The sequence below is a fragment of the Narcine bancroftii genome, chromosome 7 (assembly GCF_036971445.1).
Source record: "Narcine bancroftii isolate sNarBan1 chromosome 7, sNarBan1.hap1, whole genome shotgun sequence".
Classification (NCBI taxonomy): domain Eukaryota; kingdom Metazoa; phylum Chordata; class Chondrichthyes; order Torpediniformes; family Narcinidae; genus Narcine; species Narcine bancroftii.
Genome location: NC_091475.1, coordinates 201,428,654 through 201,717,011, shown reverse-complemented (window position 1 = coordinate 201,717,011; position 288,358 = coordinate 201,428,654). Strand labels below are relative to the sequence as shown.

The 288,358-nt window shown below is 43.3% G+C and overlaps 5 protein-coding genes, 1 long non-coding RNA gene and 1 other non-coding gene across 10 annotated transcripts; 4 read left to right on the top strand and 3 right to left on the bottom strand.

Moving 5' to 3' along the window:
* Positions 1-16,778: 16,778 nt before the first annotated feature.
* Positions 16,779-16,887, bottom strand: LOC138740207 (U6 spliceosomal RNA). The gene has a single exon (XR_011342746.1). It is a non-coding gene; the product is annotated as a U6 spliceosomal RNA (small nuclear RNA).
* Positions 16,888-18,245: 1,358 nt separating this feature from the next.
* Positions 18,246-46,593, bottom strand: LOC138739618 (acetylserotonin O-methyltransferase-like). The gene is made up of 8 exons (XM_069892015.1): positions 46,483-46,593; positions 36,846-37,020; positions 34,869-34,998; positions 32,646-32,714; positions 26,497-26,615; positions 25,791-25,931; positions 20,540-20,662; positions 18,246-18,715 (listed from the first exon to the last, which is right to left on the bottom strand). Exons 1-8 carry the CDS (start codon positions 46,555-46,557, stop codon positions 18,504-18,506), a joined length of 1,044 nt encoding a protein of 347 aa, XP_069748116.1. The 5' UTR covers positions 46,558-46,593; the 3' UTR covers positions 18,246-18,503.
* Positions 46,594-50,766: 4,173 nt separating this feature from the next.
* akap17a (A kinase (PRKA) anchor protein 17A) lies at positions 50,767-74,467 on the bottom strand. Its single transcript, XM_069892014.1, has 5 exons — positions 74,404-74,467; positions 62,783-63,566; positions 60,039-60,187; positions 55,865-56,096; positions 50,767-54,172 (listed from the first exon to the last, which is right to left on the bottom strand). Exons 2-5 carry the CDS (start codon positions 63,542-63,544, stop codon positions 53,102-53,104), a joined length of 2,214 nt encoding a protein of 737 aa, XP_069748115.1. The 5' UTR covers positions 63,545-63,566; positions 74,404-74,467; the 3' UTR covers positions 50,767-53,101.
* On the top strand, positions 69,420-74,529 carry LOC138740081 (basic proline-rich protein-like). The gene is made up of 2 exons (XM_069892503.1): positions 69,420-69,525; positions 72,137-74,529. Exons 1-2 carry the CDS (start codon positions 69,420-69,422, stop codon positions 74,527-74,529), a joined length of 2,499 nt encoding a protein of 832 aa, XP_069748604.1.
* A 60,620-nt stretch (positions 74,530-135,149) lies between these two features.
* On the top strand, positions 135,150-142,794 carry LOC138740080 (uncharacterized). The gene is made up of 2 exons (XM_069892502.1): positions 135,150-135,347; positions 142,312-142,794. The coding sequence occupies exons 1-2, from the start codon at positions 135,150-135,152 to the stop codon at positions 142,792-142,794; spliced, it is 681 nt and encodes a 226-aa protein (XP_069748603.1).
* Positions 142,795-150,534: 7,740 nt separating this feature from the next.
* On the top strand, positions 150,535-206,590 carry LOC138739615 (P2Y purinoceptor 8-like). Of its 3 annotated transcripts, none has more exons than XR_011342341.1 (2): positions 150,535-152,131; positions 168,342-168,448. XR_011342341.1 is itself a non-coding variant. In XM_069892012.1 (2 exons), exon 2 carries the CDS (start codon positions 203,889-203,891, stop codon positions 204,873-204,875), a length of 987 nt encoding a protein of 328 aa, XP_069748113.1. In that variant the 5' UTR covers positions 150,535-152,131; positions 203,839-203,888; the 3' UTR covers positions 204,876-206,590. The 3 variants fall into 3 exon arrangements, 2 of the variants coding, with proteins under 2 accessions (XP_069748113.1, XP_069748112.1); XM_069892012.1 differs by lacking the exon at positions 168,342-168,448 and adding an exon at positions 203,839-206,590; XM_069892011.1 differs by lacking the exons at positions 150,535-152,131; positions 168,342-168,448 and adding exons at positions 161,784-161,832; positions 203,839-206,590.
* On the top strand, positions 182,910-288,153 carry LOC138739616 (uncharacterized). 2 transcript variants are annotated; one of them, XR_011342342.1, is made up of 3 exons: positions 182,910-182,973; positions 267,498-267,577; positions 287,764-288,153. It is a non-coding gene; the product is annotated as an uncharacterized lncRNA (long non-coding RNA). The 2 variants fall into 2 exon arrangements; XR_011342343.1 differs by lacking the exon at positions 182,910-182,973 and adding an exon at positions 260,817-260,876.
* Positions 288,154-288,358: the final 205 nt, after the last annotated feature.

Sequence of the window (288,358 nt, the reverse complement as noted above, 5' to 3'; positions counted from 1 at the left end):
AGTCAGTGCATCTTTCCTCAAGTAAGGAGACCAGAACTGCATGCAGTACTCTAAATGCAGCCTCACCAGTACCTTGTACAGTTGCAGCAAAATCTCCCTGCTCTTAAAATCAATCCCTTTTGCAATGAAGGCCAACATTCAATTTTCCTCCTTGATACCCTGCTGCATCTCCAAACCAACCTTTTGCGATCATGCACAAGAACTCACAAGTCCTGCTTGCCATTTAAATAATCATCTGATTTTCTACGTTTCATTCCAAAGTGGACAACCTCACAGTTACCAACATTGTACTCCTCACTTGCCCACTCACTTAACCTATCTATATCTCTCTGAAGACTCCCCATAGCATCTGCACAATTTGCTTTTCCACTTAATTTGATGTCATCAGCACACTCTGTCCCCTCTTCCAGATCTTTTATGTATATAGTGAACAGTTGTGGGCCTAGCACTGATCCCTGTGGCTCCCCACTCACCACTGATTGCCAACCATTAAAACACCCCGTATTATCCCAACTCTCTGCTTCTATCGGTTAACCAATCCTCTATCCATGCTAATGCATCATTATGTACTACGGGTTCCACGCAATGAAACACAGCTGAAGTCGGGTACTACCTCACCAGACAGATGGGGCTGTTTTAATATTTAAATTAAAATAAAACTAAACAGAGTATCTCATTCAAGGAGTAGCGACTTCATGTAAGCTTCTTGTACCTCTGCATTCGGCACTGTTGATAATTGCAATCATTCAGATTGTTGGGAAGAACAGCAACATAATTAACAACATGCAGCTGAACAGTGGCGAGAGCACACTGTGTCAGCTTCTTCTTTCAAATGGACCGCAGGGAAAGAGAACCATTGCATTGGGATCAAACACCACACTGTACTTGCTCACACGACTAACACTGTCATTATATCTGGTACAGGAACATGTCAGAACAAGAATTGAGCAACCAAAGTGCATGTGCACATTAGGAACTCGCATGGTTTTGTGACATCGAGCAAAAATCGCAAGTAGTCGGCGTGACCAACAGTTATAGAGAAAATAGAGGCCTGTGACGAGTGGTGGGCCTCAAAGATCATTGTTGCTTGTCCTCTATATCAATGACCTGGACGATAATGTTTGCAGATGTTGCAATTTTTGGAGGTATTCTCAATCTTTCTTTTTTGGCTGGGAATCTGCTCAAAGGTTTTGGTCACCTAACTACAAGAAAGATATCAATAAGATTGAAAGAATGCAGAGAGCCTTTACTAGAATGTTTCCAAGATATGAACAACGGAGTTACAGATTACAACTTTATTCCCTGGAGCATCAAAGAATGAGGTGAGATTTGATAGCGGTATACAAAATGATGTGGGGTGGAGATAGAGTAAATGCAAATAAGCTTTTTCCACCGAGGTTGGGTGAGATACAAACCAGAGGTTGTGGGCTAATGCTGGCTCAATTTCTAACATTTAAGAAACATTTGGAAAGGTACATAGATGGGAGGGCTATGGAGGGCTGTGGACTGGGTGCAGGTCATTGGGACAAGGCAGAATAATAGATTGGCACAGACTAGAAAGGACTGTTCTGTGCTGTATTGTTCTATGGTTCTACAGATTGGAGTTCACTTACAGTCAGATATGCCAGTCTGAATTACATTGAGGGGGATATATCTAGACCTCCATATAAACTGTACCTCCCACTGCCTTGGGAATGCAGCAAATATATTAAAGCAGCCATTCTGCACTGGTCACATTTCTTCTCCCTCTCCTCTTGTGTCGAGCAGGAGATGAATGAGCTTGTAAACACGAATCTCCATATTCGAGGACAGTTATCAGATCCTTAAATGGACCCCACATTAGGAAAAGTTTATGCCCTTGCACTGTTTAACCTGCATGTCATCCTCATTACATGACATCCTTCACTTTTGTTTTGTGCATTACCTGCTGTGTTAAAGTATTGGCTTGATTTGCCTGGATAGCATGCTGTGTCAAAAGTTTACTGTATCTGGTACAATTCTGTTCAAACCACCTATAACCAGGAACTCTAAATGCGGTAAATGCTTCAAATAATTTAAAAAAACTCTGCGAAGAGAGAGGAAGAGAGTTAATGTTTCAGTTCACTTACGCTCTTACTTAGCAGACCCTTGAGATTCTAAAAGTGATGTTTGAATAGAAGCGTATTCTCTTTCCAAGATCCAGGCGGATCAGACGGCCGTGGAATTGTACTCTTCTGGAAGGAGTGAATAGTTTTCTGACATTTATCGTTCAGACCAGCAAGCAGGTATAAGTGGAAGCCTATTCATTGAAAGGCCTTCTGCCCTTCCTGGAATAGATAAGTTCAGCTGAGTTTCATTCTTGTTTATGCTCCTTTATTCCATTCCATTTAAACAGCTGCGCGATCTAATCCTTATTCAAATAAATCTGCCTGTTTTAACCATTCCAAATTATTCTGTCCATCAGGGATGCTTAGCAACTCAGAAAATCCTTTGAACAGCTACCAGGGTATACTGGGGGAAGGGCAAACCTGAGGGCCGATCACTGTTGGTGCTTCACTCTGCATTGTGGGAGGGTTGCCGTCCTAATGGGCTCCTACATAGCCCATCCTGTGCGTATGAGTAACACTGGGAGACGAGAACAATGTGGTTGAATAATGATCACATCATTAGATCCACGTCTGGGATTGGCCAAATTTCCTACTTCTATGTAAAGATACTTGGTAGGTTCAGTGTGATTTTTTTTTTCTTGGTAGGAATATGCAGGTCAGCACAACATCGAGGGCTGAAGGGCCTGTATTGTGTTTGCAATTTTCTATGAATATTGAACAAGGACCCAATTTGGTGGAATTACACCCTTCCAAAAATGACCTATAATGGAGACATTTTGGACGCTGAATGGCCTGGTCAGAGTAGTTGCGGCAAGGTTATTTCCCATGGTAGGGGAGTCTAGGACAAGAGGACACAACTTCAGGGTAAAAGGGCTTGAATTTAAAACAGAGATACAGAGAAATTTCTTTAGCTAGAGGGTCATGAGACTGTGGATCCTGGCTGTGGAAGCGAGGTCATTGGGCGCATTTAAAGGCAGAGGTCGTTATGTCTTTGATGAATCAGAGATTCAAGGGTTATGGGAAGAAGCCCGGGAAGTGGACTGAGTGGGAAGATGGATCAGCTCATGACTCGAAGGGCTGACTGGCCTACTTCTGCTCCTATACCCTTATCTTGTGATCTTGCGATTATTGCTGGCATGGATGGTTAAGACTAGCCAGGATGAATATCCACTTGGAGCCAGGTTACAGAGAAAGGCTTTAATGTTATTAGTTAGCTGAGGGTTCAAATCTCGCATCAGTGACTGAAGTACAAAACTTAGGCAGTGCTGCACTGCTGGGTATGCCATCTATTGGCTGAGACATTCAATGGTATCTTTTCAAGAAGGCCAATATCTATCCCTCAAGCAACATCAATAAGACAGAGAAGCTGGATATTATCACATTGGTGTTTGTGGGAGTTTGCTCAACCTACTCAATGGATTCTTCATAAACTTGTTACAGTATCCCCCAGTAGATGACATGCCTCACTCCCAGTGCCAACTGCAGTTCATTGGCAAGTGTACTGTAAACAAGAATCCAAGGACTGGAATAATTGCAGTTGTCTATCACTTGAACTCAGTGAACTGCTCAGATGACATTTCCATTGGGCAGGTCATTTCTGCAGAGACTTACACCGACAATAGCTGCCAAACATCATCAGAAGGCTCTTTTCAGCATTTATTTCAGTAACACTGCCCACTGTGACAGCCCAAGAAATCCCTCCAAGGGGAAAGCAACATAAGTCTCTCAGATACATCCGTTATATTTTGCTTCTCTCTTTGGTCAATGAAAATACAAAGGGATTGAAGAGGGAGAAAAATCCCTGGGATGTGACAATTAACCTTAGCATTACTTCCTTTGGATCATGGCTGCAGGAAGAAACATATAAAAAGAATATTGTGCTTCTTCTCTCGCCTAAATAAATAAATAAATTTAACTTAATTCAGTGATCTTGTGTGTGTGTGTGTGTGTGTGTGTGTGTGTGTGTGTGTGTGTGTGTGCAGTTTTGCATGTCTGTGTGTGTGCACACTTTTGCATGTGTATGTGTCCTTTTGTGTGTGTGTGTGAGTGTGTGTAAGTGTGTATGTGTGTGTGAGTGTGTGTGTATGTGTGTGAGTGTGTGTGTGAGAATGTGTGTGTATGTGTGAGTGTGTGTGTGTGTGAGTGTGTGTGTGTGTATGTGTGTGAGAGTGTGTGTATGTGTGTGAGTGTGTGTGTGTGAGAGTGTGTGTGTATGTGTGAGTGTGAGTGTGTGTGTGTGTGTGAGTGTGTGTGTGTGTGTGAGTGTGTGTGTGTATGTGTGTGAGAGTGTGTGTGTATGTGTGTGAGTGTGTGTGTGTGAGAGTGTGTGTGTATGTGTGAGTGTGTGTGTGTGTGTGAGTGTGTGTGTGTGAGTGTGTGTGTGTATGTGTGTGTGAGTGTGTGAGTGTGTGTATGTGAGAGTGTGTGTGTGTATGTGTGTGTGAGTGTGTGTGTATGTGTGAGTGTGTGTGTGTGTATGTGTGTGAGAGTGTGTGTGTGTGAGTGTGTATGTGTGTGTGAGTGTGTGAGAGTGTGTATGTGTGTGAGAGTGTGTGTGTGTGAGTGTGTATGTGTGTGTGTGAGTGTGTGAGAGTGTGTATGTGTGTGAGAGTGTGTGTGTGTGTGAGTGTGTGTATGTGAGAGTGTGTGTGTATTGTGTGTGTGTGTGTGTGTGTGTGTGTGTGTGTGTGTGTTTGCAAATAATCTTGATATGATTCCATGCACAGCTGATCTCTTATGGCAATTGTTCTAATACAGCAAAGATGCATTGCATATCTTATTTTATTTAGCTACTAATCTTATCTCATTGAATTTTAATGGTGCTCCCTGAGACAGAGTGTTTATCAAGAGCCTCTCCTCCCATCGGATGTGTTACAGTCAGGCTTAGACAGGAGACAGGCAACACATATCAGAATAAGCATGCAGAGTTGAAATGTTTCTTCCAGAAGTTATTTTTTTAATCAATTCTGTAGATTTCCTGCCTTGTCAACCCCAGTCTCTCTAGCATTTTTTTTTAAATGAATTCCTTATCATTGCCTGAGAATTTAGTTGGAACATTTACAAAAAGGAGAGGGGTTCACAGTGTTTTCCTCTGATTGGATGGCATCCACACTGCAAATCCCTCTGAGAACAAGGGTCATAAAATCTCAGCATAATATAATGATTGCTTAGAACAGATTTGAGAATTCTTTTCACTCATATTGTTTTGATTGCATCAAGACTGAAAAGAAAAGATTTTTGGATCAACAGATTTGGAGTAAAGGAATAGAGAAATGTATCTCAGGCAGGAAAGTAGATGAACTGGGGCATCAACCAGAGTGCAGAGGCCTTGGCCTGTTCCTATTTCAAGGTTCCTTTTATGGTCAAGTAATAATACATAAAATTGTATATATGATATACTTCAACTTAAGGCAAAGAGTGGCCATGAGCATGCCCGGGGCCCCTAACAATAAGAGAAAGTGAAGGAAAAGACACCAGTGCCTCCAACACTCCTGCAGCCTCACAGACACCAGTTCAAACCATTGCCAGCCCAGGCCCCAATCCGATCCTCAGACAGGATCAGGAAGCCTCCAGCCCCCGAATCCCTTTGGCAGCCCTTCTTGCCTTCAGAAACCTCTTGAATTGGACAGGAATAGCAAACACCAGGGGTCATCTCTACAAAGCGAAGGGGGGAAAGTTTAGGGGAGACATCAGGGGTCAGCTTTTTTTACACCAAGAGTTGTGGGTGCATGGAATGCATTGCCATGGATGGTGGTGGAGGTTTAAACAATGGGGGCATTTAAGAGACATGGATGGAAGAAAAATAGAGGGTTACAAGGTAGTAAGAGTTTAATCCATCTTTTTTGCTAGGAATATATAGGTTGGCACAACATCGAGGTCCGAAAGGTTTGAACTGTGCTACGAATCCCGGTTCCAATACCTCATTCCCATAAATGAATCTCCAACAAACTTCAGTCTGTGTGGGTCCTTCGACCACAAGGCACCGTATTTCCTCTGTGAGAGGAAATGAGTGAGAGTTATTGTCATATACATAAGTGCACTGTTCATAACTATTTCCTGCAGGTCTGTGTACATTTGTTTTTGGTGTTTTACATAAAAATCAATGTCATTACCCTTCAGTGTCTCTGTGTTTGTGTTCAGATTTTTGGAAACTCCCGATGTCTGATATTGCTCCAATAGACCGTGATCATTTTAAGGAAAGAAACAATGGGTTCCTTACTATCAATAAGGTTAAATTGTGTTTACACTGTAAAGTTTTTTCAATAAATTGAGTTTTGTTTCATCTTGTATTCGTAAGTGTGAATTCTTAGACAACACGCGGATGAAGGAAAAGGTTCTTTACTTTAAAGTTAATGTAAAGAGCCCATGGGACATCCCATGAGGCTGCAAGCCTCCATTACAGATCTCTCCTACAGCAGTCCCTGCTTCTGTGTGCAGCCAAGTATAATCGAACAGGAGCTATATCCTTAAGACCTTGCTAGTAGCAAATGCATCTGTGATCACGATCATTACAAGTTTGTCGAAGATAGGTAAAATAAGTCCACATTTGCATCAGTGAGTTTTCTCCATGCTCGCTACGAGAAATAAAGGAAATAATCTTGTCCCAGAGTGCAACAAAATGATGAAGACAATTTCCTTTGGATAGCCACCTCACCTCAGTGTGCAGCAGTGTCCAGAAATGTTTGTCATTTTCTTCACAAGGCTGTCTGAGTAGATGATGTTGAAGGGGATGCGATTTTATAAAGTTTACAGTCTTTAAGACAATTTTTAAAAATTAAAAAAAAATTTTTCACACTATGAACCATACTGACTAAAATACATACAGACATTTTTCTCTTGAATATATACAGTGTCATTTTTCTCCCCTTTTTCTCCCCTCCCTTCCCTCCCTTCCTCACCCCCCCTCCCCATTTATTCAAAGTTCAATCTATATGATACGTTAAACCCGTTAAACAATGTCATCACTTAATAAAAATAAACAAGAAATTTGTGTCTTCTACTTTTACACACTGGGTCAGTTCATTTCGTTGTCTTCTCCTTCTGTCATTTTAGGTGGTGGAGGTCCATGGTAGGATTTCTCTATTGTGTTTCTTGTACAGTTCCCATATTTGTTCGAGTTTTGTGATGTTATTTCTTAAATTATATGTTATTTTTTCTATGTACCATTGCTGTATTCTCAGGCTATCTTCTCATTTCCATGTTGACATAATACATTTTTTTGCTACAGCTAAGGCTATCATAATAAATCTTTTTTGTGCTTCATCCTGTTTGAGGCCTTTAAGACAATTGAAAGCAAAACATTTAAATGTTCTCCTAGGTTTTTAGCCACTAAGTGCTCCCTATAAATGATGCAATGAACAAAGAAAGACTGAAGGTATTAGATTTTTCGGGTGTGTGATGAACCCTCGGTATCACCCAACCACTGAAGCAGTACTAGGCAGATCTAACTGTGTTCTTGTGTGGAATACTGGCCTCATTTGTGTAATTCTTCACTTCTTCAAAAAATAGTCAGTCTCTTAGTATTTGTTTGAATCCTTCTGGCAAACAACATCAACCCATTGCCATTCCAGCATTTGACATAAGTAGCGAGAAGAGCATCGTTCTCCTGAGTTTGTCCAATTATAAAGAGGATTTCTTGGATGGGATTTCTTACAAATCTTGACTTGCATTTTATGGTGAATAATGAACAAACCATATCTTTACGAACAGCTTGCGGAAGGAGAAAGAGATCAATTATCCGTTGCGAAAACTCAAGTCGCAATGAGGGCGCTTGTGGACCTGAGAAATATGGAGCGAAACCTTTCGGCCTTTATGCTTATTTCCAGGAATTAAAAGTGATAGAACAAAAGGGGAAAACTACATGGAAGAAACTTCACAGCCAAGGCTGATTGCGTCAGTCAGGAAACTAAGAGGAGGATGACCAAGATCTTGAAGTTGGGGATGAGTTTACAGGGACTATGTCTTTGTAGTGTCCTTGATATCCAGGTGTTCCAGGGCCTTGTGGAGATCCAGGTAGCTGGTATCCACCCAGGACCTGTTTGGACATTGGGCAATCAGGTAAACCTCCTTGATTCTGAAGCAATGAAATGGAATATTTTGTTCCACCAACTAGCCAGCTTGGTTATCATAGCGGTTAGCCCAATGCTATTTTAGTGCCAGCAACCTGGGTTTGAATCCAGCGGTGCCCGTAAGGAGTTTTTACGATCTTCCCACGACTTAGCGGGTTTCCTCTAGGTGTTCCAGTTTCCTCAATCCCTTCAAAAACCTATGGAGATTGTAGGTTAATCGGTGTATTTGATGGGCATGGTCTCGTGGGCCGGAAGGGCCTGTTAAAATATAATGCAGCCCATCGCAATCCCAGGGCGACACTAATTCTGGCCTCAGGCACATCCCCAAATCCAGCCGCTCCTGCTAAGAAGGCCATGCCTTCAATGGCTGAAGCCCCGATCCTGGAATAGACACCCCAAGATGCCTCCTCTCAACTTCCCCTGGCCCTTTAAACCTACTCGCTGAAATGTTCCTTCGTGATTAAACCTGGAGTCAGGGCCCAGTCCCGAACTTTCTTTGATATTGTGCCACGGTTGGAGGTTATTGTCGCTGGGAACTATGGAGACAATCTTGAAGAATTAGAACAGCTGTCCAGAACTCTAGAGCTTTCAGTTGTTATTTAAGGTGTGTGTGCCCTCTTCTGGGGGGTGGCTTAATTTCACATTTATTGTATTATATCAGAGTGCATACTGTACAACCCTGAAATCCTTTTGCCTGCAGGTGAGACAGAATTACCACTTAATGATACTGCAAAAATAAAACCACGCACATGCAAACAAATAAAGATTTTAAAAAATTTTTAAAATTGGACATACGGGCCATTTCGGCCCACAAGTCCGTGTTGCCCAATTTACAGGCAATTAATCGACACCCCTGGTTTGTTTTGTATGGTTGGAGGAAACTGGAGCCCCCCCGAGGAAAACCCAAGCAGACACGGGGAGAATGTACAAACTCCTTACAGGATTCGAACCCCCGTCCCGATCGCTGGCACTGCAAGGATGTTGTGCTAACCGCTACGCCAACCGTGCCGTCCCAATGCGCAGTTGGCGGTTTTTTTGTCATTACCCGTAAGTGGTCATTCTGACCCACCTGCAGGCAATGTAAACAAACTGTGCAATACAGAGAGAGTAAAAATCAGTAAAGTGCAAAGAGCCCTTAACTGAGTCCCCGATTGAGTTTGACATTGAGGAATTTGATGGTGGAGGGGCAGCAGCTGTTCCTGAGCCCAGTGATGTGAATTTGGTGGCACCTCTTTCCTGATGGCAGCGGCGAGAACAGAGCGTCTGCTGGGTGACCATATAAAGGAACAGCAGCAGGAATTACATGGTTATCCAGTTCTGTCTACGGATTGTGGTACCTGAGCTCGGAGCTTATCTTTGTTCTTCTTTTTCCGCAACTGTAATGTGTACTCTTCATCAAGGGAAGTAATTCATATGGGTGCCTCATGGGTTACATCTTTGCTCTCTTCCTGCGTGTTGGTGGTGGAGAACCGTATCTACGCCTAAAACCATTTATCCGTTGTGCTGGGTGTTATTTGGATATTAATTTTCCAAGTGGGCCAATCTATGTTATAACCATATAACCATATAACCACTTACTGCACAGAACAGGCCAGTTCGGCCCATGCCATAGCAAATCCCCACCCTCCTAGTCTCACTGACCAGCACCCGGTCCATACCCCTCTAGTCCCCTCCTATCCATGTAACGATCCAGTCTTTCCTTAAATGTAACCAATGATCCCGCCTCGACCACGTCTGCCAGAAGCTCATTCCACATCCCCACCACCATCTGCGTAAAGAAATTTCTCCTCATGTTCCCCTTATAATTTTCCCCCTTCAATTTTAAACCATGTCCTCTAGTTTGAATCTTCCCCTTTCTTAATTGAAAAAGCCTATCCACATTTATTCTGTCTGTCCCTTTGAAAATCTTAAACACCTCGATCAAGTCCCCTCTCAATCTTCTACGCTCCAGAGAAAAAAGCCCCAGTCTGCACAACCTTTCCCTGTAACTCAGACCCTGAAATCCTGTCAACATTCTCGTGAACCTTCTCTGCACTCTCTCTATTTTGTTTATATCTTTCCTATAATTTGGTGACCAAAACTGTACACAGTACTCCTAATTTGGCCTCACCAATGCCTTGTACAATTTCATCACAACCTCCCTACTCTTGAATTCAATACTCCGATTTATGAAGGCCAACATTCCAAATGCCTTCTTCACCACACCATCTACCTGAGTATCAGCCTTGAGGGTACTATTTACCACAACTCCTAAATCTCTTTGTTGGTCTGCACATCTCAATAGCCTACCATTTAATGCATATGACCTATTTAGATTTGCCTTTCCAAAATGTAACACCTCACACTTATCTGTATTAAATTCCATCAGCCATTTCTCAGCCCACACCTCCAGCCTTCCTAAATCACCTTTTAATCTACGGTAATCTTCCTCACTGTCCACAACACCACCAATCTTTGTATCATCCGCAAACTTACTTATCCAATTCTCCACCCCTACTTCCAGATCGTTAATATATATAACAAACAATAGTGGACCCAGGACCGATCCCTGAGGAACTCCACTCGTCACCGGCCTCCAATTGGACAAACAATTTTCTACCACTACTCTCTGACACCTCCCATCCAACCACTGCTGAATCCATTTCACTACCTCCTTATTTATACCTAATGCCTCCACCTTTTTTCCTAACCTCCTGTGGGGAACTTTGTCAAAAGCTTTACTAAAGTCCAAATAGACAACATCCACAGCTTTCCCTTCATCAACCTTTTTTGTAACCCCCTCAGAGAACTCAATCAGGTTTGTCAAGCATGATCTACCCCTGACAAAACCATGCTGATTACTCCCTATCAATCCCTGTACCTCCAAAAATTTGTAAATAGCATCCCTCAGAACACTTTCCATCAACTTGCCCACCACAGACGTCAGACTTACAGGCCTATAATTCCCAGGTTTGCATTTGGACCCTTTCTTAAACAGAGGAACCACATGCGCCACCCTCCAATCCTTTGGCACCACCCCCGTGGCCAGTGACATCCTATATATCTCTGTTAATGGCCCCACTAACTGTCCACTAGCCTCCCTGAGTGTCCTAGGGAATATTTTGTCCGGTCCGGGAGATTTATCCACCTTTATCTTTTTTAACACAGCCATCACTACCTCCTCGGTTATCCTTATATGCTTCATGACCTCCCCACTATTTTTCTTTACTTCAACTGGTTCAACATTTTTTCCCTAGTGAATACCGAGGCAAAGAAATCATTCAAAATTTCCCCCATTTCCTCAGACTTCTCACTCAGCCTACCCTCGCTATGTGGCGTGTATTCTTGCTGATTGCTAATACTCTCCAACAGCAGCGTTCCCTGCCGATGTTCTTGATGGTTGCAGTTCAAATGAAAAATTAAAGAGTTCGTCACAATGTCAGGAGTCAAAATTTGAGATCTTTTTGTCATATAATGCAGTACAATGATGGAATGAACTATTTCCAGCAGTTATAGTTATGTTAAACACAATAAGAATAAAGTTTATTGAGCCTCAAAGCATTTTGGCTCGAAATGTTGTCTATTCTTCTTCTCCCACTTACGTTGTTCAACTTGCTGAGTCCCTCCAACGGATTGTATTTGATATCCTCGTGAATCTCCTCTGCACTTACGCCAGCCCAATTCAATACTTTGCACGATCAGAATTACACACAGTTCTCTGTGCACTCCAGCGAAGGCTTTGCAACGTTGCAACGTAATATGGCAATCTCATAATCCTTGTGGCTCCTGGTTCAAGGTTTCAGGTTCCTTTTATTGTCACATAACAATATATTAAAATGTAATATATGCGTTACACTTCAACTTTTATCTGCCGTAAGGTAGCGGCACCATGAGCATTTCCTGGAGAACGCGAGACAAAAAGGGAGCCCCTTTAGAGACGATGAGTGTCCATGGATTCACCTCCAGTGCTCTCTCAGTTTCTGTGACCTCACAGACTCCTGTTCAAACCATAGGCAACCCTGGGCTCCAGATCCAAACCTCCGCTCCGATCAGGAGTCCTTCTTGTCCTCATTACCTTCTCAAATCCCATTTCTGATAGGTGGTTCCCATGAGACCACAACCTGTTTGGGTCCGTCAACCTCAAGCCCCCAACAGCCCCACACCTTGTGTAAGTCTGTCATTCACTAAGCCCCTCGCTGGTCTGCTGCCGTGGAAGGCATAGGATGCCATAGGTGCTCTGTGGTTAGTAAGGGATTACCTTTGATGGATTGACAATGAGATAGACAACAGACTCGCCAAGGCAAATAGTGCCTTTGGAAGACTACACAAAAGAGTCTGGAAAAACAACCAACTGAAAAACCTCACAAAGATAAGCGTATACAGAGCCGTTGTCATACCCACACTCCTGTTCGGCTCCGAATCATGGGTCCTCTACCGGCATCACCTACGGCTCCTAGAACACTTCCACCAGCGTTGTCTCCGCTCCATCCTCAACATCCATTGGAGCCCTTTCATCCCTAACGTCGAAGTACTTGAGATGGCAGAGGTCGACAGCATCGAGTCCACGCTGCTGAAGATCCAGCTGCGCTGGATGGGTCACGTCTCCAGAATGGAGGACCATCGCCTTCCCAAGATCGTGTTATATGGCGAGCTCTCCACTGGCCACCGTGACAGAGGTGCACCAAAGAAAAGGTACAAGGACTGCCTAAAGAAACCTCTTGGTGCCTGCCACATTGACCACCGCCAGTGGGCTGATATCGCCTCAAACCGTGCATCTTGGCGCCTCACAGTTTGGCGGGCAGCAACCTCCTTTGAAGAAGACCGCAGAGCCCACCTCACTGACAAAAGACAAAGGAGGAAAAACCCAACCCCAACCATCCAATTTTCCCCCGCAACCGCTGCAACCGTGTCTGCCTGTCCCGCATCGGACTTGTCAGCCACAAACGAGCCTGCAGCTGACGTGGACTTTTACCCCCTCCATAAATCTTCGTCCGCGAAGCCAAGCCAAAGAAGAAAACCTTCGATGGTATGTGAAGGGAAAAAATAGAGCCATTGCTCTAGAGGAAGTTACAGACATAGGCACAATTGCATTGCTCAAAATATATTTGGACAGATATGGTATGTGCAGCGGAAGCTATTAATGACCAAGAATGCCAACTTGGTCAGCAGGGACAAGTTGAGCCAAAGCCGCTTTTCAGTGCTATCTCACTCTATAGCTCTGTGAATCCATGACTTCATTAACCCACCATAAATCACTCCGAATCAGCCTTGATCCTCTGGATCAATTCAAATCGTGCAGGACACCGTGCGATGAGAGAAATGGTGGAAGGCATCATCCATGTCTTTACCTTTGATGCAATCACGAATTCGACCACACAATATCAGAAGGAAATGATTTAAGCACAGAAAATGCTCAGAGGTTCAGGAAGCAACTGTTCAAGTTTATTGTCATGTGCTCTGAGGTAAGATGAGAAATTTCATGCTACGTGCAGTTCATCTAGTCAACCCATTCATAGTACAGCATACAAAAAATGCACGAAGTGCTGAGTTACAGAGTGAGATCAGTTAGATCAGAATGAGGACAACATATTCTCTTCAACCAGATGGCATTAATATCGACTTCTCCAAATTTCCAATATACCCCTCCACCAGCCTCTCTCTTTCCCTTTCCTTCTCCCTTCCTCCTTCCACCCATCACTTTCCCTTCCCTTCGACCAGAGGGCTCCCCTCTGTCCTCCCCTATCACTTAAGGTGTGAAATTTATCTTCTACTCCCCTATCTATAGCCAGCTAATTTAATAGTGATAAGTTAAAGTGTAATCCTGTTTTCATGTTTAAAGAGAATTAAAATCAACTTATGTTTAAGTAACCATTTGTCTTGGTGAATATCTATTGCTGCTGGGTTTTGGGGTCCTCTGGGCTTATAACAAGGGCATGTCGTGATGAAGTGCTCAGGCCCGAAACGACAGTTTTATACCTTTTCCTCCTATGGACACCACGTGACCTGCTGAGTTTCTCCAGCAATTTTGTGCATTGCACAACAATCACAGCATCTGCAGACTTGCCTGTTTAACTGTTATTCGGTCAGCACTGTGGGCCAAAAGGTCAGTGCTGTGCTGTCGATTTGTAGGAAGACGGGTGGTGGTAGTTGTGTGATGGTCTGAGCTGCATTGACGACAGAGGACAATAGAGTTAACATTTGTAGATGGGAAGTAAAGAGGGGCATGGTGGGGTGTGATGAGGGATGGTTCATGATGGAGAGACAGTCGAGGATGGAGCTCTTGATTAGGTAGTCAGGGTTGATCTAAATATGGTTGGTGGCAGGGGTAAGAGTGGTGCTTGCACCAAAGAATTAGTTAGAAAACGGGGCTCCAAGAAGTCTGGATCCTCAGAAAACTTACGCTGGTCCCATTTAAGTTAAGTGAATGAGTAACTACATCAACTTTGTACTGAAGTCTCTGGAGTTGGATTCCATTTCCAATCTCCAGACTCAAAATTCAAGCAGTTCAACCAAACCACTGCTGTTGAATAAGTCATTGTAATTCATTGTGTGAAGGATTTGACTCGTCTCTAAAGCAAGTCATTAAAGTCTTAGCCAAGGGCTGATTATAAGATCGCCCAGACTTGGGAACTCGTGTAATTGCTTCATCTGTCAGTAAGGATAGAGATAAGGTAATGCAAGAGATAGAGGATGGGGTTTAAAATAAAATTGTTTTACATAGGAAGTAGGAACAGGAGTCGGCCAAAAATGGCCCATTGAGCCTGCTCCGCCATTCAATACGATCATGGCTGATCTAATTTATGACCTAACTCCACCTATCTGCCTTCTCCCCATATCCCCTAACTCCTCTATCATGTAAATATTTATCTAACCGAATTTTAAATATGTTTAATGAGGCAGCCTCAACCACTTCCCTGGTTAGAGAATTCCAAACATTCACTACTCTCTGGGAAAAAACTATTTTTCCTCATCTCTGTCCTAAATCTACTCCCCCAAATCTTGAGACTGTGTCCTCTCGTTTTAGTTTCCCCGGCCAGCTCAAAAAAACCTTCCTACATCTATCCTATCCATACCCTTCATAATCCTATATGTTTCTATAAGATCTCCTCTCATTCTTCTGAACTCGAGCGAATACAATCCTAGACGATTTAATATTTCATCATAAGTCAACCCCTTCATCCCAGGGATCAACCTAGTAAGTTTTTTCCAGAATGTATTTCCTCTCAAGGCTGGCATTTAATATACATCCCAAAATGTTTTGGACAAGGTTGTGATCACCCCCTATCTTGAACATAGAGCACCCCACCACAGTCCAGGCCCTTCGACCCTCAATATTGTGCAAACCCATATATTCCTTTAAAAAAGTACTCAACCCTTCCTACCCTGTAACCCTCTATTTTTATTCCATTCATGTGCCTGTCTAAGAGTTTCTTAAATGCCCCTAATGTTTTAGCTTCCACCTCTGGCAAGGCATGCCAGGCATCCACTCTCCATGTAAAAAAAGTTATCATCTAAACTTAACATCCCCTAAACATCCCCTTGTACATAAGTCCTCTGGTGTTTGCTATTCCTGCCCTGGGAAAAAGGCACTGGCTGTCCACCTTATCCATGCCTCTCATAATCCTGAAGACCTCTATCAAGCCTCCTCTCATCCTTCTATGCTCCGGAGAGAAAAGTCCCACTTTCCCTCATAAGATTTATTTTCCAATCATTCTGGTAAATCTCCTCTGCACCCTCTCCGTAGCTTCCACATCCTTCCTATAATGAGGTGACCAGAACTGAACACAATTCTCTAAAATGTGGCCTCACCAAAAATTTGCAAAGTTGGAACATGACCTCTTGACTCTTGCACTCAAATCCCCTGATTAATGAAACCCAACATCCCATAGGCCTTCTTAACTATCTTATCAACCTTGCAGTGACCTTAAGGGATGTATGGATATGGACCCCAAGGTCCCTCTGTTCATCCACACTCTTAAATAACCGACCATTAACCCTGTACTCAGCCTTAAGGTTTGTCCTTCCAAATTGCATCACCTTACACTTATCCAAATTGAACTCCATCTGCGAGTTTTCTGCCCAACAATGCATCCTGTCCATATACTTTTGTAATCTTCAGCAATCTTCAGCCCCATCCACAACTCCTCTAATCTTTGTATCATCCACAAACTTACTGACCCAAACTTCTGCCTCTTCCTCCAGGTTATTTATAAAAATCACAATCATCAGGGGTCCCAGAACAGATCCACCAGACAGAATAATTCCCTTCCACTACTACCCTCTGTTTTCAACCTGCAAGCTAATTCTTTTTATCCACACAGCCAGGTTCCATGGATCCCTTGCCTCATGATTTTATGAACGAGCCTGTGATGGGGACCTTGTCAAACGCCTGTGACCACATCTACCACCAATTTCTTTTGCTACCTCCTCAAAAAGGTTCGCGAGGCATGACCTTCCTGGTCACCGAGACAGAGGTGCACCAAAGAAGAGGTCCAAGGACTGCCTAAAGAAATCTCTTGGTGCCTGACTATCTTTAATTTTCGTCGTTCTTCACATATGCAGAGAACGTCTTGAGATTCTCTTTAATCCTACATGCCAAGGCCTTCTCATGCACCCTTTGAGCTCTCCTAAGACTGTATTTTTTAAAAATATGGAACGCTTCATGAATTTGCATGTCATCCTTGCGCAGGCACCATGCTAATCTTCTCCATATCATTCGAATTTTAGTATACATGTGCTGCTGGAGTGAAAACTCGTAAGACCTTTGTTAAGCTCCTTTCTGGCTACCATATACTTCTCATGAGCCCTTCCTGTTTCCTCTATCCTTCTTTCTCTTGACTGGTTGCCTCACCTGTTACATCAATCACACTTCCCTTTTCCCACCTATTCTAAACCCAGCACAAGTGGTCCTTAAAATTCCTCCATATTAGTTCTGTACTTTCATCTTTGAACATCTGTTTCCAATTTACTCTCATTAGTTCCTGCCTCATCCTATCATAATTATCCCTTCCCCAATTAAACGCTTTCCCATTTTTGTTTGCTTTTATCTGTATCCATAGCTATGTTAAAGCTCAAGAAGTTGTGATCACCTCACTGACAAAAGACAAAGGAGGAAAAACCCAACACCCAACCAACCAATTTTCCCCTGCAACCGCTGCAACCGGGTCTGCCTGTCCTGCATCGGACTTGTCAGCCACGAACGAGCCTGCAGCTGACGTGAACATTTACCCCCTCCATAAATCTTCGTCCGCGAAGCCAAGCCAAAGAGAAGAAGAGTAAACAGTAGGGGATATGCCAAAAATCTAGAAACTGAATCATGAACCACCCCTGATGGAAATTTTCTGTACCCAATGCAATTTCCCTTGCCTGTGCTAATTAATTATATATACATGCAATAATATATTTGACTAAGGAAGAGTAGAATATCATTAATTTGAGAAAATAGGACCTATAAAAGTAAGGAATGTTTCATCTGGACAAAAGGTATTGCTGTTGGCTTTCTTTGAAACGCTTATAACCCCACGCGGCAGTACAAGGTTAAAATCCTAAGATCGACGTGGCATTACTTTAGAACCAAAGCACTGTCAGCCTAACATTCAGAGCCATCCAAGGAATCCACGGTGGCAACAGGTGCCCCTTCTCCTGACCACCGTCTACGTGCTTTGAAGTAGAACAATGCTTGATAATCGTCTTGGAAAAAACGAAATTTGAAAAAAGTTTGCCACCCACCTTCATTCATTGCAGTAAGACTGACAAGTGAGGAAGAAGGGGTTAAAATAAAACTCGAACTGAAGTTAGCTGCAGTCCTTTGAAACCTGGCTTCTAGTGTGGATCAATCACAAGTTGTTGGACTTTAGAAGTAACAATTAAGAAATGGTGTTATACTCCTGCAGTGTCTATTGATTCCTAACTTATACAGAAGGAGTAAAAATGAATCACACAGAATTATAAGCCATGGGAAATATATACTCTGTGAAAACTACAAGAAATGTTGTTAATAGGCTACCATGCTCCCAACAGAAGTGAAAATCCAATGGGCTTTATTAACTATATCAGATCAACTCAAAGCATGCATGGAACTTAATTCCCCCCCCCCACCCCCCCATGCCATTAAATTTTGAATCCTGTTGTGTGAAGAGCTGTGCTAGTGACTAGTTGCCTGGAATGTAAGCCCCTCCTAGAAGACACTGCATAGGAACATCCCACCAAATAATATTAAATCTGCCTGTACCTGCTCCAAATCCCTCCAATCCCTGCATTTGTCCATCAAAAAGCCTCTTTAACCCTATTATGGATTGCTTGTCTACCACTGCCCTGGCACCCTTTACATCAAATATATCTAGGAGGCATGATAAGTTGATCTGACAGTTCACTTTCTGGCCAGGATGGCATTGTAAATTTTCCCAGTCCTTCGGACCTGCAAATCCTTGAAACCAACGGTCTCCAGAAGTTTAGCATACTCAGAGGCTGTATGTTCCTTCCCCTCTGTCTGTACCAGCATGTTGAGGGAGTACAGCTGAGCAGTGATGGGGCCTTTTCTGTCCTCGTTCAACAAAGCTTCGATCAGCAGAACTCCACCACCTGATTGGAAGCAGGAAAGCGATGAGCATTCTTCTCATTTATTTACTCATGTGATGAGAGCAAGGCCAACATTTATTGTTCAGCTCTGATTACTCAATCCCAGGGGCCAGCTGCACCATTTCACAAGGCATATTATGTCAAATAAAATAATTTCCCATCCTCATTGTGAGTGGACAGTTTAGCATCAACAAAATCATGTTACACAGAAGTAGGCCATTCTGCCCATCATTCTAATTTTAGCTCCCAGCAAAGCAATCCCATTAGTCCCTCTTCTTTTTTATGCACCTTTACAACTTATTCTCTCTCGATTGCCCATCAATTCAACACAGTTACTGCAGCCATTAGGGCAACACTGTTGAAGCGGCAGCGACCGGGGTTCAAATGCAGCACTGTCTGTAAGGAGTTTGTACATTCTTCCCATGACTCCGTTGGTTTCCTCCGGGTGCTCGGGCTTCCGCCCACCCTTCAAAACATACCGGTTCATAGGTTAATTGGGTGCAATTGGGTGGCATGGGCTTGTAGGCCATAAAGGGCTTTTAACGTACCGTATGTCTACATTTAAATTTGATTTGCACAAAAAGGTTGATTGGCAGTGGCAAATTAGCATACCAGCACATCCTCAGGACATGGGAGAGAACCAAAACACTTGGGAAGTAACCAACAGTGAATGGGCAATTCCCACACAGACAGCACCCGGGTTCCTGGAGGTGTGTGGAAGCAGCAATACCAACTGCAACCTTGTGCAACACTTACTGTTCCCATGAATGTTGCTTTTTTAAATCCCAATATTTAATTATCTAAATTTAACCTCTCCAGCTGGCTTGACGTCCATGGATCTTCAGACCGAGCCTCAATTATTTAATCACAACACTATCTTCAACCCCACCTTAGGGATATGGTTTAATTTTAATCAGGCAACTAATTATCTTATGCTCCAACTTCCCTGCCATGATTCTCCGGTCAGAACATTAGGAGTTGGAGCAGGAACCTGCCACGTCCTGCTCCTAATTTTAACAGTTCTAACAAAGTTCATTGCAGGAGTTTATGGATAGCAAACCTCAACGTCAATGCCAAAGATTCGAAAGGTTCATTTTCTTCAGGGACTCATGGAGTCATAGAGTTATAGGGCAAGGAAATGGTCCTTTAGCCTAACGTGTCCATGATCTGTTGATCCCTGGGCTAGTCTTCCTTGCCTGTATTTGCTCCATATCCCTCTAAATCAGTGGTTTTGAAACTTTTTCTTCCCACTCACCTACCACCTTAAGCAATCCCTTACTAATCACAGAGCACCGATGGCATAGGGAATACTTAAAGTGGTATGTGAGTGGAAAGATAAAGGTTGACAACCTCTGCTCTAAACCTTTCCTGTCCATTTGAATGTCATCTAAATGTTGTTATTATACACATTTCCACCACTTGGTCTGGTAGCTCCTTCTGTATGCCCACAATGCTATTACATTGCCAGCGACCTGAGATTGAATCTGACACCGTCTGTAAGGAGTTTGTACATTCTCTCTGTGTTTGCATGGGTTTCCCCCTAAGCACTCCATTTCCCTCCCACCCTTTAAAAACATATGAAGGTTGTAGGTTAATTGGGTATAATTGGGCAACACAGCTCGTGGCCTGTGTTGTATGCCCAAATTTAAAATGCCCACCCCCCCCCCCCTTTGAATGAAAAGGTTTTCCCCTCAGGTCCCATTTAAATCTTTCCCCTTTCACCTTAAATCTACGCCTCTCATTTCAGACCAATATTCCAGGGAAAATACTGTGGCCATTCATAGGTTTAAAATGACACAGGTAGCCCTTAGCTTTGGTGATACCTACCCGGTTTACAAACCTTGTTGACCTTGGTGAGCAGTTCCACACACTTATCCTGAGGCCAGTCATGAAGTATTCTAGCCAGAATGTAAAGGTCAGCTTCAGGTATGGGGTCTTTGAAGAAGTCTCCTGCATTTGGAGAGAGTGTGGCACAGTAAGTTGCTGATGTAGGAACCATTAAAAAACCCAATCTAAAACTTTCATGGTAGATTTTTATCCCCTTTCCTGAAAATGCTCACATTTTATCCAAGACAGCGCATTGCCCATGAGATCAGAAATGTTCCCTGGAGAGGATTTTCCCCTAGAATCTTTTCTCTCTTTATTTTTCCAAATTTTCCTTTGCATCTCACAGAAGATTCCATGGGGTGGGGGAGAAGGAAGGGATGGAATGGGCAGATTGGAAATGATACGAAGAAATGTCTATTTGCAATTCTCCAGCCATTGTTAGCAAGAAGTGGTTTTAATTAATTAGATAGTCTCTTTATGCACACGATTTCCATGCTCTGTAAATTCCCTCTCAGCGATCCCTGGAGGAAATGGCTTCAATTAAAACTCTGCTTTCATCAGAAAACTGATTTTCTGCTCAAGTTTTGTCAGGTCACCAAGGAAATTTGCAGCATCTATTGGAACCACAGAACGCTACTTCACAGAAACAGGCTCCTTGGCCCATGCAGTCTGTGCTGAACTATTATTCTACACAGCCCATTGACATGCCCTTCCCATCCATGCACCGACGAGTAGGTTTCTTCGTGCACCTGTCCAGCAGACAAACCTGCAGCATGGTCCACAGAACAGTTAGCGTAACGCTTTTACGGTTGGCAGCAACTTGTGTTCAAACCTGGCACTGCCTGTAAGGAGTTCAAACATTCTCCTGGTATCTGAGTGGGTTTCCTCCAGGTGCTATGGTTCTCTGGTTTCCTCCCACCTTTCAAACATGTTGGCTTCTTGGTATATAGGTACATGATCCTTTATCCGGAACCCTTGGGGGACCATTGTGTTCCGAATTTCGGATTTTTCTGGATTTCAGAACAAAAGCCACCTGCCCCAGATTTAAGCCCACCCGGATTGTGCTGCCATATCCACCCCCTTCCAGTTGCGCTGGCGTCTCCCTCTCTCTCCCCCCCCTCGCCTGCCCGAGTCGCACTGCCATCTCTCCCCCTCCTCGCCTGCCCGAGTCGCACTGCTGTCTCTCTAACCCCCCCCCCAACCTAGTCGTGCTGCTGTCGCTCTCTCTCTCTCTGTCTCTCTTCCTCCGCTGTACCTGCACCAGGAAAAAAAATGCTGGTTTTTGGAGCTTTCTGGATTTTAGATGTCCGGATAAAGGATTGTGTACCTGTATTAGGAGAGCACAGGCTCAAGGGCCAGAAGAAAAATTGAAATTTTTCTTAAATGTCAAAATTGAACCCACATTCACCATTTCAGCTGGCAGCTCATTCCACACACTTTATCACTGTCCATATGAAGAAGTTCCCCTAAATTTTAAAATTTTATTTTCTGCAACATAGAACATAATCCAGCCATTTAAATCCATGCCTCCCAATTACCCCCAACTTAACATACAACCCCATAATAAGTTTCGGAAGGTGGGGGGGAAAATGAAGCACCCAGGGAAAATCGACAGACACGGGGAGAATGTACAAACTCCTTACACACAGTGCAGCATTCGAACCAGGGTCACTGGCTCTGTAATAGCATCGCTCACCACTACGCTATCATTACACCTTTCATTCTTGACATATGGCATCTAAGTTGGAAAAAGCCTACTTGCATTTACACTTAATGCACAAAAAAGTTCTGGGCAAACTCAGTAGGTCCCATAGCATCCAGAGGAGGCAAAAGTAAATAACTAACGTTTAAGGACTGAGCCCTTTGTCAACATATGAGGGCAGAATCTATAAATAAAACACTGACCTTTTAATGATGAATAATGAGTTTATTGTCGTATATATTGTACCTAAGTGAAGGAGTCAGGCCTAAAACATTGGTTCCATATCTTTGCCACCGATGGACGCTGTAGGACCTGCTGAGTTTCTCCTGAATTTTTTGTGTAGTATCAAAATTCACAGTGTCTCCAGACTTCATTTGCATTTACTCTATCTATACCCCTCAGAATTTTTGTATACCTCCATCAAATTTCCCCTCATTCTCCAATGTTCCAGGGAGAAAAGTCCTATCCTTTCAACCTTTCCTCTGTAACTCAGCTCCTCAAGTTCTGGTCAAATCTTTGCAAATTTTCTCTGAACTCTTTCAATATTTTTGTTAATAAAAACACCAAAATGCTGGAGGAACTCAGCAAGTCTATTCACCATCTATTAGATTAAAAAAGGTGCTTTTGTACTGAGATCCCAGTAAATTGGCATGTCAACGAATGGTATTTAAAGTTGGAACCAAGAAAAGCCAGTTCAGTGTACTGGAGCTGATGAGAAATGCATTGGCTCTGATACTACCTACCTTGGTGGGTAAGTACTGGGATGAAAATGACCCCTCCCATTCAGTGTTGGTTGTGTTCAAACAGGGGCAGTGTGAAAGCACCTGGAATAATTGTCAATGTTTCAGGCCTGAGCCCTTCTTCAAGGAAAAAGAATCAGAAAAGGATATATCAGAATTCAAACAATGGGGGAGGAATCCAGACCAACAAAAGGTGTTTATTGGATGTGATAAGGTGGAATTTATCATGTCTATGCAAAAGAAGACAAGGAATGGAGAGACGTCAGGGGAAGCAGGGGTGGGTTTACGAAAGCCAGAGAAGTCGATATTAATGCCATCCGGTTGGAGGGTGCCCAGTCAGAAGATGAGGTGTTGTTCCTCCAATTTATGGGTGGTTTCAGTCTGGCAGTACATGGACAGACATGTCAGCAAGGGAATGGGATGGAGAAATTAAATGCTTGGCCATTGGGAGATCCACGCTATTGTTTCACTTAATATCATTTTAATCCTTGCTGTAGCTCAGAGACCAATATTGCCCAACGTGTAACCATTTCTAATGCTGACATCCATTTATGTCCCAGCAAGGTTTTACTGAGTAGCAGTAAGGAGTGGGAGAAAGAGGCAGAAGGTTACATTCTCCTCAGACCGTCATGTAAACAATCCTCCCCTCCATCAACTCCATCTAAATTCCCTGCTGCCTTGAGAAAACATCTGCCAGATTAAAAGACCCACCCCAGTTTTCTCCAACCGAATCCTGTTTTATATTGGCAGAATAAAATAGGATCCTCCAGAATCAAAGAGCATGTCTTTCCAGCTGTTATGGACCTTCCATTTATAAACCTTTCTAACACTGTTTGCTCTGTTTTGCTCATCTGTTTTGTTTAATTGCAACACCATCCCCTTCATTTTTTGCTTTTATTCCATCACTACCTGCTTATTATATACAGATTTGGTGGATAACACAGGCAACAAAATTGTTAACTGTATGTCAGTACGTGTAACGATGTATAATTCAATGCAGCTTAACTGTAATCATCCATGGTTACCAGCATCAGTTCTAATTACCTACAGAGAGTTGGCTCCATTGGAATCAGGAAGCCAATGGCACTGAATGGACGGATGAGATTTGGAAGAGGGGCGTCTGTTACATAACTAGCAATCAGGACCAGGGTTGGAATCCCACACTGTCTGTAAGAAGTTTGAATGTATGTTCTCCCTGTGTCGGTGTGGGTTTTTCCCCTGAGTGCCCTAAATCCCCCCCCACCATTCAAAACGTATTAGGTCATTTGTGTGTAATCAGGTGCTATGGGCTCATGGGCCAAAAGAGCCTCTTACCTGTACGTCTAATTTTTAAAAAAATTTCCACTAATATTCTCATACTTTCCTAGTTTTGGTGACCAGAGGCAAAATTCTCCCCAATATCAAACACCAAAATTTATCAAATCATGCAAAATTTTTTTAAAAATCAGTTACCCCACATTTCCCTCCCCCACCACTTCTGATCTCTGGACTTCCTGAGGTGGTCACGTTGCGAATCCATGTTATTTCCCCCTTCCTCCACCCCCCCACCACCATGGGTTCATCAATGTACATATTTCCATCATAATTTGATCCAGGATGTTTTGTGGGAACCACAGCAATTGGTAAATCCAATTGCAATTGGAAGGTATTTTCCACCTTAATCTCTTCCTCTAACAACTTTGAAATGTTCAAAGTATTTTGCGTTAAGGAGAAAAGATGTGATAAACATGGGAGCAACTGGCGGTCCTCAACAGCGCAAATTAACACATTGAACATAGATCTAGGTTGTAATTCATTTATCCCTTATCACCAAAATAAGTTCTTAGACTTCCGTATAAAAGCAGTCTCATACAAGATACTGTATATGATGTGTGCCTGAAGGAATAGGTGACTTAAGATGCTTAGTTTCCACAGTTCTCTTCGACGAGTAGTTTTCTCACCTTATGTGTGTCAGTATTGGAGACGAAGTGACAGCTTATTGGCTAGGGTGACACAAATCATTGCCTTGTGCGGCATTGGTTAAGCCACAGATGAATGTGTACTGTTCTGTTTCCACACTATTGGAAGGTGAGGTGATACTTGAAATGAGTGCAGAGGAGAACCTTGCTGGGGATGGAGTGAGGAAAAGGCTGGGCTGGTTTCACTTGAAAAGGAGGAGGCACTGAGGGGCACTGATACAAACATTCTACATCATGAGGGGCATTGACAGGGTGGATAGTCGGAAACTTTTCCCAGTAGCAGAAGTGCCGAAAGCTAAAGCTCATAGCATTAGGGTAAACTGCAAGAGGCTTTGAGGATGAAATCCAACACGGTCAGCGCAATGCTGTTACAGAGCCAGCGATCCCGGGATTGAACTTGGAGCTGGGCATAAGGAGTATGCATGTTCTCCCTGTTACTGCATGTGTTTCATCTGGGTGCTCTGGTTTCTACCCACCATTCTAAACATGCAAGTCGATTGGCTGTGGTATGGGTTTGTGGGCCGAAAGAGGCTGTTGCCATTCTGTGTGTCTAAATCTAATTTTAAGCTGGGTATTGTTGAAATCTGAACTCACTGACTGGCTGATGGAGACAGTGATTCTTATAAGCACTTAAAATCTGCCCAGACGAGCACTTGAATCACTAAAGCATAAAACGCTACGGACCAAATGCTCGTAAATAGGACTTGTCTGGGTACAAGGGTCTGAAGGGCCTGTTTCCATGCTGTATATCTCTTCTGTGTCGGTGGGTATCAATGTCAAAGAGGTTGGAAGAGATCTGTGTGTATTATGAAGTCTTCTTGTCATCCAATCATTCTTGTAGCTCTAATTACCTTCATGAAATAGAATCTGCTTTTCATCTTGGGACACAAAATGTTTCCTTGCCATTTCCAGAACCTTTGGAAGATCATATATAGTTACCCTCGATTGTGGATACGCAGCAATACATTCTTTTGCTATCGCACCAGTGCAGCCTTTAAAAAAGAGAAGCGTACTTTTAGAAAATTCAAATTGATTCACAAATTGGTTTTAATTTGAGTTAAACAGGAAAGCTCTGCAGGCACTAGGTTTACAGCGCAATACATAAAAGTCCTGGAGAAACACAGGTGGCCACATAACTTTCATCAAAAAGCAGGCAATGAAACCGACTAAAAAGGTGGAGGGAGGAGAGTTAGAAGTTATTGTCACGAACTTGTCACCAAGTTTTGCCACAGCATTACATTGCAAATATTGCTACAAATTATATTTCAACAGTAAATAAATTACACGAGAAAAGTAGGAGAAAGTGAGATAGAGGAGAGGAGGGAAGGGTGGGAGGAGGAGTTCAGATTAAAAAGTCATTGGTGGATAGAGGTAGGAGGGTAGAAGTGGGAAAAAAGCCGAAGAGCAAGGGGGGGGGAAGGGGTAGGCCTCTAAATGGAGAGGGAAGGGGAGGGGAGCTGGAGCAAAGGAGACAGAGGGAGGCTGAGAGAGAGAGAGAGAGAGAGAGACTTGGGGGAGAAGTTTAATAGAAACTAGTTGCGCATTGTAGTAACTTGCCTCCAAGATCAAAGATATCCGTGAAAGATGAAAGATCAAAAGCTGTTACCACATCCTTTCCGCACATATTCCAGGTTGAGTTCATCAGCTGCATAAAGTTCAGCATTTCCTGCTCAGACCTGTTGTATAATGGTAATCATTCACTAGTGAGTACGAATGCTATACAAAAGCTATTATATTAGTAGCAGTTTTAATTAAACCATTTCGGCTGAATGGCTAACAGCTGAGCTAAAATAACAGACGAAAAAAAAAACTGTCCAGGAATGAAGCTAACATTTTCGCAGTGTGACAGAATATGGATATGTTTTTGGGAGATAAATTGGGGCGGGGTTTGTAAGTGTAGGTCACATACAAACACTTTAAAATAGATCTTAATTAAAATACTGGAGCTCTGCTCATGTTAGACATATCGAGGCCTCGGAGCCTTTGCAAAAGCGTTGGAGAGTGCCCAAGAGACTTTATGAGTGGATTGTTGTTTACAAAAAGGCAACAGATGAAAGAGGTTGTGGGAGCTGCAGACAGTCTGGAGCTGTTCTAAGAGGGTCATGTGGTTTTGCAAGCAGAGAGAGTCAACAGGGTGTGTGTGTGTGTGTGTGTGTGTGTGTGTGTGTATGTGTGTGTGTGAGAGAGAGAGAGAGAGATCAATTCTACAATTTTACAGTCAGCAGCAGCAACTGGAACAGGACAAGTCGGCAAACTTGTGGAAAACCCCATTTGGAAGACGGGTTGTGAGTGCTTAGTTCAGCCTAGTCAAAGCCCTTGTGGTTCTTGCAAGAGGAGAGGACTGGCTATCCAATGTTTCACTTGGAATAAGGGAAACAAAAAGGAACTCTGTGGTGACCTGAAAGAAAGAGATTATCATCTGGAGAACCCTGAATGGGCAAGTTTCTTTGGCAAGACACTGAAGTGGCCGATGGAAGTACATCAGTTGTGGATGGCCTGGAACATCAAATCTCTCTCTGAAAAGTGGCAAGAACCTTCCTAAATGATAACCATTTACCTTTTGAGCACCAAAGCCTGGTGAACTTTATAAATATTAAATTCTGTGCACAGTACAAGAATTGTCTGCAACCAAAGAACTTGGAGGAATGAGAAATGAAATTGGACTGTGAATCAAAGAATTTTTCTGAACTTACACATACATTACCTACACATGCGCTTAGAATTAGAAGGGAGTAAAGATAGATTAAGTAAGTCAATAGAGATATCTTAAAGTTTGATTCTATTTTCATGTTTAAAGATAACTAAAAGCAACTCTTGTTCAAGTAACCATTTGTCTTGGTGAAGATCTGGGTTTTGAGGTCCTCTGGGCTCGTAACAGCAGTCAAAACACAGATTTACTGGAGGAGCTCAGCCAGTCTATTTCAAGCTCTCTGAGAACCATAAAATTGGTGCAGAGGGAGGCTGTTTGCCTGACTAGTTTCAGTATCTCATTTTCCCCATAGCCTTGAAAATTATTCCTTCTCATGTGCCTACTCAGTTGCCTCCTGAAAGCACTGATGTTATGATCATTTCTGAAGGCAATGTTCCAAATCCTAACCACTGCTCTCTGAGTTTTTCCTGATCTTTCAATTATCCTCTGAATGGAACAGCTTTCTAAAGCGGTCATGGGACAATCCAGCAATTTTCCTCCATTTCTACTTGGAAAATATTCCTGGATCCTCTGTTCTAAGATTATAGCTACAATGCCTCCTTTGTGGAGACATTCTTTTATATATATTTTTTCTCTCTCATAGATCTTTATATCTACCATAAAATTAGGGACCTACATTGAATGCAATGCTCTAGTAGTAACCCAACTAGAGTTTTATTTAGAATCACGTCAACATAGGAAGAGACCATTTGGCCCGACTGACCTGAGCTGTCCCATTTGCCTGAAAGTGGCATTTGACCCTTTTCAATCCATGAACCAGTCCAAATGTCTTCTAAACGATTGTAGCCACCTCTACCACATCCTCTGATAACATGTCCCATATTCTCACTGTCCTATGTGTGAATATCTTCCTTCTCACCTGAAGTCAGTGCCCTCTAGTTTACAGCTTCCTACCTTGGCAACAAAGACTTTGAAAAATCACCCTATCTATGCCCCCCAATGACCCTGCAAGGCCAGCCCTAAGCTTTCTCCACTCCAGGAAAGCAGTCCAAGCCTATCCTGTGTCACCTTATATTTCAAGCCCACCAATCATTCCACTTTAAGTTCATATTTATTGATTTCCCCCAATCTCTCAACGTGACCTATCGGCTTTAAACATTTAGGTCTCCTACTTTAACAGTCTTTAGAACTGCTAATTACTCCATATCACTCTGATCATGGAGAGAAAAAGTCGCACAGCATGGAAAGGGGCACTTCAGCCCAACCCGCTGATGAAAAGGTCCCACCCACATAAAGCCCATCTGCCTGCATTGGGCCTGTATGCATTAGGTGCGGACTTGCGAAGTCACAGTGCTCCCCCTGCTGGATCCAACAGTTGTTGGCCCCATGCAGGCTTTAAACGGCCTGTTAAAGGAGCCAACAATAGTTTATTTTAAAATCCCACAACTTTGGGTTCTGGCCCAAGATAGCGGCACCTATGTTTTTGCTGTGGTTATGAGAGGCTGCAGACTGCAGGGAAGTGGAGGACTGGTGCAGGGCATCAACAGGGAGATGACCTATGGGGTGGTGACCACTGTGGCAGACCAGTGAGGTGCTCTGAGGCTGAAGAACACACAGGCGGCGGGCTCATGGTGACTCAAGGTGAGGAATCCATGGAGGCTGCAGGCCTCTGTGGTCAAAGGACTCACGCCAGGCTGTGGGCTGCTGGAGACTGGCTGAAGGGCACCAGATATCTCAGGGAACTGAGATGCAAGAGAGTGCCAAGGGTGCTGGAGGCTTCCTGATGGTATCAAAGGGTGCATCTGGAAATCGGGCTACTGATGGTTTGGACTGAAGACTGTGTGTCTGCGGAGGCTGTGGGAGCACTGAAGGCAAAGCCATGGACATTCGTTGACCCTGGGACAACTTTATTTTGCTTCTCTTTCTCTGTCTGAAAGGGGCACTGGGCAATTTCTGCTGATAGCAAATAGCACCTGCCTCAATGAACTCCTCTGGCAGCCCATTTGACATACTCACCACCCTTTGTGTGAAAATTGTTAAGCCTCAGTTTCCTATTCAAACTCTCCCCCTTCACCTTAAACCTGCTGCAGGATGGTGGCACAACATCGTGGACTGAAGGGCTGGTACTGTGCTGTAAAGTTCTATAGACCTGTACTTCGAGACTACTCTACTGCCCAGACCCCTACCATTCTGTATGTCAGTCCTGGCTATGTTAGTTTTCCAAATGCAAGATCTCACATTTCATATAACCATATAACCGTTTACAGCACAGAATCAGGCCAAGTCAGCCCTTCGAGTCCACACCGGTTCATTTGAACAACTCCCTAGCTCAACCCTCCCGCTCTCTGCCCATAACCCTCCACTCCCTCACCTCCATGTACACATCCAACCTTCTCTTAAATGACAGCAGGGTCCCTGCCGCAACTATCTCTTTTGAAAGATCATTCCATTCTGCCACCACTTGCTGAGTGAAAAAGCATCCTCTAATATTTCTCCTAAAGTTTTGCCCCCTTTCCCTTAACTCATGCCCTCTTGTTCCAACTTCCCCTGCCCTCAGGGGAAAGAGTCTGTTTATGTCTAGTCTATCTATTCCTTTCATAATTTCCTCTATCAAATCCCCTCTCAGACGTATTAAGTTCCATAGATCACTCTTCTGCCTACCTGGTCGACCAACCAAGGCCCAGCTGCAACTCTTGGCAACTATTTTCACCATCTACAGTACCTGACGCTTTAGTGTCATCTGAAAACTTGCGAACAGTACCGAGTTAATTTTCATCTGTACCCTTGAAATAGATGACAAACTAGCAGTGGGACCAGCACTGAACCCTATGGCGCACCACGAGTCAGTGGCCTCAAGTATGAAAAAAAACCTTTCAACTTCTCTGCATGCCGACGTGATTCACTTTTTAAACAATTGTTTGATTTCCTTCCAAATGTATCCCCTTTCACCTTAAATCTATGACTTCTAGTGCTGGACCCCTTTGCTGTGCAAGAAGGGTTCTGAATATCTATGCCCTTCCTAAGTTTGTACATCTTGATGAGGTCACCCCTCAGCCTCCCAAATTCCACTGAGAATAAATTATTCTCTCTCACACATCAATGAGATTTTTATTAGTTTCCATGAAGGGGTAATTTGCACTGGTTTGGGAACCCAGAATGTGGGATCTATGTACATGTTTGCTGAAAACCAGCACGTGGAGAAATGTCTTTTTCCAGTGGCAATCAGAGTCTTGAACCTCCCCTTGTTACACTAATCAGGGACTGCTCCAAAATCACAAAAACTACATTATTGTAATGCCACTTTTATTCTTGCCTTTGGTAAATGTGAATATTTATTATAAATCTGTCTTTTTTATTATTTCTTTTTACTACTGTAGGCTTTGTTTTATCATTCAGTACCTGTTGGGCTATTGCAAAGGAAGAATCAAAGTACATGGTACAGTGTATATAACAATAAGCTTGTTGTGAGAGGTCGCTGTGGCTACAGCTAGGCTATAGCTCTTGGTTATATCCCTAAGGCTGTAGTTTGAATCCGCAGGAGAAGAAAGACGCACACACCAGTAGAGTGTATTCGACACGGAGTTTATTTAGTGGCAGCTCTGCCTTTTATAGTCAGCTCGGCCGCGTCACCACCAGGGCATGGCTTGAGCGGGCCGGTCGCCAATTGGTTACCTCGGATGCCCGGGCCTGATTGGGCCCCCTGCAATCCACCGGCGGTGATTGGCCAGTTTCACCGCTCTGCCAGCGGCCTTAGGGAAAACCAGCCCACGTGATGTTTTGCTGGTCACTGCGTTCGACGGCCATTTCCTGTGTTGGCCTGAGGCATGGGCCACGACATCGTCATCACTATTGAGGCTCAGGTATCAGGCAGGTATCAGTCTGGCTTGCCAGCCAGGAGGTCATGCACATGGCATCCGGAGCAGTACCTTCTTGTTGGAGTGCCCAGTTTTTCACTGAATTTGCTACGTCATGGCGCGACTGAGAGTCCGGCAGTATAACTGGACGGGTTGGCTGGGCTCATTAGCCTTGGCTGGAGGCCACCCTAATAGAAGGAAAACTCTGATTTCAAACACAGACCGAAGGGTCACATTAGCCTTGTCAAGCCATTCATCTAGAAGGACACCCTGACGTAACACTTACAACCGGAAGACCTGGATGTCACCATCCCAGTTTGCTAGGCCATGGCAGATAAACCCCAAGTGTAAAGGGTAGGGCCAGTACCATGCACACTGCACTCCACCTAAAAATAATCCATGGTGCAGACTCAAAGGACATCTACGATCCTCCCTAAATCTTTGTTCGCGAGGCCAAGCCATGAAGATCAGCCAGGACACTTGGAAATAATTACTCCTTTCCCTCTTTATATCATTTGACAAGTAGTAAAAGTTTGATATGATGTACACAGTCTAGTGCTGCACTGAAACATCAACCTGGATTTTTGAGCTTAAATCTCATTCTGGGAACCTTCCATCTTCAATGGAGGGCAACCCACTGAACAAACCCTGACACACCACTCTGTCAAGATTTTCCATCCATTATTTAGGGGAGAAAAAGGAGGCTTCGGACCACCTTGTGAAACGACTGCAAAAAAGATAATCTGCTGGAGCAACTCAGCGGGTCGAGCAAGGTCAGGGAAAGAGAAAGGGCGGTCGAAGTTATGGGCCGCGACCGTCCATCAAGTATTGATGGTTGGTTAACCATTCTTTTTCTCCCTCTGATGCTAGTCAACCTGCTGAGTTCCTCCAGGAGGCTGTTCATGTTTGCTCTACATTCCAGCAACTTCAGTCTCTTGTGTAATGATTTTTGTCATCTTACATAAATTCCAGCTATCAGTTTCCAAACCACAAGTTGTTTTGGAGGATGATTATTGCACGTCTACCATTAACTGATCTTCCATGGAAAATTCTGGTTGTCTTCTGATGACATGATTGAACACTGTTGGGAAAACATCGAACAACCGAGTCAATCTAATATTGAATTGAATGAAAGTTTCATCCATTTTCTTGATATTGAGTTGACAGGGATGAATGAATATCACAGCAATGTAAACACATACCTGTAGAGAGCTTCAAAGAGTTGATGAGAAGAAACACCAAATGCACGCTCATATTGGTTTTTCCCTTCCCTGAGGAAGAATATTGAAAGATAAATTCTCACTGAAATTATGGATCAATACTTGTAATAAGCATTTCATGAACTAAGAACGATTAGTTTTTTTTTGGGTGAAATCCAAGATTTTCTTTTTCCATCTTGGTGGATACACATTTATCAAATTATCAAGCACAAGAGGCTCTCTGCCTCATTGTAATCATGTTGGCTTTTTGAAAGAGCTCACTGATCAATGTCACCTCATTGATCCCATAGCCCTGCAGAATTTTCTGTATTGACTGCAGTGTGACTTTCAAAAGCTCCCGTCGAATCTATATTCACCGCTATTTCAGCAAAGCATCCCACAACGCTGTTGGAAAACTTTAAGTTACGCATTCATTTAGCAGAAGACAAAACATGGAACAAATAAAATTTAAAATTAATGTTAAATATCGAAGGATGGATGTGAGACACAGGTTGTTTCCCTTGGTGGGTGAATCCAGGACAAGAGGGCACTGTCTTGGAAATTGAAGGTACTCATTTAAAACAGAGATGAGGAGAAATTTCTTTAGCCTCACTGCCCGGCCTTCTCTTCTTAACCTTTGATGCCCTGGTCAGTCAATATTTTGGGTCGGGAACCTTTGTTGAAAGCAGACACGTTGTGAGGTTTTCATCAGTGGAAGAGCCTTGAACAAGGGAACAAAGTTACATAAGGAGAGGGGTGGGGGTCATTTAAAACTGAAGTACATAGGCTTTTCTTCTCTCTGAGGCTTATTATATCTCAGGAGTGTGTCCAGATCACTAAATATACTTAAGGGGGAAGATAAATAAATATTTGAAAGATTGAGGAATTGAGAATAACAGGGAATTGACACAAAGGACTAACATATCATCCAGGGTCATATTGAAAGGTGTGGCTGACAAGGGCCTGGGAGTCTATTCCTGCTCCTATTTTCTGTGTTCTTCTCTTGAACACATGCTCTGTGTTCTTTTCTTTCGACTTTCAGTCATTCAAAGCCAGAGTTCTGGAAGTTCCACCTCAAATTTTCTATTTCTTGATGACATAGAAGGTGACCCTTTTTGGTCCATTGAATTTATGTCCTCTCTCAGACTAGCCTCAACAATCCTGTCCCCTCACTCATTTGCCTGAAAGGTATTCTCTCTCACATCCCCTCCTCCTTTCCCCACTCTCTTACCTCCAACTGTTTGGATAATTACATCAGCCAATTAACCTATTGACCAGCCCATCTCTGCAATGTGTGCAAGAAACACCCATGTGGACATAGAGAGATCATGCCGATTCCAAACAAGAGTCCGGGTGGGGGTGGGGGGTGCACGGTTGGTGTAGCCGGTAACGAGGTCCTATTACTGGGCCAGTGACCCAAGTTTGAATCCAACACTACCTGTGAGGAGTTTGTACATTCCCCCTGGTGCTCTGGTTTCTTCCCACCCTCCAAAAAATGCATGGGGCTGTAGGTTAATTGGGTGGCACAAGTCTCAATTGCCAGAATCAGCTTCTACCTTGTTGTAAATAAAATTAAATTTAAGAATAAAATTAGAACCGAGGTGGCTTGAAATCAGAGGTGCGAGCTCTACCTCTGAGCGAGCTACAATGAGTTGGTAGAAGACGTATGAATAACTCTCTGACAATGTAAGGCCACATAAATTTTAAACTTAGACGTACAGCACGGTAACAGGCCATTTCGGCCCACCGGTCTGTGCAGTCCAATTTACACCCAATTAACCTACAACCCCAGTATAGGGTTATGGGCAGAGAATGGGTGGGGGTATCTAGCAGAGTTGTTTGAGTGAACCGGTATGGACTTGAAGGGCCGATATGGCCTGCTTCCATCCCATAAACTGTTATATGTTAAACTTCAAATGGTGGGAGGAAACCAGAGTCCCCAGGGAAAACCCATGCAGACACAGAGAGAAGGTGCAAACTCCTTACAGACAGATGGGGGTGGAGGGGGGGGTTGCACCCCAGTCCTGATTATTGGCACTGTAAAGGCGTTGCACCGACCACTACGCTAACTCTGTGGCCCCTTATCTTGGTTTATCAGGCATAAATATGGTAACAAGCCTGACTATAATTGATAGGCCCTGCGTATTCAACAAACTTTTGAAATTTATCTTGCTTTAATGCACCTTGAAGTCGACTATAACAAAGAATTAAACAAAGCTTTCTTACCTGATGGCATCAGTCAAGTAGGAAAAACAATTGTAGATGGTTTGTGAATAGTATGCAATTGAATAGTGCAGAGTTCTGGGACTTGCCTTGGTCAAGTAGATTCTGGACAAATCTGTATTGCTGTACAAGGCTGCACATTGAAAAAAAAACTTATGTTTATGTGCAATTAATCCTCTCTGTGGTGCAATGCAAAGGAAAAACTTAATGCCTTTTCTTTCCGGCAGATGTTGTTTTCCAAAGTAAGTTTCATCACATTTAAAGTTGGTTGCATCAAGGACTTGGCCAGCATGAACAGGGTGGGCCAAATGACCTGCTTCCATGCTGTGCTGCTTGACCATTCTCTGAGCAACATTTGAAGGACCAACTGTTCAGAATATGCAAAAATATTTGCCAGATTTCACAATGAATTGGTGCATTCAATGAGATTTCCAAATGCGATTGTTAAGTAAAAATGGTTTGTATTAAAATCATATTGTTAAAAACTCATTTACGACACAGAGGCCCATATTGAGGAGTAAAACTGTATTAAAAAGATGATGCATACTGGGGGAAATAAAAGCACAGACAAATTTGTTTCAACTATCCCCATCCACCCAATGAACAGACTTCTTTGGCATCCCCGGAGCAACACTGGCCTCATTTAATCATATTCCCTTGGTCACTCCCTCAACTTCTCTACATCTTAAAACTTCCTCTCTTTCGCAAGAGCTGTTTCTTTTTCCGCAGCTGCTACTTGACCTGTTGATTTTCACTCACCTTGCACCAGAATTTGTTAAACTAAAAAGTTTGTGATTGCAGTTCAAAGCACAAAAGCGCTGGAGAAACTCAATATCCTTTATGGAGCAAAGACATATAACCAACATTTCAGGCCTGAGCCCTTCATCAATGTATAAGATAAGAGCAGGCATCTGAATGAAATGGTGGGGGATGGGGCAGGGGGAGGTGCACAGACAAGTGGTCATAGATGGATATGGGAGGGAGGCAGGAGGAAAAAAAAAGCTGGAAAATGATAGGGGTGAGGGGGGGGGGCTAGCTCTCTGAATGGAGAGGGAAGGGGTGGAAACTGGAGGAGAGAGAGAGAGAGAGGAGGGGGGAAGGAGGGGCCTAACAGAAGCTGGAGAGGTAAATGTTCATGCCATCTGGTTGGAAAGGGCTCAGATGGAATATTCGATGTTGTTCCTCCAATTTGCAGGTGGCTTCAGTTTGGCAGTGCATGAGGCCATGGACAGACATGTTAGTGGGAGAGTGGGGCACAAGGATTTGAATGTGAAAGTGACATGGATATTTGGACTGAGGACCTTCTATTGAACTGACCTAACAGACTAAAACAGTCACGTTCAGACTTCCTGTGTGAGATAGGAAGTTGGTGCTGATCCAAGTATAGGTGGGACTCCATTGCTGGCTCTAGCACTCTTCCTAGTCAGGAAACTATTGCTGAGATCAGCTGTGATAAGAGTTGTAGAACATTTGGATACCACTCGCCTGGACAAACACAGAAGAAGAAGCCTGAGGGGTAAATAATGGGGTAAGTGTCCCACTTATTCAAAGGTTGTAGAATGTTATTATGTGTGTTCACGAGAACATTTACCACTTAAAGGGGTATATGAGTGGGAAGGGAAGGTTGAGAACCACTGCTCTAGACCCAATTGTTACTGAAATATTTTGGCTGAGAAAACTTGCCATTGGCCCATTTTCTTTGTAACGCATAACGAGTCAATTAGGTACGGTTAAAATAATGGTTTTCAAACTTTTTCTTTCCACCTTAAGCAATCCCTTACTAATCACAGAGCACTGATGGCATATGGATTACTTAAAGTGGTACGGGAGTGGAAAGAAAAAGTTTGAAAACCATTGCTCTAAACAGCCAGAGCTTTGATCATCTAAACAAAACATCATGGGGTCCTGCAAGCCCTAATTTCCCACTGCACTCATGCGCAATATACTTTGTTAGTTGAGAAACACCCATAATTTGAATACCTTCACCCTGACGTTCATTGACTTCCAGCAACTGCAGTCCGACACATGCAGAGAGTAGTCTTTCCATACCATCCGCGCTGGTGCAAAGGCGATCTGCGATGGCATCGGAAGACAGTGGAACAGTGTCCTCCTGGAGGAGATCAAACACTCCCAGTTCGCAGGCAGAAAACATTGTCTGCAACCAGAATCATGTTATGATTTATTTCCTGTTATTTCATATTCTTCATTTTAGAAGCATCTAGATGAGCCCTTGAATCACCAAGGCCTATTATTCCACAGACCATGCGTCATAAAATTAGAATAGATATGATGTGATGGACGACATGGATTTAATGGGCCTGTTTCTGTGTTGCTCCACGAATCTATATCAATGGACATGCTAGTCATTTGCTCTGTGGTATTGTGGATTCCAGTTCTTTCGGTGGAGCACACACTATGATGACACCCAAACTTTCATCCTGGTCAGACTAATTTGTTCACCAGAATTGTGAGCTATCTGTTCAATGCCTTATAGATATGCTTTCTCTGTAAGCAATGAGCAGAGACTGGCTCACTTGTGTTTCACAACTTTCCTTTGTTCAGTCTACACATGGGTCGAGTTACATTTGGCCCTTTTGGCCCAACCAAAAGTTTACACAATACATTCTTACCCAATACAATTGCTTCTTATATCTTCTTTCTTTCTTCTTTGGCTTGGCTTCGCGGACGAAGATTTATGGAGGGGGTAAATGTCCACGTCAGCTGCAGGCTCGTTTGTGGCTGACAAGTCCGATGCGGGACAGGCAGACACGGTTGCAGCGGTTGCAGGGGAAAATTGGTTGGTTGGGGTTGGGTGTTGGGTTTTTTCTCCTTTGCCTTTTGTCAGTGAGGTGGGCTCTGCGGTCTTCTTCAAAGGAGGTTGCTGCCCGCCAAACTGACAACAGACTCGCCAAGGCAAATAGCGCTTTTGGAAGACTACACAGAGTCTGGAAAAACAACCAACTGAAAAACCTCACAAAGATAAGCGTATACAGAGCCGTTGTCATACCCACACTCCTGTTCGGCTTCTTATATACACATTAGGTTACAACATAAGATTGGCAGCCTCTTATCAGACATTGCTCAAGCTGTTTGGTTCAAAATAAATTTCTATAGTTAGTCTTTGAGCTATTGGTCCTTTAGAATTGCCTCACCCACCTTACTAAAATGCTGCAAAATCTGGCTATACTCTCACTGGCTTTTAACCCCTTTCTTCCTCAGTATCCTGTATTTGTTTCTTTGAAGATGCAATATTTAGACTCAAATTAATCCTCATAAAATTGGTCTAAAGCAGTCATTCTCAATGAGGCTCCATGCAACTCCCTTCCCCCTGCCCACCAAGTTAAATTTAAATTTAGACATACAGCAAGGTAACAGGCTCTCAAGCCCATGACGTCCAATTACACCCAAATGACCTACAAACGGCGTACGTTTTGAAGGGTGGGAGCAAACTAGAGCATTCGGAGGAAACCCATGCAGACATGGGGATAATGTTCAAATTCCTTATAGGCAGCGCCGGATTTGAACCCAAGACACTGGCGCTGTAATAGCGTTGCACTAACCGCTACACTAACTTTTGTTTCACCTCTTGTAACGTTAATATGTTTTATGCTCTTTATGTCGTTGGTAGGAGAAGAAATCTAAACTTGATGGTTTCACAGGGAAGGGGCCCATAAACTTCGAGCAGAGGCCAAAAGAGGTTGAGAGTGGTTGGTCTAAATGGTTTCTAGTAACTGGAACAGAAGAGGACATGAGCAGATGATTCACGATCATATAAAATAGTGGGGCAGGCTAAGAGTATGCTTCTATTTTCTTGTGTTCTCCAGTATCCTGATCAGTAGCTAACTGTGATCCTTAATCACGATCCAACAACATCCTATTCTGGACGGCTACCAGTTACCAATGGTGTTCCAAAGGGGTTGGTATTGTGGCCACTTCTTTTTTAAGTTGCATGTTAATGACCGGGTTTGTGGAATCAATGGCTTTGTGGCTAAGTTGACAAATGATACTAAGATAGGTGGAGGAGTAGGTAATGATGATGTAATGGAGAAGCTGCAGAGAGTCTACAGTAGATTAAGAGAATGGGCAGATGAAATACAATGTTGAAACGTGTACTGTCATGCACTTTGGTGGAAGTGTGACAGAGTATATAGAGGTGCTTGGGAGATAAATTGTGTTAGAGCAGGTCACACACAAACACTTTAAAACAGAATTTTTGCAGGAGCTTTTGCAAGAGTACTCAAAGGCTCACGATGGACCGCCATTTGCAAAAGGCAACAAATGTAACACAGGCAGTAGCAGCTCCGTCTGGAAAAGAACATTTACAGTCTGGAAAGTCATGTGATCTTTGCAGCAGAGAGCAGGAAAAGAAGCAGGCTTTGCTCCCAGAGAGGAGGGAGTGAGAGAGAGGACAGACATAGATATCGGTTCCAGAGGGACAAGCTGGCAAGCTTTGGAAGACGGCCTGGTCAAAGGAGAAGACTGGCTCTCTGGTGTTTCCCTTGGAATAGGAGAAACAGAAAGAAACTCTGTGATGACCTGAAACAAGAAAAACTCTCTCTCTGAAGACCAACAAGGACCCTACTGAGTGGTAACCATTGACCTGTTAAGCACCAAAGCCTGGTGAACTTTATTAATGTTAACTTCTGTGCACAGTACAAGAATTGCCTGCAACCAGTGAGATTGGACTGTGAACCAAAGAATTTTGCTGAACTAACACACACACACACACACACAAACACACACGTGCGCTTAGAATTAGAAGGGGGTTAAATAGGTTAAGTGAGTCAATAGAGATCAGTCAAAGTTTGATTCTGTTTTCATGTTCAAAGATAATTAAAAAGCAACTTTTGTTTAAGCTACCCTTTGCCGTGGTGCATATCTACTGCTGCTCCGGACTCGTAACAGAAGGAATAAAAGGGCAGATTATTATTTGTATGGAGAGAAAATTCAAAATTCAGAGATGCAAAGGGTCTTTGGGAGTCCTCATTCCGGAGACCCTAAAGGTTAACCTCCAGGTCAAGTCAGTAGTGAAAAAAGGCAAGTTCAATGTCGGCATTCATATAGAAAGCAATAGGACATAAGAGCAGGGATGTGATGTCGAGGCTTTATAAGGCACTGCTGAGGTCTCACTTAGATTCTTTTATTGTCACGCAATAAAACAGGAGTATTATTACACAAAATTGCATTTAGTCTGTTGTAAGGCAAAGATTTGCCATCAGAAGAAATTGCCCAGTGTCAGAGAAAGAGAAATAAAAAAGAGACCATTCAGAGTCCCCCCATCTTCGTATCCCTGATTCCTTTCCCTCAGCTCCATCTCTCTTCTCTTTTCCCTCAGTCTCCTTTCATTAATTCTCACCTTTTATCATATCCAATTAACACCTTTTATCTGTTGGTCTGGACTCCCGCCACCCTTCCCATCCTTCCCCCATTCCCTCCCCAGCCATTAACTCAGATGCCTGACTTTGTTTACATACCTTGAGAAAGAGCTCAGTTGGTAATACATCTTTATCTCCTATGGGTACTGCGAGCCTGGCTGAGTCCCTCCAGCATTTCTGTGTTTTGAGTGCAATCACAGCAACCTTTCATGTTTTACTTCATCCCAATGTGTCCATCTCGTAGATTTTTTATGTTTTTCACATCTCCCAGCTCTGAACCCTTAATATGCTTTGCTTTGGCAATTCCAGTGCACATCTAAAAAAAACATCTTAAATGTTGTGACTGTCTCTGTCCCATCAAGGAATGCATTCCAGATTTCAACCAACCTCTGGATGAGAACACATTAGCCCCTTTTCCGCCGGCATCCCAGTTAATTGGCCGTGCGGTGTCCCGGGATAGGAGGCCCTTTGTGCCGTTTCCACTGGGCTCCCCCTTAACTGGGATTTCCACTCAATTCAACTCATCTCTGGGGATCAGAGTGTTCTGCCTTCATCTGGAAACAGGTGACTTTCTGCTGCCCCTCTTCCACTTATCAGCACGCCGGCGTCAGCAAACACCCAGGATATGTATAGGGGGTCGAGGCGATTAATCCCCAGTGTGAAATGAAGCCATTTGATGCCGGGTGCTCGGACAGTGCTCCTTTTCCACTGGACCCTCTCCCAGTAAATTCCTGGTGCAGGGTGCCAGAGGAAAAGAGGCTCTTCTTTCAGAAAATATTTCCAGTTCCCATTTATGATAGTTCCGCACATTCAGCAGGATGACCTCCCACTGTTGTCCATGCCACTTTGGAAGATGAGGACACTAATCCTGTAGATGAACTCACTTCTCTTTGTTATTAGCTGAGGTAAGAATGGCTGACGCCCTCCAAGAATCTGCTGTTTAGTTGTTTTGAAATCCTGCTCAGTATCTGGCTCACCGAACTTGGATTCCAGTGCTCAATGTGTTTAAACATACTGGTTGATGTTTTGGACATTTCCTTTAATGTCTATTTCCAATGGGCTGTTTCCCATGCTCTCTTTAAACTCAATAAGGCCATGAATTCCCACATTCCCTTTAACCTCAACGGGCTCTATTTCCCACATTCCCTTTAAAGCCAATGGACACTTTCCCACAATTCCCTTTTAAATCAACGGGAATTGTTTCCCACTCTACTTTTAAGCTCAGCTGGCTGTCAGTTCCCTTGCTCTCATTCAACACTCTGAGACCCTATTTCCAATCCTCCCTTTAAACGGAAAAATCACTGTGTCATAGCTGAAAAAAAATTGTACTGGAAAATCTGAGAGTTTGGCATCAGAAGTCCCAAGACTGACAGATTATTGGTGCTTCATTCGAAATGACAAACTGTCCTGATTCACTTGACTGTGTAAACGGACAGTATTAATCCCAGTTAGAATGAGGATAGTTTCCCATCACTCATACCTGGAGATTACATCATGATGAGAATCGTCTTTTTGTTCGGGTTTCTGAATACTGGCATTGCTGGCAGAGTCAATGCTTAATAATTTATTGCTCCTCGATACATTCTGTGACTCTAATTAAGTTCATAAGGCAGTTGAAGAACCAGTGAGGGGCTCTGAGGTTGAAGAACACACAGGAGCCGGACTGTTGGTGACTCAAGGCGAGGAACCCACGTAGGACGTGGGCACCTGCAGTCAAGGAACTCGCACCCAGGTTGCGGAATGCTGGAGACAGGCTCACGACTGGCTGGAGGGGTTCTAGGTATTGGAACTAGGATACAAGAGGGTGCTGGAGGCTTCCTGATCACGTCAGAGGTGTACATCTGGAGCTCAGATTGCTGATGGTTTGCATTGCTGAGGGAAACAAATCCCAGGACACTCAGTGACTCTGGAGGGAGTCTCTTTTGTTTCTCTTTCTCTGGCACTGGGCAATGTTTGCTAATAGTGAATCTTTATCTGCCTGGAAATTTTGTGTAATATCACATTTTCTATTTTATTAATTGCATGACAATAACCTTGAATCTTGAAATGCGTTCGGGCTACTTTCCTTTATTTGCCACAAAGAAAGAGAAAAATGCTAAAATTGCATCCAACACTTATGTGGACACAACTGTACACAGTTCTGGTTACCACGTCAGAAGAGAAATGTGATTGTACTGGAGGTTTAAAAGGACTTTGGGAGAGGTGGTGAATTGTAGCTATGAGGAATTATCAGATGGATTGGCATTGTTTTCTTCAGAAGAATCTGAAAGATTTGAGAAGCAAAAAATATCAAGGGGTCTCGATGAACAGAATAGAAGGCAATTATCTCTCTTGACATCAGGGTCAAACACCAGGAAGAGGAGATACAAAGATGTTGCAATTGGAAGGAAAACACTGAGGAAAATGGCTAAATGCCTTTGTGTATTTTTAAATATGGAATGGATGGATTTTTGTACAAATATATCCATACTGTGATGGATTATATATTTTATATACATATGTTTTTGAAGGAGATAGATTGCGGGGGTAGTGTAGGTCACAAACAAACACTTCACAAAACAGATCTAATCTAAAATGCTAGAGCTTTGTTCGAGCCAGACAGTCCAGGCTCCGGGTGTCTTTGCAAAAACTTTGAAGAATACCTATAGAGACTTCACAAGTAGGTGTAAATTGGATATGCTGTGCGGTAATGGATTATTGTTTGGAAAGCAACAGATGAACGGACTCAGAAGTTTGGGTCTGGTGCCACCATCTGTTGGATGCAGTTTGCTGTTTTAAGACGGTCGTGTGGCTTTCCAAGCAGAGAGAGAGAGAGGGAGAGAGAGAGAACTGGTTTCTGCAGTTCTGCAGTCATGGCAAACAGGCAGCTTGCTGAAACCCCATTTTGAAGATGGGTTGTGAGTTCTGAGTTCAGCCTGTTGAAAACCCTTGTGGTCCATACAAGAGGAAATGGCTGGCTAGAGTGTTTCACCTGAAATAAGGGAAACAAAAGAAACTCTGTGGTGATCTGCAGAAGAAGAGGATATCGTTTGGAAAACCTTGATGGGGAAAGTTTATTCGGCAAGACACGGAAGTGGCTGATCGGAAGGAATCAGTTTGTCTGTGTCCAACGAGCAACAAATCTCTCTCTGAAACTGAAAATAATCTTCTTGAGGGGTATCTATTTAAGCAACAGAGCTTGGTGAAAATTCATAAATTCTGTGCACAGTGTAAGAACAGCCTGATATCAGTGAATTTGGAGGAGTGAGAAGTGAGATTAGACTGTGAATCAAAGAACTTTTGTGAACTTATACACATTACATACACGTACACTTAGAATTAGAAGGGGGTTGTAAATATTAATAGGTTAAAGTTTGATTTTTTTAATGTTTGAAGATAATTAAAAGTAACTTTTGTTTAAGTAACCATTTGTCATGGTGTATTTCTATTGCTTCTGGGCTTTGGGATCCTCTGGGCCTGTAACAATACAAAATGGGGGTTTGGAAGGATTATGGGCTTGATGCGAAGGGTCAGCCATTAAATGGTATGGCACCCTTGAAGGACAAATGTATCTCTGTTTCCCATGGTGGAGGAGTCTAGGACAAGAGGGTGCAACTTCAGAAATGAAGAGTATCTACCTAAAACAGAGATGCAGAGAAATTACTTTATCGAGAGGGTGGTGAATCTGTGGAATCTGTTGCCATGTGGTGTGTGTGTGAGGGAGGGGTCAAGTCATTGGGTGCATTTAAGGCAGAGATTGATAGGATATTCATTAGCCGGGGATTATGGTGAGAAGGTTGGAGTGGGGTTGAGTGAGAGGATGGATCAACTCATGATTAAATGGCGGGGCAGACTAGATGGTCTGAATAGCTTACTTCTGCTCCTATGCCAAAATGCTTTTATTAATGTAAACATTAATTAAGTTATGGCTAAAAGAATACTGTGACAGAGGGTGAAGAGGTGTTTGGGAGATCAATTGGGAAAGGTTTGTTAGAGCAGGTCACACACAGACACTTTAAAACACAGAATTTTTGCAGTTTTGCAGAGAGCTCACGGACTTTTGCTATTTTGCAAGAGGCAACAAATGTAGCAACAGGCAGCAGTAGCTTTGTCTGAAAAACAGTTTGCTGTCTGGAAGAGCTTGCGATCTTTGCAGGCAGAAGGAGAACAGCTTGGCTGTCAGAATGGGAGGGAGTGAGAGAGGAGAGATACCGCCATCGGTTCCACAGGGACAAGCTGGTAAGCTTTGGAAGACTCCCTGGTCAAAGGAGAGGACTGACTGGCTGGTGTTTCCCTTGGAATAGGTGAAACAGAAAGGAACTCTTGCAAATCTAAATAGGACATATACATTGAATGGTAGACAATTGAGGAGTGCAGAGCAACAAAGGGATTTAGGAGTTGTGGTAAATAGTACCCTCAAGGCTGATACTGAGGTAGATGGTGTGGTGAAGAAGGCATTTGGAATGTTGGCCTTCATAAATCGGAGTATTGAATTCAAGAGTAGGGAGGTTATGTGAAATTGTACAAGGCATTGGTGAGGCCAAATTTGGAGTACTGTGTACAGTTTTGGTCACCAAATTATAGGAAAGATATAAACAAAATAGAGAGAGTGCAGAGAAGGTTCACGAGAATGTTGACAGGATTTCAAGGTTTGAGTTACAGGGAAAGGTTGTGCAGACTGGGGCTTTTTTCTCTGGAGCGTAGAAGATTGAGAGGGGACTTGATCGAGGTGTTTAAGATTTTCAAAGGGACAGACAGAGTAAATGTGGATAGGCTTTTTCAATTAAGAGTGGGGGGAGATTCAAACTACAGGGCATGGTTTAAGATTGAAGGGGGAAAATTATAAGGGGAACATGAGGGGAAATTTCTTTACGCAAAGGGTGGTGGGGATGTGGAATGAGCTTCCGACGGATGTGGTCGAGGCGGGATCATTGGTTACATTTAAGGAAAGACTGGATAGTAACATGGATAGGAGAGGACTGGAGGGGTATGGACCGGGTGCTGGTCAGTGGGACTAGGAGGGTGAGGATTTGCTACGGCATGGACTAGTAGGGCCGAACTGGCCTGTTAAGTAGTTATATGGTTTATATGGTTACCTGAAAGAGAGAGGTTATTGTAGGAGTTTAGAAACAGTTACTTTTTGATTATTGTAGGAGTTTAGAAACAGTTACTATTTTAATGGAACTTAGAAACAATTATAGAAGGTAGAAAACACAAGGAGATAGCTAAAATGTTCTTTGTGTAAAATGGCGCATTAAAAAGTAGAGACAAGATAACAGGGGAATTTAAGCAGATATAGAAATATGCACATACACACAAAGGGCTTGTTTAAAAGGGGGTGGGGAAAGGAGGTGTGAGTACGGGATAGGAGAAAGTCGGAGTCAGTCAAGAGTCAGGTGAATAGGGAAAAGTGCCAAACCAATCCAAGAAGGATAAATGTAAGAAAAATGTAAGGGGAGGTGAATTGAAAAATGTATAAAAACGAAGAAGCTTCCCGCCCTCGGTGTACTTTCCCGAGATAGAGGGAGAGTACCCAACCTTGCAATGTTGTAAATGTAAATAAATGTTTTTTGTTCTCAACTTTTGTCTCGAGCATATTTTGTGAACGTGAAGGCACTTCTCACAGTTATCATCTGGAGAACCCTGAAAGGGGGTAAGTTTCGTCAGCAAGACACTGGCTGTCCTGGAATGAGAAAACTCTCTCTGAAAACCAACACGATCCCTCCTGAGTGGTAACCATCTATCTGTTAAGCATTAAAGCCTGGTGAACTTTATTAATGCTAATTTCTGTGCACAGTACAATAATTGCCTGCAACCAGTGAGATTGGACTGTGAACCAAAGAACTTTTAAAAACTTATATACATATTACACATACGTGCGCTTTGAATTAGATGGGGGGGGGGGCGAGGAGGGCATTAAGTAAGTTAATAGAGATAAAGTTTGATTCTGTTTTCATGTTCAAAGATAATTCAAAGCAACTTTCATTTAAGGAACCCTTTGCTGTGGAGCATATCTATTGCTGCTGGGTTTTGGGGCCCTCTGGACTTGTAACAATATAAAACTATTGTATTGCTCTCAACGATTTAACAATCACACAGAACAAAAATAAAGAGTTAATAAGCAAATTTACTGGAGGAACACAGGTCAAGGAGCATCTGTGGAAGAAAAAGAATGGTCAACATTTATGATATGGGGTTAAATCTGACTGAAAAGTTATCAATGACAGGAATTCACTGACTCGCCTTTGTGAAATCCTTCTTACCTTTGACACAAGAAATCCATCCATATAATTCAGCAACTTCTGTGGGTACTCGAGTTCCTGTTTGGAGTATTCCATAATGAAAACTTAGCGTCCAGCAAGTCAGTGCTTCATAGTTCTGTCAGAAAAATCAGTAATGTAAAATGACAGAGCCAGGACAAAATGCTCATTGGCACCACTTATCTCCAGGTTGCTGAGATACAAATTCCTAATACATTCTAATGACTTTAGGAGATTGGAGCCATGTGATCTATTTTGATTGTAATGCTGCCTGAGACTTAAAACCTACCACCGGGCCTTGCGTCGCCCTAGTGGCCTGACCTGGTCTGAGGATTCTTTGGGTGGCAGACCCTCATTTACTGAAATAAATAGGGAGGCGATGCATTATATACATTGCAGTGATGTGATTTATTTTTTTTACACTGCTCCTGTTTGTGGAGCAAAAATAGTAAAATTCCATTAATTTGGAGGTGCAGGACAAGCAGATTTTCTACTCTTAAGATGTCATTTTAATGCAATTCTCTGACATACTTTTTAAAAAAGCTATTACGACTACATTTTCCAGTGAGTTTATCGGAAGCGCTAAACCAGACAGCTGGTGAAGATTATAGTTTAAATTGTCAGCAATCATGGAAGGATTTGAAATCAATGAATTATCGAGGATCGACGTCAGCCAGCACGCGCTCTGTCCTCTCTGCTGCCGCCAGGAAAGCGGTATTGGTGCCACAAGACTCACATCACCAGGTTTGGGAACAGCTGCTACCCCTCCACCATCAGAATCCTCAACCACAAACTCAATCAGGGACTCGTTTAAGGACTTTCGCACTTTATTATTCTCCGAATTGCACAAGTCAGTTTGTTTACAATTCATTATTTACATGCGTACGTCAAGTATAGTTAATTTGCACTGCTCACTGCCAATAAGTGGTAATTTTGCCTCACCCACAGGAAAAAAAAAGTATCTTAGGGTTGTATGTGTAATCATGTATGTACTCTAGACAATAAATCCGAACATAAAGTGAAGAGGCAAAAAAAGTGATCTGAGAATGAATTTTGGATGCTCTCAGTCTTCAGCGCAAACCTAATGCAATCATTAGGAGGTTGAGTTGGGGAAGTGAGATATACTTTATTCAGAAGGTGGTGAGATTGTGGAGCTCACTGTATAATGGAGTGATGGCGTTAACAGAAAAATCTGCTGACGCTGTAAATGTAGTAAAAAGCATTGAAATGCTGGAGGAACTCAGCTGGTCTCACAGTGTCCATAGAAGTTAAAGATATATAATTGCCGTTCTGGGCCAGAGCCCTTCTTTAAGGTGTAAGCAAAAAGGAGGCAGGTGTCTGAATTAAAGAATAGGAAGGGGACCGACAGACAAAAGCTTACCATTGGATAAGAGGAAAGGTGAGAATTGATTTTGGCTCTGTAAAAGGAGGGAGAGGGAAAAGGGAAGAGAGAGAATCGGAATTAGAGGAAAGGAGACAGGGTGATGAAGATCATGATGGGTGGTTTAAACAGAAACCAGAGAAGTCAATGTTAATGCCATCCGGTAGGATGGTGCCCAGACGTTGTGTTGTTTCTCCAATATGCGGGTGATCTGTCTGGAAGTGCACGAGACCATGGACAGTCATGTCTGCAAGAGAATGGGAAGGGGAATTGAAGTGGGTGGCCACTGGGAGATCCACGCTATTGTGGCAAAGGTGGCGGAGACAGAAGCCTTCACAGTTAAAAAGTGACGAGACACATACTTGAAGAGTTGTGACCTGCAAGGGTAGAACCAGGAGGATTACCATGGGGTGGTCATTTTGGAATATCAATAACAAGATGGGCTTATTGGCCACCTCCTGTGCTGTGAAATTTCTATGTTTGATTCTTCGGGTGGGTAGCCAGGAGTGCCATATTTAGGGTTTTCAATGTTATTAATTGAGGGGCTCAGTTATGATGGAAGGGGAACTTCAGAAGCAACTGACAGGAGATACAGATTAAATGAAGCAACTTCAGAAGTGGAATTAGGTATATAAGTGATGGTTTAGACATATGGTTCAATGCCCTTAAAATTAATTTTTAAATAGTTATCATTTGTCAATTGATAGAAGCAAACCTGTCACCATTCACAAACCCCTGCAACAATCAAACCAGGCGAGAGATTCTTCCACAATTAGTTACCATTGGTACTTTTTCAAACAAAATATATGGTATTCAAGTAAATTTTGAAATTCCATGTGTAAAAGATCAAGTGTGTTCAGAACTAGCTCGTAATTAAGTCTACTATATGAGAGAACCTATACGGAACCTCTTCTGCTTTTGTTAATTTAGCTCCTGTTCAATCAGAGTATTTAAAAAAAAATGTTAGACATACAGCACGGTAACAGGCCATTTTGGCCCATGGGTCCGCGCTGCCCAATTAACCTATACCCCTGGTACGCTTCGAATGGTGGGAGGAAATCGGAGCCCCTGGGGAAAACCCACGCAGACACGGGGAGAATGTGCAAACTCCTTACAAGGCAGCGTGGAATTCGAACCCCGGTCCTAATCGCTGTAGACGTTACACTGACTGCTATGCCAACTGTGCTTCCCGATACATACAGTTCTCCATCACACACTGTCAACTTCACCTCCCCCATTGCAGTTTTGAAATGCTCAGCGATTCCAAATTTTGAATCTCCGGCTTCCTTTGATAGCTTATTCCAGGTCTCGATCCTCTGAGTGAAGAATTTTCAGCCAACAATGTTAAATTTAACTTTGTTCTCATCTGAACTTTAATTAAATTGAAAATGGCAGCCTATATTTTTTCCATTCATTTAGATACCATGTGTATCTTTGGCACAGAGACTGGCTAGAATCTGAGAGAGATCCATTGGGAAGAACTTCATTTCTCATACATTACAAACTAATTATGTTACGGAGCAGCTTTTATCAATGACAGGGAATTTTACTAATATTCAAACTGAAGACTCGGTGATTTAATTGTCTGTTGATGTTTGCAAGTACAGGCATGTATGCTATTTAGACCTTTTCAATTATTATGGTAAGTTGACACCACAGCTTAATTTTTAAATGTCTTCTCCTATCCTTTACGTAATTCTTAAGGCTTTGTGCCACTGTGGCCAATAACATCCTCCTGCCCACTTAAACTGTTCTGATGAAGGATTTTCAACCTGAAACTTATCCTTGAGGGTTTCCAACATTTTCTGGTTTCTCTCCAAATTAAATTCGGGTTGTTTTTGTGCAATCAGGTGATGATAAACTTGAATGATGAGAGAAACATTTTAAAATTCAACATACTCATTATGCAGAGATACAGCTAGGCTTCTTTTTCAATTGTAAGATGAATTAATCCAATTCAGGGGTTCTCAACCTTTCTCTTTCCACTCACATCCCATTTTAAGAATTCTCTGTGCGCCATCAGTGCTCTGTGATTAGTAAGGGATTGCTTAAGGTGTTATGTGACTAGGAAGAAAAAGTTTGAAATCCACTGTTTTAATCGTACCTCATTGACTCGTTATGTGCATGGTTTCGTAACTCCAAAGGAAATGGGCCAGTGACAATTTTTCTCAAGCAAAATACTTCAGTAACAATTGGGTCTAGAGCAGTCATTCTCAACCTTCCCTTCCCACCTTAAGAAATCCCTTACTAATCACAGAGCACTGATGGCCTAGGGATTACTTAAAGTGGGATGTGAGAGGAAAGAAAAAGGTTGAGAACCACTGATCCAATTAGATATTTAAACTGGACAGAAACTATAGACCTATCATATCATATCATTTTAGATCTGATGTATTTAGCATCTTAACTTGTTGGCAAAAATACCAGAAGGAAATGTTAGCAAATTTATTGATAATCACAATCGTTCAATTACTTTGTTTGAGAAACATGGCTTTCTCTAAAGGCCTATTTTCAAGTATCCACTGGAATGTTTCTGCCCTGTTCTTTGCCCAATGATTAGAAACCTGTAACAAAGTCTGAAAGAGAAATCTGGACAGAAACACAAGCCATACACAAACATTTAATATATTATTGACAGATTATATAGCTTCAAGTTTAGTTGTATATAAATTTCAACAAATTCGTGCTTTGAACATTTAAAATCAAGCTATTAAGACTTTTTATCTTGTTCCTTAATTTAAATTAAAAAGATAAATGAAAAAGGCATTTCATTTATTGGCGAGGATGCAAACCATTGACAATTGTGTGGATAAAACAAAATATGCACATAGATAGGGCAATTTCTTAAAAATGGTGGAAACTAAAGCATACGTTCAAGGGCCAGAAAATAACAGGGAAAAGACAAATGGAAACAAAATTGTTTATTACACAACTTTGAATGTAGAGTTTTACACAAAACAGGAAATGCACAACAACGAAAACAAGAGGATACACATCAGCATTTGACAAGGTCACCAATCAAGCTTGAAACATATTTTTAAAATCCGCAACGCTCATATGCTCTGTACTACCCTTTTACGAAATTACTGAGAGAACGTTCAGTTTTAAAGTGTAATCTTAGATCCAGTTGTAGACAAAGGTTTAACTGATATTCTTGTCCAATAATTACACACTAATTTCATCAGTTTTTACCTATTGAGTTATTTATAGATTATGTTTCAAAGATTCTAATATTGATCTTTTTGGGTACAAGGTCACTGCTCATTTAATAGAGTAAAACTGAGAATAAAGAGTTTTGCTCCAATGTGTCCTGCAGTTCTTAATCTTCGATTTTAGTCACTTTCTACATACTTCGGAAACAAAAAAAAAGCAATCAAGGCCGACACATTGGTATAATTAAGGATATCTTTCAATTATGGGAATGTAATTGGTGACAGGAGGGGAGGGGGTTGGGAAAACAAGATGCACCTTTCCACTCATGTTCTTCCCACTGTTCTCCATAATCTGGCCTTGGATCAGAGCATAGGGGGCTGCAGGATCAGGACCACTTCCAGTTTGGTTCAGTAACTCGTTCTTCCTGCAGTTTGGAAAGCTCAGAGGCCAGTGATTGAGGTTTTTGACTGAAGATCTATCTTCTTGACATCACACCACCTACCAGCAGTTACCCACTAGCTTTCATCTACATTTTCTATACAAATGAAAATGTTATGTAGCAAGATGAAACCCCCTCAGCAACTGAGGCACCAAGAGTTGTTCATTACCACACAATCAATTGTAACTGGAGCAACATCATGGAAGGCCTTGTACACGACATTCGGGATATCTCCTCTAAGCTAAATTATTAGATAACACATTTGGAGTGAATGGCCATTTTGAAAAGGATTGCTTGATGGGTTGGTCCCCTCACCTTAAACTTGCAAAATTTCAATGAAGTTACAATCTCTGTCAGGATGTCATTGAAAAGATCGGAAATAACAATGGGAGCCACATTTGAAATTCAGAAATACTTTCTATTCAACTTCAAATGGTGGACTACAAAAACAACAAACCTGGCCTGATGAAGGGTCTAGGAGAACTAGCCAACCCTTCAGCTTTGGAAATATTTTTAATTCTGTACCAGATAAAGATTCACTAATCTTCTAATAGATAGGAGAGGCTTAGCTGGCCATTGTGTACTCAGTGATCTTAACGTAGCATCAGTCAGAGGCTCCTACATTACCGTTTGGATGACAGAGCAGAGAGGCTCTGCATTCTTCAAGCTTTTCTGCATAGAACACTCACAATGGAGATGATTTGACACTTTATATGAATCAGTTACAAAACTACGAGTTAATTAGGGGTAAACAATTAAGTCTTGCATTTCATAAACACCCGCTTTCCCTTCTCTCTGATTTTGTAATAGGCCATGAAAATGTGATTTTCCCCAAGAAGGGATCCTTGAGCAAGTGATATCTATAACTTTGTCTTGCAGTTTCTTTTAAATTCTACTCCGGGAGGTTATCCCTATCAATAAGGGTTACATCTGTACTGTCCCGAATTGTGGCCAAGTTTACAATTAGCAGTAACATCTGCTAAAATCAATCAGGAAAGGAATCAAGTGGTAAACATTCCAAAACCTACGAAAGAAACTGCCAAGGACTTAAAAAACAAGTTTGCCACTAATTTTTCTCGTGATTTATTTAAATTGAGATGCTTGTTGTGTAAAATAAACGATAAGGAATTGAGTTTTGAAGTATGAAATAAATAGAATATGCCGTGGGGTGCAGTATACAGAGTCGATAAAACAATGACTAAAATTTAACAAGGGATAAAGCGATAACCAGCAGTTTTGCACAACACATCCATTGCAAACACTCTCTAAATGCTGCCTTGCAATAATTAGCAAGTAAAACGTGAAAACTTATCAAATGTACATTGAAATATTGGAACTTCACCAGTGGAACTGCAAGTACCAAACAATTGAAATGTTAAACAATCTTGTGATTGTGGCCAGCTTTCTCGAAGTACAGTACTGTGTTAGAATATAACTTCCAGAATCTTCGATTGTACACTTTTCTGCAACCGCCTCTCCCACCAGAACAAAGGAAGTTCTTTAAAACAAACTTGCTAATCCGAGTGACACTTGCCTTCCTGGTTTAAGTCTGAATTGTGACACTGGGCTATTTAACTGCAGTATCTTTGCTGTCCAAACTGATCAGCATTTAGGTGAACTGTTGTTGAGTCCGTTGTCCACTGGCTTAACTATCTCCAGTGGTGGCTGTGTCCTTTGCTGCTATCCCTGTGGTGGGCGCGCTCTCTGCCAGAGTCTCTGCGGTGCCGGCTGCGCTCCTTGCTTGTGCTTTTCCGCTGACGAACCCGCTCCCTGCTCGAGCCAGGCCTCCGGCACCCCCGCTCCTCGCTCGGGTACCTCTGCCGGCTTGAGGCCCGCCGGCCGCGACCGTGCTCCCTACTCTGCGGCCGCTTCCGCTCCCGGCTCGCGTCACGCCGGCTGCGCCTTCGCTCATAGCTGGAGTCACGCCAGCTGCGGCTCTGCTCCCTGCCCCTCCGGCCACTGTCCTTCCTTGAACGGGCCTGGTGCCGGCTCCATTCCCTCTGGTGGCAGCTGCTATCGCTGCTAGAGTCCCTCCAGTTTCTGCTACGCTCACTGCTGCTGCTCTTGTGGAAATTAGATCCTTTGTTTAAATCCTTTTGCATTTGGTGACCTTCGACGTTGATGGGGTTGATTTGTGGCGCTCCCTCTTTGTGGCTTGGGCCATTCTGATATCTACCCTTCTTCCCACAGCATTCCTGCGAAGACCCCTCTTGACTATTAGCTACCACTGCCATAGATTGCTCATTCTGGGCAGCCTTGCCACCACTCTGACGATCAGAAGTATTTGTATTTCTCTGTGATTGGACTTGGTCCAAATTATTCACACATCCTTCAGTCGCAATCTGGTGCCCATTTATGTCCTTGGTGAGCTGCAAATTTTTGCCATGACTGGCAGCACCCTGACTTGCAGTCCGACTAGGACCAGCTTGGGCAGACATAGTGGTTCCCGACGCTGGGGACAGGCTCATAATGGACTTCACTTGGTTGGCGTGGCTGGACTTTGACTCTTCTCTGCTCTGCTGACTTTCGCTTTCCTTCCGCTTGAGGTTTTCCAGCAGTTTCTCTCTCAGCTCCTTCTCCTTCTGCTGGAGCTCAACGACACGTTCTTTTTCTTCCTCGACCCGCCTGAGCTCAGCCTCTTGCTGCCTCCGCTTCTCTTCCAGCTGCTGAAGCCGGGCCGCCTCCGCTTTGCGTGCCTCCAGCTCTTGCTGTTTGCCCACCTGTGGACAGGGAGTTACAGAGTTAAACAAGGATGTCTGCAGATGCCGGGGTGGAGTGCAATACACAAATGTGCTGGGGAAACTCAGCAGGCCATGCAGCGTCCAGAGGAAGTAAAGGGTAACCAACATTTTGGGCCTGGGCCCTTCATCAGGTATCATATGGTGAATTCTCAATTCACGACCCAAAAAATTATGACACTGAATAAAATTCACTCCCGTGAAAATAAAATCAAAATCAAAAAGCATTTTCGTAATTTGAGTTTCTTGAGGTATGCTCAGACCTTTATCTATCAGATAATTGAGATACAGATCATTTTCTCGGAATGTAAACCCCCCATAACGTTTGGGGAGGGAGAGGTCCTGCATGGATTTCTAGCACTTAGCTTTTTTAAAGTCAGATTTCCAGCAGTTGCAGCTTTTTTTTTTACAAAGCATTCCACAGAATTAAAAGCAATCTTTCAAACAGAACTGAAAGCAAAAACAAACTGAAGTTTAAAAGTAATGATTATTTCCATTTAGGATCTCGCACATGTTCAGCGAATGGAGTTGCTCAGTGCTGCACCTTTTTTGTTGTGGCGAGAACCAGAATTACAATTCAAACCTCTTCTGAGGGTCACTTTGAAAGAGGATACTTTATTTTAACCACACAGAATTATATAGTGCAAAGTGAAGGGAGGAAAGTTTACAGCACATTGGGGTTAGGATTAGGGAATAAGTTTTTTTTTCCACACAGAGAGTTGTGGGTGCTGCCAGGGATGGTGGAGGAGGCTGAAACAGAGGCCTTCAAGAGACTCTTAAACAGGAACATGGATGAAAGAAAAATTGAGGTTTATGAGGGTAGGAAGAGTTTACTTTTTTTTGGAAAGATCATGTAGATCAGCATAAAATTAAGGGTCGAAGGGCCTGTACTGTGCTGTAGTTTTCCATGATCTATATTTTTAATCAAGGTTAAAGGGGAAAAAGGCATCCTTCCCCTAAGATTATGAACTTAATTGCATTTGTCCCCTGCAGTTTAGCACTATGAATGCTTCCAATTTGGCTGTGAAATGTTGCCTCTTGATCAGTAGGATTCCAAAATCAAATAATGCTCCAATACAGCACCTCTCAATGCTTTTCAGTATTGCATATCAATGTAGTCAACCATTTTTGTGAGTGTCAAAAACTTAATGCCTTGACAACACAATGTTAAGAAATATATAAAGCTTTCAGATTAAATCTGCACGACAGCAGATCACCTATTCTGCTGGAAGTAATAAATACTCCAATTTATAAAGCTTTCTTCAGTAAGAAAGTAGGCCAAATCCTATCCTATTTTTGTTGGATAAGGGTATTAAGGGATACGTAATTAAGTTGGATTGTATGGAATTAAGATACAGACCAGCCAGGTCCTTAAAAAACCTTGCACCTATAATACACTGATCCATTGCCTATAAAATCCTTTGGAATTGGTCAGTGATGAGGAGAGAGGGGTAAAACAGAGGGGCGGGGGTTTATCTACTCTAGTACTTATATCCCAAATATGGATGGAAATTTTTTCAGGGGTTGCAGGACAATCTGAATGCCCTTATATCTTATCAAAAGCTACTAGGATTTAGCAGCAGTTGTTCATGACGTTAAATCCAAACAATACGCAGTATTGCCAATCGTATCGTTACACCATCTGCTGATGGAGCACAACTTTCATGCACTCACCTTGGCTCTGCTGAGCAGCTCTGCAATAAGTCGGATGGACTGTAGGTTCCTCTGTGCCAAAAGGAGTTTTCTTTCCTCCAGGGCAATTTTCTCCTGCAGTTTTTTCTGCTCCTCGCGCTGCAGCTTGCGCACATTTCGCCGCTCCTCCCGCTCCTTCTGCTTCTGCTCTCTCTTTCTCACCTTTTCTTCTCTCTTCTTTTCTCTCTCCTGCTCTTCAAACTCCCTCTGTTTCCTAGTGGAAGCAGAGCCAAAGAGAAGGAAGTAAAGCAGTCAGCGATCCATTCTGCGCGATATGTAACATTTCCAAAGGAATAGGACAGCATGGTTAGCGAAGCTGCAACCACACCAACGATCGGGAATGGGGTTCGAATCCCGCGCTGTCTGGAAGGAGTTTATACGCTCTCCCTGTGTCTGCGTGGGTTTTCCCTGGAGGCTCCGGTTTCCTCCCAATGTTTAAAACATACCGGGGGTTGTAGGTCAATTGGGTGGCATGAGCTTGTGGGCCAAAAGGGCCCGTTCCTGTGCTGTATGTCTAAATTTTAAAAAATAATTTAGAATGACATCAAGCTGACCAGTGGACTGACTTAAGTTAGAGACTAAGGAGAAAGATGAACTCTGACCAAAAATTAGTGATAGAAGTCTCTTAGTCAAATGCAAATTCAAATGATTTCCTTATATTCAGATTTATAGCTATCATTAAACTCACTAAATGTACTGAACAGACAATGTGATGCACTGTGTTTTAATAACAATGTAGCATTTCTATTAACCAGATAAGATCAATGAAAATAAGGCTAAATAAAACAGCTCAATAAGAATGAAACAAATTATAAGCCTATTTTATGTAGGGGGATCAGGCCTGTACAAAGCAGCAAATATAGCACATTAGAATAGCTGTAATTTCTAGCCCACATTGTATTCTGACTGGTCTGTGAGTAAATGAATAATTCTATCATAATGAGACAGTCAGTATGAGAACCAGTGAGTAAAATCATTAAACGGAGGCCCTGCTGACTGTCTATGTAAAGATCCAACAGCATTACTTTGAATGGGACGAAAACTATTAATGGTGTCTTGGCCAATATTTATCCCCTCTATCAACATGCAACATGCCACATGATTTGGACTTTTGTCTATTCCTGGGAGGTGGTTGTGAACAAGTTAGCCGCTCTTTTCCTATTTTACAACAGCGAAGATCCTTCAGTAATGTGATGTGCTTTGCGACATCTTGAGGTACTTCATCAATTCAAGTTTAAGTTTCAATGACATTGCTTCCCTTCGCCTTCTCTGTAGTAGACATTGTGGGGCTGAAATAAGCTATCAAAGCAATTGCACATGACAAAGATGTCGTAGTTCAGACACTTAAAAATTGTTTCTAAAGCAAGAGCTGAAGACTTTGCTTCCTCACTTTGTACGTTCAATGAACCTTAATGCCCATGATAAAACAAAGCTTTTGAAATCAATTTTTACGGAACCACAACAAATTATTTCCCTGATGCAACCATCCAAAATGACTCTACCTTACAGCAATTCAGGTTAAATAACAGACGTGATGGCGAACTTATGGTATCAATTATTTTCAGCCCTACTTAAGGACAGATGGTTGGACACAGTAAAGTTCAGCAGCTGACAGATTAGTTCAGTCATTTGTCAAAAGCAATCTCAGCAGGTATGTTACCCTGTGCCAAATTCATTCTGGGTTTTTTTCTCCATTATTAGTGATGTAGCAACAATAGCAAATTAAATAATGTATCACCTCTTTTGTTGGTGTCCTTCAAAATAAAACAATCTCTGGTAGGAGAGGTGCATTCTTATCCCTCTTGAGGGATAAGGATGTCCTGGAGAGAGTGGAAAGCACCAAGTTCCTTAGAGTTGGGACAGATTATGTTATATTTTATATTGTATGTAGATACGTTTTAAAGGAGATAAGATCTCATTTAAAATGCCAGAGCTCTGCTCAAGCCAGACTGTCCAGGCTCCCAGTGACCAAAGAGGGTGATGGTGCAGCAGGGGAGGAGGGTGAGGAATCCAAGTCGCAAGAGGGAGGGAGCCCCGAGAGCAATGGAAGTCCCATCACTGATGATGAGGACAGTTCACCCGAAGTCCTCTCTCCAGCAAAAGCAGCAGAGCAGACTGACCAGTGTAAGGTAAAACATCATGAGATGGGAATGTGTAAGGAGTTACCCTGTACAGGGCTGTAACAAGAAGGGGAGGTGTCCTTGTACTCCTGTTAGGTAAAACATCATGAGATGGGAATGTACAGGGCTGTAACAAGATGTGAATGCATCCTTGTACTTACAAGATAAGAGAGACATTGATGGATTGAGAGGCAGGAAGCTAGCAGGGAAAGGATAGCAACAGTTTTAGTCATTGGACAAGTAATGATATGATGATGTTCTAAGCACATATCCAAGGGTATAAAAAATCACCATTTTGCTGATAACGGCAGAATGCATTCTCCGACTAACATGGTTAGTCGCAAGTGTTACAATCCGGTAATAAAGAACAAAGAACCCTGATTTCGACTCAGCCTGGTGTTTGTCTCACTCATTCATGAACAAAGCAGACCTAACACCAGGAAGAGCCCAAAGCCCCAGAAGCCAAGGAGTGTCCGGCAACCGTGGAGTTGGGAGCCGGTCCACTGTGGATTCTCCGCTGAAGAGGTATTTCAGGCAATTCTTATACTGTGCAGAGGATTTAACATTTATGAATCTTCACCAGGCTTTGGTGGATGAAAGGTAAATGGTTACCGCTCAGGAAGGTTCTTGTCATTTTTCAGAGAGAGATTTGTTGCTCGTTGGACACAAAGCGATTCTTTCTGATCAGCCACTTCAGTGTCTTGCCGAAGAAACTTGCCCCATCAGGGTTTTCCAGATGATAACCTCTTTCTTTCAGGTCACCACAAGAGTTCCTTTTCTGTTTCCCTTATCTCAGCCAAAACATTATACAGCCAGCCATCTCCTCTTGTATGGATCACAAGGGTTCCCAACAGGCTGAATTTAGAACTCACAACCCGTCTTCAAAAATGGGGTTTCAACAAGCTTCCAAAAGCCACTACCCAAAAGTCTCTCTCAGAGAAAACTTGTTTGGTCTCCTCTCTCTCTCTCTCTCTCTCTCGCAAATCCACGTGGCCTTCTTCGAAAAGCAAACTGTATTCAGACAGACTGTGGCACCAGATCCAATATTCTGCGTCCGTTCATCTGTTGCTTTCCAAAACAATAATCCATTACTCTACAGAACGTCCAATTAACACCTACTTGTGAAGTCCTTTAGCAAAGCATTGTCTTTACAAAGGCCCTGGGAGCCTGGACTACCTGGGTTGAGCAGAGCTCTGGCATTTTACATGAGATCTGCGTTGTAAAGTGTTTGTGACCTAACTAAAAGAAAAACCCACAATTTATCTCCTCTAAAACATATCTATAAAATAAGATAAAATATAACATAATCTGTCACAGAGTCCATTTAACTAGTGACCTAACGTGGACATACAACATCTCCTCACTTGTCAGGAAGGCGCAACAGCAATTGCACTTCCTGAGAAGATTAAAGCGAGCAAGGCCACCAGCCACCATCACGTAAACCTTATACAAGAGCTCTATCAAGAGCATCCTGCATTACAATGTGATATGGTTGCTGCAGAGAAATGGATCGGAGGTCAATCTACAGGACCACAAATATGGCAGAGAGGATCACTGGAGTCTCCCACTTCCCCATCGATGTGATCCTCTGGGATCATTATCCAAAGAGGGCATGTAAAATCATTGAGAGCCTCTTCTGCATCTTTCAGCCGCTCCCATCAGGAAAGAGATCCAGGAGGATCAGAGCCAGCACCACCAGGCTGAGGAACAGCTTCTTCCCACGGGCAGTGAGAATGTTGAAGGACCAAAGGAACTGCTCACACTGACCCTCCAAGACTCTCATATTCACAAAATAATATTTATTTATTTGCATATATGAATACTTATCCTGCATATTTATTGTTTGTTTATATGGTTGTATGTCTGGCTGTGTATCTGGATGTTTTGCACCAAGGACCAGAGAAAACTACTTCATCAGGTTGTACTTGTGCAATCAGATGACAATCAGACTTGTTTTCAGATTCAATCATGCTTGCATGTCTATTGTAAAATACTGCTGCCTGAAAGTTTGTTTCAGCTCAATCAAACCAGTGTACCTTTCCTCATCTTTTCTTCGCACTTCTTCCTCTTTCTCTCGACGTTTCTGTTCTTCCCGCTGCAGCTCCAGTTCCTGCAGCTTCTGTCTCTCCATCTGTCTTCTCCTGATCGAGGAGTCGCTCAGATGCTTTGTTGTATCAAATGTCACCTAGATTAGAAGAAGACTTCTGAAAACAATTTCAGCCCTATTGTCAATACATGGCTTCTGGACAGTAATTCCCACTTTCTCTGCTTTCCCTCCATGACCTCAGTCAAACATAATTCTGTATTGAGCTATGAATAGTCATACAATTATGCAGTAGAGAAACCGGCCCTTCAGCCCAACTTGTCTATTCCGACCAAGTTGTCAATCTTGGCTTGTCCAAAACTTCCTATCCATATACCAGTCCAAAAGTATTTTGAATGTCTATTGTACCCACCTTTATTGTTTCTTCTGGCAGTTCTTTCCAATATGTACACTATCCTGTGTGGAAAGAATGCCCCTCAAGACCCTTCTAAATTTTTCCCCTCTCAGCTTAAAGCTTATGTTTTCTAGTTTCAGATTCTCCTTCCCCTGGGAAGGATTTTATACACCTCTATAAGATCACCTCCTAAACTTCAGGTTAGAAAATAAAATCTGTTCCTATCCAGGAAACATTCTGGTGAACTGTCTCTGTACTGTACTCCCTGATAGCCTGAATATACCCGAGACTGTCTGATCTCGGAAGCTAAACTGGCTCAGGATTGGTCAGTACTTGGTGGGGAGACCACTTTAGAACACCAGGTGCTGTAGGTTTCTGTGAGGGGCGCTGGACAGATTGGCGACTCTCTCTCTGCCTTCTGATAGACAAAAGTTAAAGAATTTCATGTATATTACATTCTATATTTAGTATTACGTGGTAATAATGGAGCCTTTACCTTTACTCTCTCCAAATCCTCCACATTGTTCCTATATGACAACTAGACGGCAAACAATCAGCCAGATGTGGTCTGAACAAAATTTTATACAATTGCAATACAACTTTCTGACTTTAATACTCAACACCCCAATTTCTATTTATTTATTTATTTTTTTTTAAATTTTTTTATTTTTCACACCATAAATCACATTAGCCATCGCCTTCTTTCAGGACCAATCTACTTGCATTGCTATTGATTTGCACCCTGAGATCCCACTGTACATCATTGCTCCATTCTCTTGCATTTGTCCTCCCAATGTGTAACACCTCACACTTGGTTGGATAAAACTCCATCTGCCATTTCTCTGTTCGTATTCCCACCTTAACTGTATCAAAGTTGGACTTAACTATCCACAACTCCACCAACTTTGTGCCATCTGCAAACTTGCTCATCAGCCCATGTACATTTTTATGTAAGACATTTATATATATCACAAACAGTCGTGCCAGCACTGATCCCTGTGGAGCACCGCTGGTTATAGACTTCTGCCAGAAAAACACCTCTCCATCTCTACATTCTATCATCTATGGACAAAGTAACTTTGAATCCAATCTAACAAGTCAACATAGATCCCACAGGTCTTAATCTTCAGGATCAGCCTTAGCATGAGGGATTGTCCACTGCTTTATTAACATTCATGTAGTCACTATTCAAAGTCAGCTTTCCCAATTCCTCAAAACACTCAATCAAATTCACAGGCCACACACAAAGCCATGCTGATTATCCATAATAAGCCCACACTCTTCCAAATCCAAGCATGTTTTATTCTTGAGACTCCATTCCAAATACTTCCTTACCACTAAAGCAAGGCTCACTGCTCTCTAATTTGCTGTACTATCTGAATTGCCCTTCCTAAATAGAATTAGATAGTTCCTCAGTCTCGAGACCTTTCGTAAGTGGAGAGGGTATAGTCATGGAGCCTGCAATCTCCCCTGTTTCCCATGTCGATAACCAGGGATAGACCCATCAGGGTGGCCGAACCATCGCTTGCATTTAATGTGCAGCTCACAGAAATATGTTGGCTGAGACAGGAATCATACCAGCCGATGCTCATAATGTTAGTTTTGGTGGGCATGACTTGTGAATGAAAATATTTGGTACACATACTGTATATTCGCACGTAATAGTGAATAACATGCAAAGGCCGCCCGCCCATCTGAGCACTCAACGGCCGCCCTCCGGAGCTTCTGATGCCCCGACCGCAGACTCTCACCTAGGTACTTTCTGACCGCCTATTGAAGCTCCCAATGCCCCGAATGCAGACTTAGCACCTAGTCCCAGTAACCCGCCCGCCCATCTGAACTCCAGTGGCCCCAGTAGCCCTCCTATCCGAGCTCCTGATGCCCCGACCGCAGATTCCTGCCTAAGCACCAGCCACCCACTCATCTGAGCACCCAATGCCCCAAATGACATAGGTACCTACCACGGTCAAAAGTAGTATGTATGTAATAGTCGACCCTTTAAATTTTACCCTAAAAATTGGTCCACAAGTTTCTACCATTACACGAGTTTATGCAGTATGTATACTCTCACGTTAGCAGGTTTGGCCACCCCTGGGCTATAGAGATGTTTCCATGTTAATGTTATTCAATCCAACACCACCCCCATCTTGATATCAATATACCCTAGTATAATCAGGAATACAATTCTGACCTCACTACTATCCATACCTTCCATCTTGGTGAATACCAAATTAATATTTTTTTCCAAAAATCCCATTGTTATTAAATTCCACTCATTAAATTACATGGCCTCACTCCATTTTCACCCAACGTGTGATGCAGAAAATACATGAAGCACTCACCTTTATGCTGCAGGCCACTGCCTTCGCATCATCACCTTTGTACAGTAGTTTCATGCCCCTCAGGGCATCCATGGCCTTCACAAATCCTATATATTCCTGGAATTGAATGTAGGCTTCAAAGTTCAAATGCCCACCGAAACTGAAGGTGTGAAAGTTCTTCCCTGTCATTTCCTCCCTGTAAGGGTCCAACATTGGGATGTCCACATTCCTAATCTTGCCAAAGGTTTCAAACACCTTGCGTAAGATAAAGTCACTTGGCTTTTCTGAGCTGGAGTTTTTCAGTGCAAACCATTTGCATGGCAATCCTTCTAAATGAATAGTGTCTGGCCTCTCTCCTGGTAAAGTCTCGTTGACATCTTTGGCGTCCCGGAAGAAAGAGTCCCAGTCGTGACGGGTCGGGAAGTCTATTTTAACCTCAGCTGCTCGTACTTTTAAAGTATCTGTGAAGCCACTGAGTTTAATTGTCTTGGCATCCAGCTTCGAAAGAAAAGTTTTCACCATGTTCTTGTTTTCCACTTCCCCCTCAAAGCGAACAAAATCCATTGTGCTCTTGGATACACGAAGCGTGGCAAACTGCTCGGGATGAACCATGCACTTGAGCCTCTCCATCACCTCCCAGTTTGATATGGATTTTCCAGGCTGCTTCAGTTGAGGGAGAGACACACTGATGGTCATCTTGGCAATCGGCTTCAGGAACAATCCTTGTGGGGCAAACAGCTCGACAGCCTCTGAGGTATCGTGTACGATTGTAGCAGCCATCATGAACACTAATCCAGGAGTCTAACTGGAAAAATAAAGAATGCGAATCAATTGAAGTTCAACAGCATTTGTGCAGTTAATAAATTCTTCAACACTTCATTATTAAGACAGCTCCTATCATTAAGATATTTGTTTTACAAAAGTGGGGATTAACAGGGACAATGAATAACAGGGACAGGCACATTAAAATATAAACTATATTTAGATGCTAGGTGTTTCATTATGAATAGCTGATCCATAGAATGGGTATCTGGTCCGTATAGTGAATGTTGGCGGCCTGAATATATTGAAAACAAAAGAGCATGACTAATTTCTGGCTAAGGTTTGGCCCAATCATTCAGGTGGGCGAAGTACCAGGTAATGCAAGCATGTTTCAGATTTCCATTTTGTGATCAGCCCTTTTCTGTAGTTTCCTCGATCGAGGCGATTACCTTGGTAACAGAGTGTGACAGAGAGTTTCCAATCACAATGGTTCGAGCTTCACAATAACATTGCCCAAGCCTATGGGGACCAGAACTTTCCCCACTTGTAATTTTCTTATGCAAATAAGTTTTTTCAGTTATCCAATCATCTTAAGAATCATTGAAATGCAATTACAAGAAGGATGGTCCAATGACTCACTCCTGTTGCTTCTTTTGCAGAGATCCAGAGGACTTTTCTCCTTCATAGCTTTGTATTCCTCACCCCCGCCCCACTGATCCTACTTCCCCCAGTTTTTCAAGCATGCAATCAAGATTGCAACAAATCACTGTTAACATTTTGCTTTCTGCAAGTTCTAGCAGTTACTCAACCTGCTTTGCAAGGTTCCTGTTTTATTTTTAGTAAAATAAGAATCGCTCGACAAACAAGATGTTTATTCATTTGCTCAGTGTTCTGAAATATCCAAATCAGGTTGCTACATCTGACCTGCACCCCAACTGCAGCCCTAAACTTGCCATTCTTCATTCCAATAATCTGGGACCTTTGTGGTGCCAGACTAGCAAATTTTCTGGACTATTGCCAACAACGTTATGCTCAATGCTTGCAAAACCAAGGAGATGATTGTGGACTTCAGGAGAAAGTCAGGAGAACACGATCCAATCTTCATCGAGGGCTCAGTAGTGGAGAGGGTCAAGAACTTCAAATTCCTGGGTGTCAACATCTCCAAGGATCTGTCCCGGAGCCTCCATTTCGATGCCATCATGAAGAAGGCTTGCCAGTGGCTATACTTTGTGAGGTGTACAGTGGAGAGCATTCTAGTTGGTTGCAACACTGTCTGGTGCGGAGGTGCCAAAGCTCAGCTCAAGAAAACACTCCAGAGGGTTGTTAATTAAGGGCACCAGACTTCACTCCATTGAGGACACCTACAAGAGGTGGGTCCTAAGAAAGCACCCTCTATCCTCAAGGACCCCCACCACCCAGGCCATGCCCTCTTCACTCTGCTATCATTGAGGAAAATGGTACCGGAACCAAAAGATGAGCACTCAGCGGCCATTAGATTCTTGAATGATCAATGAGCCAAAGACACTGGCGTACTTTGACTTTTCATGCACTATTTTGATTTATTGTTGTAAGGAGGTTAATATGAATGTTTGCCCTGTGACGCTGCCACAAAACAACAAATTTTGTGACTTGTTCATGACAATAAATTCTGATGCTGAACTGTGCGCACCCCTTTTTGGATTTGCATTTCCCTTTTTCTATAACATTATCTAGCAGCAGGATAATCTTCTAAAGATGTTGATGACTTTAAAGGCAGCAGGAAATGTACACACACACACCAATCTACCCAAGATCCTGACCCATAGTATTCTGGAGCCCAACTCAGTGGCCAGACAACCAGCTTACACTCTGATCACTTCGCTCACATTGTGGACTAATAAACAAATCAGAAATTGTACTCTCAGTATTTCTGAGCAATTAGATGTCAGATTAACAGTTTTATTGAAATGTCTCCAATTTCTCCATTTGCTCTCTCCAACCTAAACTCCTATTGCTAACTGGGGTAAAACACAAAATGTCTGCAGACACCATGGTTGAAGTAAAAACATAATGCTGGAGAAACTCAGGAAAAAAAAAATCAGTGTACTTTATTTGGCAAAGATAAAGATAAAGATACATAACCAATGTTTTGGATTTGAGTCCTTGATGTCCTGATGAAGAAATGTACCCTGATGAAGAAATGCACCCTTTTCAGGCTGAAAGGATATAACTAGTGGAGTAGACACAAGATTAGTTCTTGATCTTCAACTTGTTGTTTATATTAGTGGCCTGGTAGAGCGAACAAAATCAAGTTCAAGGTTATTGTCAGGTGTACTGAATGAAGTACATTGAGAGGAATTGAGGGTAATGGGAATGAACACAGAAGGATCAAGGCCAGCATAGATAAGCCATGATCACATTGAAGGCAAAGACATGTGCCGGACTATTCCCGCTCATATCTTCCTGTGCTCATTTGATCTAATTGTCACTTTACTACTGACAACAGAACTTTTCCAACCGGCTATCCAATCCGGCTGACAATAATTTCAAAACCACTGGTTTCACTATTCTATAATTTTCACTCAGTTCTTCTATTTTGTTCCAAGTCACGCTGCTACGACAAAAAGAGAAAAAAAAAGCATAATGGAAATATCATTTCAGGTGGCATCACCAGTGAGAGAAACTCAGTTTTGAACACTTACTAACACTTCCTTCCTGTTTTCTTGTTGGCAAAGCGTTAACTGTTCAGGACACCATTCAGATTGCCCCCCTCCCCCCCCCCCCCCAAGACTGCATACTGTCCAATCTACAAAATATACTGATGACACTTGCTAGAGTTCTCTGAAGTGGCTTCCAAAATTGCAGTCATGACCAAGGGCAAGAGCAACAGGTTCCCTTCCAAATCACATAGCATCCTGAATGAGAAATACATTTTAGCTCCTTTATTATCAACAGATTTAAATCCTATCCTATTCAGTAACACCATGGGAACAGCTTCACCAGAGGGAATGCTGTACTCATCACCACTTTCTCAAGGGCAATAAGTAATGCCATCAGCATCTGTATTTTGTGAATAAATTAGAATTGCACATCCTATTTTCTTTCTCTGCATTTCAACCCCATCACCCTCAATCTCCTCTCCATCTTACAAAGAAGTGCTGCTCCCCTTAACAAAACCTCACATCTTAGGGTGGCATGGTTAGCGCAACGTTGTTGCAGCGTCAGCGATTGGGACTGGGATTTGAATCCAGCGCTGTCTGTAAGGAGTTTGTACGTACATGCCTGCATTGCTTTTTCCCAGGAGCTTCAGTTTCCTCCCACCATTCAAAACGCACCAGGGTTTGTAGGTTAAGTGGGTAGCATGGGTCGAAATGGACTGTTACTGTGTTCTATGTCTAAATTTAAAAAGCTCTTCCATTGGTTTGATAGGTGAGGAAGAAACTTATGGCAATCAATGAATAATTGTTTTTATTTCCAAGATATGGGCACTGTTGCTATGTCTGAACCTGGGAATATTAAATTATCAAATGAGAAATTATACACATTGATGGGAAGGGAAAGACTCGAAAATCCTATTCCAGATACATAAGGTCCTAGATGCTCTGCAAAAATTGATGCAATATAAGTTAACATTCCAATTTAACTGAGAGATCTGCACATATTCCTGCAATTTGTTTCCAAGTGAAAATGCAGAAAGTGTCACAGAAATATTACTAGGTTAATATGGAAGCAATCTACAGACATTTGCAATTAATCAATTTAAATCCAAATTTATTACAAATAACTGGATTCTTACCAAATTTAAAAAAAGTTACTTTGCTAACACTGTCTTGAGAAAAATCTTTGGCGCTCTCACCCAGTCTGGCCTATATGTGACTTATAGGATACACAGCACGGTGGTTGACTCCCAAGCATCAACTCAAAGGAATTCGGAATTCCACCCTTGAAAGGATTCCCTACATTTCGCAAATGAATTAAAATTTAAAAAAAACAAAACCCTTTCCACTTCACATGAAGTGTAGCCACAAATAATGCCTGGACAGCTGATGGTTCAAACTATATAAACAAGATACCAACAATTGTGGATCGAAATGACTTAACTAATAGAATCTTTTAATTAAAACAAATTGACAGAAAGCAAAGTAACAGGCCTTTCTGACCCCCCAAACCAATGCTGTCCTAATACGCCAATTAACTTTCAATTCCATTAAGGTTTGAAAGGTGGGGAGGAAACCAGAGCATCTGGAGGAAATCCACGTAGAAATGCGAAGAATGCACTTGCACAAATCACTGGATTCGAACCTGGGTCGCTGGCGCTGTAATAGGTGCTGCGGTAACTGCTATGCTTACTGTGGTGTCCTATTTCTATAGCCAGAGATTTGCTCCTGTGCAACTAGGATAGAAAGTGAAGGACTGGCGAAGTTAACTCTGTAGGTCTGCAAGTGAACATCATCAAGATGTGTTCTCTGAAACTTTAAGAACCAGAATTACAGTTTAATGCCTAGTGTTTTCATTTGGATTCTCGATGGAGAGCAAAACCAAATGACTGGACCTACAATAGCAGATTGAATTCCAGTTTGTTCTGCTTAACTTTAAAAAAGATTTTATTTATAATTATTAAAAAGAAAAGAGAATCCAATAGAGCAGGCTAAATTAAGCTGAATAATTTTTTTTATTATGAAGTGAACCGGTACGGACTTGAAGGGCCGACATAGCCTGTTTCCGTGCTGTAAACTGTTATATGGTTATATGAACACCTCCCAACACTTAGAAAAACATCACTTTGAAATGTTCCAAATTCTATCATTCAGTGAGTTGTTTTTGGGAGTGCAGAGACTATTTTTACGCAGGGAAACAGACCCTTCAGTGCTAATGACTTTCTATAGAAATAATAAAACGATCAGATTTTGGCTGTAACAGCTGAGGGAGCATTCTCAACTCAAGAATCATAAGGAATAGGAGCAGGAGTTAGCCAATCGGCTCATCGAGCCTGCTCCGCCACACCATGAGATCACGGCTACCTACCTGCCTTTTCCCCATATTCTTTAAGTCCCCTACTACGTAAAACTCTATCCAACCTTATTTTAAATATATTCACTGAGGTCGCCTCCACTGCTTCAATGGGCAGCGAATTCCATAGATTCACCACCCTCTGGGAAAAGCAGTCCCTCCTCATCTCTGTCCTAAACCTCCCCTGAATCTTGAGGCTATGTCCTCTAGGTTTATTCTCCCCCACGAATGGAAACAACTTACCTACCTCTAAGCCTTTCAAAATTTGATGCATTTCTATAAGATCCCTTCTCGTTTTTCTAAATTCCAGCGAGTACAGTCCCAGACAACCCAAACATTCCTCATAGGCTAACTTTTTCATCTCTGGAATCAACCTGGTAAACCTCCCCTGCACCACTTCCACCAAAGCCAGTATACCTGTAATGGCATGGATTTACCACAGCTTACAAACAAATAAAGAATGCACTCACTCGTTTCTTTCAGCACACTGTGAAGTCGACTTTCTTTTATTATTCACAAGACACAACATTGCATTCTTCAACTCCCCAACAACTCAGCTAAATTCCTCTGACCCTCTCATTAGTTCATTGACAGGTGATCCTGAAACTTTCACTCTCCTCCGCCTGCATCTGAGATTCATCACCTGTACACTGACGCTTAACACACCCGTGCATGTGCGATATTACCCCCACATGTTGCATCGCTTATGTCATTAGTGCGGCCAGCAACGCACCCAATGAACTTTCCGCTCTGGATATTTTTATTTCCAATTTCCACTGAGATAAGGGGAGGAAGAAGTCTTAATGCGGAAGAAGTGGTCTTTGGTGGGGGGGGGGGGGGGGTGGAGAAGAGTCAAGGTCATGGAAGTGGGCCTGGAGGCAGTGAAACAAAGGTTCGACATCAAGGCATGTGGGAACTCATTAAGGTGTGGGTGGTGGTGAAGGAAGGCAAGGCCTCGACAGAGAACCGAGTACTCCGTCTCAGAAAGGGAAAGGTCAGAGGGGATGGCGAAGGTTAGGGTAAGTCAATGGAGAGTGGTGGGGGGGGGGGCAGGTGAAAGGATCTGAAGGTTGATGAAGAGTTCAAGCCCGAAACATTGGTTACGTATCTTTGCTACATAAAGTACACTGTTTGACCAGCAGAGTTTTTCCAGCATTGTGTTTTTAACAAAGATGATTGATTTTAGTTCATAATCTATTCAGTAACTGGACACCACTGCCATTTACAATAGATAATTCTTTTTAACATGTCCTCCTCTCACATTTGGTAGTCTTTTCAATAACTGCTTCAGCAACTCATCCACATGCATTTTAATTCACTTGTTCATGGGTCCGCTGCACCTTAACAAAGGCCAATCAAATTGGGGGGAGTCCAGTTTCACATGCAAGCTAGAATGAGTGAGTACAGCAGATTATCAAACCAGTTGAGTCTTTATAACCACCTGACAGTTTCCTGGACATCACCAATGACACTAACTTTTCTATTCCCTGACTACTTGTTTTCATCAGTTAGGCCACTATTTTCAGCACCATGATTTAAAGCATCTTTTTAGAGCCTTCAAAATAGGAAAGAAAACATCTATCAAAGTTCAGGGACAAAACTGCTCCAACGAAGATTTTACCCTTATATCTTGATGAAGGGCTCAAGCCCGAAACATCAGTCATGTACCTTTATCTTTGCTAAATTTCACTGTTTGACCTGCTAAGTTTCTCCAGCGTTGTGTGTGTGTGTGTGTGTGTGTGTGTGTGTGTGTGTGTGTGTGTGTGTGTGTGTGTGTGTGTGTGTGTGTGTGTGTGTGTGTGCGCGCGTGTGTGTGTTTACACTTTAATTACTGCATCTGCATACTTTCAGGTTTTACTCTATGAACTCAGACCTGTGTTCAAAATTAATAAGTAATACTTATAAACATGTCCAACATCATAGGGATTGATAATGAGATAAATATAAAGAATGATAAATTTCTGATTTTATTTCAGACTTTCTGAACCTACTTTATGCTCCGCTTAACATCTACAATACATTCTGTGAAATTGGGCATTATGCAATGTGGATGTTGTTGCGAACACCAATTATGTACTTAGCAAAGCTATACGGGATACTGTAGTGCACCTGTAAACTTTTTATTTGTAAGTGGGGATCAGTGTGGGGACCAACACAGGGTTGTGGGGAGAAAGCAGGGCAGGAGGATTAGTGTGGGACAGACACAGGGCTGTAGGAGAGAGTGGCGCAGTGTGGGGACGGTCACAGGGTTACGGGGAGACGGCAGGGCAGTGGGATCAGTATGGGGTCTGATACCGGGCTGCAGGGAGAGCACAGGACAGAGGGATTAGTTGGGACTGATGCAGGGCTATGGGGGAGAGAGCGGGCAGTTGGATCAGTTTGAGTATACAATTTCCTATAAGTAGCAATTGCTTTTTCTAAATTGTTGCGGTCTTGCTAGCGGTAACTGAATAATTATGGCACCACAGATGTCTTTGCTGTCAGATGTTGCCTGAACAGACGTTAATCAGCACATACCTGTACAAGTTTTCAGCTTTGTCAAGGGGCATCACTCTTCACAGTGATTCCCATCCTTTTTTCCCTTATTCACATACCACTTTAAGTAATCCCTTACTAGAATGCCATAGGTGCTCTGTGGTTATTAAGGGATTACTTAAGGTGGTAATATGAGCACAAAAAAAAAGGTTGAGAACCACTATTTTAGAATATTCACCCATTATCTGAAAGTTATTCTCTCTCATTCTTATCTAGTTTCCTTTTTTGAAGACACTGATTGTTCCTAACACATGTATGGGCTACACCATTCCAGCTCAAACGAACACTTTACCGCAATGGGCTCAAGCCCAATATGTTAGATGTATATGTATCATTGCTTTATAAAGTACACTTTGATTTTTACTTTTTTCCTTGAACTACAAAGTTTTATTGTCCGCTTACCACAGATTATCTCCAAAGTGGTTGATGGAACCATACAAGGGGTCAATAAATGCCTGGGGTCAAAAAGGGGGGGGGGGGGGGGTTCGATAACAGCTGGGGAAGTGGCAGGTCGATTGAACTTTGAGATCGGAAGCTCACATTCGTATAATACAACTTGCTTATACACATTTCTGATTTATATATAATTAGATTTTATTGTCTATTTGTTTTACTGAAACATAATGAGAATAATGGAGTTAATAATTTGTTATTAGGTGGAATTATAAGACAATGGACCTTTGACATATCGGTTTCCCAGGGGTGTACCGACAGAAAATTGCACTCACAGTAACAAGGACATCTTATGAGAGCTGGCCTTGACGGGAGGACGAAGTGGAGAAAAAAAGATGTACGTTGGTGGTGGTGGGGAGTGAGAGATATTCACAGGGGGAGGGGGCTACAGAACATTAATTATAAAGTAGAGGAGTAGAAAAACAGGGTTCGGTATGCAGGTTCCCACATTAATGCATATGAAACAGCACGTCGACTTTATTATTTATTCATTTTTTTTGTACATGCCTGGGGGTTGATGAGGGATCAATGAAGGGGGTCAATGGTTTAAAAGTTTGGGGCCTCTGTCTTACCCGTTTGTACCCAGTATCTACATATTTATATTGCATTGGCGTCCCCTTAACCCTCCACCAATAGGTTCAGGTTTTATTTGGCTTCACTTCACCTCCTCACCAGAAGGAACCAGCTGCGCATTTGGAAGCCGAGGGGAAGAACATTTAAAGCCCGGTCAGACCTCGGGCTTCCAGGCAGCCTCCCTCAAACGGGCCCAGCCCCCCTCAAACGGGCCCAGCCCCCCTCAAACGGGCCCAGCCCCCCTCAAACGGGCCCAGCCCCCCTCAAACGGGCCCAGTCCCCCTCAAACGGGCCAGCCCCCCACAAACGGGGCCAGCCCCCCTCAAACGGGCCCAGCCCCCCTCAACGGGCCCAGCCCCCCTCAAACAGCCCAGCCCCCCACAAACGGGCCCAGTCCCCCTCAAACGGGCCCAGTCCCCCACAAACGGCCCAGACACCACAAACGGGTCCAGCCCCCCTCAAACTGGCCCAGCCCCCCCTCAAACTGGCCCAGCCCCCCTCAAACTGGCCCAGCCCCCCTCAAACGGGCCCAGCCCCCCTCAAACGGGCCCAGCCCCCCTCAAACGGGCCCAGCCCCCCTCAAACGGGCCCAGCCCCCTCAAACGGGCCCAGCCCCCCACAAACGGGCCAGACCCCCACAAACGGGCCCAGACCCCCTCAAACGGGCCCAGCCCCCCTCAAACGGGCCCAGCCCCCCTCAAACGGGCCCAGCACCCTCAAACGGCCCAGCCTCCCTCAAACGGGCCCAGCCCCCCTCAAACGGGCCCAGCCCCCCTCAAACAGGCCCAGCCCCCCTCAAACGGGCCCAGCCCCCCTCAAACGGGCCCAGCCCCCATAAACGGGCCCAGCCCCCCTCAAACGGGCCCAGCCTCCCTCAAACGGGCCCAGCCCCCCTCAAACGGGCCCAGCCCCCCTCAAAACGGGCCCAGCCTCCTCAAACGGGCCCATCCCCCCTCAAACGGGCCAACCCCCGTCAAACGGGCCCAGACCCCCACAAACGGGCCCAGACCCCCTCAAACGGGCCCAGACCCCCTCAAACGGGCCCAGCCCACCTCAAACGGGCCCAGCCCCCTCAAACGGGCCCAGCCCCCCCTCAAACGGGCCCAGCCCCACTCAAACGGGCCCAGCCCCCCTCAAACGGGCCCAGCCCCCCCTCAAACGGGCTCAGCCCCCCCTCAAACGGGCCCAGCCCCCCACAAACGGGCCCAGCCCCCCTCAAACGGGCCCAGCCTCCCTCAAACGGGCCCAGCCCCCCTCAAACGGGCCAGCCCCCCTCAAACGGGCCCAGCCCCCCTCAAACGGGCCCAGCCTCCCTCAAACGGGCCCATTCCCCCTCAAACGGGCCCAGCCCCCCTCAAACGGGCCCAGCCCCCCTCAAACGGGCCCAGCCCCCCTCAAACGGGCCCATCCCCCCACAAACGGGCCCAGCCCCCCTCAAACGGGCCCAGCCTCCCTCAAACGGGCCCAGCCCCCCTCAAACGGGCCCAGCCCCCCTCAAACGGGCCCAGCCCCCCTCAAACGGGCCCAGCACCCTCAAACGGGCCCAGCCTCCCTCAAACGGGCCCAGCCCCCCTCAAACGGGCCCAGCCCCCCTCAAACGGGCCCAGCACCCTCAAACGGGCCCAGCCTCCCTCAAACGGGCCCAGCCCCACTCAAACGGGCCCAGCCCCCCTCAAACGGGCCCAGCCCCCACAAACGGGCCCAGCCCCCCTCAAACGGGCCCAGCCTCCCTCAAACGGGCCCAGCCCCCCTCAAACGGGCCCAGCCCCCCTCAAACGGGCCCAGCCCCCCTCAAACGGGCCCAGCCCCCCTCAAACGGGCCCAGCCTCCCTCAAACGGGCCCATCCCCCCTCAAACGGGCCCAACCCCCCTCAAACGGGCCCAACCCCCCTCAAACGGGCCCAACCTCCCTCAAACGGGCCCAACCCCCCTCAAACGGGCCCAACCCCCCTCAAACGGGCCCAACCCCCCTCAAACGGGCCCAACCCCCCTCAAACGGGCCCAGCCCCCCTCAAACGGGCCCAACCCCCCTCAAACGGGCCCAGCCCCCCTCAAACGGGCCCAGCCCCCCTCAAACGGGCCCAACCTCCCTCAAACGGGCCCAACCCCCCTCAAACGGGCCCAACCCCCCTCAAACGGGCCCAACCCCCCTCAAACGGGCCCAGCCCCCCTCAAACGGGCCCAGCCCCCCTCAAACGGGCCCAGCCCCCCCTCAAACGGGCCCAGCCTCCCTCAAACGGGCCCAGCCCTCTCCCTCCCCCCCCCCCCCCCCTTCACCTCTCCCCGACGGGGAGAACCAGAGGCCGCCAGGAGTCATTTCCCCCACTCACTGTGCGACTTGCCTCGGACACTTCCACAACCCAGACCTCCTGCCAGCAGCGCGACCCCGTCGCCCGCCGGGCGCGACTCACCTCAGGAAGGACCCCCTCCAACCCCAATTCAATCTGCTAAAATAAATATAGGCAGAATCATTTTGGTTTATTTCATTTATTTTTTACCGCGACGATAGCTAACAGGGAGAGTTCCCCCCCCCCCAAATGTAAGGGAAGGTTATAAAGGCAACTAAAGGGGCAGGGCTGAAGCGGGCCATACCCAGTTGGACGCGCCGCCGCCATCTTTGTGAGGGGCAACCGAACGGTATCGGAAACAGCCGAATAAAGCCGAGAGGGGGTGGGGGCAAGGTGGCTCTGGTCTTCACTTATGCGACATGTAATTACATCACTAGGCCACCAGGGGTCGTCCCGGTGACCTTGTCTATAAAGCAGTCCTGAGCTACAGTCTGGCCTTCCAGGTTTGTCTTGCAAAGAGACAAGACCTCTTAGTGTACATATTAGTTTATTAAAGCTGTCTTATACTCGCTTAGCTATGGTCAGTAGACACATCCTCTCTGGGCATGGGGGGGTCAAGGGTGAGAGCCGCAGATGAAGCAGGGGAGGGAGGGTGGGTCCAATGGGGTCAGAACCCCCGAAGTTCGTTGACTGCCGTCTCCTTTCGCATTTCCTGACACCTGACGTGGGACCAGAAGGCGGGGGAATGTGGCCGTCGAATGTAAAGTTGGCGGATGCCGGAGAATGCTGAGGAACTAAAGAGGGATGGCCCCGGTTGGAGGTCCGCGAAACCCCTATTTCACTCTGATGAACTGGTGGGACGGAAGCCAGAGACGATGATCTTTGCGTCCTCCCTGGCCACAGGGGAGGTACCGCAGGATTGGAGAATGGCAGTTGTAGTCTCCTTAGGTCATAGTGAGCCTTATGTCAGTGGTGGGCAAACTATTGGAGAGGATTCTTAGAACATTTTGTGGTGATACAACCACTGGACTGTCTGTGACCGCCTGCGCCTGTCTGCACTCCCTACTGCAGGGGGCAACCCACTATACCTGCAGGGAGGTAACCTGGGAGGCTGGTTCTACCTACTCCCCGCCAATCACCGGCCCCCTAGGAAGGCTCGCACCAGCCCTTGGACAGGAGCAGAGCATGCAAAGCCAGAAGGGAAACAGAACCTGGTGCAAGTTTTAAGGTAATTAACGCCTGGATAGAGCCTTTGTGGTTTGAGCTTGTTTGCTCGCACTGCAGCGCAGCATACATTTCGAGAAGCATAGTCTTCACAGTATGTGGGGGACAGATCCTGCCTCAAGAGTCTAATTGTGATTTTTGAGGAAGTGACAAAGAAATTGAAGAAAGAAGGGCAGTAGGTGTGGAATATATGGATTTTATTAAGGGACTTGACAAGCCCTGCCCCGTGGTAAACTCATTCAGGACGTCATGATGAATGGCATCTATGGAATCTTGGTGGTGTGGATCCAGAATTGGGTTTCCCGTAGAAAGCTGAGGGTAATAATAAATGGAACATGTACTTCCTGGATGACTACTGAAGTTCCGTGGGGATCTGCTCTGGGACCCCTGTTATTTGTGATTTTTATGAATGACCTAGATGAAAAAGTGCAAGGATTGCTCAGTAAGTTTTCAGAGGACAGGAACATGAATGGGAGAGGTATGGAGGGTTATGGACTGGATGCAGGTCAGTGGGGCTGGGAAGAAAAATGGTTCATCACTGACTAGAAGGACCAAAAGGGCCTGTTCCTGTGCTGTAATGTTCTATGGTTCTAAGAAGGTTGTCGTAGGTAACAGCAGAATATAGACAGGATGCAGAGTTGGGCAGAAAAGTGGAGTTCAATCTGAATGAGCATGAAGTGATGCATGTTGAACCTGGTGGTCCAGTACATAGTTAATGACAGGATTCCTAACAGTGTGGAAGAACAGAGGGTCATTGGGGTTCAAGTCCAAAAATTTTTCAATGCTGCCACACAGCCTGATGGAGCAGTTAAATATGCTGGACTTCATTAGTCATGTATTTGAGTTCAAGAGCTGAGAGGTAATGTTGCAGTTCTATAAGCCTTTGGTTATTTCACACTTAGAATAGTGGTCAGTTTCTTGTGGCATCATTACAGGAGGGGGTGCAGAGGAGATTTATTGGAATGCTGCCTGGATTGGAGAATGTGTCTTATGAGGCAAGGTTAGCATGGTTTGGACTTCTCTCTTTGAAGCGATGAAGGATGAGAGGTGACTCAATTGAGGCCCAGAAGATTATGAGAGGCGTAGATAGGGTGGAAAGCCAGCAACTTTTTTCCTGGGCCAAGAGTAGCAAATACCAGAGGGCATTTGAGCAAGTGGAAGAAAATTCAGGGGAGACATTAGGGTTACATTTTTTTCTATACACGGAGCAGTGGGTGCCTGGAACACACTGCCCGGGGTAATGGTGGAGGCTGGTAAAATAGGGACTTTTAAAAGACACTTAGACAAGCACATGAATGCCATAGAGGTTATGAGTGTGAGTTATGGAAGGTTTTGATTATTGAGTAGGTTTATAGAGGTTGGCACAACATCGTGGGCCATAGAGCCTGTAATATGATGAAATCCTGTATGATCTAACATTTTAGTGTTAGTGTTGCCATGTGGACCCAGGAGGAGTGGGGGAGAGGTGACCTGAATTTTGGTGCTCCTCTGTGGGGTACTACTGCCCAGCACAGTCCCGCACAGGTTTAAATCGCCTTTAGGACAGGGCTCCTGGTCGCTTTTATACATTGAAAATCTTTTTCCAGGATGACTGCATACAGGAACCTGAAGGTGCTAAACCTCTTCACTGCTGCCCCATCAATGAAGAGAGGTGCACAGTCTCTCCCCAACCTGCTTGGTTTTGTTTGGATTGAGAGCAATATCGTTTCTCTGGCGCCACCCAACCAAACTCTCAATCTTATTTCCAACTCATCAATTCCCATTATTCATCTGACAATGGTGGTGTCACCAGTGAATTTATAGATTGCACAGGAGCCAAGGTTGCCTACGCATTTACGAGTCTTGGACGGGCGCCATAATTGTGGCACCTCCTTGTGTTGCCATCACAGTTCAAACGGGATCACTGTTTGAAGAAGGCTTGCAAAATCATCGAGGACCCTTTCCATTTCCACCCTGCACGCAGCATCTTCCAGCTGCTCCCATTGGGAACGGGACACAGGAGTATCAGACCCAGCACCACCAGTCGGAGAAACAGCTTTTCCCCCGCGGGCAGTGAGAATGCTGAACGACCAAAGGAACTGCTCACAGTAGCCATCCGAGACTCTACGATTATTCAACAATATTTATTTATTTGTATATATGTACTGCACATAAATGGCTTGTAAATATTTGTGCTATGTCTATATAGGTGTTCGACTGTTTTTAACAACGAGGACCAAGGAACGACATTTCATCCTGATGTATTTTACAATTGTATGATAATAATAAACTTGAACTTGAAAGAAAAAAATTGTGTACAAGACAATAAGGGAATCTTAAATTGTGCCTTAAATGCATAGTTTTGTGATTAGCAATTATTTCCAGCAGACATGAGGAGCATTACTTCCTCAAAGGTCCATTAGGTGTCAATGTTGGCTCGGTTGATAATGAAATTCCGAGTGAGTTTTGAAGGATTGTGGGTTCGAGTCTCACACTTAATACCTGAGTACAAAGTATCAACTGGTGCTTCAATGGAGTGCTGAGAGAGTTCTGGGCACCTGGCCAAGCAGCTTCTCAAGGCAAACTTTAACTTGAAGCCCTGCCTGTTCTGTCACATGTGCGAAAATGGCGGAGCTGCTGTAGCGGCAGCGTTGAAGCTGGTGTGGACCCGGGAGAGCGGGGTGCGGTGCGGTGCTCCGAAGGGTTTAACCACCCAGTCATAATGGTGGCAGCTCCATAGAGGCATTAAACAGTCTGTTAAAGGAGCTGACTGTGTTAGTAAGTAAAATCCTGCAACCGCGGAGGTCTGTGCCCAAGATAGTGGCACCTGCGCATGCAGTGGCCGCAAGGGATTGCAGACACTGGGGGGAGCAGCCTATCAATGCAGGGCAGCAGAAATAGGGAGAAACCCCCCCCCCACCATTGAGAAGGTGAAGCAGAGGGGTTAACCCTACATGGAAGGTGACTGCGACAGCAAACCAGCTAGGAGCTCAGCGGCTAAAGGACCCACACAGGCTGCGGGTGACTATCAGTCAGGGTACCCTGCTGACTGGCTCGTGGGAACCAGGTAATGGAGCCGGGATTTGAGAGCGTACTGAGGGCAAGAAGGGGTCCCAGTGCTGAAGGCTTCCTGATTATATTGGAGGGTTGGATCAGGAGCTCCATTTGCTAATAGAGGGAACAGGACTCTGTGCAGGATCACTGGAGATGAATCCATGGACATTCAGTACTTAATGTAATAGAATAGAGAGTGCCTGGGTTATGAACGAGATCTGTTCTCCGTCTGTCTTTGTTGAATTTGTGGATAAGTCGGAACATGTTCTTATTTAACGTCAGTCAAAAGTTTGTCTTAGTACTGTAAAAAAAACATTTAAATAGTTAACTCTTACTCTCATTCCATTGATGTCTTGCATTCCAGAAGGGGCATTCATGAAGTAATATTATGCACATGCACGGATTGGGGGCACAATTTGTTCGTAAGTACAAGTTGTCCGTAAGTCGGACATTCGTAACCCTGGGACTCCCTGTACACTGAATCGGCTTCTGCCTGCCTCAAGGCAAAGAGTCGCTATTAGCGTCTGTGGTACACTGTCGGTCAGAAGCAAACACACGAAACCAAAAGACTGCACAACAGGCTTTATTCGAGGTAAACTTCCACAGAGCCAGCTGTGAGGAGAGCTGCTGTAAACTCTGAGAGTATCTTCAAAGGGCCGGCTCAGGCTTATATCCCGAAGGGTGATTGACACCCGACCGGGTGGGGCGTGGTCTATTCAGGTCGACTGATTGACAGCTGGCAGGGTGTTGTCTTGTCCCCATGCTCTTCTGCAGGTACAGAGGTTGCCCCTGCAGTAGGCCAGTGGTGTACCACCACACCGTCGCCCCTTTACGGCAGGCAGAAAACAATTCATGTAAAATTACATGTTCTGTACTAATACATGACAATAAGGGGATCTTAAATCTTGAAAAGATTCCATGGAAAGCAGCTCCCTGCTGTTTGTGGGTTCCTGGCGTGCACACACTGACTGCAACTTTTCCTGCCATTCCGCTGTGACTATATTTTGGTGGCAGTCAGATTCTTTATTGAATTAAATGGAAATAAAAAGTTCAAACACAAGCTATTGATTCAGTGTGGACCTCTAATTGTAATTAGCACGACCCCCCCCCCCTCCCCGCAACGGTGAAAAATATTTGCTGATTGGCTCCACCTCATTGTTTGCTCTTCTCCGACCACCCCCCCCAATCCTCTATTGTCCTCAGTCTACTATTCATCTCTTAAATATTCCCATGATTTTTAATTTTTTGATCCTCCGCCAGTGTCTGACTTCACCTGCTTAATGAGTGAACTTCAGATGTCGTCTTGATGTTGTCATTAGATTGAAATGAATCTAATTCATTTAGCATTTGCAGCTACTACATTCAATAATAAAATATTGATGACCATTAATAATTGCTGTGGACTTCAGCAGAACTTATTTGAGACACAGGGGACTGCAGAGGATGGGATCTGTGCAGGAAAAGCTTAGTAGGTCATCCAGAGAAAGTAGGAGGCAGTCAGCGTTTCCGGCCTGGGACCTCCACCAGGAATCTGGAAAAATGGGTAGACACATGAATAGAAATGGTAGAAGCAGGGGAGAGGAGGTGTAACAGCGACTGCACTTTCTGAGAAGACAAGCAGGCAAGGCAAACGACCACCATTATGCCAACCTTCTGTGGGAGCTCTATCGAGAGCATCCTGGCCGGCTGCATCACTGTGTGGTACGGTTGCTACCGAGAAATGGATTGGAGGTCAATCCACAGGACCATTGGAGTCTCCCTCACCCCTCCACCACCGACCCCCCACCCACCCCCATCGAAGATGTAGTGGCATCGTTGTCTGAAGAAGGCGTGCATAGCATCTTTCAGCTTTGCCTGTCTGGGCAGAGATCCAGGAGGATCAGAGCCAGCACCACCAGGCTGAGGAACAGCTTCTTCCCACGGGCAGTGAGAATGCAGAACGACCGAAGGAACTGCACACACTGACCCGCTGAGACTCTCATATTCATGAAGCAATATTTATTTATTTGTATAGCTGAAATACTTGCCATGCATGTGTACTGTTTTCCTGCATGCATGTTATGTCTGGTTGTGTGCCTGTGTGTTTTGCACTGAAGACCCAAAGAAGGCTGTTTCATCAGGTTGTACTTGATAATAAACTTGACTTGAGAGGTGGAAAGAAGGGGGTGGAGCACAGGCTAAGTAAAGGCAATATAGGTAGATATAGGTGGGAGGGTAGACATGGAAGAAACTGGGAAGTGATGAGAAAGAGGGCAGAAAGCTAAGAAGAGAAGCTCTCTGATAGGAGAGCTTTTATGTGGAGAATAAGTTCAGAAGGTTGAAATAACAAGTCCTGGACATATTTAATTAACAAACAGTGATCTTTATTTACACGTTTCACAGCAGGGAGCATGCTCACACACACACACACACACACACACACACACACACACACACACACACACACACACACACACACACACACACACACACACACACGCACACAGACAAAGCAACTACACACAAATACTTGCAACTCCCGACAGATCGCTGCCAATAGCAGTTCTCACAGCTAAACAGGAGGATGAAACAAACGGTACTTACCACTCGTCGCAAGCTAATAGGCACGTTTAACCTGGTAACTAAAAGGTACAAAAAATCTGGTTACAATCTACAATGGGTGATTGTCTCCCCTGGGTGCATGCCACAAATAGCCCCCACCCTGCAGATGCATATGCCTTTAACTAGTTCTCCAGCATCGTCCACGGTCCACAACCTGGATCGATCCCTCACAGTCAGTCTTTCCCGCATCACCCATGACCCGCAACCCAGAGTGGAGCTCAGGGACATGCCTAGGGAACAAAAGGAAAGAAGCTGCTCCACGTGGTGGGTTTTGTGCTGTGGCTGGCTGGAGATGCGCTGAAATAAGACAGAGTGTTCAAGAGAGGCATCTCCATGCCCCTACCTTTTCAATCCAATTCTTCCGTCTGGAGTTGATCCCCTAGCCTTTATCCACATATGAAGTTATCAGCTTTATCCTATCATGCACCTACACAAGCAGAGAGATATAGATGTGTCCAACACATTATGCTTTTACACTCAACCACAGGGACAGGAACTCAAACTCCAGGCTAAATACCACAATGAAGTAATGAAGGAGTTCAGTGCTGTTACAATTTCACTTTTCAGATGACGAGTTTCAGGCCCTGCCTGCCCTCTCATTTTGAAAAACCAGGTATTTACTGTCCATCTTTAATTGCCTTTAAGTCTGAGAACTTGTCTTCATGGGGAGTTAGGTGTCAATTATATTAATTTGGAACATAATTCCAAAGATTCGCCCAGCTCTAAGCGAAGAACTTTATTCAATGAGAAATGCCCTCTCACTCATCCTCCTTGTATTCACCCTATTGAGATCATCTCTAGTCCTTCTAGTCTAGAAAATACAGGCCTAGTCTACTCCATCATTCCTCACGTAAGAATACATGGAAACATCAAACATTGCAGCACAGTAGAGGCCCTTCAGCCCACAATGTTGTGCAAAACAATTTAAATCCACTTGGCTCAGTTAACGTAGTGTAGTACAAGGCTAGTGACCCGGGTTCAAATCCAGCTATGTTTGTGAGAGGTATGAACGATCTTCCTGTGTTTGCACGGATTCCCTCCAGATGCTCCAATTTCCTCCCGCGTTCGAAAAATGCATGAGGTTTGTAACCTAATTGGATGGCGTGGGCTAGAAGGGGCTGTTACCATGCTATATCTCTAAATGTAAAAAAATAAAAACTAATTTTTCCCTACCTCATACACAATCCTCTATTTTTCTTTCTATTCTGTCTGTCTTCACTACCAGCCTCCACTACCACCCCAGCAATGCATTCGAGGCATCTGTCACCCTCTGTGTACAAAAGCTTACCTCTGCCATCTCCCCTAAATTTTCATCCATTCGCCTGTCCACCTTGTCTATTCCCCTCATAATAAAAGACCCAGAATCCCTGGACACAATCTGGTGAATTTTCTTTGTATTCACTCTATGACAATAATGTTATGTTTTCAGGAAAGGAGATAAAATTGTCTGGGTGCACTCTCAAAAGATTCCTACGTAATTGGACTAACATATCTCATGTACACCAGAACACAATAAATTTCTTTCCGTGAAGGATGTTCAAAATGGGGGTGGTACTTCTCAGAAGCTATGAGTCTCATGAATGAACACAGACCTCCCAAGTTGCTCAGAGATGTAGTTTATTCCTCTAGCCACGAGAGGTCACTTTCACGGTTTCCCCAAAACACCATGAAAAGTTGCAAATTATTTATTATTAAACAGATACAGTTTTTGTACATCAAGGCATTTGAATGATAATTGTTCACAGTTATTGTTCAAATAAAAATATTTCTCAAAAAAAGCACAATGAACTAATTCTCGAATAATGTTGCTTATCAAATAAATATCCTCTGGTCTTTCACTTTACGTCACATTTAACCACTGGTTTCCTGTTCTGATTTCCATTAGGGGTTACAGTGTCAGCGACTTGGGTTCAAGTTCGGAGTTTGGAGTTTGGAGTATGGAGTTTCTCCCCTTGTCTGCATGGGGTTTTCCCCGGGTGCCCAGGTTTCCTCCCATATTACAAAAACGTACAGGTTAGTCGACCAGTTGTTCACATGGGAGTATTGGGGCTGCAAGGGCTTGTGTGCTGGAAGGGCCTGCTACTGTGCTACATTTCTAAATTAAATTAAATCAAAAACACCACTTTTTTGACTGTGTATCTAACTCAGATTTGAAATTTCACTCTCTTTCAGTTTTATTTTCCCGAGCATGACCTGGTTTGAACTAATAGCTGGTTAATTAAGAAAGTCGGCAGATGCTGGGGCTGATTGCAATGCATGCACGCGCTGGAGAATCTCAGCAGGACACACATCCATGGGAAGTAAAGGGTAGGCAACTTCCAGCTATGTCAAAGAGCCCAGGCCCAAATCGTTGGTTACCCTTTACTTCCTATGGATGTTGCTTGACCTACGGAGCTTCTCTGGCATGTTTGTGCATTGATCTAATTGCTATCCAACTTAAAGTCTGGGAATACAGATATAATTCCTTAAAAAGTGGTGTCACAGGTAGACAGGGATGTAAAGAGAGCTTTTGAGCACATTGGCCTTTCATGAATCAAAGTATTGAGTACAGAGGTAAAAAGAAAAAGTCTGCAGACTCCGTGGTTGAAGTGAAAACTCAACAGGTCAAACAGTGTCCTCTTCTTGGGCTTGGCTTTGCGGACGAAGATTTATGGAGGGGTAATGTCCACGTCAGCTGCAGGCTCGTTGATGGCTGACAAGTCTGATGCGGGACAGGCAGACACGGTTGCAGCGGTTGCAAGGAAAAATTGGTGGGTTGGGGTTGGGCGTTGGGTTTTTCCTCCTTTGTCTTTTGTCAGTGAGGTGGGCTCTGCGGTCTTCTTCAAAGGAGGTTGCTGCCCACCGAACTGTGAGGCGCCAAGATGCACGGTTGGAGGCGAGATCAGCCCATTGGCGGTGGTCAATGGGGCAGGCACCAAGAGATTTCTTTAGGCAGTCCTTGCACCTCTTCTTTGGTGCACCTCTGTCACGGTGGCCAGTGGAGATCTCGCCATAGAACATGATCTTGGGAAGGCGATGGTCCTCCATTCTGTAGACGTGACCCACCCAGCGCAGTTGGGTCTTCAGCAGCGTGGATTCGATGCTGTCGGCCTCTGCCAGCTCGAGTACTTCGATGTTGGTGACGAAGTCGCTCCAATGAATGTTGAGGATGGAGCGGAGACAACGCTGGTGGAAGCGTTCTAGGAGCCGTAGGTGATGCCGGTAGAGGACCCATGATTCGGAGCTGAACAGGAACGTGAGTATGACAACGCTCTGTACATGCTAATCTTTGTGAGGTTTTTCAGTTGGTTGTTTTTCCAGACTCTTTTGTGTAGTCTTCCAAAGGCACTATTTGCCTTTATAGAGCAAAGATAAAAATACATAACCGATGTTTTGGGCTTGAGTCCTTCATCAAGGTATGGGAAAACGCCAGCAGGCTACATAAAGGACACTGTTTGACCTATTAACTTTCTCCAGCATTGTGTTTTTACTATCGAGTACAGGGGTTGGGATGTTATGTTGAAGTTGTGCAAGACATTAGAGAAGCCAAATTAGGAATGCTGTGTGGATTTTTGGTCACTTAACTACAGGAAAGATATCAGTCAGAGAAAATTGACAAGGAAGTTGCTGGGACTTGAAATGCTGAGTTATAGGGAAAGGTTGAATAGGTAAGGACTATATTCCATGGAATGTTTGCAAATGAAAGGAGTTTTGTGAGAAGGGTACAGATGTTTTAATTGAAAGTAGGCTATTTCCACCAAAATTGAGTGAGTCAAGAAAGAGAGGATATGGGTTAAGAGTGAAAGGTGAAATACTTAAGGGGAACTTCACTCAGTAGGTGATGAGAGTGTGGAATGAGCTGTCAGTGGAAGTGATGGATGAGCATTCAATTTAAGAAAAAATTGGATAGGTACAGAGATGAAGGGTGTGGTGCGCTGAGGTAACAGCAAGCAAGGACAAAACTTGAAAGACTGTACAACAGGCTTTATTTAGATAAAAGTCTGAACACCAGTTCATGCTTCAGTGGCTCCCGTGTGACTGGCTCAGGAGGGCCCAGTTCAGGTCTATATTCAGGTCGGCTGATCGACAGCCGGCCAGGTGGAGACAGCCCCTTAGGTGGTCTTCCTGCAGGTACAGAGATCGCCCCCTGCAGTAGGCTGGTGGTCGTATCACCACAGAGGACCACGTGCATTCGATGGGATTAGGCAGAAATATAGTGGCATGGATAGATGGGCCGAAGAGCCTGTTTCTGAGCTCTGTGGTGTCTTCTGGTTCCAAAATACTATGAATATCTTACCCTGGAAGTTTCCAAAACGAAAGTGGATGTGTCTCACATAAACTTATTTTGGAACAGATTCCATGTCCTTAATTGATCACATGCTACAATTTCCATTTGCTCATGGACAGGAATGCTAGTCCAGCTCCATTAAGACGTGATTTAGTGATTTATACTTTAGCTTTGTTGAAATGTGAAGATTTTAAAGGATTTTCAAAGCCTCAGGGCTATTTCAATCAATAAAATTCTCCCTTCACTCTTCAACAGTGGCCTTGGCCATCAGGAGTCTATTTAAAGTGAGTTACATCTGCTATCACTCCACCTATGAACTGAACATCCCTCAGTTATGGCAGCATTCTGAACATTGTACAATTATTCTGCTGGTCCTGGCTCCCCGAGAATGTACATATGTTTACTGACTTCTCCTCCTTATCTAGTCCCAAGATGTAGTCTGTCCAAAGACCTTAAAATGTACCTTTGGCAAACAAATAACAGCAACAAGGCCTTCATTTGTTGGTAGGATTTCAGCTATGGTACTCCTGATCACACTGTAATGTTTCCACAGGCTTCATGCCATATATGTGCATGGGGCAGAACAATTAGCGTAGCATCAGGGGTGGAGGGGGGGGGTGGTGAGGGAGGAACGGTTAGCATAGCAGTTAGCGCAACACTATTACAGCGCTGGCCATCCAGGTTCGAATCCACCACTGTCCGTAAGGAGTTTGTACATGCTCCCCATTGCCTGCATCAGTTTCCTCCGGGTGCTCCGGTTTCCTCCCCTCCCCCTTTAAAACATACGGGGGTTATAGGTTGGGTGGCACAGGCTCATGGAACAGAAGGGCCTGTTACGGTACAGTATGTCTTAATTGTAATTAATTTTTTTTTAAATAGCTGCAAAGGTTAATTTGCTAAGAGCAGTTGTTTATTCTCCCAGTCACAGGATACTCTATTACCACTGATGTTTAAATAAAATATATAGCATTTCGGTGTTCTGTTTATTTTTTTCATCTTTGCTTCTTGCCTTTCAGAATTATTTAATTAATTAAGTTCCCCTGCATTTGAACTCATGTCTCTGAATCAATAGGCTGGTAACATAACCGATACCTTAACTTGATATACATGAGACCAATGGGATCTTTATGAAGTGGAATGAGGTTCTTCACTGTTGTCTAAAATGCTGCCAATCTCTCCTCCGATAGAAGCAGATGATCTTATATCGTCACATGACATCTAATTAAATGCAAAGCATGCTTCATTTTGTTCATGAGAAAGGGCCTATAGTTGGCCAATCACTGCACCATATTGTTGGTCAACATGCTCTTCAATTACGAACTCTTGACGTCTGCTTTTAAAGGTAAAATTTCACATCAATGTGGACTCCCGTGGTGTTGTCTAAGGATTAGGAAGTAGTTTCCCAGTTTACAAAGGTTGTTTGACTTGTCTCCCTAGAGACAACCTTCTGCTGTTACAAGAAGGAAGATGTTCTGCCTGAATATTGAGGCTGATCCATTCAATGCAAGCACCCTAGACTTGGAGTCGGGAAACTATAGAAACTGTTTCAGGTTAGGCTACTAACCAAATGATAAATAACATTTACCTTTGATGAAGGGCTCAAGGCTGAAATGTCGATTATGTATTTTTACCTTTGCTACATATACCATTTCATGACTAATAAAGCGTGCGTTTTACATTATCTTACTGTGCTTTGAACTCAAGTTCTTGCTGTACCCAAACCGAAAATCACATACAACATAATAACACTGAATATCAATATCAGCATAAACGCAGATAGAAGTTGTAGTCCTTTTGCTGAGAATCTAAATCCTCTTGGATGTTTGTCTCCAGCCTAATGGACTTGTGTTTACAATAATCCATTTATATTACTGAAGATTCAATGACATTACTGGATACAAATATCCAAGTAAAATATTATCAATGCACGTCCTGTGCATAGCTCAGGAACAGCACAACTTAGAAATACTGTATGAGATTTTGTATATACAGTAAGTTTGCTTTAGCATTAGAGGGCATGCACCACACTCTTAGTTATTCTCTAATTGCTCAAGATGTCCTCTTTAGCCCAAAGGGGCTTAATTTTAATTTTAATTTTACTCATTTTGATAAGTTTTTTGCAGTAGATAAGATCCATTTTTGAGGCAATAGATATTTGCGTGGAGCAGATCCAAGTCCTTTTGTTCTACCTGAATGGTTCTCAACTTTTTTCTTTCCACTCACATACCACTTTAAGTATTTCCTGTGCCACAGTGCTCTGTGATTAGTAAGGGATTGCTTCCGGTGGTATGTGAGTGGGAAGGAAAAGTTTGCAAACCGCAGTTTTAATCGTACCTCACTGAGTCATGTGCACGGTTTCAAAACGCCAAAGGAAATGGGCCAATAACAACTTTTCTCAACTCAAATATTTCAGTAACGATTGGGCCCAGAGCAGTGATTTTCTGCCTTCCCTTCCCACTCACATCCCACCTTAAGCAACCCCTTACTAATCACAGAGGACTGATGGCATTAGGGATTACTTGAAGTTATATGTGAATGGAAAGAAAAAGGTATGAAATACTGTATGAGATTTTGTATATACAGTAAGTTTTGTATATACAGTAACTAGCTACCTGGATTACAAATAGAACGATAAAATGCATACGCTATGAGTTTTTGCAGGAGACAGCTACAAATTAAAGCAGGCAGATGAATATATAAAAAAAAAACATGTTGAAATAATACCTGATGATACCATAGCCAGAGCAATTTTTTTTTGTCTTTAAACTTTAGCCAAAAGTAGATTAATAAAGAGGTTTTGTTCTTAATCCACTGCAAACATCTAAAATTAAAAAAAAAGAATAATTTTCTGGTCATTGGAAACAGCTACAGGAACAATGTGCAGGGCAATTCTTTGGGTCTTAAATTCAAATGTTCCATTTGATTTAATTTAGACATACGCCAGGCTGTTGTTCATTGATTTCAACACAAGCGAACCCCAGGGGTTGGTGGATAAACTATCACCGCTGGGACGCAACATCCTCTCCATAACTAGATTCTATACTTCAGTCCGGGTTGGGAGAAAAATCTCAAGTCCCATCACGCTGAGCACACCTCAGGGCTGTGTTCGCAGTCTGCTGCAGTTCGCATCACTGACTCACGGCTGCACTGCCAGATTCAGTGCTAACTGAATCACTGTGTTTGTAGATGATACACAATGATGAATCATGTCCAGCGAAGAGGATGGGCAACTCGTCAAATGGTGCAAGACCAACAACTTAAGTCTCAACCTGGACAAGACAAAAGAGACAATTATGGATTTAGGTGACACATCGTTGAGAGAGTGGGAGAGGACAAAGCTCCTTGGTGTGTCTTTCCTGAACCCAGAACACCTCCTCATTGGTCAGCAGTGCCGACACTTCCGAAGTAGATTGAAGAGGCCAAGGCTTACTGGCCCCTACCTTGATCACCTTTTTACAGGAGAAGAATTGAGAGTGTTCTGTCTGGCTCAGAATCAGGTATTATTGTGATGAACGTGTCGCCAAATTTGTTGTTGGTGCAAATATTGTTATAAAATTACATTTAAAATAAGAAATGCAATCACATGACCAGCTGAAGCAGTTAAGTAGGCCAAAGTCCAAAGCTGGTATTCCAAAAAGTGCAGAAATAGGATGAGGTTATAGGACAATGAGCAAAACCGCTGAAATAATATCAAAATTATCTTTGCAATATTTATTTCAGGGATCAAAACAAATATGTCAGGGAAGCCAAATATGTAACCTCAGAATTACATCTGTCACAGATAGGGTTGATATGGCCAGGAGATCCATTCTGCTCAAATGGAAAGACCCTAAACCACCCACTGATTTTCCCAAATATAACATGTTTAAATTTAGAAAAAATTAGAAGTGGTTCTGTTGACCCTTCGGTTAAATTTGAAGAAACAAGGAGGTTATTCAACATTTTTGGTGCGGAATAGAAGGGCCGAGATGGCCTGTTTATCAAAAATAATTGTTATATGATTATATGGTTATATCTTCGTATAATGTAAATTGATCTTTCCAGAATCCTTTTCAATTTTTTTTGTGTGACTGTAGAGGAGTGGAAATAACCAAAAAATTATTGATTACCCACTGAAACATGGTCACCCAGCTTTCGTTTACATTTTTTGCTTGGGTTCCTAGTTAGGGGGATATTTTTGTGATAAAATTTGATCACAGAGAACTGATGGCATTAGGGATTACTTGAAGTTATATGTGAATGGAAAGAAAAAGGTTGAGAACCACTAGCTACCTGGATTTGGCCTTTAAGAGATTGGGAGGCTCAGTTTTCATATGTTGCTTGATGTCTCTGTTTGTACATGTTAACTGTTGTTAATGCAATCCAGATCACTTTGTATCATTCTTATGTTGATTAATCTGAAAGTTAATAAAAAGATTGAAAAAGAAATTTCATTAAAAAATAAGAGAAAGTGAGAATGTCTGTACAGTAGTTTATTGTCCATTCAGAAGTCTGATGGCAGAGGGGAGGAAGCTGTCCTTGTGCCTTTTGGTGTTCTTCTTCAGGCTCCTGTACCTCCTACCCGAAGGTTGTAGTGTAAAAAAAGCATGGTTTGGGTGGTGGGAGGGGGGAGGGGTCCTTGAGTAGGGAGGCTGATTTCTTAAGACATTGCTTCTTGTAAATATCCTTAATGGAATGGAGACTGATGCCCATAATACTGCTGATCATGTTCTGTGGTGATAGGACCACTAGCCTACTGCAGGGAGCGATCTCTGTACCTACAGGAAGACCACCTAAGGGGCTGACTCCACCTGGCTGGTTGTCAATTAGCCGACCTGAATAGACCACTGTAGAGTGCCTTGAAAGAATCAAAGGCTTGTTGATCCAAACCAAGGCTTTTATTAACTAGAAGACTGGAGCATATCACAAGTAGGTCGACCAGTCTAGAATGACCTGGTCTGGCTAGAAGCAACCCTTTAAGACCTGCCAGTGGCTACACTCTCAGCCAATCACAGTCATCCTACACTACCATCTGTACATATACACATTGGTGATAGAATCTGTACTATCACAACCACCTAAGGGGCTGACTCAACCTGGCCCATGGTCCACAACAACTGAGCCAGTCACATGGGGAGTCACCAAGGCATGAAGTGGTGTTCAGACTTTTATTGGAATAAAGCCTGTTGTGCATTCTTTTGAGATTTGTGCTTGCTTGCTTCTACCTCAGTGCACCACAATTTATTCCAGTAAAATTTAAAGAGAGACCATGGAGAAATTTCTGACCATTGGGAGCCTGGAGATCAACTCCCCTCAACACCCAGATGCCCAGGCATGCTTTGAGATCTGGAAACACGCGATGGATGTGATCATCCTAACACAGGGCGAGGTGATCAACACCAACCAGAAATGGGCCTACGAGGTTTCCAGTCCATCAAGGAACACATGGACAACAAGCCTGCGATGTACAAGCCCCTGAAAAATGTGGTCCACCCCTGGTACCTGCTCAGCATCAGGTCCCTGCACCTAGGTGAGATGGCAAATGCCCAACTGAGACAAGGGTGACCGAAGGGAAAGTGGAGCGACTGATCCGGGATGACCGCGTGCGAGGGCTGCACTCAAGGAGGGCCCGACAGAAGCTGCTGGAGGAACACATGACCTCACTTACCAGGACAGTGGAGGTGATCCGCTCCCTAGAGGCTGCAGCTCATCATGCAGAAGTTTTCGATGCCTGACTCCCCCAACCTCCGGTCTGGAAGATGCAAATGACTACCGTCGCCGAAGGGCCCTACATGGAGGAGACGATTGTAGCCACCATCGCAGCTTGCCCCTATAAGTACTGCAGGTCCCGGTGTGGGTCAGACAGGTGATCCCACAAAGGCTGCCCAGCGAGGAACTCACATTACTCTCGATGTGGGAAGAAGGCCAGTTTGCCAAGTTGTGTCTTTCCAGGTCCGTCAGGAGTGTGGCGGCCCCCTGTGACCAGCTGGAGCCCTCCCAAATGCTGTCACATGCGAGGACTGGGCGATGCCATTACTCAGCCTGCCACTGCCACCCTCACCGCTGATGTCACTTCTAGCCCAGTCACCGACCCGCACCGCTGCAGTGTGCTCACCCCAGGCACCGCCATCTTCCTCTGGATGACTTCCCACCACAATGAAGATGTCACTTTGGCTCGCTCAGATGATGTCACCTCCAACTTCACTGCCAATTGGGTTGTCCGACCGCACCGAAACCACATGCGTCCACCGGGCTCCGACATCTTGCTGCAACTTGCACACCACATCGATAGGATGACATGGTCAACTTGGGGGCATACCAGATCGCCCACCCGATGTACCTCACAAACCAGAAGGAAGCCACTGGTCACTACTCACCTCATCCATCAGGGAGCAGCGACTTGGACCCCGAGATGATCCTCGCATCCACCACCTTAAAAAGGGACAATCCTCATGGAATCAGGCACATAATGATAGACATCACTGTCAATGGGAAGGTAACAAAATGCCTGTTCGAGAGTGGTAATACTGAAAGCTTCGTGCAGCCGAATGTGACCTGGTCACTAAAGCTCAAAATTTTTCCATAGCTTTCGCTGCCCAGGACCACTCCATAATGGACCTTGGGTGCTGCTCAGTGGAAATGACAGTATGTAGGGTGGAGGGGGGGAACATACCAAGGGTTCAGGCTCATGGTCATGCCCAGTTCTGTGCTCTAGTTGTCTTAGGGCTGGATATCCAGTGCCACCTCCAAAGACTCCCCCTCGCCTTCGGTGGGCCCCTCACCCCACTCAAGCTCCACAGCACACAGCCAAGTGACTGCCATCAATCTACCTGCACCCTTTCCACTTTATGGGTAACCCCTCCCGCCCTCTTCAACTACTTTACGCCAGACTGAAAGCCCATAGTTGCCAAGAGCAGGCACTATTGCATGGCCGACGGGGCCTTTGTTAAGGCAGAAGTGAGGTGGCTTCTGGTGGATCCAAAAGCTACTGGCAAGAGGCCCTCCATGCCATTAGGTTTCTCTTGTGCACAGTTCTTAATCAGAGCCCTCACAAGTGCCTTTTCTCATTCTTCAGGAAATCGGAGACTGTGGTCTCACTCCAGCTTGCTCACATCTCTGGGATCTGTGCTCCTCCACAAACAAGTGCGGGCCCACAAGTCCAACCCACTGGTCGAGCAGGTGCTCCTCCACCACACCAACCAGAACTATGCCTACTCAGGTACCCCAGTGGCCATGAGGTCACCATCTTGACTTGGGCCACCCCCCCCCCCCCCCCAGCATCATGACTACCTGGCCCAACCTCCCCACCATGGGTACCCTTGGCCCACCCAGGATCTGGGGGCCGACCTCCTCCCTCCTCCTCTCCAGAGAGTCCCACTCCCAGCGGACCACACCCACCCAGCCACCACCCCCACCATGGACAGACGTACAGTAGACATGATGCTGCCCACACAGATGCCTGCCACAGCTACGCTGGACCCAGCCAACCCTCAGACATCCACACCCTCTCTGATATTTGACCATGAGCCTACTTTGTGATGGACCCAGAGACTCTGATGGCCACCAGACCACCAGAATATGTAAGTACCAGCCGGCACAGTTTTACACACCACCCCCCCACCAAGACAATTTTAAGGGGGTGAATATGGTGATACGACCATCAGCCTACTGCAGGAGGCGATCTCTGTACCTGCAGGAAGACCACCTAAGGAGCTGACTCCACCTGGCCGGCTGTCAATCAGCCAACCTGAATATAGACCTGAACTGGCCCGTCCTGAGCCAGTCACATGGGGAGCCACCAAGGCTTGAACTGGTGTTCAGACTTTTACTGGAATAAGGCCTGTTGTACCAGTTGTACCTGTTGGTCTAGGAGGGTGGGGATTTGTTCTGGCATGGACTAGTAGGGCCAAACTGGCCTGTTCTGTGTTGTATATGGTTATATGGTTATATGGTTATATGGTACAGTCTTTTGCGTTTGTGCTTGCTTACTGCTACCTCAGCGCACCACAAGTTCACAATTCTCTGTAGTTTTTTCTTGTTCTGTTGATTGGCACCTCTATACTAGACAGTGATGTAATCAGTCAAAATGCTCTCCCTGGTACCCCTGTAGAAATTTGTAAGTGTCTTTGGTGACATAACAAACCTCCTAAAACTCCTAATGAAGTATAGCCACTGACCATCCTTCTTTGTGATTACACTAACAGAGAGGACCCAGGATAGATCCTCAGAGATGTTGAAACTCAGGAAAAGAAAGTTTTTAACCCTTTCCACTGCCGACTCCTCGATGAGGAGCTCCAGAGTTCCTCTCAAAGTCTACAGTTAGATTTTTGGTTTTGCTAACATTGAGTGCAAATTGTTGTTGTGACACCACTCAACGAGCTGATCAATTTTCCTCCTGTAAACCTCCTCATTGCCTTCTGTGATTCTGCCGACGACCGTGGTGTCATCGGCAAATTTGTATACGTCATTTATAGACAATAGGTGCTGGAGTAGCCCAATTGGCCCTTTGAGCCAGCACCACCGTTTATCGGATCATGGCTGATCTTTCCCTTTCAATAACCAATCCTAGCCTTATCCCCATAACCCTTAACTTCCCTGCCCACAAAAGCCTTATCCAACTCTCTCTTAAATCTATCCAATGAATCCACCCCCACTACCCTCTGTGGCAATGTATTCCACAGACCAACAACTCTCTGGGTAAAGAAAAACTCCTCATTTCTGTGTTAAATGGCCTTCCCTGTATTCTTAAACTATGCTCTCTAGTCCTAGTCTCCCCATCATTGGGAACATATGCTCTGATTTCACCCTGTCAAGCCCTTTAATAATCCTAAATACCTCAATCATGTCTCCCCTCATCCTTCTAAACTCCATCGTATATAATCTCAGTCTTTCTAACCTATCCACGTATGACAGTCCTGCCATCCCGGGAACTAACCTTGTAAACCTGTGCTGCACTTCCTCTATAGCAAGTATGTCCTTTCTTACTAAGTACCTCAATCATGTCTCCCCTCATCCTTCTAAACTCCATCGTATATAATCTCAGTCTTTCTAACCTATCCACGTATGACAGTCCTGCCATCCCGGGAACTAACCTTGTAAACCTGTGCTGCACTTCCTCTATAGCAAGTATGTCCTTTCTTACTAAGTACCTTAAACATGTCTCCCCTCATCCTTCTAAACTCCATCGTATATAATCTCAGTCTTTCTAACCTATCCACGTATGACAGTCCTGTCATCCCGGGAACTAACCTTGTAAACCTGTGCTGCACTTCCTCTATAGCAAGTATGTCCTTTCTTACTAAGTACCTCAATCATGTCTCCCCTCATCCTTCTAAACTCCATCGTATATAATCTCAGTCTTTCTAACCTATCCACGTATGACAGTCCTGCCATCCCGGGAACTAACCTTGTAAACCTGTGCTGCACTTCCTCTATAGCAAGTATGTCCTTTCTTAAATATGGGGACCAGAACTGGATCCAATACTCCAGGTGAGGTCTCACCATGGCCATGTACAACTGCAGGAGGGCTTCTCTACTCCTCTACTCCAATCCCCTCTTTATGAAAGCCAACATACCGTTTGCCTTCTTCACCGCTTGCTGAACCTGCATGCTAGCTTTCTATGACTGGTGAACAAGTACGCCCAGATCCCTTTGCATTACCCACTCCCTAGCTTAACACCATTTAAATAATATTCTGCTCTCTTGTTTCTGCCTCCAAAATAGACAACCTCGCATTGAATCACGTTGTACTTCATCTGCCAACTTTCCACCCACTCCCCTAACCTGTACAAGTCCACTTGCACTTTCCTGGCATCCTCCTTGATCTTTACACTCTCACCCAGTTTAGTGTCATCTGCAAATTTGCATATGTAGTTATTAATCCCCTCATCTAAATCATTTACATACATGATAAACAACTGAGGGTCCAACACCGACCCCTGCGGGACCCCACTCGTCACATTCTGCCATCCAGAAAATGACCCGTTTATCCCAACCCTTTGTTTCCTATTTCTCAACTAACTATCTATCCATGGCAGCACCCTAACCCCGATACCATGCTCCTTGACTTTGCAAACTAGCCTCCTGTGTGGGACTTTATCGAAGGCCTTCTGAAAGTCCAAGTACACCACATCCACTAGCTCTCCCGAGTCCACCCTCCTTGTTATGTCATCGAAAAATTCCAGGAGATTAGTCAAGCAAGATTTTCCTTTAAGGAACCCATGCTGACTAGCACCTATACTCTTATTCCTTCCTAAGTGTTCTGCTATTTCTCCCTTAATGATGGATTCCAATATCAGCTGACCGGTCTATAATTTCCCGTATTCTCTCTCCCTCCCTTCTTAAAAAATGGTACTCCATTAGCCACTCTCCAGTCTCAGGCACTCCCCCAAATCTAAAGAACTTTGGAAATTGTCAACTAGTGCTTCCACAATTTCTAGAGCAACCTCTCTAAGCGCCCTGGGATGCAGCCCATCAGGCCCGTGGACTTATCAGGTCTCAGTTCTAACAATTTGCTCACAACCACCTGCTTCTGGATCTGAATATCCATCAAATTCTGTTTCCTTCGGTAATTTCACCAAGTCCATAGATACTGCTTGACCCCTACCCCTTATCTGATCATAACCTATATCCTCCTTGGTGAAAACAGATGCAAAGTAATTGTTAAATTCCTCAGCCATCTCCATATCCCTAATGATAATTTCACCTTTCTCCATTTTCAAGGGCCCAATTTTGGCCCTAACCAATTTCTTCCTTTTAACATAACTGAAGAAGGTTTTGCTATCCCATTTTATATTACTTGCCGATTTACCCCCGTACTTCATTTTCCCCTCCCAAATGACTTTCTTAGTTTCTCTCTGTTGTTTTTTAAAGGCTTCCCAATCCTCTAACCTCCAATTCTGCTTTGCCATCTTAAACTTATTTCTTTTAGACCTGATTCTGCACTTGATCTCCTTGGTCAACCATAGCTTCCATTTGCTTTTCGAAGAGCCTTTCCTCCTCTTTGGAATGAATCTATTCTGAATCCTGTGAAAAATGTCTAGAAATACCTGCCATTTTTGCCCAGTTGTACTCCCAGCTAGAATGTCCTTCCATTTTATTTTGCCTAGCTCCTCCCTCATAGCTGTATAGTCACCCTTATTTAGCTGTAGCACTCATATTTCTGACTTCCTTCTCTTCTCCCTTTCCATTTGGAGATTAAAAGTAATCATATTTTGGTCACTATTACCTAATGGCTCCCCTACCTCAAGATCCCTTATTAACTCCACGTCATTGCACAGTATCAAGTCCAGAATCAACTTCCCCCTGTTAGGTTCTGTCACAAGCTGCTCCAAGAATGTATCTCGGAGACATTCAATAAACACATTCTCTAGCTTTCCCACACCTACTTGATTTTCCCAGTCCACTTGCAAGTTGAAGTCACCCATAACTACTGTATCACTACCACTCTGACATGCCATTTTTAAATTTTTATTTATACTGATTCCCACATCAGAGCCACTGTTCGGAGGTCTGTATATGACCCCCATTATGGTTCTTTTGCCTTTGCAATTTCTCAACTCTATCCAAACAGACTCTACTCCACCTGATTCAATGTCTTTCCTTTCCATCGCCTGAATTTCATTCTTCACCAACAGAGCCACTCCACCTCCTCTACCTAACTTTCTGTCTTTTCGATAGGACGTATATTCTGGAACATTAATTTTCCAATCCTGTCCCTCCTGCAGCCATGTCTCCATTACTCCAATAAAATCATAACCTCCAATGTATCCATTTTCACCTCAAGCTCATCCATTTTATTCCTTACACTCCGTGCATTCATATACAATACCTTGAAACTGTACCACCCTGCTCTCTCCAGTTTGCTGCTTGACACCCTCTCTGAAACTCTCTTATCCCTCTTTGCTCCCTCCGGCTTTGAGATTTCACAGTCTATTGGAACTACCCTTATGTTTTCCTTCCTATCCATTTCCCTATCAGTCTGGTTCCCCTCCCCGTGCCAGTTCAGTTTAAAACATATCCAACAGCATTATTAAATCTTGTTGCAAGTATATTTGCCCCCTTTGGATTTAGGTGCAACCCATCTTTCCTGTAGAGGTTATGTCTCCCCTAGAAGAGATCCCAATGATCCATGAATCCAAAACCTTGCACCTTGCACCAATCCTCCAGCCATACATTTAACTTCTTTTTTTTTCATTTTATCACCTTCCCACACGTTGCACAGGTAGTAACCCTGAGATTATGACTATGGAGGTCCTGCTTTTTAATCTCCATCCTAGCTCACGATACTTCCTCTAAATTGTCCCCAGCCACACAATCATAAGTGTATAGTTAGTAGAGCAATGGGATGTATTATTGCATAGTCTGGTATCAGACTGGAAATTAATATAGAGGATCATCAAAATGGCCAAGAGTCTGGGGTCTCTCTTAACTTCCTTGACAACATTTACCAGTAGCATTGCTTAAATAAGGCTCTAGGAATTAAAAAGACCATTTCTCTCCATCACACAGTATCTTTGACCCATACCATCAAGAAGGAGCATACAAGTCAGGACTGGCAGGCTGGAAAAATTAATGAATGGTATTGTGTAGTTGAGTAAATTATCTCAAAATATTTATATATATTTATTATAAATTATATCTATGTATATATGAAATTATTATGTACTATTATGTGAGTGCACCATGGTCCAGAAAAATGTTATTTCATCTGGTTGGATATAAACAGTTAAATGGTAATTAAATTGAACTTGAACTTGAGTTTTTGCCAAGTGCTCTGGTTTCTTTCCGCCCTCCAAAACATAAAGGGCTGTAGGTTCATTGGCTTTAACAGGAATGAGAGGGCAGTGAATAGGGCATAAGATTCACAAGTAGATACACTAAGCAGCAAGATTGTGAGGAAAGGATAGAAAGTTGATAGGGCAAAAGTGCAAGTGTCGCTTAAACATGTGGTACTTGTAAAAGGTGATGAGTATGCCACTGAAGGTTTTGCATTTAAATGCCTGCAGTGGACAAAATAAGGTCGATGATCTAGTAGCACAGCTGGAAGTTGGCAGGTATGACATTGTGGCCATCACTGAGCTGTAGCTGAAAGATGATCGCAGCTGGGAACTAAATCTCCGTGGGTGCGCAGTGTATCAGAAGGACAGGGTGGTGGGCAGAGGTGGTAAGGGTAGTCTTGCTGATTGAAAATTGAATTCTATGACAGAGTATTTTGAGATGGTTTTGGAGGAATTGCTAGAGCAGCTTGCACGCACACATTTTAAAACACAAAATATTTGCAGGACTTTTGCAAAGTGCTTTATGCAGAAAGAGCCACCAAGTTGCAGAATGCAGCTGGCCTGGGAGAGCATGGGATTTTTGCAGGCGGAGGGAGAACAGCTTTGCTCTCAGAGAGGGAGGGTGAAAACAGAGAGAGAGGAGACAGAAATCAGTTCTAGAAGGACAAAGCTGGTAAACCTTTGGAAGACTGTCTGGTCAAAGGAGAAGGCTGGCTGTCTGAAAGGTGACATGAAAAAAAGAGGATGATCTGGAGAACCCTGAAGGGGGCAAGTTTAATCAGCAAGACCGATTGGAAAGGATCAGTTTCTGATGTCTGGGAAAAGGAATTTCTCTCTGCAACCAGCAAGTACCCTCCTGAGTGGTAACCATTTGCCTGTTAAGCACTAAAGACTGGTGAACCTTGTTAATGCTAACTTCTGAGCACCGCACAAGAATTGTCTGCAATCAGTGAGATTGGACTGTGATCCAAAGAACTTTTCTAATCTTAAATATACATTACACACACCTGCACTTAGTATTAGAGGGTGGATTAGGTAGGTTTGATAGGTTAAGTAAGTAGGTTAAGTAATAAGTTAAAGTTTAATTCTGTTTTCTTGTTCAAATATAATGAAGAACTATTTTTGTTTAAATAACCCTGTTTTGTAGTGCATATCTATTGCTGCTGGTTTTAGAGTTCCTCTGGACTCTGTAACAATTCAGTCTTTGGAGAGAGGAGATATTAGATCAGAAGATGTGGAATCCTTGTGGGTAGAATTAAGAAACTGTTAGGGTAAAAGTCCCTGATGCGAGTTGTATACAGAGCTCCAACCAGTTGCCAGGTTGTGGCATGAATACTACAAAGGAAGATAGAGAAGACATGGAAAAAAAAAGGCATTATTAAATAGTCATGGGGGCGGGGAGAAATCTCAACATGCAGATTGATTGGGAAAAAAAAAACAGGTTGCTTCTGGATACCAAGAGAAAGAATTTATCTAATACTTTCAGGATGGCTTGTTAGAACAGCTTGTGCTTGGGAAATGGAAATTCTGGATTGGGTATTGTGTAGTGAACTAGAGTTGATAAGGTTGCTAAAGGTATGGGAACTCTTAGAAGGCTGTGATCATAAAATGGTGGAACACTCTATTGCAGTCATTGTACTGATTGGCCCCGCCTCGATACTATAACTCCTCCCCCTCCAGGATTCCTAATAAAGGCAGTATCACTCAATCCCCTCCCTCAGTACTTGGAATCGGGCCAATAGCATGTAAGATATGACTGTGGTTATAACGATTAAAAACTATGAACCTTGACTTCGGTCGGGTCGAATTGATGGCGCTACACATAATATGATAGAATTCACCCTGCAGTTTGAGTGGGAGAAACCAGTGGAATGAACGGGGCTACAGAGATGTGAGCGATGAACTGACGCAATCTCACTAGCATGGAGGTTAGCAGGATTGTAATAGCTGGAGTTTCTTCGAGAAATACGGAAGGTGCAGAATAGGAATATTTGAATGGAAAAATGGCATAACTGGCTGACAAGAGAAGTCAAGTCCAAAGTAAAAGCAAATAAAAGGGCATATAATGAAGTAAAAATTAGTGGGAAGATAAAGGACTGGAATGGTTTTTAAAATGTACAGAAGGCAGTGAAAAATGCAATAAGGAAGGATAAATAAACTTTGAAAGGAGGCTAGAAAATAATATCAAAAATGATTTTGAAAGCTGTTTTTCAAGTATCCAGTATATTTAGACTAAAAGGAGGCAAATCAATATTGGAAAAATAGAAATGACGCCAGAGAAATTGTAATGGGATACAAGGTGATAGCAGAGGACTGAATGAGTATTTGGCATCAGTTTTTACTGTGGAAGATATTAGCAGTATACCAGACTTTCGAGGCTGTCAAGGAAGAGAGATGAGTGAAGTCATGATCGACAAAGAGAAGGTGCTTGGGAAGCTGAAAGGTCTAAGGGTAGATAAGTCTCCCGGACCAGATGGAATGCATCCTCATGTTCTGAAGAAGTAGCTGTAGAGATTGTGGAGACATTGGTAATGATAACCATATAACCATTTAGAGCACAGAAACAGGCGAGTTTGGCCCTACTAGTCTGTGCTTCTCCCACTTTGTCCCACTGACCCACATTAGGCCCATAACCCTCCACACCTTTCCAAACCATATACTATTCCAACCTATCCTTGAATATTAACATCGATTTTGCTTCCACCACCCCTGCCCGAAGTTCATTCCACACCCCCACCACCCTCTGCGTGAAGAAATTCCCCTTCATGTTTCCCCTAAACTTTTCCACTTTTACTCTCAATCCATGCCTTCTTGCTTGAATCTCCCCCACTCTCAGTAGAAAAAAGCCTATCCACATTGACTCTATCTGTCCCCCTTATAATTTTGAATACCTCTATCAAATCATCCCTCAACCCTCTACACTCTAGAGAATAAAGTCCCAGCCTGCTCAACTGTTCCCTGTAACTCAAACCCTGAAACCCTGGCAACATGGTCATAAATCTCCTCTGCACTCTCTCTATACTGTTTATATCCTTCCTGTAATTCAGCGATCAAAACTGCACACAATATTCCAAATTTGGCCTCACCAATGCCTTATACAATTTCAACTTAACATCCCAACTCCTGTGTTCTATACTCTGATATATGAAAGCCAACATACTAAATGTCTTTCTCACCACCCTATCCAGATGTGGTTCAACTTTCAGAGAGTTATGTACCATGACTCCTAAATCCCTCTGTTCCACTGCACTCCTCAATTGTCTACCATTTAATGTGTATGACCTATTTTGATTAGTCCTACCAAATAGTAGCCACCTCACATTGATCAGTATGAAACTCCATCTGCCATCTTTCAGCCCACTTTTCTAACTGTCCTATTATCACCCTGTAAGCTTTGATCATTTAACTCTCCGTCGTGGTTCTGGAGGACTGGAAAAATTGCAAAGGCCACTCCGCTATTTAAAAAGTGAGGAAGGCTGTGTGTCACAATATCCTGATGAGGCGAGTGGAACAACATCAGTGGGGGAAAAAAAAAGTATTGTCAACTTTTCAGGCTAAGATCCTTCATCCAGATTCCAGCAACTGCCTCCATGATACTCAGAAATGTGGATGAACCATGCTATGCAACTGCTTTAAATTATCAGTTCAAAAATGACCACCACAATTAATTCAGGCTACAATAATAACTGGCAATGCTCTAATGGTGTCTTCATCCCTCAGAGACAAGTTATGCCATCTGGTGTGAAGCATAGAAGTGCAGACGCTGTGATGGTATTAAACGTGTCCCATCTGATCTACCTTTTCAATTCTGTTAATGTTTAATGTTTAAGAGACTGCAAATGATAACCAATTTTTTAATATAGATCCTTATATTTAAAAACTATCATTTTACGACTGCCAAAAACAGCAAATGATGAGTCAGGTCAAGATCTTTGCTCTGCAAGGGCTATTTTTATTTAAATCATTTTAAAAATAATTGAAATCAAAATGGCCAATGCAAATCAAAGATCTGAGCCAACTCATCATTTGCTGATTTGGGCAGGTCATAACATAATAGTTTTTTTTTAATGCAAGGATTAAAAACCAGGTCTTCACTGGCAGGCTCTGAAACACTAATCCTGGCAATGCTGTGACAACATATGACTTATTCCAAACCATTACAATGTTTGCCATAACAAATGTAAAAATATAGATACAGTACCTCTCTGACTAAGCCACTGCTACTTTTCCATTGCGTCTATTGCAATCGACAGATATTGTGTTCTGGACATTGTGGTTGATGAGGTAATGCCACTCCTCTAACTGATGTGGTGGGGTTTGTGCATGTTCTGTGATCTTCCATTCCTCATTATATGATTGACTGTCTACCTTACAGGGACTTACAATTTAAGAACTCTACTACCCTATGTCGTGCTATCAATGAGCACCCACAGATCCGAGCAAGTAGTCAAAGGCTTTATTGGAAAACCCAGGCATGCCTCTACATGCTGCTGGTTCACGTCCAAGGCAGATACGAGGGAGGAGACGAGGACTCTCAGCCTTTATTAGGGATCTTATAGGGAGGAGCTACAGGCACAGAAGGGGACATTCCAATACGGTCATGCCTGCAGTACTGCGTTCCACCACATTCACCCCTCCTTTTTTTTGGATGAAGTCCGACGGGGTGAAGCAGGGGATTGTCCATCGGCACTGGTCGTGTGGTCTATAACAGTTCATAGATTCAGCCGATCCTGTGGCTTTATCTGGCGCTGCCCTCGTTGCAGCACTGACTGTATGATACTCGGCAGGCTGGGTGTTGGAGGGCTGAACTGTGTCTGTGTGTACCGGTTCCACGGGGGGGGGGGGGGTTTGGTGGGGGATTTGATTGTAGGGGTGGGGTGTGCGGCGGTCTGAAGGGCCTTCATCACTTGTAAGGGTCATCCCTGGGACTGACTGGTCACTGACGGGGGCTACTGGGTGAACCTCCCATGCCAGGGCCATAGCTCGAGCCAGCTCCTGGATGGACATTGTATTGTCCAGTCTGTCCAGTCCAGTCTGTCCAGGTACCTTACCAGAGCATACTTGTGTTTCCATGTAGGAGGTGCACTTCCTCGACCAGTGGGTCTGCCTTGTGGATCCGAACATGCTTCTAGGTCATCAGCCAGTCCGGCAGCGTGGTTCCTGATGCTGACCTCCTATAGAAGGAGAACAATTTTTCATGTGGGGACCTGGTGGCATGTAATGTTTCTGGAAGGACTTCTTGCCACTGGTAGATGGGCATCCCTTTCGACTTGAGGGCCAAAAGTACTGCCTTCCAGATTGTGCCGTTCTCCCTTTCCACCCGCCCATTCCCATGGGGGTTGTAGCTGGTGGTTCTACTCGTGAATATGCCCTTGGAAAGGGGATATTGCCACAACTCCTCACTCATGATTAAGGACCCCCGATAACTGAGGTACCTGAACAAGGTAAAGATGGGGCGGACGACTTTAATGACCATGGATGTGGTCATGTCAGGGCATAGGATGACAAATGGGAAACATGGGAACTCTTCCATGATATTAAGTAAGTAGATGTTCCAATTCGTGGATGGGAGGGACCCCTTAAAGTCCATACTGAGACGTTCGAAGGGGCGAGAGGCCTTTATGAGTTGGGCTCTCTCCAGTCGGTAAAAATGTGGCTTGCATTCTGCGCAGACAAAACAATTGCAAGTCAGCTCCCTGACCTCCTCCTCTGAGTAGGGGAGGTTGCGGACCCTCACAAAATGGTAGAGCCTTGTGACCCCGGCGTGGCAGAGGCTATCATGGAGGGCTTGGAGGTAATGTACTTGTGCCCTGGCACAGTTTCCCCTGGACATGGCATTGGGTGGTTCATTAAGCTTTCCTGGGCAGTACAAGATCTCATAATTGTAGGTGGACCCCTCAATTCTCCACTGCATGATCTTATCATTTTTAATTTTCCCCCACTTAATTATTAAACATGAAATCGACGGCTCTCTGGTCCATCAGCAGTGTGAATGGTCTACCAGCCAAATAGTACCTCCAGTGGCATGCAACCTCCACTATAGCCTGTGCCTCTTTCTCAAAGGCAGAGTGCCTAACGGGGGCCCTAGAGGTTTCGGGAGAAAAATGCCACTGGCCTGTCTGCTTGGTTCAGCATGGTGGCTAAGGTGAAGTCTGAGGTGTCACTCTCCACTTGGAATGGAACGGATTCATCAATGGCGTGCATCGCCGCCTTGGCCCTTAATGCCTTCAAAAGTCTTACAGGCCTCCACCGATGGGAGAAAGGTGCTGGTTTTCACCAGGGGTTGGGCCTTGTCTGCATAATTAGGGTTTCGCTGGTAATAGTACTAGAAGAACTCTAGGCACCTTTTTAAAGCCTTGGTGTTAAGGGGGGAAAGGAAGTTACAAAAAGGGGAGCATGCACTCGGGTCAGGGGCAATGAAACCATGCTCTACCACATACCCCACGATTGCCAGCCGCTTGGTGCTGAACGCGTACTTTTTTCTGATTGTACGTGAGATTGAGGAATTTGGTGGTGGCTAGAACCTCTGGAGGTTCTCGTCGTGTTCCTCCTGGTTCCAGCCGCTGATGCTGACATTATCCAAATATGGTAGCTTTTAGTTTGTTGTCATCCACCATGTGATCCATCTCCCTTTGGAACACTGACACCCCATTTGTGAGGCCAAATGGGACCCACAGGAAGTGATAGAGGCAGCCATTTTCCTCAAATGCTGTGTAAGGCCGGTCTTACGGGCAAATCGGAATTTGGTGGTACATCGATTTCAGGTCTATGGTGGACGATCTCACTCACCATATCAGCTCTACAGGGAAGAGGCATCTAATAAGGTGAACCTGTTGATGGTCTGGCTGTAATTGATGACCATCCGGTACTTCTCCTCACTCTTCACCACCACCACTCGCGCCCTCCAGGGGCTGTTACTGGGTTCCATGATGTCCTCCCCAGCAGTCGCCCCACTTCCATTTTTATGAATTCCTTGTCCCCGGGGCTGCATTCCCTGCTCTTAGTGGCAAATGGTTTGCAGACTGGTGTGAGGTTTCTGAACAGAGGGGGCAGAGGGACCCAGAGGATGGCCAATCTGCAGGTCGGATGTCTGCCCGGCATTCCATCGTGTGATTGGGCACATTCTAGGAACTGATTATTACTGACCATGAGTGGGGGGGTGGGGTCCATCAAACTGCATCAGTGCACCCTTAAGCTGCACTTGAAATCCAACCCCGGTATGACAGGTGTGCGGAGTTGTGGCTTCACAAGCAGTTTGAAGTTTTTATGTTTTATGTTTTTATGTTTTGTGCCCCTCAAGGTTAGGCTCATGGTGCAACACCCACTGATTTCCACAGAGACAGATTTGGAGGCTAGCACTACCTTGCACTTTGCTGGGGACATGGTCAGGGAATAACATTGGGCTGTGCCTGGGTGTATTCCATGTTGAACAGGTAGCCCGTGGTGTGGCCGTTTACCTCAGTGTCTCTCATCGATCTCCTCAGCTAACATTGACATTTCCAGTTTCTGTTAACCTGCTCCCCTCTTCAACAAAACTCTGAGAACATTGGGAACCCAATTTACTCCCTTCCATTAGTTCTTCTGCTTCAGTTTGATCCAACTGGATTTTTGAGCACTGAAGCTTCAGCTCCTGTGGTTCCATAGATCTTGGCTAGTAAAACCATTTACTTGGCATCGACTGATTTATTTCTCCTGAGCTTTAGCATGCGTTGGAATGATCTCATGCTGCAAATATTTACCGTCTACCCCCTACACATTCAAGCTATCACTGGGTGCCTCAGGTCATTGTGGGATGTGAGATTGATGGCCGTGGGCCACAGATGAGGGGAAATAGTGAGAATATGATGGAGGACCACAAGACTCTTCCAGGACCACAGTGACTTCATGCGTCTACGCATGCTTCACAAGTCCTTTAACCAAATAACTAAAAGATTACTTTGTATCAAATGTAAAGCAATTGATTAGTACAAGAATAAAGGTAAATTTCTGAAAAACAAAACAAACCAAACAACTATTTCGCAAAAATTGTTCTCATGTTACTTAGTCAGAGCTGAAACCACTTCTGCCTCCCATGCCTTCCAAGGACTCTCTGTTGTTCCAAATTATTGATGACCTCACCTCTGGCAGCCGTGCCTTCAGTTCACTTAGCCGCATTTTCTAGAACTCTACTTCTAAACGTAAAAACATTCAGGGAATCCAGAGATACAGGCCTGCTACAACATAGTGGCAATAAAGTGGAAGAACACCCACGATCCTATTGAATGACTGAAGAGGTATGAAGGGATGAATGGTCTACTCCCACTTATGATCTTAAATTCTTAATCTCTCTGGCAACCTATCTTTCATTCCACATTTAAAATGAGATCTAGTTCTTTGACAAATATTTTGGTCAATTGGCAACATAATTCGTTGGGGAGTGAAACAAGAAAGTCTGCAGATGCTGTGATTGCAGTAATTACATGGAAGTATTGGAGGAACCCAGTAGGTCCCACAGCTTCCAGAGGAGACAAAGATACATATATAACCAACATTTTGGGCCTGAATAGGTAGATATGGATAGAGTGGCACAGGAGAAAAGCTGAGACTTGACCATATCCAGTAGAAAGGGGATGGATGGATAAGGAAAGAGAGAAAAGATGTAGTTGTGGCAGCACACATACTTGTGGCGAACCGGGCCCGCTTGTACTGCCGCACTGGTGGGGCACCCGCGAGAAGATGGCGCCATCGGGGGACCTCCGTGCTGCGTGGTTTGAACAAAGCGCGTGCCCTCGGGCGAGTATAATGACATCATCATCCACATGGGGGTGGAGCTCATGCTGCCCTTAAAGGGGCACGCATGGAGTTTGAAATAAACAGTTGTTGAAACTTCCAACGTGGTGGTTGCGATTTTCATTTTGTGTAGCTGCCCCTACATTGTGTAACAAGCCCAGAGGACCCAAAAACCCAGCAGCAATAGATATTCACCAAGACAAATGGTTACTTAAACAAAAGTTGCTTTTTATTATCTTTAAACGTGAAAAGAGAATCACATTTTAACTTAACTAACCTAACTTAATCCCCTTCTAATTCTAAGCGCATGTGTATGTAATGTGTGTGTAAGTTCAGAAAAGTTATTTGGTTCACAGTCCAATCTCACTTCTCATTCCTTCAAATTCACTGGTTGCAGGCAATTCTTGTACTGTGCATAGAATTTAACATTTATAAAGTTCACCAGGTTTTGGTGCTTGAAACATAAATGGTTACCACTCAGGAAGGTTCTTGTCAGTTTTCAGAGAGAGCTTTGATGTTCCAGGACATCCATAAATGATTCCTTTTTAATCACCCACTCCAGTGTCTTGCTGACGAAACTTGCCCCCTTCAGGTTTCTGCAGATGATAACTGCTTTCTTTCAGGCTTTCTTTCAGGTCACCAGAGTTCCTTTGTGTTTTCCTTATTCCAAGTGAAACATTAAACAGCCAGTTCTCTCCTCTTGCATGAAACACAAGGGCTTCGACCAGGTTGAACAAAGCACTTACAAACCTGTCTTCCAAATGGGGCATTCCACAAGCTTGCCTGCTTGTCCTGTTCCAGTCCCAGCTTCTGTTACTGGCTGTAACACTGTATAAGTGATCTCTGTGTGTGTCTCTCTCTTTCTGACGCTCTTCCCCCTCTTTCTCTCTCTTTGACAGAAAACCTGTTTGACTCTCTCTGCTTGCAAAACCACATGACCCTCTTCAAGACAATCTGTGGCTCCAACAAGATCTTTCATCTGTTGCCTTTTGTAAACAACAATCCATTATTGAAGTCTCTTGGGCACTGTTCAAAGCTCTTGCAAAAGCTGTGGAGCCATATGTCTACCATGGACAAAGCTCCAGTATTTCAAATCAGATCTATTTTAAAGTGTTTGTACGTAACCTACTCAAACAAACCTTTCTCAATTTAGCTCCCAAAAACATATCTATATACTCTGTTACAGTGGGGAGCTGGAGGAAAGGAGATATAGGATGATGGAGGTTGTGGGGGTGGTGGGGGGGTGGGGGTTGTGCTAACAAAAATCAGGGAAGTCAATGTTAATGCCATCTGGTTGGGCAGTACCCAGACAGAATGTGAGTTGCTTTAACCCTATTACCACAGGAAATGCTGCACATGCCCCCACACCTCCTCCCTCACCACCATTTGGAGTCCCAGACAGCCCTTCCAAGAGAAGCAATACATCATTTGTGAATCTGCAGGGGTCTCGAGATCTGGTGGTCCCATTGTGGTCTCCTCTATATCAGAGGATACGATTGCTTAATTAAGTAACTTTGCTCTGTTTGCCAAAATAGCAGGGATCTCCCAGTGGCCAACCCTTGCAATTCCTCGGCCCAATTCCATGTCAACATGTCTGTCCACCATGGTCCCATGCACTACCCAAATGAGACCACCTGCAAAATGGAGGAACAAAACCTCATACCACAATGGAAACCCTGGAGAATGGAGAATCATTATTGGAATTCACCCCCTTTGAAGTATTTTCTTGGATAAATGAAATCAGACTTTTGAATGAACCTCTTATTGATAAAAGGATGATGCCTTTGTACTTTTCAAAGTGTCCATTTTTCCATACCCTGCATGTTGTCTTTGTATCACTTAACGCTGCTATATTGTCTTTCACTAACACTACAACCAGCACTTTTGTTTTATTATGGAGCGACTTGCTGTACTTAAGTATGGACTGACTTGCCTCAATAGCACACAAAGACAACCTTTTTAACTCAATGTTTCTCAAACTTTTTCTTTCCACTAATGTACCACTTTAAATAATCCCTATGACATCGGTGCTCTGTGATTAGTAAGGGATTTCTTAAGGTGATATGTGAGTGGGAAGGGAGGGTTGAGAACCACTGCTCACAACATAATTGTTACTGAAATATTTTGCTTGACATGTTCATGAGAATAAATTCTGATTCTGAAAACAGCTGGGGAAGATGTGGGATTTACTTTTACATTTCAATTTATTAAGAACAGCTAGAAATTGCAGTAGAGAAATGTTCAACAGTATCTTAAAAAAGGGAATTGGATAAATATTTTTACAAGGGAGAGGATAGGTTTGGAGCTGTTTGGACGGAACTTTCTGAAGCCTGGCAGACCTGCAATGGATGGAACAGTTTCCTTATGTAGTTCCACGATTAGCAGGAAGTAAAGTGATATTCACCAATTATACTTGAGGGGGTTGCACATGTGTTAATCTGTAGGTGCTCAGGGAATCATCGACAGCTGTGTTTCTCCACCGCACTTTTCTTCTGTATACTCCAGACACTACTGTCAGTTTCAATGTGTAATGACAATAACCACTGGGGGATTCTGCGTCAGAAGATGGACCAGAGTATCCTTGAGATTTCACACATATTGATGCACTTTGTAAATTAATCAATATTTCACTGGAATCAAAACTCACTTCTGAGTTTTAAATTTAAATTTACACATACAGCGCGGAAACAGGCCTTTTTGACACACGAGTCCATGCTGCCCAATTACAGCCAATTAACCTCCAACCACAGTTAATTTTGAATGGTGGGAGGAAGCCAGAGACCCTGGGGAAAAAGTACAAAGTGTTTACAGTCAGTGACAGATTTGAACGACAGTCACTGGGCTGTAACAGCGCTGCGATAACCGTTGCCCTCCAACTGCCACAGAAACCCACCAGTTCTTTCATCGGATTTTTTTTTAGTTTTGCTTGGAGATCTAAGGCAAACTATTTCATATCCTTGGGTACATGTAATTGAAGATGCCTGAGGAACTCACAGAAACACAATGAGCATTTCTCTATTATTCGTCAACTGCCAGACACCAAGCAATGTTTCGTAATTTATTTGCTCTTTTGCATACCAACAATTTTATTGTCCCTGAACTGAGGAATCAGTTAAGTGTTAACCGCAAAGATGCGCATGGAGTCATATAAATGCGATGGCAGTTGTCTCCAAAAATCTCTGCATGAATTCTGGCTGTTGGCTCGTTTAATTGAAATGTGTCAAAAGAGCAGAAGGTTGTCAGTCTTAGGTGCATTTACAATTTTCCCTTATTGCAATGCATAATATTTATTCATAATGCCCATTTCTTTTAAATTACCTGGCCCCAAACTTTGTCTTATTAGTAAAAGGTAAAACCTTAATTCAATTAAAAATAAACTCTTTGTTGCCCTCAATTCCAACATCTTCAATCCGCTGTGTATCTCTAAAAAGAGCCATGATTTGCTCATTCCCCAATTTATATTTTATTAATGATTCAATATATGAAGTAGCTCGATCACCATGTTCCCAGTGCTGGCATCATATAACACACAGCAAAGTTATTCCAAGTTAGTATCTTTCTTTAAAATCAACTGAGCTTTTAATAATCCCTTGATTTTCCTCACCCATTGCAGCAGGAAGAGATTTAGTGGGACATTCCCATTATAAAAAGGACATAGCGGTAAGCACAACGCCTTTACAGCGCCAGTGACTGGACCGGGGTTTGACTCCCATGTTGCTTGTAATGAGTTTTGTATGTTCTCCCCATGTCTGCGTGGGGTTTCCCTGGGGGCTCTGGTTTTGAAATGTACCGGGAGTGTAGGTTAATTGGGTGTAAATTGGGTGGCATGAATCAATGTCACTCATGCCCACTTCAACAGGCCAATGGTTTTAAGGCTCATCCACGTTACTATTGACGACAGGAACAGGTCAGAAGTCAGTAGCAAGTAACTCACTTCCAATTCCCCAAAGCCTTTCCACCATCTCGGAATGTGATGCAATTATCTCCACTAAGGGTGGCATAGATAGTGTAGCAGTTATTGTAACTCAATGATAGCACTAGCAATTCAGTACTGACTGTAAGGAATTCTCTACGTTTGCATGGGTTTCCTACAGGCGCACCTCCTGCCCTCCAAGCGCGTATGGTCTTGTAGGTTAATTGGTGTATTTGGACAGCACGGGCTCTTCGGCTGGAAGGGGATGTCACCATGCTGTATCTCTAAAATTTTTTTAAAAAGTTGATTGCAGCTCCAATAATCAGCCTCGAGACATCTGCAACAAGCTAAGTGATGCTTTTGCCAGACACCGTTTCCCACACCCAAGACCATGGTGACTATCTCGAATCATTTTCCAAAATAACATTTCCTGTCACTGACGTTCGGCTCACTGAGTTGAGCTCTCTGGCTTGTGCTTGCAGAAGTAAAGGCACAAAGCTGGCCACCCTCCAGTCATCTGATACCCCCTCTATGGCTAAGGAAGGCACAAAAATCTCCACCAGGACCCCAATAATTTCTTCTTGGCTTCGCAAATATCCAGTCCCAGGGATTGATGCAGTTTCATGCATTTAAGACGTCCAGAACCTTCTCTTTTAAATCAGGTGGAGTGAACGTTTTAGTAAAACACAATGCTGGAAAAACTCTCGAGGTCAAGTCATGTACTTTTATTTAGCAAAGATAAAGATGCATAACTAACGTTTTGGGCTTGAGGGGTGGGGAGACGACCATGGACCCGGTGGGGTAATAGGTGAAGAAGGGAGGGAGGGCACAGCATCAAGCAGGGGGAAGAGGGATAGAGGGATGGCTAGGTGTGTAGAGGTAGAAGGGGGTGGAGAGCTGAGGGAAAGAAGATAGGGGGAAGGGAAGGGAAAGAGGAAGGAGAATATATTAGCAGAAACTGGACAAGTCGATATTAATGCCATCCAACTGGAGAGTGCCCAGACGGAAAATTGTTCCTCCAATTTACAAGTGGCCTTGGTGGACGAGTACATGAGGCCACGGACAGACATGTGAGTATGGGAGTGGGATGCAGAACTGAAATGGTTGACCGCTGGGAGGTCCCTGTCACTGATGCGGACAGAGCATTTCTCCCTTTGTGGCCTTCTCTACATTAGAGAGACTGGGCACAGACTGGGAGATCACTTCATTGAGCACCTTTGCTCTGTCCACACCGGAGACAGAGACCTCCCAGTTCTGTGTCCCACTCCCATATGCTAATGTGTGTTCAAGGCCTCATGTTCTATCCCATAAAGACCACCCATAAATTGGAAGAACCACACCTGATTTTCCATCTAGGTGCTCTCCAGCTAGATGGCATTAACATTGACTTCTCTGGTTTCTTTTAACCTACTATCCTTTCTCCCTCCATTCACCTAGCCACCCCTCTTCTGGACCCTCTCCAATGCCAACACATCCTTCCTTAGATATGGAGCCCAAAGCTACTCACAATATTCCAAGTGTAGTCCGACCAACACCTTCTAAAGCCACAACATCACATCCCTGCTTTTATATTTTATCCCTCTCAAAATAAATGTTAGTGTTCCATTTGCCTTCCTTAACACTGGCTCTAAATGAAAGTTGACCTTCAAGGTGTTTTGCACGAAGATTCTCAAGTCCTTCTGCACCTCCAATTTCTGAACAATTTATTCCTTCTGCCAAAGTCTATGTTCATACACTTCTCTACACTCTACCCCACCGGCCATTTCCTTGACCAATCTCCTAACTTGTCTAACACCTTCTGCAGACACACTGCTTTTCCAACTCCAGCCCTCCTGGAGTCTTTGTATCCTTTCCAAACCTAGCTACAAAGCTCTCTCAGAATCTGAATTAGAATTTATTTTCATGAACGAGTCATGAACTTTGATCTAAACCTTCATCCAAATGATTGGCGTATAACATGCCGAAACAATGGGCCAGAAGTCCCCTTTCGAGGTTGTAGCAGCGATAAGATTATATAAGCCAGTAGGCTAGCATCAGTTGACGGAAAATACTTAGTCATTGGCTATTATCAGTGCAACAGATCTTGTAAGGACCTTTTAAAAATGTGGCTTTATTTATTTAGAAAGGGGAAGTGGCCTTGATGACTCAAAATAGAGTAAAGGATGTGGCTACCAGAAACAACATTGAACATTGGATGTAGAACAGTACAGAAGAGGAACAGGCCCTCCAGCCCACAATGTCTGTGACGAATATCATACCCGAATGAAACTAAAACTCTGCTGCTTGGACATGATACATATCCCTCTATTCCCTATATATTTATATCTAAAATATGAAAGACTGCAGGTAGTGTGCTTGAAATAAAAACATAATGCTGGAGAAACTTAACAAGTCAAACAGTGCTTTTTATAGCAAAGATAAACCTATATGCAGTTAAGGGAAGGGCATTGAGGCTTGCAGAGGAGCAGAGGGGCCTGGGGGTTATGGTACAGAGTTCACTGAAGGTGGATTTGGTATGCTGGCCTTCATAAATCATAGTATGGAGTATAGGAGCTGGGAAGTGATGCTGCAGCTGTTTAAGGAATTGGTGAGGCCAGGTTTGAAATATTGTGTTCAGTTCTGGTCTCCAAATTATAGAAAGGATATAGATAAGGTGGAGAGGGTGCAAAGAAGGTTCATAAGGATGTTGCCTGGCTTACAGCATCTGGATTATAGGGAGAGATTAAGGAGACTGGGACTTTATTCATTGGAACATAGACAACTGAGAGAGGACTTGATAGAGGTATTTAAAATTATGAAAGGAATAGATAGACTAGACATAAACAGAGGGCAGGGGAGGTTGGAACAAGAGGACATGAGTTAAGGGGAAGGGGGCAAAACTTTAGGAGAAATATTAGAGGATGCTTTTTCACTCAGCGAGTAGTTGCAGAATGGAATGATCTTACAGAGGAGATAGTTGCGTCAGAGTCCCTTCTGTCATTTAAAAGAAGGTTGGATGTGTACATGGAGATGAGGGGGTTGGAGGGTTATGGGTGGAGAGCGGGAGGGTGGAGCTAGTGGAGTTGTTCTAGTGAACCGGTGCAGACTCGAAGGGACGACATGGCCTGTTTCCGCTCCGTAAAGAGTTATATGGTTGTATGGTATATCCTAGTATCACCATTTTGGGCTTGAGCCCTTCTCAAGTACTATCTAAGCCTCAAGCCACCCACTGAAGAGTTATCTAAACATCAAGCCACTGTCTTGAATACTATTCGAGGCATAAAGCTACCATCTGAACTACTATCTAAGTGACATCAACCATCTCTCTTTCACCACTCTTATTCCAATTTCAGCTCCTCCAAACACTTTGCTCTCCACTCTCTCTGCACAAATCCTGACCTCACTATCAAACCCACAGACAAGGGTAATGCTGTTGTGACCTCTATCTTGCCAAGGCCAGACAATAGCTCTTCAGACACTTCCTCCTATTTACCCCTTCAACAGGACCCTACCAAAGAACATCAAGCCACCTTCTCAGGTGCCATTTAATTTGCTCCTCAAAGAAAGAATGGTTCACATTTCCCTCACGGGTTTCATAACATCATGTTCAGTCCAAAGCACAGCATAATGTATTAAATATGAAGCATGAAAGGCAATTCGTACTCTCTGATGCACGATCAATTGCCAAAGACTGAAGGCTTTTGTTTAGTCGAGATGGACAACATCCCTGTGTTGTTCACTCACACTGAACCAGACTTGAACTGGGGGCAGGCTGATGGCATGACAGCCTTTATGAAGAAGAAAGGGGGAGGAGTCACAAACTGGCCAGTGAGATCAGGATCAACTAGGAAAGGTTATGACATTTACATATGGCATGCAAATATGTACAATAGTGGTTTCACCACACTCACCCCTTCTTTCTAAAATGAAGTCCTGGGGGGTGGGGGGGTGGTGTGATTAATCACCCCTCATAGGTTCAGTCTGTCTGGTGGTCTTCTTTGGCATTGCAACTGGTGAGTGCCCCTCTGGAGGTCCTTGGTAGTCTCTGCTGGTTTTGGCTGGTCCATCCCGGTTGGCCTGGCCGGAGTGCTTGGCTGGGTCGGGGGTAGGGAGGAGTGGGGGTGTGGGTGTCAACTGTCAGCATGGTGAGCATTGGGGAGGTGGGCCCTGAAGAGCTGGTGGGGAGGCATATCTCTCAGCTGGTTGGAGGGGGGTCCAGATGCTCCTGCGTGTGCCAGGTCTCAGAGAGACACCGTGTCCTCACGCCATCTGGGAATGCTAAGTACTGTGGGTTCGTGTGGAGCAGCTGGATCCTCTCATCCAGAGGGTCAGACATGTGTCCTCACGTGCCAACAGAGTACTACTGGCCCTGAGGACATCAGTCAGGCAGGTAAGGTGGTTCCTGTCACTGATCTCTTGAGGAATGTAAACATTTTCTCAGGAGGTGTCTCATCGGTGGCCATACATAGGAGCAACTGGATCGCATGGAGCGCTTCTGGGAGAACCTCTTGCCAGTGGGAATAGGGATGCCCCTGCCCAGTAGTACTGCCTTCCTACTCCACCTGACCATTCCATTTGGGGTTATAGCTGGTGGTCTGGCTAGAGGCGATGCCCTTGGACAGCAAATATTGATTCAGCTCGTTGCTCATGAAGGACGAACGTCTATGGACATAGCAGGGGGGTCTGAAAATGGTGAACCGATTGTTCAGAGCCTTTATGATAGTAGTTGCAGTCATGTCCAAGCAGTGGATGGCAAAATGGAAACATGAGTACTTACCGATGATGCTGATGAAGTACACGTTGTGGATCGTGGTGGGTAGGGGGGTCCTTTGAAGTTTGTGCAGACCCAGCAATTTCTGGCCAGCGTCCTGATGTCCTCGATGGAGTAGGGGAGGTTATGTGCTTTGATGAAGTGAAAAAAAACAGGTGATCCCAGGGTGGCAGAGGTCATTGTGGTGTGCCTGCAGATGGTCCATCTGCACACTGGCTCAAGTGCCCAGAGACAAGGCATCCAAGGGCTCGTTGAGCTTTCCAAATTATTTTAAAATTTGGAGATACAGCACAAAAACAGGCCCTTTTGGCCCACGAACCCACACCTTTCAAATACACCAATGTGACCAATTAACCTTTTAACCCCACCGGTCTTTGGCATGTGGGAGGAAACCGGAGCACCCGGAGGAAATCCACGCAGACGTGGGGAGAATGTACAACTCCTTTCAGACAGCATCGGATTCGAACCAAGGCCGCTGGTGCTGTAACACCCTGGTGCCAATCTCTATGCTAATTATACTTTATGACAGCAGGATAATCTGGTTTAATGAAGTTGACTGAGGTAAGTGTTGGCCAGGACATTGAAAAACTTGTCCCTCATCTTCACGATCGAATTGTGTTCTGCTTTGGTTGCAGAATTAGAATCAGGTTTATTGGTCATGAACATGTGTCACAAAATTTGTTGCTTTGCGGTAGCAGTGTTACATATTTCATGGGCAAAAATTGCCATATATTGCAATCCCATAAACCAAAGGTTTAAAAAAAGGGTAGTAATTAGAGCAAAAAAGAAAAGGTGAGGTAATGTCGATAGGTTCATTTTCCGATCAAGGACGGCTCGGTTGGCGCACCGGTTAGTGCAACGACTTTACAACGCCAGCGATTGGGACGTAGGTTTGAATCCTGAGCTATCTGTAAGGATTTAGTATGTTCTCCCCGTGCCTGCATGAGTTTTCCCCGGAGGCTCCAGTTTTCTCTCACCGTTTGAAACATATCGGGGGTGTAGGTTAATCGGGTGTAAACTGGGCGGCGTGGACTCGTGGACTGGAATGACCATGCTGCATGTCTAAATTTTTTAAAAATCGGAAGCTGTTTTTGTAGCATTGAGGGGATGTCTTCAGGCTCCTGTACCTCCTTCCTGATGGTAGCAATGAGTTCATGAGATATGAACTTCACCAGCAAAGCTGACACTTTAATTGATCCTTTTGCCAATGGCTTTGCAAGATCATTGCAAAGTGATTCCCCTTGTGGGGTCTTCAGCTGAACTATCCACCAAATCAAGAAAGCATAGGCAATATTCTTTGAAAGATATTAATGATGACTTATTACGCCAGCTCAGACGTTTATTACTATTCAGGATTTGTTCAATTACATAACTTTGAACTACTCAGATCTATTGGAATTAGTTCCTATCGTAAACAACAATCTTGTAAATACAGACTGTAATGAGCACTGCCTGTACCATAAACATGCTAGGAAATGCACTTGGGAAATCATAAACAGAGTGAAACTTAGGAATGGTGACTGTGGGAATCTGAAACAGCAAGGCCAAAGAGGTTTTTTTTCCATGATCTGCTTAATCTTGAGTTAGTATGTGCCGAAAACTAAATGGACTGACGTTTGTCCTTGTTAGAAACAGAAGTACCTTCACAGAAATTGCTCGAGACAAAAATTGAGAACAAAGAACATTTATTATACAACAATGCAAAGTTGGGTGCTTCCCCTTACCCTGGGAATACACACATACACTGGGGCACAGTTGATTTCAGTATAGAAGTACCCTCCCCCTTACATTCTTCTGCCTCCTGGATGAGTTTGGCATTAGGCAATCCTGTCTGCCTACGTGCTGTTTCTGTGAACTTGGAGGACCAGGGGGTATCCTGTCGGTGTCCCATCATGTCATTGTCCTTAATGTCCTTATTCACAAACCTGCCTTTGTTCTAATTCACACCTTCCCGACTCTCAGGGCTAAAACCTCTTCATATGCAGAACTTGCTAATACTGTCTAGGGCTAGAAGACCCTTATCTTATTCAGACTAACTTTACTTCCTACATTCTATTATCTATTATCTATCCTTATCTTATTCATACTGGTGAACTTGCTGATTCTGTCTAAAAGGCTAGAAGGCCCTTATCTTATTCAGACTAACTTTACTTCCTGCATTCTAATATCTATTCTTATCCTATTCATACTGGCTTTATTCATTACACATATATCTAGACTAGTTTCCTCGTCTTCATATTTTTATATCAGTTTTACTCATCTCTCACATCCTTGGATATTTGTACTACAGGTTCACCATCCTTTATCTGGACATCTAAAATCTGGAAAGCTCTAAAATCCAGTAAGTGGGGGGAGAGGTGGCTGGGTGGCCGGCGCTTGGGGGAGACGGCTGGACGGCTGAGGGACCAGCGGTTGGGGGAGACGCCCGGGCGACTGGAAGGGGGTGGGGGTGGATACGCCAGCACAATTCAGGACAGGAATAAAGGACACATTTTCTCACAAACAAAAAGAACAGAAGTAGGCCATTTGGCTTATTGAGTCTGCTCTGCAAATCCACCCTGAGCTAAATTGTTCTCACATCTATTTCCAAATTCTGGCCTTTTCCCCATATCCCTGATCCCCTGACTAATTAGATACCTGTCAATCTCCCTCTTAAACTCCCCCAGTGATCGAGCCTCCACAGCTCCCTGATAGAAGATCTTCAAGGATGTGCTGAACAAATCCACAAACTTTTGGCTAAAGAAATTTCTCCTCATCGCTGTTTTAAATGGGTACCTTCTCATTCTGAGACTGTGCCCTCTCGTCCTGGACTCACCCACCAAGGGAAACCTCTTATTCACATCTACTCCGTCCAATCCTTTCAACATTCAAAATGTTTCTATGAGATCCCCTCTCATTCTTCTATACAATCCAAGAGCCTCTAAACATTCTTCATAATTGGCCCGTGCATTCCTGGAATCATCCTGGTAAATCTTCTCTGTCTTCCCTCTAACATTATTACATCCTTTCTAAGATAAGGGGCCCAAAAATGCACACAGTACTCCAAATGAGGTCTCACCAGTGCCCCACAGAGCCTCATCAATACCTCTTTACTCTTCTATATTATTCCTCTTGAAATGAAGGCTAACATAGCATATGCTTTTGTTTACTGCTGATCCAACATGGGTATCCTGCATAAGGACCCCCAAGTCCCTCTGCACTTCCAAATTTTGAATTTTCAAAATAATCTGCCTGTTTATTTCTTCTTCCAAAATGTATAACTGTACATTTCTCAACATTGTATCTCATATGCTGTTTCTTTGCCCATTCTCCTAAACTCTCCAAGTCTCTACGCAACCTTTCGGTTTCTTCAACACTTCCTACTCCACCATCTATCTTGATGTCATCTGCAAACTTGGTCACAAAACCATTCAATCCATCATCTAAATCTCCAATATACATCGTAAAAAGAAGCAGCCCCAAAACCGACCCCTGTGGAACATCACTAGTAACCAGCAACCTACCAGAAACAGATCCCTTTATTCCCACTCTTTGCTTTTTCCCCATTGGCCAATGCTCCACCCAATCTAATATCTTTCCTGTAATTCCATGGGCCTCATCTTATAAAGCAACCTCTTATACGGCACCTTATCGAAGACCTTTTGAAAATCCAAATACACAACATCCACAGCCTCGCCCTTGTCTATCGTACATGAGATTTATTTAAAAAATCCATTAGGTTGGTCAAACAGGATCTTCCCTTCATGAATCCATGCTGGCTTGGACCTATCATGCCATGCACCTTGAGGTATTTCATAAATTCGTCCTTGAGGATCGATGCCAATAACTTTCCAACTACTAATGTCAGACTAATAGGCCTATAATTTCCTTTGTTCTGCCTCCCTCCTTTCTTAAACAGAAGAACTACATTTGCAGCTTTTCAATCCTCCAGAACCATGGCAGAGTCTATGAATTTCTGGAAACTAATTTCCAATGCCTCCACAATCTTCAAAGCCACCTCTTTCAGAACCCATGGGTGCACGTAATCCAGTCCTGGAGACTTATCTATCTTTAGTCCATTCAGCTTACTAAGCACTATCTCTCTAGTAATCCTGACTGTACTTCGCTGAGACCTCTGACTATCAGGTATATTAGTGTTGTCTTCCTCAGTGAAGACTAACACAAAATATCCATTCATTTCCTCTGCCATCTCTTTGTTACCCATTATAATTTCTCCAGTATCATTTTCAAGTGGTCCTATATCTACCCATGTTTCTCTTTTACTCTTTATATATTTAGAAAAACTCTTAGTATCCTTTTGTATGTTCTTTGCCAATTTACTTTTATAATTCATCTTTTCATTCCTAATGACTTTATTTGTCTCTTTCTGTAAGTTTTTAAAAGTTTCTCAGTCCTCTGTCTTTTCCACTAATTTTTGCTTCCTTGTCTGCCTTCCCTTTTGTTTTTGTTGTAGTCATAACCTCTCTTGTTAGCCACATTTGTGCCATTTTTCCACTCATAATTTTCCTTTTCCTTAGAATATATCTATCCTGCGCTTTCTTTATTTCTTGTAGAAATATCCCATGGAGCCTGTATTTAAAGATTCATGAACCCCATAATATAAATTGGCCATTCTTAATCAAGGCCTTGCTAGTGGCCATGCAAACATGATCGCTGTCATTACCGAAACCAACTAAATGACTGTTTCAGAGGGAAGAGAGCCCATAAATTCTGAGCAGAGTCCTAAGTGGGGGGGGGGGGGGGGGGTGGGGGGGGGGAGGGGAGCCGTAGCCAAAATAAAATGGTTGAGATAGGCAGATTTTTAAATTTATTCTTTTTTTTATATAAAAAAGAAAATGTGGTGATATGACCACCGGCCTTCTGCAGGAGGTGACCTCTGTACCTGCAGTAAGACCACTGAAGGGGACTGACTCCACCTGGCTGACTGTCGATCAACTGACCTGAATATAAACCAGAGCCGGCCCCTCCTGGGCCATTCACCCATGGAGCCACCAGGACAGAAACGAATGTACAGACTTTTAATGGATTAAAGCCCGTTGTACAGTCTTTGCTGAGTTCTTGTGTTTGCCTGCTGCACCACAGCCCACCACAGAAAAATAAGCTGTACCTGCGGTGCGCTGTTAGACCGAAGCAAACACACAAAACCGAAGAGACTGTACAACAGGCTTTAATCGGCAAAGACGTCCACAGATCAGGGCTGGCTATACTGCTGTAAGCTCTGAGTGAGTCTTCGGAGGGCCGGCTCAGGCTTATATCCCGGAGGGTGATTGACACCTGACCAGGTGGGGCTTGATCCATTCAGGACAACTGATTGACAGCCGGCCCAGGTGTTGTCCTGACCCCCCCATACTCTCCTGCAGATACAGAGGTTGCCCTCTGCAGTAGGCCAGTGGTGTAACACCACAGTACCGACAATTATATAAAATACTCATAAACTGAATACATAAAGCAGCTTCAGATTAAAAGAATCAACAGATTGTTGGAGGTTTCACAATTATGGAAAAGAATCAGAGAATCCAAAGCAAACATCACCCCCCGAGAGACAGCGGGAATTAAAACAGCAGGGAACAAGGAAACAACAAAGAAATTATCTCAAATTATTTTGGGGTTGTCATCATAGAATTGTGCATGACTGTGGTTACAAGGCAAATGAGGAGCCTTAATCCACGCTGCTGAAGATCCAGCTGCGCTGGGTAGGTCACATCTCCAGAATGGAGGACCATCGCCTTCCCAAGATCGTGTTATATGGCGAGCTCTCCACTGACCACCATGACAGAGGTGCACCAAAGAAGAGGTACAAGGACTGCCTAAAGAAATCTCTTGATGCCTGCCACATTGACCACTGCCAGTGGGCTGATATCGCCTCCAACCGTGTATCTTGGCGCCTCACAGTTCGGCGGGCAGCAACCTCCTTTGAAGAAGACCGCAGAGCCCACCTCACTGACAAAAGACAAAGGAGGAAAAACCCAACACCCAACCCCAACCCACCAATTTTCCCTTGCAACCGCGTCTGCCTGTCCCGCATCGGACTTGTCAGCCACAAACGAGCCTGCAGCTGACGTGGACATTACCCCTCCATTAATCTTCATCTGCGAAGCTAAGCCAAAGAAAGAAGAAGAAGAAGAAGAAGAAGAAGAAGAAGAAGAAGAAGAAGAAGAAGAAGAATTATTATTAAGCAATGGAAAAGTATTGAAGCGATCCATGTAAAATACAAAAGTCTTCAGACTGTGGTTGAAGTAAAAACACGATGCTGGAGAAACTCATCAGGTCACCCAGTGCACTTTACACAGCAAAGATAAAGATACATAACCAACATTTTGTGCTCAAGCCTTAAAGGTCACTGTTTAACCCGCTGCATTTCTCCAGTGTTGTATTTTTACTTAGAGGGATTAATGCAGGATGATACTAATGGTGACTCGTTGTCTACCTTACGGCAGGCAGGAGGAAATTTTGTGTGATATTATTTGTTCCGTACTATTAAATGACAATAAAATCATCTTGGAATCTGGAATCGTAAAAAAGATACTGAAACCTGATGTCCTAAATCCCGGTGATTCAAAAGAATGAGCAACCAATAACAATAACCGGTGCTGACCGGTGGCTAATCTGTCCTGTTATCTCCGTGAAACTTGCCCAGAGATATCTGTTGCTGCATGAGAATAAATGTTGAAAGTCTCAATGAGCTGCAGAGAAAGATTGATCTGGCAGGGCCTCAAAGACAATCAGTGGGGTGGGGGGGGGGGGGGGGGGGTGGGTGGAAACAGGGGATTCAGGAACTAATTAAAGAAATTAACAGCAGATGTTGAAATTGCGAGCAAACAATGGGAAGCTGGAGAGACTGAACAGGCCAGGCAGCATCTGTAGAAAGAAATGGACAGTCAAGATTTCCGGTCAGGACCCTCAACCGCCACATGTCCTTCCTAGATACAGCAAAATCCCCAGTATCCTTCACCTATGCGGATGCCGGATATGCCAATTTTCCAGTTGCCGGAGACATACAATGCCTAACTAATAGACGTCCATTAAGAATAAATAGTTTAAAAGACAAAAGACAGTGCAACATTTAAAGTTATTTGAAAATAAAATCAGCATTGCAGTCCTCAATGTAAAGTTCACTTTAATCAGGTAATTCCCATAACTTGTAAAATTTAAATTTGAACCCCAATCGTTGGTGCTGTAACAGTGTTGACCTTACCACTACACTAACCGTGCCACCATCATAATTAACCTTCTTCCCCCAAGTTTGCAGATAAAGCCTTACTAAAATACTTAATGCTAATAAAGATAAAGACATTTACTAAGAGACACTGTGGGAGAGTCATCCCAGCAGCAAGTGGCCTCGGCTGGCTCTTCATCCTGGGCACCGTCATTTTATTCAAACACAACTTTATTCAACCAGCCACTCTGGGCAGGGCGCTGCCAAGGCAATTTGCTGGCTGAACGCTTGCTCGCATCTTCACCAAGGGGTTGAAGGATGCTTCAGACAACATTTTTTTCTACAATTGTAAGTTTTTATTTATTTATTTATTTATTCGTATTCATCGCAAACTTTTATTTATTCCCTCAAATTTTTTTTGTCGGTTGCTTGAAATCTGGATACCAGAGATTTTACTACACTTGTCCACTTCTTACCTGTGTTCCTCCCATTGATTATTCCTCCCTCCTCTCCTCTCTTTCTTCCTCCACCCCCCCTTTTAATTTTAATTCGGCCACCTGCTTGTTTATCTCACAGAGATCTCAGGCCCGAAACATTGGTTACCTGTGTGGTGATATGTAATTACACCACTAGGTCACCAGGGATCATCCCAGTGAGCAGTCCAGAGCTACAGTCTAGCCTTCCAGGTTTGTCTTGCAGAGAGACAAGACCTCTTAGTGAACATATTAGTTTATTAAAGCTGTCATATACTCGCACTGTTAATGTGGTTATTGTCAGTACAATTTAATAAACTAATATGTACACTAAGAGGTCTTGTCTCTCTGCAAGACAAACCTGGAAGGCTAGACTGTAGCTCTGGACTGCTTTATAGACAAGGTCACCGGGATGACCCTTAGTGACCTAATGGTGTAATTATATATCACCACATTCTGTTCCTTCCCATTGACGCTGCGTGACCTGCTAAGTTTCCCCAGCACGTTTGTGTATTTCACCCATTTCTCTCTTTTCTTGCCTCACCTGATCTCATCGTTCTCATTATAAACCACATGGTAAATCATAAATTTGTCAAAAATAACTCAGAAGTCTCTGGAGTCAAAGCTACCTGAAAGCTACATCACATCTAGGGTAGTGAAGATAGTGATAATGAGAATGAGTTTATTGTCATACTCATTGTCCCATGTACAAATGCACTAACATTCTTAATTGCAGGAGTTGAACAGGAACTTGTAAAGAAATACTATAATGCAGTAAACCCCCACTATCTGGCACCTATGGGGATTGGTAGGTGGCAGATAAGTGAATTTTCCAGTTGCTTGAGATTTCATGTTGTGTGATCGATGAGCTAATGGCAAGACACACCAATTTAAAATGTCCATCCTTTTTACTTATTTATTTTTCACCATTTTTTCGCGGGTTGTTTAAGACTGCTGGTTGCTTGAATTCCAGATAATTTGGATTTTATTCTATCAAACTAATTGAATCTAATTAAAAAAAAGAAAATAACTACACAAGAAAAATTATGAAAATTCCAAAAAGGTATATGGCAATGGAGGGCCAGATGGCGGATGGTGGATGGCATTAATGAAAGCAAAACCCCCTCCCCTCGCATCGACAGATGTGACGTAAACAAGTATGAGAGCAAAATTCAAGAGGCCTTTAGACATGAACATTCGGGGAATAGAGCGACATGGAGACGGACAGGATTTGTCTGAATTGGCACTACTTTTCCACAATCGTGGGCAGAACGTCCTGATCCTGTACCAAACAATATCGCTGAGAGGAGATAAAGCCTGGGGCTGACCAATCAGAGTCATGGTTAGCATGGTGAATGTCGCGGTTAGCTCAACGCTACTACAGTGCCAATGCCTCGGGTTTGAATCTCGTGCTGTCTGTAAAGAGGTTGTGCGTTCTCCCCGTGTCTGTATGGGTTTCCTCTGGGTGCTCTGGTTTCCTCCCACCCTCCAAAATCATACAAGGATAGTAGGCTAATTTGGGTGTAATTGGGGACCATGGCAGAATCAGCTTCTACCCCATGCTGTAAGAAAAAAGAAAGGCCGGAGCTGTGTAGCCCACTCCTGCTCTGAATTTTCCAATGAGGAACAAAAAAATTGCAGAGTCTGGAAAACTGAAGCAATGACAACAATGAAACCCTCAGCAAGACAGGCAGCGTCTGTGGAAAGAGTTAACATTTCTTGGCTTCTTCAAAAGGAACTCCTCTTATGCTCCAATGTACTTTGGATGCACTGAACCACAACCTGCTGACTTCCAGCTTCATGACTCAAAGCTTATTTCTCTCGTATATACTCAACAACCTTTTCAACCATTTCCTGGAACCAGTTCAACTTCCAACCCTGTCAATACAGGTCCAGTCAGCGATACTTGCTGCACATGTGTCAGTGCCCCACCGGTCACATGCCCTCCTCTCAATCCCCCTTACCGCCACCCCTCCCATTGGATACCACCCCTTCCCACCAGAGAGGGCCTCTCAGTTAGTCTGCTTGTCAGATGGGAAACACGCCTGACAATTTTAAAGTGTGGCCTGCGTTAAAAAGCCACAGGATATGCCAGAAACCCACAACCCTGCATTTTCTGCTCCTCTGTCCCCATTCATTAAAAGCAAGCTGAGCAGTTCCAACTAGAGGGGAGTTACACTCAACCAAGATTAGAAATCAGACTGACTCGACAAGGCTGCAGAATGGATCAGTTTGGGACTGAATTTAAAATGCAATAATAAAAACACAATTCTGCACCTGCAGACATTTTGCTCAAACCTTAATGAAGGGGGATCAAACCCCAAACATTGGTGATGCTCCTTTATCTTTACTAAATATATATCACCTGCCTAAGGTTGTGCTGTATGGCAAGCTCTCCACTGGCCACCGTGACAGACGGGCTCTGAAAAAGTCATACAAGGTCTCTCTGAATAAACCACATTGACCATCGACAAGGTCTGCTCTAGCCTCCGATCGCGCGGCCTGGCGACACACCATTCACTAATCTGTCTTCTCCTTCGAGAGCGCTTGCAGGACTGGCCTTGAGGATAAAAGGAGAAAGAGGAAGAACCGTGACACAGCAGCAGCAAACCCTTGCAGCCGCTGCGGCTGGGCATGCCTGTCCTGTACTGGACTTGTCAGCCACCAGCAAGCTTGCAGCAAGCATGGACAGCCCCCTTCCTAAATCTTCATTTGTGAAGCCAAGCCATGATTATAAAGTACACTGTATGGCCTGCTGAGTTCCTCCAGATTTGTGTTTTCACTTCAATCACTGTGTCTGCACACCTTTGTGTTTTACTTAAAATGCTGCTGTACGAAGAACTGTGTCAGGGCAAGTGTTCAGTCGGGGGTCAGAAGAAACGTTACAAAGACTGCCTCAAAGACCTGGGTGTCGACATCAACATGTGGGAGTCCCTTGCCCTTGACTGCCCAGCTTGGCACAGCAAGATCACCACAGGAGCCCGTGCAGCTGAAGTCAGGCGTATCACCGAAGATGAATGAAAGCATGCTGTGCGCAAGGCCCGAGCAGCATGCACTGCCACGACAGCACCCATCTACTTGTGTCCCACATGTGGGTGAGCCTTCAGGGTCCAGAGTGGCCTCACCAGTCACCTCCGGACCCATAGCCACCAATTACCAATTTGACTTTGAAGCCATGGTCATCTTCGACTATGAAGGATGAACAACAACAACTTATTTATATCCAGTCAAGTCACCTTTATTTATTGTTCATCACATGCTCACACCGTAGGATGAGATAGCGTTTCTCCAGGACCATGGAGCATATTAACATAGATATAAGTTAGGAAAGCAGTTAACACATAAAAATATTAAAGTATTAAGACGTATACACTGCAAGTCCACGGTTCACTATCTACATCTGTACTGGGAGTTTAGGAGCCTGATGGCTTGGGGGAAAAAGCTGTTTCCCACTCTAGACATAAGGGCCTGAGCGCTTCAGTACCTCCTGCCAGATGGTAGAATGGAGAACAGTTTACATAGGGGATGTGTGGAGTTTTCACAATCTTCATTTCCTTTCACCTGCAGCTAGTGTAGTAGATATCCTTCATTTACTACATACTGTATTTATTTCTTGGAGAGATATGTGACATTTATTGCTCCTTCCTTGAGAAGGTGACATCCAAGGTTTTAATAATGAATCTGACACGGGGTGAATGATCTCATTGCCTGACCAAAAGAGGAATCACTTTGATAGGTCAAGGCAGCTCTGTTTCACAGGAGCCTCTCTAAGCTGCAGAGAGGATTCCTTGGATTGTCTGAGTTTTCTTCAGCTCTCATATGGGGCAGAGACCTCTTTGTAACTCATATAAATGTGAACATTTCTTTTCTTTCTCACAAAGGACAATGGAAACCAGCAAGCAGGAAATCAGGAGAATGCCAACCAGTTCTCAATGAGGGGACAGCAGTGGGAAGGGTGAAGATTAATTTTAATATTATTTAATTGCCATGTTATAAAACAGAAAATGTGATATTACACAAATTTTCCTTTAGTCTACCATAAGGCAGATAAAGATTCACTATCAGCAAAAAATTCCCAGCGCCCCTTACAGCCAGAGAAAGTGAAGAAAAAGAGTGTCTCCCCAGCACCCCCCCCCCCTTCCCATTGAATGTCCATGGCCTCGAACCGAGTGCTCCTGCAACCTACACAGCCACATAGCCTTCAGTCCAAACTATCTGTAACTCAAGGTCCGGATGCGATCGGAACCCTCCAACACCCTCTCGCATCTCAGTTCTGCTTCCTGGAACCCCAAACATCAGCCCACCCAGCAGCCTGCATCCCTACATGGGTATCTCTCATCAGCCCACCTTCTGTGTGTTCTTCAGCCTCAGACTCCGTCCTGTAGGTCCTCTCCTCAAACGGGAGCGTGGCCTCCCCATATATTTTGGTGCCCTGCCCTAGTCCTCTGCTTCCTTGCAGTCTGCAACCCCTCAAGGCCTGCTGCCAATCATAGGCACCAACATCTCAGGCCCAAATGTCGCCGTCGCAGGATCTTAAAAGAAACCACTGCCAGCTCCTTTAACACGCCATTAAAAGTCTGTTCAGAGCCGACGGCAGTTGAACTGGGCGGCTGGACCCTGTGGGGGAGCGCTGAGACTTCACCCCCTCTCTCCTGTGGGTCTACACCACCAGCAACACTGCCATTACTCTGGCAGCCACAGAACTTGAAGTTCATGGGTGTCCACGTTTCTGAAGATCTGTCCTTGGGCCTCCATGTCGATTCAATCATAAAGAAGGCTATTTCTAAATCTACTACCCTGAATCTTGAGGTTAAATCCCCTAGTTCTAGTCTCCCTCACCAATAGAAACAACTTACCTACCTCTATCCTATCTATGCCTTTCATAATTTTATGTTTCTATAAGATGCTCTCTCATTCTTATAAATTCCAGCGAGTACAGTCCCAGACGACTCAATTTCCTCTTCGTAGGCTAACCCCCTTCATCTATGAAATCAACCTGATGAACCTCCTCTGCACCTCCTCCAAAGTCAATAGATCCTTCCTCAAGTAAGGAGACCAGAAAGGAGTTGCTTGAATCTTTCCATGCCATATTATTTGATGACAGCATTTATTAAACATGGAATTAGGGGAGATTTGGTGGAGGTTTACAAGATTATGAGAGGGAAAGACAGTGTAGATGCAAGCAGGCTTTTTCCACTTAGCTTGGGGGAAATAAGTATGAGAGGACATGGCTTTAGGGTGAAGGTTTAGGTCAGTGGCTCTCAACCTTTTTCCTTCCACTCACATAACACTTTAAGCAATCCCTATGCCTTCGGTGCTCTGTGATTAGTAAGGGATTGCTTAAGGTGGGATGTGAGTGGGAAGGGAAGGTTAAGAATCACTGCTCGAGACCCAATTGTTACTGAAATATTTGGCTTGAGGAAAATTGTCATTGGTCCATTTCCTTTGGAGTTATAAAACCGTGCACATAACGAGTCAATGACGTACGATTAAAACAGTGGTTTTCAAACTTTTTTTAACCCACATACCACCTTAAGCAATCCTTTACTAATCACAGAGCACCGATGGCATAGGGATTACTTAAAGTGGTATGTGAGTGGAAAGAAAAAGGTTGAGAACCATTGGTTTAGGGGGTGAATGCTGTTAAAAATAAATTGGATAGATATATAGATTGGAGAGGTCTGGATGGTTATAGAAAGGGAGCAGATCATTGGGACTAGTGGAATAATAGAAGGGCAAAATGGCCTATTTTTCTGTGCTGTAGGTTCTGTGGTTCTATGGAATAGTTGAGGTGAGTATTGTGACTGTGCTTGAGGGGACACATGAGAGAGGGAGGTATGCTGTAAAACAAGAAAGGCAGCAGATGCTGGGGTTGAATGCAATACACATGCTGTAACGTGATCAATAGAGACTTGTGTGGAGCACAAATACCCTTTTATTAACTTACAAGTAATGGCCAGTATTTACAGGGGTCTTCAGGTGAATCTGGAGTAAGGCGGTAACGCAGGGTTTATATCGGGACCGACGGGGACAGAGCCAAGAGGAGGGATTTGCCGTCTACTTGACACACGGACAGTCAATTCCAGTTCACCGCACAAGCATGCTGGAGAAACTTTGCAGCATCCTTCGAAGGGAAAGGTAACCAACATTTTTGGCCTGGGCCCTTCCTTCATCAGGTATAGGCAAAAACAGGCAGATGGGTGAACAAAAAGGGGAGAGAGGGAAGAGGAGGGGAGGAAGGGTAAGGGGTGGAGCACAGGATCGTGGGTGAGTCATATGTGGATATAGATGGGTAGGTGGACGCTGAGAAGTGACAGTGGGTGGGAGTAGCTGTCTGATAGTAGGAAGGAAAGGGGATGGAAGCTGGAGGAAAGGAGGCAGAGGGATTGGGAAAGAGAGCGACCAAAATGATGAATTGATAAAGGGTGGAAGAAGGATCTCGTGGAGCATAAACAACAGTGTGAACACGCACTTTATGTGCTGTGGATGCAGTGTGAATGTGTTTCAACATGGATTTCTGGAGGCAGATGCGGGCTTGAAATTTTGAGAAATCGTGTCATGAGGAACAACAGGGAATTAATTGGTGGAGAAAGATACAATAATAATTATGAAGAATGCCAAATCCTTCCCTGCTGAGATTCTCTCTGATTCTCGGAGGCTGTTCTGATGGTGACTTCATTGGCCTGAAACGTTGGCTCTATTTCTGCCACTGCTGCCTCTCTCTCTCAGCTGCTGAACAGACCCACTATTTTTGTTTTCTTTTGTATCAAGCAGCAAGATTTGAATTTCGAAAATCACTGAGTGCGAGGAAACAAGCACATTGCTTAGTTATTAGGACCAAAGTCTTCTTCCTCTCGCAGCCATTTAATCTGCTGGGAAAGATAAAACGTAGGGCGTGGAAGGATAAAACTACCATAAACTGTTCTGAAGCAAAGATCTGCCTTCAGCCTAAAACGTTCTCTTTGCACAGGTATTGTCTGACTTTCTAAGTGTGTCCAGTATTCATCATTTCCTATGTTCAACTCTCATCTCACCACTATCCTGGGCCCCAAACAGGGCTTTCAAGTAAAGCAACACTTCACTTGTACATCCAGAGGACTTATTTACTGCATCTGCGCCCTGATCAGTTGCAGACTGGGAGATCAGTTCACTTAACACCTCCACTCTGTTCGCAACCACAGTGACCTCCCAGTGTCCAATCACTTCAATTCTAGGTCACACTCCCATGCTCACAAGTCTGTCTGTGGCCTTGTTTACTATCCCACCCTGACCACCCACAGAGTGGAGGAGCAACACCTTATTTTCTGTCTGGTCACCCTCTAACCACAAGGCATGAAGATTGACTTTACTGCTTTCCACTAAACCTGCTTGTCTTTTCTTTCCCCTCCCCATTTCTTGTCTTTCCAATTCCTCCATCCACCCAGCCGTCCCTCCTCCCCCTCATCATTGCTGTCCCCTCCCTTCTTTCTCCACCTATCATCTCCTGCCTTTACCACCCCCCCACCCCACCACCTACTCTTTTGTTTGGACGCCTGCCAGCATTTTCTCATACTTTGACGAAGGGCTCAGGCCCGAAATGTCGGTTCTGTATCTTTGCTTTGCTACATAAAGGATCCTGTTTGACCTGCTAAAGGACCCGGTTTGACCTGCTGAGCTTCTCCAGCATTTTGTGTTTTTACTTCAACCACGGGGTCTACAGAATTTTGTGAAAGGGTGGTGAAGAACGCTTTTTTGGTATGCTGGCCTTTATAAATCATAGCATGGAATATAGGAGCTGGGAGGTGATGCTGAGACCATTCAAGGCATTGGTGAGGCCAAGTTTGGAGTATTGTGTGCAGTTCTGGTCTCCAAATTATAGGAAGGATATCAATAAGGTAAAGAAGATTTACTAAAATGTTGCCTGGATTGCAGTATCTAGAATACGGAGAAAGATTGGGTAGATTGGGTCTTTATTCATTGGAGCATAGAAGGTTGAGGGGGGGATTTGATAGAAGTGTATAAAATTATGAGGGGGATAGATAGAGTAGATGTGAATAAGCTCTTTCCCTTGAGGGTAGGAGAGATTGGAATGAGGGGTCATAAGTTAAGGGTTAGGGGGCAAAGGTTTAGAAGTAACATGAGAAGGAGCTTCTTCACTCAGGGAGTGGTGGCTGAGTGGAATGACCTTCTAGAAGACGTGGTTGCAGCAGGGTCAATTTTGTAATTTAAGAGGAGGTTGGATGAGTGCATGGATGTGAGCGGATTGGAGGGTTATTGGCAAAGAGCAGATAGGTGGGACTAGTGGAGTTTCACTTAAATCGGTGCGGACTAGAAGGGTCGAGATGGCCTGTTTCTGTACTGTAATTGTTATATGGTTATATCTATATTTTCATGGTGTTGTGACACCTGGACTAACCACAAGGTCTATGAAGCTGCCTTGAACTATACGATGCAACGTGAATGAGACAGCCGAGTGAAGCATGCAATGGTCTAATGTAAAAATTTCTTGCTTCATAATGTCATGAGAACCATCGAACAGGCCCTTGAGCCCACCTATTCCATGCCAAAATTTTGCCTACTCCTACTGCTCTGCATCCAGTCCATAGTCCTTCATGTCCCTCCTATCCAAATTTCTCTTAAATGTTAAAATCAAATCTGCATCCCACACCTCCACTGGCAGATCGTTCCCTGCTCTCCCAACTTCTGAGGGATGACTTTCTCCCTTGTTTCCCTGAAACCTTTCAGCCTTAACTCGTGTCCTGGTCACACCCAACCTCGGTGTTAATTTTTGACCCATCCAAGCTTGCTTGCATTTACCCTGTAATAATCTCAACCCAAAATGTAGTCAATCTGCAACAGATCAGTGACACCTGTGGAGAGAGAAACCGTGTTTCAGGTCCAAGATCCTACATCGGAACTGGAAAGAAAACAGAGATAATGTGGTTTTTAGGATGAAGAGAAAGGAGGAGAGAGCAACAGAGGGCAAGGGCAGAATGCAAGAGGTAAATTATGTAAAGGGAGATAATTCTCTCGCCACAGAGGCCGCCTGAGTATTGAAGCATTTTCTGCTTTAATTTCTATCTTCAAGCATTCAGCACAGTAACAGGCCTTTCCTGCCCTCAAGCCTGTGCTGCCAAATTACACCCAATTATTCTGCAATGTTTTGAAAGGTGAGAGCACCCAGAGGAAACTCTCACACGGCACGGGGAGATCCTACAAACTCCTTATAGACAGCGCTGGATTTGAACCTGAGTTGCTGGCACTGGAACAAAAAAAATGGGCTTGTACACATTATGGAATATGATATTGATCTTAAAGTTTTCAGACAAGGCCTTTTGACATCCTCAGATTGGAGTATCCTTAAAAACTGTTCATTATCTAGTTGTAGCAGTAAACAAACACAAAACTCAAAAGCCTATACAACAAGATTTATTCCAGTAAAAGTCTGAACATCAGTTTATGCCTTGATGGCTCCTCATGTGACTGGCTCAGGAGGGGCCGGCTCAGGTCTTTATTCAGGTCAGCTGATTGACAACTGGCCAGGTGGAGTCAGCCCCTTAGGTGGTCTATTCAAGTTGGCTGCTTGACAGCCAGCCCAGTAGAGCAGTGGTCTTCCTGCTGGTACAGAGATCGCCCCCTACAGTAGGCTGCTCGTTGTAGCACCACATGCACCTGGATTACAGTCCTGACCTTGGGTGGTGTCTAGGTGTAGCTTGCGTGTTCTCCCTGTGACAGCGTAGATCTTCTCCGGTTGATCCGGTTTCCTCCCATATCCCAAAAAGGTGCGGGCCGATAGTCTAATTTGTCACTGCAGGTCACCTCGAGTGTGGATGAGCAGTCGGGTCGGGGGGTGGTTGATGGGAATGAATAAAATGGGATTATTGAAGGGTAGCGTAAAGAGGCAGTGGTTGGCAAGAATTTAGTGGATCAAAGGGCCAGTTTCTGTGCAGAATGTCTTTGCAATGACATCCACTCCCATTAAAATTGGTGTAGTGATGCATGTTTGGATTCTTGCCTTGTAATACTGTAAGAAAGAGTTGACTTACTGGGCCAAAAAATTATTTTCTAGTGTTCAGCTGTTCTGGGAAGTATTTTTGAATTATTTATCATCGTGTCCACCAAGATACAGTGGAAAAACTCTGCTTTTCATGCTGTCCAGCCAAGTCAACTCAAACCTAAATACAGTGGGTAGTGCAATGATAAAATGCAAGGTATTGTGTTACAGGAAGTCAAAACCTACACCATACAGTCTTGCTGGGACAAGCTGCAGGGTGTGGTTCTCAATCTTTTTCTTTCCACTCACATCCCTCTTTGCATTCCCTACACCATCAATACTCTGTAATTAGTAAGGGATTGTTTAAGATGGTATGGGGGTGGAAAGAAAAAGTTTGAAAACCACTGTTTTATCAAACCTAATTGTCTCATTATGTGCACAGTTTCATAACCCCAAAGGAAATGGGCCCAATGACAATATTCCAATAACAATTGGGTCTAGAGTAGTGATTCTCAACCTTCCCTTCCCACTCACATACCATCTTCAGGAATCCCTTACCAATCACAGAGCACTTACGGCATAGGGATTATTTAAAGTAGTATGTGAGTGGAAGGTTGAGAACCACTGGGTTATGAAAAACCTGCACTTTTCTGGATGAGCCATGTGATCAGGAAATTTATTTTAAAGTTTGTTTTTCTGTTTTAATGCAATTTTATTTTGTATTTGATGAAAACATTTCAGCACTTTCTAAAAAAGTTAATCAAAGCAAACTTCACAAGTTTACAAAATTTGTTTCCAAACCTTGACACCTCTGATAGATCAGCAAGGCACCACCCTCTTCCTGTCCTCTTGAAACTTATGGTTAAAGTAGAGTTGCTTGATACTTGATCTATGTGCTTGTCTAAGAGTCTCTTAAATGCCCCTAATGTTGCAGCCTTTACCACCACCCCTGGCAATGCATTCCAGGCACCACAACTCTTCGTGAAGAAATCTTCCCCCAGATTTCTTCCCTAAAGATTTCTCCCTTCACTTTGTACAAATATCCTCTGTTGTTTGGTACTCTCATCCCTGGGGGGGGGGAGGTGCTGGTTGTCTACCTTAACTATGCCTTCATCAATTTCCTGTACAGTTGAAACATGATGTCCCTGATGTTCCTGTACTCAGTGTCTGGACTAAACACTCCCTTCACCATCCTGTCTACCCATGTTGCTGCTTTTATGGAACTATGTAGCAGTGTCCCTAAGTCTCCCTGTTCAACACCACTCTCCAGGGACCCACCATTCAGCCTATAAATTCTGAACTGCTAAGTGAGCATCATTACAGACACCCATTCCTGTTTAATGGATCTGTGTTAATATTAATATTTAGGTTAATATTAGGCTATATTTCCTATAAATGTCTTCGGTAATATAGTGAGTTTGGAACAGGGTTACACACATCAATACTATTACAAGATCAAACCAGCAACCACAAAGAGGGCATATCACACAGGGGTAAAGGTGAACAATTAATTTATTAACAAAAATTCCACCTTCAAACTTTAATTCAAAATCCCCCCTTTTATAACAATGCCCACTGGTTAATATACAAATTTCTATAACAGTGTAAAACTAATAAATTCCCCAGTCTAAATATAACATATATAATCAAAGTGTAAGTTATATTTCCAACCAGTCAACAGAAAAAAAACTTAGACACAAAACAAACACCAAACACATAAAGACTCACAAAACTGGGTTGTGGCAAGATGGCATAGAAAGAAGACATGTGTTCCACCTCTCCCCAGCTGGATCATTAAATATCCGGTTTTTCAATAGTATAAAAGCAATTAAAAATAAGATTTACAGTTATTTAAATAACAAGGCTCTATGATGGCATCCAATGTGAAAAAGTTTAAACCTCAGTTTCAGAAAAAACTACCATATAAAAGTGTAGAAGAATTGAGGCCTACCTGCATAGCTGAATTCATGGAGTCGTTGCTGGGAGTCTCCAAGCCTCAGAGGACTCCAGCATGTTCGAGTTTGACTCCGGCGCTGATCCTGCATCTGCAAGATGGCACCGGCACATCGGTAAGTTCAACCATTGCTGACCCACATACACATGAAGCCATGCGCGTGGGCGGCATGGCCGATAAGGGGACCTGCAAGCCCGCTACCTCGCTGGGTGGCCCGGTGGCATGCAGGGTAGCATCAGAGGATGCCTCTGTGCACCTGACATCCTTGCCTGGCCTGCGTGTGGCATCGCGGGGCCGAGAGTTGTTGGAGAAAGTCGGTACTGTGGGGGAACCTGAATGCCGGCATCCCGATGAGGTTGGGGTGCCGGCATTGGGTGTCCAGACCTACAGCCATTGAAAGTTGAACAGGTTTCTCGGACTATTATTGCTGTTAAGAAGAATTCAATAATAACTTATAAGCCTCAGGAAATTAATGACCAGTTTTATTCATTTTATCAAAGATTATATACTTCTGAGGGGAAACAGGATAATGGTTCTATTGATTCTTACTTATCTAAATTAAAGTTTCCGGTATTAAATGGAAATGATGTTCAGGAATTGGAATCTCCATTTATGGATTTTGAAATTAAGGAAGCTATTCAGGAAATGCACACGGAAAGTCTCCAGGGGATGATGGATTCCCTGTGGGATTTTATAATGATTTTTCTAATGAATTTTGAGAAGCGTTGAATCAAGTTACTGAAGATCAGAAGTTACCAAAATCAAGTTCCACTGCTTTAATAACTGTCATTCCAAAAAAAAAGAGATCCATTAAAAGTGTCTTTGAATAGACCTATTTCTTTATTAAATGTGGATTATAAAATTATAGCGAAAGTATTAGCTAATAGACTTGCTAAATATTTACTTAAATTGGTACATATTGATCAAACAGGTTTTATTAAGAATAGAAATGCATCAGACAATATATTTCGATTAACTACTTTGGTCCATGCATATTGAATGCAACCTAACCATCCTATAGTGGTTGCATTAGATGCAGAAAAAGCTTATGATAGGGTTGAATGGGATTTTTTAAATTTAAAGTTTTAGAGAAATTTAAATTTGGCCCTTTTTTATTGGTTGGGTTAAGGCTTTATATACAAACTCGATTGCTAGGATGGTAACAAATGGGCAGATTTCTTTACTATTTAGATTGTCTCGTTCAACTCGACAGAGCTGCCCATTGTCACCAGCCCTATTTGTGTTGGTTATTGAACCGTTGGCTCAGGTTATTAGACAAAATGACAAAATTAGAGAATGAAGAATATAAAATTAATTTGTTTGCGGATGATGTGTCGGAACCCGAATGGTTATTGAAACAATTGTAAGAGTGTTTGTTGAAATTTGGAGAATTATCAGCATATAAGATTAATTGTGATAAAAGTGAAATTTTACAGTTGGAGTGGGAGATTATTCTGAATTTAAAACAATTACAAAATTAAAGTGGAGAAGTAAATTTAAATATTTAGGTGTGTTTATGTATATGAATTATCAATCATTATATCAATTAAATTATGTACCTATATTAAGATAGATTAAAGCAGATTTGATTGTGGAAAGATCTTCCATTAACTTTGATTGGTCGGGTTAATTGTATTAAAATTAATATATTTCCTCAAATTCAATGTTTATTTCAGTCACTACCTTGTTTACTTTCTAAGGGCTTTTTTCAAGATTTGAATAATGCAGTGCGGGAGTTTTTATGGAGAGATAGATTAGATTGAATGGTGTTGCATAGACTTACATGGAAGTATACAATGTGCGGACTACAACTACCACATTTTCAAAATTATTATGAACCAGCCCAGTTGAAGTTTATTAGTAGATTAATGGACTTAGATTAGCCTCCTAGCTGGACTAAAGTGGAGATGGCGTGTATTCCTAGGGTTGAAATACGTGAATTTATATTTTGTTGGAATTTGAATTTGTTACAGCAATATGATATGCCAATATTGAAGCATTTATTAAAGATTTGGTTTAAAAAATAGGGTGTTAGGGTCAAAAGATAAATTATCTATTTTAACTCCATTGTATAACAATAAACTTATTCCTTTTTCAATGTTTAACAATCATTTAAAGATTTGGGATTCTAAAGGTATAAAGACAATACAAGATTGTTTTGTAAAGGTGCAATTTCTTTCTTTTAACCAATTGAGAGAAAGGTTTGATATACCTGTAAATTCTTTGTTTGTGTATGATCAACTTAGGGCTTTGATAAAAGATAATTATGGTAGAGAGATGATTTTACCTATTTTTTCAAGATTTGAATCTTTGATTTCCTCTATACCGAAAAAGGGTTATATTTCAGTTATGTATAATTTGTTACAAGATAGTATGGATAAACCAGATTGGAAAAAACTAAACTTAAATGGATGAGTGATTTAGTATTTATTTTTCCCGAAGATGCTTGGGTGAATATGTGTCAAGACAATGTAATTAAATTGAATAATGTGCGATATGTAATGGTTAATTATAATTCTTTACATCAATTATATTGATCCCGGAAAAGTAAAAAAAATATGGATTTAGTAATTTGGATTCTTGTTTTAGATGTGGTTTATGTATTGGAACTTTTTTTACATCCTGTGTGGAATTGTGTTAAAGTTCAGTCATTTTGGCAAGGAATAAAAGTAGTTTTGGAGAAATTATATAATTTTACACTACTGTTAGATCCAACGATTTTCTTGTTGGGAAATTTATATTCATTAAGGGGAATAGGATTGGATAAAATTCAAATAGCTTTTGTACGTTTGGTGTTATCAGTAGCACGTAAATGCGTTACTAGTACTTGGAAAGATGATACTGAAATTAATATAGCATGTTGGCACAATGAATTGAAAGTATGTGTTGTTATAGAAAAAATTATTTACACTTTACATGATAATTATTCTTTTTTTGTTCGTAAGTGAACTCCGTATTTAAAATATATGCATTTAGATATACTTTGAAATGTTGTTAACATTTATAATTTTTTTTATATACATAATCAATTTTTTTTGCTCCTCTTAAGAAAGCTGGCTGTAGGGGTGGGAGGGAGGATGGGTATTAATGAAAAATTTTCTTTGACTATTTCTGTATTGTATGTTATGTTTCTGTTATCTTTTAAATAAAGTGAAAAAAGGACTCAAAACTTCGATTACAATAAAGATCATAAACAAAATTCAGTTTGTTTGGTAAACTGAAGCCAAAAGATCTTTTAGAGAGAGAGAGCACAAAATTCGAAGTGGTATTCTTGTGTTGCTCGCAGAGAGAGAAAGAAGAATGGAATGATTTGGATCCTTCTGGCTGCATTCGGAATCTTCATCCCTTTTAAAATGCCCAACATTACAAGTTGCCTCTCAGAAAATGACTCCTGCTTGGGCCTCCTTCCACTTCACAGCCACACCCAGTGGTGGTTTGTCTTCCAAGTCCAGACATTTCTAGATTATCTTTTGCACATGCCCAGTCTGTCTCCCACACTCTCTCTCACTCTCAGGAATCCACCTTCACCTTGGCTCTCAAAGGTAAACTGTCACCTTCCAACACAAATCCACACATCACATAGGCCAATGCACAACACGGAACGCTGTAAAAATACAAAACATGCAAAAGTGAAGTAATCTTTCGGAGTCATAACATCTGCAAGCCAGACTAATGAAGGTCACATGTTTTTCAAGAAACTAGAGCTGGCAACTGTTAAGGATTCTAGTAAATGGTCACATGGTTTCCAGGAATTTAGACTGATCTTGTTGATGATGTAATGTCACATAATTTTGAGAAATATATTGGCAAATTCAGGCATTTGGAGGCAATTCAGATATCAAGACCCCATGGAAAACACAGGAGTTTGACCCTTGTGAAAGACAGGGTTGAATTGCAGTAACCAGAATAGATGTTGTTATGTGTTACTCCTAATAAAAGAGGTACAAGGACTGCCTAAAGAAATCTCTTGGTACCTGCCCCATTGACCACCGCCAGTGGGCTGATCTCGCCTCAAACCGTGCATCTTGGCACCTCACAGCCACCGTTACCAGCAGCCCTGGCAGCGCCAACATTTTTTTTAACTTGACCTTGAGTTTTGGCAATTTCAAGTTTCCCTCATGCTATTGTGTCCAAGTCAAACGCAAATTGCAATAAACAAAACTGACAGCTTTTTTGTGTCAGTGCGTATTACTCAAAGGAATATTACATGCAGTATTACACACAGGTGGTTTCCCAGAGCACTTGCAAGAAAACTTTAGCTAGAAACACAGACACTGTGAAGCCTTCCTTCCCAATGAATGAGTTGTGCTGCCTGCAGTCCACACGTGTGTGGTTGGAAGTCCTGGAGCACATTGATATGTGACTGCATATGTCCAGTCTTCTTGTGAATTGCTTGGAATGATAATCACACAGTTTTCTGTATTCTCTTTATGTTTTGTTTTTCACAGAAACAGAATCCTAACAAAACACAATAACATGATTTATTCAGTCTGATTTCTTGACCTAAATGTAGTCTCAGGATTAAAGAGCACTTGGGGATCTCATTGAAACATTTCAAATGTTGAAAGACATTGACAGAGTAAATGTAGAAAACTAGTTTCCCATTGTGGCAGAATCTAGGACAAGAGGGCATAACTTCAGGATTGAAACGTGTCGGCTTAGAACAGAAATGCATTTCAGGCAGAAGGTGATAAATCTGTGAAATTTGTTGCCATAGGTGGTTGTGGAGGCCAGGTCATTGGGTGTATAATAAGACAGAGATTGATAGGTTCTTGATTAGCCGGGCATCAAAGGTTATGGGGAGAAGGCCAGGCAGTGGGGCTGAGTGGGGAAATGGATCAGCTCATGATTAAATGGCGGGGCAGACTCAAAGGGCTGAATGGCCTATTTCTGCTCCTATGTCTTATGGTCTTACGGAAACAAACCCATCATCCACCACCTCCATGTTGGTCATCAGGATCATTGAAGAGACAATTGTGATGTTTAAAACCCATTTAGACAGTTTGGTGTAGAGAAAAGAAGAAAAGAGATACAGGCCTAATGCAGGCACATGAGATTAGTTTGAATGGGCATCGTGGCCAGCATGGATGAATTGGGTCCATTTCTGTGTTGCACATCTTGACTTTACCTGTCTGTGGAATTTTCTACTTGGTCTGTTGTCCTCGTGGACTCGTAGGGCCGAACTGGCCTGTTCTGTGCTGTAAGTGGTTATATGTGCTCACCTAGTACTTTTTTTTAAAATGTTGCAATATCCTTTCCCTCCACTACACCATTGGGCAGTGTGTTCAAAATTCCAGTCTCTCTCTGAGTGAGGCCCCTATGAAGCCCTTCTCTATCATTCCTGATCCACCTCACCAATTAAAATAATGACACAAATTTTCTTTCTTCCCCACAAACTGTTGCAAAGCTGCAAGTTCCAATATGGCCCCCAGTGCTGTCCTCCATTGGGAATCAGCTTTGACCTGGCCCAGTGCACCAAAGGTGCAGTCCAGATGGGCTGACAGGCCTCCCTCTAGGTCGCAAGGAATTATAAGAATTGAGGCAAAAAACCTATATCAATGAAGTTGCTCCCAATGTTTTCAATGCATTAACATCTTTCCATTAATAAGGTGACCAGCTGTACTCAAGATATAGTCTAATACGACCAAAGCTAAACCTCCTGAGCATTTTTTGTCATTTCATCAATTACATTGGATTTTTATAAAGGTCTTTTACATTCCTGCAGATTCAGAAACACTTGTTTAAAATGATTTTTTTAAACAATTAAAACATTAAAAGATGGAAACATTGCTAACACTGGAGACACAAATGAGTCAGAAAGGGTATGGATGACAAACGTTCTTCTTTCATAGATGTTATGGAGCTGAGTGGGATCTTGCAACGATGCAATTGATTTGTGGTTGCCATTAATGTATCTCATTTAGGTTTATTAATTGATGTTATTTTCCTAGCAGTAGCAGTCCAACTTTCATCTCTGTGGAAATAGCCCAACCCTGTGAATGTGAATCCATTTACGTGCCCTGCTTTTCTTAGAACCATAGAATCACAGAACAGGACAGAAACATCCAGTTCATGCCAAACTGTTGTACTGTCGTCCCATTGACCTGCACCCAGATCATAGCCCTCCGTATACCTCCCATCCTTGTACCTATCCAAATTTTTCTTAAATGTCAATTCCTTGTCATGTGTCAACACCCGCTCACCTTAATTGATTTGAGCTTTGTTATTCCAATGAGGCATTTCAGCCTGTGAAGGGGAAGGTCAAGACCAGTGGTTCTCAACATTTACTTCTCACTCACACACCCCTTTAAGTAATCCCTATGCCATCGGTGCTCTGGTAATTAGTAAAGGATTGCTTAAGGTGGGATGTGAGTGGGAAGGGAAGGTTGAGAATCACTGCTCTAGACCCAATTGTTACTGAAAAATTTGGCTTGAGAAAAATTGTCATTGGCCCATTTCCTTTGGAGTCGTGAAACCCTGCACATGACGAGTCAATGAGGTACAGTTAAAACAGTGGCTTTCAGACTTTTTCTTTCCACCCACATACCACCTTAAACAATCCCTTACTGATCACAGAGCACCTATGGCATAGGGAATACTTAAAGTGGAAAGAAAAAGGTTGAAAACCACTGGTCGAGACCCTTGTTGGGGAGAATCACAGATCCACGTGTCCGACAGATTTCTGCAATGATGTGTGCTCGATTTTCTTTTACTTTCTTGGAAATTAAGAAACTGGATACACTTTTAAAAGGCACAGAAGCCCATTTGGCTCAACACATCTGTGCTTCCAACAAAGGCTCAATAGACGTTTAAAACGTATTTCTTCTCACTTGTCCATCCACGCACCTTTGATTTTTATGCCACTTATCTGCACTAAGAGATAGCTAGGAGTTACCAATTCACTTTCCAGAATGACTGTGAGCTGTGAGAGGAATCTGGAACCCTGAGGGAAATCCATGCAATAACAGGGAGAACTTGTAGGCTCCATACAGAAAGCACTGGCGGTCAGGCTGCAGATTGCTTTATAGTGTCCTGAGAGCATTTAAATGCAATTTTCTTTTAAAATTTATTTTTCACAGGGAAAGTCTCCTCTTCAACACAAACCAGTCCTTATCAAAAGGTCAGCAGTGGAGTGGGTAAGTTCCTGGGTGTCAGAACCTCTGAAGATCCATCCTGCCAAAATCATGAAGGAGAGTTGCCAGCTGTTCTATTTCATGAGGAGTTTGAGGAGACTCGGTACATCACCAAAGACTCTTGCAAATTTCTACAGGTATACTGTGGAGAGCATTCTGACTGGTTGCATCACTGCCTGGTACAGTGATGCCAATGCACAGGATGGGAACAGGCTACAGAGGGTTGTGAACTCGGCCAGTGCAATCATGGACATTAGTCTTCACTCCATTAAGGAGCCTCTATCAAGAAAGCAGCCTCTATCCTCAATCACCATGCCACTTTCTCACTGCTCCCATCAGGAGGGAGGTACAGGAGGCCAGAAGACACCCACTGAACAATACAAAAACAGATTCTTCCTCTCCGCCTTCGGATTTCTGAATGAACAATAAACCTATATTCACCTCCTCACCTTTTCTCTTTTTTTTGCACTAGTTTATTTTTAATTCTTGTACTTAAAAAATTGTAATTTATAGTAATTTTGCATCTTGGGCTACACACGACTGATGCCACAAGACAACATATTTCTTATCTCATGTTCATGGCAATAAACTTGATTGTTATTCCGATACTGATTCTAAGCAACTCAGAAACTGGAATTTACACTAGAACCTAATAGAAATTAAACCAGTAACATCTATAACAAAATAAACACCCACTCCCTTACTTGCTTTGAGCCTTGTTATTCGAATGAGGCATTAGGGCATTTCAGCCTGTGAAGGAGAAGGTCAAGACCCCTGTTGGGGAGAATCACAGATCCACGTGCCCGACAGATTTCTGCAATGATGTGTGCTCGATTTTCTTTTTGTTACTTGGATATTAAGGAATAGAATACACTTTAAAAAGGCACAGAAGCTCATTTGACTCGACACATCTGTGCTTCCAGCAAAGACTCGATACACCTCTGAAACTTATTTCTTCTCACTCGTCCTTCCCCAATACTTAGGGGGATGGGGAATTCTTCTTCCAATCGTTCATTTGCCAACATCAGGATCTTTTCATTTTGAAAGCCTGGCATAAATTGTACAGTGACGCTGAGATCATTGCGAGTCTTTTTTTTTCATCCGTCATCGACTCGTACTTGCTTGATTCTAATCCTCCCTGCCACGGAGACCCGACTTAATTGCCAATGTGGTTGGTGTCAATTTAACAATTCTTTACGGGATACTGCCTCGATTCAACATGCCAGATGGTTTACCCAAACCTGTAAACAGAGCAGTAATCAAGACCACAGCTTATGATGGTTGTTTATTTGATAGTTGTTTTTTCACTCAGAAATAATTATAATATAGTACTCAGAACATAAGGGACAGACCCTTCTGTGTTCATGCCAAACATGATCAGAATTAAAATCAGAATTTGATGTGAACCTGTCAAAAAAATTGCTTTTCAGCTGCAGGAAAGTGTAAATGTTTATAGAAACCACCTTACAAAATAAGTGAGGAAAAACAAATAGTGCAAGAATAAGTCAAAATATTCAGTGTCTGTGCTTCATTATTCATTCAGGAATCGTTGGATTGTACAGTAAACCTGACTTGATGGCAGAGGGGAAGTTCTCCCTGTGCTGTTGGGTGCTCATGTTCAGGCTCCTGTATCCTTTTCCTGATAGTAGCCGAGTGAAGAGGGGAGTGGGGTCCTTGAGGATGGAAGGCGCTTTCTTAAGACACCGCCCCTTGTAGATGTCCTCGATGGACTGAAGATTGGTGCCTGGGATGTCGCAGGCCAAGTTAACAACCCTCTGGAGTGTTTTATCCTGCCCTGAGCATTGGCATCTCTGTACCAAAGATGCAACCAGCCAGAATGTTCTCCATGGTATATCTAGAGATGTTTTCAAGAATCTTCAATGACGTATCAAATCTCCTCAAACACCTCACAAAGTCAAGTCATTGGCAAGCCTTTTAAAAAAATAATTATTTTATTTACAGCATGGTAGAAGCTAATTCCACCCATTCAAACCCATGCCACCCAATCACACTCAAATTAATCAACAACCTCCCCACCCCCCATACATTTTGGAAGGAGGGAAGAAACCGGGGCACCTGGAGAAACCTGCGCAGACTTTGGGAGAATGCGCAAACTCCTTACGGACAGTACTGGATTCAACAGCTTAAATGTAACCCCAGCTGCATGCAAGAACACATGAGGAATCTAACTGGGTGATAAAACAGGCATAAAATGCAGAGGAGGGTCACCAGGTTGATTCCAGAGATTAGCCTATAAGGATAGATTGAGTCATTCAGGTGTGTACTCGCTGGAATTTAGAAGAATTAGAGGGGATATTATAGAAACATAAAATTATGAAAGTTAGGTTAGAGGCAGGTAAGTTGTCTCCATTGGTGGAGGAGTCTAGAATTCAGGAATAGTGGATGAGGAGGAGCTTCTTTTCCCAGAAGGTGGTGAATCTATGGAATTCCCTGTCCATTGAAAGCAATCGAGCCTACCTCAGTAAATATGTTTAAGGGAAGGTTGGATAGATTTTTACATAGATGGGGAATTGAGAATTGTGGGAAAAAGGTAGGTAGGTGGAGATGAACCTATCATCACATCAGCCTTGAATGGCGAAGTAGGCTCGATGGGCCAGCTGCCCTACTTCTGCTCCTATTTCTTATGTTCTTATGTCACGAGGACTGTAGGTATTGAATTATATGGAGAGGTTGGATAGTTTGTGACTTTTCTTCCTGGAGCATGGAAGGTTGAGGGTTACCTCATAGAAATCAGGAGGGACATAGATAAGGTAACTAGTCACTCATTGTACTTAATACACAAACGTGCTGGAGAAATTCAGCAAGTCCCTCAGTGAACAGAGGAGGCAAAATATAATCAACGTTGGTTATATATCTTTGCCTTCAAAAGATGCTGTGGGATCTGCTGAGTTTCTCCAGCATTTTTTTGCATTAACTGCAATCACACCATCTGCAGACTTTCCCATTTCACATTAGTCACTCATTTTTCCGCGAGGAAGGTGAATTTCCTGCCGGCCAGATAGTGGTACCAGTGGCGGACCACTTCCACAATCGCCTGGGCCCCCTTTTCAATGGCGGAATGCCCTCGCTTGGAGCCATGGAGGGTCCTGGAGAAGAAAGTGATAGGGCACCCTTCTTGGTTGAGGGTAGCGGCAAGGGCTACCTCAGAGGCATCGCTCTCCACTTGGAAGGGAGAGTCCTCATCTACACCCTGCATCGTGGCATCTGCGATGTCTTGCCTGATGCGGATGAAGGCTGCCTGCGCCTCAGGTGGGAGGGGAAAAGTTGTAGCTTGGGCCAGTGGGCAGACCTTGTCCAAGAAGTGAGGGACCCACTGTGAATAATAAGAGAAAGACTGCGGAGGGCCTTTAGCGTGGGGGGGGGGGGGGGAGAGGTTGTTCCATTAATGGGTGCATCCTTTCTGGATCTGGGCCGACAACTCCATGGTCCACAATGTACCTCAGGATAGCGAGGCGGGTGGTGCTAAACACACATTTCTTGTTATAAGTAAGGTTCAGCACCACGGCCGTCTGGAAGAATTTCTCCAGGTTAGCATCGTGTTCCTGCTGGTCACGGCTGCAGATATTGATGCTATCAGCTTCAGCTTTTGCTGGTCTACCATGTGATCCATCTCCTGCTGAAAAATGGAGATCCCATTCATGACCCCAAAGGGAACGGCTGAACTGGTACAGGTGCCCATCCGCCTCAAAGGCGGTGTCGGGCTTGTCCTTTGGGTGGATGGGGATTTAGTGATACACCAACCTCAGGTAAATCGTGGAGAAAACCTGGTAGCAGGCTATGTCATTGACCATGCCGGTAATCCTCGGTAAGGGGTAGGCGTCCAGCTGGATATACCGATTAATAGTCTGTCTGTAATCCACAACCATCCTCGGCTTACTTCCCCCTTTGACCACCAGGACCTTGGCTCTCCAAGGGCTGTTACTGGGCTCTATGACACCTTCCGCCAGGTAACTTGATGAAGTCTCTGTCCGCATCGGGAACAATACTAGTTCCTAGCCAGGCAGTTTTGGCTTGATCATTGGTCTGACCCACACCAGGACCCATGGTACTTACAGGGGCACCGGGCACCTGCCACAGTGACATTTTCCTCCCCAGCTCGGTCTGGGGCTGCAGCTGCAGTGTGCGAGGGCCATGAAGGAGTCTGGGGGACCTGGAATCGAAGGCTTCTATGTGCAGGACTGCCACTTCCAAGGTTTGGACCACTTCCACTATCTTGGTTAGGGCGTAGATATTGTCTTCCTGCAGCTTCTGCCAGATGGCCCTCAAGCGTTGCCCTCGGACGAAGGTGTCCTGGATCAGCCTCTCAACCTCCTCTGCACCTACCCCGGGTTCAGCAAAACACGGTCGGGCCAACTCTCGCAGGTGTCTCAGGTAAGACTCAGGCGTCTCCCCAGGTTGCTGGACTCGGGTGTTGAGGAGGTACCTTGCACAGACCGCATTCATTGGGGGCTTGTATGTTCTCGAGAGTGTCCATTGTGCTCTTGTACGTGGAGCAGCCTTTGGTTGCCTGGAAGGCATGGGGACCCAGCTTTGACCAACCACTTCCGATCTGAGTCCAGGATGCCACCTTTGTGTGCTTCGATGATTGCCTCGACCACATGCTGCCAGATCTCAAAGCATGTCTGGGCTTCCAGGTGGCGTGGGTCAACTTCGAGGCTCCCTGCACTCAGGAGTTTTTCCATGGCAGCCGTGGGAAAATTTTGTGGATTAAATTGTGGTGCGCTGTTAGCCAGAATCAGACACACACAAGGTGAAGACTATACAACAGGCTTTAATCCACAAAGACTTCCACAGAGCCAGGCTGGCTGTAGCTGCAGTAACTCTGAGTGAGCTCTGGGAGGCCGGCGCAGCCTTATATCCCGGAGGGTGATTGATACCTGACCGGGTGGGGCTTGATCCATTCAGGCTTTCTGATTGACAGCCAGCCAGGTGTTGTCCTGTCCCCTTACACACCTGCAGGTACAGAGGTTTCCCCCTGAAGTAGGCCAGGGCCTTTGGCTACATTTGCCACTTTCTGCAATCTTCTGTGTTCCGGGGCATTTGAATGACCAAACTCAGCCAAGACACAACTAGTCAGTGCACTTTCCACAGTGCACCTGTTACGAGCCCAGAGGACCCCAAAACCCAGCAGCAATGGATCTTCACCAAAACAAATGGTTACTTAAACAAAAGTTGCTTTTAGTTATCTTTAAACATGAAAATAGAATCAAACTTTAACTTATTACTATTGACTTATTTATCCTAACTTTACTCCCTTCTAATTCTAAGTGCATGTGTAAGTAATGTTTGTGTAAGTTCAGAAAAGTTATTTGATTCACAGTCCAATCTCTCTTCTCATTCCTTCAAGTTCACTGGTTGCAGGCAATTCTTCTACTGTGCACAGAATTTAACATTTATAAAGTTCCCCCCAGGCCTTGGTGATTGAAAGGAAAATGGTTACCACTCAGGAAGGTTCTTGTTGGTTCTCAGAGAGAGATTTGTTGTTCCAGGACATCCACAACTAATATACTTCCATCAGTCACCTCAATGTCTTCCTTTTGAAACTTTACCCTTCAGGATTCTCTAGATGATAACCTCTTTCTTTCAGGTCACCACTGAGTTCCTTTTTGTTTCACCTACTCCAAGTGAAACATTAGACAGCCCATCCTCTCTTCTTCAATGAACCACAAGAGCTTTGACCAAGCCATCTTCCAAATGGGCTGTCCACATGCTTGCCAGCTTGACCTGTTCCAGACCCAGCTGCTTCTGCTCACTGTAACACTGTATAAGTGATCTCTCTCTCTCTCTCTCTGTCTCTCTTGCACTTGCTCTCTCTCTCACAGAGAGAGAAACCTGTTTTACTCTCTCTGCTTACGAAACCACATGATCCTCACATAACAGCAAGTTCCCCTCCAGACAGAATGTAGCTCTGACAAGCTCTTTCATCTGTTGCCTTTGGTAAACAATCCATTAGTGAAGTCACTTGAGCACTCTTCAAAGCTCTTGCAAAAGCTGTGAGGCCTCAAGATGTCTAGCATTAGCAGAGCTCCAGTATTTCACATAAGATCTGTTTTAAAGTGTTTGTATGTGGCCTACTCTCACAAACCACTCCCAATTTATCTCCCAAAAACATACCGATATACTCTGTCACACACCTACAGTAGAGGAACTCCAGGAAAATACCTTTCCCAAGTAGATGGTGAAGGTGTGGAACTCAGTGCCAGAAAGGCAGTAGAGGCAGAAACCCTCACCACAGGCGTCATCCATGGTTGTGCCCTTGTAAAGTCCAAATCTGCAGAGCTTTGGACCCTGTATTGGAAGGTATGATCAGGACGGCTTGCTCTTTTAAATCAACACAGTCATAACCTCTGTGTTCTAAATGTATTTTGATTCTATGATTTCAAAAGTGGCTCCATTTGGAGTCACATAATATATTTTGTTTGACATCTTATGACACAGGAGTCCATTTAATCCATTGAGTCTATGCAGCTCAGAACAGACCTATCAACCTTATTCCTCCTCCTATTTTCCAGTAATCTATTCTCTCTACCATCTCCCACACCAGGCTTAATTGGCAATGGCCAATTAGTGGGGGTGGGGGGGGGGGTGGTGGGAGACCCATCACCCAGTTCTTCTCAAAATCATTTTCGCTCCTGATGACCCATTTCCAAATTGAATTCCCCCATCAATACTGCTTCCACTAAGTCTACCTCTATGAACTGCATCTGGGAAAGATAAAGGATATCAAAGTATCAACTGAATAACCACAGATCACACAAAATGCAGCTGGTTAACTTATTTTTAAGTTCTTGCTGCTACCATCAGGGTAGAGGTCTAGGTGCCACAAGACACACAATACCAAGTTCAGGAACAACTGCTACCTGTCCACCATCAGACTCTTCATCAACAAACTCAATCAGGGAATCATTTAAGGACTCTTACTTTGGCACTTCATTGGGTTTTTTTTCTCTGTGCGTGTGTGGCACAGTTAGTTTGATTACATTTCTTTACTTGCTTGCAGGTCTACATTGAGCACTGCTAACAAGTGGTAACACTGCCTTGCCAGCAGAAAAAGGAATCTCAGGATTGCATGTGATGTCATTTCCGAATTTGTTCGAGCATATCGCATGACGTCCCAGTGCAACCTTGCCTGTTGATTGCTGCCATGGTATTTTTACTTATGTCATTTCGAAAATGAGAAGTGTTTTGTTCCCTCATTGGATTGGTTTACTCGAAACTGTCTGCTTTTATTCAATCTGCCTGTTTTCCTTATCACCAATGAACAAAAGTTTCCAAGGACTTATTTTGTTGCTTCCTACAAGTCTAAGGCACGCAGGAGATTACAGACACTGGAATGAGAAACCAAACACAATCTATTGGAGGAATGCAGTGGGTCGAGAAGTATCAGAAGGAGAAAATGAATGCTCATCATTTGGAGCTAAATATCACATTTACAAGATATAGGAGCAGGAGTCGGCCCACTGGACCATAAAGTCAGTTCCACCATTCTACTTATGAGCTGATCCATCCTCCCACTCAGCCATATTCCCAGGCTTTCTCCCATAACAATTGATGCCCTGACTAATCAAATATCTATCCATCTGCCTTAAATACACCCAATGACCTCGCTCCCACCAATGGCAACAAGTTCACAGACTCATGATCCTAAAATGAAACCCTTTTATCCTGAAGTTGTGCCCTCTTGTCCTCGAATCCCCAACCATGGGAAACATCCTTGCCACATCTACTCTGTCCAGGCTTTTAAGCATTCAAAATGCTTGTGAGTCTATGAGGTATCCCCCCTCATCTTTCTGTTTTAATGATTTAAATGGGGACACACCAAATTTAAGTTCTTGGGACTCACTATTTTGGAGGATCTTTCCTGGAATTGTGAATAAAACATGATCCACCCCACCCAGCACACACTTTGTTCTTGCTGCTACCATCAGGGTAGAGGTCTAGGTGCCACAAGACACACAATACCAAGTTCAGGAACAACTGCTACCCGTCCACCATCAGACTCTTCATCAACAAACTCAATCAGGGAATCATTTAAGGACTCTTACTTTGGCATTTCATTGTTTTTTTTTTCTCTGTGTGTGTGTGTGTGGCACAGTTAGTTTGATTACATTTCTTTATTTGCTTGCAGGTGTACATTGAGCACTGCTAACAAGTGGTAACACTGCCTTGCCAGCAGAAAAAGGAATCTCAGGATTGCATGTGATGTCATTTATGTACTCTGACAATAAATCGGAAATCGGAATTCCTATATAGTTCCTACCAGCAGAGCCAGAGATAATTTATGTGCTCTACAATTCCATGATTATATTGCTGCAAGATCATTGACCTGATGGATGAAATAGTCTCCTTCTTTGCTACCATGAAATACAGAACATGTGTCGCTCATGCAGCTGTAATCTTGTATGATGCAGAAATGATTACTGAGAAAGTTAACCTGCTCCTCCTACGTGCACGCACTTAATAATGTTGATGCCATCATGAAGAAGGCTTGCCAGCAGCTGTACTTCTTGAGGTACTTGAGGAGATTTTGGTGTGTCACTGAAGGCTCTCAAAAACATCTGCAGGTCTCCTGTGGAGAGCATTCTGGCTGGATCTGACACTGTTTTGTACAGAGATGTCTATGCTCAGGGCAAGAAAAAGCTCCAGAGGGTTGTTAACTCGGCCTGTGACGTCGCAGGCACCCGTCTTCGCTCCATCGAGGGCATCTACAAGAGGCAGTCTGTACGCTCAAGGTCCCCCCACTACCCAGGCCATGCCTTCTTCACTCTGCTACCATCAGGGAAGACAAGCACTCAGCGGCACAAGGACAGCTTCTTCCCAATTGCCATCAGATTCCTGAATGAACAATGAACCAAAGATTCTGCCTTATTTGAGGACTATTTTTAGTGCTGTTTACATGAACGTTTACTCTGTGACGCCGCCGCAAAACAGCAAATTTTGTGACATTCCGATTCTGATTCTGAATGTTGGTGATAATGGAAATCTGAAAAAACTGTGGAGAGAAAATCAGAGGTAACATTTCAAGTCTTGAACACCAAATACCTTTCGGAACTTCTTTTGTCAATAGGTTGCTTCACAATTTGATGGACTCTGACAACTTCTGGACCTTTTTCTTTAACGATTCTTTGGGGAAGAAGCTTAATTCTTTGACTTGGGTGCTCCAATGCAAACCTTGCCTCATTCATGATGGACTGGAGACACCCTCAGGACTGCAAGCAACTGCTGGGACGTGAAGCCACGAAGACAATCTGCTGGAGGGAGTGGGAGAAGACAAGAATGGTCTTCATGCTGAGTTCCTCCCGCAGATTGGTACCTTACTGAAAGGTTGGGTCTGCATCTTTGACCTCGGCCGAGTTTCTCCTGCATTACTGCTGACTTTCGAGTTTTGCACCTCTAGTAAATCACTGTCAACCTTTTCTGGCATCTCTCTTGTCTGATCGTGCCCCTTGACTGGTGGGAGCGGGAGTTGCTGTATAATACAGTTGAAGGGCTCCTCCCCGCCGTGCTCGACTCCGATTTGTTTCTGGAGCTCTGCCCAAGTACGGATGCAACTCCCAGAACAGCACCCGAGTGCTCACCGACCAGACGCTCCAGATGTGTGGACTGTTCGCAAACGCTGGTCCATGTGGTGGGTCAAAGGCTTCTCTCTCCCTCCCTCCCTGCTGGGTTTCCCATTCTTTCAGGAAACAAGCGACCCAACGAGCTCCGCTGTTTGAAAAGAAGGGGAATTGAGATTGACAAACCGGTGAGTCCTTTAGTTTAATCAAAACCATAGAGTATCCTGGTTTCACCCGAATAACGAACCCTCAAGTTGTTAGAAAGCAGATCTGATGCTCTTCAGACTGTCTGTACAGTGCATGTAATTTGTATCGTGTATATTATGTATAATATATATTGGTTATTCCTTAATTTCACACACACACACACACACACACACACACACACACACACACACACACACACACACACACACACACACTCACATAGACAAACACACACACACACACACAGACACACACACACAGACATACACACACACACACACACACAGGCACACACACACATAGACACACACAGACACACACACACACACACACACACAGACACACACTCACACACAGACACACACACACACACACACAGACACAGAGACACACTCATCACCCACTCACACAGACACACACACAGACACACACACACTCATCACCCACTCACAGACACACACACAGAGACACAGTCATACAGACACACACACACTCACAGACACAGAGACACACTCATCACCCACTCTCACACACACACACACACACACACACACACACACACACACATAGACAGACAGACACACTCATCACCCACTCACAGACACACACACACACTCACATAGACAGACAGACACACTCATCACCCACTCACACAGACACACTCACAGACACACACACAGACACACTCACACAGACTCACACACACACACACACACACAGACACAGTCACACAGACACACACACACATTCACAGACACAGAGACACACTCATCACCCACTCACACAGACACACACACAGACACAGTCACACAGACACACACACACTCACAGACACAGAGACACACTCATCACCCACTCACACAGACACACACACAGACATAGTCACACAGACACACACACACACACTCGCAGACACAGATACACACTCATCACCCACTCATTCATCACCCACTCACACACACTCACACAGACACACACACACACACTCACATAGACAGACAGACACACTTATCACCCACTCACAGACACACACACACAGGCACACTCACTCAGACACACACACACAGACACACTCACACAGACACACACACACACACACACACACACACACATATTGACATAGACAGATACACACATTCACAGACACAGAGACACACTCATCACCCACTCACAGACACACACACACACACACATAGACAGACACACACACTCACAGACACAGAGACACACTCATCACCCACTCACACACACTCACATAGACAGACACACTCACTCATCACCCTCTCACACAAACACAGACAGACAGACACACACACACTGTATATATGAGTTTGTGTGAGTGTGTGTATATGCGTGTGTGCGTGTATGAACTTGCATTATATGTTGCATATCTGGAGTTAGGAGTTTGTGCACCCCATGCTGTTGTTACTTGCATTTTCAGTCAGATATTTTCTGCATAGATCTTGTACAGATATGCATTTTTTTTTCAGAGCATGCATGTATGCTGAGCCAATGTGCGCACGTGTGTTATGTTCCTGGACATGTATACGATGTGCTACGTTCTATAACATTGCCTGTCCACGCATCCGTGCATGTTCTGGCACTTGTTAATATTTAACCCTATTCAAATGATTGTCTTATGGAAGTAGTTTTCAAACTGTTCGCTCCCCCCACCCCCAGTCCTCATTCTACCTTAAGTATTCCCTAAGCCATAAGCGCTCTGTGATTAGTAAGGGATTGCTTAAGGTGGTATGCAAGTGGATAGAAAAAGGTTTGAAAACCACTGTTTTAATCGTACCTAATTGACTCGTTATGTGCACGGTTTCAGAACTCCAAAGGAAATGGGTCAATGACAATTTTCCTCAAGCAAAATATTTCAGTGACAATTGGGTCTAGAGCAGTGATTCTCAACCTTCCCTTCCCACTCACATTCCACCTTAAGCAATCCCTTACTAATCAAAGAGCACTGATGGCATAGGGAATACTTAAGATGGAATGTGAGTTTAGAGGAGCAGTTTGAAAACCCTCTCTTTTGGGGAGACTGGTTTGATGCTTCTTTAACCCACAATACGCCTGCAGCCTGGTGCAAGTCCCTTTGACGGCAGTCTGCATGGATTCCTCCCTTTGAGTCACCGACAGCTCGCTGTCTATGAGGGTCCTTCAGCTGCAGAACCCCTCAGTGGTCCTCTGCTCAGGTCACCCTCCTGTGGGTTGTCTCCTCTGCTTCTCCTTCTCAGAAGAGTTGGGGGGAGGGGGTCTCCTCATTTTCTGGTGCCCTGCACCGGTCCTCCGCTTCCCTGGATTCTGCAACCCCTCACGGCTGCTTTCAATCAAAGGTGCCGCCATCTTGGCCCCAGATTGGCTCCTTTTACAGGCCGTTCAAAGCCTATGAGGCGCAAATGACATTCGGACTGGGCAGTTGGACCCTGCGGGAGCACTGTGTCTCCTCTCCCCGCTCTCCATGGGTCCGCACCAGTGGCAGTGCTGCATTTTTTACCTAATTATTAAAAAATCTATATAACTGTGCTTTAAATATCTTTTATAAGGCAGGCTCCAATGCTTCCTTGGGCAGAGAATTCCACAGATCTGAAGGAGAAGCAGTTCCTTCTCGCCTCTGTTTTAGATTTAGTCCCTCGAATGCTGCGGCTATGTCCCCGAGTTCTTGGCTCACTTGCCAGCAGAAACAACCTCCATTCTTCTTTTCATAATTTTCTATCTTTCCATAAGATTTCCCCTCTGCGGTGGAAACACTGCATAGCTGTTAGCCCTGTCTGTATGAATATACTGCATGGGCCCCTATACCTGTGACTCCTCTTCTCTGAATCCCCACAAAGGCTGTTATGCCCAAACCCCTCCCTCAGTACCTGCCTTGGGACTGGGGCAGCAACATGTGAGATGGGCTGATGTTTAATGGTGATTAAAGCCTATTCATCACAACTCTAATGTGGTTGATCGGTAGAGCAACACCCTCATCCTTCTAAACTCCAGTGAGTATATTTCCAGGCAACTTGATCTCTCCTCATAAGATAACCCTCTCATTTGTGGATTCAACCTTGTGAACAACTTCTGCGTTGTCTCCAAAGCCACTATATTGTTTCTCAAGTAAGGAGACCAGAGCTGCACAGGTGTGGCTTTACCCGTATCCTGAACAGTTTCAGCAGAACTTCCCTGCTCTTAAAAATCAATCCTCCGAGCAATGAAAGACAAGAGCAAGGCACAAATGTGCTGAAGAAACCCACAGGTTTCTCCAGCACATTTCTGCATTGCCCTTCATCTTCAGACTTCCTTGATAAACTCTTGTTTAAATGAAGGACGTTTGCTTTCTTGATAACTTGCTGCACTTATATTTTTTAATTAATTGCATCTTAACAGTTTAGTTTTGAGAAAATAAAATAAATGTCATACAGTCATGCAACTCAGACATGTCAGTAAGGAGGATGAGAGTCATCTGTGTGATGCGACTGATCACAGAACAAATGATTAGAATGGGCATGAATTACTCTTTTCATTGCAGATAGGACCCTTTTGCTTTGGTCATGGTTGTCTAGGGAGCTGCAACGCCTGCCCAGATAGTTTGGGCTTGTAGGACACAGGGTTGGGTCAGCCACGCCAGTGTGTTTAGGTGGCTTTTCACTGCCCATGTGCCTCTCCAACCCATCACTGTTCTATGAGATGACTCTCTTGTCGACTGTCTAGTCTTTCATGTTTGTTGGATTTTGTGCTTTGGGTTCTCTTTCATTAATTGCAGCAATGTTATGTGGTGCTTAAAATGTGTCATATAAATAAATAGTCAATTCATTTCTTCTTCCCACTCCCACAGGCACCCCTCCCCCCCCTGCCACCCCCACCCCCAACCCTACTCTCGAAGCCAACTGACAGGCAGGGGCCGCAGCTATTGGTTGCCTTTCCGAGCTCATTACCATGATCCTGCCGAGAGTAGTGGTGCTACTGTTAGCCCTGCCAAAATATCCAATGATCCAGATCCTGGGATGACCATGGGGCAGCTCGGCCTTCATTGAGGAAGCTGGATGAACAGGTGGTTTTAACAGGTGTCTGAAGGAATTCCAGTGGAATAGCAAAGGTTTATTTTGTATTGTCCACCATACAGCCATATCCAATAGACAGAGAAATATAGCCAGAAACAGGCCCTTCAAGCCCCTTAACATCTACCAGCATCACTCACTTCTGCAAATGCACGCTCATCCCATTCTATTCCCTCCAAATCCTATCATCTCCTTCAGCAACATGTGAGATGGGCTGATGTTTAATGGTGATTAAAGCCTATTCATCACAACTCTAATGTGGTTGATCGGTAGAGCAACACCCTCATCCTTCTAAACTCCAGTGAGTGTATTTCCAGGCGACTTGATCTCTCCTCATAAGATAACCCTCTCATTTGTGGATTCAACCTTGTGAACAACTTCTGCGCCGTCTCCAAAGCCACTATATTGTTTCTCAAGTAAGGAGACCACCCGCATACAATTTATAGTAGGCAGGAGTAAAACACAAAAGTCTGTGGGCACTATGATTGAAGTAAGAACACGGTGCTGGAGAAACTCAGCAGGTCAAACAGTGTTACTTTATATAGCAAAGATAAAAGTGCGTAATCAACGTTTTGGGCTTGAGCCCGTCATCCAAGTATGAGCAAATACCAATGTTTTAGTCTTGAGCTGATCATCAAGGCTTGCTCATACCTGGATGAAGGGCTCAAACCTTTAATGTTGGTTATGTATCTTTGCTACATAAAGTGAAATGTCTGACCAGAATCAGAATCAGGATTTATTGCCATGAACAAGTCATAACATTTGTTGTTTTCCAGTTAGCGTCATAGAGCAAACATTCATATTATAAACACCTTACAACATTACTATATAAAATAATAGTAACTATAATCGTGGATGAAAAGTAGGGCAGTGACTTTGGTTCATTCACGAATCTGATGGGAGCGGCGAAAAAACTGTCCTTGTGCCATTGAGTGTTCGCCTTTAGGCTCCTGTACCTTTTCCAAGATGGTGGCTGAGTGAAGAAGGCCAGGCCTGGATGGTGGGGGTCTTTGAGGATAGAGGCTGCTTTTTTTGAAGACACTGCCTCATGTAGATGCCCTCAGTGGAGTGAAGTCTGGTCCCTGTGATGTTGCAGGCCGAGTTAACAACCCTCTGGAGTTTTTTCTTGTCCTGAGAGTCGGCACCTCCATACTAGGCAGTGATGCAACCAGCCAGAATGCTCTCCACAGTGCACCTGTAGAAGTTTTGGAGAGTCTTTGGTGACATACTGAATCTCCTCAGACACCTCACAAAATATAGCTACTGGTGAGCCTTCTTCGTGATTGCATCAATTTGGAGGCTCCAAGACAGATCCTCGGAAATGTTGACACCCAAGAATTTACAGTTCTTGACCCTCTCCACTACTGTGACCCCTGACTTCCTCCTGGTCCACAATCATCTCCTTGGTTTTGTTGACGTTGAGCGCAACATTGTTATTGTTACACCATTCAACGAGCTGATCTATCTCCCTCCTGTTCACTTCCTCATTGCCATTTGTGATTCTGCTGGCAACTGTGGTTTTGTAGCGTGTGCGCTACGTGAAGTCTGAAGTAAGAACGACAAACACAGTCGAGTGGAGGTTGAAGTCTGATTTATTGCACTGCCTGCTCTGTTTATATTCACTTCCTGACACTGTCGGCAGGAGTGACATGCCGGCTTCCGACTGGGCGGTGTTCCCGCCATTGCCTGCTGGTTCCTACCACGTGGGATGTTATGCGAGATGACAGCTGCTGGTCCCTGTGGGGCCTCCGTGTTCGCTGGCCATTTTGTGACCCGGGAGGTGACTCGGTCCATAGGCCCTCGGTACACAACCCCTCCTCCCCACTCCCACCCCGCACCCCCAGAACCGACAATTGGAATCTCCGCTGCCACTTTGGACAGCCTACCTTTGCGACACAGGCTGACTCTCAACTAGCTGGCTAATGTCTACGTGGGCCAGTTTCAGGCGGTTGAGGGTGAAGGTTTCCTCTTTGCTAGCAATGTGCAATACACACATCGACCCATTATGCCTGACGACTCTGTATGGTCCCTTGTATGGCCATTGGAGGGGTGCCAGTGTGCTCCCCTTCACACAAAAACATATTCGAAGGAGTGTGTCTTTTGGGACAACAATTTGGACTGGCCATGTGGTGGGGCTGTGTGGGAGGGGGAGTGCTAGGATACCCCATCTTTCCCTCAGCTGTTTCAGAGCCACCGTGGATATTTCTGGATCCTTAGTGACAGCCAAGAACTCCCTTAGAATACCAAGGGTGCATCATAGACCATTTCTGCTGCAGAGGCATTAATGTCCTCTTTCAACGTGATGCGTATCCCCAGAAGGATCCAAGGCAGTTCATCTGCCCTGTTGGGCCCCTTGTGTCTGTGGAACCGCTCCACCAACCCATTGCCCTGTGGGTGATATACCGTGGTATGGTGGAGTTGGGTTCCCAGCAAATCGGCCAGCACCTCCCAGAGCCCCAAGGTAAACTGTGCTCCCCTATCAGAGGTGAGATGTTCTGAGACTCCGAACCTCGACACCCAGGTGTTGATTAGTACCCTGGCGCAGGTCTCTGTGGTTGTGTCGGTCATTGGGACTGCCTCCAGCCACTTCATGGAGCTGTCAACCTTAGTAAGAGGTATCTCACCCAATGCGAAACCGGTAGTGGCCCCACTATGTTGACGTGGATGTGGCTGAACCTAAGCCACGCTGGCTCAAAAGTCTGGGAAGGTGTTTAGTGTGAGTTTGCACCATGGACGCCTGGCAGAGCATGCAGGTCTTGGCCCCCTGACTGACCTGCTTGTGGAGCCTGTGTCAGATGAACCTGCTGGTTACCATCTTCACCATGGTTCTGATGGCCAGATGCTCCAAGTTGTGCACCACATCGAAGACCTTCCAACTCCATGCTGATGGCATGATGGGGCAGGGTTTGCCAGTGGAGACATCACAGAGGAGCGTCAGGTTGCCAGGGGCAATGATAACATCCTCCAGCCACAGCCCAGAAAACTGTACACTGGAATTTCAGGGCCGTTGTTTGTGCCCTGGCTAGGGCTGAATAGTCTATGCCCTGGGATAGGGCATGGATGGAGTCATGGCAGGTTGGGAGAGTGCATTGGCCACCACATTACTCTTGCCAGTGATCTGTTGGATGTCCGTGGTGAATATGGACACATAGGAAAGTGCGTCTGCTGCCCAGGCGACCATGGGTTAGACTCTTTGTGGAAGGTGAAAGTCAGTGGTTTGTGGTCTATGAAGACCTTGAATTGTCTGCCTTCCAGAAAGTATCAGAAGTGTCTGATTGCCAAGTACATCATCATAGCTCCCAGTCAAAGGTGCTGTATTTAAATTCAGATGGTACCTGCTGAAAAAGGCCAGGGGCTGCCATTGCCAGTCAATCAGCTGTTCTTTGCCTTCTGGAACACCTCTGAGGCCTCCCCGCCTCAGGCAATGTCTTTATTTTTTCCTGCCATGAGTGTGAAAGGGGGAACATGATCTGAGCAGCTGCCAGTATGAATCAATGGTAGAAACTGATCATACTTGCAATTCTTGCAGCCCCCTTCATGGTTCACGGTTTCATGAACCACTGAATGCCCTCCGTCTTCTCAGGCAGTGGTTTCGCCCCGTACCTGTCAGTCTGATGCCCCAGGAAGTCAATTGCATCCAGCCTGAACTGACACTTGGTGGTATTGATGGACAGCCCAAACTCAATTAAGCAGGTGAATAGTTGTCTGAGTTGGGCCATGTGCTCTGAATGGTTGCGGCTGGCAATAAGGATATCGTCCAGGTAGATGAATGCGAATGGGAGGCCCGGCCCACTGCATTCTTCAGCTGTCAAAAAGTCTGAGCAGCATTCTTAAGCCTGAAGGGCATCCTCATGAGTTTGAACAGGCCGATGAGTGTGATTATGGAGATTTTGTGTATGTCCTTGGGATGCACTGGGATTTGATGATAACCCATAATTAAATCGGCCTTTGTAAACACTCGTGCCCCTTGTAAGTTGGTAGTAAAGTCTTAGATATGGGGCACGGGGTATCTGTCTAATGTAGTGGCCTCATTCAGGCGTCGTTAATCACCACATGGCCTCCACCCTCCTACTGCCTTCAGGACCATTTGCGGGGTGGCCGGGTGGGAAGCCCAGCAGTTGTCTGACCGTTGCACTATCCTCAACTCTTCCATTTTCTTAAATTCCTCTTTGGTGAGGGCAAGTTTATTAGGGGGAAGATGGCACACCCTGGAATGGAGCAGGGGGCCCTCAGTGAGGATGTGGTGCCTTACCCCTTACCCCTGCTTTGGATCCATGGAGAAAAATTGTGGCGTCACGATTGAGGAGAACACTCCCAGGATGTGTTTGTAGGTGTCGTCAGGCAGCATTATGGAATTGAGGTGGGGGGGGGGCTAGATATTTGGCTTCCTCCAGGGGCATTGTTTGAAATGTTCTGTGTGTACCAAATGCAGGCAGTGGGCACGCAGAAAATCAGCTCCCAGGAGCAGTTGCGCCTCTGTTGCGACAGTGAAAGTCCACTTAAATCAGTGGCTAGCAAATCATAGGGGATGGTACAGATTCTGTAAATTTGTATAGAGGTGCTATTCACTGCCCTCAATATCTGGCCTGGCTTGGCCTTCCGGCTGTTGAAGGTCTTAGAGGGAAAAACACTTATTTCGGCACCGGTGTTCACGAGGAACCACCTTCCCGACAGAGAGTCCCACGCATTGGACAACCACGACAGCCATAATGACGGATACCCAGAAATGCACAGGAGAGTGGCATCGATGGGCTTCCACATCCCATCGTTGATGGTAATAACAATATGGCTGGGCCGGGGGGTGGGGTGAGAGTTCCACTTCCCTCTCCGTCTACTATGGCCTTGTTGCCAGCTGTGGTGGGGGCTTGATGATCTTTTCCACTGAGCTGCCGTTTTCTTTCTTCACTCTCCCGAGTGTGTCCGCCCGGCCTGCGACTTTCCTCGGGTCACTGAAGTCCTCGTCGGTGAGCATGAGGTGGATATCCTCGGGAAGCTGCTCCATTTCTTTTTTTGTGTGATGTGATGAACGCATGTAAGCAAATTAACCTAACCCAGGTAAAGCCCCGAGCTGGTAGACATCAGGGTCAGCTTGGGCAGCCCAGTTTGTTGTCGGCAAACCCAACCTGTTGTTGAGAACGCTATCCTGCCACTTTAGAAGGTCAGAGAGATCCTCTGTGATTCAAGTCCCTTTTAACTGGAACAGCATCAAGGAGAAGGGAGTTAAGCCAGAAAGTCTGCAGATGCTGGGGGTTGAGTGCAATGCACAAAGGTGCTGGGCTGGAGAATCTCAGCAGATCATGCAGCATCCATAGGGAGTACGGGGTAACCAACGATTCAGGTCCTTCATCAGGTAACTGTCCATATTTGACAAAAACACAGGCTTGAAGCATTAGTTAACTTACTTCCGGGGGACTCTGCATGAGCTGCTGAGTATCTCTATTTTAGCATTGCACCAAAGAGAAGATATAATGTGAGCGAATTTGGAGAAACTGGGACTGTTCTTTACTGAGAGAGGGTTAAAGAGAGATTTAATTGGTGCATTTGCAATCATGATAAAGCTCGATAGAGGGGAGGAACCATTTCAATCGTAGTGGAATCAGTCACCACAGAGAGTGCTCCGATAACTGGCAAATAATTAGGTGAGAGTGTTTTGTTGTAACATGGAGAGTTTTTATATTATGTGTCACCGAAAAGGGTGGTGGAAGCTTTCAATATGATGATTAAAGAGGGACAGATGAATGGCTAACAAAGGAAATATTGTGGGGCTGCAAAGGAAGGCCTCGGGCGTGTAGCTTTAAGAGAATTGTTTCAACTTACAGCTCTCAGAGAAGGCAATGTGGCCAACGTGCTCGTGCCAACAGGGGTGCAGTGCTGCCGGAGCTCACCGGAGCACCGCTCCAGCACCTGAGGGGGCAGCCCTTGATGCTGTTTCTGGTGAGCTACGGCACCTAAAAATTAGAACTGCGCCCCTGCATCCCAAATAGATAAAGCTCTTGGGATAATACTGTAACGCGGTTGATGGCACTCGGAGACTTGGGAGGAGCACAGACACGCTTTTGTTAGCTCACAGTTAATGGACAGTATCTACAATTAGAGGTAAGGCGGGAAAACAGGGTTTATAATCAGGACCGATGGGGGCCGGATCCAAACGGAGGGGCCGGCCGTCTAATCTACTCGTAGACAGTGCAAACCCTTAGGGCCAAAATGGGCTCGGCAAATCAATAAAATGGATTGAATTATTAGGACCACTCTTGAGGGTTTTCCCCGCCTAGTAAATTTCATTAATAATCTGATACTGCAGAATGGAACTCCCCAAATGAGAGGAAGAAATTCCAATATCATTTAGAGACACGTAGGGGCTTTTTAGCTTTGTCATTTCAGCTTTCAATTTAAATTGATTTATTCCAGATTTTTAAATGTTTTTACATTTTTATTTTAATGATACATCATGGTTGAAAGCTCTTCTGGGCAAGGTATCCCATGCTTCCCAATTATACCCACGAACCTACCAACCCCATACGTTTATGGAACTTGGGAGGAAAACGTAGACATACAGCAAGGAAACAGACCCTTTCGGTCCATGATCCCGTGCCACCCAAATGACCTACAACCCCGGTAAATTTTTGAAACCCGAAGAAAACCTGCGCAGGTCACGGAGAGAAGGTTCAAACTCCTGACCGAAGTCGGAGGATTCGAATCCAGCTCTCTACATGATTGTTATATACAGAGGAAACCTGGGACTATTTTCTGCTAGAGCATGACATTAACATTATAAGAGCCACATCACACTTGAGAGTGGTGCATGTGCAGTGAAAGGCATTGTATCAGTACGTGACCCAGTAGTTAAATGTGAGTAAAGAAATGTGCTGTTAAACTTATAAGCCTTTCTATGTTTACTAAGACCTCCGAAGGTACAACCCAGGGACAACAAGGTGGTATCGGTAGGATAGATCGAAACCCACACCATACAGAAAAAAAAAATGGAAATAAACACAGAGAAGGAAACAAAGTAAAAACACCATTATCTGATCATCAGGGCTGGAGAAGCAGCAGCATTGCCTTTATTCATGGACGGGGAAGCCGATAATATCATAAAGGCTTTCAAAAAGTTCAAGCAGATGTGCAACCTGGCATTCAACAGTTTCCTCAAGGGAGCTACACCGGAGGAAAAGATTAGTTACGTCCTTCTTTGGACGGGGGAGCGAGGACTAGATCTCGCTGGGAGCTGGCTGAAGGGGAAGAAAATAACCCAGAAAGGATATTTGAAAATTTTTCCTCTCATCTAGAACCAAAATCCAACCATAGAATAAAGTGATATGAGTTCCAGGGATTAAAACAAGAACCTGACGAGTCAGTAGATAATTTCCTCACAAGGCTGAAGAACATGACAGCAAAATTCAAGTTCAAAGAAATAGAGAGAAGAGTCGACCAACTAATCTGGGGAAGTGCTCATCCTGAAGGGCAGATAGAAAAAGACAGTTTGAAACTAGCAGATGCCATAGGCGCAGCCAGGGCCTTTGTGACCACTAGGAGGCAAATTCAATCCCTCTCCATGCAGGCTAACATGCAGCACAGAGATATAAGGGTCAATGCCATAAAGTGCACGCAGAGAAAGTCGCAGACATCTGAGAACTGTAGGAGGTGCAACAGACTACAAGGACCACAAGAAATGCCTTTCGTATGGTTTGAAGTGCAGGACTTGTGGAAATGTCAATCACTGGGAAAAGATGTGTAGGTTTGGCATGAAAAGAGAGAGAAAACAAGTATACAGAAGGAAAGTACACCACGTCGAGGGAAACAACATCAGTGATTCTGACTCACTGACGCTCGGCATCAAAACAATACTCCTCCTGAGATGTCCAAGAAAGGGAAGAAAAAGTGAATTGCACACCAAGATCCAAGTGAAAAGAAACATCGGAAACAAACTGACAATATTCAACTTGAAAATAAAGTTGGACACTGGATCACAAAGTAATGTCCTCCCGCTCAGACTGTACCATCCCTGAAAACATGGTGGAGGAAGGCAAACTAGATGCCATAAATGTCACCCTCACAGTCTATGGTGGCCCTGTGATTAAACAACTAGGAAAAGTCCAATTAAAAGGTAGACGTAAAGGAAAGAAAGAACATTATATGCACATCCTTCGTGGTTTATGCCGATGAACCAGCAATACTAGGCCTGAATAATTGTCACGAATTATAGCTAATTTCTGTAAACAATGAGATCAGGGAGAAGGAAATGTCCAAGAGGACAACCCGCTTGAGCAACAGCCTCTGATCACAAACAAGGCTGGGCTCATGGACATGTACCCTGAATGCTTTGATGACACAGTCAGGTGCTTTGGAAATTTCAAATAGCACATAACCATAGACCCAGAATGCAAAACAATAATCCAAGCACCACAGAAAGTGCGAGTAGAGCTGAAACAAAGGCTAGAGCAGGAGCTCAGAGGAATGGAAGAAACACAAATGATAGCCAACTGACTGAGTGAATTCCAGGAAAAACTGAATGGCTGCCTGAGGATATGTCTGGACCCCAAAGACTTAAACCAAGGAGTCAAAAGAGGTCACTATCCAATACCAAGGGTGGAAGACATCACTTCTGAACCAGTGGGATCCAAAATCATTAACAAACTAGATGCAAAGAATCGATATTGGAGTGAAGCTGGATGAAGAATTGACACTGCTCACAATGTTCAATACTCCCTTTGGCCAGTACAAGTTCTGGAGATGACCTTTCGGCCTCAAGGTGAGCCAAGACAATTTCCAGCAAAAGATAGATGAGACCTACAGGGGATCCAAGGGCACTGTCGGCATCGCAGATGACATCCAGGTCTTTGGTAGATAAGGGAAAACCCACGACTTTCACCTACATGAAGCCATGGAGAGAACAAGATCAAACTCAATGCAGACAAATGCATCATTAAGGAAAAGGAGTGCCAATTCTTCAGAATGGTGGACACACCTGATAGGATCAGGCCAAGCCCAGAGAGGGTAACACTCATTGCTAAAATGGAACACTCAAATGACATAAATGAACTCAGAAGCTTCCTTGGCCTGGACCAGTACATGATTTCCTTCACCCCACACATGTCAGACCACACAGCCAACCTCAGAGAGTTGATGAAAGAGGATATGGAGTTTCAGTGGTCACCATTACACCAGTGAGATCTCGACAAGCTTAAGGAAGTGGTCTGCAGAGAAACAGAACTGAGCTCCTACGACAGAAAAAATAGCAGTCACATTACAAGTAGACACTTCAGAGGCCTTGGGGCAGCATTGGTGCAGGAAGGAAAACCGATAACCTTTGCCTCAAAAGCCCTGATAACAGCAGAGACCCGATCTGCCAATATCGAAAGGGAGCTATTGGCTGTCGTATATGGATGTGAGAAATTCCACAAATTCTTCTATGGGTGACAGTTTGTGGTTGAGAGTGATCATCGCTTGCTGGGACACATCCAGAAAAATGAAACACTTATCTAACATATGTATTGTTTGTCTCTATATACTTTATGTCTGGTTGTATCTCTGCATGCTTTGCCTCAAGGACTGGAGACCTCTGTTTTGTCGGGTTGTACTTGGGCAAACAAATGACAATAAACTTGTTTTGATATTAATAATGTTTTTCATAAATTTCTGCACTTCCTTTTGCTCCACTCCAATATTTTTTGAGCTTTGGTTATAATTATAGTTCCTAGATTCAGAATGATTGGTATCTGCTCAGGTTGCATTGTTGCTGTATGTGGGAACACAAAATGTTTGCCTTCAGTATGACATAGACCCATCGATTTTTTTGTTGAAATATATGATTTCTTTGGGAGGACCAGAGTTGGATAAATTTCCAATTGCATTTGTATGTCTAGTGCTGTCTGTAGCACGAAAATGTGTAGCTAGTACTTGAAAAGATAATGAATTGAGAACATATTATTATGAAAAAAATTACATGTAATTTGCTTGATAATTATTCAATTTTTATTAAAATGTTGTCTCCTTATTTGGAGTATATGAATTTGGAAATACTTTGAAATATTCTTTATATTAATTGCATTGTTTTTATATTTGGCTCCCCTTAAGGGAGCTGGCTGAAGGGATGGGAGGGTGGGTGGGGTTTTTTTTATATAAAAATTTGTTCTTCACTTTTCTTTGTTATGTTTAACTGTATTTTCATTAAAGTCTTTAAATAAAGTTTTCAAAAAAAAAGGTGCAGAAGGTCATCGCTGGCAGGTTACAATAAGACACAAGAAGCTGTTCCCATTAATTAAAGAACTTGGAGGGATAGATTGAACATTTTGGGTGATGGACACAGGGAACATTTTGAAATGGTGAGAGCTTTGGAAATGTTAATGTTCTATGGAATTCTTTGAACGCAGAGTGTTGATTCCTAACACAAGTGCAGTGATCAGTTTAAAGGGTAAATTGAATGTTGTCTTCATTACAGAATGCTTTGAGTTAAGGAACAAATTGATAAGACCATAGCTGGAGTATTATGTGCAATTTTGTGTCCTGACCGAAGAAACTTTATAAACTGCAAAATCGGGAGAGCTGTAACTGCAGTCGAGAGTATCAACATGTATAATTGTTCTTGCCTTTTCTCTTGGCATCATGTGATTGGTCCCACCATCACTTTGGGGAGCTGATAATGGAAAACAAACAGTTCACAATTGAATGAAAGAGATATTTTGTATCAGCAGATACAAGTGAAGTCCCAGAAATCATTATTCTTTGAGAAGGAGGAAATCAGGAAAATTATAATCGGCAGGGAAATTGTACTGAGCAGATTATTAGATTTACAGGAGGGCCTGCCTCTGAGAGCTGACAGACATCACCCTGGACCAGTGGTTCACAACCTTTTTTCTTTCCTCTCACATCCCACTTTAAGCAACCCCTATGCCATCGTTGCTCAGTGATCAATGAGGGATTGCTTAAGGTAGTGTGTGAGTAGGAAGGGAAGGTTGAGAATCATTTGCGCTAGACCCAATTGTAACTGAAATATTTTGCTTGAGAAAATTTATCATTGGTCCATTTCCTTTGGAGTTTTGAAACCATGCACATGACGAGTCAATGAGGTACAATTAAAACAGTAGCTTTTAAACTTTTTCTTTCCACCTATGTACCACCCTAAGCAATCCCTTACTAATCACAGAGCACCTATGGCTTAGGGAATACTTAAAGTGATAAGTGAGTGGAAATAAAAAGGTTGAGAATCAGTGCCCAGACCTAAAATCTGAAAAAGATGTGGCTCACGAGAGTATAAATTCTCCAAAACACTCTCAAGTCATGAAGGGTTCCATAGGCTTGAAAATAGCAAATTGTAGTTTCTTTATTCAAAAAGAAGGGGAACAGAGCATGAAACTACATGCCTTAGGGAGGTAGTTAACTCTTTCGAGATCATGCTGGCCGGCTGCATCACTGTGTGGCATGGTTGCTGTAGAGAAGCGGATCAGAGGTAAATCCACAGGGCTATAAGAATGGCAGAGAGGATGACTGACGTCTCTCTCCCCACCATCGATATGATCTACCAGGATCATCTCTGAAGAGGGCACGCAAAATTGTTAAGCACCCCTAGCACCCAAACACTGCATCTTTCAGCTACTCCTGTCGGGAAAGTGATACAGGAGCATCAAAGTCAGCACCACAAAACTGAGAAATAGTTTCTTCCCACAGGCAGTGAGAATACTGAACAACAAAATGAACTACTCACACTAACCAAAATAGATGCTACGATTTATTAAACAATATTGATTTAATTTTTATATGTATACTTGTCCTGCGAATGCATTGCTTGTTGGTGTGTCCCACGCACTAGACATGGTACTAATAGAAAGTTGTGGGCGATGGCTGAAGAGTTGGTACAGGGGGCAGGGCTTCATATTTCTAGATCATTGGGATCGTTTCTGGGAAAGGTCAGACCTCTATAAAAAGGATGGGCTGCACCTGAACTGGAAGGGGACAAATATTCTGGCAGGAGGGTTTGCTAGAGCTGTTGGGGAGGAGGGGGTGGTGGTGGGAATCATATAATGAATGCAGAAATTTGGGTAATAGGGCAAAAGCAAGATGCTATGACTCCTATGTTGAGGAAAGACAGGAAGGGGGAAAATTATAAATGCAACTAGTCAGGAAAGTTGAAATGTGTCTATTTCAATGCTAGGAGTATAAGGAATAAAGGGGATGAACTTTGAGCTTGGATCAGAACATGGAACGATGATGATGTAGCCATTACTGAAACCTGGCTGGAGGATGGACAGGACTGGATGATTCCAGGTACCAGGGGTATAGCTGTTTTATAAAAAAATTAGAAGAGGAAGAAAAGGGGGAAGTGGTATTGTTGCTTAAGGATTAGTATCACAGCTGTACTGAGGAAGGCGAGTCCACTAAGTCAGTGTGGGCGGAAATCAGAAATAGGAAGGAGCAATCACTGTGCTGGGAGTCATCTATAGGTCCCCTAATAGTCTCCCGGACACTGAGGAGCACATAAGCAGGCAGATTTTAGAATGAAGCAGGAAATACAGGATTGTAGACATGGGAGATTTTAACTTCCCTAATATTGACTGGGACCTCCTGACTGCAAAGGGGATAGATGGGGCTTAATTTGTTTGGTGCGTTCCAGAAGGATTCTTGACACAGTATGTGGACAGGCCGACGAGAGGAGGGGCCGCACTGGATCTGGTCCTGGGTAATGAACTGAGTCAAGTGGTCGACCTTTTGGCGGGGATGCACTTTGGGGAGAGTGTTCTCAACCCCCTTAGCTTCAGTCGAGCTATAGAAAAAGACAGACCCAGGCTAAACAGGAGAGTAATTAACGGGGAAAGAGCTCATTATGAAAGGATTAGACAGGAACAAGGGAATATTAATTGGAAAGAGATGTTCAAGGGGGAGAGGACAGAAGCAATGTGGAGGAAGTTAAGGGAACAATTGAGCTGGGTCCAGGACAGGTTTGTCCCACTAGGACAAGGAAAAAATGGTAAGGAAAGGGCCTGGAATGCCTTTCCAGGGGTGGTGGTAGAGGCTGAAATATTAGGAGCACATGGACGAAAGGAAAGTAGAGGCTTATAGGGTAGGGAAGGCCTTGCACTTTTATATGGTTTGGTACAACATGGAGGGCCGAAGGGCCTGTACAGTTCTGTAATATTTTAAGGTTTAATGTTTGTTATGTCTGATTGTGTTTGCATGTTTTGCTCCAAGGAACAGAGAACACTGTTTCATCAGGTTGTACTTGTACAATCAGATGATAAATGAACTTGAACTTATAACAAGACAGTTTTCACTATGGTTTTTGTAAAAGGGAAGATCATGTTTGACTACATTATTTTTTAATCGAAATAATATGTGCTGTGGATAAAGGGTAACCAGTAGCTATAACCATATTATATAACCATATAACAAATAGAGCACAGAAACAGGATAGTTCGGCCCTTCTAGTCCATACCAAACACCTAGACCCATTGACCCACACCCGGCCCATAACCCTTTACTCCTCTCTCGTCCATATACCTATCCAATTTTTCCTTCAATATTAAAATTGAACTCACATCTACCATTTCAACTGGAAGCTCATTCCACACTCCAACCACCCTTTCAGTTAAGAAGTTCCCCCTCATGTTTCCCCTGAACTATTTCCCCCTTCAACCTAAATCCATGTCCTCTTGTTTAAATCTCCCCCACTCTCAATGGAAAAAGCCTGTCCACATTGATACTATCTGTCCTGCTCATACCTCTGTCAAATCACTCCTCAATCTTATATGCTACAGGGAATAAAGTCTTAGCCTGTATAATCTTTTCCATAACTCAAACCCTGAAACCCAGGCAACATTTTTGTAAATCTTCTCTGTCTATTCTGTTTGTATCATTCCTATAATTCAGTGACAAAAACTGCACAAAATATTCCAAATTTGGCCTCACCAATGCCTTATACAACTTCAACATGACATAGGAACATAGAACATAGGAAGTAGGAACAGGAGTAGGCCAAAAATGGACCATCGAGCCTGCTCCGCCATTCAATACGATCATGGCTGATCTAATTTATGACCTAACTCCACCTACCTGCCTTCTCCCCATATCCCCTAATTCCTCTATCATGTAAAAAATTATCTAACCGAATTTTAAATATGTTTAATGAGGCAGCCTCAACCACTTCCCTGGTTAGAGAATTCCAAACATTCACTACTCTCTGGGAAAAAAACTATTTTTCCTCATCTCTGTCCTAAATCTACTCCCCCGAATCTTGAGACTGTATTTTAATCTTAACTCCTGTATTCAACACTCTGACTAATGAAGGTCAACATGCCAAATGCTTCCTTCACCACTCTATCTACATATGACTAAACATTCAGGGAATTATATACCAGAATTCCTAAATCCCTTTCTTCTACTGCACTCCTCCATTGTCTACTATTTAATTTAACCTTTGCTGATTAGTCCTACCAAAGTGTAGCACCTCACACTTGTCAGGATTAAACTCCATCTGCCATCTCTCTGCCCACTTTTCTAACTGGCCTATATCCTTATGAAAGCTTTTAAAACATTCCTCTCTGCCCACAACCCCACCAATCTTTGTATCATCTGCATTCTTACCAATCCAATTTACCATCCTATCACCTAGATCATTAATATATATATACGACAAACAACAATGGACCCAATAGTGATCTCTGAGGCACTCCACTAGTTACCAGCCTCCAATTTGACAAACAGTTTTCCACCACCACTTTCTGGCATCGCCCAACCAACCTATGTTAAATCCATTTCACTACTTCAACATTAATACCTAATGCTTGAACCTTCCTAACTAACCTCTTATGTGGAACCTTGCCAAAGGCCTTACTTAAACCCATATGGCAACATCCACTGCCTTCCCCTCATCAACCTCCTCGATAAACTCTATAAGTTTTGTTAAACATGATCTACCATGTACAAAACTATTGACTACTCCTGATCAATCCATGTATATACCATCTCTAAGAAAACTCTCCATTAATTTACCCACCACCAACGTAAGACTCACAGGCCTATAATCACCAGGTTTACTTTTGGACCCTTTTTTAACATGAGCCACCCTCCCCCGTGGCCAGTGACATTTTAAATATTTCTGTCAGAGTATTTCTATTTGTCCACTAACATTCCTCAGGATTGTAGGGAATATCTTGTCAGGACCCAGAGATATATCCACCTTTATTCTCTTTAAAATAGCCAAGACTACCTCCTCATTAATCTGTATATTATCTATGACCTCACTACCAGATTTCCTTACTTCACCTGGTTCACTATTCCTTTCCTTAGGGAATACTGAAGAAAAATAACCATGTAAAATTCCCCCATCTTTTCTGACTTCCCACATAGCCTACCCTCTGATCCTCCAGGGGTCCAATTTTATCCCTCACTATTCTTTTACTTTTAATGTTCCTGTAGGAACCTTTAGATTTATTTTTATCTTGCCTGCCAAAGCAGTTTCATATCTCGTTTTAGCTGTTCTAATTTCCTTCTTAATTTTTTTTACACTCCTTATATTCCTCAAGCACTCATCTTTTCTCTGCTGTCTCTACGCTATTGTACACATCCCTCTTCCTCCGAACCAAGTTCCCAATATCCTTTGAAAACCAAGGCTCCCTATATTTTCTAACCTTTCCTTTAATCCTCACAGGGACTTAACGACTCTGTATTCTCAAAATTTCCCCTTTGAATATCCTCCATTTATCAGTTACATCCTTCCCTGGAAATAAATGACTCCAATCCACACCCTTTAAATCCTTCTGCGTATCCTCAAAATTTATCTTATTCCAATCAAGAATCACAACCTTAGGCCCAGTCTATCCTTCTCCATTATTAACCTAAAACTAATAGTATTATGATCACTAGACCCAATGTTTTGCCCGCGCAAACCTCTGTCACCTGACCTATCTCGTTCCCTAATAGGAGATCCAATATTGTCCCTTCTCTCGCCAGTTCTTCTATGTATTGATTTTGAAAACTTATTTAGATTTAATATATTTGATTTCCTGAGGATTACTGATTTATCATCAGATACAGAATGGTTTCCTGGTTCGTGTTTGAACTGATGCCTTGTTGCGACCTTCCTTTTGTAGTTTTGCCTTGCCTAGGGTTGAGTGCAGGAGTAAGGGGCAATACCCTTAAGCCATCATACTGTGAGGGTGAGTATGTCTTTGCATGGCTTGACCATTTCTCCTCATGAAGACAACATCCCTAGCCATTTACCAGCGAATACTTTGCAAATTTGACTTCACCGAGCCCAAATCTGGTTGATGCAGAATGCGCTTTTTAAAATCATCCTCTGCGTCAGCATAAATGATACTCTCAGCTTTTGAAGAATCAACCACATTGGTTAGTTTGGGGGAGCATACAGGCCAATTTCCTCCCTTGAGGGGGCTAATTGAAAGCTGTATATCTGAACATTACTAGTGATTTTTTAAATTCATGTTGAAGATTGTTAACTGAATTTAAGAACTTGATTTGCATTTATTTTTTACATTTCTTCTGAGCCCATAATCAAAATGAAAATGTGGGAGAAAAAAGTGGGTTAGGGTAGAATTAGTGAAAGTAAAATAGGTGGATAATGTTGATATGCCATAAGTAAGGACCAGTCTTGTATCATACTATAGGCTTCTATTAACAGTAGAAGCCACCTCAACTGATCAGTGGGATAAGTTGCACCATCTGCATTACCAGTAGGGTGGAGCCAATCTACAGCAATAGCAAGCAGTCAGCTTAATACATTACTTCACTACAAATGGTCAGTGCGGACTTGGTGGGTGGAGGGATGGTCCAGGAGATCAAAAATTCATCACTTCCTTGTCAATAATGCCCCCAATACCCCCAACCAGAAGCCATTAGCATTGACCTCCGATTTCAGTAAGAAACAGACCCCATCTCCTTCCCCTTGTCTCCTTTCCACTAGCTCTGCCATTCTCTCTCTCTCTCTCTCTCTCTCTCTCTCTCTCTCCCTCTCTCTCTCTCTCTCTCGCTCTCTCTCTCTCTCTTCCCTTTTCCCTCTATCTTCTTTCACAGAACCAAAATCAACACTCACCTTCCTTCCTATAATATCCAATTAATACCTTCTGTCTGTTTGGTTTGTACTATTCCCTCTCCCCTTTCTTACCCCAGCCTTTAACTCAAACACCTGTGGTTTTTTTCACTCACACATTGAGGAAGGCCTCAGGCCCAAAATATCGGTGATATATTTTTACCTCCTGTGGATGCTGCGAGACCGGCTAAGTTCCTCCAATGTTTCTGTGTTTTGAACACATTAATTTTCTTCATTGAGTGAAGGGAGTTATTTCCCTTCTTAAGTACAGCTCAAAGGCTGCCTCAATTTCATTTCCAGATCATTGGAAAACTTTAACGATGTATTGTCCTTAATGTGCTAAAACATCTGAAGACACATTGTGCAAATGGAGTCAAGGAAAAATTTGATCCTAAGTGGTGTTACCTGATATTGGAATAGGAAAACAAAATTAAGAGAGAAAATTTTAGGGGTAAGTTTTTTGCATAGAGCGTTGTGGATACCTGGAATGCCTTGCCAGGAGTGGTGGTGGAAGCTAGACCATTTAGGCCAGTGGTTCTCAACCTTTTTCTTTCCACTCACAGATCACCTTAAGCAATCCCTATGCCATCGGTGCTCTGTGATCAGTAAGGGTGAGATGTGAGTGGGAAGGGAAGGTTGAGAATCACTGCTCCAGACCCAATTGCTACTGAAATATTTGGCTTGAGAAAACATTATAATTGGCCCATTTCCTTTGGAGTTAAGAAACTGTACACATAACAAGTCAATGAGGTTCGATTAAAACAGTGGCTTTCAAACTTTTTCTTTCCACCCACATACCACCCTAAGCAATCCCTTACTAATCACAGAGTACCGATGGCATAGGGAATACTTAAAGTGGTATGTGAGTGGAAATAAAAATGTTGAGAATCCGTGCCCAGTCCTAAAATCTGAAAAAGATGTGGCTCATGAGGGTTGATGTTTCTATTTAAATTCTCCAAAGCACTCTCGAGTCATGAAGGGCATCATGAATAAAACACGTCAGCATCTCTACTTCCTCAGAAGTGTCCAGATCTTTGATAATTTCCACAAATGTGCAGTGAAAAGAGTGTTGACCAGCTGGATCATGGGGACACCAATACCTCTAAGCATAAAGCCCTGCAAAAGGTCATGGACACAGCCCAGGACATCACAGGTAAAATCCTCCCCACCTTCGAGAACATCTACAGCAGTGGTTCTCAACCTTTATCTTTCCACTCACATCCCACTTTAAGTAATCCCTATGTCATAGGTGCTCTATGATTTGTAAGAAATTGCTTAAGGTGGTGTGTGAGTTGGATGGGAAGGTTGAGAATCACTACTCCAGACCCAATTGTTACTGACATATTTTGCTTGATAAAAATTGTCCTTAGTCCATTTCCTTTGGAGTTACGAAAACGTGAACATAACAAATCAACGAGGGATGATTAAAATAGTGGTTTTCAAACTTTTTCTTTTCACCCACATACTACCTTAAGCAATCCATTACTAATCACAGAACACTGATGGTATAGGGAATACTTAAAGTGGGATGTGAGTGGAAAGTAAAAAGTTGAGAACCTCTGATTTAGGGCATTTAAGAGACTCCAAGACAGGTACATGGATGAATGAAAAATAGAAGGTACGAGGTCAGGAGGGTTTAATTTTTTTTTGGTAGGAATATATAAGTTGGCACAGCATCAAAGGCCAAAGGGCCTATAATTTACTGTAGTACTCTATATTCTATATTCCATGTTGATTAAAGAGCTGCACATTAAAAAAATATCTTGAGGGAGGGAGATAGAGAGGAGAAATTTAGAAGGCGGGGTCTTGGTAGTGGAAGCCATGATTGTCAGTGAAGATGGGCTGAAAATCAGCCAGTCATAACTGGGCAAACCTTGATATTTGGGACTTCAGGAAGCTACAGTGATAAGACAGGGACAGATCTCCGAGGGTTTTAAAAACAAAGATGATAATTTTAAAATCAATGCATTTCCAGACTGCAAGTGAGTGAGTTAGTGTACAAATGGATGCATTTCAGAAGAGCTGAAAATTATAGAAGACATTGAATGGGCGGTCAGCAGGGGAGAATTTGAGCAAAGGATCCAAGGGAGCTTCCTGAACTGAATCCCAGGCAGTAGGTATCAGAGGTTACTTTAGGTCATATTGGTGGCATCACCTGTCAAGGATTATCATCCTCCAGGATAATACAGGAGATAACGGTTTGAGATTAATTTCCAAGGCTCTCTTGGAAATGGCTTTGGAGAAAAAAGAAACAACAGAATCATTCACAACTATTCTGTAAGGTATTGGGGATGAGTAAGAAAAAATCAAGAATGATCCTATTACACATGTCTGTTCGCTTTCCAATGGGTTCATGAAGGTGACGTCTTGGGTGATGGCTAATGGTGAGATCATAAGCCAAACTAATGGAACAGACAGGAATTTCCTCAATTTGTGCCAGCAAACCAACTCACTCCCTTTCCTAAATACGTTATGACACCTGAACTCGCCACAAAAAACAGAGGACAAACAGCTCCATGCTGATCGAGTTTCAAATCCACAGCAATGAGATCAATTGTGGTCCAACTAAGTAGGAAGTTATTCTGCATTAAAAATGAAATCTTCCTGGTCCATGTTTCACAGTTACCTGTGCCAGAAGCTTGAGATATTACCTCTGCTTAGATGAACCCTCGGACATTCAATCACGCAACCAAGATTCAAGATTCTTTCATTGTCATGTAATAAAGATAGTGCAATATTACACAGAATTTGCTTTCATCTGCCATAAGGCAGACGGATCCGTCATCAGCGGAAATTGCCTGAAACGCCTCTTACAATCAAAGAAAGAGAAGTGAAACAGATTCCCCTCAGAGTTATCGAATGTCTGTGGATTCACCGCCAGTGCCGCTGCAGTCCCCAGAGCCACACAGAGTCCCGTCCAAACTATCAGCATCCTGAGCTCCAGATCTGTATCTCTGACACAATCAGGAAGCCCTCAGTGCCTTCGACACCCTCTCACATCCCAGTTCCAATACTTGGTAGCTCTTCAGCCAATCTCTAGCAGCCCGCAGCCTGCGCGGTTTCCACGCCTAGAGTTGCCTGTGTGTTCATCAGCTACAAAACCCCTCACTAGTTCGCTGCTGTGGTCACCATCCCGTGGGTCGTTGCCTCTGCTTCTCCTTCTCAGACCGGGAAGGATGGGTGTTCTCCCTGTTTTCTGTGTCCTGCGTCGATCCTCTGCTTCCCTGGAGTTTGCAATCCCTCGTGGCCTGCTGCCAATTATAGGTGCCGCAATATTGGGGCAGACCCCGCGGTCGCAGAGCCACTGCCCAACCCAACTTTCTTCGTTTGTTCCCAGAATCTCGGCATCACTGACTCATCTAACAATCATGGCTCACGGGCGGGGTTTGATTAAAGAAACCTGGAGTCACAGAAAAGAATTGGAAATTTCCTTCTCGTGAAGCATTTTAGTGAATCAGAATGCTTTAATTTTTTTTCCAATTTGAACATACACCACAGTAACAAGACCTTCAAGCCCATGAGCCTGAGCCAACCAATTTCATCCATGTGACCATGCAACCAACCAACCCTCGTATGGCTTTTGGAGCATGGGAGGAAACTGGAGCACCCAGAGGAAATCCAAGGGGTCACGGGGAGAAAGTACAAACTGATAACAGATAGCGCAGGATTCGAACCCGGGTTGCTACCACAGCAATATCATTTCACTAACTGCTCCTTCCCCACGATTCAGTTGGTTCGCAGACACCATACTGAGGTGAGTTCTTAAATTCCAGACTTAACTTAAATATTTGCATTTAAGTTCTGCAGAAGCCATAGTGTGATTTGAATCCATATCTGATCACAGTCCAGCCCTTTATTTACTTGTCCATTTATATAGTGCAGATCAATATTCAAGAGATTGATCTTCACCTTTTCCATGTTACACAAAACTAATCTTGGAAGCTTAGTAATAACATTGGGTCCCATTTGAATTCATAATATATCCATTTTGTTTCAAATATTAAAATTAATTAAAATCTTGTGTTAGGTTGATGTAATGGTCCAATGCAGTTGAAACTGTTAAGTCATGTGATATGTGATCTCCACTTAAGCTTACAATTGAGATGTTTCCTTCAAAGAATTGAGATGTACTGGACAGAGAGGAAGGCTTTCAGTGCTTGCAGAGGGATCGGAACCAGTTGAAAAAATTATGGAATTAATTTCTGACAAATGTGAGGTGTTGCATTTTGAAAGGACAAACCAAGGTAGGATGTATATGCTAAATTGTATATGCATTGAGTAGTGTGGTTGAACAGAGGGATCTGGGAATAAAAATGCATAATTCCCCTGAAAGTGTCATCACAGGTAAATAGGGTCATAAAGAGAGCTTTTGACACAATGGGCATCATAAATCAAAGTATTGAATATAGGAATGTTATGGTAAAGTTGTACAAGACAATGGTGAGGCCAAATCTGGAGTATTGTGTGCAGTTCTGGTTACCTAATACAGGAAAGATATCAATAAGATGGAAAGGATGGAGACAAGATTTATTAGGATGTTGCCTGGACTTGAGGAACTGAGTTACATGGAAAGGTTAAACAGGTTAAAATGTTATTCCCAAGTGTTTGGAAGAATGGGGGGAGATTTGATAGAGGTAAACAAAGTTATGAGGGGGATAATGTCATAAGGTATAGGAGCAGAAGTAGGCCATCTGGCCCATCGAGTATGCTTTGCCATTCCATCCTGTGCTTATCTATTCTCCCACTCAGCCTCACTCACTTGGCTTCTCCTCATGATCTTTGATGCCCTGACTATTCATATACCTATCAATCTCTGCGTTAAATACACCCAATGACTTGGCCTCCACAGCAGCCCATGGTAACAAATTCCAGAGGTTCACCACTCTTTGGTCAATGAAATTCCCCTCTGTTTTAAATGGGCATCCTCCAGTCCTGAAGTTGTGCCCTCTTGTCCTTGACTCCCCTACCATGGGAAACAATTTTGCCCCATCTATGCTGCCTTGGCCTTTCAACATTGGATAGAATAAATGCAAGTAGACTACTTCTACTAAGGTTAGGTAAGATTAAAAAAAAACCTCCAGAGAGTTAAGGGTGAAGGGGGAAAGTTTAAGCGAAACATAAAGAGGAACTTCTTGACACAGAGTTGGTGGGGCAGTGGAATGAGTTGTCAGCTGAAGTGGTGAATGCAAGCTCAATTTTAACATTTAAGAAAAATTTGGACAGGTAGACAGACAGGAAGGGTTTTCCGAGGGATATGGACTGGGTGCAGGTCAATGGGGCAATGAAGAATAATAGTTTGGCACAGACTAGAAGGGCCGAAGGGTTTGTTTCTTTGCTGTAATGTTCTATGATGTGTAGGTTTTCTGTCAGTTGTCGTCTGCAGACATGGATGAAACCCTTCCAACAGTATCAGATCAGCTTAACCACAGCTCATGGCAGACAAGGAAAGAAATAAATGGCCCTAAAAGAAAGGGCGTTCATATTATTATTTCCAAAATGCTTTTAACCAATGAAATAAATTTATTATTAATAGGGAATGAGCCATCAATTTGCACGTGGCAGATTACGAACAAGCTATTCACTGTATCATCTGTTTCAATGAAATGGATTGGCAGATGAATATCATGTAATCTGGTTTAAGATCTCTGCAGTCAACACTTCTGACAAGTTACACCAATTACTTTTTCATTCATGCAAACAATACGATTAGCCTGGATGAGCCCAGGAAGGATGCGGAGGCTTTGGAAAAGATGCAGAAGAGTTACCAGGATGCTGCCGGGATTCGAGGGTATTGAGGGATAAAGAGAGGTTCAAGAAAGTTGGGTGTTTTATCCGGACTGGCAAGTCTGAGGAGAGACCTGCTCGAAGTTTAAAAATTCTGAGAGGGATAGCTTGGGTAGACCGTTAGAATCTTCTTCCCTCAGTAGAAATATCAAATGCTCGAGACATGCTTATTATTAACATTTAACTGTATGAGTACAACTGGACAAAACAGTTTTTCTTATCTCCTCTCTTGAAAAACATGTAAACACAGATTATAGACACAACACACATATTTACAAGTGATTTAAGTGCAGCACATATATAAAATAAATAAATATTGTTAAATAAATAGTAGAGTCTGAGAGAGATTAGATGAAAAGTTCATCAATCTCACTGGCCGTGGGAAGAAGTTGTTTCTCAGCCTGGTGGTTCTGGCTCTGATCCTCCTGCATCTCTTTTCCTTTGAGAATAGCTGGAAGCTGCTGTGTGCGAGGTGGTAGGGGTCCCCAACAATTTTGCGAGCCCTCTTCAGATAACAATCCCAGTAGATCCCTTTGTTGGGGGGAGGGAGGCCTCAGTGATCCTTTTTGCCACTCTTATGGTCCTCTGGATTGACCTTCGATCCAAGCAGTTCTTGAAATTTGGGGGGGTGGGGCAAAATTGAAAGGAGATGTGCAGGGTGTAATTTTTATACAGAGAGTGGTAGGTGCCTGGAATGGGTTACAGAGGTAATGGTGGAAGCAGATACAATAGTAGCATTTAAAAGGCCTTGATTCATGAATCTGCACGGATGAAGAGGGTTGTGTATTATGGACAAGCAGCAGAGGTTTTGTTAAATTTGGCATCATGTTCGGTGCAGACATTGTTGACCAAAGGGCCTATTCCTGTATTGTACCCTTCTGAATCCTAGGTTCGATCTCTGATTTCGCCTGAACTGAAAATAAGTAAAGGATCAGGCATGTTGATGGGTCTGGACTCAGACCAGGTAAGGATGATAGATGAATTTTAAACAAGCAAGTAGTTTCACAGATCCCGAGGCAGACTTTAATGCTGGAACTCTTCAATTACTTGTCTAATGGCTCCGACTTTAATGTTACCAATATCTTAAAAAGTACAATGTAGTGAAACACAAAAATCTACAAATATTGTGATTATAGTAAAAACACAGAAATTCTGGAGGAATTTGGCCGGTCTCACAGCGATCTAAATTTTAATTTAATTGTTTTTAAAAAACGTTTAATTTTTTAAAACCTTTAGACCAGTGGTTCTCAACCTTTTTCTTTCCACTCACATCCCACTTTAAGTAATCCCTATGCCATTAGTGCTCTGTGATTAGTAAGAGATTGCTTAAGGTGGGATGTGAGGGGAAAGAAAAAGTTTGAAAACCTCTGTTTTAATCGTACCTCATTGACTCGTTATGTGCACGGTTTCAGAACTCCAAAGGAAATGGGCCAATGACAACTTTTCTCAAGCCAAATATTTCAGTAACAATTGGGTCTAGAGCAACCTTAAGCAATCCCTTAACTAATCACAGAGCACTGATGGCATAGGAATTACTTAAAGTGATATCTGAGTGGAAAGAAAAATGTTCAGAACCACTGATTTAGACATTTAGCATGGAAATATACTATTTTAACTGCAGTGCACCACTGTGGGATATGTGTGTGTGTGTGTGTGTGTGTGTGTGTGTGTGTGTGTGTGTGTGTGTGTGTGTGTGTGTGTGTGTGTGTGTGTGTGAGTGTGTGTGTGTGTGATAACAGTTTCCTGAGATGGTGGAAGGCATCAGTAAGTAAAGTCTCTTTTGTCATTTAAATCTTGCATCTCTAAGTTATTTAATCAACCCAAGTAGCACAGAGACAGAACATCCTATGTTGCCCCTTCTCATGCCCCTTTTCAGCTCACCTAAGTCATTTCTTAAGCTCTTTCCTGGCTACCATTTCCTGTCCTTCCTGTTTCCAGCTTCCTTTATTTAACACATGCTTCATTCTTCCTCTTGAATGTGTTACAATGGTTTAAATGTTAAGTTTAAGTTTATTTATCCCATTATACATCAATCAGTAAAAAGCGCTCGTTCATGAGCAGTCTAACCTTCATACAGCCCTACCAATGAGCAGTCTAACCTTCATACAGCCCTACCAATGAGCAGTCTAACCTTCATACAGCCCTACCAATGAGCAGTCTAACCTTCATACAGCCCTACCAATGAGCAGTCTAACATTCATACAGCCCTACCAATGAGCAGTCTAGCATTCATACAGCCCTACCAATGAGCAGTCTAACATTCATACAGCCCTACCAATGAGCAGTCTAACCTTCATACAGCTCCAGCAAGAAGGACAAGAGAACAATTACAGATTATAGAGTTACAATGCAAAAAAGATGACTAGTACAGGTAGACTCCAACTTATAATGGGGTTTGGCTCTGGGACTCCCATCATAAGTCAAAAATATTTTAAGTCGAAAAAGCGGGAGAACAGGTCCAAATAAAACCCACAAGAACAGGCAAATAAAACGCACACAAGAACAGGTCGAGAGAATACTTCCCTTGTGAATCTGCATGGGGTTATCTACTGCATCAGGTGGTCCGGTTGTGGTCCCACCTACATTGATGCTGATTGGGAGATCATTTCGTTGACTACCTTTGCTCTGTTTGTTGAATGGAATTGGATATTTATTTATATGGCACATTTTAAGCACACAACAGAACGTTGCCCCAAAGTGCTGTCCACCATTTAATGAAAGAGAACGCAAAGCACAAAATCCATCAATCACAAAAGACCGGACATTGAAGAAGAGGGTTTCACCGAGATTTTGAACACATCCTTTTCCTTTGACTTGGTCATAACATCCCTTTTCAGAATATAGTATCTATTTGCAGAATCTGGCATTAGGTAGGCAAACGATGTCACATGTTCAAAGAAAGGAGTGAGAGCAACTGGGGCCTGGGTATATAGACCCTGTTTGCAACTGAGACCTTCATCCTCAGGATGTAGCTCCTGTTTTACAACCAGTGCTTGTCATAGAGCCACACAGCATAGGAGCAGGCCCTTCACCTCCAACCTGTCATCTACACTGGTCTCACCTGTCTCCATTTGGCCCATATCCCTCTACGCCTATCTAAATATCTGTTGCAATGGTACCTGCCTCAACCACCTCCACTGGCAGCCTGTTCCGTGCACTCACTACCCTCCTCGGGTTGCTGTTGAATTTTTCCCTCCTCACCTTAAGCCTACGTCTTCTGGTTACCAAATCCCCTCCTCTCGTCAAAAAACTCTCTGTGTTCACCAGATCTATTCCTTTTAGGATTTTGCATACCTTGATGTGATCACCCTCATCCTCTTGGACACTTTGCAACAAGAACTACAATCCTGGGGATGTAGGCCTTGTTTGGAACTAGGACCAGAGTCCTGGGATGTAGGCCTTGTTTGGAACTAGGACCAGAGTCCTGGGATGTAGGCCTTGTTTGGAACTAGGACCAGAGTCCTGGGAATTTAGGCCTCATTTTCTTACCCTTCTGGAGAATGTGGTACACTTTCTAGGAAAAGTTTTGGTGTTTTTTTTTATCCAGGACTTTGAGTGGCTTGCAGTAAATGATATCAGTCTCAACTAAGTTGGAGAGCTGGGATCATTGTTGCATGATAGACCAGGACTCATTGGCCAAATATTAAGGCACAGGTAAGTTCACTTTATCACAAGCATAAACCTTTGAACCGTTTTGAGCAGTGATATTCTCAAAATGATTATGGAACCAGTTCCTTTTTTCAGGATGCATTGGGAAATGCTTTGCCAAGTTATTGCAATATAAATAATCAGATTTGGAGCAAGATTTCATGCCACAAGTTCTTTCTTTGCTACAAATAGCTCTTTCACTATTGGCTTCCTAGTTTCAGTATCAGTGAGCTTGCAGCATGAGGAGAGATTGTGACCAGGATTTTATTCTCAAGAGGTTAGAAGAACAAGGGAAGATCTTATCCAAAAGGTAAGTTCTTCCAAGATTTGATACAGGAAGGATGTATATTCTAGCTGAGCAGCCTAGAACCATTGGAGAGGTGGAAGGGGATACATTTCAGAATTGATTGGCCATTTTTGACTGAGATGATAAGAGACTTCATTGGGAGAGTCGTGACCAATTGGAATTCTTGATTCCCGAGAGCTGTGGTGGATGAGTTATTAAGTTCACTCAAAGTGAATTTTGGACATTAATGGGTTGAAGGGATATTCTGATTTTGCTAGAAAGTGCTATTGAGCAATAAGATTGGTTGAGCAGGCTCTAAATTAGAAGTAAAATTCCACTTTGCTTGTATACTCCATAGTACAACAGAGTTCTGAAGAGTAATGTGCTGTTGCATTCTAGATGTTTGGACTAATTTGCACTGGTTCTTTGTAAGATTGTATCCTTAAATAATCTAGTTGGAAGGTTACAGCTATTCCACAGGCAGAGTTTCCCAAACAGTGAGAAGTTGGAGGAACACAGCAGGTCAGGCACAAATGGTCGGATCCTTTTACTTGAGCTTGAAGCAAAAAAGCAGGTGTTAACTGGGTTCAACAATGGTTGAATGGGAGATGCCGGAGAGTGGGTGTTGGAAAATAGTTTGTCAAATTGGAGGTTGGTGACTGGTGAAGTGCCTCAGGGATTGGTACTGGATCCATTGCTGTTTGTCATATATATTAATGATCTAGATGAAAGGGTGATAAATTAGATAAGTAAGTATACAGATGATACTAAGATTGGTGGTGTTGTGGGCAGTGAGGAAGGTTTTCAAAGCTTGCAGAGGGATAGAGGCCAGTTAGAAGAGTGGGCTGAAAGATGGCAGATGGAGTTTAAGACTGATAAGTGTGAGGTGCTACATTTTGGTAGGACTAATTATAAACGATCATACACGTTAAATGGTGGACAATTGAGGAGTACCGTAGAACAAAGGGATTTAGAAATTCTGGTACATAATTCCCTGAAGGTGGAGTCACATATAGATAGGGTGGTGAAGAAGGCATTTGGTATGTTGGCCTCCAAAAATCAGAGTATTGAATACAGGTGTTGGGATGTCCTTTATCCAGAACCCTTGGTGGACAGTGTGTTCTGAATTTCGGATTTTTCTGGATTTCGGAAAGCCAGATTTAAAACCACCTGAATTGAGCTTCCGTATCCACCCCACCCCCCTTCCAGTCGTGCTGCCGTCTCTCCCCCCTCGCCCACCCAACTCGTGCTGCTGGTCTCTCCCCCGCCTCGCCTGCCCGACTCGTGCTGCCAGTCTCTCCCCCCCCCTCGCCCATCCAACTCACGCTGCTGGTCTCCACCCCCAACCACCTGACTTGCGCTGCTGGTCTCCCCCCCGACCTGCGCTGCCGGTCTCTCACCACCCTCACCCACCCATCTCACACTGCCAGTCTCCCCCCCTTGACCACCCGACTCACACTGCCAGACTCCCCTGCCCTCGCCCGCCTAACTCGCGCTGCCAGTTACTCCCGCCTCACCTGCTGGACTCATGCTGCCAGTCTCCCCCCTTGACCGCCAGGCTCACGCTGCCAGTCCCTTGCCCACCTGACTCGTGCTGCTGGTCTCTCTCTCCAGTTGTCAGATTTTGGAGCTTTCTGGATTTTAGATGTCCGGATAAAGGATCGTGTATCTGTCCTCTCCTTTAGTCCCACTTATCTGCACCCTGCCCATAACCCTCCATTCCCCTCCCATCCATCTACCTATCCAATTTTTCATTAAATGACAAAATTGACCCTGCTGCCTCTACTTCTCCCAGCTCATTCCTTACAGCCACCACTCTCTGAGTAATGAAGTTCCCCTCATGTTACTTCTAAACTTTTCCCCTTAAATTTTAACTCATGACCTCTTGTTTCAATCTCTCCTACTCTCAATAGAAAAAAAAAACCTATCCACATCAACTCTATTTATCCTTTTCATAATCTATCAAATCTCCCCTTAACCTTCTACACTCTAAAGAATAAAGACCTAACTTGCTCAATCTTTCTTTGAAATCTAGATTTTGAAACCCAGGTAACATTTTCTTAAATCTTCTCTGCACTATCTCTACCTTGTTGATGTCCTTCCTATAATTCAGTGACCAGACTGCACATAATTCTTTAAGTTTGGCCTCACCAATGTCTTGAACAGCCTAACATCACTTCCCAATTCCTGTATTCTATGCATTCTTCAATGCCCTCCCATTTACTACATATGTCCCGTTTTTATTATTCCTACCTAAATGAAGCACCTCACACAGCATTAAACTCCATCTGCCATCTTTCAGCCCACTCTTCTAATCAGTCCAAATCTCTATGCAATCTTTCAAAACCTTCTTCATTAACCTCAATTCCACTTATTTTAATATCCACATATTTACTAATCCAATTACCATTCCATCATCCAGATCATTAATGCATATTACAATCAACAATAGATCCTTGAGCCACACTGCTTGTTACTGGCCTCAGCCTGACAAACAGTTATCCACTACAACTCTCTGGCACCTTCCTTCCAGTCACTGTTGAATCCATTTGACTATCTCAAAATTAATACCTAATGACTGAATCTTCCTAACTAACCTTCCATGCAGAACCTTATCGAAGGCCTTACTGAAGTCCATATAGTCAACATCCATTGCTCTACCCTCATCCACATTCCAAGTCACCTCTTCAAAAAATTCAACCAGACTGGTCAAACATGACTTTCCACGTACAAATCTGTGTTGAGTTTCCCTGATCAGACCTCATCTCTCCAGGTACTTATATATACTATCTCTAAGAAAGCTTTCCATTAATTTACCTACCACAGACGTCAAAATTTCAGGCCAATAATTGCTGGGCTTAGTCCTTGGACCCTTTTTAAACAACAGAACTACATGTTCAATATGCCAATCGTCCAGCACTATACCCGTCTCTAATGACATTTGAAAACCACTGTCAGAGCCTCTGCGATTTCCTCACTAACTTCTCTCAAGGTCCTGGGGAAAATCCCATCAGGACCTGGAGACTTATCCACCTTTATATGTTTCAAAAGCTCTAGTACTTCCTCTTTCTTAATCATTATAGTTTCCATAATTACCCTCTTTGCTTCCTTTACCCTGCGCAATTCAATATCCCTCCTTAGTGAATACCGAAGAAAAGAAATTGTTCCAGATCTCCCCATCTCTTTTAGGTCCACACACAGTTGTCTGCTCTTATACTCTAATGGGCCAGTTTTATCCCTCACTCTCCTTTTGCTATTAATATATTTGCAGAAAACCCTTGGATTTATTTTTCACCCCTGCTTTCTATAGCCACCTCATACCTTCTTTTAGCTTTTCTAATTTCTTTCTTAAGATTCTTTTTACATTCAATGTATCCCCCAATGATCAGTGGATTATAAACCTCTGGCTTTCCTTTCCTGAAATCAACAATCAGCTCCTTAGTTCTGGTGACATTTAGTGCCAGGTTGTTGTTGGTAACCCTTCAACCAAGGTTTCAGTCTCCATCCTGGAATACGGAAAGAACAGCTCAGGATCTTTGGGTTTGACTGTCAGAAAAAGTATGGTCATGCATTTTGGTGAAGAAATAAATGGACAGATGATTTTCTAAATGGGGTGAAAATTCCCAGATGCAAAGGGGCCTGGAATACCTTGTGCAGGATAGCCTGAAGGTAAACTTGCAAGTTGAGTCAGTGGTGAAGAAGGCAAATGCAATGCTGGCATTCATTTCAAGATGAATCAAATACAAGAGGAGGGATGTGATACTGAAGCTTTATAAGCCACTAGTGAGACCTCATTTGGAGTATGGGGTGCAGTTTTGGGCTTCTCATTTAAGAAAGAATGTGCTGACTTTGGAGTTGTTTCTAAGGAGGATCACAAGGTTGATTACGTGAAGAAAGGGGCATTGCTTGTGGATCATTTAGTGGCTCGGCCTGTATTCATTAACATTTTGGAGAATGGGGGGGGGGGGGATCTCTCTGAAACATTTTGAATGTTGAAGTGCTTGGACAGAGTAAATGTGGAAAGGCTGTTCCCCATGGTGGGAGAATTCAGGGCAAGAGAGCACAACTTCAGGATTGAAGAAAGCCCTCTTAGAACTGAGATGTGATGGAATTTCATTAGCCAGAGGGTAGTAAATCTGTGGAATTTTTTTTTACCACAGATGGTTGTGGAGGCCAAATTGTTGAGTGCATTTAAGACAAAGATCGATGGGTTCTTGATTAGCCAAGGCATGAAAAGTTATGGGAAGATGGGAGGGCAGTGGAATTGAGTGGGAAAATGGATTGAATAGATTTGATGGGCTGAATGACCGTTTTCTACTCCGATGACTCATGGCCTAGTAAGAGTGTAGTTTGGCCATTTTGCCCATTCAGTCCACTCCACCATTACATCATGGCTGATTTACCATCCCTTTTCACCCCATGGAATGCCACCAATGTTAAAAGGGGATGAAGAGAAGAATAATCCCAATGATCCCAATATTGTGATGTGGTTGCACCAGGGTAGGGTTTTTAAGAGATGGATAAATTGTGGGACAGAAGGACTTGTGGAAACTATGGTAGATAAGTGGGGCAATTAAAATTTTTAAATTATAATTTAGATACACAGCATGGTAACAGGCCAATTAATCTACACCCAATTAACCTACAACCCCGTTCGTTTTGAATGGTGGGAAGAAACTGGTGCCCCTGGGGAAAGCCAACATAGACATAAGGAGAATGTATAAACTCCTTTCAGACATCGTGAGATTCCTGATCCCGATTGCTGGTACTGTAAAGGCGTGCACCCACTGCTATGCCAACCATGCTGCCCCATTACTGAACTAATAATGTGTACTGGAAGGTGGTCATCCTGGTCCTTCTGATGTCCACAGTCATCCCCTTTGTTTTGTCCACATTGAGTCTCAGGTTGTTATCCTTGTACCATTTCACAAGATTTTACACCCCTTTTCTGTAGTGGGACCATGCATTTTCCCCGATGGGGCCAACGACTGTTGTGTCATCTGCAAACATGATGACTGTTGGAGTTGGATCAAGCACTGCTGTCGTGGGTCGGTAGCGTGAGCAAAATGGGGCTGAGCACCTAGCCCTGAGGTATGCCAGTGCTCAGTGTGATGGTGCTCGATGGTGCTTGCTGTTAATTCAGACAGACTGCGGGCTTTCCATTAGAAAGTTGAGTATCAAGTCCCAGCACGGACTCCCTTTTCACCAATGTTAAAAGTGGGGGGGAAGAGAAGAATAATCCCAATGATCCCAATATTGTGATAAGGTTGCACCAGGGTTGAGAAATGATCATATTAAACACCAAGCTGAAGTCAATGAGCAGCAGCCGGGCATATCAGGTATCATGCTCCAGGTGGGGCAGGATTGGGATGGAGAGACAAGGCTGTAGCATTTTTAAAGGAAACCTCTTCATAAAGAGATTGGTGAGCGTGTGGGTCAAACTGCCAGCTGAAGTGATGAAGGTGGCCTCGATTTAGACATTTAAGGAACATCTGTATATGTGCATAAATGGGAGAGGTATGGGTTCCAGTTAATGGGACTATGTGGTCTAATATATGTCACATAATAAATGGACTGAAAGGCCTGTTTCCCTGCTGTTCTGTTCTCCAGTTCTATGGAAATCCCAGCCTCCTTCTCCCTCACCACCAACGTAAGAGAAGGAGCGGATTAGTTTGCCAACTCGAGCACATTTACAGGTCCTGCTTATACAAAAACAGGTGGGCTGATTGTATGCTGGGCATTGAACTCGATTCTCTCAGCCAGCGAACTTACTGACATGCAAACAATGAAGAATAAAGGCAGGAGAAGGAAAATGGTTCCAAAAGTCAGTGAAAGCATATAAAACCTTTAAAATTCTTTCTCTTCTCCACATTAATGCCATGTGCCCAAGATTAAATGATGGATGAGTTTGGAAGGGACTTAGAAGAATGTTTCAGATTTTCTGTTGATCAGTGATTTCCCTCTTTCTTTTGCCTCTCTGAAGAGATCTCCAAGAGAATTGGGTGAATGGAGAACTGCAACAGGGGTAGGGGCTAAGGTTGCGATGTGATGCTCCAATAATATGGACGCATATCCAATTCTTCTTTGGCCAGTTGTTCTGGCAGACGTTCGTACCTGAGCAATGGAACGTAAACCAGATGAAGTCAAGTGTTTTCTGCTTTTTATAACTGCAGTTCTCTATTTCTAGTAAGGTCAGACACTGTTGCCTTGAGTTACTCCTGCTTCTGCTGAGACATATCTGGTATGCGCTGAAGACATCCATCACTTCTCTTGATCTTTTCACTCCTTTTTTGTTGTTTGTCCATGAAAGGACATGAAAGATTGAGCATTACCACCCAATTAACTTATGGGAACCCAGCAGGTCAAACAACGTACTTTACGGGCCTGAGCCTTTCATTAAGGTACAGGCAAAATGTGGGCAGGGTCCTGAATAAGATGGTGAGGGTGAAGGATCACAGGCAAGATGTAATAGGAGGCTGAGGGAAAGAGGGCTCAACATTTCTATGAAGAGAGTAGAATTTAGAGAAAAGAAGAAAATCCTTACAGGGGACAAGATGTGAAGACGTGTAGTTGAGGTAGTTGTGGGAGTTGGCAGGTTTGTAAAAAAAAAATATCTGTAGAAAGTTTGTGTCCCGAGATGGAATCAGAGAGATCAAGAAAGGGGGGAGTATTGTCGGAGAGCGACCAAGTGGGTTTGAGGTCAGGATGAAAGTTAGCAGCAAAGTGAATAAAGTTGGCGAGCTCACCGTGATGCCCCACTTAACTACTGTAGTTTCCACAAGTCCTTCTGTCCCACAATTTATCCATCTCTTAAAAACCCTACCCTGGTGCAACCACATCACAATATTGGGATCATTGGGATTATTCTTCTCTTCCTCCCCTTTTAACATTGGTGGCATTCCATGGGGTGAAAAGGGATGGTAAATCAGCCATGATGTAATGGTGGAGTGGACTGAATGGGCAAAATGGCCAAACTACACTCTTACTAGGCCATGAGTCATCGGAGTAGAAAATGGTCATTCAGCCCATCAAATCTATTCAATCATGAGCTGATCCATCTTCCTCACCTTAATATACAAGGCAGCACCGATGTATTCATCAATGCAGCGGATGAAGATCTGAGGAGCCGTGCCTGTGAGGGCCTGCAGCATGGATTGCTCTACAGAGCCAAGAAAGAGATTTTAGTCCATGTTCCAAACCATCAACTGCACCTCTCTCCTCGGCAGATCTGAAACCAAAATAAAAATAGGGCCAATTAGAGGCTTTTGACTGAAACCTTAAGTCTGTTTCTCTTTCGGCAGATGTTTTGAGTGTTTACAGCACTTGCTCTGCTTGTTTCATATTTCCAGCCTCTGCGGTTTTGATATTAAAATTATGAAACTAACCCAGTACTCTCTGTGCTCCAGCCAAGGTCACCTCCCCTTCTCTCACATGCCGAGCCCCATCTAATGAAGGCAAGCATCATAGGCCACTTCTTCATCTGTGTTGCTCTATTCATAAATCATTGAACTTGTTTACCAGCATCTTTCTGTTCCTCAGACACTAACATTAGACTTCCCAAGTAAAATCCCTGTTATCCAGAATTCAAACAACTGGCAACCGGTAAAAGAAATGACGGAAAATAAATGGGTAAAAAAAATATAGGTTTAAAATTGACATGCCTTGCCGCTAGTTCTACATTCACGCAACACAGTCTCAAGCAACCAGAAAACTCACTTACCCGCCATTGGACAATCTGCGTAGGTGCCGGATACCAGGGGTTTTACTGCATTTCTGCATCCTCTTCAATATGGGAGGTGGGATGTTTTTACTGAGAGCTCACTGAGAACCTGCTGGGTTCTCCAGAGATTAAAATGTTGGTGGCAACTTTCCCATAAGTTAATTGAGAGCCCTGGAGAGACCCTCCACCTATAGATATTTTGTCCAACTTTGATTTCCTTATCTGAGGAAGGAATTTTTTGCTATGGAAAGGCAAATTAGGTTCAGCAGATTGATTCCTAGCAGGTTAATGCAGAAAAACTGGGACAATTTTTTAACATTTAAATTAATTAAAAAAAATATATAAATTTATACATAACAACATAGTAACAGGGCCTTCTGGTCCACGAGCCCGTGTTTCCCAATTGGACCCAAATGTCCTAGAATCTAGGTACATATTGAAGGGTGGGAGGAAAGCAGAGCATCCAGCGGAAACCTGGTCCACCTGGGGAGAATGTACAAATTCCTTACAGACAAACCAAGTCATTGGTGCAGTAACAGCTTTGTGCTAACTGCAACACTTCTGGTGCCGTAACCATAAATTTGGATTTAGTTTACTGGAATTTGTAAGAAGTCAGGGGACCGCACCAAAACTGATAAAATCCTGACAGAACCGTATAACCATATAACAATTAAAGTATGGAAACAGGCCATCTCGGCCCCTCTAGTCCACACCGATTTAAGTGAACTCCACTAATCCCATCTATCTGCTCCCTGTCCGTAACCCTCCAATCTCCTCACATCCATGCACTCATCCAGCATCCTGTTTCCATGCCATAAACTTTTATATGGTTATATGGTTTATATAAATGACAAAATTGACCCTGGTGCAACCACCTCTTCCGGAAAGTCATTCCACTCAGCCACCACCCTCTGAGTGAAGAACCATCGGCAACCCGAGCTCCACGTCCATGTCTCCAACATGATCAGGAAGCCTTCAAAGCCCGAGGCCCCCTCAGGAGCCCTTCTTGCCCTCAGCACCCCCTCGAATCGCTGACTCGAATGTATGACTTGCCTTAGCCACAATCTGTGGTTAGATTGATGGTTGCAAAGAAGGAGGGTGTGTTCAAGATAATGGAAAATGACCTCAGGTTCCTGAATGATTGGAATGCTGTCAAGTCTTGCCCCCTAACCCTTAACTTATGACCCCTCATTCCAATCTCACCTACCCTCAAGGGGAAGAGCCTATTCACATCTACTCTATTTATCCCCCTCATAATTTAAAATACCTCTATCAAATCCCCCCTTAATCTTCTACGCTCCAATGAATGAAGACCCAGTCTACTCAATCTTTCTTCATATTCTAGATACTGCAATCCAGGAAAGATTTTAGTAAATCTTTTCTGCACCCTCACTACCTTATTGATATCCTTCCTATAAATTGGGGTCCAGAACTGCACACAATATTCCAAACTCAGCCTCACCAACAGTCCACATATCACCTCCCAGCTCCAATATTCTATGCTTTGATTTATAAAAGCCAGCACACCAAAAGCCTTCTTTACCACTTCTCTTTGATGAAGCTACAATGAAAGATCAATAGTACATTTCCTTTTCGAGGTGGTGTAGAACTCAGATATCAGCTTTATTGTCAGAGTACATATCTGACATTACTTAGGACCCTGAGATTGTTTTTCCTGCAGGCCAGGCAGAATTGGTAGTGCAAAAAATAACTGTACACAATGTACACATGTAAACAAGTAAACAAATGTAAACAACTGACTGTGCATGAGAATCCACTTTCAAAGAAAGATGAAACCGTTATTCCAGATGGAGAACGAATGGGAATGTCCAGAGCAAGTGTCCACAGAGTGGGAGAACATTTAGGACTGAGATAAGAAGAAATGTCCTTATCCATGACTGGTAAATCTGTAGAATTCTCAACCAGGCAATTGAGATCACATCATTATATATTTCCAAGATGGTATTTACAGTTAAAAGAATAAGGCATCCAGGGCGAAAGCAACAATATAGGTACTGAATTTGGACGATCAGCCGAGATTATATTGATTTGTAGTGTAGGCTTGCAAAACCTAATATCCTGCACCTTGTGATGTATTTCTGTCTTCTGTTCAAGCATCTGTCGAATTTACCTGATGTAGCTCATTATCAAGATTTGCTTGATAATCTTTGTAGGAAGCACATTGGGATTTATTGCTCCTTTATAGGTGCAATAATAATGAATGTTTTTTTTGTAGGGAGGCACAGTTAGCAAAAGAGAACCTCCTCAGAGTCACCAAGCGTCCACGGATTCACCTCCAGCACTGCCACAGCCACACTGAGTCCCGTCCAAACCATCAGCAGCCCAAGCTCCAGATCCGAACCTCCAACATGATCAGGAACCCTTCAGCGCCCTCAGCACCCTCTAGCATCTAGATTGGGTTCTTTGCCTCAAGTCACCAACAGCTGGCTACCTATGTGTATTCTTCAGCCACTGAACCCCTCATTGGTCCGCGGCTGTGGTCACCGACCCACGGGTCATCTCCTCTAGCTTCTCCTTTTCAAATGGGGGATGTTCTCCATATTTTCGGGTGCCATGTCCCAGTCCTCCACTTCTCCAAAGTCTGCAAACCTTCGTGGCTGTTGCAGAATATCGCGGGGGTGGGGGGCGGTACCCCCAAGAACCCTGCGGTCACAGAATTTTTAAATAAAACCACAGACGGCTCCATTTACAGTCTGTTTAAAGCCTGAATGGAACTGACAGCAATGGACTGGCTGGATAGAACCCGCAGGAGCACTGTCTCTCTCTGCTCTCTGCTCTCCGCAGGTCCACACCAGCGGAAGCGTTGCCGTTACAGCTGCTTCGACAGCACCGCCATCTTCCTCGAATTTGGTGCTATCTGTAAGGAATTTCTATGTTCTCCCCATGACCTGCATGGGTTTTCTCCGGATGCTTCGGTTGACTCCCAAATTCCAAAAATGTATGGGGTGTGGAGGTAAACTGGGTATAATTGGGCAGCATGGGTTTCATGGGCCTGAAGGACCTCCTATTGTTAAAATAGAAAAACACTGATTGCAGTAGTAGAGGTCATTACTGTAGCAGGATACTTTTGAGTAGTATTGAATCTTGGCTGGAACTTTAGGGAAAATTTGTAGAGAGAAACCAATGTAACAAAAGTCCCCACATCTCCAAAACGTACAGTTAATGAACTGACTCAGTTATGAGGATCCCATTTCTATTTCCCAAAACTAAACCAAGGGTTTAAAAAAAGCCACGCTCTGCTGTTAGTTTATCAGTCATGCAACACACAAGCTCAAGCAACTGGAAAATACGCTCATCCAGCATCTACTAATCCCCATAGGTGCCAGATACCAAGGGATACCAGAAGCAGATTTCTCTGATTCTGATATGCAAACCTTTTACCTGCTTCCTCTGAAGTTCGTTTTGTATCTCAAAGGTTCCAAGGTACTTCTTTATTGTTGCATAATATACATTAAAACTGTAATAGACATGATATGTTTTAACTTTTGTCTGCTGTAAGGCAAACAAGAGTCGCCATGACCATTGCCCGGCACCCCTCACAGTAGGAGAAAGAGAAGCAAAAGAGAGTCCCTTCGGAGACACTGAATGCCTGTGGATTTGGCTCCAGGGCACAAACTCCAGTTCAAACCATCGGCAACCTGAGCTCCATGTCCGTGTCTCCAAAATGATCAGGAGGCCTTCAAAGCCCGAGGCCCCCTCAGGAGCCCTTCTTGCCCTCAGCACCCCCTCGAATCCCCGACTCGAATCTCTGATTTGCCTTGGCCACAATCTGTGGTTAGATTGACGGTTGCAAAGAGGGAGGGTGTGTTCAAGATAATGGAAAATAACCTCAGCTTCCTGAACAATTGGAATACTGCCAAGTTGTGTCTTGGCTTCCTGTCCTCGACCTTGCCAGATTTAGTGACTGCTAGATTTGTGAGCAGTTGGTTCCGCCGCTACTGCTGCATAGCTCCAGCTGATCTGTATTTGATCCTGACCTCGAATGATGTCTGTGTGGAATTTCCAGGTTCTCTCTTAGACCACATAGGTTTTCCTGGAGGTTCTGGTTTCCTCCCACATCCCTGTGATGTAGCTTAAATTTTCTCTGTAAACTGCCTCTGCTGTAGGTGGCTTACAAGAAAATCAGGAGGAAGTGGATGGGTTATAGGGAAATATATGAACTGAATGGGAATGTGATAACCCATGCAGACTCAATGTGGAAATGCAGAAATCACCTATGTCATCCTAAAATGGGAAATATTATGAATTGTGCCACCTGGATAGCAAGCTAAAAACACTGAAGCCCCTGGTATCTTGCACCTATGGGAATTAGTAAATGCCAGATGTGCTGCGTGACGCCTGTTGCTTGAGATTGTGTGGTATGATTGGTGAACGAGGCGTGGCAATTTTAAATTTCTGTATTTTGTTACCTAATTGTTTTCCTTGAAATGTTTTGCTGGTTGCTTGAATTCTGGATAACAGGGGCTTTACTGTTTATATCCATTGGGGATGCAGATAGTGGTGGGGAGACAAGCATTTATTGTCCATCCTTAATTGATGAATCACTTTCAAGAACATGTGTAACCTTTATGGCAACAATGCTTTTAGCTGGAGCACGTCAAGGATTTTGATGAAGCTACAATGAAGGATCAACAGTACATTTCCTGTTCGAGGTGGTGTAGAACTCAGATATCAGCTTTATTGTCGAAGTACATATCTGACATTACTTACGACCCTGAGATTGTTTTTCCTGCAGGCCAGGCAGAATTGGTAGTGCAAAAAATAACTGTACACAATGTACACATGTAAACAAATGTAAACAACTGACTGTGCAATACAGAGAGGAGAAAAAACACACAATAAAGTGCAAAAGTAAGAGGCTTTACATCCATTTGTTGTTGAGGAGTCTGATAGTGGAGGGGTAGCAGCTGTTCCTAAACCTGGAGGCACCTATGCCTCTTTCGCGACGGGTGCAGTGAGGACAGAGTGTGTGCATGATCTGCTCTCCGACGGCACCGTTCCCTGTCGATGTTCTCGATGGCTGGAAGACATTTGCCTGTGATGTCCTGGGCCTGTGGCCAGAGCTTTAGGCTCAGGGGTATTGGTGTCCCCATATCAGACCATGATGCAGCCGGTCAGCACACTTCTCACCACACATCTGTTGAAATTTGATATCATACCAAACCTTCACGAACTCCTGAGGAAGTTGAGGCGCTTTCTTCATTATGCCATTAGTGTGTTGGCTTCAGGAAAGATCCTCCGAGATAGTAACTCCCCATATCTAAAATTTGCTCATCCCCTCCATAATCCTAATGGTGTTTGGCTTTACAGCAGGCAAAATACAAAGTATATAATATATATTACATTTTTTGGATTATTACGAGAACAAAAGGGACCTTTGAACATGTACCTTGTCAATGTTTTCTGATGCGTCAGGCAGTGAGTTTTTAATGACGTTTCTTTATTTGTCACCTTATATATAGCCAGGGCAGTGAGAAAGGGCTCCATCAGTTAAATATTTATTTTGTGCTTGTTATTGATGGCTTATTTTCATAACATCTCTATAAAAAGAGATGTTATGAAAAGATCACTTTTAATGATCTTATCATGCTCCAAATCTTCCTACAATCAGTTAAGTTGTCTGTTAATTATTTTGATATGGGAAACATTACATGCATTTAGCAATTACACTCAGGGATCAGGTCTCAGTTAAAGCACCAAAGCAATGTGCTGTTTAATGAAGTTCATAGACCCAAATAATTTAGTCCTTCAGTATAAAATCTGCCTTTAACATGAAGAATGAACTTTAAAGGAATTTTCAACTGATCAGTAAGCAGGTGTGGAGATTGTGGTCTGATGAGAGCATGGAACTGTTCAGTGTTAGTTTCCTCTGATCTGGTTTAAGCTGTTTTGATATATTATTTACCTTCATTGTTTCCTCCATGGGATGTAGCTCTTGCTGAAGAAGTTTGTTATCCAACCCTCTTGAACATCTGTGTGGTAAAGGTATCCCCACCAGTGCTCTTAGACGGCCGGCTCAAGGACTTTGAACCAGCAAAGATGAATGAATTGTCATTTTCAAGTTAGGAAATAACACAAGTTCGAAGGCGCCTTCATTATTTTAGGTTTGTTGATGGCTGGTGCAATGGCCAGAGATAATGAGATTCGGAAATTAATGAAACACTGCAGATGTTGGAAATCTGAAATAAAGTAGAAAATGCTGGAATTACACACTGAATATTAAAAGGGTGAGATAGAGCAGGTGGTGGAAATGATGTTTGCAGTAGCACCAAAGGGCTCAGCCTTAGAATTAAAGGATGTCTCTCTATAATAGAGAAAAGGAGATGTTTCTTCAGCCATAGGGTGGTGACTCATTGCCACAGACAGCTGTAGAGGCGAAGTCAATGGGTCTATTTAAAGCAAGGAATGATTGATTTTTGATGAGTAAGTGGGCCATTGTTTATGGGGAGAAGGATGGGGTTGTTATGACTTGAATGGCAGAGCAGACTCAATAGGCCGAATGGCCCAATTCTGCCCCTATATTTTATGGCCTACAGAAACACTTGACACAAATGGCAGTGCGTGAAAAGAGAAATAATTAATATTTGCATCAATGGTTCTCTCCTCAAACAGACTAGAGCAATTCAACAGGTTCACTAGCATCTCCTTGTGTCAGTTAGAGAAGGGTCTTAATTATTGGTGCTGCTATTACATAAACTCGTCCCACGTTTCTAAAGCCAATACAGCAACTTCGGAAACTACACATCAGGATTCCTTATCCTTCCTGCAGTTGTGTGCAACAAATTTCTGTTTCACTCCTTGTAATCAAAGAGATGTTGCCTCTCGTGGCTGCAACTCGAATATTGGCCAATGGCAGACTACACAAATATGATTTTGCTTTTTCTCCCCACTTGTCAGACTTGTGGAGTGAGTGTTTTCTGCGTCCCATGTTCAGTGATTGAATGTCATACTTTCAGCAAAGTCCTCCTTTTGCCGAAAATGAGGGGATAGAAAGAACATAAGACATAAACAAAGCATAGCAGAGCGCAGTACAGGCCTTTCAGCCCATGATGACCCATATACACCAAAAAAACCCGAAGCCTTGTCCACCTCACAACTCTATTTTTCCTTCATCCCTGTCCTGTCTAGGAGACTCTTCAATGCTCCTATTGTTCCAGCCGCCACCACCACCCGTGGCAATGCATTCTAGGCACCCACAACTCTGTATAAAAATACTTTATTCATTTATTTAAAAATTTATTTATTAAAAAATTTTGACCATGACAATCCTGTGCACAGAATCAAACAGTCATTACGTTCAAGCAAACTTCAGTGCTTTATTTAGAATTACCAGGCAGGAAAGTTGTGGAGGATTACAGAGAGATGGTTGTTGCTTGTTGGACACCCCAAACAGGAGGGTCTTCCAGAACAAAGTTGTCTTCTTTCCAGGTTCTTCTCACAGAGTTCCTCTCCTTTTCGCCACACTGGGAAGACTAGCCGCTTCTCCTGTTTTCCACACAGGCATATTATTAGAAAAAGGAAGTTTGAAAAAGGAAGCCTTTTTCACAGGCTCCTCTTCTGTCCACTTTGTTGGGCCAAGGGGGGGGGGGGGTCAACTTTTAAACTGATCACACTTTTAACCTCATAAGAACCTGCATTGTTCAAGGTCCCAGGAGCTCGGATGGCCAGGACCTGGTGGTGAGTCTGAGGTTGGGACACTGGGAGCTCGGAAGAGTGCGCGGCTGGGGTGGGGATCCGTGTTCAGGTGCTCGGATGGGTGTGGCCAGGGCATGGATCTGTGGTCCAGAGCTCGGATGGGCAGGCAGTCAGTGTCAAAAATAGGAGGGGGGTTAAACTTTTACATGGGCCATAAAAAAAACACCCAGTGTTTAGGCCAAATAAAGGGGATGGATTACTCATACACAGCATTAACGATAACATGAGTATATTATGAGCATAACATGAGTATGGTATATTTCAACAGGACATCTATCACAAACTAACAACTCTCTTCATTTTGTTAGGAACTAAGAAAGACTTTTTTAAAACCATTGACAAAGGAACATTCACCAGACAACTGAAAATAATAGTTTTTATTAAACTATAACGACATGACATTTCTTACTTACCTCTAACTTAAACTCTAAATTTAAACCTCCATTATGGGCAAATGTAAATGAGTGTGTGTGTGTGTTTGTGTGTGAGTGTGTGTGTGTTTGTGTGTTTGTGTGAATGTGTGTGTGTTTGTGTGTTTGTGTGTGTGTGTGTGTGCTTGTGTGTGTGTTTGTGTGAGTGTGTGTAAGTGTGTGTGTTTGTGTGTTTGTGTGAGTGTGTGTGTGTTTGTGTGTTTGTGCAAGTGTGTGTGTTTGTGTGTGTGTGTTTGTGTGAGTGTGTGTTTGTGTGTGTGTGTGTGTTAAACTGAAAAGTCAATTTTAAAATTTTCATCATCATTTCGGTCTTGCTTGAAGATTTTACATTTTCAGTTCAAAAATAATTGTGACGCGCTTTTAAACATCAGGCTCTAAACTCACAGGGGAGGTGTATTCCCATGTCCCTTGTTCACACCATCACACCACGCCCCCCTTCTGATTGTCTCTTTAAGATTAAGAGGGCAGTTTCAATATTTAGAACACAGATTCCAAAAGCCATGGCCTGGCTGTTGGTGGTATTTGAGGATAGAGGCTGCTTTTTTAAGGCACCATCTCATGGAGATGTCCTCAATGGAGTGAAATCTGCTGCTAGTGATGTCACAGGGTGAATTAACAACCCTCTGGAGTTTATTCTCGTCCTGAGAGTTGGCGCCTCCATACCAGGCAGTGATGCAACCAGCCAGAGTGCTCTCCCTGGTACACCAGTAGAAGTTTATGAGATTCTTCAGTGACATACCGAATCTCCTCACTCGCGTCATAAAGTACAACTGCTGGCAAACTTACTATGTGATTTCATTTACATGGAGGTTCCAGGACAGATCTTTGGAGATGTTGACGCCCAGGAATTTGAAGTTCTTGACCCTCTCAACTATTGAGCCCTTCTCAATGAGGACTGGGTCATGTTCCCCTGTTTTTCATCTTGGTTTTGCTGATGTCGAGGGCAAGGTTGTTGTCATTACACCATTCAACAAGCTGCGTATAGAGTTACAGAGCACAGAAGCAGGCTCCTGCGCAACCATGAGGCCTAAGTAATCCCAACTGCCTACAGATGTTCCATATCCCCTTCGATCCCTGCCTGTTTGCACGCGCGTGTCGAAATTCCTCTTAAATGTCCCTCCCCATATCTGCTTATACCATCCTTTGCAGCAGTGTGTACATGGAATCTGTGTGAAACTTGCCTCTCACATTCCCTTTAAACTCTCACCTTTGCCTCTCATTACTTTATAACCTCCTATTAGATGTCCCGTCAACCTCTGTCTTTCTGGAGAACACAATCCAAGCTTGTTCGAAGTCAGATTTCTTCTTAGGGTATATATACGACATCACATGAAACCGTGAGATTCTATTTTTCTGCGGGAGATGCAGAATCACCACATATTGGTAGTACACAAAACTGTACTCAAGAAGGTACAGTACATATACATGTAAATAAATATAGAAATATAAGCAAACTGATTGTGCAATGAAGTGCAAAATGAAGACTCTTTAAATGAGTGAGTTTGTTATTGAGGAGTCTGATGGTGGAGGGGGGGAGCAGCTGTTCCTGAACCCGATGGTGCGAGTCTTGTGGCACCTACGCCTCTTCCCTGATGGCAGCAGCGAGGACAGAGTGTGTGCTGGGCAACGTGGATCCTTGATGATCGCTGCTGCTGTCTGACAGTAGCATTCCCTGTAGATGTTCTTGAGAATGGGGAAGGTTTTGCCTGTGATACCCTGGGCTATGTCCACTATTTTTTTCAGGGCTTTATGCTTGGGTGTATTGCATCCTCACACCAGACTGTGATGCAGCCAGTCAGCACGGTGTCTATCACACATCTGTAGAAATAATCCAGGGTTTCCAATATCATAGCCAACCTCCACAATCTCTGAGGAAGTAGAGGTGCTGATGTGCTTTCTTTGTGATACATTTAGTGTGCTGGATCCAGAAAAGATCCTCTGAGATAGTGACTCCCAAGAACTTAAATCTTCTCACCTTCTCCACCTCTTATCCCCCAATAAAAACCAGATTGTACACCTCTGATCTTCCCTTTCTGAAGTCAATAATCAGCTCCTTGGCTTTTGGTGACATTAAGCATGTCGCTGTTGTTGGAGCACCATTCAGCCAAGTTTTCAATCTCCCTCTTGTATACTGACTCAACCCCCCTTTTTTATACAACTCACCACCCTGGTGTCATTGGCAAATTTGTAGATGGTGTTGTTGTCATTTGAGCCACACAGTTATAGACGCACAGTGAGTGAAGTGGTTGGGGTGGGGGTTGGTAAGAACGTAGCCCTGTGGTTCTCCGATACTGAGGAGGAGATATACATACCAATCCTCCCTGACTGTCCAACCTTTATTTATTTATAGCTAATACTTTTTAATCCAAGCAACATCCTGGTCAACCTCTTTTGCACCTCTCCAAAGCCTCCATGCTCTCTTGTAATGCAGTAAGCAAAAATACACATATTACCTAAATGTGGCCTAACCAAAGCTTTATATAGCTTACCAACTTTTATAATCAATACCCCGACTGATAAAGGGAAGCACACCTTACACCTTCTTTACCAGGCTATCTGCTTGTGTTGTCCCATGAAGGGAGCTATGGACTGGTACCCCAAGACCCTTCTATGCATCAATGGCACTCAATTACAGCAGACTTTCCCCTTACCTTTGATCTGTGGTGAACTGTATTGCATTCCTGTTTTCCTGACTCTGCCTGTCCTGTGACTGTAGCTCCAGCCCCTCCCTCTTCTGACCTTGTGTAAAGCCGCCATCACTCTGACCCTTCCCCAGAAAGCCCGGGACACCTCACAGGATGAGGTCCGTGTCCTTTCGAATTAAAAGCCTGAAGGTCAATGTTTCAGTCTCAACCTCTCGAGTTATTTACTGTGCGACACCTCATACTTGTCCAGTAAATCATAAAATTCTGTTGAAGTAAAAACACAAAATGCTGGAGAAAATCAGTAGTAAGTCAGTGTCCCTTACGTAGCAAAGGCAAATATTACATGACTGATGTTTCAGGCTGGAAATGTTTGTGTTTTCTTGATTTCCCCCACTTTAAGCCCACAATCAGCTCCTTCATTTTTCTCACAGTGAGTGCAAGGTTGTTCTTATGACACCACTCAATGGGCTGATCTATCTCCCTCCTGTACGCTTCCTCATTGCCATCTGTGATTCTGCCGATAACCCTGGTGGCTTTGTAAATCGGTATTAAACTGAATTAATCAGATTATTATGGTTTTTACAACCTTTGAAATAACCAATTTTACGAATAATCCTTAAATCTTTGTAACCCATTCTGCTGTTAGTTTAACTCCTCAATAATAACACTTTTTTTTTGTTTGCTTTGAAAATCATTTAAAGCAGTGGTTCCACTCACATCCCACTTTAAGTGTTGCCGATGCCACAGATGGCTTAAGGCGGGATGTGGGTGGAAAGAAAAAGGTTGAAAACCACTGTTTTAATTGTACCTAATTAACTCGTTATGTGCACCATTTCAAACTCCAAAGGAAATGGGTCAATTACAATTTTTCTCATGCCAAATATTTCAGTAACAATTGGGCCTAGAGCAGTGATTCTCAACCTTCCCTTCCCACCTTAAGCCATCCCTCACTAATCACAGAGCACCAATGGCATAGGGATGACTTAAAGTGGGATGTGAGTGGAAAGAAAAAGGTTGAGAACCGTTGGTTTAAAGTTAATGATGATGATATTGGAGGAAATATCTGAGAGATAACCCGTTAACTAACTGGTAGATTCCGCACTATTTCCTGTTAAGTTCAAATGCAATATTGATTTACAAAAGGGCCTGGAAAATATTTTTTTATTGAGCAAAATATTGTAAATTGAAAAGGTTGGGCAAAATGTTTTTGGGAGATTCTGGGTATTTGTGTGTAAGGTATTCCCATGCACCAAGAATGGTGCACAATCCATCATGAAGAAAAGAGGCTTCATGAATCAAAGACATACACTCCAAAGAGCCAATAACCTTATGGGAAAATTCATCAATTCATCATTTGCAAACCATTTGATCTTTAATGATACAAGGTTTGCCTCATTAAAGTTTGAGACAATCATTCCCTTCAGCAAGCCAGTGCACAGGAAGAATGTTAGGGAAAACTTTTTCCACAAAAGTCAACTGTTCCAGGACATCTTGAGGTTGTGAAAAGTGCTGCGTGAAGGTGTCTTCTGATATTATCCAATGAGAAGAGTTTAAAATTGCACACATGCATACATACATAGACACAACACATGTACACACATTCACATGCACACACACGAGGACACACACACTTACGAAACATGTGCACATACATGCGTGCACGCACACACGCAAACACACACACACACACAATCTCACAAACGCATACACAAACACACATGCACACAGACACACTCACACAAACATGGGACTCACACAAACGTGTGTGCGTACACACACCCAGACACACACACTATAGAGCTCGTCGAAAGAACCAAAGTCTTGTTGATCCAAACCAAGGCTTTTATTAGCAAAAGACAGGAGCTCTTCACAGGTGGCCGACCAGTCCGGAATGATCCGACCTGGCTAGGGACACAACCCTTTAAGGCCCAGACAGTAGGCGTGGCTTAGCTCTCAGGCAATCGCTGTAAGCAGTCTAGATACTGTAACTATATACACTATATACATTGGTGATAGATCTGGACTATCACACACACACTTACAAATGTTGGTGTAGCAGTTAACACAACACTATGATGGCACCAGCAACCTGAGTTTAAATCTGGTACTGTCTGTAAGAAGTTTGTATATTCTCTCCATGAGCTGCTTAGGTTTCCTCTGGGTGCTCTAGTTTCCTCCCACCCTCCAAAGATGTACAGAGGTTTGTTGGCTAATTGGTCACATGGATGTATTTGGGGCCATGGGCTCATGGGCCAGTAGAACCTGTGGCTGTGTTGTATGTATAAATTTTTTTAAAAATACAACCACAAGCAGACATGCTATAGTTGCAAATGATATTTGAATATTGACCATTTTTCTTTGCTATTTGCTTTCTCAGTTTTTTGCCTCCATTTCCTTGAAAATCACCATCTCTGATCTTGCACAACCATGAATGGAAGTATTATAATGAACAGCACGTTGGAGATGCTCACCAACTCAGTGCTACACCACACCTTGCCTACCATCTACCTGGTCATCTTCTGCATCAGCACCCCTCTCAATGCCCTCTCCCTTTGGCTGCTCTGCTGCCGCATGTCTCCCAAGACTCCGACCATGATGTTTTCCATCAACCTGGCCATCTCTGATCTCCTGTACAGCTTGACGCTGCCATTCCAGATTGTATACCACTGGAACTGGAACAACTGGCTCGTCGGCGATCTCCTGTGCCGGCTGGTGACTGTTCTTTTCTACGGCAACATGCACTGCTCCATCCTGACCATCATGCTGATCAGCGTGGAGCGTTACCTGGGCATTGTCCATCCTCTGCGTAGCTCTCAATGGCGCACTATTAAAGCCGCCGTCATCCTCTGCCTCATCATCTGGTTCTTTGTCTTGATGGTCCACTTGCCACTAATGTACACCGAGCTGACCTGCAAAGTGACAGTCCTGAATATCACCACCTGCTTTGACATCATACGTCATGACATGTTCCCTGCCTTGATTTATTTTTACGTGTACTATTCCATTCAAATCTGTCTCTTTTTCCTATTCCCCTTTATTGTCATGGTGGTGTGCTACTCCAAGATTATCAGGACTCTGTTGAAGACACCAGCAGTGGAAATGAGAGAATCAAGGAAGCAGATTGTTTATTTAACCATTATAATGCTTTTGGTCTTTGTCATCTGCTACTTGCCCACACAGATAATTATGATTGTACATTTTGTAAGGTCAAGCCAAAAGAGGCCAATCTATGTGATCTACAAACTCTCCCTGACTCTGAACAGTTTAAATGGCTGCTTTGACCCGCTACTGTACTACTTTGCCTCAAAGGAGTTCAGGAGGAAGGTCCAGAAATTATGTCCGTGCATTCCCGTCGATGACAGCAACAATACCTTAAGTAACACCATGCAACTTCTTGCGGCTAAGTGCAGTTAGTATTGCGGTCGAGGAAGCGCTCTCTGCTCAAGCTGAGGGAGACCCTACATTTTTACCGCTGTCCAATGGTGGGTGAGAGTCCCCATCCCGTGCTGCTTCCAAATGGAAAGTGAGCCAACTCAAGGCACCCCCTTGATCAGTTGTGAGTGATAATGTGTAAATGATAACATTCGTCAGATATCTTACATGCTGATGGGCAATGAGAGGTTATTCCCATCCCCTGCATCCTCTGTAATGAACTTTCTGGATGTTTGAGGGAGGACCATTGCCTCAGAATTGAACTGGACCACAGGGGTGAATTTTGGGTAAACACAACACTGCTACAGGGCCAGTGGCTGGAGTTCGAATCCACCACTGTCTGTAAGAAGTTTGTATGTTATCCCTGTACCCGCATGGGTTTCCCCCACATGCTCCAGTATCCTCTCCCCCTTCAGAAACATACCAGGGTTGCAGATCAATTGGGGGGCCGAAAGGGCCTGTTACCGCGCTGTAGGTCTAAATTTAAATGGGTACCCTCCTGGCATCTGCAAGGCTTTCCAATGCTTCTGGATATCCAGATGAGCTTCCCTGGATATCTGTGGCTTCCAGAATTATCAAGAACCTCAGTCTGCTCAAAGTGTAGATGACCACCTTCAGAATATTCGTTCCCTCTGCCACTGCTGTCCCATCTACCATTTGCCTTGTCCTGAAATAGCATCTCATCCTTAACCTGCAGCTTCATTCCTAATCCTGAAGGGTGAGGCAGCAAAATGAAGACACACACCACTTACTCACAGAGTAAAACAAGAAAGTGCGCAGATGCTGTAATTAGAGTTTTTAAAAAAAATGGGCCCATGGGCCCAAGCTGCCCAATTTACACCCAATTTACAACCTACAACCCCTGGAGCATTTTGAATGATGGGAGGACACCAGAGCCCCCGGAGGAAACTGACGCAGACACAGGGAGAACGCACAAACTCCTTACAGACAGCGCGGAATTTGAACCCCGGTCCCATTCACTGGCACGGTAACAGGGTTGCCCTAATCGCCACGCTAACCATGGCACCCGTAAATGTACAGAAATGCTGGAGAATCTCAACAGATCCCACAGCATCCTTGGTAGGCAAATATGTTTAATATGTTGACATAGGGTTCAGGCCTGAAATCTTGGTAATATAGTATACCTTTGCCTTATATGGATGGTGTGGAACCTGCTGAGATCCTCAGCAGCTCTCTGCAGCTATGCCTCCAGGTCACACCCTCTACCGAATTGGAACGTACGGTTGAATCTAAGTCCTGGAACTCTCTCCACCACAGGAGCACCTCGAACAGTGGTCCATTAAGGGCTGCACACCTTCACCAAGGTAATGAGAGATGGGCAAAAAAATATTGGCCTTGGCAGCAAACTATGCATAAGAACAGTGGTCCACTAGAAGGATAAACTTTGGTTGTGAAGTACTGAGGGATTGTCCCACAAATGTGAACTTTGTCCAATATTGAATGCAAGTTTTAGCTAAAAGCACACACGGAAAGGAACAAATCGGAAGAAGGCAGGTCTGAAATATCAGATGCAACTTTGGTTTGTTGGTAAACTCAGGTCTGTTTATTTATAACTGTATGATCTATATGTTACATTTAAATAACCAAAATTTGTGGAGAGTTACGTGTATTTCTTCATATGATGTAAATAATAATTGCTGCATGTGTTAATTAAGTTAATAAACTGCTTTGATGCCCCTGGTATTTCTGGAGACTCAAACAAGATTGACATTGCTTCATTCATTGCAACATTGCGGTTTAGCCCAGCGCTATTTCTGCGCCAACAACCCGGGTTCGAATCCACCACTGTCTCTAAGGAGTTTGCACATTCTCCTCACATCTGCGTGGGTTTATTTTCTGATTGCTCCCTTTTCCTCCCATCCTTCAAAACGTACAGGGTTGCAGGCTAATTTAGGTGTCACAGGTTGACCTGGCTGGACTCGACTTCTATCGTGCGGCAAGTTAAAAAATTAATTTATGATATCCATTAACCTGAAATGGAGCAGCTGCAAATAAAAAGTCTTGGCAGTGTGGAGTGATATCAAAATGAGTCCTTAGAAATTGTAGGTGGGCAAATAGGCCACTGAGCCCCTCAAACCTGCCCATTCATTCAATTTGATCCCTAATCATCCAAATTCAGCCACCTATTCTGGCTGTTTCCCCATATCTTAATATGTGTAGGAGGTGAAGGATTATGGGAGATGCTGAGAATGGTGGGAAAATTAAATGGGAAATGGTAAAATTAGTGTAAAAATGGGTGAATTGTAGAATAGGACAGAAAAGGGCCCTCCAGCCCCACTTGACTTTGGTGACCATGAGGACTTTCTATCCCAAATTCATTTGCCTATATTAGATCCACGTCTCTCTCTGCTTTCCAATCCAACTGCGCAAGTGCCTTTTTAACTGTTCTCATTGTACCTGCCTCTGGCAAATAACCACCACCCTTTACATGGAACAATTTACTCCTCAGCTCTCCTTTTAATTTCCCCCCCCTCTCAATCCTGTACCCTCTCACCATAGAATTACCTGCCCTCAGGAAGAAAGACTCTATCTATGCTTCTCAGCCTTTTACATTCCAGTGAAAATAAGTACATTCTCTTCAAACTCTCCTGGTAACTATAGCCTTCTATTCCATCTTGGAAAGATCCTGGTGAATCTCTTCTGCCCTCTCCCCATTGCTACCACAGCTATTGTGATCAGAACTGTGCCCAATATTCCAAATGGGTTCTAACCAGCTGCATTGTTATGCTGGAACTGTGTTATTTGGTGCCCCAAACATACCAAAAGGCTTCAACATACTTTCGTGAGCTATGGACCCACATCTGTACATCAACACATCTATAGGGCCTGCCTGTAGGATTTGACTTCCCAAAGTGTAATACTTCATACTTGTTTGGTTTAAATTCCACGTGCCACTGCTCCACCAATTGTGAAGCTGATCCATGTCCCCCTGTATCCTTTGACAACCTCCGATATTTATGTTGTCTGTAGTCCTACTAATTGGATCACCTCTGTGTCCATTGAAGAAATTTATAGATGACAGATGACAAAGGTCTTAGAGATAAAATACCCATCCAGCACTACTCTCCCTTAAATTGGTGGAACAGTACCTTATCTTCCATCTTGGAAGTCTCCAACCTGAAGGCATCGATATCAACTTCTCCAATGTCTGTTAACCCCTTCTCTGGGGTTCACTCTTTCCCTCATTCCTCTGTCTCCTTTCCCCCAGCTCTTCAGCCCCTTCCCTACCTTCACCTATCAGAGAGCATCTTCCTCTGCCCCCTCCCCACCACCTCCTTGTTTCTCCCCCCTATCATCTCCTTCCCTTCCCTCTACACCAGTGGTTCTCGACCTTTTTTGCCTTCGGCCCCACTTTAATTTCTAAAAAAAAACGTACACTCAACCATTAGCGGAACAAAGTTATATATTCAAAATAAGTTTTAATTAAATCATTTACTGCAAGTGTATTTCAATGCAATTAAGGTCAGGAATACACTGGAATATATATTTCATATTCAACTCCAACTTCAATATGTCAACCATCTTGAACACACATTCCACAATTGTCGTCACTTCAGTGGGAACCTTGCCCCTAACACTGGCTGCAGAATTTTGATTCGAGCGATTAATTTTGTTAGCTTCAACCTTAAATCTCTACGTTTTGTAATTTTCAGTCAGATTCTCTTAATGTAGCAAATCCCTAACAGCACTGAAGCCACATCCTACTAAATAAGATGATGGAAAATGTATAAATAGTTGCCTTGCTAAAGTGTCGAGCTTGGGTATTTCTTTTGGATCTCATCAGACAGCCACATCCTGGTTCCTTTCAATTTGAACAGAGTTTTCACAGATTCATCGTTGCAACTCAGATAACTCCTCTTGGTATTGACTGGAACTTCAGATAAGTCCACCAGCAATGGCTGAGTTAACCAAGAGGCAAAATCCATTGCCTTTAAATCACAAAATCTATCATTTGAAGTCGGTCACCAACATTTTCAAATGTTCAAATTTTTAAATTATTTCTTAAAATATTCCAACGCCCCACTAAAATATTGTTAAGCCCCAGGCCCCACCATAATATTCCCATGCCCCACCTTAAGTATCTATGCCCTACTTAAGGGGGGAAGGGGAGAGAGGGTTTTTTTTATATTTTGTTTTCGGTATGCTTTAGGTTTTTTAAATTCTTTTGATAACTTATATTAAGAAATTTAAAGTTGATATTGCATTTTTGCAAGAAACTCATTTAACTGAAATTAGACATCAAAATTAAAAAGAGACTGTGTGGGTCAAGTTTTCTATTCTCTTAATTCTAAAGCTAGAGGAGAAGCACTTTTAGTTCATAAAAAAAGTCATTTATTTTGGAATCATTTTATGAGTTTTATTTGTAAATTGTAAAATTTATTCTGAATCTTTGACTTTGGCAAATATTTATGCACCGAATGTGGATGAGGAGATGCTTTTTCAGGATTATTTATCGAATTATGATAGGAGGTGATTTTAATTGTTGTTTGGATCTTTTAGTGGATAAATCTGGTAAGATGATGCCTGGAACAAAGATGGCTAAAAATATATTATTTTTGATGAAGGAACTTATTTTAATTGATATATGGAGGAAATTAAGCCCAAAAGAAAGGGGCTATTCTTTTTATTTAGCTCAGTACAATATTTATTCCAGAATTTATATTTTTTTTGTTATCAGATCAGTTATTGGATAATGTAGTATTGACTGAGTATAAGTCTAGAATTCTGTCTGATCAGTCACTTGTATTATTGACATATGCATTAACAGAATAAATGGTTTTCTATGTGTCGTTGGAGGTTTAATTATTTATTATTAAAAAATGAAGAATTTTGTAAATATTTTAATGAACAAATACAACAGTTTTTAGATATAAATAGAAATTCTGTGAATAGTATATTTGATTTATGGGATGCTTTAAAAGTGTATTTAAGAGGTCATATCATTCGTTTCACAGTTAAGCTTAGAAAGCAATATTTAGCTGAGGTTGATATGTTGGAGAAAGATATAAATGTTTTGGAAAAAGAGTTACAGAGGAATCCATTTGATAAAGAGAAAAAAGTGCAATTAGATTCTACAAAATTGAAATATAATACATTATAAACTTATAGAGTTGAATGTTTATTGCAAAGATCTAAACAAAAATATTATAAGTTCGGGGAAAAGGTACATAAAGCTTTGGCATGGCAATTGAAATCTGAGAAAGTATCTAGAACTATAAAGGCAGTTAGAAAAAAAATCAAAAAATTCTTATAAACCCCAGAATATTAATGAGCAGGTTAAGGAATTTTATTAAAAAATATACTTCAGAAGTGCAGCAAGATCAAAGTAAAATAGATTGATTTTTAAGTAAGTTACATTTACCTATTTTGAATGATTTGATTAAGAAACAGTTGGAGAAGCCAATAGATTCTAAAGAGATTATGTTAGTTCTTAATTCAATGCCAAATGGTAAATCTCCGGGAGAGGATGATTTTAATGTGGAATTTTATATGAAATTTCAAAAAATTATTGCCTCCATTGTTTGTTGAAGTTTTATAGCAGGCTAGAGATACACGATCTTTACCAGAATCTGTTTTCACAAGTTATTATAACAGTAATTCTTAAAAAACGGACCCTTGGAATCCTGGGTCTTGTTTGCCAATTTCATTATTAAATGTTGATTATAAGCTTTTGACTAAGATTTTGGCTAATAGGTTAGTACAATTTTTACCAAAGTTGATTCATATTGATCAATCAGGTTTTATTAAGGGTAAATATTCTGCTGATAATGTAATTAAATTAATTAGTTTAATTAATATTTCATGGGAGAAATACGACTTCCCAATGATCTTAACATTAGATGTCGAAAAGACATTTGAAATGGTGGAATGGTGCTTTTTATTTGAAGTGTTGGAAAAATTACAGTCTGGTCCAATGTTTATAAGTTGGATTAAGGCAATATATAAACAACCAAAAGCTAGTGTTATGACAAACAGGCATTTATTTGAATTTTTTAATTTAGAGAAAAATACTAGACAGGGTTGCCTTCTGCCACCAGCATTTTTTTTGCATTGGTGATTGAACCTTTAGCACAATAAATAAGGCAGGAAAGGGATATAAAAGTTATTAAAACAGGACTGGATGAATTTAAGATTAGTCTATTTGTGGATGATGTGTTGATTCATTTACCTAACCAGAAGAGTCGTTGAACATTTTACAGGAAAATTTAATACAATATGGAGAATTATCGGGGTATAAAGTGAATTGGAATAAAAGTGAACTTATGAAAGTGAACATTGTCTGAAGCTTATTATTCTGTTTGTAGCAAAAGTAGTATATTTTAAATGGGCCGATCAAATTAAATATTTAGGTATTAAAATAGATAGACATACAAATCATTTATATGCTTTAAATTATTTGCTATTATTTTATGTAATTAGAGGATTAATCCTGATGGGATTTTTGCTAGGACCTTAAGTGAGGTCAGGGAGCAAATCGCGGAGGCTCTGATAGTGATTTTTCAATAGACGCTGAAGGAGGGTGTGGTACTGCGGGATTGGTGTGTTGCAAACATGGTTCCTTTGTTTAAAAAGGGCGCAAGGTGCAGGCCAAGCAGTTATCGGCCAGTAATTGTGACATTAATGGAAGGAATTCTGCAGGATAATATGTATGAATATCTGGATAGACAGGGATTGATCAGGGACACCCAATCATGGGTTTGTGAGGGGAAAGTTGTGTTTGATGAATCTTGTTGAATTTTTTGAAGAAGTGACCAGAAAGATTGATGAAGGTAGAGCAGTTGATGTGGTCTATTTGGATTTTAGTAAGGCTTTCGATAAGGTTCCACATGAAAGGTTAGTGAAGAAAGTTCAGTCTCTCGGGATTAATATAGAGATAGTCAGATGAGTTCAATGGTGGCTGGAAGATAGGCATCAGAGAGTCATGGTGCACAACTGTCTGTCAGGATGGAGGCCGGTGACAAGCGGTTCACCTCAGGGATCGGTGTTGGGTACTTTGTTGATCGTCATTTATATTAATGATTTGGATGATGGGGTGGTAAATTGGGTGAGTAAATATGTGGATGATACAAAAATAGGGGGAGTTATGGATAGTGAAGAGGGTTTTCACCGACTCCAGAAGGATTTGGACTGTGGAAAAGTGGGCTGAAAGGTGCCAGATGGAGTTCAATGTAGATAAGTATGAGGTGCTTCATTTTTGGAAGAATAACCAAAATAGGATGTATGCAGTGAAAGGGAAGGCATTGAGGAATGCAAAAGAACAGAGGGAACTTGAAATAGTGGTTCATCATTCTTTGAAGGTGGATTCTCATTTAGATAGGGTGGTGAAGAAGGCTTTTGGTGTGCTGGCCTTTATAAATCATAGCATAGAATATAGGAGCTGGGAGGTGATGTTGAGACTGTTTAAGACACTGGTGAGGCCAAGTTTGGAGTATTGAGTGCAGTTCTCATCTCCAAATTATAGGAAGGATATAAATAAGGTTGAGAGGATGCAAAGAAGGTTTACAAAAATGTTGCCTGGATTGCCTGAAATCTTGAATACAGAGAAAGATTGATCAAACTGGGACATAATTCAATGGGGCGCAGAAGGTTGAGAGGAGATTTGATGGAGGTATTTAAAATTATGAAGGGAATAGATATAGTAGATGTGAATAGGCTCTTTCTCCTGAGGGTAGGGGAAATTGGAACAATGGGTCATAAGTTGAGGGTCAAAACTTTAGGTGTAATATAAGAAGAAGCTTCTTCACTCAGAGAGTGGTGGCTGAGTGGAATGATCTTCTGGAAGAGGTAGTTGCGGCAGGGTCAATTCTTTCATTTAAGAGGAGGTTAGATGAGTACATAGGTGTGAGGGGTTGGAGGGTTATGAGTAGGAAGTGGGTAGGTGGAACTTGCGGATTTTTCACTTAAATCAATGTGAACTAGAAGTGCTGATGTATCCTGTTTCCATACTGTAAAATGTTATATGGTTATATATAAATTAAATGGAAAGTCTTACCGATAACTTTAGTTGGTAGAGTGAATTGTATAAAAACGAATGTATTTCCTAGACTTCAGTATTTTTTGTTCCAAACTATTCCTTGTAATATTTCTAAAAAGTTTTTTTTACAAGATGTGAATACAGTAGTTAGGAAATTTGTATTGAAGGGTTAATTGGCAAGAGTTTCTAATCATAACATATCATGGAAATATGAATTAGTGAGATTACAACTTTCAGATTTTTAAAATTACTATAAGGCCACTAAGTTAAAATTTATTAATAGAATGTTTGATCTTGATAGTCCTTTGACTTGGGAGGATATAGAATTAAATAGAATTAGTGAGGATAGAAGGGAACTATTTGTTTATAAATGGAATGTTAATTTTTTTAAGTAGCCATTTGATGAATATTTATGATGGGATAAATATAGAAATTGGTACTTAAGGAAAATATCTAGATATAATCCTTTGTATCAGAATAAACATTTTTCTTTTATGCTTAGTAATTTGGGATCAGAAAGGGATTAAAATATTAAATAATTGCTATGAATTAGGCTGCTTTCTTTCATTTGAAAGAATGAAAGAAATATATCAAATACAAATTTAAACTATATTTTGCTATTATCAAATTAAATCGATGTTGTATGATTTCTTTGCGAGGAATTTGTTTCTTCCAAAAGATTTGAAATTTGAAATGATGGTTTATGATGGAGGGAAGAAAGGATTTATTTCTGAAATGAAATTATTGCAACAGAAAATATCTAACATTGATTTGCATAAATCAAGATTCAAATGGGAAAAAGATTTTGGAGTGGATTTGGATAGAGATCATTGGAAAACTATTTGCAGTGACAAAAATTATAAATGTCTAGTACAGATTTGTAACTTGTAATTTTATATATCAATTATATCTAACTCCAGAACATTTAAAAATATATAATTTGATAGTTTCTTATTTGTGTTTTCGATGTAATATATTGAATTATTGGTGTAATCATGGTTGCTTATATTTTCAATAAAATATTTTTTAAAACATGCACAAAACATTGCCAGAACTCTTCAGAGGGCAGTATGTGCATATTCAAGAGCTAATGTTGAAAACATGGACCCCAGCAAAGGTCATTAGAGATGCTGAGACACCAAGATCATACATTGACAAGACTGATTCTGGCAATTAGCTGAGGAGAACAGAATTTACATCTGGCCCAACACAAGATGTGAAGAAGCAGAAAGCTTTAATCCCAGCAAAGCCTGCAACACCAATATCAAGTGAAGTATCAAGTGAAGAGACCACAACCACTAATACTGAAACAACAACACAGCAGTTGTCAGGTGAGGCACAACAAGCTCCATCACCTCCACGTGGACCAGCAACACAGAGCCCAACGGTCGCAGCCAAATCCACAAGATGGCAAAGGAACATACTGCTGCTAGTGTGATATTGATAAGAACTATTTAAAAATAGTTGTGTAAATAAACTAGTGTACAAGTTCAGTTACTTAAGTTGCACTAGAAAGAAAATAATAAAGAACAGTAATTTTTTCTTTATCTTGAGAAGGAGGGATGTTATATAGTCAGGATAATGTGAACTATTTTGTAACCTTGTAAGAATACACCCTTCTCATGGCTCTATCTGCAGTGCACCACTGTGGGGCCTATATATATATATATATATATATATATACACACACACATACATATTTGACTGTGTAAACAGTTTCCTGAGAGGGTGAAAGGCATCAGTAAGTAAAGTCTCTTTGGTTATTTGAAACTTGCATCTCTAAGTTATTTAAGAAGCCTCCCAAGTAACACACAGACATAAAATACAGGACAGGAAAGGGCTACAGAGAGTTGTTAACTCGGCCAGCACCATCACAGGCAACAGTCTTCACTTCATTAAGGACATCTACAAAAGGTGGTGTCTCAAGGAAACAGCCTCCATCATCAAGAACCACACCCCCCCAGACCATGACATCTTCTCACTGCTGCCATCAAGAAGGAGGTACAGGAGCTTCAAGATGAATATCAAACAGCTTCTTCCCCTCTGCCATCAAATTTCGGAGTGGACAGTGAAGCACAGACCCTATCTCAATTTCTCTTCTTTTGCAATTTTTTTCAAACATAATTTGTAGCAATCTTGCACCATTAATGTCGCCCAAAGCGAGCACATTTCCTGAGATGTTCATGACATTAAGTCCTGATTCTGATCAATTAGCCAGGGCATCAGAGGATATGGAAAAAAGGCCTGGCAGTGGGGCTGAGTGGGAAAATGGATGAACTCATGATAGAATGGGTTGTGTGCTCTTTTGCTTTAAAGTCTTACCTCACACCAAATTCAGGTCGAATCTTATTCAATATTTTCAACATCTCCTTATCCTTCCTGCAATGGGGTGACCAGAATTGCACACAATTATTCCACGTATCTCTCTTTATCTTGTGAATGAGCACATGAGCACATTTGCAATTGGGCCAAGTGTGTGAAGTGAAGACGACAGGTTTCTCTTTCCCTTTGTCAATTACGTCCAATATCAGTCCACTTCAATCAGCCATGCTATTGTAAATCTGCCCTTACTATTATTTCCTTCTGCTCCACATTGGTTCTTTCTTCCATCTCAGCAACTTCACATCCTTTTTCAACCTCGTGTATTTGTGTGAGTAAACTGTCATATGATGTGGACAAAATTATAGCCCTAATTCTCCTTTATTTTCATGCTTTGGCACATTGTTCTACTTTTCTCTTCACTTGCTGTAAGCCATTGGTATCAAACTTTAAATGATTTCTCTTGCTATAACACTCATTTGCCTTGCATCACCCTCACCTTATATTCACGGAGTCTTCCTCCAAAACTAGAACATCTGGGCTCATGGTAATCAACAGACAGTGACACAAATGATGATCAATTTGTTTCAAGATCTTATGTATCATGGCCGTCAAATACTTGGTTAAAGACTTGACTCCAGGATAACTTTGTCTGTATCTGTGTTTATCTGTCTATGTGTGTGAGTGAGAGTATGTGTGCATTTGTGCTTGCGTGTGTATGTGTATGTTTGTGTGTCTGTACATATGTGTTTGTGTGTCTCTGCGAGTCTGTGTTTTGTGTGTGTGTGTGTGTGTGTGTGTGTGTGGGTTAGTCAAGACATCCCACCCAATTACATTCTACACTCTGCTTGCCCTCATGTCCTCAAAACTACACCAGAATTTGATGGTGCTTATCTCAGAGGTATTTGGTTAAAATTGCAAGGGTGGGTGCCTGACACATTACCAAAGAACCTGCGGTCGTATCAGGTTGTGGAACAGCTAGCAGTTTACCCTATATGAAAGCGGCGATGCGGAGCCATGAGGAAGGAGTTTGGCATGCACTATGGGAGCATCCAACCAACCAATTTTCCCTTGCAACCGCTGCAATCGTGTCTGCCTGTCCCGCATCGGACTTGTCAGCCACAAACGAGCCTGCAGCTGACGTGGACTTTTTACCCCCTCCATAAATCTTCGTCCGCGAAGCCAAGCCAAAGAAGAGATGGGAGCAAGGACACCATGGGAGCACAGCACACCGATGAGACCTCACTTGCACATTTTTGGTCAGCCTGCCAAAGAAAATATATCAGTAAGCTGACCGAAATGGAGGAAAGGTTCATGAGAATGATAGAGTTATAGAGATTTACCGCAAGAAACTGGTCTGTTGGACATTGACCAGGGCTGGTCCCATTTGCCTGAGGGGCAGGTAGTGATGAGGAAATGCAGGGGCTGAAGAAACCCTCAGAAAGATTAGGAAAATGGGCAAAGAAGTGGCAAATTAAATCCAATGTTGGAAAGTGGAGCTGAGGGTGGTCGCCTGTGATCTCTCTGAAAGGTTTGAAGGTCACCCGGCCTACACCGGCTGCGATTTCACATGCTCTAATGCAGACCATAATAACTTTCCTGATGAAATTTGTTTGCTTCTGTTTCTTTTGCCAGTTATCTTCTGTTCATATCCATTGATAACTGATCTTCCTGCCAGAACACGGTTGTGCGGCATGGTTTGCCTAGCGGTTAGCGCAACACTGTTTCAGTGCCAGCGGTCCTGCTTCAAATCCGGCGCTGTCTGTGAGGAGTTTGCACGTGGATTTCCTCCCGGTGCCGTGGTTGCTTCCACCATTCAAAATGTACTAGGGGTATAGCTCAATTGGGTGTAATTGGCCAGCATGGGCTTGTGGGCCAAAAGGGCCTGTTACTGTGCTCTATGTCAAAAAAGGCAAAATATGTTCTTCTCAAATCATTGCAAATTGTGAATGCATTTGTCTCTTTGCTTTCTCAGTGTCAAATAAAACGTTATTGGTCTACTCTTCTGCTCCCTTTTCAAGAATCTTGTAATAGTGTAATGTGCAAGACTGATTACACTGATGCTTGTATTACTTTATTAAAAACTACTGCATAGATTAGCTGGTATGGTTAGGGCAATGCTATTACAGCACCCATGACCCATGTTTGAATCTGGCGCTGTCTGTAAGGAGTTTGTATGTTCTCCCCCGTGGCCTCTGAGGGTTTCCTTCAGGAACTCCAGTTTCCTTCCACCCTCCAAGAAACGGATGGGATTTGTAGGTTTTTTGGAGTATTTGGGCAACAGGGGGCTGTGGGCATGAATGGCCCATTACTATGCTCTATCTCGAAATAAAAAAAATGTAAAATATATTATGAAAGAACGTTTAGGTCGGTATATGGATCGGAAAAGATTAGAAGGATATGGGCCAAGCACAGGCAAAGGGGACTTGTATGGGCAACTTGATTAGCATGGACATAATGGAGTAAAGGGCCTGCTACGCTGCTGTATAGCTCTATGACTTTGAAGGGTTTGACACAGCAGAAAGGACCATATAAACTTTACAAATACAATTGATTGATAACGTATTAAAAATGGTGTGAAGGGATTAAATGCATGAATATCTGAACCCATAATTTGATGACATTGTTTAGTGTGTAAAATAGCCCTCTTCTGGTCGAATTTGGTATCGTGTTCCCTTGCTTCAGTTATTGAAAATTGTTACCCTCAGCTTCATGAGAAAGAAGCAAGATTTTCACTTCCAAATCATTCTTCATGTTGTCTCCAGTTTCAACATGTCGGTACTGTTGGCATATGGGGGATGCAGTGGCTAGCTTGTGCATTGCAAGATCCCATTTGTTATTATAACATTATTATTAGAATACCAGACTCATTAATGGACTCTTCCTTGTTCATTATTTATTACTGACCATTTATTTCTGTATTTGCAGTCAGTTTGTTTACACATTTACTTTTGTTTTCTTTCTTCTTGAGTAGAATTTCCAGTTGAGAATAATTAGAACATCAGCCTGGCCTGCAGGAAGAAAAAGAGTCTCATGGTTGTATATGATTCATGGATGTACTCTGACATTAAATCTGAACTTTGAACATAATTAGGAGTGGCAGAATTTAACCCTGTGCCATTGCCTTTTTAGAGGTTTAACAAGAGAACATAAGAAGGAGGAGGTTATCTGGCCTATTGAGTCTGCTTCACCTTTCAATAAGTTCGTGGCTGATCCGGCCTTGGTCTCAACTCTATTTACCTATCTAAAAACACTTAATTCCATGATTCTTCAAAATATATTCATTGAGGCAGCCACCATTACTTCGATGGGCAAGGAATTCTATAGATACACTACTCTCTGGGAGAAGCAGTTCCTCCATCATCTCCACCCTAAATCTATGCCCACAAATCTTTAGACCATATCTCCCACCTGCTAGTGGAAATAACTTCCCTGCTCCCAACTTATCCATCACTTTCATAATTTTATATGCCTCTATAACAGCGGGTCTCAACCTTTTTCTTTCCACTCACTCCCCACTTTAAGTCATCCCTATGCCATCGGTGCTCTGTGATTAGTAAGGGATGGATTTGAGTGGGAAGGGAAGGTTGAGAATCACTGCTCTGGACCCAATTGTTACTGAAATATTTGGCTTGAGAAAAATTGTCACTGGCCCATTTCCTTTGGAGTTACGAAACCGTGCACATAACGAGTCAATTAGGTACAATTAAAACAGTGCCTCTCAAACTTTTTCTTTCCTAAGGCATAGGGAATACTTCAAATGGTATGTGAATGGAAAAAAAAGGTTGAGAACCACTGCTCTATAAGATCCCCCAGCCCAGCATCATTCTAATCTTCTTAAGTGTAGTCACAGGCTACACACCTCTCCTCATAAACTAACCATTTCATTTCTGGGATGAACCTGGTGAACTCCTCTGCACCGCCACCAAAGGCAGTATATCTCCTCTCAAGTAAAGTGACCAGAACTGGACACAGTACTCAAGGTATGATCTCACCAGTACTCTGTTCAGCTTCAGCAGAACCTCCCTGCCCTTTAATTCCATCCCTCCACCAACTAAGGCCAATACCTAATTTGCCTTCTTCATTACCTGCTGGACTTACAAACTAACTGTTTGCGATTCATATACACGCACTCCAAGGTGTCTCTGCACAACAGCTTGATGCAATGTTTCACCTTTTAAATAAACGTCTGATCTGTTTTTCTTTCTATGGTGGATGATTCACACTCACTGATCAGAATCAGAATTTAATGTCACGAAAAAGTCATGACATTCGATGCTTTGTGGCAGCGTCATAGTGTAAACATTCATACTATAACCATCTTGCAGCATTATATAAAAATAAATATTGGTCATTCAGGAATCTGATGGCAGCGGGGAAGAAGCTGCCTTTGTGCCACGGAGCCATCTTTAGGCTCCTGAACCTTTTCCCCGATGGTAGCAGAGTGAGGAGGGCATGGCCTGGGTGGTGGGGTGTGTTTGGGGATAGAGGCTGCCTCGATGGAGTGAGGTCTGGTGCCTGAGATGTTGCAGGCGAGTGAATGGGAGGATTTGAGGTGTGCAGAACAGAGTGACTTTTTAGTCCATGCCTGCCCATCTGTTAAGGTGACATGCTCTTATATTCTTTATCTAATCAAACAAAGTATCCCATTTGCCTTTAGGACATTGTTAGAATTGAATCCAACCCCAGTTGGACCATAGCTTGAGCAAGCAGTGTCTGCAGTCCTAGGCACAACATTACAGAAAAATGTAATTGCAGTGGGGGATGTTGAGTGGATCATTTAGAGCCACGTGGCTTAAAGTGAAATTGTTAACTAAAATGTTAATGGGATGTTCAGATAGACTGGAGCTGTTAAATTTGGAAGAGGGAAAAAAAACTTAATGGAGGCGGTTAAATTGATCATGGACCAAACTAGATGGCGCAATTAGGGTGGATTTACCTTCTCCAACTCAACTCAAGCCAAGCCACTTTTATTTATCGCTCATACCATGCTCGCATGGTAAAGGTGAGATAGCGTTTCTCCAGGACCATGGAGCAGACTTGCATAAATATAGAAGCTCAAGACATTTTAAACATTAAGACTTAAATATTAAGAGTCCATGGTACCCTATCCCCAAATATTCTGGGAGTTCAAGAGTCTGGTGGCTTGGGGGGAAAAGCTCTTGCCCCATCTGGACGTAAGTGCCCGAGTGCTGCAGTACCTCCTACCAGATGGCAGAAGGGAGAGCAGTTTACTTGAGGTGAGTCCTGATGACTTGACCAGCAGAAGGTACAAAGTACTCAATGAAGGATGATTTTTAAAAAATCCTAAGTGAAAGGGTGGAACTCATAATTTGAAAGAGGAAGGCAGAAGTCTGAACCAGATCCAAGGGCCTTTGGATATGTGTCTCAACAACATTCGATTGCAGAGCTACAGAACAAGTGCTGCCATTAGTTCAGGTAGCCTCTTCTGAACCAGAGCACACAAGGTTGGCCAAGAAGCCTCATGGTTCATTGAATGAGCTCCTGGCCTGTAGGTTGTGAAGCTTGAATCTTCATTTCATTTTTTTTGTTGTGAATATCACAGGTTATATTGTGAAGGCAAAGATCAGCTCGAATAATAGTGTTCGGTGCAGGTGACAGAGTCATTGAGTGTGGTGGCAAGTAATTGAGTTGAGTCACGTAGCAAGTAAACAGGTCCACCAAGTATAGAAGACCAAAACAACAGATTTCGTGACATGGTCATGACCACAAATTCTGCTTCTAATTTTCCCCGCATTCACATCAACCATCCCCACCGCCCCACCCCCCCCACCACCTCCACATTCCCTACCACCTACCTTTTATATGTAGGTATGTGGGAGCAAGCCCACCTGGTCACGGGGAGAACGTGCAAACTTCACGTAAGACAGCACCCCAGATCAGGACTGAACATTGGAGTTGTGAGGAAGTAGCATGTGCCCTGAGAATCACCCAAGCGCCCCTTAATACAATGTGGCCCGATTCTTGTGAGCGAATAAAAATCTAAGAAGTGTGTAGAAAGGAGCAGTTCTGGTGGAAGATTGGCTCAATGCTTCCAGCAAAGTCACACATCCATCGCAAAGAAATTATCTTTCTTTTAAAAAAATATTTAAATTGATTTTAATAAACTTATTAAAAAATGATCATGGACAGTTACACAAACCTAATAAGCCATTTGGTATAACAAAAACATACATGAATTGTTTTTCTTGTCCATATTGTAAATGGCATATATCTTTTGTTTGGGTGGGGGGGGAAGCTAAAAGCACAAAAAAAATAAGAAAATAGTAAAGGAGAAAATCTCCAATTAAGAGGGTCTGATAGCTCAGCAGTTAGAGCACTGGCCTTGTAAACCAAGGGTTGCGAGTTCGCCCCTCACTGGGACCTCATTTCTGTGAGGGCTGCTGGACAAAGCTACAGTAGACAAAGTTGAAAAATGTATGTTACATTCTACATGTAGCATTACGTGGCAATAATGGAACCTTTAATGAACCGTGCTGTCAGATGCTATAGAAAAATGAAGGTAGAAAAATATAGAAAGAACTTGGAAAAGACATGAATCAGACAATTTAATTACATTGAAGTGAAATTATGAAGTAAGACAGTGAGTCATAAATGATCCCCATAACTTCTGAAATCTTATTCCTGAATTATTAATTGAATAACAAATCTTTTCTATGTTCAAACAATGTCACACAACCACTGGTCATAACTAACATTGTAGAACTCGCCAAAAGAGAGACAAAAGAAATAGCGAGGTAAAGAACAAGAATTCCCTCCCATTGTACCGAAGCGGGTCTGTGTTTCAATGTAGCTCAAAGCCTTGGTTAAGCTCCAGTCAGTTCCAACAAGTAGGATACACCCAAACACCATGATGCACCTTAAATGCAATGCAACTCCTCCACCTTTTATCCCCCTATTCTATCAGGCCTAAAACAACTTCTAGTTGTTAAACATGAACGCAAATGCATGTTGGTCAGTTAGCAGGGTAAATCAATTACCAGCTAGCTCATGGCGGCAGTGCCACACTGCCTTGAGCCTCTTTCTCGGCCAAGGAGCGTCAAATTTCAGGGCCCTGTAGGGTAAAGGGAAAAGAAAACTACTGGTCTGCCTGCCCAGTTAAAGGTGACAGCCATGGTGAATTCTGATATCGCTTTCCACCTGAAATGGGACAGATATGGCCTTGACAATGTCCATCTTGATATGGTTGAAGGCTGCATGACTCTCTACTGTCAGATGGAAAGATGTCAATTTAACAAGGGTGCAGGCCTTCTCTGCATAATTAGGGACCCATTGGGCATAATAATAAGAGAAGAACCCAAGAAACCTTTTCAGGGCCTTAAAGCTGGAGTCAAAGTTCCAGGGAGCAGTTGCATGTGGTTAGGATCTGGGCCCAATGACTACGTTCTCCACAACACAGCCGAGGATGGCAAGGCGGGTTGTGCAAAGGCCTTATTGTACATGAGGTTGAGGAGCTTGCAGTCTGGAGGAATTTCTGGAGGTTGGCGTCATGGCCGCAGATAGTGACATCATCAAGGTAATGGAAAGTGGCCTGCAGCTTATCCTGATCCACCAGGCAGTCCATCGCTCCTTGGAAGACCAAAACACCATTCGTAATGCCAAAGAGGTCCTGCAGGAAACAGTAGAGATGGCCATCTGTCTTGATCCCAGTGTATTGGCGGTCCTCTGGGTGGATGGGGAGCTGGTTTTATGTCAGCTTCAGGTCAGTGGTAGAAAAGATCCAATTTGGTTCACCATGTCGGCTATGAGGGAGAGGTGTTACGCAGCTAATTGTGTGTACCTGCTGATGGTCTGAGTCCATCCTGTTCTTTTCCCCATTCCTCATTACCACTGCCTGCACTCTCCAAGGGCTGGTTTTGATTATTCCCTCCTTAAGTAAATGCTGTACCTGTGCCTGAATGATGGCCCAGTCCCTGGCACTGTATCCTCCACTTTTAGAGGTAACGGGTCTACAGTTGGGGGTGAGGCTGGCAAAAAAAAATGGTGGAGGGGTGATTTTAAGTGTGGAGAGCCCGCAGGTCATGTACGGTGGGCAACTGGGTTGTTCACTGTATACGATGTGGGGGGAGGGGTAGTTGGTGGAGCGCAGCAGTCGGTTTGAAAATTGCTGGTTAGAGGCACTAAGGGGCAGATGGGGCCTGTCAAACTCCACCATCATGCTTTTAATGCGACATTGAAAATCAAGTCTCAATAGCACGGCAGCGCATGCGTGCGACATTACCAAAGGTTTAAAGTCTTTATAGTCTGTACCCCGCACTGTTAGAGTCACTACACAGTAGCGCTGGACATCAGCCTTATGCAATCTGAAGGCCAAGGAGACCTTCTGGTTTACCAGCTTCACTGCGCGGGAGAAGCGCTGTACTGTGACAGGGTGTATGAAGTTCTCTGTGCTCCTACTGTCAAATAGGCAACGCGTCACGTGGCCATTTACCTTAATGTCAGTCGATAACCTGACAAGCTGATGCTGGCTATCCTGGTCAAGTATGATGGAGACCAGATTTTTGTTGTTAAGGAGGATGGCCATGCTCAAGATGGTGGCCCAGGGCCCACACATGGTGCTGCTGGATCCTGAAGATGGTGGCCCGCATGCAGCACTGTTGGATTCCAAAGATGGCGGCCCCCACAGTTTGCATATGGCACTGCTGGCTTCTGACGATGGCAACGTCCAGGCTGGTGGCTGCCATGATCGCACGTTGAGCTGCTCGGAAGAGGTTTAGTCTTTGGCATTTTGTTCCTTCTTCCTGCAGCTGGAGCAGGTTGAATCCTTCACTGGGCAGCGTTTTCTCTGCTGGGGTAACCATGAGGTGGACGCATTATCTGTCGAGTAGGCCTCCGTATTCTGGAGGGCCACCTCCTGCGTACCTGCCTGCTCAACTGCTCTCCACAGACTAAGCTCCCCTTGCTCCAAAAGTCTCTGGCAGATGCAGTCTGACCTGATCCCAGCGACCTAGACATCCCTGATCAGGTTCTCGGTGTACTCAGAAGCAGTACATTCACAGTCCATTTATGAAGGTTTGCAGGGCCCGAAGGTACTCAGCATTCGATTCACAGCGTTGCTGTTTGTGGGCCACTAGAAGGCTGAGACAATATTGATCTTCCACAGATACTGGCCATTAAGAATGTCCATGGCCTCCTGGCGGCATCCCTGATCAAGTACACCAGGGAACTGACTCAGGAGTGCATTACCTGAAATTTATCAGTCTCTGACTGCACAGTGGCTGAGGAGGCCTTCAAGACAGCGTAGCCAGAGCGTAGCCAGAGTGTAGCCAGAGCGTAGCCCGAGTTCAAGGTTGGTCTGGACGCCTATGGTGATATTGGGGGTCGATTTCCAACTTTTCTGGCTTCAGGATCTGCTCCGTTGCAAAAAAAAATCTTTTAGTGAATAACATTGATGCCCCATCAATTACTCAAAGACTGAGGGTGAGAAACCAATAGGCTTTTATTCACTAGAGAGTAAAGGCACATCCATACTGCTCAATCGCCCTGCACTGTAGAGGGAGCTGTGGAACAGTCACCTTTAGCCAGGAGGTTTTGGGAGGGGCCACAGGTACTGCCAGCCATTGGATGTGCCCGACCAGACAAATACATACCAGATTTATATCATATGATGTGATACATTGATTTTTTTTCCCCATTTAGGATTATTCTCCTCATGTATTGTTTATCTATAATTAAAAGATTGAAAAAGGAAAAGGAAGTTCTACCAGAGGAATGCAAGAGCCCAGTGTTAATGGCAGGAGGAAGGCATCATCCCACTAATCCCCCACCTACCTGCCCTGCTGTAATGGAAGATTTAAACCGTGTTTCTTACTTTTGCGGCCTTTGCTTCTCCAAGGCTGAGAACCTGCTTGTTGTTTTAGACTCAGCAGACATAAGCTAAATTCCACCAAGGGGGCCCAGAGATGCAGTTATCTGACGAAAGGATAGCTGTGTAGCAGGAACATTTAATCTTCTTGCTTGTTTTGGTCACATCAAGGCCTAGCCTTGATGCAAAATAAACCATTGTATTCAAAGTGATAATCTGAAAATTATGTTATTCGATAGAAGCCTAAGCATGCTAGCTTGCTCGCTTGTTTTTCTTACTGTGCTGGGAATAGGTACTTGGGTAAGCAGTTTTTGGGTAATATAACCCATGGTCCCGCTGCTGAAGTTTGAGACTCTCCGAGAGGTGGCAACATCTCTCAGCAAGAAGAAGAACTTCTAGAGTCCAGCCAACGTCCTGGTCTGGGGAGGTGGAGAAGCTGCTATCGGCGCCCCGACAACCTACTACAAGTGTGCAGTCGTTGCCTCGCTTCGGCAGTTGGGACCAGTCCAGGCCTTGATAAGTATAGTTGGGAAGGGCTTGCATATTGTAGTTTGAAATCAGCTTTTGAATTTGTAATAAACATTTGTATAAACTGAGCTGCTCTCGGTGTGTGTGTGTCTATTTTCTTTCGGTAGCTCAAACACTGTGACCAATCTAAAACGAACAAAATGAGAGGTACAAGTTTACCCAGGACACCTGCCAAGCGCCTGTTGGTGGCAGGCACTTCAGATCTGACTTTGGTTTCACATCCGAGAAATGGAATGGAAGCAAGTCTTCCTCAAGTTCAAAACCCTATTTTAGAAGCAGCACACAAGCCTATGCAACGTCCATGGATGTAACTATTTTCCCCACAAGCCGTTTCCCCTTCATCTTCATTGAAAACCATTATAATTAAACTACTTAACTGTCGAACAGTGAAAAATGCAAGCTATCATATATGACCAATTACAGCTTACAAACAGTCTAACTTGGCCCTTCTAGTCCATGCCGAACACTTTCTCCCACCTAACCCTGCTGACCTACACTCAACCCGTAACCCTCCATTCCTTTCCCGTCCATAAACATATCCAACTCCTCCTCAAGTGTTAATATGGAGCCTGCCTCCATCATATGGAAGCTCGGTCCACACATCCACCCACCACTCTGAGTAAAGAAGCCCCCCCCACCCCCCATTTAGGTTTCCTCTAAACTTTTGCCCTCTTACTTTTGCCCTCTTGTTTGTACCTCCCCTTTCTTAAAGGAAAAAGCCTCTCCACGTCCACTCTATTTATACCCCTAATAATTAAAAAAACCTCAATCAAATCCCCTCTCAACCTTCTATGCTCCAAAGAATACAGGCCTAACTTATTTAACCTTTCCCTATAATTTAGGCCCTCTAACCCCGGCAACATTCTAATAAATTTTCTCTGCATTCTCTCCAGTTTGTTGATATTTTTCCTATACTTTGGTGATCGAAACTGCACACAATACTGCATATTTGGCCTCACCAATGCCTTGTACAATTTTAATATAACATTCCAGCTCCTCTACACAATGCTCTGATTTATAAAGGCCAACATATCATAGTTTTCTTCACACTTGCGACTTCACCTTCAAGGGACTATGTATCATTATTCCTAGATCCCTCTGTTCGACTGTACTCTTCAATTCCTTACCAATCACCATGTATGTCCTGTTTTGATTAGCCCTACCAAAATGTAACACTTCACATTTATCTGCATTAAACGCCATCTGCCATCTTTCAGCCCACTCTTATAATTGGCCTAAATCCCTCTGCAAGCTTTGAAACCCCCTTCACTGTCCACAGCTCTGCCCATCCTAATATCATCCGCATACTTACTAAGCATCCTGACAAGTTGACCCACAATTCAGGCAAGTCATCAAGTCTTTATACTCCTTTACCTTCTCTTTGAATTTGATTTAACAAGAAACTCTGGGTCAAGTGCAATACACAAACATGCTGGAGAAACTTAGCAGGCCACACAGTGTCCACAGGAAGCAAAGGGTAACCAACGTTGCATGCCTGCGTCCTTCAGTTTGTGTGTCGCATTTCTTTTTGAACGTCTTCCTGGCTTCCCTTTTCATGCTCCATTGGAGTGAGTTCCACAGTCCCACTCTTGCTTGCCCCTCTTGGATTCCATTTAGGCCTTTTCACCCCCAAAATCTAGGCAGGCCTCCTGGGATCCAGGTGTTCTCGGAAGGCTGAACCTCCCAGGTCTTTCACACTGTGACCTCACTTACCTGGAAATATGGTGACCAGGTATTTTAAGGCGGGAATGACATCACGAGTGATGTGTTACACACTGACAGGAAGAGCCACCGGAGATGGCAGAGGCTTTACTGCTTGCAGTCTGATCAACAATACAGAAAAACCTGTTTAAAAGACTGTTCCCTGTGTCATCTTCTATTTGCTCCACTCAGATGCCTGCTGGCATTATTCAAGCCAATTTGTTTTAAAAGTATTTCCTATCATTAGTCCTGTACCAATTAAGAATATCAGTGATTTCTTACTAGGTTATTAGAAGCACAATTCACAGCCATCGGTGCTGCCAGAGCTCACAGGATCTCCGGCCCCAGCACCTCACCAGGTTGCTCCGGCATCTCACTGGGCTGCTTCGGGGTCGCTTCGGCACCTGGCGACAGCGGCCCAATGGCCAACTTTGTTACCCATAATCCCCCACACAGCTGGAACCACTCTGCATTTCCCTGGCGCTGGGAGAGTGGTTCCAGCAGTGTGGGGGTATTATGGGTAACGAAGACGGCTATTGATCCCTCAATGGAACGTCACCACGAGGTGCTGGAGAAACCCCAAAACAGCCCAGTGAGATGCCGGAGCGGTGCTCTGGTGAGCCAGGGAAATTCGTGTATAACAGCTCTAATTTTTAGGCACACTGTGGTCAAGATTGAAAACCGGATGATAGAAGCAAAGATACAGAGACAGACAAGATGATAGATGGACAGGGAGCAGTTGAGTGGGAGAGGCAGCATTACTTATCTTAGTTCTCTGTGTGTAGTTTAGACAGATACTTGCACAGAGAGCACGATAGGATAGTACATGTGTCACCATCCTCACCCCATTTCTTGGTGTATTTGTGTGCTGTGATATCTCATGGTGACCTGCTGGTTAATGTCTCTCAAATTCTCCTCAGCTGTTTGACTTCAAGTTCAAACTTTAGCAGAACAAAAGGAAGCTGGCGATGAGGGAACTGTCTTCCCGTGAGGGCCACCTGAACTTGTTTTCGTTATATCAGACAGTGATGGCTTGTTGCATGCCTCTCTGTGGCGTAATTCTTCATTTTAATCGCCTATGAGATGCACCCATGGAGGTGCCTTCCTGGAAAGCTATTTTGTTGATTCACACCGCCACAAGGCGATTGGCGGGTGAAGTCGGTCAGGGTCCAAAAGTCTCGGAGCCCCATCCATTTCGACTGACCTTGTACGGTCTGACCGTTTCACGTTGCAGGGTTCCAAGGTAGGTAGGTAACGGGTCAAACTGCTCGTTCACCATGGTGAAGAAAAGACCTGCTGTGTAATTGAAACCCATCAGCTTGCTCCCAAAGCTCTGGCTGCCGAAAAATAGCTTTTGTTACCTCAAAATTCATTTTGACACCTTTGATTTTCAGGAGAATGTGACCTTGCTTGTTACCAGTGGGCCTTTGTTATCATTCTTGGAAATCGTTTTCGCATTTCCTCCATCTTACCCATGCACTGAAACCCTCAGAAGTTTCCATGGCCATCAGCAGGATTTGTAAAATGATTTCCTCTGTGTAAAAAATGCTTGAGGATTCTGCATTAGCTGATAGCACTCACTGTCTCCGTGTGGCTGGACAGAGGTGTATGCGGTGCGGTGGTTTGTGAACTGTGTATATTTTTCTGCCTAGGCCACTGATCCAGAGCCATGAGTTAAAATCTCTCTGCGCTTTGGCTTTTCTGCAGACACACGAGAGAATCTGGAATCTAAAGATAAGCACCATCTGCTGGAGGAACTTAGCAAATCAAGCCACATCAGTTGGGGGGGTGGGGAGGGGGGGGGGTAATAAACCGGCTGCCATTTTGAGCCGAACCTCATCCTCGCAGGTGACTTCCGGCCAATCTTATCCTCCCACTGATTCAGCCTAATCCACTGAGTTCCTCCAGCAGGCTGTATCTTGGACCTTCTTGGGCATCTTTTTAAAATTTCAAATATTTTTGATTGCTTTTGAATTTTCGTTGTCAAGATGGTTTTCAAAGTTTTTTTTTTCCCTCATTTTTTGGGAGGTAGGGTTACTTTTTGCCTACTGAAGTCTTGTTTTCTTTCATGAGTTTTCTGTATTATTCACCCCTCAGAATGTCTGAAACAGGAGTTTTAAGTGCAAGTGGCAGGCCCAAACCACCTTTGTCGTTATCGGGAATTAGATCATTAACCTATCCATTACCGGCACCACCTACGGCTCCTAGAACGCTTCCACCAGCGTTGTCTCCGCTCCATCCTCAACATCCATTGGAGCGCTTACATCCCTAACGTCGAAGTACTCGAGATGGCAGAGGTCGACAGCATCGAGTCCACGCTGCTGAAGATCCAGCTGCGCTGGATGGGTCACGTCTCCAGAATGGAGGACCATCGCCTTCCCAAGATCGTGTTATATGGCGAGCTCTCCACTGGCCACCGTGACAGAGGTGCACCAAAGAAAAGGTACAAGGACTGCCTAAAGAAATCTCTTGGTGCCTGCCACATTGACCACCGCCAGTGGGCTGATATCGCCTCAAACCGTGCATCTTGGCGCCTCACAGTTCGGCGGGCAGCAGCCTCCTTTGAAGAAGACCGCAGAGCCCACCTCACTGACAAAAGGCAAAGGAGGAAAAACCCAACACCCAACCCCAACCCACCAATTTTCCCTTGCAACCGCTGCAATCGTGTCTGCCTGTCCCGCATTGGACTGGTCAGCCACAAACGAGCCTGCAGCTGACGTGGACTTTTACCCCCTCCATAAATCTTCGTCCGCGAAGCCAAGCCAAAGAAAACATTTGATATATACCATGACTCCAAGCTGAAAGGTGGAAGGTGACAAGTGGAGATACAAGAAGCTGTCACTGATCTCCACCCTCCCTTCTCCTCCCCTCCCAATCTGGATCCATCCGCCCTTGAATCCCTATCCATCTCTATCAAATCACCTTCCAGCACTTCAGTTCGATTACAGCCCCAGATTACAGCCCCAGATTACAGCCCCAGATTACAGCCCCAGATTACAGCCCCAGATTACAGCCCCAGATTACAGCCCCAGATTACAGCCCCAGATTACAGCCCCAGATTACAGCCCCAGATTACATCCCCAGATTACAGCCCCAGATTACAGCCCCAGATTACAGCCCCAGATTACAGCCCCAGATTACAGCCCCAGATTACATCCCCAGATTACAGCCCCAGATTACAGCCCCAGATTACAGCCCCAGATTACAGCCCCAGATTACAGCCCCAGATTACAGCCCCAGATTACAGCCCCAGATTACAGCCCCAGATTACAGCCCCAGATTACAGCCCCAGATTACAGCCCCAGATTACAGCCCCAGATTACAGCCCCAGATTACAGCCCCAGATTACAGCCCCAGATTACAGCCCCAGATTACAGCCCCAGATTACAGCCCCAGATTACAGCCCCAGATTACAGCCCCAGATTACAGCCCCAGATTACAGCCCCAGATTACAGCCCCAGATTACTCCAGTCTGACAGCTCATCCGCAGAGGAAATGCTAATCCGTGCTTTTATGGCATTGTGCTGTTACTAACAAGTTTGACTGTATACAAAGTTTCTCTAGACCACAGATTATTCACAGTGTACAAATTATGCAAAGGGCCTGCTTCAGTGTTAGTTTCTCAATGGGTACTGCATAAAACACAAAATTAACACAATTATAATAGAGGTACACAAAATAATGAAGGGCTCAGATAGGGTAGACAGCCAATACCTTTCTCCTGACGTGACAATAGCAAATGCCAGAGGGCATCTATTTAAGGTGAGTGGCAGAGATGCCAGAGGTGAGATATGTTTTTCACTCAGAGAGCGCTGGGTGCCTACAGTGCATTGCCGGGGTTGGTACAATAGGGATATTGTACAGTAAGGCACATGGATGTAAGGAAAATGGAGGGGTCTGGGTGTGAGGTTGGGGAAAGATTAGATTGCTGTGGAGAGGGGTTCACATCGGAGAACCCAAGGAACTGCTTGCACTAACCACCCAAGACTCTTATAATCGCAGAACTAAATTTATTTATTTATTTATGTGTCCACGCGAATACTTCTCCTTTATATGCATTGTCTGTCTATAAATGTGTGTCCATGTGTTTTGCACGGAGGATTGGAGAACACTGCTTCATCGGGTTCGACTTGCACAATTAGACGACAATAAACTTGACGGCATTAAATAATTTTTTTTTTTGGTCGTTATCTACTGAAGGGACTGTACTGCTGCCACAATGTTCCATGAAGCACATAAGATTCAAAAGCTGATAAGCAATCTACTCATACAGCGATGAGCTATATGGGTGTGCACAGAAACAAGACTTTAAGGTGTGAAGATTAAATGAGATAACATATCGAATTGATTAAAACACTATTTCAGATTTCTTTGATACATTTTGTTTTGCAATTTTTAAAAAAAGTGTTAAAATTATAAGAAATGCATTTTTTCACTTCGTAGTTTGTGTTAAGAGAAAGGCAGGGAAGGACAGAGGGTGAATGCAATCACAAAATGAGAGCTGGAATTGTGAGGGTAATCGACTTCTCCTGCAGGTAGCATTCACTCATAGCTTACTTGCTGGATACACAGTGAGATTGACAACACGAATGCATGGCCAGAGGCAGTGGAGGGACCAGATATAATATTCACATTTAAGAGGTACTAGGACAGATACTTAACTAGCTTAGCCCTCCTTCCCTTCGCTACCTATTACCTTCTACTTTTGCGATCATGCTTCTTCCCCTACCCCTACCCCCCACCGTGCATCCCTCTCTGCTTTTTATTCAGTTGCCTGCTGACATTTTTCCATAACTTGATGAAGGGCTCAAGCCTGAAATGTCGGTTATATATTTTTATCTTTGCAGTATATCTCCATATCTCAGGACAAAAAAAAACTCCAGAGGGTTGTTAACTCAGCCTATGATATCATAAACAATAGATTCCAGTCCATCTAGGACATCCACATGAGGCGGTGACTTAAAAAAAGCAGCCTTTATCCTCAAAGACCCCAACTTTTCACTCTACTACTGTCGGGGAAAAGGTACAAGATGAGCAGTCAGCGGCACAAGGACAGCTTCTTCCCTGCTGCCATTGGATTCCTGAGTAGGCAATGAACCAAAGACACGGCCTTACTTTTCGTGCAATGCTACTTTATTTTATTTTTTATAGTAATGTTGTAAGATGGTTTTAATATTTATGTTTGCACAATAACGCTGCCACAAAACACCAAATTTCATGACTTTTTTGTGATGTTAAATTCTGAATCTGATAAAAGGACAGTGTGTGACCTGGTGAAATTCTCCAGCATTGCGTCCTTTGCATTTTACTTAGGTAGTTAAGGCATGCTAGGATACAGGCCTAACGTGGGCAAGTGGGATAAGTGTGGATGGGAGAAAAAGAAAATCAGCATTAATGAGCTGGGTTGAAAGGTGCCTTTCTTTGCTGTACAACTCTATGATTATGACTGCATCAACTTGTCAAGTTTATTCTCATCTGATCGCACAAGTACAACCTGACGAAACAGCATTCTCCGGTCCTCAGTGCAAAGCTCTGACCCTCTTGTACCTCTTTCACGATGGGAGCAGCTGAAAAACGCTGCATGCACAGTGGAAGGGGTCCTCAATGATTTTGCGTGCCCTCTTAAGACAATGGTGGATCACGGTGATGGAAAAGAGGGAGATTCCAGTGATCCTCTCTGCCACTATTATGGTCCTGTGGATTGACCTCCAATCCATTTCTCTGCAGCAACTGTAATGCAGCCGGCCAGAATGCTCTCAAGAGATCTCTTGTAGAAGTTTAAATTTTTAATATTTTTAATTTTTAAAAAAACATTTAGACATAATAGCATGGTAACAGGCTATTCGGCCCATGAGTCACAGCCACCCAATTTACACCCAATTAACCTACACCCTCAGTACATTTCAAATGGTGGGAGGAAACAGGAGTGCCCAGGGAAAACCCACATAGACATGAGGATAATGGACAAATTCCTTACTGACAGCGCGGGATTTGAAAACCTAGTCCCGATCGCTGGCACTGCAAAGGTGTTACGCTAACTATACTAAACTAACTATACTGCCCTTGTTGACATAATGGTGGCCAGTAACATTGCCCACCTCTATCTTCTCAGGATGTGCGGTCGCTGTTGCACCTTCCTGACAAGTGAGGAGATGTTGTGTGTCCAGGATAGGTCACTAATTAAGTGAACTCCAAGGAACTTGGTCCTCTCCGCTCTCACCACTACAGAGATATTGCTGTGTAGTGGAAGGGTGGTCATTTTGGTCCTCCACAATCATCTCCTTCACCAGTCCATGCTGAGGCCCAGGTTATAACTCTCACACAACTTTGCGAGATTTTCCGCCTCTTCTCTGCAGTGCGAATAATCATTGTTGCTGATTAGGCCAACGACTGCAAACCTGGTGACACTGTTGAAGCTCAATCTGGTGTTCCAGTTATGGGTCAGTAGCGTGAACAAGAGTAGGCTGAGCTCACATCCCAGGGCTCAGCTTTAAATTGCTCGATGTTCTGCTACCAACCTGGACAGACTGTGGCCTTACAGTTTGGAAGCCCAGGTTTGAATGACAGAGGAGGCTCATTCAACTTAGCAATCTTTAAATGGCCTGATAAAGGAGCCCAATTATGTTATTTTTTAATAAATCCTGCAGCCATGAAGTTCTGAGTCCAAATGTGGGTGGGACACTTTTTTGTTGGAATGGGCAAATTTGGCCAAAGGGCCTCTTTCCACGCTGTATGGACTTTTTTAACAAGATAAAATGGTGGCACTGATGGAGCCACTGTAGCATTGTAGTGGCAGCATTGCCACTGGTGCAGACCCGTGAGGAGAGAAGGAGTGGAGATATATCACTCCCATGGGGTCCAGCTGCACAGTCAACTTCTGTCGGCTCTGAATGGGCTTTGAACAGCCCGTTGATGGAGCCGATGGTAGTTTTATTTGAAATCTCACAATCCAAGATGGCAGCGCTGGTTAATCGGCAGCAGACATGAAGGGCTGCAGACCCTGGGAAATGGAGGACTGGAACAGCGCACTAGAGAATGGGAAGATCACCTCCTCATCTGAGAAGGAGAAATGGAGAAGACGACCTGCGGGATGGTGCCAAGGCAGCGGACCAGTGAGGGGGCTCTGCAGCTGAGGCATCAGTGGATGTGGCAGGCTGTTGCCGACTTGAAATGAGGAACCCATGGAAGCCATGGGCTGCTGGAGTTCGCTGTCGGGAGACACGCATCGGGCTACGGTCTGCTGGAGACTGGCTCAAACTGGCTGGAGGAGTGCCAGGAGGGTGCTGAAGGGTTCCTGACTGTGTCAGAGATTCGGATCTGGAGCTTGGGTGGTCAGTGGTTTGATTGGACTCTGTGCGGCTGTGGAAGTGCTGGAGGTGAATCTACGGACACTTGGTGACTCGGATAAGTTTCTTGTATAAAAGCCACATCTACTTTAGTTTTTTTCATTTAATACAATAACCTTTACCTCTTTATCATATTCTGAATTCCATTAATATTAATACTAATAAATGACACCCTGCCATTAGACATCAAAATTAAAACTTATATCCCTCCAGTGTCCCCTCCATCTCCCCACCCAACACAACCATCCCCATATAATATCTTACATTTATAAACAGTCTAGGCTAATAACCAAAAAAAGAAAAGACAAGGAAGGAAAAAGAGGAAAGATAAGGAAAAACCCCAGAGGTGCGTGATGTTAAGGCTTCTCTAACACACTGATCTGTACGAGATGCAAAATTTGTCTCATTATTGCCCACGATAGCACAGTGAACAGCATCACATTCCCCACTAACTCACTCGAAACATCGTACCATCCTTTACTATAAACATATCAATAAACTTTTTAATCCATTAATCTTATCCAGTATATTAGATCACGCACAATATAGGTTAAATGTTCCTCCCTTTTAAACTCTCTTGAAACTCAAAGTATATTCAGTTACAGCAAAACCTCCCAATTATATAATGAATTCAAGTGTCTACAACCACCCAAAGATGTGCATAAATTATTTCAAATCTTGACCCTTGTCCCTTCTTTAAGTCCAACAGTCTTGATATTATTCCATCTACTAAAATTTTCCAAAACATCTATCTTTTTCATTAACTGATCATGCCTAGCAGCTGCTTCTACTTGTCCTTTCTTCATTTGATCTTTCAGATTTTGAATTTCAAATTCATTCCCTTTAATTTTCCATCCACTATTTCAAATCTAGTGTCCAGCTGTTGCATTAATCTTTCCATCTTATCACCATTCTTCCTTACTTCATAAGTTACCACTTCCATGGATTGTCATACCCTACGACTCCTCCCCCCCATGGTCTTAGGCCAAAAAGATCAAGCCACTTTTCCCTTGCCGCCATTCCCATCCTGGGATCGGGGCCAGCGAGGTTCTTCTGTGTATTAAAGACTATAATTTCCTCAGTTTGTCTCTGTGGTTACTGGTTATGCCCTACAATGAGGCCTGTCAGACTGCTGTACTAGTATTGTTCAGGTGGCTATACAGTAGGACAGTTTGTGTTTCATAACTTCAAATCAAACAGAGGTTTGTCATCTTGCTATGCTCTATGGGAAACAAAGTTGAATGAGTGTGGAAAGTGAAAAGAGAGAAGAAGAAATAAAGGGAGAAGGAAATAAAAGGTGAGGGAGAGAAGAGAGACAGGGAGGGGGAAGAGAGAGAGAGAAATAGGGAGAGTGAGAGGAAGAGAGAAGGGGAGCAAGAGATAAAAAGCAATTGAAAGAGAACAGAGGGAAAGGAAATGAAAACAGAGCAGATAAAGAGAGCACAAAAGAAGAGAGAACATGAGGGAAAGAGAATGAAAGAGAAAATAGAGACTAGGGAATGCAAATGGAGAAGGAGGGTGAGTGTTCATGTGTGCATATATGCGCGCACGCATGTGTGTGTGTGTGTGTGTGTGTGTGTGTGTGTGTGTGTGTGTGTGTGTGTGTGTGTGTGTGTGTGTGTGTGTGTGTGAGAGAGAGAGAGATTTTGGATTGATCACAGCTACAATATTCACAACTCTGTCTGAATTTTGTCCTAAAAGCTTTTAGAAATATTTATATGCTTTCAAAGGTACTTTTTATTGTGCCCAGCTGACGTCCATCCCATTATAAATATGTAATTCCATCAAACTGACTGGTCTCCTAAAGTTTAATCGAAATGAAGTGTAACAATGCTGTGGAGATAGCAATGGGGAACGAGGAATCGAAGGACAAACTGTGGAAGAGGCGAGCAGTTTGCCAGGTGTTCGAGAGTGTCAAGGGACAGATATGGGGGCACTCACTATAATGAAGGAGAAGATGCTGGAAAAGTCGAAACATCTGAAATATGCCACCTGGATTTGGTGGACTACATCTCAGGGTTGCTAAAGAGGTAGCTGAAGAGATCATGGAGGCATCAGTGGGGATCTTTCAAAAGTTACTTGGTTCTGTAACAATTCAAGAGGAATGGAAAATTGCAAATGTCACTCTCTCTTTCGGAAGGGAAGGAGGCAAAAGACAGGAAATTATAATCTGATTAGCCTGACTTTGGTGGTTTGTAAGATGTTATTTGTTGAGATGTTCAAACCTATTGTTAAGAGTAAGGCTTTGAGCCTGTGATAGTATAGATTCTATCCCCAATGTGTCTATGTACAGATTGTAGTCTAGGATGACAGTGATTGGTTGAGAGTGTAGCACCACCTAGTGGCAAGTCTTAAAGAATTACTCCTAGCCAGACAAGGTCATTCTGGACTGGTCAACCTACTTGTGATATGCTCCAGTCTTTTAGTTAATAAAAGCCTTGGTTTGGATCAACAAGTCTTTGGTTCTTTCGACACGCATTACAGGAGTACTCGGAGGCACATAGTCAACTAGGCCAGTCAACCGATTCTGCTGCTCACCACCCACTCCGCACTAACACTGACGACACCATCAAATTTGCAGACTGGGAATGTGCAGCTGTGATCTGGTGTTCTCACGTCAATCTTGTGGAGACCTTCTCACATTTACCCCTTGATCAGGAACCCACTAAGGCAGCAAACCTGCTAGAATTTTTTAAGGAAGTAACAGGAAAGACAGACAAAGGACAGACAGTGGATGTCATTGGAGTTTTAGCAGGGCGTGATGGGATGGCAGGACAGACTATGGCTTGAATGGCCTAATGATGCTCCTTTGTCTTATAGCCTTACAATAACTTATTATAAGAAGAAAAAGTTGTGTTTGACCACGTGGAATGTAATAATGTAATTTAAATTTATTACTTTATGGCATTAAAGATTAAAAAAGAGAGAAGCTGAAGTACTGTCTGCTTAGATGAGTTGGAAGTTGGTAGCGTAAAACTCAGCCAAATGATTTAACCTTGGTTTATGGCTTTTGAAGCTTTTCAATCTGATTCAGGGGTACTGCAACATACAAGGATGACCAGATCAGTCACTATGATATTGGCAGAAGGATGACTAACACAAGGACAACAATTGAGGAAGGGGGTGGCTCTGTTCTGTCGCCACAAACATTGGCCCACAGAACATTGAGACTGCAGTTTTATGAGGAGGAAATTGAACTGGTTAGTCACCAACTGTTATCAGCAGATGTTCAACTAAGACAAGAACTACACACCAGGATACATGGCCAGATCAGTTATTGAATAAGTTAAGAGGGAAAGAAACTTTATGTTCTTGAGAGTCATTATCTCTGAGGATCTTTCCTGGTGCCCAACACACCAATGGCACAGTGAAGAAAGCACATTAGCATCTCTCTCAGGAGTTTGCAAAGGCTTGATATTACATGAGAAACTCTGGCAAATTTTTACAGATGTGTGCTGGAAAATGTGCTGACCAGCTGCATCACAGTCTGGTATGGGGAAGACCAATACCCCTGAATGCAAATCATTCCAAAAGGTAGTGGGTACAGCCCAGAACATTGCAGGAAAAGCCCTCCTCATTACTGAGTACATCTACAGAGAGCACTGCCCTCGGAGATCAATAGTAATCAACAAAGACCCTCATTGTCCAGCACACGCTCTGTTATCACTGGTGCTACCAGGAAGGAAATATATATGCCACAAGACTCACACCACCATGTTCAGGAACGGCTGCTACCCCTCCACCATCAGACTCCTCAACGACAAACCCTCAATCAGGGACTCAATGAAGGTGTCTCACTTTTGCACTTTATTGATTTTCTTTTTATTCTCTCTGTATTGCACAGTTTGTTGACATTCGTTATCTGTTTACAGTTCTTTGATTACATGCTTGCACTCTGTACAGTTTATTTTTTGCACGACTAATTAGTGGTGATTCTGCTTCACCCTGCAGGAACAAAAGAATCTCAGTGCTGTATGTAATGTCATGTATGTACTCTGTCAATAAATCTAAATCTGAACGTCATCTGATGGAATGGGGTTCTGTATTTGGGAGGTTCAGCAGGCAACACAGAGGGGGAAAGATAAAGGGAAAGGTATCAATAGTGCAGGTCAAATAAGCACTGGAGAAACTTGATAGGTCACACCCCAACCATAAGACGTAAAAGCCAGCCAAAGTTTTGGACGAAGCCATTTTCAAGAGTGCCAAAAAATCATATATAGGTCTGAATAAAAAGGTGGGGAAATAGTGGTTATAGTTGAGGGGAGGAAGGGGCTAACAGGCAAGAGGAAATAGGTGGATTCTGGTGGGAAGGTAGAAGAGGGACCACAGGACTGTTTTGAGTCTATGGACTGGAGCTGTTTCAGGGAGGCAGCCACCTACAACGGCCATGTAAACATTGAAGTGCACACAAGCTTAGTGAACTGGCTACATCGGCAAGCGCCTCGAGCATGTCACAGAGAACAACTGCTACTCAGCCAGGTCTGGTTGGATGCAGAGGCTATGCATTCCTCAATGCTCGTGATAATGCATTCAGGACAGGAGACAAGATGACATGAAGGTTAGCCAGGGCTGAACTCTCTCGTGCAATCCAGAAGATGTAGCATAAGTATGCACGAAAGATCCATAGACAGCTGTGCAACACTGGCAACACAAGGAACATGTGGCAAGGGATCAAGTCCATAACTGACCACAAGTCAATCTTGCAAGTTAAAGACAGTGTTGCTTCCCTTCCAGATGGACTGAGCACCTTCTTCTACACACAGTTGAGTGAGAAGAACAGGCTGATGCCAGAGAAAGTTCAGTCTCCCCCTGATGAAAAGACACCCTTCATATAGCCACAGCTGAGGTGAGGAGAACCCCATCCAAGGTGAGCTCACACAAGGTAGTGGGACCTGATTACATATCCGGTTTGGCACTACTGGATTATGCAGATCAACTAATGGAGGTCTTCATGGATATCTTCAACACCTCACTGAAGCAATCCATCAACCCCATAAGTTTCAAGGCAGCCACCATCATCCTGGTACCAAAGAGGGCAGCAGTAACAAGCCTCAATGATACTGCCCAGTGCCACTGATCTTCATTATTAGGAAATGCTTTGATCAGCTGGTGATGGAACGCATCATAGGACACCTCTCAGAGACACTGGACACATTTCAATGAGCCTACAAATGGAACCATTCCACTGATGATGCCATAGCCTTGACCCTCCAGTCTGTCCTGTCCCAGCTGAAGAACCACACCTCATAGGCCAGGCTGCTGTTCATTGGATTCAACTTGGCATTTAATGTGATTATACCCAAGAGGCTCATGGAGAAGTTGTCCTTGCTGGGACTCAACTCCCCTCTCTTAACTAGATTCTGGGCTTCCAACTCGAAAGACCACAATCTGTCAAGGTTGGCAGCAAAACATTGAGTACCGTCACACTGAGCACTGGTACACCTCAGGGCCCAGTGTGCTTAGCCCGCTCTTTTTCACGTTGCATTGTCAAATCCAGTTCCCACCGAGTCATCAAGTTTGTAGATGATATGACAGGAGTTGGCCTCTTCTGCAACAATAATAAGTCACACTACAGAGAAGAGGTGGAATATCTTGTGAAGTGGTGCATGAATAACAACCTGATTCTCAATGTTGTCAAGACAAAGGAGATGATTGTGGACTACAGGAAGACCAGGGACAACCAACCTCCATTAAACATTAATAGGTTGGTAGTGGAGAGAGTAGAGTGCACCAAGTTCCTCAAAGTCCACTTGAAGGTGACCTATCCTGTTCACAAAACATTTTCTCACTTGACAGGAAGGTCCAACAGAAACTGCACGTCCTGAGAAGACTGAGGCAGGCAAGGCTACCAACCATCATTTAGTCAACCTTCTATAGGAGCTCTATCGAGAGCATCCTGGCCAGCTGTATCGCAGTGTGGTGCAGTTGCTGTAGAGCATTGGATCTGAGGTCCACAGGACCATAAGAGCGGCAGAGATGATCACTGTGGTTTCCCTCCTCCTCCTCATTGAGGTGATCTACAGCGATCGTTGCTTGAAGTATGATGAGTACGTCTACCATCCCACACACAGCATCTTTCAGCTACTCCCGTCAGGAAAGAGGACCAGGAGAGGCAGAAGGACCAGACTGAGAAAAAACTTCCTCCCACAGGCAGTGAGACTGCTAAATGACAGAATAAACTGATCGTACTAGCCCTCCGAGACTCTACCATTTATGAAATGATAGTTATTAATTTGTAGATATATATAATTGTATTGCATATGTATTGTTTATATGCGTGTAATGTCTGGTTGTGTGTCTGCATGGTTTTGCACAGAGGACCGGAGAACTCTGTTTTATTGGGTTGTACATGTGCAATCGGATGATAATAAATTTGAACTTGAGCAAGGCTTGCAGCATGAATTGCTCCACATAGACAATGAAAAGCAGGTACAGCTGGGACCCAGAAAAATCCCAATAGCTACAGTATCGACTGTGCTTTCAGTTTACAGCAACTTTTCCATATCAACTGCACAAATCTCATTCAGGATTTCTTCATTGCTGCGATAATTCCATTGTTTGCCTGTTGTAAATATAGATAGCCAGGCAAAGGCGCAAATCCAGGGGAGGGAGAGAGGGAGAGAGAGAGAGAGAAGGAAAGAAAGAGGGAAAGAGAGAGAGAGAGAGAGAGAGACAGAGAGAGAGAGAGAGAGAGAGAGAGAGAGAGAGAGAGAGAGAGAGAGAGAGAGAGAGAGCGCGAGAGAGAGAGAGAGCGCGAGAGAGAGAGAGAGAGAGAGAGAGAGAGAGAGAGAGAGAGAGAGAGAGAGGGAGGGAGAGAGAGCGAACAGTATTTTTGCATCTAGAAGTTGTTACAAAACAATGAAACTTGTGAAACCTTTCACACTATTTTTTCTCACTTTGAATTGACAGGAAGTCATCTGATATTTTAACTAAATGTGTTCATTGAAGTTTTTTTCTGTCACATTCTGGTTACACCTTGAGGCATATAAAGTTCTGCAAACAATGCAGAATTCTTCAGAGTGTACCAGCACGCCACCGTGGTGATTGGGCCGGCACTACAGGCAGCGACTGCAACTGAAAGCCAGCAGACCGTGCATCGGCACTGGTCCCAGGATGCGAACCGGCGGTTGTACATCTAAGGCAGCATAGGGGCCGGCATCCCCAACATGGCGCTGGCCCCCACTGCACAGCTAACAGCTAGGGGATAGTGCGCGGGGAAGAAGGCATTGTAATTCAAAAGGGGGGTCCACGCGCGAGAAACCCGCTGTTGTTCTGCGGGCAGTGATATCAGTTGATGGGGCAAGCGGTGGGAATGGCAACAGTATAAAGGCCGGGCTTCATCCCCAATAAAACACAGAGTTATGCCTCACTACACCTGTGTGCGTCTTTCTTTGAGTAGCGCACGGCTACAATTGGTGACCCCGATGGTTTAGACGGCATCTAAATCTAATGATGAGCGAACCGGCAGTAGTCCTTGCAGTTGCCCTGAAGCTGCTGACCTTCTGGACGAATCGACCCCGCGTCTGGTTCGACCAGGCTTAGGCACAGTTTCAGATCCAGCAGATCGCAGCGGAGTCCACCTGGTACTATCACATGCTGAATGCCCTGGACTAGGGCACGGCGAGCCAGGTGGCCAATTTCATCCAGGAGACCCTGTCAGAAGGCACCTACACCACCTGCTTATCAAGATTTTTGGGCTCTCATGGCGAGAGAGAGGGGCACATTTGCTCCACTTAGACAGGCTGGGGGACAGGCCCCCATTGGCCCTGATGAACGATATTCTGGCCCTAATTGAGAAACAAGAACCCTGCATAATGCTTGACCAGTCATTCTTAGAGCAATTACCTGAAGATGTCCAACTGTTCCAGGCAGACACCGACTTCAGTAAGTCGCAGCACGAGTGGAAATCATGTGGAAACAAAAGAGAGAGTGCTCAGTGTCCATGGGGCTCATCACCAAACCCCACAGCCAGACTCAGGCCAAACTCCAGAGGGAGCAGTAACCTCACAAGGGAGGTGAGCTCAACAACCAATGGTGCTTCTACCACCAGCAATGTGGTTCCAGAGCCCGCCGATTCCGACCACCATGCTCGTACCAGGGAAACATTGGGGCCAGCCATCACTGATGACCACGATGACTGGCCAACGCATCAGCCTCCTGTACATGAGGGACCATCAATCAGGATGGCATTCCTCATGGATGCAGGAGCAGAGGACAGCATCCTGCCCCTGTCAGGTCAGGGAACCAGAAATGGGCAAGTGGGCCCCACGTTGAAACAACAGCACCATCAGGACCTACGGCACGTGCAGGGTCCAACTGCAGTTGGGAGGCAGCCTCTTCTCATGAGTGTTCATGTTGGCAGCAGTGGAACCACAGCTCCTTGGGGCAGATTTCCTGCATGCTCACAGCCTGCTGGTGGACCTGAAAGGCTTGAGACTCATCTATGTAAAGACATTCCAGACCTTCCCTCTCAAGGATGCCAGACTCCCAGCCCCCTCACCTGGACTCGGTGCAGCGTTCCACAGATGAGTATGCCAAGATCCTCACAGAGTTCCCGACAGTGCTCACCCCCCAGTTCATCTCAGAGATTCCCAAACACGGTGTGCGACATCATATCCTGACCCAGGGCCCACTGCTGCACACCAGAGCCAGACAACTGCCCCATGAGAAACTCCAATGAGCTAAGGAGGTGTTCAAAAAGCTGGAAGAAATGGGCATAGTTTGGCAGTCAGACAGCCCATGGGCTTCTCCCCTGCACATGACTCCCAAAGCCACTGGGGATTAGAGACTGTGTAGCGACTACTGCTAGCTTAACTAGGCCACTACGCCAGATCGCTACCCCATGCCACACATCCAGGACTTTACGGCCATCCTGCATGAGGCAATGATTTTCTCTAAAGTGGACCTCGTGCGGGATACCATCAGATCCCTGTACACCCTGACGACATCCCCAAGGCAACCATCATCACCCTCTTTGGCTTGTTTGAATTCTTATGCATGCAATTCAGGCTGAAGAATGCTGCTTAAACCTTCCAGTGGCTGATGGATGTGGTGGGCCGAGACTTGGATGGCACTTCGTCTATCTGGATGACATCCTGGTGGCAAGCAAAGATTGGCAAGAGTACCATAGTCTAGTTTTACGGCCTTGACCAACCACAAACCCCTGGCCTTTGCCTGGTCCAAAATCTCGGACCCTTCATCAGTTTGCTAACAGCGTCATTCATCGTATATCTCTGAGTACACCAAAGATGTGAAACACATCTTGGGCAAAGACAATGTGGTGGTCGATGCGCTGCCCAGGCAGACCATCCACGCGCTATTGAAGGGACTGGATTTCGTGGCACTGGCGAAGGCTAAATAAGATGACGAGGAGATTCCCCAGTACAGGACTGCCATTTCAGGACTGCAACTCCAGGACATCATGGTCGGCGCAAGTAACACCATCCTCCTGTGCGACATGGTCACCAGACAAGTCAGATCTATTGTCACTGCGGCTTGGAAACAACATGTTTTCAATTCCATCCACAGGCTGGCTCACCCATCTGTCAGGACCATGGTCTGGCTGGCGGCCAGTACGTATGTGTGGCACGGACTCCGAAAACAAGTCAACAGGTGGGTGAAGGAGTGCACATAGTGCCAGAAAGCCAAGGTGCAGAGGCACACCAAGACCCGACCGCAACACTTCAGCCCTGCAGAGTGAATGTTTGACCACATCCACACAGACATTGTGGCACCCCTACCAGTATCCCAGGGGTTCCACTACTTGTTCACACTGGTCAACTTCTTCACCAGGTGACCAGAAGCAGTCCCAATGGCAGACACCTCCATGACCTCCTATACCAGAGCCCTCATCTCCTCCTGGGTAGCACAGTGTTATGAGCCCAGAGGACCCCAAAAACCCACAAATGGTTCCTTAAACAAAAGTTGCTTTTAATGATCTTTAAACATGAAAACAGAATCTCACTTTAACTTATCATTATTGACTTAACTAACCTAACTTAACCCCCTTCTAATTCTAATGTGTGTGTAAGTTCAGAAAAGTTATTTGGTTCACAGTGTGATCTCACTACTCATTCCTCCAAGTTCATTGGTTGCAGGCAATCCTTATACTGTGCACAAAATTTAAATGCTAAATGGTTACTGCTCAGGAAGTTCTTGTCAGTTTTCAGAGAGGAATTTGTTGTTCCAGGACATCCACAACTGATGCACATTTTAATAAACCAGTCCAAACTTGCTGATGAAACTTGTCCCTTCAGGGTTCTCCAGATGATAACCTCTTTCTTTCAGGTAACCTTTTTGTTTCCCTTATTCCAAGTGAAACATTAAACAGCCAGTCTTCTCCTCTTGCATGAACCATAAGGGCTTTGGCCAGGCCATCTTCCAAATGGGGCTTTTCACAAGCTTGCCAGCTTGTCCTTTTCCAGTTCCAGCTGCTATTGCTGGCTGTAACACTGTAGAAATAATCTCTGTGTCTCTCTCACTATCACACACACACAGAAAGCCTGCTTGACTCTCTCTGTTTGCAAAACCACATGACCCTCTTAGAACAGCAAGCAGAAAGTGGCTCTGACAAGATCTTTCATCTGTTACCTTTTGTAAACAACAACCCATTAGTCAAGTCTCTTGGGCACTCTCCACAGCTCTTGCAAAGGCTGCGAGGCCCCGATATGTCTAGCATTAGCAGAGCTTCAATATTTCAAATAAGATCTGTTTAAAAGTGTTTGTATGTGACCTACTCTAATAAACCTTTCCCAATTTATCTCCCAAAAACATATCTATATACTGTGTCACAATGGTTCATCATATCCTCCCACATCACATTGGACAGAGAGGCGCAATTCACCTCTAGCCTCTGGTCCAATCTCGCAAGTCAGTGGGGCACTCAACTACACCACCTTACAGCCTATCAACCACAATCAAACGGGCTGGTAGAGCACTTTCACAGACATCTCAATCCATTCTCATGGCCAGACTACAAGGACCCAACTGGGTGGATGAAGTACCATGTTCACTGTTGTGGATCTGCACTGCACCCAAGGAGGACCTCAATACCTCTTCCTCAGAACTCATGTACGGAGCTCCACTAGTGGTCCCCGGAGAATTCTCAACCTCCACAGACAAGCAACCGGACGAAACAGCCCTCCTCCGCAGGCTACGGGAATGAGTCAGCAATCAGGCCCTGACTCCACCAACCAGGCCCTGACTCCACCAACCAGGCCCTGACTCCACCAACCAGGCCCTGACTCCACCAACCAGGCCCTAACTCCACCAACCAGGCCCTGACTCCACCAACCAGGCCCTGACTCCACCAACCAGGCCCTGACTCCACCAACCAGGCCCTGACTCCACCAACCAGGCCCTGACTCCACCAACCAGGCACAGACAAGTGAGGGCCACATACCCAAAGACCTGCAGGACAGTGAGAATGATTTCATCTGCAGGGGTCCATTCCCTCCTCCGCTACAGAGGCCGTATGAGGGTCCATTCTGGGTCATATGAAACAACGGCACCACATTTGAATTGGTGGCAAGACAGAGGTCTTCACTATGGACGGGTTGAAGTCAACACACCTGGACCTGGCACATCCCATCAAGACTCAAGAGAGGTAGACTGCCAAAGACGACAGAGGCACTGCCTTCGGACATCAAAGATAAAACTGTGTAGTAAATTCTCTTTTGAAGACCAGAAGAAACTACAGAGTTGTAAACAACCTCAGGCCATCACACAGACTTGTATGTTTTTATGCTTTAATGCAGTGGTTTTCAAACTGCCCTCCAAAACTCACATTCCACATTTAAGCAATCCATATGCCATAAGTGCTTTGTGATTACTCAGGGTGGGATGTGAGTGGGAAGGAAAGGTTGAAAACCACTGCTCTAGACCCAATTGTTACTGAAATATTTTGCTTGAGCAAAATTGCCAATGGGCCATTTCATTTGGAGTTATGAAACCATACACATAATGAGTCAATTAGGTACAATTAAAACAGCAGTTTTCAAACCTTTTCTTTCCACTCACATACCACCTTAAGCAATCTCTTACTAATCACAGAGCACTTATGGTATCGGATTGCTTAAGGTAGAATGTGAATTTAGGGGAGTGGTTTGAAAACCACTGCCTTAAAGAAACATACAAGCTTCTAAAAGGATGTTCTTTTGCCTGGCCATCAATATTTATTACAGGATAATAATGGAATTACTGCAGTGATGAAGAAATCCTGAATGGAGATTTGTGCTGAAGTACCTCCCCTCCAATTCTATCTTCACCTCCTCCTGTCTTAGTAAAGCAATCCTTAGCCCCTTTCACACTTGCAAGTGGTCCCAGGAATTAATGGCAATTGGACTCAAAAGGATCTAATGTGAAAGGAAAATCTTTTCAACGCCAGCATGAGATGATATCATCTCACGCCGGGGATTGACGGCCTCGACTCCTAGTACAATCTCTGGTGTCTGCAGATGCCAGCGTTGCGATCAGGCCAGTGTTGAATGGGCAATTCTGTTCTGGCATAGAAATGACCCAAGTTTTGCGTGAGTTCAGGAACATGAAGGAAGGAATGATTAAAATGAATGTATAAACTTTGCCGAGGGAAAGTCACAGTGGGAGAGAGAGAGAGAGAGAGAGAGAGAGAGAGAGAGAGAGAGGGGGGGGGTAAATAGTAATAAGCAGAATTTTTTTAAAAAGCATGGCAAAGTTAGTAGTGCTATAGCGCACAATTTATAAAGACCATGTGGAAAAGCGATGGCAGACCTGACTTCCCAGAATGCTGTGGAGCAGAGAAACCCCTCCATGAGTGCTCCATGCATGCCACCGTGCATACCACCCTTTCTCTACTGCACAGCATTCTGGTAGGCCAGGTCCACCATTGCTTTTTTCCATGGTATTTATAAATGGTGCACGATAGCGCTACCAACTTTCCCATCGTATTTAATAATTGTCTGCTATTGCTATTTATTGCTACCACTTTCCCACGGTCCTTTATAAAGATTTATATAGGTCGGCACAACAACAGGAACTGAAGGGCTCATTCTGTGCTGTACATAAAGCTTAATTATGTTATTAGACATGATTAATTTTGTTCAGATATAAGATCATAATACATTGATCTCGATTTAGGGCAGATCCACCATTGCTCAATGTGTCTTGATGTCACCAGCAGAAGGTTGAACAGTCCTAACCTCAGGGTTGGCTTCTTGCAAGTGTGAATGCATGGAGTGCCCCAGTTAGGAATGGTCAAGAGTGAATAGCAAAAATGCCATTCCTATTCCAGGACACTGAATGGCCGACTTAGTGGGACACAAGTGTAAAAGGGGCTAGTGAATCAACGGACACATCCTATCCTGATCACATTGTTTCCCTTCTCCTTCCCTTCCAGCAGAAGAATGCATGAATTTGAAATCAAGCACCTCCAGTCAGTGTCCAGTCTCTCCAATGTAGAGCGGGCCACATTGGGATCACCGGGTTCAGAGGATAACTCCTGCGGATAGACAAGTCAAATAGTTGCTTTACTCAGAAGGACTGTTTTGGGCCCCAAATGGTGATGATGGAGATGTAGGCGCAAGTGCAGCATTTCTTGTGGTCACAGGCGGATGTATGAGGGGACAAATAAAGAGAAGGTATGTGGACGAGAGAGTCCTTGAGGGAGCAGAGAGGGGAGGGAGGGGGGCAGATATGTCTGCTGGTGGAATCACATTGAACATGGCAGAAATTGTGGAAATAATTTTTAAATTTCAATTTTTAAAATTTAGACATACATGGAGATGTTTCAATAATTCATATGTTCTGGACATGCTAGAGTCTTGACGAATATTGGAACAAGGTACTTCAAGCTTTCTCTGCACTTTTAAACCAAATCCGCTAACTGCTGTATTTGGTATAGTTGGAGAGAGACACAACCTTTACGGCATCTGAGCTGCATGTATTAGCTTTTATTTCCCTTATATCTAGGCGGGCAGTGTTGCTCAGATGGAGGGACATTACCCTGCTTAATCATGCTCTGTGAATACGTGACATCATGTCATGTTTAAACCTAGAGATTAGATGCTCAATTTTGATTTGAATGTAAATTTTCAAACACCGTGGGAACCCTTTGTGAATTACTTTTATAATCTTTGATTTGTTATGAAGGTATGAATATTGACTAATGAGATAATTTATTGCTAATAAGAATTCTATCTTCCCTTTCTTTTTTCTTTTGGCCAAACAGCTTCTTTCTTGATAGTGTAAAGATTTTCCATTTTTTAATATAAAAATATCATTTCATGAGATTAAAAAGAAGGACATGGATGAGGATAGGGTGGTAAGATGTGGTCTACATGGATTTTAGAAAGACATTGGAAGTCATGAGTCACGGGATCAGTGGAAAATTAGCTCTATGGATGATGCACCATCAATAATCACAGAAGGCTGATATTGTGAAAATATCAGGTTTTTTATTAACTAAAGACAGAAACTACCATCAACCTTATTGACTGATCAAAGAAAAGAGAAAGGAGAACTTGCAAAGGGCTAGGATTAGTCTTTGGAGGCATGTCCAGCCAGCAGTAGCCAATCATGGCACAAAGTAGTTTACCACAAAGGATAAAAAAAATTGGCTTGTTGGATGAAAGCAGAGAGTAGCAATGGAAGGAACATATTCTGTCTGAAGGTTGGTGACCAATGGAGCACCAAAGGGATCTGTTCTGGGATCCTTTTGCTCTTGGTGATTTTTTTAATAAATAATTTGGATGAAGAGGCAGAACAATGGGTCAGTGATTGCAGATGACACAAAGATTGGAAGAGTTGTGGATGGAGCTGAAGTTGTCGAAGAGTACAGGAGGGTATTGACAGGATGCAGAGTTGGGCAGAAAAGTGGCAGATGGAGTTCAATCTGTAAAAGTGTAAGGTGATGCATTTTGGAAGGACTAATTAGAAGGATGAAGGTTAATAGTCAGTTAATAAGAGTGTGGACGAACAGAGGGACCTTGGGGTTCAAATCCAGAGATTTCTCAAATTCGCTGGACAAGTAGATAGGCTAGTTAAGCAGGCCTATGGGATGCTGACCATTAATAGGGGGATTGAATTCAGGAGTAGGGAGGTCATGTTACAACTCTACAAATCTCTGATAAAGCCACACTAAGAGTATTGTGTTCAGATTTGGTCATTTCATTATAGGAAGGATGTGGAAACCATGGAGAGGGTTCAGAGGAGATTTACCAAGATGATGCCTGGTTTGGGAAACAAGTCTTGTGAGGCAAGATTAGCACTTTGGAATGTAGAAGAATGAGAGTAAATTTGATAGAGGCATAGATAGGGTAGACAGCCAGTATCTGTTTTCCAGGCCAGGATCAGCAAACATCAGAGGATATATGTACAAAGCTAAAGAAGAGAAGTTTAGGGTCGACATCGGGGTTATTTTTTTTAAAAACACAGAGAGTTGGGGGAGCCTGGGATGCCTTGTCGGGGATGGTGGTAGAAGCTGAAACATTGGGGGCATTTAAAAGACTCTTTGACATGGGGATGAGAGAAAAATAGAGGGTTACAGGATAGGGGGACTTTTTTTATAGGAACGGATATACTTGTTGGCACAACATCAAGACACGAAGGGCATGTACTGTGCTGTATTTTTCTATGTTCTAATATAATGTTTGATCAAAATGTGGAGTACCTTGGCTGAAATAATATGATTTAAGTGTAATGAATCCCTAAAGAAAGAGATTATTCTTTTTTATTCACATAGATTTGATTCTTACTCTAGGATGTATTTATTTTTAATTTTGGCACAATTGGAAGGTAATGTTATGAATATGGATTATAAGGCTAAATTTCTTTCTGATAATTCACCACTTCTAATGTGTAATTATTTTTGGAACAAGAACAAATGGTTTATAGATGGTGATTAAATTCAACATTGTTAAAAAGGACAGATTTTTGTGATTTTTATAACAAAACATACTCATATATTTTTAGAATTAAATTAAAATTCTGTTTCTAATAAATTTGTTGTTTGGGATGCATTAAACACAAATTTAAGAGCATAAATAATAAATTTTACATCAAAAATTAAGAAAGATTATACCAAACTACAGGATCTGGAAAAGATGTTACAAAAAAACTTTGGTTAAGAAAAGAAAGAAATTAATAAAGAAAAAGTTTCATTTTAATGTGATTCAGACTTATAGGACTGAAACGTTGATTGATTGAATTAAGCAAATATATTATAAATTAGGAGAAAGAACTCAAAGTTTTAGTTTGGCAGTTAAAAACTGAACAATCTTCTAGAATAATTACTGCAGTTATGAAGCGATCAAAGACTATTAGTTACAATCCTAAAGAAATTAATGATTTTTTTGAAGTTCTTTATTCTGATTTATATAGATCAGAATTTATTGGAAATGAGGATAAGATTGATATTTTCTTGATCTCAGATAAATTTATTTAGCTTGATGTATCAAGATCAGAAAAATTTGGATGCTTCTTTTACGATAAGAGAAATTAATAAATTGGTTAGTTCATTACAGAATGGAAAATCTCCAAGAGAAGATGGTTTTCCATCTGAATTTTATAAAAGGTTTAAGAACTTTTTAATTCCTCTGTTCATGGAGGTGCTAAAGCAGATGATGGAAGCTCATTTTTTTTACTGGATTCCTTTTCAATCACGATAATTAGTTATATCAAAGAAAAATAAAGAATTGTTGCATCTTGAATTTTATTATCCAGTACCTTTATTGAATGTGGATTGTGAGCTAATATATTATCTAAATATCTGACTGATTTAATTCATATGGATAAAGCAGATTTTATTAAAAAATGGTATTCTGCAGACAATAATGCAGGATTAATTACCTTAATGAATTTAATTCAGAGAAGAAAACATAGTAGTATTGCAGTAAATTTGGATGCAGAAAAGGCCTTTGATAGATTGGAATGGAACTTTATTTTAAAAGTATTGGAAAAGTTTGATATTGGTTCTATGTTTATAAATTGGGTTAAAACTTTAAATAGAAATCCTTTAGCAAATTTTTTTTACTGATGGCCAAATTTCTGCTTCTTTTCTATTAACTAGGTCAAGTCGACAAAGTTGTCCTTTCTCCCTAGCTTTATTTATTTCAGCAATTGAAATTTTTGCTGAATTTACTAGACAGGATTCAAAGAACAAGAGAATTAAAGTTATTCTTGAAGAATATAAATTAATTTATTTGTTGATGATTTCTGGTTTATTAACTGAGCCTAAAAATTCTTTATTACAATTACCAATTACATTGGAAGAATAGGGGAAAGTCACTGGTTATAAAGTTAATTGAGGAAAAAAGTGAGATTATGCTCTTAGCTGTAGGTGATTACACAGATTGTAAAAATAGTCACAAAATTTAGGTGGCCAGACAATGGTATTAAATATTTAGGTATTAGAATTGAAAATGATTTTAAAAAATTATATAAATTGAATTGTTTACCCTTGCTCAATAGAATTGTTGCTGATTTTTAAAAAGTGGAATAATATGCCTATTATTTAAATTGGTAGAGTAAACTGTGTTAAAATGAATGTTTTTACTAGAATTCAATATCTTTTTCAATCAATTCACATTCAAATTCCTTCAACATTTTTTTAAAGGATTTAAATACAGTGGTTCTCAGCCTTTTTCTTTCCACACACATCCACCTTTAAGTAATATCTTTAAGTATTCCCTATGCCATAGGTGCTCCATGATTAGAAATGGATTGCTTAAGGTGGTATGTGGGTGGAAATAAAAAGTTTGAAAGCTACTGTTTTAATCATACCTAATTGACTCATTATGTGCATGGTTTCGTATCTCCAAAGGCAATGGGCCAATGACAATTGTTCTCAAGCAAAATATTTCAGTTACAATTGAGTCTACATCAATGGTTCTGAACCCTTCCCACTTCCCACTCACATACCACCTTCTGAACCTTCTGAACCCTTCCCACTCACATACCACCTTAAGCACCGATGGCATAGGGAATACTTAAAGTGGTATATGAGTGGAAAGAAAAATTTGAGAAGCATTGACTTGGAAATATGAGTTAGTGTGTTTGTGTCTTCCCCATTTTAAGAATTATTATAAACCAGTTCAATCAGATTTATAAATTGTTTAATTTAGATAGTATTCCTGCTTGGGTTTCAGATGAATTTAATGCAATAGAGGATATGGATCCCCAAGATTTTATTTACAAATGTAATTTTAAGCTATTATTTGAAAGTAGGGAATCATTTACTTTGAAATTTTTGATTGAGTTGTGGAATAATATTGATAATGACATTGGTATTGTGACAGATTGTTATATTCCATATTATATATTGATATGTTTTATAGGAAATAAATTGTGGCATGTTTTTCAGTGTAGGTCACATACAAACACTTCAAAGATATCTCATTTAAAATGCCAGAGCTCTGCTCAAGCCAGACAATTCAGGCTCTGAGGGCCTTTGAACACACTTTGAAGAAGGCCTATAAGGACTTCACAAGTAGGTGTTAATTGGACATGCTGCAGAGTAATGGATTATTGTTTTGGAAAGGAACAGATGAACAAACTCGAAAGAGAGAGAGAGAGAGAGAGAGAGAGAGAGAGAGACAGAGAGACAGAGAGACAGAGAGACAGAGAGAGAGAGAATTCAGTTCTACAGTTCAGTAGCAGCAGCTGGGACTGGAACAGGACAAGCTGACAAGCTTGTGGAAAAACCCCATTTGGAAGATGGGTTGTGAGTTCTTAGTTCAGCCTGGTCAAAGCCCTTTTGATCCATACAAGAGGAGAGGACTGGCTACATAATGTGTCACTTGAAATAAGGGAAACAAAAAGGAACTCTGTGATGATCTAAAAAAAAGTTATCATCTGAAAAACCCTGATGGGGCAAGTTTCTTCAGCAAGACACTGAAGTGGCTGATCAGAAGAATCTTCCTGAGTGGCAACAATTTACCTTTCAAGCACCAAGGCCTAGTGAAATTCATAAATGTTAAATTTTGTGCACAGTATAAGAATTCCCTGATACTGGTGAACTTGGAGGAGTGAGAAGTAAGACTAGACTATGGATAAAATAACTTTTTTTTACTTTGTATACACATTATATAGAATTAGAAGGGAATTAAATTAGGTTAAGCTAAGTTAATAGTGGTAAGTTAAAGTTTAATCCTGTTTTCATGTTTAAAGATAATTAAAAGCAACTTCTGTTTAAGAAAGCATTTGTCTTGGTGAATTTCTAGTGGGATCCTCTGAGCTCATAACAGTATGAAAGGTTAATATCGAGAAAAAACACCTTTTTGTCAAAATAGGCTTATTCATTTTTCCATGGATAACTAATTGTTGAGGATTTGGAGATGGAAGGGCATTCAGATGATTGAAGGATGGGAGATTTATAACATTTGAAAGAATGAAGGAAAAATCTAATGTATCTTGTAATACTTTCAAAGCTTTTTTATGTGGCAAAATAGGTTCTACTTTGATGTTACCTAATCAAAGTGAATTAGAATTACTGATTTGTAACATTACTGTAAATAAGTTTATTTCAGTAATGTATAATTTACTTCAAATTAAGGCCCCCAAAATTGGGGTCCATATATCAAGATTAAGATGGGAATTAGATTTAAATACCCAAATAAGTGAAAAGGATCAAATGGATTGGTGTAAGAATAATATGAAGTGAAAAATATAGGTTAGGTCAATATAACTTTCTGCATCAGTTATATTTGATTCTGCAGAAATTAAATAGATTAAATCTTGATGTATCAGATTTATGTTTTAGATGTAGATCACTCAACTTGGCAATGCTCTAAAGTTAGACAATTTTAGTTAGGGGGTCAAATCCCCAGAGGACCCAATGTTATATTTATTAAGGTTATAAAGCCAAAATTAAATTTAAATTTTTATCAAATTGAATTTGTTTTAATTGTTTTAGCAGTTTCTAGGAAATGTATAGCAATATCATGGAAGTCGGAAATAGGTTTAGGCATGGAAAGATGGAACATGGAACTTCACAATTCTATACCATTAGAGAAAATTACTTCAAATCTGCAAGATAAATATCATGTTTTATTTGGAAAATATGGAGTCCATATTTATAAAATATTGGTTTGCACATACGATTGACTCTCTAAAGACCTCACTTCTTTGTAACCTCCAATAGATTTTTCTGTATAAAAATTTTATTTCCTTGGCATTCTCCAGTTTTTTTTCTTTCTTTACTTTTTTTCTTTTTTTAGGGGTGAGGGGGCTGGGAGGATGGGAGGGTTGTGGGGGTTGGGAGTACATATTCCACATGTATAATTTTTTTCAAAATAATTTACAATTGAATGTAATGTAATTATAGCGTGATTTAAAATTATAAATAAAGTATTTAAAAAGTGTAATGTATTTTTTGAATTTTAATATGTTCTCTGTACTTTTGGGGATGAAATTTCAACGTTAATAAAACAGGCCATTTTGACCCACAAGTCCATGATTACATCCAATTCCAATTAACCTACAACCTTGGACGTTTTGAACAGTGGGGTTCAAACTCTGGTCCCCACTGCTGGCGCTATAAAGGCATTGTGCTAAATGCATATATTGGATGTAGAGGCTGGTGAGATGGTAATTGAGGGGAAAGGAAATCTTGGGGTGGAGGGGACCAGGGCAGATGTGTGGGAAATAGAGGCGATGTGGGTAAGGGCTGAGTTAATGGAAGTCAAGGGGAAGCCACATTTCTTTTGAAGAAGGGGTCATCACTGATGTTCTTTAACTGAAGATATCATCCTGGGAGTAGATGAGACTGAGGGATTGAGGGAAAAAAAAGGAATAGAATCCTTCCAGCAGATCAGGATGTGCAGAGGTAACTGCGAGAGTTGGTAGGTTTATAGAAGATGTCTGCAGAGTGTTTGTCTCCTGCGATGGAGACCACGAGAAAATGATAGAGCAAGTGAATTTGAGGTTGTGGTAAAAGTTTTCACCAGAATGGATAATGTTGATAAAATGATCAGGCCTGGTTACCCTTTAATTCCTATAGATGCTGTGTGATCTGCTGAGTTTCTGCAGTGGATATGAATATTGGATTTGACAGAGCATCTGATGACTTTCTTGGTTAAAGGCATTCCAGGCACTCACCACTCTTTGTATGAAATACCCACATCAGACATCTCCCCAAAACCTTCTTTCCCTCATCTTAAACAGATGTCTTCAGGTGTTTACAATTGAATTCACATTTGCAGAAAGACAAATAAAAATAAATATTTTTGATCAAAGATAGTTAAGATCTATATCCTTGTATAGGCCTTTGGTCATTTGGTCCTCATTCGTCCCTGTGGTATGAAATGAAGTTTAACTGCTCTTGTGACCATCTTAGGGGTGTTTTACTGTTAAATACACAGCATTGTTGTACTTATGGAGATCTTCCCGTCGCTCTCACTCATACCTTGAGGTAGGAGTCAGGCCCACAAGTATGTTATGTATCGTTACCTCCTATGTAGGATACCTGCTGAGTTCCTCCAGCATTTTGATATTTTTCCTACAATCACAGCATTTGCAGTCTCTCACTCACCAAATGGCTGAAAAATTAAAGTGTTTTGGTTCAATGTGAAGGGGGAGAAGAATCTAATTTGTCTGCAAGATATTTGTGCAACAGGTGTGAAAACACCTTTTGGTTGAGAGAAACCTTTCCAAACACTCAGCCACGGTATCATGTTTGCAAAGCCCTCATTGCGAGAACATGATTCAGGACTTGAACATACTGAACTCTTGTTGACCAGAGTTTGGTCTATCCCTAACGTGGCTCCAACCATTCAAGTGAAAATGAAAAATCAAAATATAAGCAAGTGGCAGAAATCTGAAATAAAAACAGCAAATGCTCAAATAATTCAGCAAGCCAGACAGTACCTCTGGAAAGGAGCCTCTTCATCAGGATTGAGAAAGTAACAAAACAAATTTGTTGACCTACCTGCTGATGTTTTCCAGCATTTTCCAATTTTATTTCAGCATTGAGTTCATGAAGCACCTCATTGAACACAGAACGTTACAGCACCGTACAGGCCCTGTGCCCAATGACATTTTGCTGACCTATGTAAAACTACTCCACAATAATCTAATCCTTCACAGCACATGACGCTCCATTTCTCTTCCATCTGCGTGTCTATCTAAGGGACCTTTAGGTGTTCCTATTGTAACAATCTCCACCATCACGCCTAAGTGAAGAGAAAATGAACTGCATAAAAACGAACATCTGTAAAAAGAGAAAGAGAGCAGCGCATGGGTCCGTAAGGGATACCTTGAAGAAGGGCGCAGGCTCTAAATATTGGTTATATATCTTCACCACCTGAGGATACTGCAAGTACTGTTGAGTTCCTGCAGAATTTTTGTATTTTTCTACCTTCACCACAGTTTAGCCTGCCTGCTTTGTTCTTATAACTGACAAAGGGCTTGTAGCGTGAATAAAAACTCTCATGACTGGAGGGAGAACAAATGCTTTTATTAGTTTATAACTGAGGGTAGGATCTCACAGGAGTCTTCAGACGGGTTCTGGGTTTAGGCGGGAAACTGTGGTTATACGTGTAGTAATACGTTTCCTCCATTGTATATAGTTATCATAGTTGGTTGTATATATGGAGCTGGCCCACCTATGGATGACTTATACCCTATGACTTCTCACCCGTGGTACAGGGCTATAAAGGTCGAGCTGTGGCGGTGCACTCTCTCATGGCGAACCGGCCCCATGTGTAACGGGGCAGTCGTGGGAAGATGGCGTCGTCAGTGGTTCTTCCTGATTCAAACCTCCCTCTTAGCGTGCACCTCAAGCAGTGATTATGATGTCACCACACACGTAGTGACTGAGCCTGTGCTGCCCTTAAAGGGGCGCACGCTAAATTCAAATAAACAGTTGTTAACGACCCTCAACATGGTGGCAGTGCTTTCTTAAACTGTGCAGAGTGCCACAGTGGTGACCCCGTATGAATTCGGCTGAGTTTAACGCTGTGGGAGTCAAGCTGCTCCCCTCCTGGATCCATCGCCTGTGGACATGGTTTGGGCAGGTGGAAGCACAATTCCACCTTAGAAATATCTCAGCGGATGCCACGATGTTCTACCACGTCGTGAACGCATTGGATTAGGACACAGCAGCCAGGGTGGACGACCTCATCCATCAACACCCACACCTTTCATCCCACGTGTTTGGACATTGCTGATGCCTGCAGACACTAAATCTCCACCGTGGCCGCCGCCAGGGATGAGTACGCTGAGATACTCCACAAATTTCCCGCCATCCTGGAGCCGTGCTTCAATACCACCTTCTTCAGACCTGGAGTTTTCCACCACATCACCACGCAAGGCCCCCCATTTCACGCCAAGCCCAGATGGCTGCCCCCCAAAAAACTACAAGCGCAAAGGAGGAATTCTCAAGGCTCCAAGAGTTGGGGATCGTCCGCTGTTCAGACAGTGCCTGGGCCTCACCATTCCATATGGTCTCCAAATCATCAGGAGACTGGAGACCCTGCAGAGACTACCAATGGTTAAATGATACTACAACTCCCGACAGATACCCAATCCCTCATATACAGGATTTTGCAGCCAACCTCCATGGTGCACAGCTCTTTTCCAAAGTCGACCTGGTATGGGGATATCACCAGATCCCAGTGCACCCCAACGACATTGGAAAGACACTGATCAGCACCCCGTTCAGCTTTTTGAATTCCTCCATATGCCGTTCGGGTTAAAGAATGCGGCCCAGACGTTTCAGCGCCTCATGACAGCAGTGGGAAGGGACTTGGACTTTATGTTCATCTACTTAGATGATATCCTGATCGCCAGTTGCAATCGCAAAGAACGCAAGGCCCATCTCTGCACCCTGTTTGCCCGGCTGGCAGAATTCGGCCTCACGGTCAACGCGGCCAAATACCAGTTCGGAAAGCAGTCGCTGCAGTTCCTGGGGCACACCATCTCAGTGGCTAGGGCCGCACCGGCAGCAGAAAAGGTGGCAGCTGCCCAACGTTTCCCCAAACCCGCCACCCTCAAAGGCCTACAAGAGTTCGTGGGGATGGTGAACTTTTACCATTGGTTCATCCCCAGCGCCGCCCATACCATGCGTCCACTGTTCACACTGATCAGCACAAATGAAAAAATTTTACCCTGGTCGGAAGAGGTGACAAGGAATTTACAGCGACGAAGGAAGCCCTCGCCAGTGCAATGCTGCTGGTGTTTCCACACCCAGAGCCACACATGGCACTCTTGGTGGACGCCTCAGCCACAGTGATCGGGGGAGTGCTGGAGTAATGGTTGGATGGGCAATGGTGCCCGCTGGCCTTTTTCAGTAAGCAACTACGCCTGCCAGAGCTCAAGTACAGCATGTTCATTCGGGACTTCCTGACGCTCTACTTGACCATTTCCGCTATCTCCTGGAGGCCAGAGCCTTCACAATCTTCGTGGACCACAAGCCCCTCACCCAGGCACTCGCCATGGCCAAGGACCCCTGGTCAACCAGACAACAGCACCATCTATCTCACGTGTCAGAATTCACTACCGGCATCTGGCACAGGGCAGGCAAGGACAACATGGTAGTGGACACACTCTCTCACTCGTCCATCAATACTCTAGTCCCCAGCCTGGACTATACACAGCAAGCCCAGGCCCAGCAGCAAGATGCGGAGATGCAAGCCCTCCAGACCACCATCTTGGGCCTCGACTTCAAAGACATCCAGTTGCCCAACAGCCCAGATGCGCTGCTCTGCGATGTCTCCACAGCTCAATGTGCCCTGTAGTCCCACCATAGTGGAGGGTGAGAGTTTTCAGTCTAGTCCACGACCTTGCTCATCCCTCGGTGAAGACGACCGTGTGGATGTTGGTGGAGCAATTCGTGTGGCACGAACCTAAGAAAGAGGTGGTGGAGCTGGCTTGGAACTGCACCAAGTGCCAGGCCTCCAAGATCCACAGGCACACGCAGGCCCCAATCCAACCTTTTGACTCATCAGCGTTGATGTTGTCAGCCCCTTGCTGGTATCTAGAGAGGCACACTACCTACTTACGATAGTGGACTGAGCCACAAGATGGGCTGAGGCCATCCCGATCAGAGAGGCTTCAGCAGAGACGTGCGCTAGGATCCTCGTCTGCCAGTGGATTGACCAGTTCGGCGTGCCAGCGTATATCACAAGTGTCAGGGGTGCGCAGTTTACCTCCGCACTATAGGCCCAGCTGGCGAGACTATTGGGAGTTAAACTCCACCACACTACCTGCAATCCAACAGTTTGGTGGAGAGGTTTCACCAACACCTAAAGTCCACTCTCGTGGCTGGACAGGACAGACGAACTGCCTTGGGTCCTCCTCAGGATTAGGACAGCACCCAAGGAGGACCTGCAAGCCTCATCGGCAGAAATGGTACATGGCACACCACTTTCCCTGCCCGGCGTGTTCTTCAGCCCAGAAGTGGGCACAGCACCTGAGGATGTGAACCTGTTGGCAGATCTCCGCTGGAAACTGGCCTCCCTGGCCTCTCCACCCTCATCATGCCATGGCACCTGGCCATCCCACCGCCCCAAAGAACTTGACTTGGCACAGTTTGTATTCATTTGGAGAGGACTGCAGCAGGCACTACTACAGCACCCATAGAAAGGTCCGTATAAGGCACTCTGGTGATCCAGTGGAACTTTCACTCTAGATGTGGTGGGGGGGTGGGGTTGGAAGGGGATGGAGGATAGTTTTACAGTGGTCCGTTTGAATGTGGCCCACTCAGTCTTGTCGCAGCCAGTACAAACGGCCGTGCACCCAAGCAGCGGGACATGTAGCCGGTTCTTTGTGGGGAGGGCGGGGGTTGTGTGGCGGTGCACTCTCTCATGGCGAACTGGTCCCATGTGTAACGCCATGCGACAGGGTAGCCATGGGAAGATGGGGCCATCTGGGGTTCTTCCTGATTCAAACCTCCCTCTCAGCGCGTGTCTCGGGCTGCGATTATGACGTCATCACACACGTGGTGACTGAGCCTGTGCTGCCCTTAAAGGGGCGTGCGCTAAATTCAAATAAACAGTAGTTAACGATCCTCAACGTGGTGGCTGTGCTTTCTTCAATTGCGCAGAGCGCCACAGAGCCACCTTTCCCTCGCTGCCATTCCTAACCTGGGATCTGGGCCAGCAAGGTTCTTCTGTGTATTAAAGCTTATCATTTCCTCAGCTTGTGTTTGTGGTTACTGGTAGTGCCCTACAATATGTAAGCAGACTGGGTGGAGCCAGACATCAGCTCAACACACTACCAGTGAATCCCAGTTCTCTGTAGGGCTCAATCCGGAAACATTGGTTCCTCTTTACAACCTATGGATACCACGTGACCTGGTGAGTTTCTCAAGCACGTTGTGTATTGCATTTGGACCTCATGTCCTCAGTCGAAAAGTCTGGAATTATAAAACCTCTGCAAACTCTCAACAAAAGGCCTAAACATGTTAATTGAGTGACAAAAATATCTGATAGTTGACTCTTACTGTGACTTCAGAATGCCATGAAATTCTCTGCAATTAGTGAGGTGTAATGTGATCAAGTTAGCTGTCAGTTCCCATAGAATGGTTGAGTCATACCTTCATTTTGTGCTGGTAAATCATGGCCCTTCAGCCCACCAGGCCAAAGCCAACCATCATCTCTATCCACTATCAGGATCCCAAATATGTTGCCCTTGCTTTAATCTTTTTACTCCCATTGTAACTTGAATGGCTCAATTGGTGTAGCGGTTAGCTCAACACCTTTACAATGCCAGCAATCAAGACTGGGGTTCGAGACCCATTGTGCCTGTGAGGATGTTCTCCCCGTGTCTGCGTTGGCTTTCTACAGGAACTCTGATTTCCTCCCACCATTTGAAATTTACTGGGGGTGTTCATTAATTAGGGTGTAAATTGGGCTGCAAGGACTCATGGGCCAAAATGGTCTGTTACTGTGCTGTATGTCTAAATTAAAAATAAATTAAAATAAATACTCTGCAAATGTGTTGAGAACATGCAAACTCCTTTCGAATAGCGCCATATTCGAAATCAGGACACTAACGCTGTAATAACATTATTCTAACCATAAGACTAACTGTGCCGCCCCACACTTAAATAGCAAGTATTTTTGCTTTTTATTTCTGATATGCTGGCACAAAGATCTTGCAATGAGATAATTTCCAAACAATATCAACAGTTACTCACATCAATGCTGTGTCTTGAACCTGATCAAAACATTTTGGCAGAGTCTAATATGGTTACATATTGTCCTATTAGGAAGAGAACCAGGTTCAATGGGTTCACGGAGAAATGAGTCTGGACACAAGTGTTACAATTACATGTAACCTTAATTAACACACAGGGGAGAATGTTAAACAGTACTCGATTACTATTTCACTTAAGCAACGATATAGACATTCACATCGGGACCTACATTGGATTCCGATAATCGTGAACCTATACTTGACACACACCACAAACAGGGACTTTTGCACACATCCAGTTCCTTGAACCACTGGGTGTGCAGCTCTCTGCAAGTATTGATTTATTGAAATACTATGGGTCATCTTAAATAGCGCACACCTTACCCCCAACACTTCCAGCAATGTCCACAGTAGCGACTTTGTGTGGAGTAATGTCCGTGGTTGGACCACTAGGCAGAATGTGCTCTGTGTTGGTGTTTTATACAGTGCTAATCTGTGCTTCTAGCCAATAATAACCCTAGGTGATTTAAATTAGTCAATGGCAAAGTATGCACTAATGGGTGGTCAGAGTCCAACCTTGATTGACAGGTGACTTCCAAATAAGTTTCAGACAGGGAGGACATGTGACCATCTGCAATACACAGATACAGGCAGGGATAAGACAGAAATGAGAAGTGAATTTTTGGATTTCTCTGCCTAATGAAGAAGTAAAGATACCTTATTAAATATATTTAAGGCACAGTTATGTAGTTTTTCTGGATCATAAGTGTTATGGAGAACAGGTGGCTAAAGAGACCAGATTAGTGATGTCCATTGAACGACAGTCCAGATTTGACAGGCCAGACGGCCTACTTCTGCTCCTATTTCTTAGTCGCGATGGAATGCTCCGGCTTAATACACTGACCATCCATTATCTCCTACTGATCCACTCAGTTCCTCCAGCAGATTGTGTCTAGCTTTGGATTCTAGCATCCACTTCTCCTGGGAGGCTGAGAATCAGCAATTCTCCAAATGGCCACTAGGTGGGCTCAAAAACACTGAAATGCTCGAGGAACTCAGCTGGTCTTTTCATCATCTGTAGGAGACAAAGTTGTATTGCCGACGTTTCGGGCCAGAACCCTTCTTCAAGGGAACATCAGAAAAGGCAGAAGCCGGATCTATCAGAAAGTCTCAGAATTCAAACAATCCAGATCAACAAAAGGTGTAAATTGGATGTGATAAGGGACAAGGTAGAATTTATCATGTCTGTGCGAAAGGAGGCAGGGACTGGAGAGACGACGGTGGAGGGGGGTAGGGGAGGGTGGGGGGGGGGGGAAACATGTGAGTGGGAGGGGCAGTTTTAACAAAAGCCAGAGAAGTCGATATTAATGCCATCCGGTTGGAGGGGGCCCAGTCAGAAGATGAGGTGTTGTTCCTCCAATTTATGGGTGGTCTCTGTCTGGCAGTGCACAAGCCCATGGACAGACATGTCAGCAAGGGAATGGAATGGAGAATTGAAACGGGTAGTGTTACGAGCCCAGAGGACTCCAAAACTCAGCAAGAGAAATTCACCAAGACAATGGTTTCTTAAACAAAAGTTGCTTTTAATTTTCTTTAAACATAATAACTTTAACTTATTACAATTAACTTAACAACATAACCCCCTTCTAATTCTAAGCGCACGTGTATGTAATGTTCAGGAAAGTTCTCTGTTTCACTGTCTAATCATTCACTTTTTACTTCTCCAAGTTTACTGGTATCAGACAATTCTTAGACTGTGCACAGAATTTAACATTTATGAATCTTCACCAGGCGCTGGTGCTTAAAGTTAAATGGTTACTGCTCAGGAAGGTTCTTGTTGATTTCAGAGAGAGATTTGTTGCTCGTTGGACACACACCAACTGATTTCGTCTAATCAGTCACTTCAGTGTCTTGCAGAAAAAAAACTTGCCCCATCATGGGTTTTCCAAATGATAACCTCCTCTTCCAGGTCACCACAGAGTTCCTCTTGTTTCGCTTATTTCAGGAAAAATACTCTAGCCGGCCATTTCCTCTTGTAAGGACTAGAAGGTTGAGAGGGGGACTTGATAGAGGTATATAAAAATTATGAAGGGGTTAGATAGAGTAGATGTGAATAGGTTCTTCCCCTTGAAGGTAGGAGAGATTGAAATGAGAGGTCATGAGTTAAGGGTTAGGGGGAAAAAGTTGAGAAGGAACATGAGAGAAAACTTCTTCATTCAGAGAGCGGTGGCTGAGTGGAATGACCTTCTGGAAGAGGTGGTTGAAGCAAGGTCAATTTTGTCATTTAGGAGAAATTGGATAGGTGCATGGATGTGAGGGGATTGGAGGATTATGGGCAAATTGCATGTAAATGGGAAGAGAGGAGATCACTTAAATTGGTACGGACTGGAGGGGCCAAGATGGCCTGTTTCCGAACTGTAATTGTTATATGGATTGTTATATGGAAACAGTTTTCAACAGTTTGAACTCAGAACTCACAACCCATCTTCAAAATGGGGTTTTCAACAAGCCTGCCATCTTGTCACTTTGCAGCCTCAATTGCTACTGTAGAACTGGCTTCTCTCTCTCTCTCTCTTTGTCTCTGTCTCTGTCTTTGTCTCTGTCCAAAGGAGAAATCACCTGATTTTTAATTCTCTCTCGGCTTGTAAAAACCACATGACCTCTTCCAGGGCTCCAAACCCAGAAGTCAAAAGATCTTATCAGTATCTGTGAGTGCGGACTTTATTGCCCATAACCATTCTAACATAACAGTAGCCTCAGGGAGATCCGTGCTATTGCAGCAGACGGAGATGAGGTGCTTAACAAAGTGATTTTCCAGTCTACGCCTAGTCTCTCTGATGTAGAGGAAACCCCAGCAAGAGCACCTGATGCAGTAGATTATCCCTGCAGATTCACAAGTGAAATATTTGGAGCTCTGAATGATGCTGTGGTAGGAGGTATGGGTGTATGTGGAGCATCTCCTGCAGTAAAGGAGTAGGTCCCAAGGGGAATATTGGTTGGGTGGGGGGTGAAGGGGGGGAATGGTTAAGGGAGTCATGGAGGGAGTGTTCCCTGAGGAAAGCAGAGAGGGGAGGAGAGGGGAACATCTGCCTAGTGGTGGGATCACTTAGTAGGTTATGGAAGAGGATGTGTTGGATGCGGTGGCTGGTAGGGCGGTGTGTGAGCACAAGAGGAATCCTGTCCTTGTGTGGCAGAGGGAGCCAGGGAAAATATTCAGGTAATGGAGGATATGCGGGTGATGGCCGAGTTGATGGTGGTAGAGGGAAAGCCACATTATTTGAAGAAGGAGAACAGCTCTGACGATGTGACATGGAAGTCCTCAATCTGGGTGCAGATGCGACGGAGACAAAAGAATGGAATGGAATCCTTACAAGGGACAGGGTGGGAAGAGGTGTAGTCGAGGAAGCTGCGGGAGTTGGTGGGTTTATAGAAGATGTCTGTCGAGAGTTTGTCTCCTAAGATAGACAGATCGAGGAAAGGGTAAGTGTTGCAAGTGAAATTGAGGTCCGGGTGGAAGTTGGCAGCAAAGTGGATGAAGTCAACGAGCTCATCGTGGGTACACGAGGCAGCATCAAAGTAGTCATTGATGTAACAGAGGAAGAGTTGAAGGGCCTTGCCTGTGTAGGTCTGAGGCAGGGATTGCTCCATGTAGCCAACAAAAAGGCAGGCACAGTTGGGACCCCTGTGGGTACCCATGGCTACCCCTTCAACCTGGAGAAAGGTCAATGAGTGAAAGGAGAAATAATTGAGGGTGAGGACAAGTTGTCAGCTGGATGAGGGTGGTGGTGAAGGGGGACTGGTTGGTTCTTTTTCCCAGAAAGAAACAAAGGGTTTTCAGCCTTCAGTTTGGGGATTGGATATCTTGATCTGCCTTTTCTGATTTTTCTTCAAGAAGGGCTTAGGCCCGAAATGTTTTTGTTTCTGTATTGCTTCTGTGATGGGATATATTATATATAAATAGGTCTTTAAAAGAGATAGATTGTTGGGGTTTAGAGAGTAGGTCACTCCACAAACCGACATTAACACTTCACAAAAGAGATCGCATATAAAATGCAAGAGCTTTGCTCACATTGGACATTCAGGCACCAGTACCTTTGCAAAGAATTTCTAAAGCAGGTGCAAATGGAAGAGTCTGGCCTCAAGAGGCTGATAAGATCTTTCAAAGATTGGGTCTTGAGCCTTGGGGGTTGCATAGTTTTGCAAGCAGAGAGAGAGAGAGAGAGAGAGAGAGAGAGAGAGAGAGAGAGAGAGAAAAGATGTGATTCTTTGGAGCGAGATAATTCAGTTCTGCAGAATGACAAGCTGGCAGGCTTGATTGAAAACCCCATTTTGAAGATGGGGGTGAGTTCTGAGTTCAGCCTGTTGAAAAACCCTTGTGGTCCTTACAGGAGGAAATGGCTGACAATAGTGTTTTACCTGAAATAAGGGAAATAAAAGGAACTAGGTGGTGACCTGGAAGAAGAGGTTATAATTTGTAAAACCCATGATGGGGCAAGTTTCTTTGTCAAGACACTGAAGTAAATCAGTTGGTGTGTGTCCAACGAGCAACAAATCTCTTCTGAAATCAACAAAAGAGCGGCAACCCTTTAACTTTAAGCACCAGAACTTGGTGAAAATTCACAAATGTTAAATTCTGTGCACAGTATAAGAATTGCCCGATACCGGTGAGAAGCAAGATTGGACTGTGAATCAAAGAACTTTAGAATTAAAAGGGGGTTAATTTAAGTTAATAGTAATAAGTTAAAGTTTGATCCTGTTTTTTATGTTCAAAGAAAATTAAAAGTGACTTTTGTTTAAGTAACAAAAGTTACTTACAATAAAGGAATTTTGGTACAGGAATTTCTCACAAACACCAGAGGGCATCTATACAAGGTGGAGGGTCAACGTCAGGGATAAGTTTTTGACACAGAGAGTGAGATATCTGGAAGAGGTGGTGGTGGAGGCTGGTACAACAGGGACATTTAAAAGAGGCAGGCACGTAGATGCAAGAAAAAGAAGGTTACGGGTAGGAGGAAGGGAGGGTTTATTTTATTGATTAGGTCAGCACCACATTGTGGGCTGAAGGGCCTGTACTGTGCTGCAATGTTACGTATTCTAAAAATCATCTTTCCATTCAGCTGCTTCCAAATTTGCCAGCTTGCTATGATTTGCTATAACTTTGTAGGGTGTGACATTGTTACAAAGTTATGTAGCCCATAAACAGGATGTCTGGCTAACCATCAAGCTCTCATCTTCACCACTTATACTTTTATTCTTTATTTCCAACAGCAGCCCCAGATTTTCCATTCACCTGCTCTCTAGGAGCAATTTACGGTCAACAAACCAAGCAGTCCACGCAGCTTTGGAAACCAGAGGGAATTCAGGTCACTGTGGTTCCAAAGCAGCACCTCTTCGAGCTGAGCCCTGTTACTCACCTCATGTTGATTCAAATCAACAGTCAATGCATGCTCTGCAGGAGGGTGACAGTTACAGCACGGATTGCAATTAAGCATGAGGATCGCAATGTAACTGGCACGGGCAGTTTCGACTGAAAACAAAATGGAAACAAAAAGGCATCTTAAATTTGGAGTTGGGAATTTATTGGAAGTTGTTCTAAGAGATTAGATGTTCAAGTACTGTACAGTAAAATCCCGGTATCCGTCACCTTCGGGGATTGGTAGATGCTGGATAAGTGAATTTTCCGGTTGCTTGAGATTGCGTGTTGTGTGATTGGAGGACAATTTTAAACTTGTATTTTTAACCTATTTATTTTCTGCAATTTTTTTCCCCTGTTGCTTCAGGTTGCTTGAATTCCAGATAACAGATATCTTACTGTATGGAAATAGACAGGGACAGTGACTGATTAGGGATGGTCAACAAGGTAGGTCAATTTTAACTAAACTTATAGAGGTTTTTTGAGGAGGTGGCCAGGAAAGTTGATGAAGGAAAGCCCTTGGATGTTGTCTACATGGATTTAAGTAAGGCCTTTGACACAGTCCTGCATAGTCAGAAAGGTTCATAGTGAGGGAGTAAACTGGATTCGACATTGCCTTTATGGGAGAAGCCAGAGAGCTGAAGTGGATGACTGTCTATCTGACTGGAGGACTGTGACTAGTGATGTGCCTCAAGGATTAGTGTTGGGTCTATTGTTGTTTGTCGTCTCTATCAATGATCTGGATGATAATGTGGTAAATTGGATCAGCAAGTTTGCTGATTACACAGAGAGTGAATGTGTCGTGGATGATGAGAAAGACTTTCAAAGCTTACAGAGGGACCGGGACCAGCTGGAATAATGGGCTGCAAAATGGCAGATGGAATTAATGGAGAAAATTGTGAGGAGATGCACTTTGGAAGGACAAAGCAGGGTAAGACGTACATTGTTGGGCACTGAGAAACACTGAGTAGAACAGTAGGATCTAGGAATACAGATACATAATCCCCTGAAAGTGGCCTCATAGGTACTATGAGAACTTTTGGCACTTTTGCCTTAATAAATCAAAGTATTGAGTATAGGAGTTGGTATGTTATGGCAAAGTTGTACAAGACATTGGTGAGGCCTAATTTGGAGTATTGTGTGCAGTTTTGGTCACCTAACGACAGGAAAGAAATCAATAAGATTGAAAGAGTGCAGAAAAAATTTACAAGGATGTTGCTGCAACTCTTCAGGAACTGAGCTACAGGGAAAGGTGACGCAGGTTAGGACTTTATTCCCTGGAGTGTAGACGAATGAGGAGAAATTTGATAGAGGTGAACAGAATAATGAGGGGTATAACTAGAGTAAATGCAAACAGGCTTTTATTTTCCACTGAAATTAGGTGAGATTAAAATTTGAGGACATGGGTTAAGGATAAAAGGGGAAAAGTTTAAAGGGAACATTAGGGGGGGACCTCTTCAAGCAGAGATTGGTGTGAGTTGGAACAAGCTGCCAGCTGAATTGGTAAACGCAGGCTCAGTTTAGACATTTAATAAACATTTGGGCAGGTACATGGATGGGAGGGGTGTGGAGGGATATGGCCCAGGTACAGGTGAATGATGCCAGGTAGAAGGGCCTGTTACCATGCTGTATGTCTAAATTAAATTAAAATTAAATAAATAGATCAGCACATAATAGAAGGGAAAAGGACCTGTTTCCCTGCTGTTGTGTTCTATGGTCCTATTGTTCAGCAATTATTTTAAAGAACAGTACAGCCCAATTAAGGCCCTTCAGCCTACAATGTTGTGCTGACCCATTGTAATGGAGAGGCAATGTCCACCACCTGGTGGCGCTTCTGTGCTCCTGTTCAGAGGACACACTACCCGCCAATTAATGTCAAAGACTCACCCCAAGCCATCAAGGTGACCCTTGCGATTGGCCCACCTAAATCACCAGGTGCTGCAGACCAGGCAGCCTGCCCTGACTCATCCCTGGCCTTTACCCAATTGGCCAATCACCCAAAAGGAATCACCTTGGCTGACCCCTGCTGAGTCTTTGCACTTGGCTTTGAGCCATTGGACACAGCAGCCAATGGGGCCCAGCCTGCCCCGTTTGGTTGGCCCCTTAATACTGCCTGCAGAACTATAAAGGGCCATGTGCCCCTTTGTTCTGTCTCTTTTTGGACCCCTTGTGGTACTGGGTTGGGGTGAGTCCCGAGGTTAGGTAGCAAGGTTCACGAGAATGTCGACCGGATTTCAAGGTTTGAGTTGCAGGGAAAGGTTGTGCAGACTGGGGCTTTTTTCTCTGGAGCGTAGAAGATTAAGAGGGGACTTGATAGAGGTGTTTAAGATTTTAAAAGGGACAGACAGAGTAAATGTGGATAGGCTTTTTCAATTAAGAAAGGGGGAGATTCAAACTAGAGGACATGGTTTAAGATTGAAGGGGGAAAATTATAAGGGGAACATGAGGGGAAATTTCTTTACGCAGAGGGTGGTGGGGATGTGGAATGAGCTTCCGGCAGACGTGGTCGAGGTGGGATCATTGGTTACATTTAAGGAAAGACTGGATCGTTACATGGATAGGAGGGGACTAGAGGGGTATTGGCCGGGTGCTGGTCAGTGGGACTAGGAGGGTGGGGATTTGCTACGGCATGGACTAGTAGGGCCGAACTGGCCTGTTCTGTGCTATAAGTGGTTATATGGTTACATGGTTAAGAGCTGTGTCTGTACTGGTCAAGGGGTGGGGGAACATAGTCTCACCTTGATCCTGACTGTTGGATGTGTACGTTCATGTAATTTCCCCCAGTCTCCTGTCATTTTCTCCCTCGTTATCTGAGGTGTACATTTACTCCTTACATATTTTGTATGTGTGTATAGGTTTGCCTAGCATATTGACCCTGTTGTCCCACTTGCATCCCTGAACTAAACATGGTCTGGTTCTTAACTTGTGGGACCCACATGAACCCTTAAAACACCCATAAAACCACTTCACAGTCAATGTAACTCATCCCTCCTTCACCGTTCATAACCTTTTTTGTATATCCATGTTTAATCAAAGAATCCTTTAAATGCCCACATGTCATCACTCTCAAACTATACTCTTGAAAGTGAATGGGAGACACCCTCTACTCTGTAAAAAAAAACCCCACCTCTGCCATTTCACTCAAACTTTCCTGCTCTATTGTTAAACAGATGTGTTCTGGATTTGATGTTTGCCACATTGGAGAAAACGTACTGGCTGCCCACTTTATCAATGCTTTTCATAATCTTATACACCTTTATTAAGTTGCCTATCATCCTCCATCACTCCAAAGAGAAAACCCCTCACTTATCAACCTCTCCTTGTTAGCATGGTATTCTGCCTTGGGGTTTGATGCTCCAAAATGTATAATTTTCCTGATTGAACTCCATCTACCATTTCTCTGCCCAACTTTGCATCTTGTCCATATCCCAAAGAACTCTGCAGCAGGCCTATACATTATCCACAGCCCACATGTCATTTGCCAATTTACTAAGCCTTGCCTCCAAATCCTTATCCAAGTCATTTACGAGGTACAGATCCCTCTGGAACACAACTGGTCACTGATCTCCAGGCCTTCTGTGGGCAAGTTAGTTCTGAATCCTTGCAGCTAAATTGGTCAGGATGACATGACTCATGACCGTACAATGAGGAACATAGTCATATGTACCACATTCATCCACATGACCTACTAAGTTCTTCCAGCACTTCTATGTACTGTACTAGCACCCGCTGAGACTAGATGGGGGGGGGGGCGGTGGGGGAACAATAACACATGAGCCAATTTCTCTCCCAACAGTCACTGACAAAGGAATAGAACAGCCTTGGGCTCTGTTCGAATCGAAGGTTTGACCCTGGAGATCAGGCTGCCGATGATTTGAGCAGAAATCTGTACGGCTCCAGAGGCGCTGGAGGTGAATCCATTCAGTGTCTCTGAAGGGACTCTCTTTTGCTTCTCTTCCTCCTGCTTTTAGGGGAGCTTGTCAATTCTCATGATGACATTTTGATTGCCTTACAAGCATTACCTCACTTTCTCTTATTTTTGCACTAATTTATTTATTTTTTAAATGTAATTTTATAGCAATATTTGCAATGTTGCTGCAAAGCAACGAACTTCATGGCATGTTCATGACAATAAATTCTGAATCTGATTCTGATGGAAATTGACAGCCGGACTTTTCATTGTCTTGTGCTGCTTCATCGATGATTTCCTCTCAGTTAAAAGGCCACAAAATGGAGGTGTTTGCCAGCGATCTCGTGTGTACGTGCAATGACTAGAAAATAAAGTGTGCAGCAGGAATTTGGTGCGCTGGGGCAGAAGTGGGGAAGAAGCACTTCTTTGCAACAGGCCGACTTTAGACATTTCTCTGTGGTTTATGCTTGGAACTCTACCAAACTAACACTCCAACACACCCATTCCCTTCACCCTGTTACATCCAGCCAGACTTCGCCGACATTTTCTCCGTAGGATTGGAGAGATAAAATTTTGGCCTCCTCCTTCAACCTGGAGGACATCTTAAAGCCACCACACAGGGTGATGGAACACCCATTGATCTTCCTAGTAGGTGGTACACGAGTTGGGTTTGACATGGGGAAGGAGGAGAAGAGTATGGGGGCAGGAGAGCTGGTGGGCACCTTATTGTGGACATTGATACTCATGAGTCCCACACCTCTTGCCATAATGAAGGGGCTTAGATGCCAACAACCCTTTCTAATAATACCTGGCCTTCCTCAAAGTACCTCAGGTTATTTAATTTTCATTATAAACTGATGGAAAACATCAGCATTACCAAACCCTGATTCAAGATGCTATTTCCTTCCATTAAGAAAAAGGCTTGGAGCGTAAATTGCCTCATTGTAGTTTCTATTCTCATTTGCATACTGTTCTGAAACTATCGGAGAGACTGGGTGCAGCCTGGGAGGTCACTTCATTGAGCACCTCGGCTATATCCCCCCCACCTCATCACCCCCACCCCCCCATATCCTGGATCTCCCAGTGGCCACCCATTCAATTCCCCATCCCAGTCCCTTGCTAACATGGTCTCATGCACTGCCAGACTGAGATCACCTGCAAATTAGAGGAACAACATCTCATCTTCTGTCTGGACACCCTCCAATCAGTTGGCACTAATCTCAACTTCTCTAGTCTTCATTAAGCCCCTCCCACCCCCATCTTCTTCCCTCAGTCTCCTTTCTTCTATTTCAGTGTTTCTCAACCTATATTTTTCCACTCACATTCCTCCTTAAGTAATCCCTTACTAATGTTACGAGCCCAGAGGAACCCAAAAATCCAGCTGCAGTAGATATTCACCAAGACAAATGGTTACTTAAACAAAAGTTGCTTTTAATTATCTTTAAACATGAAAATAGAATCACAGTTTAACTTAACTAAACTAACTTAGTCCCCTTCTAATTCTAAGTGCATGTGCATGTAATGTATGTGTAACTTCAGAAATGTTCTTTGGTTCACAATCCAATCTCACTTCTCACTACTCGAAGTTCACTGGTTGCAGACAACTTTTATACTGCGCACAGAATTTAACATTTATAAAGTTCACCAGGCTTTGGTGCTTGAAAGGTAAATGGTTACCACTCAGGAAGGTTCTTGTAGGTTTTAGAGAGAAAGATTTGTTGTTCCAGGACATCCACAACTGATTCCCTTTTAATCAGCCATTCCAGTGTCTTGCTGGCAAAACATCCCCTGTCAGGGTTCTCCAGATGATAACCTCTTTCTTTCAGGTCACCACAGAGTGCCTTTTTATTTCTTTTATTTCAAGTGAAACATTAGACAGCCAGTCCTCTCCTCTTGCATGAACCAACAGGCTGAACAAACCATTTACAAATCCATCTTCCAAATGAGGCTTTCCACAAGCTTGCCAGATTGTCCTGTTCCAGTCCCAGCTGCTGTTACTGGGTGTAAAACTGTACAAGTGATCACTCTCTCTCTGTGAGAGAAAGCCTGTTTGCCGCTCTCCGCTTGCAAAAACCACATGACCCTCTTAGAATATCTCCAGACAATCTGCGGCTCTAACAAAATCTTTTATCAGTTGCCTTTTTATAAACATCAATTCATTAGTGAAGCCTCTTGGGCACTCTCCAAAGCTCTTGCAAAGACTATTGGCCCCGACATGTCTGGCATGGGGCAGAGCTCCAGTATTTTAAATAAGGTCCATTTTAAAGAGTTTATATGTGACCTATACTAAAAAATCTTCCCCAATTTATCTCCCAAAAACATGTTTACATACTCTGTCACACTAACTATGGAGCACCTACCATATCCTCTCTCTGCCCTTTTCCCTCTGCCTCAATTCTCAGCTTTCTTCTCATCATATCTAATTAACACTATTTTCTGTTGGTCTGGACTCCTTCCCATCTCATTCTTCACCCTTCACTCCCCAATCATTAATTCAGATGCCAGCCTGCTTTTTTCTTATATCTTGAAGAAGGTATCAGGCCCAAAATATTGGTAAATGATCTTTACCTCCTATGGACACTGTGAGATGCACTGAATTCTTCCAGCATTTCTGTTTTTTTACCATAGATGCAACGCCTGCAGACTTTTGAGTTTCACTGTCGCACTCCTGCAAAGCATGAAATCAACATAGTGTGAGCTGCATCTCTCAGCTAGTAGAGGTGCTACCTTGGAACCACAGTGACCAAAACTTGTTCCTTTTTTTGGATTGTATGACAAAGTATATAGATATGTTTTTGGGAGATAAATTAGGAAAGGTTTGTTAGAGTAGGTCACATATAAACACATTAAAACAGATCTTATTTAAAATACTGGAGCTCTGCCCCATGCCAGACAAGTCGGGGCCTAAAGTCTTTGCAAGAGCTTTGGAGATTGCCCAAGATACTTCACTAATGGATTGTTGTTTACAAAAAGGCAGATGAAAGATCTTGTTGGAGCTGTAGATTGTCTGGAGCTGTTCTAGGAGCAACATGGATTTTGTAAGAAGAGAGAGTCAAACAGGCTTTCTCTCAGAGAGAGAAAGAGAGAGAGAGAGAGAGAGAGAGAGAGAGAGACACACACACACACACACATGGACACACACACACACACACACACACACACACACACACACACACACACACACACACACACACACACACACACACACACACACACACATACACACACAGATCACTTCTACAGTGTTACAGCCTGCAACAGCAACTGGGACTGGAACGGGACAAGCTGGAAAGCTTGTGGAAAACCCTATGTGGATTATGGGTTGTAACTGCTTGATTCAGCCTGGTCAAAGCCCTTGTGGTTCATGCAAGAGGAAAAGGCTGGCTGTCTAATATTTCACTTGGAATAAGAGAAACAAAAAGGAACTCTGTGGTGACCTGAAAGAAAGAGGTTATCATTTGGAGAACCCTTAAGGGGGCATGTTTCATCAGCAAGACACTGAACTGGCAGGGTGTCCATCGTACAACAAATCTCTCTCTGAAAACTGACAAGAACCTTCCTGAGCGGTAACCATCTAACTTCCAAGCACCAAAGGCTGGTGAACTTTATAAATGCTAAATTTTGTGCACAGTATAAGAATTGTCTACAACCAGTAAACTTGAGGAGTGAGAAGTGAGATTGGATGGTGAACTCAAGGACTTTTTTGAACTTGCACACATATTACATACATGTGCGCTTAGAATTAGAAGGGGGATAAGTTAGGTTTAGTAAATCAACAGTGATAAGTTACAGTGTGATTCTATTTTCATGTTTAAAGATAATTAAAAGAAACTTTTGTTTAAGTAACCATTTGTCTTGGAGAATATCTATTGCTGCTGGGTTTTGGAGTCCTCTGGGCTCGTAACACTTCAAAAGAACAAAAGTTCTATAGAAACTAAATGGCTTTTATGACCCAGTTTTAAATGCATCCACCACACTTTCTACAGGTGCTTCCAGTATGGAAGTCCACTTCGTCAATATGTCAGTGGGCAATGAAAACCGTTAACATCCTTCACCCGCATCTTCGTGAAGCAGAGAAGAAATACAGTGCTTTTGATGAGGAGCTTTTGGCCATTTATTTGTCTATTCAACACTTCCATTATCTTTTGGAGGGCAGAGATTTTACTATGTACACCGACCCCAAGCCATTAACATTTGTGTTTTCCAAGGTTGCAGATCCCTGGTCAGCTTGACCTCTGTGATGGATTGTTGGCTGCTGCAGTGGGCAAGACTTGTCCACATGAGATGGTTTAAGCCTGTCAATAGTGAAAGATTGACTTCATTCCAATGTCCAAAATACAGATGGACCTGGTTTGTCTGAGTATGGCAATTATCATTCTAGCACAGAATCTAACCAGCAACTGAAACCAATGGCAATTATCATTCATTTCAGAATTCTCCGTTTACTACATATTTCCAGAAAAGACAATGTAGCAGCTGATACACTTTCCCGCTCTGCTCCACTTGAGGTTTCGTCTGTAGATCAAGGTATTGAATACACATCTTTGGCTGTGGCCCAAGGGCATGAACATGAGATGAATGCTTATCGGACTGCAATCACGAACCTGCAATTGAAAGATGTCCAGTTTGGAGTTAATGCCAAACTACTTCCCTGTGATATATCAACGGGACACCCATGCCCAGTAGTTCCAGCATCATGGAAACGTTGAACATTTAACTCTCACCATGGTTTCTCACATCTGTCAGTTAGATTGACTGTCCGTTTGGTTTCCGATAGGTTCGTATGGCATGGACTTAAAAAAGATGTTACACAAATGTTGAGGTCCACTTTCTGTTTCAAGAGGATACCATTATCTTTTTACAGTAATAGATAGGTTTACATGGTGGCCCGAGGCCGTGCCTATGGTGGATGCTACTAAAGACACTTGCGCTCGGGTATTCCTCAGTTTCTGGGTGTCTCGTTCTGGTTTACTGGTGCATGTTACTTCAGATAAAGGACCACAATTTACTTCCTTGCTGTGGATGGCTTTGTCTTGCTTGCTCAGTACAACAATTCATCATGCAAATGCCTATCATTCCCATGGAATGGTAGAAAGACTTAATCGACATCTCAAGTCAGCCTTGACAGCTTGATTAGATGGCCTGAACTGGGCTGAAGAGCTGCCCTAGGTATTACTGGGAAATAGAACAACTCAAAAGGAGGACTGCTAAATTTCACCTACAGAGCTAGTGTACGGCGTACCGTTGGTGGCTCCAGGGGAGTTCGTCCCCTATCATTCCAACTCCAGTGATTATCCTAAGGAACTCTTGAGCAGGCTAAGGAAGACCATAGGAAAATTGACCCCTATACCACATCATCATTATTCCTTTGTGCCTGAAAAACTGTGAATATGTCTTCATCTGAAGGGGACACTTTGGTCAACCTTTGCAGATGCCCTATGAAGGACTTTAAAGGATACTCAGACAAACCAGGTCCATCTGCAGTTTGGACATTGGAATGAAGTCAATCTTTCACTATTGACAGGCTTAAACCATCTCATGTGGACAAGTCTTGCCCACTGCAGCAGCCAACAATCCATCACAGAGGTCAACTACCTAAAAGACAGACAAACCTTTCTGCTGATTCTGGGGGTGGGGGGTGTGCAGCAGCGCTAGGGTGGCACTACAACTCCCAGAAGGCATTGTACATGCCATGTGTCATCAGTGCATGTCGAGCTTGTGATTCAGGATTTTAAAAAGGTTGCAGGGGTGATGAAGAGTAAATCCATTTGATTCACTCTAGAAGCATCTTGTGTGGTTACTTTGTCATGTGCACTCCAATTCCAGTGGGCACAAATTGCTTTTTTTTTGCTTTCGTAGCTCTGATAATTCTCACCTCATTGCATGGTGGAGGGGGCAGAATTTTCGCTCCATTTTCCAGACCAAACTGGGGAAGGGGTGGCTCAAGTCTTAATAATCAAAATATTCCTTTTGTGCATCACAATGTAATATCAGATTCAAAAGTTCGTTATATCATTGCCTCAGGGAAATTGTAGAATGGTAGTTTTTGCTAATATCTATGCCCCTAACACAGATGATGTGTTTTTTTTAAATCTTTTTTTTCCTTCCTTACTGGATCTGAGTTCATATTCTCTTGTGTGTGGTGGGGTTTCAGTTGCTGGTTAGATTCTGTGCTAGATTGATTTTCTCCTAAACCTGACATAATGAATATGTCCACCTTACTTATACAATCCTTCCTACAAATTATGATATCTCTGATGTGTGGCTTTTTTTTCATCCAAATAGGAGAGAGTATTATTTCTTTTCATATGTTCACCATACGCTTTCTAGGATTGATTATTTTCTTATCAACCATCAACTGATCTCATTGACCCACCCTTGTGATTATCAACGTGTAGATCACACCCCTGTTGTACGATCTATGATTTCTCCTCAAATAAAAAGACACTGACATTTCAATTCAACCCTATTGCCAGATAATGACTTTGTGAAATTTATGGAGGAGCAGATTACCTTCATCTAATACAAATACCTCAGTAGAAACTTTCACCATGATAATTTGGGATGCCTTGAAAGCCTACCTCAGGGGACAAATAATTTCCTACACCATAAGTACAAAAAAGAAGGCCAATAAAGAACAATTAGAATTAATCAATCAAATTAAAGAAATAGATCAACAATACACTTAAGTCAAAGATCCAGAACTATATAAAAACCGAGTAGAACTTCAAACTAAATTCAAGCTCCTCTCAATGTATCCAATTAATGATCAATTTCTATATCCATGGTGACAAATCTGGTGAGCGCTTAACTAATTAGTTGAGGGGCTCTGAAGCAAAATGGCAAATCACAAAAATTTAATTGGATGATGGCAATGTTACTTCAGATCATTAATGATACATTTAGGAATTTCTATTCTCAACTTTATATTTCTGCATTTCCAAATGATCACAGAATTTCTTAAATTGACACTTAACCTGATAACAAGATGACATTAGATGAACACAGGTCCTGATGGGTTTCCTGCAGAATTTTTAAAATCATTCTCTTCTTTGCTTTCATCTCATCTAAGTTCTGTGCTATCGACTTGCAAGGTAAACTTCCAGCATCATTCAACGATTGTTGTAAAGAAAGGTAAAGATCAAATGCAATGCTGCTCCTACAGGCCAATCTCTACATTAAATGTTGATGTCAAAAATTTGGCTAATATTTTGGCCCGTAGATTGGAGAACATTTTACCATCAGTTGTACCCGAAGATCCAACCGGCTTTATTAAAAACCACTACCCTTATTTTAATGTGCGTCATCTATTTGTTATTTGGTACTTACCCTTGGACGCGGTTCCTGAATGTGTTCTTCCTCGACACATGAAGAAAGTGTTTGACTGTGTGAAGTGGAAGTGTTCATTTGTGATTTTAGAAAAAATCAATTTTGGACCAAGTTTTATTACACATTGATAAAATTATTGTACTTGTGCCCCTATTGTTTCAATCCTCATCGACCCTTCAACAGTCACAGCCTTTCAATATCCAATGGAGAACCCATCAAGGGTGCCCTTTAAGCCCATTACTATTTGATCTGGCCATAGAGCCACATTCCGAAGTTGCGAGGACATCTCATGGATTTGGAAGAAGGGAGCTGAATGTAAGGTTTATCTTGATGCGGACGATCTCTTGCTTTCTATACGAAGCCCTGATACCTCTCTAACCCCCAAGCTGTCATTACTCACCCAATTCAGTCAATTCTCAGGATACAAAGTAAATTACATAAAAGTGAACTTTTCCTTGTGAATAAACTTATATCAGTGTATACTAACTTTCTTTTTAAGATCATGCAAAATCAGTTTAATTATCTTGGTATTACAGAAAGTGTCTTTAAAAAAAAATGTTCTCACTTTGTTAAAAAACACATGAAACAGTGCTTAACATAGTGGTTTCCCCTGTCTACATCCTTAGTGGGCTGAATTAACTCTACCAAAATGAATACTTTACCTAAATATTTATATAATTTTCAGTCTATACCGAAAAACTGCCTAATTTCTGATTTTACTACTAGGCGGTGAATATACACAACCTTACGTTTTGGTTATTCTTCCATAACTGAGTTAACTGTTCATTTCCGGTAGAAATAAAGTTGAATGCTGTTGAAAACTTTTCCATTCCAGCATATCTTGGATCCTCACTTTCTCTTTCCTTAAATAAGTCAATTGATAATCCAGTAATCAGGCAGACTGTGAGAGCATGAGTTCAGAAAACATTTTGGTGTTTGTGCTTTGTCTCTTTCAAGTCTTATTCTATCCAATCATTTCTTCCAACCTTCTTTACATGATTCTGCATTCAAGTATGGTATTGAATGGGCATTGAGTGTTTTAAAGATCTTTTCATCGATAACTGTTTTGAATTATTTAAACAACTTTCTGGCACAAATACTTTTAATGTGTTTCTTAGTTTACAACCTTCATGCAAAGATTTGACATCTGTTATCCATGGTAAGTTGGCAGATTTAAGATGTGCCCCTCTTAAGAAAATCAAAACTTCATGGGAACAGAACTTATACCTTTCACTGTCAGATGAGATTTGGGATTCAATTTTTAAGTTGATTAATCCTTCCCTCTGTGCATTATACTGTCTGATGCAATGTAAAGTTTAAAAAAAAAACTTTAGTATTTTTTCAATAAAAATAAACAGACTTTTACAGAATAAGTACGCTAATAAAACAGAAAAACAAACTCATCCCCTCTCCCCCTCCCCACAACAGATCCCTAAAGTGAAGCATTAAAAATAAACAAGATCATTTAGTAATTTACAATGTTAATAAATTCATATTCTTCACATACGGTGTCCACATCTTAACAAAAAAATCATAATTATTATGTAAATTATATGTAATTTTCTCCATATAAATAAACAACCTCAACTCATTATGGCATCGAGCTACGTTTAACTCCACTTCACCTTTCCAGGACACAGCAATACATTTGCGAACAACCGTCAATGCTAGACGAATAAACGCTGTCTGAAACTTATCCAACCCCAAGTTCACTAACGGAGTAAAATAACCTAATAAAAAAAAATTTTGGATCTAAAGGAAATTGAATTTTAAACAAATTTTGAAGAAATTTCCTAATTTTAAACCAGAAAGGATGAACTTTATCACAAAACCAAACAGAAGGTAGAAATGTTCCAACAAATAATCCACACCTAAAACACAGATCTGAATTACTAAATCCATATTTTTTCAATTTTTCAAGGGTTAAACAAAGCCCATTTTAGAATTTAATAATTCATACATTTATTGAGAAATTTATTACTAATATATACATACAATTACAAGACACAATGCAGAGAAAGGAACTATTTAATTAAAAAAAAATGATGGGAAAAAGATTTAAATATAAAAATTCATGATGAGGCCTGGTCAAGATTGTACTAGTCAATTAATGTTAGATATCAAATGGTACAATATAATTTTTTACACCAATTATACTACACTCCATACAAATTACATGGACAATTCAAATTGTTCTGACAAATGTTTCAGATGTAAAAAAGAAACAAGAACCTTATTACACACAGTTTGGTTTTGTGAAAAAGTGGGAAAATTTTTGGAAGACTTAAATATACTATTGGGACAAATTATGAAGTTACAGATACCAAAAGATCCCAGAATATTTTTGCTTGGTGATTTATATGAAACGGATACTAAATTGAAGTTAGACAAATATCAATGAAAATTTTGAGTGTAGCAATAGCAGTGGCTCGGAAATGTACGGCAGTAACACGGAAGTTAGATAATTTTATAAGGTTGGATAGATGGCATTTGGAAATTCAAACTTGTAGACCATTGGAAAAGATTACTTATAATTTAAGGAATCAAGCTGAGAATTTTGATATGATTTGGAGACCATATGTGGATTTCATCAGTAAGAGTCCATCCACATCGTCCATAACACCCACTCCTCCCAATTAATGTGTAAAGGATAGAATAATAAGTTAGGAATATACGAATAGTGAATGATAAATAAATTCAGGTGATTTTTTTCTTTTCTTTCTCTTTTTCTTTTGGGGAGGGGGAAGGAGGGATGATAAAAAGAAAATAAATAAATATCATTTATATAACCACATAACCACTTACAGCACAGAACAGGCCAGTTCGGCCCTACTAGTCCATGCGGTAACAAATCCCCACCCTCCTAGTCCCACTGACCAGCACACGGTCCATACCCCTCCAGTCCTCTCCTCTCCATGTAACTATCCAGTCTTTCCTTAAATGTAACCAATGATCCCGCCTCAACCACGTCTGCCGGAAGCTCATTCCATATCCCCACCACCCTTTGCGTAAAGAAATTTCCCCTCATGTTCCCCTTATAATTTTCCCCCTTCAATCTTAAACCATGCCCTCTAGTTTGAATCTCCCCCTTTCTTAATTGAAAAAGCCTATCCACATTTACTCTGTCTGTCCCTTTTAAAATCTTAAACACCTCTATCAAGTCCCCTCTCAATCTTCTACGCTCCAGAGAAAAAAGCCCCAGTCTGCACAACCTTTCCCTGTAACTCAAACCTTGAAATCCTATCAACATTCTCATGATACACTTTGTATCATTTTTATTACATTGTATTGTTATATGTACGTATTGATGCAAATGAAAAACTGGAAAAAATTCACTATTCAATTAATAATAAAAACAAAAAATTTCAAATGGTATGGGGTCATTTCCTGAATTATTTTCAGAACCAATAGTTAAATGAAGGACTATTTTTTTCATTCTTTTTTTTGCTTTTCCTTTTTTTTCTCTAAATATAAAACCCAACTTCCAGCTTGTTACTCCAGGAATTAAACATATTTTAAATGTAAAATTCTGATTTATAGCTGGGGCTAAAGAGTTGAAAGCTTTTTGGGGATAAACTTGTGCTTGTACTTTATAACATGGATGTGCTTCTCAAGTTTGAAAATTTTGTTGTGTTTAATGTTTGACATCAATGTTGTGCATTTTATGAATTTTCTGCATATGCTTTGTTTATCCTTGTAAAATACAATAAGAATATTATTAAGAGAGTGTAAGCAACAGCGAGACGAGGTGCAGCCTCAGGCATAACCTGACCTCTAGTCCTGACCTGGATTCCCTTTGGTCTCCAAAGGCATGTGGGTCCATGGGTTAACTGGCAGTGCATCGGTGAGTGAAGCAATCTGAGGGAAGCTGATGGAAATAAGGAAGAATTGAAAATAAAAAGACTAGTATATAGTGTGGGGCTTGATGGTCAGCCAATGGGCGCACGTCAGGGCTGCACAACATTGCAACAATGGACGGCAAGGGTAAGAATTAAGGCAATGCAATTAAAATGTCAGTGACGTGGGTTCGATCATCCCATGACCTGCATGGGTTTCCTCTGCGTGCTCCTGTTTCCTACCCCCCTCTAAAATGAACTGGGTCTATAGGTTGATTGGGGTATTTGTGGGGGGGGGAATCGGATGGATGGGCCAGTTACCATGCTGTATGTCTAGATTTAAATATAACAACAGTACCACAAGCTCCAAAGCTATGGAAAAACATGGAGAGTTGGCATGTTTGGATACATAAGCAGGGGAGGAGGGGTTGTAGGCTGACCTAATTAGCGGTCCAGCACTCTGTTTCAATTCTGTATTTGTGTGGGGAAATTTGGATAGAAAATCAAGAGTGCTGCCTGCCAAATTTTATAACATCCTGTGACAATTAGCTGTTATGTTTCACCGGCTGTTAACGTTGTTCTTTCAAATTAAAAATCAGCATATTTATTGCTAAAAATAACTTTGAGGCCTTCACATTACTTATAGTGTGATAATTTCACCAAATTGCTGAGTTTAATTATTGGTTAACTTTTTAACTATTTCTAAGTGGCCCTTTCTGTCAACTGGAAGGAACCCTTTACTCTGAAGATCCATCCCCGAGAGATTGCAGTCCGTGTGCAAATGAATGTGTGATTCAGTTAAAAAGATATCCGAGCCTGAAGGATCTTTACAGTGTGGGAAAGATGTGGGAGAATCTAGAACCAATGCACTTGTTTAAAAGCTGTTTGTGACCGAGATCAGGCACATTTCTTACACTTAGACAAAGGGGGTCTTTGGAACACTTTTCCCCAAACAGCGGAGAAAACACAGCCTTTGAATATATAAGGCATCGTTAAATAAATTCTTGGTTATGGAAAGAGGGTGAAAGTTGACCCAATTTGTTCAGGAATATGGAACTGAGATTAACATCAGCCATGATTTCTTCAAATGGAGGAGCAGGCTTGATTGATTAGCAAAACAAAGAGGTTGATTGTGGACTTCAGGAGGGGGAAAATTAGGAGAACACGAGCCAGTCCTCATCAAAGGGTCAGCAGAGGAGAGGGTTAAAAACTTCAAATTCCTGGGTGTCAACATCTCTGAAGATCTGCCCTGGAAACCTTCATGTCGATACAATCAAGAGGAAGGCTCGCCAGTGGCTATACTTTGTGAGAAATTTGAGGAGATTTGGTACGTCACCAAAGACTCCTGCAAGTTTCTACAGGGTGTACTGTGGACAGCATTCTGACTGGTATGGAGGTGTGTAGTGTAGATAAAAGCTCACACTCGAATGGAGGGAGAACTAACGCTTTTAGTAGCTTACAACACAGGTAGGGTTCATGAACAGGCTTCCGAGGGGTTCAAGGTTTAGCCGGGAAACCAGGGTTATATGCGAGCCCCCGGGGAAGGAGCCAGGACCGGTCATTAGTACAGCACACTTCTAGTGAACCCCAGTTCACTACATTCACCCTGTTCCTTCAGAATGAAGCGTCTGTTGATGAAGAGAACAAGGATCACAAGCCGGTCGTAGAAATATTTACAAAACTATTTACAGATTCAGGAGATCCTGGGTCTGGAAATCCTGGTTGAGCACCTTCGCATCTGGGAGCCTTGGGCTCCTTGAGTCTCTTGGTCCACCTGTGAAGGAAGGGTATTGGGCTGGTGCTCCGGTTCGACGATAGAGGGGGGTTCACTCTCCTCTTGAACCAGGTCCCCTGAGGCCCTGGGCGGGGGTGGGGAAAAAAGCTCAATAGCTTGTGGGCCACCTGAGGCAATGGATCCTCTGTTCCAGTGGGTGCCAGGTCCCTGATGGAGATGATGTCCTCCCTCCCATCTGGGTACTCCACGTAGGTGTACATGTGGTTGGCATGGAGCAATTTCACCCTTTCCACCAAAGGGGTCAGTCTTGATTCTCATCATGTGCTTCTTGGGAAGGACCGGACCAGGATTAGTGGGCCAGGATGGGAGTGTAGTCCCTGATGCCGACCTTCTGTCGAATGTAAACATGAGTTCATGAGGAGTAGCATTGGTTGCAGTGCAGAGTAGCGACCGAATTGAGTGGGGCACGACGAGGAGGACATCCTGTCAGCGCGAGTCTTAATGGCCCTTTTGTTTCAGAGCAAGTTTGACAGCCTTCCAGATCGTGGTGTTCTCTTTTTCAATCTGTCCGTTCCCCCAGGGGTTGTGGCTGGTAGTCCTGCTGAATACAATGCCCCTCATCAGCAGGTACTGACGCAGCTCATCGCTCATGAAGGCTGAGCCCGAGATGCTATGAATATAGCTGGGATACCCAAACAAGGTGAAAATAGAGTCTAGGGCCTTCATAGCAGATGAGGAGGATATGTCTGGGCACGGGATGGCAAACGGGAAGTGGGCGCACTCATTGTTGACTGAGAGAAAGTAGATGTTCCCATTCGTGGATGGGAGAGGTCCCTTAAAATCAATGCTGAGCTGTTCAGAGGGCCTGGATGATATAATCAGGTGTGCTTTTGTGAGACGAAAAGAGTGCAGCCTCCACTCAATGCAGATCTAGCATGACCTGGTCATTTCCTGGTGTCTTCTATTAATTAGGGCAAATTGCATGACTTGACAATATGAGTCATGTGGATGGCAGAGATCATTGTGTATGGTCCACAGTTGACCTGTGTATGTGGAGGCACAACATCCCCTGGACAAGGCATCTGGAGGGTTGTTAAGGGCCCCTGGCCTGTAGGTGATGTCAAAACTGTAGGTGGAGAGTTCGATCCTCCACCTAGCAATTTTGTTCTTCTTGATTTTTCCCCTCTTGGCACTGTTGAATGTGAATGTGACAGAGCGCTGGTCCGTGAGGAGCATAAATCTTCTACTAGCCAGGTAGTGTCTCCAGTGCCTTATGGCTTCTACAATGGCCTGAGCGTCCTTTTCCACAGTTGGGTTCTGGAGCTCATGGCCATGAAGCATCTATGAGAAAAAGGCAACCAGCCTGTCTGCTTGATTGAGAGTAGTGGCCAGGGCTATGACTGAAGTGTCACTTTCCACTTGGAAAGGTACATTCTCATCTACCGCGTGCATAGTTGCTTTCATGATGTAACTTTCGAGGTAATTAAAAGCTGTCTGGGCTTCGGCTGAAAGGGGAAAAGTGATGGCCTTTAAGAGGTGACACAAGATTCCACAGATTGGATTCTCTCAAACGATGATCTTACCATTGGTATGATCTCTTTGTGTAATTTACGGCAAGCTACTTAACATTAGAGAAGCACGTGGGGGAGAAGGAAATGCACAGATATATTGAAAAAGGAAGATAATTGTGATTAATCTTTCCTGGACCATGAGGATCATCATGGATCACTTCAACAGAATAGTTTGTGTCTGTGCGAAGACATGCCCTAACCTGTACCTGCTGTTATCCAGTTAACACAGACATTTGCTGGAATGCATAATTGAATTGTGATCAGCAAGAATATGGGGTTTATAATTTGACATAAAACACAGTAATAAATACAGTACAACTTCAATTATCCAAAATCGGGTTCTTCAAAATCCTCAGTTAATCCAAAATGTTTTCAGAGCCAAACTGGCTCCTGGGCAAGAGCAAGACCCTTAGGCTTGAACAGGGGCCTCTGTGGAGAAGTGTCGGTGATCGGTGGTGGCCAGCATTTCTTTGGTGAGAATTAAACTTTATTTTAATGCTTAAAAAGCCTTGCCTTGTTGTTTGTTGTTATTTAAACATTGTTACACTGAGCTTTTTTTTTAAGTATCTGGTTCAGCGAAAAAAATAGTTTATCCGAAATAGGCCCGGTCCTGACCATTATGGATAATCGGAGCTGTACTCGAGTCATTGTTTGCCACTCTGGAAGTAATCAGCTAATTGGACATAACTGGGGATCGAACCTGGTTCAATCGACTCATAGAGTTTCAAAGCACCCACCAGTCCCTTTGGGTTCATTTGTCCATGCCGACCAGGTTATATTCCTCAGCTAACCCCCTTGTGTCTGCATTTGGCCCCTGTCCATATACCTCCCAAAATGTTTTTAAATTTTGCAAATGAACCCACCTCTACCATCTCCTGTGGCTGCTTGTTCAACGTACTCTTTGAAAAAGGTCACCCCCCCCAGGAGGCTTTTAAAATCTTCCCCTCTCACTTTCAATCTGTGCTTTCTAGCTTTATATTCCTAGAAATTGAAGTAAGCGCTGAGTTTTCTGTCCATTCAATATAGAGTTATAGATACAGCACAGACACTCAGAGCATGAGGAGAACACCCCTGTTGAGAAGGAGAAGCATGGGAGATGACCCAACAGGAAAGGTGGCCAGCAAAGGGCTCAGTGAGGGACTCAGCAGCTGAAGGACCTACACAAGCTATGGGCTTCTGGTGACTTGCAGTCAAAGGACCCACTCAGATTGGAGGTGACTTGCGGTCAAAGGACCCCTGCAGGCTGCAGGCTGGTGGAGACTGGCTCATGGGAACCAGGTATCGGAACTGTTCAAGAGGGTGCTGAGGGCAAGAAGGGCTGAAGGGGGTAATCGGGCGCTGAAGGCTGCTTGATGGTTTGGACCTGGATCTCAGGCTGCTGATGGTTTGAACAGGAGTCTGTGCGGCTGCAGAGGCTGTGGGAGCACTGGAGATGAATCCATGGACACTCAGTGTCTCTGAAGGAACTCCCTTTTGCTTCTCTTTCTCATACTGTTAGGGTCATCAGGCAATGCTCGTGGCATCTCTTTGCCTTATGGCAGACAAAAGGTGAAGAATTTCATTTTTGAAACATTTTTATGCATTATTACTTAACAATAAAAAGGACCTTGAACCTTGAAATATCCCAGTAGGTTTTTAAAGACAGTGCCAAATACTCTATTTAATTCATCCTATGCTAGCCCATTTTATGCTCCCAACATTCCCATCAACTTCTCCCAGATTCTACCACTCATCTGCACACAAGGGGCAATTTACAGTAGAACAATGAACCAACCTGTATATATTTGAGTTGTGGGAGGAAACGAAGCACCTGGACGAAACCCAATTGTCACAGAGAGAACGTGCAAACTACACACAGATTGCACCGGATGTCAGGATTGAACCCTGTTCCCTGGACCTGTCAGGCAACCTATATGAAAAAAGGCCACTTATGTACTAAAAATTAAAAAAAAAATTCTCTATCTCCTTGTTCTCCATTTAGAAATAAACTTCTTCGCACCAAGAATGGTTAAACTGTGGGATTCACAGCCATGGGTGCTTTCAAAAGAAAACAAGATTATTATGTAAGAGAAAATGGAACAGAAACCACGCTGAAATGATGTTGATGTAAAGAAATGAAGCAAACTTTACAATAACCCGAATCAGTCACTGGGTTAAAGGTCATTCAAATCACTTGCGTCCATTCTAGCTGTGAACAACAGCAACAATTTAATTTCCTTCTCCCATATGTAAGTGAATTCTTTTCTTTCCAGGTGCTGATCCAACTCTCTTTTGAACCCGACACTAAATGTGCTTTCATTCGTGCCTGCTACTGGTCGAGTAGCTGTCGGAGGTTCAGATCTGGAGCTCGGGTTGCCGATTGTTTGGATTGGAGTCTGAGTAGCTGCGGAGGCTGCCAGAATGCTGGAGGTGAGTCCCCGAACAGACGGTGACCCTGGGAAGAACTCGTTTTGCTTCTCTTCCTCTGACTGTAAGACGCGCCCGGCAATTTCCATGGATGGCGAATCTGGCTGCCTTACCGCAGACTAAAGCAAATTCTGTATAATATTTCACTTGTTTTATTACATGACAATAAAGGAATCTTGAATCTTGTCTCACAGTCCCAGCAATGTGTGTTCGATCCTGACCCTGCCCCCCTCCCCCGGTCTTGTCTGAGAAGGGTGTACTTCCATGCAATACAATTCTGATAAAGCTGAAAATACTGTAATTACTCAGCAGCTGTGGTTGCATCTGTGGGAAGAGAAACAAAGTCAACGTTCCAGGTTAGAAGTGAAACATAAAAGTCTACAGATTCTGTGATTGTAGCAAAAAAAACAGAAATGCTGGAGGAAGCCAGCAGATATCACA

Coding starts and splice junctions, on each gene's coding strand:
- akap17a (XM_069892014.1), bottom strand. CDS start 63,544: ATGATGGCTGCTACAATCGTACACGATACCTCAGAGGCTGTCGAGCTG. Junction 56,097..60,038: donor CGAAGAAAAGATGAGGAAAG/GTACACTGGTTT, acceptor TGCTTCCACTAG/GAAACAGAGGGAGTTTGAAG. Junction 54,173..55,864: donor AGCTGCTCAGCAGAGCCAAG/GTGAGTGCATGA, acceptor CCCTGTCCACAG/GTGGGCAAACAGCAAGAGCT.
- LOC138739615 (XM_069892012.1), top strand. CDS start 203,889: ATGAATGGAAGTATTATAATGAACAGCACGTTGGAGATGCTCACCAAC.
- LOC138740080 (XM_069892502.1), top strand. CDS start 135,150: ATGGCATCCAATGTGAAAAAGTTTAAACCTCAGTTTCAGAAAAAACTA. Junction 135,348..142,311: donor AAGATGGCACCGGCACATCG/GTAAGTTCAACC, acceptor TATTTTTCACAG/GGAAAGTCTCCTCTTCAACA.
- LOC138739618 (XM_069892015.1), bottom strand. CDS start 46,557: ATGGAATACTCCAAACAGGAACTCGAGTACCCACAGAAGTTGCTGAAT. Junction 34,999..36,845: donor CAATGAACGTCAGGGTGAAG/GTATTCAAATTA, acceptor TTCAATGTGCAG/CCTTGTACAGCAATACAGAT. Junction 25,932..26,496: donor GGATATCTTTGATCTTGGAG/GCAAGTTACTAC, acceptor TCTTTTTTAAAG/GCTGCACTGGTGCGATAGCA.
- LOC138740081 (XM_069892503.1), top strand. CDS start 69,420: ATGTGGGAACTCATTAAGGTGTGGGTGGTGGTGAAGGAAGGCAAGGCC. Junction 69,526..72,136: donor GGTCAGAGGGGATGGCGAAG/GTTAGGGTAAGT, acceptor CTCCACCAATAG/GTTCAGGTTTTATTTGGCTT.